This window comes from Varanus komodoensis, unplaced genomic scaffold (genome assembly GCF_004798865.1).
Source record: "Varanus komodoensis strain SLA01 unplaced genomic scaffold, ASM479886v1 scaffold24, whole genome shotgun sequence".
NCBI lineage: Eukaryota > Metazoa > Chordata > Lepidosauria > Squamata > Varanidae > Varanus > Varanus komodoensis.
Window position 1 is genome coordinate 4,303,663 of NW_025335641.1, and position 286,433 is coordinate 4,590,095.

Consider the following 286,433-nt stretch of genomic DNA (forward strand, 5'->3'; position numbering starts at 1 on the left):
GACGGTGGGACTGGCCGGTGGCAGGTCGTGCATGGCGTGAATCAGCAGGTAATAGGCCTCCTGCAGCTGACTGCGCAGTCTGCCAGTACTCTCCCGTGCCCTGGCCCGGCTGCTGCCCCCGACGACGGCGCCGCTGCCCTCCCTGGCGCCCCGCGCCTCGTCCAGCGCTCCGGCCGTTCCGTGGCAGCCCCAGCCTGGCAGGCTCTGGTTATCGTAGTAATCGTCTTCCTCGCTCCCGTCGCCCTGCTCCCGGGCCGATTCGGAGTCTGCGCTTCGCGGGAAAACGGAGGACGACAAGGGGAGCTCTGACGGCGGAGGTGCACGGAACCCAGGAGGGCTAGGCGGCGGCAACCGAGTCCCTTCCACGCGGTTCCTCTGGGGGCAAGGGCAAGCTATGGAAGCTCCCGGCAACCGTTCCCCAGGAATCGCCGCCTTCCCCTGCCTGCACCAGTCAGTTGAATCTCGCAGCTCTGATTCTTCCAGTGGGGACACGAGGTCCTCACAGCCGCCCGCTGGACTGCCTAAGGGCGCGCACAACGCTGCCGTCCTGTTTCCTTGGGGCTGCAAATTCCGCTGGGCTTTACTTCGAAGAACGCCGCCTCCGTTGGGGTGCCCGACGGCTTCCCCGGGGCTTGCTACCCCTCGCTGCGATCTTCTGTTCCGCAGCTTGGAAAGAGTTCGGCGCAGAGGGTCAGCCATGCCCGGTTATCTCCTCGCCTCTTTCAGTTAGTCTCCGTTGCTGCTACTGCCGCCGTCGAGCACGAGGCTGCGGCTGCGGCTGAGTGGCCCCCTGAAGGCGGCGGCAGCGACAAGCGCAGCAGCGCGCAGCCCGGTTGGCAGGAGCGCCCCATGGTCGAGTTGGTCCGTGCGCGCGTCTCGGTCTCCCCTTTTGCTGCTGCTGTTGCTGCTCACATACTTGGCATAGCTGAGCGGGGTGAGAGGGCGCCCTGCAATGCGCATGTCTTGCTGCCAGCAGCTGGGCTGAGCGCTCCTACAGGAGCACACACGGCCTTGCCTCCTCCTCGTTCCAGCCCTGAGGCTGCACAGGCTGGGATAGGACGTCGGAGAACAACGGGAGAGGCGAGGTTTTCACCCACCCCCCCACCCACCCCCAACACGCGCAGGGGCGGGACGAGGAGAGCGGTGGTGCAGCCGTTCGCGCTATCCCTCCCTCTCCTGAAAATTAACCCTTTAGCTGGCCTCTCATAAATCCTCTTGAGACGCGCTTCCGTGGGCTACCTTGGGTGTGAATGTGAACGTGGCTCCAGAGGCGGCATGTTTCCTTTTTCTGGGGAGGCTTCTCTTTAAGAACTAGCTACCTGGGAGGGGTAGAACATCCCACGTGTCAAAGGAAAGCAAAAGGAGAGCTGGCTGAGTATCTGCTTGTCTGTTAGGAAGAAACAGCAGTCCTGTCCAGTTCTGCTGTTATGGCTTGCTTGCTATGGCAAGGGCCATTCAGTGCCCCGGATCTGCATACGTACAATGGGAATAACGTGATCTGCTGGCAGGATTATTCCAAGAAGAAACTCAATAAAGAGTAGCAAGCATTTTGCAACTGCACACACAGTACAGGAGACGACAGTTTAAAGGTAGATAAAACATGGTAACTTCTTGTTCTGATGGGTAGTATCAGCCATGACCTCACCCCATTCCTGTCAAAGGAATTTGAACAATATATGACTAAGCTCTGAAGAAACTTAACACATCTGCACATCTGTGCACTTTGAAAGAGGCTGTTGACTTTATTTTGAACCCACCTTATTACTGCATGTAACATTTGCTTGTAGTGAAACAAGAAAGGGCCCGTGCATCTTCAACTGCACAGCCTTGTGTATGAGAGACAATAACACAATCACTAGATTTCCCCAATCACAGCTGCACAAGTGCTCTTGCCCGTTGGAAAATTAAAGCCCTGCTCTGATTTATCAGCCTCCCCCATTGTCTCTAAAAACTTGGCAATTTATCTCAGGCAGGGGTGAGGGAGAGCCTTCCTGGCCCACTGTTTGGAATGATCCATTGCAAGTGGCAGCATCCTTTTTTCCGGATGAGCACTGAGCAAAGGCCCTCAGCTGCTGCAGTACATCAACTAGGGCACAACAGTTGCCTGCCTGCCTGCTTGCCTGCCTGCCTTTCTTTCTTTTAAGGGCAGGTTGCTCTTGACTTTCAAACAAGGAAAGGTGGCAGGGATGGTGGCAGCTGGTCAAAAGAGGGACTGTTTGCTGGTGGCAGCTGCCTTGGCCACTGCTGCAAGTTGCTTTTGGCATTGGTGCACCAGCTGGCAGGCAGGAGGAGCTTCTGGAGCCAGCTGCTGTCTCCTGGCCAGGACAAGGTTAAGTGAGGACGCGTCACTGTTTTACAGTGTCCCAAAGGACTGGAATTCTCTCGTCAAAGGGAAATGTAAGGATACAGTTAGATGCTGTTCCGAAACTTGACCATGACATGGATAAGTAGATGATTTGGCTCAGAAATTGTGCAACCAACTCCTGGAATGAAGCGGGTGTTCTGATCATCATTTGAGTTTCTCCTCATTTGGAAATTCTTATTTGTGAATAAACAGCAGCACTGATATTGTTCAGAGTGACAAACTTCTGAGCCTCATTTCCAAGAAGGAACAGACATTATTGATTGGAATCTATCAATATATGTTGTTAGTATAGCTTAAAACAATATACAGTAAGAATACTATTATGTAAAGCATGAAAATTAATGTCTGTGTTTTTTTAAAAAAAACAAACCCAAAACACTTTCTTCACCTTCTGTTGCATACATTCCTTTAATTACTATATTATGAAAAATATCAGCAAATGCTGCTAAACATAGGATATAAAGCTTAAAATTAGTGCAAATGCTTAGATGTGATGATTGCTTTTGTAACACATTACGTAGCAATTGTTTCTTTCTCCAGTACTTATTTCTCAACTGATATTTCAGAAGCAACTATAAGAGAAAGCATCAGGGATGATGGAGTTGCAAAGATTTTTTTGTCCGCTTGCTTGCTTTGGATTAGTTTGGTTTGGTCTGCTTTGGGAATACCATGGAGGAGACAAACAAGTATAGCACTGGCCTTGTATAACAGCAAATGTGCCATGCAATTGGTCACAAAGTGGTTTGTGAGGAATGGCATTTTAACCAAGCCTCATGAGCCGGCATTTATCATTCTCTTCCACTAAAATGTCATCTTGAGAGCTTATTTGACTGAAGATGACTTTGAACATCAGGAGGCCAGAGGTCCCTTCTTTAAAATGAGTAGTTTTTATGCGAGTCTTTTAGCATGGAGCCAGGTCTCATCTCATCTCTCTTGAAGAAGCTGGTGGAATCATAGAATAGTAGGGTTGGAAGGGGCCATGAAGATCATTGGGTCTAATCCCCTTCAGTTGCAGGACATCAGTTTACATCATCCCACTCAGATGGCTGTCCAGTTTCTTTCTCTAGTGTAGGAGAGTCCATGACCTCTCTAGGCAACTGGTTCCACTGCTGTAATGCTCTGACAGTGAGGAAACTTTTTGCGATACCTAGCTTGAAACTGGGTTGTCACCATTTGAATTGATTATTCTGTGTCCTACACTCTGACATCAGCAAGAAGAGATCTTGATCTTTCTCTTTGTGATAACTTTTGAGGTACTTATAAAGGGACATCATGTCCCCCCTCAGCCTTCTTTTCTCAAGACTGAACATGCCCAGTTCTCTCAGTCTCTCCTTATAGGGCAGGATTTCCAAACCCTGGATCATGTTTGTTGTTGAAAACTATTTAATGTCACCCATGATGTCAGCTGCATGGCAAATGGTGCCAAAATGGGCAAATTGGGTTGCCCCAATGCAGTCATTTACTCAAAGCTCACTTTCCGGTGGACATCAGGGTTATTCTTCAATATTCATCTGGCAAGCACAGACTGAATGACCCTGTGAATTGGTCCCCATTGATAAACTGCAAAGTTTAAAGAGTTTGACTTTTGGTTTCGTTTGCATTTTCCCAGGATGAGAACATTTGCTATGAGAGAAAAGACAAATTCATAGGCCCACAGTATTTATTTCACAAATATGGCTTTTTGAAAAGGCCTAGGGATGGTAGATGGAAGCAGTTCTAGGTGGCCTCCAGGATGCCCTCAGAATCTGCTCTAGAAGGAGAGGAAACACCCTGGGCCTATTTTAGGGCAGTGGGGAGGGATACAATGTGGAAGGAGAGAGAAAATCACCTTGTATTAACTGATGCTTTGGAACAGTGGTGGCGAACTATGGCATGCGTGCCACAGCGGGCACGCAGAGCCCTGTCTGTTGGCACACAAGCCAGGCCGCCCCAGCATCGACCCAGCAGCCGACCATCGCATAGCAGTGCCCACAGGGATCGTGCACATGCTCAGAAAGGAGTAGCACCGCCAAGCAATGACGTCACGAGCAATGACCCATTGGCCGCAACTCGTCCGAACTTTTGCATGGCCAGTTAGTGCGCTGCCAAGGATATATATATATTTGCTTGGACGGGCTGTGAGTTGTTTTTTTCTAAATTAAAACCTCAGTTTTCAGGTTGTATGTAGTGTTGGCACTCTGAGATACATAAGTGGGTTTTGGGTTGCAGTTTGGGCAGTTGGTCTCTAAAAGGTTCACCATCACTGGCTTAGGCTTAGAAAAAAGAGGTGTCCTGGGATGATTCTGATGCTTGGAATGTGTTCAGAATGGACAAAATTATGAGCAGTGGAAGCTACTCAAGGAAGGCTTTTTCAAAATCGCCCTCTATCAGGGTTAGGGGAGTGCACCAAGTTAGGGTTAGGGTTACAAAAACGAGATGTCCTGGTATGATACTGGTGCTTGAAATGTGTTCAGAATGGGCAGAAATCTTGAGCAGTACAGAAAAAGCTACTCAAGGAAGGCCTTTTCAAAATCGCCCTCTTTTTGATGGAACTTTACCCCTATAGTAGGGTTAGGGGAGTGCACCAGGTTATGGTTAGGGTTACAAAAACGAGGTGTCCTGGGATGCTTCTGATGCTTGGAATGCATTTAGAATAGGCATAAATGACGAGCAGTGCTGAAAAAGCTACTCAATGAAGGCCTTTTCAGAATCCCTCTCTTTTCCATAGCTCTATAGTCCCATAGTAGGATTAGGGTAGTGCACCAGGTTAAGGTTAGGGTTGCAAAAACAAGGTGTCTTGGCATGATTCTGATGGTTGGAATGTGTTTAGAATGGGCAGAAATAATGAGCAGTGCAGAAAAAGCTGCTCAAGGAAGGCCTTCTCAAAATCGCCCTCATTTCCATGGAACTTTACCCCTATAGTAGGGTTAGGGGAGTGCACCAGGTTAGGGTTGGGGTTGGAAAAATGAGGTGTCCTGGCATGATTCTGATGGTTGGATTGCATTTAGAATGGGCAGAAATGTTGAGTAGTGCCTACAAAGCAACTCAAGGAAGGCCTTTGCGAAATTGCCCTCTTCTCCATGGAATGTTACGTCTCTATTTGGATTAGATGTATGCACCATGGTAGGGTTAGGGTTAGAAAAATGTGGTGTCCTGGGATGATTCTGATGGATGAAATGTATTCAGAATGGGCAGAAATGATGAGCAGTGCAGAAAAAGTTACTCAAGAAAGGCCTTTTCAAAATCGCCCTCATTTCCATGGAACTTAACCCCTATAGTCAGGTTAGGGGAGTGCACCAGGTTAGGGTTGGGGTTGGAAAAATGAGGTGTCCTGGGATGATTCTGATGCTTGGAATGTGTTCAGAATGGGCAGAAATGTTGAATTCAGCACAGAAAGCTACTCAAGGAAGGCTTTTTCAAAATCTCTCTCTTTTCCATGGATGTTTACCTGTATATTAAGTTTGGTGGTGCGCACCATGGTAGGTTTAGGCCAAAGGTGGTGAATCCATGGTACCTGGGCCACAGCGGGCAATCTGAGTCCTCTCTGTTGGCATGTGAGCCAAGCTGCCCCAGCATCGCCCCTGCAGCCGAGGATCGGGTCACAGCCTGCACAGAGACCATGTGCATGGTCGCAAAAAGCAGTGCGCCATTTAAAACCTTTCTTTTTAAAAATTGGAAGCTATATTTCAGAGCCCCCCAAACCTGTTGATCTTTTGCTGAGACTTCAGTGCTACAGGACCTTGCTTTCTTTCACAACATGGAAAGCCGCACAGTGCATGTGTGGGGGTGGTCATTAGTTAAACTTCTGTTTACCTAAGTGTGCCTTTGAAACTGGACTCAGGAGCAAAATGTAAAGTGGTGATGTGTTAATGGATCTATTATCACCCACTAACAAGGGACTATTAAAACATCTTGCTTTTGTATTATTGGTTTACACAAGAATTCCCACATACAGAAGTCCAAACCCTTCCTGTGCAAATAGGTTATTACTTGCCATTGGGATGAAACAGATGTTCCTATAGCTATTCTGACACGACACTTGTCAAAGGTGGGTAGTTTTTTGTTTTGTTTTGCGCAATTCTGAGTTACATAAAGCAAGAGTGTGCATGACTCTTTCCAAAGCAGCATAGTCACACACAAGCCCATGTGTGTGTATGTGTGTGTGTGCACCCCCCCCCCATCTATCGCTATATCTTTGCATCATTATATTTACCCATCCAGAAGAAACTTACTGTCTAAGTTCTCCTTGGGAGTGGAATACAGAAACAAAAGAAGGGAGAGAAAGAAACAAAAAAGAGGGGGGCTCAGTGTAACAAAATATACTTACTGGGACTTTAAAAAAAACTTTTGGACATAGGTCATATATCCAAACATGCATTTATTTTTGCTTGTTATCTTGTAGCGCTAGAGGTGGTTAGTTTCTTCTTGCTCTTCCATTGCATCATCCTTGCAACCCTGGAAGGGGAATCGGAGAGATAGAGTGACTGGTGAGAAGTGAGTGGGGATTTGAATAGGAGTTCTCCAGTCCTTCTCCAGCTCCCTATCCTACACTGCACTGACTCTCCAGTGTAGATGATAATCATTTTGACAAGAAATCAAAATTAACTAGATGTATTAGTGAAAGCAGCATTCAGCATTCAATCTTCGAAGATACACATTTTGGAAATAATGTTAGAGTGTACTCAGATATTTTGTTGAGGATTTGGCAGCTGCCACCTACGAAACGTGAGGTCCTTCATGGAGACGCTTCTTTGGTTTGTTGTTAGGGTGCCCCCTATTAATATAGCCTAAGTTTATCCACATACTAAAAGCTTAATAATACTGTTATTTATGTTGTAAATAAGTAGTGCAGCTCAAGCTTAGATGTAACCTGCTTTCTTTCCCAGGGCTAGAAACACTAACAACAGAAAAAAAAAACTTTTGAACACATGCAGAATACTTCTCTTTCACATCTAAAAAGCTAAAATCAGCCACAATACCATGTGATTCTTTTTTTTTTTAATCTGAGGAGAAAAACTGTATCTTGAAAGAAAAAACAAGTTGCAGACAACTCGTGTTTTGAAATACAGTTTTATGCAGCACACGTAAGACGAATGTGAAAGGAAACATTTCCAACTGCAGCACCTCCAAGAGGAGCTACGCTGGAACACATGGAACTGCCCCAAGAAGATGCCAGCTAGCGTGCGGTGGCTTCCTGGCATGGTCGGGGGGTGTGGGGAGGGGAGAAGATTATTTGGTGCTGCAGCTCTAATGTCATGTGATCTTGGAACTGTCACTCAGAAGGCTGAGCCACCCCCTGCTCCTGAAAGAATCATGCCAGCCCTGAGGCCATAACTGGTCCTCAGTAGGACAAAAAGGATCACAGCCCTTTCCTTGAACCTCAGCAGGTTCTGGGTGTTGCCAATGAGCTGATGACAGCCAGATCTATTTCTCCTTACTAGCATCTGCTGCCTCTTCCAGAGACAGGGCTCACCGAGTGATTTCCTGAAGCTGGTAGTGGCTAGATGAGGAAAAACAAATTTAAGTTGAATCCAGATAAAACGGAGGTGCTTGCTGTTAAGTGTTCGAATCCAGGTTTAGATGTATGCCACCCAGTTCTGGATGCAGTCATACACTCACTCTGAAAGACCATGTTTGCAATTTGGGGGTGATTCTTGACCCAGCCTTTCAGAGGGCAACACAGATAGACGCTGTGGTCAAGGGTGTCTGTTATCAGCTTCAGCTGATTCACCAACTGTGTCCCTTCCTGGAGGAGAATGACCTAAAAACAGTCATGCATGCACTGGGAACGATTTCTGGTAACTAAGTCCAATTTCTGCAATGCATTCTGTGTAGGGCTACCCCTGTGCCTACCCTGGAAACTACAACTAGTGCAAAATATGGCAGCCAGGCCTGTCTCTGGGGTATCATAGAGGTTTCTGGGTGCAGTACAAGGTGTTGGTATTTACCTTTAAAGACCTTCATGTCTTGGGTCCATAATGCCTACAGAAGCACCTTTGCCCATATATTCTGCCTTGCCTGCTATGGTCCTCTGGGGATAATCTTCTGAAGTTTGCTTCTGCAAGATTAATATCAGCTACCCAGAAGACATTCTCAGTGGTTATCCTTAAAGTGGTCTGCTAGGAGAGATGCATCAGATAAGATTGTTACTTTCAAGAGGGAGTTAAAGTCCTTCTGACAGGCCTTCCCAGATTAGTTTAATTTTATGTGCTGCTCTTAATATAGATTTGAATTGTTCTTGTTTTAAATTGTTATCAACCACTCAGAGCCTATGGGAATGGGACAGTCTATCAAATCAGTAATAATACTACTACTAAGAAATATTTTGAAAATGAATATAACATTGAGAACCTATCTTGAACTAGACTTGAGCGAGGCACTAGAGCCTTTACCATAATGGCATAATCCTATACATTTTTACAGTCAGTACTACTGAGGTCAATGCAGCTTTCTCTCCAGCATTTGGGGTTTATAAGCCCATAGGCAGGTGTCATAAGATGCAGTGAACCCCACCCTCCAAGACTAGACACAAAGCCATGGATACAGTGGATCAGCAATCCACCGTACCAGACCCTTGGTGGTGCATCTCTCTCTAGAAGTGAAAAATCTGAACTTGATCACTGGGAGAGAGCCACTGAATCCAGTAATCTCTCAGCCTCTCTCTGCATCCTTGGGAAATCACATCTATACATTTTCCTTCCATTGCCAGCAAAGAAAGGTGGTCTTTGTTCTTCTAAAAAGGGAAAATCTAAGAGCTGCCTTCCCACAGCTGTGGTTGAGGATGGAGCAGGGCCTCCAATATGGTTAGAGAACTTAAACTCTCTCAGTTCTGTAAAATTGGTACCAAACATCCCTTCCCCCATAGCTAGTACTACTCTGTGAAAGACTGTATGCCTGAATTCTGAAACTCCACTTGGGAATTTATGTCTTGATTCATTCATACATTAAAATAGCAATGCTAAATGCCTGAATATATATTCCATCACGTATTTCTCCAATCAGAATCAGATGGAGCTTTGGCATTTTCAGATGTCCTTATTCAGTCTGCTTGCATTGTTTGGTGCCTCAGTTATCAGATATGGCACCAATGCAGTGAGAATGCTAATGACTGCTATAGGCATGAAATTTAAGCCACGAATATTCTTTAATAAAGCAAAACTCAGTGGCACAGAAATCCAAAGAAAGTGCACAAGTAAGCTGTTTTTTTCTGTCATTCTCAGCCTATTGACTTGGAGGAGTTCCATCTGTGGATTACTCTGAAGGAAATGGTTTTAAGGCTTACAACCAATATGTGAGAGACAAGAAACCTTGTTAGTTGAAGGATTTCTGTTACCATAAGGCAGAATTTGTGACAAAGAAAAACTAAACTCAAGGACTCTTGCATCAGCTGCAATTCAACTCAGGTATGAAAAAGTTCCAGCCACTCATTGAAAGAGACTAACAAACAACTCTGGGGCGACCCTGCTTCTGCTCTCCGGGTCAATTCTGCTTCATGCAAACAGTCTTTCGGAGTTCTTTACCTTGATGCAACATTTCAGTAACACCATGTGTTTGTTTAAATCAATCTTGTTCTCAGAATTACTGTTGCTGCTTTATTGAACTATGTGCAGCGATCAAACATACAAACGAGCAAAATAGATTCTGCATACTGTAAAACATCGCTCTGTATTTGTTGACAAGATTATAGTCAATATTAAATGGCATTGAAACAATAAAACAGTCAAGGTTTATTCTTATATTGACTTATCCATGTATGTATGATTGGCTGGCTGATCATTCTCAGCTGTGGTTTGCATTTTATGGGTTTACCCTGTCTTGTTAATCTATTGCAAGTCCTCCAGCCATACAGCAGGAGGTCTTGATCTGCTTTCTGATGCCTTTGTTCTACACCAGCACTGTACAACCTACACCAAGCACCAGTGATTCATATCAAAGTAATTGGGGCATACATGTGGCCTTCAACCCCCAAGCCAGCATCCTATGAAGTCTCTGGGGCCAATAATGGTGACGGTGATGATGCAGCCTTGAGATATTTATTTATTTTTATTTATTAAAACATTTTTATGCTGCCCCATTCGCCGAAACATTAACTCCCATTCATTTCAAAGGGCCTGCTCTAAGTAGGATTTATATTGATCTGCACAATCTACTAGCAGCAGTTTCACCCAGGAATCTTTCCAGCTCTTCCTGGAGAAGCCAGGGACAGAAATGGAGAACTTTTTCTTGCAAAGGGGAATTATAAGACTTTTTTCTCTGCCTAAGCATGCATAGAATTCTAACCAAAGCACATATTTATTTATATCCTCTGAGAAACTGTAATTAAAGTGGGCTCATTTGCTCTCTTGGATCTTGAGTTATTATGATTAAGTTGTTACTTTAGAGCCCTCTCGCTGTGTTAATAGTCGCTCAGGACTTGAGTTTATTTGGACGCAAAGCCTCACAGCCGCTCTCCAGTGCTCGGCTGGCTGCTACTTCCCCCTGCCGCCCTGCCCTTCAGCTGTCAGGGCCTCTAATCCTGTGCATGAACTGGAATTGCAACCCACTGAACCCAGTAGTGGGACTGACTTCTAGAGAGACAGACAGACATACTGTAGGATCACAGTGAATGACGCCTTCGGAGTCCTCATGCTGGCTGCTGAAGTTTCTCCCCACTCCTGGGAAGGCCTGTACTGCGATCCAAGCGGCAGGGGAAACGGGCCACTTCTGTTGGAGAATGTCCCTCTCCATCTCCGAGCCTGGAAAAAGGCTTCGACAACCTCTGGGCAACCTCTGGGGGCTTTTGTATTTCCTGCAAGAATGGAGCCTGTAATGCCCCCTCTCCTGACAACTGAGAATGAAAAAAACATTGTGTATCAAACAGCCCTTGGGATTTTTAGACTCTTGCTTCTTATGCTAACCTAATTAGCACCTAAGGGTGGTGTATGGATATCTTATGGAACATCAGAATCATATATGCCTCTGATTTTAATGCACTGGAATAAATTCTGTACTGGAGGAAAAAAACTGGAACACCAAAGATAATCTAATTCAAATTCTGGAGTAGGATGAAAGACTATTGTTGCTCTGATTTCAACAGGACTAAAAGACATGGAATTGACCACAACCACAGGTGCCATTTTTCAACACATACACACACGTACTGCAGACCTAAATTATGTTGGATTAGGTGCCAGGCAGAAACCAAATGGAACAGATGAATCCTAAAAGTTCATATTGAAGACAGCGATGCAGGACCAATGGAAAACATTAACTAATTAGAAGGGAAAGTTAATAGTTACACAGGATTTGACTGTATTTATACACATACTAGTTGAACATAAATGGAAGCACAAAATTCTCCAGCAAAACAAGTCCTCTGTCCCGCATGAGTTCTCCAGAGAAAGTTACTCTCATATTCACTAAGTTTACCAAAGCTTAAGGTTCTCTTATATGGTCTCTGGCCTGGTTCACATATAACACTAACTGGGAGTTAACATTATGCAGATAAGCCCCTGAAAGCGCAAACAAAGTCTGGGGCTCACAGTCTCCTCTCTCTCCTTCTCCCACATGACTGGGAGAAAAGTTCCTATGATTCCTGGTCTGTTACTAAATACAAATGAGGAATTGTGCTTTAAAATGCATTCTGGGCATTGGTTAAACAAGACAGCTACAACCCCTGGACTGTTTCCTGGCTTGTCTAACCAGAGTTTATGTTGTGACCTAGTATATAGACAGAATCTGATCAGAAGTGGTCCCAAAAGGTTTTTCAGCTTGTCAGACATCAGAATATGTGTGAGCTTATTCCAATCAATTTGTTTTAAACCACTGCTGCTGGTTTTTATACAACAGCATACCACAAATCATAGAAGGTGGAACCTGATTAAGTCCTCCTTCTGTCTGGGAGGGAGACAGGTAAGGAGGGTTCATATGAACCTAACACTTTGCCAGACTTGTAAAGGCTTATCCACAGAGTGCTAAATCCTGGCTTAGTGTTCCATATGGACACACCCTTTGTCTCAAAACTGCAGCTTCTTTTGTTTTGCTCATCTAGAGAGACCTTGCTTCCACGATCTTTACACTGGCAGGGGTGGGAGAGAGAAATTCCAAATTGGATTTCACTTTCCAATGAAAGTGAAGGAAGGAAAGGACAGTTAAGGAATTCATGAGTTATCTGTCTCTGCTCCCATACATTGCAAAGTTTTCTTGTCCAAACCCAAAACTCTGATTCAGCATTCATAACACCATGATCATCATGAATGCACTTTGCTGCTTACTGAACAGAAGAAGAAAGTCTTGCTGGGTGGGATTTATTCCAGTGTAAATGTGCCAAGGAATACAGCCTTAACTGTGTACTTAGAGGCTTACCTGTCCTCTTAAAACTGTCATAAATAGATACAGCTTGGACCTGCAACAGACTGTTGCAGTTCAAACATAATGAAAAACTACTATTAATGAATTTCCCTGCAAGTTTTCTTGTTCTGATGGCAGCGGGAACATACCATCATTTGTTGTTACATGCAAAGTCAGCAAGAGTGACTTACAGTGGTGGCTAACATGCTATTGGCAACCCTAAAACAGCTTGTGGGTTCTGGGTGGCTTGTCAAGCACATCCAAAATTCACTGTCTCTGGGCTCACATTTGACAACAAGCTGTGGCACTGGAATGCTCCACTTTAGTGTGCAACCTGGCCATACTGCTTCTAGCAGTCTCCATCCCATGCCCTCCCACAATTTCCTACTTCCATAAGGCATTCAGTGTTCTGTGACCACTGAACATGATCCGTCCTGTTTGGGCTGTGCTTGAAGTTATACACTGGGACATGGGTTCATACTTCTGCAGTCTGTGGGGTCCCCTGATACCTACTGATAGCTCCTTCTTGTGTATGTGGTGCCATTTTTGCTACCCAAGTGTGGTCCACTTGATGTGCGGCTCTCAGTTGCTTAATACTGGGCCAGGTTTTACACTCCCACTTAAACTCACAGAAGACAACATGAGCTTTGAAATAGTTTTATAATTAGTATATTAGATGCACAGAGTTAAAATTTTTGTAGATGAAAAACAAATACAAACTGATACATACAAATTTAATGTAGGATGGCATTCAAAGTATAAAAACAGTCAAGACAAGGGACAATGAAGAGGTTTCTATGAGGTACCTCTGGATGAACAACAAATCACAAATAGATTCACCAGCCCCCTCCACTCCTCTGAGTTCCAGTCGTCTCACTTTTCCCCACCGTTTCAGTCTGTTTCTACAACAGGCAGTTCCACTTCCCTCTCCATGATTCTGTGCTGACTTTTTTCCCACTAGTCATACTAAACATCACAAAAAAATATCCAGTAAGACTATGAGAAAACCTCTTTGCTGCAGTTGTGAAATAGCAAGACGCCTTGCTCACTTGGATATGGAATGGTCCGACAGTGTCTTCCTTTTGGGTTGAAGTCACTTTGGAGATAAATGTCATTATGTACCTCATTCTTCCTTTTCCTGTTTGTACATTACTCTTTGGTCCAACTGCAGTCACCTGGGACTGACAAGATGCCCATGTAAATTGTGAGATGCGCTTGCTCAAAGCTGCCCACATGATGTTTTTGAATGTCATTATTTCACTAGGAGCACATACACATGCAATTTTAGCAATGCACACATAAGGACTGTAAACAAGAGGGAGGGGGAGGGAGGGCGTGTAAAAAGCTAGACAGCAAAGTCCAAAGCTGAAACTCAGACTGCCTGGAGGCATGTGGAATTCTACATCTGTTTACTCTGCCATGCAATTAAACAAATGAAATATTTCACATGTGAGTCACAGCTATGGCAGACATATACATCGTTCTCTAAAAAAAGAAGACGAGTTATTTCTTCACCGAAACCAAGGGGGTGGAAGGGAGGGGATGGCCATCCTTTTTGCACAGATGCTTACAGGTTCATTTCTTGAATTTGGGTACTATTGCAGACCTGCAAAAACATTCGGGGCATTGCCATGCAAATGACTGTATAAAATGTCTTTTGTGCATTGAACAGTGTAACTTTCAGCTACAACTAGGATTTGGGTAAACAATAAGAATGCTTGGCATTAATATGAGACCACAATATACTTAAATACAGAACTTCTTACAACAGCCCTGTAAGTACGTCACTGTTAACACCTCTGTGTTACAGTTGTGAGACTAAGGCTGAGAACCCTTTCCTCAGAGCGAGGTCAGATGTGGACTTGGGATTTCCAAACGTAAAGTTGTCAAAGTAGGGTTAAAAGAGAACAGAGTGATCTTTAACTAGATTAGCATCTATAGCCTGTATGGCTTGTTTGCTGTTTTTATGTTACTCACCACTGTTGCACTGATAGCCGCATGAAGGGAAAAATGGGCAAAGCTTCTCCCATCGTAGTGCTACAACACCCTGGAAAGCAGGACTTGTCAAACTTCCTCCTTCTATATCACTACTAAAAACATACCAGCTTCTATTCCTTTAGCTGAATCTCGGATAGGCAGGTCTGGCCACAGTGATCTGTGCCCCAGTTCCCTCCTATTTAGATGATAGCAATGCACAACCCTTGAAAGCTGTTCAGAAATGGGGGACAAGTGGTTTATAAATATTTAAATAGATAAGCAATGAAAATTAGTTAACTAATTAAAAAGTGAATGCGTAAGAGACAGTTAAATCAGTGCAATAAGAGATAGTCACAACAGAATCAGTTAAACACAAACACAAATGATCATTATCTAAGATATGCCAGATAGAATAAAGGCAAAGGAGAAGTCCATTATGTTTTGGTTTTCAGGAAGCTTGCCAAAGAGATTCTTATAGATATGGCAGGCCTCTGGCTGATGACTGTTCCGAAGGAAGGTCTTTTAGTTTTGACCACCTGTCTTCTGAAAGTGAGGGCGTCCAAAGAATAGCCTTCTCAAAAGATCATGGGGGTCCAAATGCCAACTGGCGTCACTTTGCACCTGTACTGGAGCAGTAAATTGTGTCCCTTCCCATGAGACTTTCACCTCTGGGGGCAGAACCATAGACATACAATTGTGAGCAATCAAGCACAATCCACTGGAAATTTCTCTTGCACAAACTCAGAAGATGATGGGAGTTGTAGTCCACCACACCTGGTGACATGAAGAAGGCTCTTCTGTTGAAATGGACATTAGCCACCCACAGGCATTCCTTGCTTTGCTTGATTCTTGTACATTTCAATGAGGATCCATGAAAATTAACATGGGATGCAGGGAAGAGGAAAGAAGGACAATCAAACCAGACCTGGCAATTTTGCTAATTGCAAGAACCAAATTTTAAATTGCTCTGCACTCAGAGACTTCACTCAGTTGGAGGATTTATTGGGATGAAAAGATCCAGTTTGCCCTACCAATGGATGAGATCTCATAGTTAAATATGTCAGCACCCTGATACCATTTTTCTGGAGAAATGTCACCAAAATTCTGTTCTGTACTTTATTATTAAGGGATCTCTTCATAACCAATGAATGAATACCAAATTCTTCTTTATTTATTGACACTCATACTTTTCTCATTATGTATCACCTGTAGGAAGAACTTCATAACACGGGACTGTTCTTTCCCACCGGGTTCTGCACACTGAGACTGTTCTTCAGATGAGGATTGCTTTGAGACGTCTTAAGGGTCAAAGATATTCAAAATATTTGCATTCCTCCTGTGGATAAAAGCACAAGTTCACTTTAATCTCCTTTCCAATAGTTTGATTTCCCAGCCATTCCTCAGCATAATCTTTCCTATTCATTCCTGAAGAAGCCAACAATTCACTATGGTGTTTTAGAGGGGGAAAATACTACGTAACTGGAGATATGCAGTAATCGCTGTTTATAAATGAATGTGCCATTTTGAGGATTATGGCTGCAGTCCAGAAACCACGAACTCGCAAATAGTCCTGCTGGCTTCACCAGTGAATAGCTTATTTCAGACTTGCAAAAGATAAAATATTTTTAAACCTGTTAGTAATTCAAATAATTAAAATTTATTTCATAAGTGAAAAAAGACAAAGATGCACATGGAGAGGAGCACTGTCAGATTTTAAATGATTTGTAATCTACTACCCATAACATGCATATGATTGCTGATACTGTTTTTACCTTTCAGTAGATATGGCTCTGGCCATAAATTGTTCCATTATATTGATGGTTTGTGCTGGAGAGAAGATTTCTTTGTTTGAAAAATAAAGAAAAATAAACGGTAGAAGTAACATCTAAGAATGAAGAACGGAGGGTATCGAACTGAATTCTGGGGCAGCAGAAGACAGGGAAGGTCACTTTGGCCTCTACTATAAGCAGAGGAACAGGGGTGATTAGAAGGCTTCCTCTGTCTCTCTCCCAGGATGGCCATCATGGCAAAGGAGACTGGAAGCCTTGTCTCCTCCGCTGAGTCAGCATGAAAGGGTGCCCACGCTCAGCCACCTGCCAAAGGACCACCTTGTGGCAAGGGCACCCTGACAAGAACCACTTGGACTTGCTCCTCCTCTTCACAATGGCAACCTGCTTGCTCATCTGCCCTTGCTCTGACCCAGCCGATGGTGGCACAGGAACAGAGAAGCCATGGATGCTGCCTTCTCCTTGCTCTCTGGCAAGCGAGCCAGCAGGTGGTAGAAAGAAGCTGATGAGCAGCGGCCACTGGTGAAGATGGTGCTAAGAAGGTAGGCTCCCTGAGGGAGGGGTCCCACTGAAGGCATCATGCCTATGGGGCTCCTCAGAAACTGGGGTTGGTATGGGGTTGGCCAGAGAAAGAGCAGCTTGCTTTTTGCCTTGCTGCCAGAAAGAGCAATGTGCTAGTGACTTGTCCCTTGTCCTGGGACTTTAGATCTGAAGGAAATCACACTCCAGCCTCTGTAGTCAAGGGGGGGGGGGGGGGGGAGGACCCTTCATAATCGTTGTTGTGTTCTGTTCTTTGTATTGTTCTAATGTATTGTTCGTTGACTTGGAGACCAACTGATCAAAGGCTGGAATGAGATACAGAAAAGAAAATAGAAAGCAAAGGGTACATGGGGCTTTTATACCACAATTTCATTGTGACAAATGTGGAATCTTACAAGGACTTTTGATGCTGTCTTTCCCTCAACAATTTTTTTTTCTTGGTAAGGTTAAAAAAAGACAGAAGAAGCGGGCCAAGAAAAAAAAAATTGTTGAGGGAAAGACAGAATAGGTACGCACTGCCTTATGACTGCTGAGAAAACATAGAACTGATTTTTGGAAGAAAGGAAGGAAGGAAATCTGATGGCAAAATTTCATGCATTTTTTTCAAATGCTGCCCACTGTAAAGCATATTATAGATAATGAGCAATAATGTCCAGAGCAAAAATGCCCACTGCCTGGGCATTTCCATCTGCACATACTATTTCCTGTATGAAGATGCTTTTTATGAAGGTAATGAGCAACATGTGGCATGACACAAATATGCAGGAACAATTTAAATGTTATTTTAATATTTTTAGCACAAGAAAATACCACTTACTATTTCAAAAGCATGATTTCAGCAATTATTGTGCACTTAACATTGCATGAATGGAGAGACTTCCCCCTGTATATTCAATCTCATTATCATGCTTCTTTCTGTTCAAATGATCATCTTTCATTCCAATCCTTTTTAAAGTAAAACAAATTCTCCAATGGTTTGGTGGCTTGCCTATAATATAAGATTGCTTCTGCTTTTGCTGCAACTTGGACTTAGGGCAAAAGAGATGTCCCTCTCCCAAAATGGATTTCTGAACCTGCTGCCTGCATCTGCGGGTGGGCCACAAAAATCAAAAAGCTAGACTCAGTAATGTGGGCAGGAATGCAATGGAAGGTGATCCCAAATGGATACACCTGCAGGGAGTGGGGCTGTGACTGTTTTCTTTGGCATGAAGACACAACAGGGAAGGGAAGGAAAGTCCCATCACAAGATGCTACGGCACAACAGCTCATCTATACAAAGTGTTGTGCCATGTGCCTGATTCTTTAAGGGGAGTTCAGTAAACTTCAGGGACTGGGGTGGGAACAGGCCCGATACTGTACACAACGCCAACTGCCCAGTTACCCAAGAACAAGCGATTTTCCTTACAGGAATCTCAGCACACTGCATGTGTTCTTGTCTAGGAAACTCTGGGCACATACATTTTCCATATTCCAAACATGGGGTAACTTTAGCTCATTGTTTATATGCATGTATGCCCACAACCAACTTTCATATGGACTGGAGCAGATGCATGTGAATGGGCTGGCCTTTTTCTGGGACTGCCATGTACTCAGTCCCTCCCTGGAGCTCTTAAAGGAGAGGCTAGTGGAGTGCCACCCTTTGTGGGGTGTTCCTCTAGTTCTGCACTTCCTGAAATTAGCAGGCAGCAGAACGACACTCCACCCCTATGGCTCTAAAATGGTTATAAAATTGGTGCTAAGTGCTGCTGTCAGTAACAACAGAGCAGAGAGGAAAGAACTTGATTGTATCCCAAATCTGTGAGCAGTGTTTATCTTCAGATCAAGGTTGTAAAATGCCCCCTCTAGTTATGGCAGAACTAAAGAGGATTCCAGACACCTGTACAGGTAAGTACTTGGTATAAGGAAGTCGAGAATTCCTGCCATCCAAAATTCAATGAGAAGAATAGAGAATGTAATATTTCACACTGGTCAGATTCCATTACACTTCTAAACACGCTGTTGGAATAACATTCAAATTACAGGCGGAAGTATGTGATAAGCAGCAATTGCTGCAGTGGAGTCTTTCTTACTTGATAATGCTGCATACCTGTGTGACAGATGACTCCCTGTTTGGGCACCTATTAGCAGGTCAAAGCCTGCAGGCTTGAAAGGAAGAATCTTGGAGACAGATGTGTACACACACACATACACACACAGTGTCTTAGGCAGCTGTAACCTGCTCGACCTGTTTCATAGCTTGCCTCCTGCTAGTGGTTAGAGCAGGCAGGTAAGACATGAGGGCCTTATCACTCTGTCAATAAAAAACTGAAGTCGCAAGTGTGGCTTCTGAAAACATTTGAACAACTGGCTTTTTTATGATAAATCTCTAACATAGTTCAAGAGCACTGAAATATATTTTTCAAAGAAGTGGCTATTTTGAAAACTCTTACATACATGACATTTTCCAGAAACAGGCTTGGTCCTCAGAATGATGTGTATATAAAATATTATATTATATGAATGTTTCCCCTAATAAATCCTCCTTGCTGGAGTCGTGGCCTGAGATTTGCTGTGAATGAGGTGGTAAAAATAAACTCGCTGCCCGTAAGAATATCCATACATGACACTTCCAAGATGCAGGCATTTCAGGGGCATCCAGGTGTAGCCCCTTACTTGCAAAGTACAACATGTGAACTTGTGAAAAGAAGGATCCAGCCTGCAGTAACCCATTCTCACATTGTACAATGAACCATGTTGCAGACACAGATTTGTGTTTGAGCATTAAAACCATCAGACTGCACGATGCCAGAAAGCAGATGTTTAACATATGCCTCATGCCGAAGAAATACTTTTGTGATTCAATGAACAGTCCAGACAAATGATTCAGATGGCCTCATCCCATACATGATGGTAGTAGACAAAACATCTGGAGGTCTACCATGCAAACAAACCTGCAGAAATTCCTTTATAACAGACACAGGGATGACTGAAATAGGAAACAAACTATTTCAACTCCCAGAGAATCTCCGAGGGGGCAAACGTTCTCCAGGATACCCACAAATGTGTGGCCTGAGGAACACTTGGAGTCCCACTCAACTCAGGGACATCTGTTTGGGGAAGGCTGCTCTATGCCGTCCAGATCCCATCTCCAGCTGTGTTCCTCTCTGATGCTCCAGAGGTGAGAGAGAAATCAACCCCCTTCCAGATACAGGAGGGATAGGCTATATATCTTTTCCATCCCAAAAGGCTGAAATTCCTGTGCTAAGGTTTAGTTACTGGTAGCAGGGGCTTTAAACTAAAATATGCTGGTATTTCTGGTATTCGGGGGGTCGGCCTCACACCTCTTGCCTTTGTCCCTCCCAGCAGTGGAATGTAGCTCTCAAAAGCTTCTTGGAAACTGATGTTGGCCTGTGGGATGAGAGAGGGTCAGCACCCCATCATAGGCAATGCTTAGAATACATACGCACAGTAAGGAAAGTGAGAGACCCTAAAGGGGGAGTGCCATTATAGCGACTGCCCATGACGGAGCCCGCCTGACACAGAGGCTATTCTGATTCTTTCTGCTTCCGTGACTTGAGTCGCACTTCTACAGTCTGGCCTTGGCACGTTGGCCAAGGGAAAGGTGCAGGAGGCATCCCCTCCCATCATGTTCCAGTTCCTTCATTTTTTGGTACTTCTCCCAAATTCCTTTCCCTCAGACCTCCCACCAGAGAAGATGGTTGAACTGCTTTCTGCGAAGTTTATCTGGTTCCAAGACTGATCAAGTAGCCAAAAACAGTGAGTTCTTTGCAAGGGCTGTGGAGCAACATGCAAAGGAAAAATAAACAAAAGAATAAAATGAGAGGCAGCTGTTTGTTCACAAGTTCACAGAAGAGGCTCAAAGCAATCATCACTTAACAGCAATAACAATGAAGTCCCTATAGGCTGGCCTGTTGAGTAGTATGTAAATAATCCTGCGATCTATCAGCACACTCTGGTGCTCGCTCTAAAAACCCAGCTGGGTGTTTTGCCGCCGCAGTGACATTTTGATTTTAGCACCAGGTTTTCTCTCTTGTACTGTATGTTTTAATTTGCTTTTTAATTAACATTATTTTAAATATTTCAATTCATTGTTCAATTTTATGTCTATTTTTATAATTGATTTCATGTCTATGGTTGGTTTTTATATTATGGACTGTTTTAAATGTATTATGAATTGTATCGTTTTAATAGTTGTATGACATGTTGTTAGCTGCCCAGAGAGCTTTATGACAGAGAGCTTTGTTTTACTGTACTTATTGATTGTAAGCCTTCCCGAGACGTTCTGTAAGAGATGGGATAGAAAAGCTTTTAATTAATAAATAATAAATAATTGTACAGCTTTCAAGTAGAATGAATAAATAGATTAATAGCCCAGGGGGTCCTTCCAGGCGACTTCTGCTGGAGTGTGGCCCTTTGGCAGGTGCCTGCCCATTCCTGCCTTTGATACCAGCCCTGCCTCTGGAAACAGGGCGCCATATTCAGGGAAGTGGCAGTGGCAGCATCTTCTATTGGAGATCATAGCCTGAATCACAAACTGGTGGGAAGGCACTGGCTGCATCATCGCCGTGGAGCAGAAGACATCTCTTGCGTTTTCACGAGAGCCCCGTGCCTGTGACTGTCCCATCTCCTTTTTCTAAGATAAAGGGGGGAAGAAGTTGCTGAATATCTTTGGGACGTATAAGCAGAGCTGACAGACGGAGACTGTTCAAGGGGTTGGGGTGGGGTGCCTGTCCCACTTCCACTTATACTGATCGGAGCAATTTGGACTTCCATGTAAACTCCTCCTGCTTCAAATTCTTGCCCTTAGTCCTTTTGTAGCTAATCATAAGCAGATGCTACCTTCTCCCACTGGTCACCCTAATATTTATATCACATTGCAGTTGTGGCAGTGGAGACTTTGATGCCAATTGGCTTAGCTAGTGCAATATTCAAGAACTTTTCACATGCTCAAGTACTAAAGTTCTCAAAATATGCACAGCAAAACTTTGTGAGGGAAGGGAATGAGATCAATTTGGATAGAAATTTACATGGGAGAGCTTTGTAGTATAAACAAGGCAAGAAAAGTTTGAATGGCAAAGGGAAGCTAGTGGGCAAAAAGTCAAGAGCCAAGATAGTTGAGAGAGAATGTTAAATAAGCAGTGAACCCAGGAACTGGAAGAGGAGCAGAGGGAGGAAGACTCTCATGGCAAACAAAATGAATTATGCTATAGTGAGAGAGGTGCATGTTCTGCAGGGGAAGTCAATGAAAATGGAAAAAATAGGTGGCTGGCTGAAAGGACTGGCCTTGTGGAAAGATTAGGGGATAGAGACATGAAGTGAAGAAAAGCAGAGGCAAAGAGAAAGCAAAATTGAGGAAAAAGCCCTGCATTGGCTCTAGCAGCAGGGTCAGTGCTGAGTTGCTTTGCAGGGACAAAGGGGACCAGCCCTGGACTGGGGGCCAAGGAACACAGGGGCCGCATCATCCCAAAGGCAATCTTTCCCAGCCTGGTGCTGCACAGTATTCAAGGTGCACAACATAAAGATGGTAAGATATCTGCAGCACGCCTTACAAAGCTGCCTTCAGCCTCAGAACAGCAGCAGTCCCGTCTTGAGAATGTTTTTATTGCCTGGAGGGAACAGGGTCCCTGAGAAGGAGCAGCAAGCTTCACCAAACTGTTAAATCCTTCACACTTCAGAACAAATGGGTGGAAAGAATGTTGTTGGTGAAGGACAGAGATGGGGGGAGACTGCCACTTCAAGCACAGCATATTGGCAAGTTTCCAGGAATGGCAGGATCAGTTTGTTTACATAAAATAAAGTCACTTTCCAACGTCCATCTCTTCAACATGCAGGTGCAGCTGCAGCCTGCTTCGGCAACCGAAGCCAGCGTTCCCTAGCCAGGCGCCTTCCAGACATTTTTGGACTACGTCTCCTATCACCCCCAGCCAGCACCTGGACCTGGGGCTGTGCACTTTCCTTGCATCAGCACATGCAAACGGATAGCCAGAGGGCATTTCCAAGGCATTTATACCACCCCGCCATTGGTCAGATGCACTGCCGCGGTGTGCCTGGTGCTCCGGATCTGGATTTGGCCGCTTCGTATCTGAAGCACTGCATGGCCATGAAGTTCACTCTGAAGCCTGGGGCAAATCCTCAAGCAGGTTCACTTGACACAAGAAGCCACAGTGAAATCTTCCAGCTGTGGGTCTCTTGAGTCCTCTGAACCCAGTTCCTGCATGATAGGATTAGTTTTCTGAAATCACAGAGAGAGTCAATGGTCTGTTTTAAGGTTTCCGCAGTTCAGCACACCTTCTCCATTCAGCTGGATTGGGACCAGCAGTGCCCATCCCCCTGTTTAGTTCTGGAAACAGGGAGACAGCATGACGATTCATGGGAGAAGGGAGGAATCACAGTGATCTGTTTATTCTTATTTAATAAAAATCTCTGTGAGGCAGGAATGGCTGGGTACCCCACAGATGTGCAGATGGTAGTACATCCATTGGACAGACATTTATTATTCTCAAGACTTATTGTGGATCTAGGGCCTGAAATAATTGATGACAGCAGAAAAGGGGATAAATTGCTTTAAAAAAACATTGGAAGCCAGTACATGGCTTAGTGCAAACCCACACTCTCCAAATGTTTATTAACTGAGCTGAGGTTAGGAATACTTTGCCTCATCTCTGCTACTTTATTGTCAGCAATGATACGGACATTCTTAATGTTCCATTTTTATGGCTTTAATGGTTTTAATTGTATTTATTAGCACCCTTAATAGAGAGTCAAGGTAAATTAAAATGTTAACAAAACAAGTTCATTTTGTTCTGACCTGCGTTAGCACTGCCAAAGTTTTATGGCTTTCAAGGCACTGGGTTGGTTTAAAACTGCATCTAGTTCATGGCTCAGGCCGAAAGAGTTTGATTCAACATTCCATAGTTACTTTTTGGGACATCTGGTAAGGCATTTGCATTTCCCCTGAGGGGGTGTGTGTTTGCTGCTTTCCTTAACCTTTGGCTTTTAAGTCCCACCAGCAGGCAGTTTTTCTGACTTATATTTCATCATACTGAGGACAGGCTTCCCCAAATGAGAGAACCAGAGGACTGCACCAAGTGAAACCATAGCTGGGAAACCAAAACCTAAGAAATCCCCAGCGAACAAAACTGGGATTAAATATTTGAAATAGGGAAGCAAATGGAATGCAAAGCTATTTACAAATTTGGTGGATGATAGATTGCATGTTTTCTGCAAAACAGTTCAAACTTTGGATGGATGGTTACAGCAATAAATTGGGGAAAAAACGTGCAGAATTGCTTGTCAACAGTGGCTCTTGGTGAGTATTTCCCCCCTTCACTTATATTGGTTTCATCAGTATCTGGTGATCAGGGCTGGCCAACATGATATTTTGCTGCCTTGGGCAAGGAACAAGTTGTTTTCTCCTCCATTCCATGTTCAGAGGCCAACTGGAAGCTCACTTTAGCACTGGTGAAGGAATAGGGACAACTTGCGTTGAAACTAAGGGCAGCAGGCTAGCTCTGTAATGCACACAGCCCTGTTCTCACCTCTCCAACGTCTTCTGCCAAGCCATGGGATTGCCTCCAACATTCCAAGTGGCTTGGTTATCTGAAGGACTGGCTAAACCTACTCAGACTCTGAGAATGGCCACACGCGCTCCATTCAAGAGCATTATAGTCCATCAAGAGAAAAGGGCCTTTCCTGCCAATGGCACCATCCATTGAATGTTCTTCCACAAGAAGTATAACTGGCCTCCCTCTCTGAACATTTTAAGATGAGCTTTAATGATATAGACTGTTTGGCTTTTACCTAAACTAAAAACTACTTTTCATACACTGCAGTTTTAACTGTTGCCAATTGTTTAAAACCAAAGTCAGGTTTGTCATGCTTTAATTAATTGTATTTTATTTTCATTGTTTTATATTTTGTGGGCTGTATTGAGAAGGCTTTGCCTTCAAAGATAGTATTAAAATATTTTAAATAAAGAAACAAGTACAACAGGACCCCCAGATCCACTGTTTCAGTTACTGCATTTTCACTTTAACCATGGTTGACCTCGATCCAAAAGAGAAGTCGTAACGTGCTTCCTTTCAATGAAAATTTTCACTTTAATAAGAAAAAGAAAAAAGGATGCTGAGGTTGTATAATAAGAACAAATCTTCTGTCCTTGCAATTGTGAAAAAATAAATATATATGAAAAATATGTAGTACATATAGTATTAGCAATTATCTGTTGTTTCAGACATCTGCTGTGGGGGGGGGGGGTGTGCTGGAACCTATTCCATGGATATGGGGTCCTGTTGTTTCAATATGTTTCAATAGTATGTCAGTCTTAGGTGGAGTCATTTGGGAAGGTCAGAGGACAATTTCTGTTATCCAGGCTGTTTTCAGTGCCAGGGATAAACATATTTCTTGAGCAAAGAAATACCAGCACAGCTATCTGAGGCACTCAGGATGGAACTAAGTAAGCCATTTAAGCAGAAACCAAAGCTATGGGTCAGACTATGTATTTCAGATAGCAGGTAGCTAAGCACCACCCCTTACTCAAGCAAAACCAATACCCGCCCTATTGGAACTTCAGCTTCAGTTGAAAAATGTGAGTGCAGCACCCCCTAGTGTTATTTCTGAGCAATAGGTACTCATAGCAGGGAGTTACGTGCACACCTTTATGAAATATTCTTTCCACCTAATGAATGGACAAATGGTTTCATTCTCAGCGTATGCTTTGCTCGTTAATGTATCATATTAATGGCGTGATTTCAGCTGAAGTATACATTGCCATAATATGAAGTGGCTGCCATGTCAGCACATGTGCAGGTTGTGCTTCTGTCGGGAGACAATAGGAGCATAAGTATTATACCAATAATTGTTGTTTGCTGTTGTTGTTAGTCACGAAGTCATGTCCAACCCATCACAACCCCATGGACAACTTTTTTTATATTGTTAATTTATATTATTTTAATTGATTAATGTTGTGAGCCGCCCCGAGGTTTCGGCGAATGGGGCAGCATAGAAATTTATTTATTTATTTATTTATTAAAACATTTCTATGCCGCCCCTTGCCAAGGCCTCGGGGCAGCTTACAACATCAAATACAAAATACATTAAAACAATAACAATTAAAATATATACAGTAAAATAAAATAAGCCGCCCTGGCCGAATAAAATTCAATAATATTAACATGCTGCTTAGATAAAAAGGCAGACCTCTCTGGGGAGCGCATTCCATAACTTAAATAAATAAATAAATAAATAAAATGTTCCTCCAGGCCTTCCTGTCCTCCACCATCCCCTGGAGTCCACTCAAGCTCACACCAACTGCCTCAGTGACTCCATCTAGCCACCTCATCCTCTGCCGTCCCCTTCTTCTTTTGCCATCTATTGTTCCCAGCATTAGGCTCTTCTCCAGGGAGTCCTTCCTTCTCATTAGGTGGCCAAAGTATTTGAGTTTCATCTTCAGTATCTGGCCTTCTAAAGAGCAGTCAGGGTTGATCTCCTCTAGGACTGAGTGGTTTGATCGCCTTGCGGTCCAAAGGACTCACAGGAGTCTCCTCCAGACCACAATTCAAAGGCCTCAATCCTTTGGTGCTCAGCCTTCCTTATGCTCCAGCTTTCACAGCCATACATTGCAACTGGGAAATCCATAGCCTTGACTATATGCACTTCTGATGGCAGGGTGATGTCTCTGCTTTTTAGTATGCTGCCTAGATTTGCCATAGCTTTCCTCCCCAGGAGCAAGCGTCTTTTAATTTCTTGGCTGCAGTCCCTGTCTGTGGTGATCTTGGAGCCCAGGAAGATAAAATCTGTCACTACCTCCATTTCTTCCCCATCTATTTTCGAGGAAGTGAGAGGTCCGGATGCCATGATCTTAGTTTTCTTAATGTTGAGTTTCAAGCCAACTTTTGTGCTCTCCTCCTTCACCCGCATCAAGAGGCTCTTTAGTTCCTCTTCATTTTCTGCCATCAGAGTGGTATCATCTGCATATCTGAGGCTGTTATTTCTCCCAGCAATCTTAATTCCAACTGGTGATTCATCTAGTCCCACCTTTCTCATGATGTGCTCTGCATATAAGTTAAATGGGCAGGGCGACAATATACAGCCTTGCCGAACTCCTTTCTCCATTTTGAACCAATCAGTGGTTCCGGGTCCAGTTCTCACTGTTGCTTCTTGATCTGCATATAGGTTTCTCAAGAGACAAATAAGATAGTCTGGTACTCCCATCCCTTTAAAAACTTGCACAATTTGTTGTGATCCACACAATCAAAGGCTTTAGCATAATCAATGGAGCAGAAGTAGATGTTTTTCTGGAACTCCCTAGCTTTCTCCATGACTCAGTGTATGTTGGCAATTTGATCTCTAGTTCCCCTCCCTCTACGAAATCCGGCCTGTACTTCTGGTAGTTCTTGGTCCGCATACTGCTGGAGCCTAGCTTGTAGGATTTTGAGCATAACTTTACTAGCATGTGAAATGAGTGCAATGGTGCGGTAGTTTGAACATTCTTTGGCATTGCCCTTCTTTGGGATTGGAATGTAAACTGACCTTTTCCAATCCTGTGGACACTGTTGAGTTTTCCAAATTTGCTGTCATATTGAGTGTAGCACTTTTACTGCATCGTCTTTTAGGATTTTGAATAGCTCAACTGGAATACTGTCACTTCCACTAGCTTTGTTGTTGCTCAGACTTCCTAAGGCCCATTTGACTTCACATTCCAGGATGTCTGGCTCGAGGTCAGTGACCACCCCATCGTGGTTATCAGGGACGTTAAGCTCTTTCTTGTATAGTTCTTCTGTGTATTTATTATTTATTTTATTTAGGGGAACTTCTATGCCGCCCAATTCACTGCAGCCTTGGGGTGGCTCACAACCATAAATAAATGGAATCCTATAAAACAATATAAACTAAGTCGCTCTGGCCAAAGAGTAAAATAAATAAATAAATATTAACAATTAAAATAATGTTTGAATAAACAATTAAAATAATGTTTGAATGTGTAATCTTGCCATGTCTTCTTAATCTCTTCTGCTTCTTTTAGGTCCCTGCCATTTTGGTCCTTTATCATGCCCATCTTTGCCTGAAATTTTCCCTTCATATCTCCAATTTACTTGGAGAGATCTCTGGTCCTCCCTATTCTATTGTTTTCTTCTATTTCCTTGCACTGGTCATTTAAGAAGGCTTTCTTATCTCTTCTAGCTATTCTCTGGAATTCTACATTCAGTTGGGTGTATCTTTCTCTTTTTCTTTGGGATGGCTTTAGTTGCTACCTCTTGTACAATGTTGCAAACCTCCGTCCATAGTTCTTCAGGCACTCTGTCGATCAGATCTAGTTCCTTAAATCTATTTGTCACCTCTACTGTATATTCATCAGGGATACGATTTAGGTCATACCTGAGTGGCCTAGTGCTTTTCCCTACTTTCTTCAATTTAAGCCTAAATTTTGCAAGAAGAAGCTCATGATCTGAGCCACAGTCAGCTCCTGGTCTAGTTTTTACTGACTGTATAGAGCTTCTCCGTCTTTGGCTGCAGAGCATAGTTAATCTGATTTCTGTGTTGACCATCTGGTGATGTCCATGTGTAGAGTCGTCTCTTGGGTTGTTGGAAAAGAGTGTTTGCTATGACCATCGTATTCTCTTGACAAAATTCTACCAGCCTGTGCCCTGCTTCATTTTGTACTTCAAGGCCAATCTTGCCTGTTAATCCAGTTATCTTTTGGCTTCCTACTTTAGCATTCCAATCCCCTATGATAATAAGGACATCATTTTTTGGAGTTAATTCTAGAAGGTGTCGTAGGCCTTCATAGAACTGGTCAACTTCAGCCTCTTCAGCACCAGTGGTTGGGGCATAGACTTGGACTATTGTGATGTTGAATGGTTTTCCTTGGATTTGAACTGAGATCATTCTGTCATTTTGGAGATTGTATCGCAGTACTGCTTTTCCTACTCTTTTATTGACTATGAAGGCTACTCCATTTCTTCTGAGCGATTCTTGCCCGCAGTAGTATACCTGATGGTCATCTGAATTAAATTCACCCATTCCTGTCCATTTTAGTTCACTGATTCCTGAGATGTCGATGTTCAGTCTTGTCATCACTTGTTTGACCACATCCAGCTTGCCTTGATTCATGGATCTTATATTCCAGGTTCCTATGGATCTTTGCAGCATCGGACTTTCCTTTCACCACCAGATACAGCTGCAACTGAGTGTCCTTTCGGCTTTGACCCAGTCGCTTCCTTCTTTCTGGTGCTACCAGTACTAGCCCTCCGCTCTTCCCCAGTAGCATATTGGACACCTTCCGACCTGAGGGGTTCATCTTCCGGCGTCATATCTTTTTGCCTTTTGGTACTGTCCATGGGGTTTTCATGGCAAAGATACTGGAGCGGGTTGCCATTTCCTTCTCCAGTGGCTCACATTTTGTCAGAGCTCTCTGCTATGATCTGTCCGTCTTGGGTGGACCTGCATGGCTTAGCTCATAGTTTCATTGAGCTACGCAAGGCCCTTCGCCATGACAATGCAGTGATCCATGAAGGAGATTCCAATAATACCTTCTGCTAATTCAGACTGTCAGTTGATTTAGTTCACTATTCCCTACACTCATCTGCCCTAACCTGGCGCCCTGGTCTTCCACTACAGCTCTCATAATTCCTGGTCAAGATTGCCATGCTGGCTAAGAATAATGAGGATTTTAGATCAACACATTTCAAAGGCATCAGGTTTGGAAACACAGGCCTACATGGGCTGGAAGTGGGATTCCAGGGTTTCAGATGATTATCTATTGAGCCCCATATATGTGCCTGGAACTTTACAGAGAATGAATATTTCAGATCCCCAGTTGGTTTGCATTCTAAATAGTCCAAGGGAAACAACAGAGGAAGGTAGAAAATGAGAAATGGGAAGAATATATGATTACTTCAGTTCCATGCATCAAGTGATAGTGTTCCAAGGGCTTCCTGGAAAGATGGACTTAAATAAAAGAGGGACTTAAATAAGGGAGGTGGCTATAAAGCTGAACAGCAGAACAGAAGTCTCTCTCTGCCCTACCTGGAAATGCCAAGGTTTGAATCTGAGTCCTTTTGTGCGCAAAGAATGCGCTGCATCCTTGAGCAGCTCTTAGCTGAACAATACCATCTGCTGCTTAAAAAAAGCGGGGGGGGGGGGAATGCTGGGGAAAGAAGTCAATTTTCCAGGCTGATTGTGGATTCTTATTGAAGCCTGAAAGAACACAAGGATCTGGGTTATTTACTACACATATTGTTCTCTGAGAACACAGACTGCTCCAGGAGAACATCTGCCACTGACAAATACACCGAGTACAAGCAGTTGGTGTTTCTGCGTAAGGCAAGGCTCCCACGTCAGATCACTTTTATCTATCCTCCTTTTAGCAAAGACTTCATGAATGGGCACTTCTTTTACAGACACCAAATTAACATTTCTACAGACTCCTGTTTATCAGTCCCAGATGGAGGCAGGAGTGTATATTCACTCTACCACAAATGTTTGCTAGAACAGATGGAGAATTGCTACTCAAGTGCAGAATATTTTACAGCAAAAATATCATTACTACCCAATTTGTGCGCCATTAGAATATTACCAGTTTCCCCCTAGAGGTTGCAATTAACATCTTCTAAAAGGAAAACCGATAGTACAATTTACTCTAACATTTGATTCAAAACCGTGTCAGAAGTGTGTAATACAGGCAGTATTTGCTTTCAATTTAAGGCTCTTTTCCCCTCAAAAAATAATTGTATAGCTATGATATAACCTGGCTGATTACCCGATTTGCTTAATTATGTCTTCAAAGCATTTTTGCTATAAAACCTGAATGAACCAAAGATAGCAATAGCTAAACACAACATCATTGTTCACGTCAAAATAACTAAAAGTAACTATTCTTTCAGTCAACATATTAAGTACTTTACCATCTTTGCTCTCAGAAAATAAGCAGGCAGCAGCTAGAAACCTGGCTGTTTTATTCATTTTTGCTGTGAACAAGAACCTATGGATTTCAAAATCCTTCAATATAAATTTAGATGATGAAACGCAAAACTTTTTTTTAGTAAGGTAGGACTAGCCTTACTATTAGGAAGAGTAATGTGGGAAATCTGTACAGGACAAGCAATTATCAATCTTAGACACAACTGAATATTTTTACCAACATGCAGGTGCCATTTGAATTATACCAAAAGTGTATTTGATTTTTTTTCTGATGTAAGAAGAAAGCAGCAAAATCTGTGACAAATATTGTGTGCATCTCCTTGCTGTAGGAGCAGTGGGAAGGCAGTGCTGAAAGACAATTGTACTTTTTTTTTTTTTACTAATAAACGAATGTTTAAGAACATACACAAATATGTTCATTTACATTAGGAGAGGGCAACTAGTGGCCCTCCAGATGTTGGATTACTTTAACGGGCTCTACGTGGGGCTGCCCTTGAAAACAGTCTGGATACTGCAACTGGTACAGAATACTACTGCCAGGCTGCTGACAGGGACCGGCTGTTATTCTTATACAATGCCAGTTTTCTACCAGCTCCACTGGCTTCCAGTTGAAGTCCAGGCCCAATTCAAGGTGCTGGTTTTGACCTATAAAGCCCTGAACGGCTTGGAACCAGGATACCTGAAAGAACATTTCCTTCTTTATATGCCCTCATGCCCCATAAGATCTGTGGGAGAGGCCCTGCTCTAGGAACCCTCCTTGAAGGAGGTAGAAAGGGCATCTACTTGGAGTAGGGCCTTCTCTGCAGTGGCACCCAGACTGTGGCATGCACCCCCCCAGAGAGGTTCACCTGGCACCGAGAGGTTTGCTTGGCGCCTTTTCGGCACCAGGTTAAAACCTTTTCATTTAAACACCATTTTAAGAATTAATGTTTTTAGATTTTTAAACTTAATAGTCGTATTTTATTTTATTTACGTCATTATTTTATCCATTGTTTTTCCCATGATTGTGATTTATTCTCCTTTATTATTGGTTTAATGTTCTGTTGTAATGATTTTATTTATTGCTATTTATTATATTATGGATTGTATTTTTATTGTTTTGATTTTATACTCCGTAAGCCATCTTGAGACGTTTGTGAAAAGACAGGATGAAAATGTTTTATTAAAATTAAATTAAATTGTTTTAGACTACAATTCCTACAATCCTTTACCTTGTGGTAATGTTGGTCAAGGCTGCCCAAAGTCAGAAGCCAGAACATATGGAGGGAAACAAGTTGCCCACCTCTCAATTACTTGACAAACTTCTAATTATATTGGACTAAATAAAAACATTTGAAGATTCAGGCTAAGGAAGGAGATAAGTGACTATGAGTACATTATTCACCTAAGGCTGTCCTTCAAGTGCTTGCTCAAGGAAGGCTCAGAAAGGCAGTAACAAGGGAGAGGACCTTCTTGGCCCTGGTCCCCCAATTATGAAGTGATCTCCCTAACGAGGCCCACTTGGAACAAGCATGGTTATCTTTTTGGTATCGGATTAAGATCTTGTTTTCCCCTCAGACATTTGGCAACAACTACACTTCATCCATCTCTTTTCGACCAACACTGTTAGCAGCTCTGCTCAGGTGCTCCATTTCTGGTTTTCTCAACACATAAGGAGAAGCACCCTCACCCCACTCACGCATTGACCTCACCGTCAGCTCGTGGAGGATGTCTGAAGAGGAAAAGTCTCCTGAATTCCAGGGGGCTTCCCACATTAGCCACAGCCCTGGAAAAACAACAGTTTGGCTCAAGAAAATTAGCCTTCTGGCTCATGTGGAAAGCCTCCGGAGATACAAGGGGCTCTCGCCTTCAGACAGTTGCTGCCCGAGAGTGGAGGGTGACAAATGCAATAAAGCATAGGGGTGAGACTGGAGTGCTTCTGCGCATAACAAGAAACAGAATGCATGAATATGGCTACTGGCCTGACTCATGGGAAGACATGTCTGAGCCCAGAACTTCTTTCGGTACTTGCTTCACTTACCCTTAATATAGTAAGGTTACAAAATACCCTTTCAAACATATAGTTTATTTCAGCAACCTATTTACATACTTACATACATTTCAAAATAGTATCACCATCACAATACATTGTTTAAAACTCCTATAAAAATGTAATTTCTTGATTTAATTTTAAAAATCTTCTATCACAATGGCAGCTTTGTAAACAATTCTCTTATATATCAGTTTCATGGAAGAACAGAATACTTTGAAACTTCATAGTCTGCAGGAACACAAATATATACCACAATATTCTAAGAAGTTTTTAATTAAAAGGTTTCTAATTGAAACATTTCCAGTAAATAGGTATAACATCTACAACAATATGAACAATTCCATAATTTCCAGTACAATAAAGATATCACTGAAGTTACAGAATCCTTAAGTGTGCTGTATTGTTGGCAATGCTATTTTTTGTTTGGCTCCAATAGTGAAGTCAACATCCAACAGCTGTCCAACATATCTAATAACAAAGTTTTAGCAGTCAGACTTTCTCCAATTCATCGCTGCTTTTTTTTCTTTGTTACTTCCTCAGGGTCTAGCTTGCGTTTCTTAAATGAAGCTGGTTCATCCTTTTCATCATCTTCAAATAAAAGACAAAATTTGTTTAAATATGAATGCGTGTAAAAATTCCCAAATCCACACATGCGAAAAATAATAGCATTGTCTGTTCAGAAAGACTAATTTAATGCAGTACAAATGAAGCAGTATATGTAAAAAGGATATGGGAATTGTGGTTGATCACAAGCTGAATGTGAATCAGCTGCTGATGTGGCTGCCAATTTTTTTTAAAGGCTACATTAACACAGTTCATTCTGCACTGCATCTGGATTACTTTCTTCAGTTCTGGGCACTGAACTTTAAGGATATAGATAAACTGAAATAAGCTCAGAGGAGAGCACCGAAGATGGCCAGAGGTAAAGAAAACAACTGCTATGAGAACTGCGTATATTTAGCTTGGAGGAAAGAAGAGAGTGGCAGCATGATGATACTCTTCAAATACCTGAAGGCCTGTCACACTGAAGAGGGTAAAGAGTTTTACTCTGCTGTGTCAGAGAACAGGACTAATAGGTTTCAGATACAGAAGGATAAAGTAGTCTGAAAATGGAACCAATTATGTAGGTCAGTGGTGGACTCCCCCTTGCTATAGGTCTCTAAGAAGTGGCTGGACAGCCATCTGTTGGGAATACTCCGGGAACTTGAACTAGGTAACCTACAGAGCCCCTTCAACACTATGATTCTATAGGTTGCTGGGCCTTTGGTCAAGGGAAAAAACACAAATGATTAAATCTATTTCAAGCCTTTGGAATAATACTTTTACGCAGAACTCAGAAACTTCACAATATATACACTGCAACCAAGGTCCAAAACTCTTAGCACATTTATATAAAAAAGCCAATTCATCCTAAGGTGTAAATCACAAACACAGTATCAATATCAGAATGTTTCAAGATGATCCTGAAGAATTATTTTAAAGATTTTTTAAAAACTCATTCAAGATAGTACACAGATTCCCTATAAAAGCAGAAAGCCCAGAGCTTTCTGTGCTACTAAAGCCACTAGCCCATAGTAGCTTTAAAAGTTACTATTTATGTTGGGAGTGAGAACTGAATGCTCAGGTACTTTTTACTTCTTCCCTGTAGACTGAACAAATTACCTTCCACTGTAGGAGGGCAAGACATTGTAGGAGGACAAGAGGTGAAAGATTTTTTAAGGAAACATAGGGGAATAGCGAGAAAGCATCTTGCACCTTCTATTACACTACATCCCATGACAAGTAAATGCTGCACTTGAATGTAAGACTACAGTAGGTGAAATATGCTACTGCTGAAAATATGTGTTTCATGTAAGGAGTTGTATACTGCTGGATAATATTATAAGTGGATTTGAAACAGTATTGCACAAATTCAGATCAATGGAAGACAGGAATATCAAATCTTCAAAGGGAACAATAATTCACATTATAGTACTCAAATACAAAGAAACCCAAAAGTTATTTCTTTCCCTATATACAAAGTTAAATGGTATATTACCTGATTCTATATGATCTTGCTCTTCTTCTTCTGGTAAAAAGTTAATCTTGTTTGCATGCTTTGGAGCATCATCACCATTGTCTTCATACATATTAGACCATTTGATTGCCATGTCAAGTTCAGGTCGGGGTGGAAGCTTTGTTTCTTTGACAGTGTAAGTCTCAGGGGGTGGCACAGCATTTGTAGTCCATGCCTTGAATTCCTTAGGAGGCTGTTGAAGAAAAGACATAATATTAAAACACCGCACAGCCAGAAAACCACCAGGTTTGCAATACATCTTGTGCTGTATGTTAAAGCCATGGATACAACAATGGACCTGAGTTGTTCCCATATCTAAAAATATATATCAAACTCTTACCAAATGCCCATGGCACCAAAGGATAAATAAGATATCAATGCCACATCCATTTAAAAGTTTAAACAAATAAGCCAATGAAAAATGGAGCAAAAACAATCATAAGCAACACTGACTAATGAAAACAATTCCATTCCAAGGCAGAAGAGTAATCCCTGGAACAGGGATAGGAAGAAAATAAATCAGGTACGGGTCCTGGGTGATTTGCAGTATATCCTAAATGTATGTCTTCTATTTGCATGACTGTAACAGCCAAAAACAACAACAACCCCAAATGCTTCTGTTCCCTCCCACTTCTAAATTAGACTCTTCTAATTAAGCCATAGATCAACTCCATAAAGGAAGTCACAGCCTCAAATTCAGAACAGCTAAGCAGGAATGTCATGGATAGGACATTCTGAAGGGCTTTCATTCATGGGGTCACTTTAAGTCCAAGGTGACTTGACAGCATATAAAAACAACAATGAAGAATACTTAGAAGAAAATCAGAGGTGGATATTTGTGCAAAGGAGTGAATGTTCCAGTCCTAGATAACATAAATCCTTAGTTCAGAGGCATCCTGTTCCTCCATTGATAGCCACTAGGGATCTACTAGAAAAAGAATGAAATCCCAGGAACCCCAAATCTGCTCTGCTCTGCCCTACCCTACCCTAGAGAAACCAAGGGACCAAAAGTCCACATCAGATAACACATCAGGATTATCAGTAAGAATCCCAAATATTTAACAGTAAAAGAAATGGTCCCTACAACACTTTGTTTCTTTACATCTAGCTCTTTTATTGTAGGCTGGGTCTTCAAAGACAGCCTTCTACTAAATACAGGTATTTAATCTTCTAAGCAGTAACGTTTTGAAGAGAAAGATAATATCCCTTATACTCTGTATAGCTACTGCTGAAGATCTCGAAAGCTTGCTCATGTGTGTGACCACTTTTTGGCTCAGTAGAAGTATTACACAAATACAAAATCCGATTTTTTAAAAAGGCTTTCAGTATAACCTGACTGAGAAGCCTCGACAGAGGCTCCGACTCCTCGCAGGCCTTTTAGCTACGTAAGACAAGCAAAAAGTAAAGCCAAAGACACAGACACCCCCCTGAAACCAAATGCCTACAGCCATACACAACGCGGGCAACACTCCCAGCGACGTATTCGCACACCCCTCGTTTCGGGCGCGGCTGATCGGTCCCTTCCTCGGCCCTCTCCCTTCCAACCTCCCCTCGGACCTCTGACCTCCTCGGGCGCCCGCAGCACCCGGCTCTCCCAGTCAATCTCCTTGTGTAGTGGGTTATAGAGGAAAGCAGGCCGGTTAACGCTGCGGAAAAGCTCGTCGGGCCCGGGCAAGCGTGGCTTCCCTTCGGAGACCCCGCTCTGCGGCGGCGGCTTCGACGAATGGCCCTCCCGGTCCGGCCCGCAGCTTTCCTCGCCCTCGGAATCCGAGCCGGCACTCGAGCTGCTGTCGCTCCCGTAGGCGGCGAAAAATCCCAGCGGGTCCTTCCCCTCCGCCGCTGCCATGGCGGGGGGCTGGTGCAACCGACACAGCCGGCCGCGGAAACCGAGCTTCACGGAGAGGAAGGTTCCGGGTCTGTGGCATATGCGGGAAGGCCTCCCTGCCCCGGCTCTGGAAGAAGTAGCGGGGACCACTAGTCCTGGCTAGCCACCCATCAGACCACCGCCCCCCTTTCGGCAATCCCCCTCTTCTTAGTAGCGCGCTGAGCACGGGCCTGCAGAGGTGAACTGCGGAGGCTGCCTTCAGCTCCTTGCGGAAGGCGGGATGATGTTGATGAATAATAATCATGGAGTAGTATAGCTTGTAGCTATTACTCAAAGATCCACGACTGCTGGGCTGTCTTTGTAATTCAGGACCAGTTCAAAAACGGTTAGTAGCATCTCACTAGTTTGGGAAATGGAGGGTGTGGAATTGCTCCAGATTTTGTGATGGGGGGGGGGGCGTTGTACTGATCACTGGAATTTTGGGGACCCAATTCGGACACAACAGGTGTTTCTGCTTTCCCTTTTCCATGGAAGGAACATGTGGAGAAAGTTCATGAAGGAGCTAATGAATTGAGAAGCACTCACCCCATGATTGTTCTAGTGACTAAAATCTAAATAAATAATCTCCTTAGCAGCTGCTGGTAGGTGTTTTCCATTGAGAGGGAAACTAACCCCAGGCCAAGCTACTTTCAAATATCAAGTCCGATTCAGAGCTGCCACTAAAGGAATGCTAAGCAATCCCCTTATGTCAGTGGCCAAGCTGCTAGCAGACAGTAAGTGAGCTAAGATGGGTAGGTAAAGGAGTGAGGAATCCTTTATAGTGGTAAACTACTAGCACATGAAATTTCTGTAAAGTATGTCTGTGTATTTACCTGTTAAAATACGAACTTATTACAGGCAGTTGCTGAGCAGGTTCCAGAAAATGAAGCTAATTCCTTTCTCATCAGTTTGAGTCCAGTCATATACATACCAACATTAGGCACTTTATAATGTTGTATAACTGGGTAATTTAGAACATGAAATTAATGTTAGGTTGGAAGAGCAATCCAACTTCAAATCCACACAGCTATGTGTTGGTGGGGGATCCTGGGCTTAGAATAGTTACTGTCGCTCAGCTTAACTACAGAGAAAGCTATGTTAATAGAACGATTGTATTACTGCAGTTGCAAATGGTCACTGCTTCTTTTTCATATATTTACACTTCAATTGAAATGGCACAGAGTATAGTTTTCCATTTCATTACCATTTAAAACTTTCCTTCCTTCTACAGCAAGAATGGACAATTTATGGCTTTCCAGATATTTTAGCCTAATTTTGGATATTTCAGCTGCATTGAATAGGGCTGATGGGAGTTGTAGGCCAAACTTGTGGAGCGTAAGATTTCATGCATGTAATAATCACTCTAGTCCATGAATAATATAACATAATAAATTTGTTAGGATCTTATCAAATATTACATTAATAGATTGATTGGTGGTGTTTCTCTAGTGTTAGCAACACCACTAGCAGAGCAGCAAGTGCAACCAACTCTTAAGCCTAATGAGGTTATGAGTTGTGTAACACTTTGTGCAAAAGGAATCAAAATAATAATAGATTTTATATAAAATAATAGATGTTAAATACGCAAGGATAGAAACAGGGTTTCTATGAGTGATAGAAGTTTTGCACTTAAAGAATGATACCATTGTATATACCGTATTTTTCGCTCTATAAGATGCACTTTTTTTGCCTCAAAAGTAAGGGGAAATGTCTGTGCGTCTTATAGAGCGAATGTGTGTGTGCCCGACGCCCGGGACGCTGCTGGCCCGCCTGCACCACGTGGCACCACCTGGCCGGCACCCGCTCGGCGTGTGCTGCTCCACCCCCCCCGGCGCAGGTGAGAGCTCTGCCGCTCAGGGGGAGCGGTGCGGAGCAGCAGCAGCCGTGGGCTTTAACCTGCTGGCCACACAGAGAGACGGACTGCTCACCCCCACCGCCCAGGAAGACCTGCCGCCACCTCCACCGCGCTGCCCGGAAGACCACCGCCGGCACACTGCCGGCCCGGCTGCACCACACCTGGCCGGCATGCACTCGGTGCGCCCTGCTCCGCCCCCCTCTTCTGGAGCAGGTGCGAGCTGTTAATCACAGGTCGGTGTGTGTTTTCAAATGGCAACCCGTCTTTTAATGAAGCCCATGGGGAAGTGATGGGGAATGTGCCTGTGATTTCAGGAAGCTTTCCATGGATCCATCCTCTAAAAACTAGGTGCGTCTTATGGTCAGGTGCATCTTATAGAGCGAAAAATACGGTAGTCTTTTCTTTTTAAAGAAACTTGATGAATTTCTGTTGGCTTTGCTTAGCAGATTAGTGTGGCTACGCCATGTGTCAGAACTGTTCTGAGGATAAAATGAGAAGGGGTGAGAACCAAGTATGCACTACCCAGAGCTCCTTCCATGGAAAGTGCGATAAATAATACCCTACTTTCTCTCCAAAAGTGTAATAAAGAAATGATAGCATCCTATCCCAAATTGTCATTTTTAAAAAGACAAAAATTGCCTCACCATGAAATAGTTGTCAATCATACTGATATGTCTTCTTACAATACGATTCTGGACATTTTGTAACACTCCTAAGCAACTCCACCCATGGCACTTCCTCTCTTAAATTTTGTAATTTGCACAGACAGGGTTTTGCAGAAGTATTCCCACACCCACATACACACATCCCTCTTTTCCACATTTTGTTACATTAAAATCTGAAATGAAGATGGATTTAATTATCATTACCACTTGATGTACATAAGTTTCTTAGCACTGTGAAGCTACCAAGTATTTTTATTGTGGCACAGGAGTTAACAAATACAACCTGACATTTGTTAGTTACTTCCACCCCCTTGAGTCTGTATCGGGTCTATGATGAGTCTTTGGCTACAATTACAGCAGTGATTCCTCTTGGACAGGTCTCTCTCAGCTTTGAGCTTCTGGGTGCTGCAGTGCTTGCCCATTCAGGTTGGCTGAGGATGGTTGTAGAACTGCAACTTTCAAGTCTTGCCACACATTCTCAGATTGAGCTCTGTATTCTGACTGTCCCATTTTAAGACATTCAGGTTTTTAAACTATTCCAGTCTGGTAGTATGTTTAAGGTCATTGTCCTGCCGGAAGGTGAACCCCAGTTCCAGGTCCCTTGCAGACTGAATCAGGTTTTCCTCTACAATTACCCTGTCTTTGGCACCATTTGGATTGTTCTCAGTCCTTACTCGTTTTCCAGTTCCTGCTGAGGAAAAGCATCCCAACCTTGGGGCTGCCACTGTTTCACACAGGGATGTTGTTCTTAGGACAATGGGCACTATTGGCTTTGCACCACATGGAATGTTTTGCACCAAGGCCAAAAAATTCCATTTTGGTCACACTAAACCCAAATAACTTTTTCTTAATGTGTCTCCAAATGGCTTTTTGCAAACTCCAAAAGATCTCTTGATGAGTTTGTTTCAGCAATGGCTTTCTTGTCACACTTCCACAAAAAATGCAGCTCTGTGGAGCATCAAGGTGGTAGTTGTTCCATGAACTATTCCTCCCCCCGCCCCATTTCAGCTATGAATCACTCTAGCTCCTTTAGTTATCACTGGTCTCTTGGTTGCATCTGATTCTCCTTACCCAGTCACTGAGTTGAGCCATATTATTTCTGTTTAATGGATTTAACAGCACTCCAGGGGATGTTTACAGTTTGGGATATTCTTTTACAATCCAACCAATTGGTGTTTCTGCACTTTATCCCAGAGTTGTTTGGATACACTAGCTCTTTGGTGTTCATAATGCTATTTAGATACTATTTTAAATTAATTTTAACTCTCTTAACATTGTTGTTTTTTGCATTGTATTTTATTGTTTTGCTTTATACCTTGTTGCAAACCACACAAAGAGCCTTGAGTATAGGGCAGTATAGAAATGAAATAAATAATACTGTATATTCTCCAACAAACTCTGGGGCCTTCCAGAAATAGGCATTTTTAATCTAAGATCATGTAGCACTAGAACTGCAAACAAGTGGATGTCATTCAACTATTTACAGTATGTGTTTTCTGGAGGCAGTAACTTGTACCAGTGCTTATTTAGACAAGTCACAGTAATTGGGGTGAATACTTACATAGTGGCCAGTTTGTTTTTGTTTACTTAACGTCTCTGCCACAATAAAAGTACTTGAGTAAGTCAAGCAACAGCAGTGTCAAGTAAATACATTTCAGTTCCAGATTGTAACACAACAAAATACAGAAAAGTGAAAGGGGTAGATAGATACTTCTGCAAGGCACTGTACCAGCCGAAGTTGTCTCAGGTTTCTCATTTTGTACAGAGCCCTATTTAACATCAAGTAGTCCCTCTTTCTAGTCACCTCCCCAGATTTAGCAGTATCGGAAAAGGGCATACATCTGTGTACCCAAATTAATCTCATGGAAAGCTGCAGAGCAAGAGTTGCAGTTATTATAAGAGATTTACGATTCAAGAATGGCCCAAAGTTATCCCTTATCCCAGCCCTTACCAACCCAGAGACTTCCAGATGAGTACTAACCTTGCTAGCTGAGGTGTATGGGAGTTTCAATCCAAAACATATGGAAGGAACAGGCTGGGGATTTGGTTTCATACACTGAAACCAAATACTGACTTGCTCTTGTGACCCTACAACAGAACCAAGCTTTGATTGTCATCTCAAAGCTATACATTCAAGCATTGACATCAGAGGCAGGTATCTCCCATCTCAACATTTCTGATCATAAACCAGCAGACAATGTTTCATAGTAAACTTCTAAATCCAAAGTGATATAGAAGTTTCATAAATAGGTATTTGTATACTTTATAGCCAGGAATTGTCTGGGCTGCGGATCAGAGAATTTAGGGCGTGAGTAATGAAACACTTGTTATTATAGGAAAGAAACTAAATGGTTTGTTGCCATTAGAAACAATAAAGGATAAAATACTGAAATAATTTTTGGGGCCATACTGTATTATGACTGGCAAATGGCTATAAACACTCTATTGACTAGAAGATTTGAGAAACTGGAGTGGGTGGGATTTTGAATAAGGCAGCTGCCCAGTCGAGTAATAACAGGTACTATTAAATGTAATTAAATCAGTTTATTATTTTATTATTTTAAAATTTTTGATCTCAGGCATCAAAACAAAAGTATATTCACATTCAGCATCCAACAGTACCTAGCCAGAATCTTCCAGGAGACCCATAAGATGGGAAAGAAGCAAGCTTTTTTTGCTCCATCTTCCAGCATCTAATACATGGAGCAGAATACATAATGGAATTTCATACAGAAGTGTCTTGGGCTGCAGCTTGTCCTGTTTAAACCTAGAAGGTGGCTTCTGAAGCATCATACACCTAGGTATATTTCCTTGCCAGATAAATCACATGTCTACAAACCCAGTAAGAACACAATTGCTATTCAGCCATCACCTAGTCAATATCATGAGCAGCACACATGGAGTATAATGAAACAACTATTTTCTTTCAAAAAATAAAAAACACTGGATGCCAGTCAGATGACCTATTTTTTAACCTAACTCTAAAATACAAATGAACATTTGAAATGAGTTAAGCTGTTAGCACAAAGTGCCCAAGGAAAATTTCAGTTCAACATCATTTGCTATAAAAACCGTAACCTTGTTTTTTTAAAAAAGTATAAATGGAAAATCATTTAAATATATAATAATTCCCAAAGAGTTCCATCCAAAATAGCAATAGTTGCAATTATTCTGGAACACTGGTCTACAAGGAAAAGCCTCGGAAATGAAAGTAGCTAAATTTTACCAGAATTGGGTCACTAATAAAGGGAAATTAAGTCCTGAGTATTAATTGGCTCCGGTTTCCAAGATACAATTTCAGGTCGAAATTGCATGAAAATAATTCAAATTACGAGATGTTCAATTATGCTCCATAACTTTTCTGCAAAATGTGATATAGCAATGAGAATGGTGCCACACCAATCATTATATATTTATCTTTTTACTAATAACATAACTTTCCATTCATTTATTGGTTTTTCATGTAACATTTTCATGCTTTTTGCATGAAAAACTGGATCAGCTGCATCCTGCTCATTGTCTTTATCATCATCTGAGTCTAGAGATTAGAATTCTGGTGGATCTGGAACTGGCAAGTCCTCACCATGGGGTACAGGACGTAGTATGGATGGAATGTTTGGATATTCTACAGTCCACTTCTTTCTTGAGATCCCTTTTGTAATTGGGGGAACCATGCAAAAATAGCAGTCGATATGATTGGTGGGTTCCTTCCACATCATTGGGACTGCGAAAGGCATGGACTTTTTCTTCTTTTAGCCAATGACGCAGGGAAGTTGCCCATGTAATGCAACAATAACGAGGGGCCCAACTCTTGTCCTGATCCCCTATTTTGCATCCAAAATATAGGTGATATGCCTTTTTTTTTTTTACCACTGCCATCATATTGCACTTGTGAGGTGCAAATGTAACCTCACCACAAAAGAAGCAGAAGTTATCTGCATTATTTACACAGTTTCGAGGCATCTTAGCTTCTGAGGGAAAATATCACGCAACTGTTCCTTGGAAATGTTAGGCAATGACAATTTCACAAGCCCCCAGATGTAACTGTATGATGCATAGATCTGACCAAGACAAATGTACCTTGCAATAAAATAATAAATTACAGTTAGGTAATAATCTTTAGTCTCAAAGTGAAGATAAATTTATTCACTTCCATGTGCTACAATTTTCATTGTTCTACTGTACTTTGTTCAGAAGTTATGAGACATCATGATCATCGGACACCTTCCTTGTAGGCAAATACATTAGCCTGTGTATAAATCTTTATTGTGAAATATCTTGAAAACTTTAGCCAACCAGCACCTTTATCACCTGTTTTCTAATTCATCTAATCAAAATATGTAAGAATTAGCACATTTTATCTCGGAGGAGGTTAATTTCCCAAAAATTGTAGACCAGTGTAATTTATATTATATTCAGAAAAGGTATAAGCAGCTATATTCCAGCCACATCTGTAATCTCAAAAGATGTGTGCTGCACTGTCCTCTAGATCAGCCTTCCCCAACCTGGTGGCCTTCAGAGGCATTTAGACTATAATTCCCAGAATTCCCATTCATCTGGGCCATTGACTGGGAATTCTGGGTGCTGCAGTCCAAACATGTCTGGAAAACAGAATGAGCATTTGTTCAGAATCCCCTCTCCCTCAGCTGTCTATCATTTTTCCAGAGGCATCCAGGTTATTAGACTTCAGGGTGAAGAGCTGAAGTGCAGGATAAAGTAATATCTCTTGTGTAAGTGCAATACCTGGAAAGTCATACAGCTTTCAGAGGCGAAGCATCACACAATAATGGGGACCATTAGATGATGGTTAACTAAACATAGGATTTGCTAGTAATTTAACAATGTCTAGAACAGGCAATCATATTAAGAATGTTTTCGTAAATCACGACCATGGAAGTTTCAGATGAGGTAAGCTATGAGTCTGGTACACTGCAGGAGAACATAATAGCTCCCTGACAGTGATCAATGTATTATGTAAAATTGTCTCTTCACTTATTTTCTTAACATATTGGGCTGTAATCCTGTGCACACTTAGCTGGAAGTACACTCTGCTGAATTCTCTGAGACATATATGAGCAAAATATGTAAAGGATAAGGCAGTAGTGTAATTACACTTGGCTAGTTATTGCACCTTTTATCCAATGACTTCTAAGATAAAAATGCAAATATATATTTATAATCTGTTGGTATTGCAGAGGCCCAATAAAAGATCACTTTCCTTTTGGTTGGATCTAATATTACTTTTAAACTAAAAAGGCACTGCTTTGACTGATGTCCACAAAGCCTCTATATAGCTTTGACAGAAGATCTGAAAATAAATATCAAAGCTACCCAATTTGAGTGCTACACAGATAATGCCCAGATAATGTACAGAATAAATGTTGAAGGGACACGTTTTTAAGTCAGGTGTTTTCACATAGGTTGAGTAGCATACATTCTCAATAAAAGCAAGCATCAATAATATTAAAATAGAAAAAGAAATTAAGAAAAAGATGAAGCATGGTAAATCCTGCAAGTCTATTCATAGATGTATTTTGTAAGAAAGCAGGGCCCTTCTTCAGTGCCTTCTGCCTCCTTTGCAATCTAGCCATGAGGAACCCCTTGACTGGCCTGAGGGCAATTTATGCTTCCAATACCTACATGGTAAAAATTATGTCTGCAACACACCATTGCTTCACCTTGCCTTTTTCTTTTAGAACTATATCCAGCATGGTGAATGAGTCCAAAATCCAATCCTGTATGTGTCTACTCAGATGTAAAGCCCAATAAATTCAATGAGATCTAGCAATGTTGAGTGTGCTTATTAACATAATTATATTACACGTGTTAGGTTGCTATTAGTAAGGAAGTGTGACAGTTAAGGGTTTATAATGTTCATTACTTAAGTCAAACATTATCTTGTCAAGCATACCCTTAATTTCTTTTGAAAGTTAATTAAAACAAAGGGTACTCAGAAGGTGTATCATTCAAATGACAACTGAATGCAACAAGAAAAATAATTTGCTCAGTCAGATAACACACAAACTGGACAAATGACACTACACAGTAAGTTACTATGCAACATGTATGCACAGGGATGCAAGCCACACAATATACTTCTCTCTTTGTTGATGATTTTTGTTTCTGCCGGTAGTGATCATGCAGAGATCAATTATTTATGGTCTTGCAACAAAGATTGCAGCAAAATATTTTCCGGGTGACATTTACTTTTGGATACTACATGCTGCAAGAGAAAGCTTATTTCTAATGTACTGCCACCAACAGTGAGAAGTAAGAACCCCAAACATCACTTCTCTTATATTGTATCTCAATAACATTATATTTCACCCTTTGTATTGAACCTCATTATGACATTTCAGAAGCATCCTAAGTTCTATAACTAAAGAAACTTCAACAAGAAGTCCCCTCTGAAAAACAAGTATGTCCCAGCAGGTTCCAATAATTACAAGATGGAACAACTGCCATGGTGAAGATCAAGTTATGTTTTCTCAATATGAACTTTATAAAAATGTGATTTTAGGAACACATCTCCCAAATTTATTTTAGGTATGTCTAGCATCATTTTTCTGTTATTGTTTTTGAATGGAGCAAGAACCCCTTTAAATGTTTTTCAAGGTTGAAGCCTATATACCTTAAAATAAGTCTCATTCAATAGGGCTTACTTCTGATTAGACACTTACAGGGTTGCAGTAATCACTAAAAGCAGAATAACAAATCATCCTCATAACGAAATTATGACAAATACATTGGTTAGCTAAAAACCTAAAATACTTAAAGCAGATTATTTGGCACTTTCTTGATCTGTTCTGACTTTACAGTCTACAAACATTTATTGCAAAACTATATAAGGCACCCAACCTAGTATTGAACTTTAAGGTTACTCAAGGGAAATGTCACTGTGGCAGAAGTGAGCGAGATCTTAAAGGAAGGAAGGGATCATCACTTGAGGTGGTATGTGTTTCCTCTTGCTCATTCTGCAATTGTGGTGGAAGAGGTGGTGCCCCAGAATCTCCAGGTCCGGGAAGGGTAGCCAAGAAAACGGAATTCTCCATATTTCCAACCTCCGTAACAGGTAAATTCATCGAACAAAGAGAAGTAGCAGATACAAAGGCAGTTGTACTATATTCTTCTGGATGAAGGCAGGTGGTTTCTCTGTCTTTTTGTTTTTCAAACAAATTAGATTCATTTGACTGTGACCTAGAAAGATTGTTTGTTTGCCCACATACTGAAGCCATACAGTTGCTACAACTCAGCCCTGTAAAAGAATAAATTAGATTTGTATGAAGTTTACTAAAGTTTGACAAGAGAATGTTGACATAAAATGGACCATTGTGAAAGCCTCTTTATTATTTATTTGCTTTTTAAAACACTAACATCAACAATGCCTGTAGAGTGACCATCACGGTCTAACCCCGCAGAACCTACATATGCCGGCAGTGCTTTTTAAAGGACAATTAAAGGTGGTGTTATATATCTATTCTCAGTTACTATGTTCAGATATCACAACCATCAGGGTTTATTTTTTAATATAGGTGGTTGTAAACAAAGTGGGAGGGAGCAAGTGAGCTGGCTGGCTAATCCCCCCCCCCCCCCCCCCCCCCGCCGGCAATCCCAAGGAGTTTGTTTCTGACTGTTTTGTGCAATGTCTGAACTGAGTAATCTCTCCCATAACAACCCAGTTAGAATTTATGTTGCAGGACAGAAGGGGAGTTAGTATTTTAAATAAATAATAAATTATTTAAATTATAGTCAGATTTTGTTTGTGAAATCATCGTTTCCCAAATGTTTATGCACACATTTAGATCAGTCTCCAAGGGGCTTCTGGGTGCAGACATTCTCCAGGGCACACAAATATTTAGTTTTCCAGCTATATCTTCTCATACTACACTGAAGACGGTTCCTGAAGTTCAGAAATGCCTTGTCAAGTGAACAAAGGTTATGTTTCAGGATCCCCCAGAAATCTTAACATGAGGCTCGGGCTCCCCATGCCCCACTTTGAATCACAGGATCACTCTAAGTTGCAGCTTTCAAATCTGAATAAAGGAACTTATTCCTAGATTTCAATAAAGGAGGTTTCTGAAGAATACCAAAATGGTACAGTTTCTGAAAGTAATGAAAGGTAGAAGTAATGAAATGCTGCCACTCATTGAAACTTTAACAGGTTCATCCCTGCAGAAATCTGGCATCCTCTATTATTTACTTCTTATTGCAAAAAGGAGTGCCATGGTGATTTTGACTTGAATAGTGAACTACCTGCTAGCTTTGGCAAGAGACTCTAAATTAAGCTATAAATAAATCTTTGCAGCCCCAACAATAAGCCAAACGTTTTCCTGTTATCCATGCTGGCTGTACATGCAATGCTCCTTTTCTCCCAATGTGGGCCAATCACTACCTCTTTAGTCAATAGAAGCAGTGGAGGATACTGGTTCACATATACAGCTGCTCCTGCAGTACGGTAAAGGGAATGCACATTAGGCCAAATTATCAGTTTCTTTCTTTTCATATGACAATTCTGACTCCTATTTGCAGGTTTTAAGGGAAGGCAAGCTGGCAAGAAGGAGACCCCTGCAGCAGCCTCTCTGTAAACACTAGTACATATTGGAATATTTCTTGCCACTGCTTAAGCTACAAGCAGAAGAGAGACAGAGAAAGCTAGCAGAGCAATGATGCATGAAACTTTTTCTTAACCATTTTTACTAAAATAATCTAACTCGACTACTAAGGCCACAGCAGGTATATTAATACTTTTGCCTGAGTGTCAAGCTGAAGTAGCTATTTAAATGGTACTATATGGAAATGACATTTGTTGCAAAAGGATGAAGTGAAAAATTCCAGGATTTTCTTAACTAGAAACAATATCATTCTAATTGCAGAAGTGTGGCACACTGAAAATTGGCAGATAGCTCAGGTTAATAGATAAAGAGGAATACAGTCTGGGAAATGTGAAATTTGGAGAAGTAAAATATTTTTTCTATATTTAAAAGAGTTGATTATAAGGCTAAGACAAAAGCAACCTTACAAAATACAATTTGGTAACATTCTATTTGGGAAAACAGGAAATTTCAAATGTGAAGTTCTTACTGGTTAGGGAAAAGCACAACTTTGGGCTTAGTGGTGGTCCTGTTTTTCCTGTTCGTTTCATACAAGGAAGGGCAACTTGTAATGAAAAAATACAAGGTGCCATAGCCTCCATCAGTTCTAGCCAGCACACCTAAGGGTGAAAGATAATAGGAGCTGTACAGCAAAAAATCTGAATCCTACAAAATTACCCCAAATTTTGTAGGATCAAAGTCTGATTGGAAAATCAAGTTATTTGGCTGGTGAGGTACTAACTGGAGTGGGGAAATTAAGAATTAATTAAGGAGTGGGGAAATTAAGAATTAAGGAGATAGCCAGGGAAGACTAAGGAATGAAGCTACCTAGAAGACATATGTGCAGATGAGATTAAGGGGAGAAAAACAGAGAGGAGCAAAAACACTTTAACAGATTAAAACAATGGGAGTAGCTCCAACAGATGAAAGAATGTTTGGGCTGCATTTCTATACACAGTTAACATGGAGTATGTCCAGCTGAATTCAGTGGAATATACCTATGAGTAAACATATCTAGGATCAAATTGCATGGCTACAAATTTTTGCAAACCATTTAAATACACAGAGAAAGCAATCCTGTGCAACCAGAAGAGCATCCCAGGGACCACAAGATACTGCAAAATCCCACAGAAGGCCATAGACACTGGTATGAACTTGGTAAGGGGAACTCTAGTATCTGATCTCTCCCATTCCTTTGTAGCCACTGTGGAAAGACCCATGCTGGCTGTTTCTCAAGAACACAAAAGCGGCCTTGGAGAAGTCAGAAAAAGGCCATTCTGGTGGATGAGGAGGGGAATCCTGTGGCCTAATTAGCTCTAACCCTGCCTTCACCAGCGTACCATCTCTAGACTGGCTCAGAGAACCAACTAGAGGAAAAAAGCAACATGGAAGCATGGAGAAGCAAAATACCTCTGCTGTCCCCCCACCCCCTGCCAGCAGTAGCTTGAAGCCTCTGAGTTCACAGTCTTCTGTCTCAGAAGGACACAACCCATAGGAATGGACTATAATACACATATTGGTGTGCATCAGTTACGAAACATTACCTTTAAGGCTTTCCAGTTTTTCATTTTTTGCTTTCAAGATGGCATCAGTTATCTTTTCTAACAGGAAGTTCTGTGTTCTTTCACATCTGATTGATTCTATCAAAGCATCTAGTCCTTTTGGATGTTCTGCTAAGTAATCCAGCAGCTTCCCAGCCTTTTTCCTACTTGAGGTTCGACAAGAGATTTCTTCAGTGTCCTCTCTACTGAGTATTTTCTTTGAGCGTAGATAGTCAAAGTGTCTTTCTGCAATTATTTTGTCACATAGATAGCGACGCAACCGCTCTAAAACCTAGCAAAAAAATAAAACTTTGTTAGTAACATTTTATCATCTTGTACATCAGATTATGTACTACTATAAATGCAATGCTCAGGAGCAATAAACTATAATAGGCACAGAATCATTCTTACTCTGAAGGCTGAATTTCATTTTGCAGAACCTCTCAGGGGTTATATTCCAGGGATGGGTTGGATTAAAGGTAAGGTAAAGGAGCACGCCAACCCCCCTCCTCCCAAAAAATATTAGCACATTTTGACTTAAAGCTTTTACTGCCCGTGACTAAGCCTACGGAGAGGTATTTCAACCTTTTCGAATGGGATAAAAAACAGGAAATCACCTGGGATACTGGGAAATATCCTAGGAAACAGGGAATCACTTGGAATAAAAAACAGGGAATCACCCACCCCATTTCTACAAGTAAAAAAGAAGTGATTGTAGAAATGGGGTGGGGACAGAACAGAGGAGCACAGCCTTTTGAGAAACTTCAGAGCAGCCTTTCTCAACCAGTGATACCTGCAGCCCCAAGGTTTCACAAAAGTTCACTGGCGGTTCCGAGAGAGGCTGTGGGAGGAAACACATACACACATGCTGTGTTTTCACAGCATGTGTGTGCATGTTTATAATGTAAACACACGCACAAGTTATTGCTTGAGGAGTCCATCTGTTCATCCCTGTTGTCCAGGAGATGGGAGGGGGCCAAGGGCGAGTCCTCACCCATGGGGGAGGGGACTGAGGTGGGAAGCACATCTGCCTTAGGCTCATGCAGAGCATGTGCTTGGCATGAGACAATGAGTAAAGGTCCTTTCTTAGTCTGCTATTGTAGCAGGAGTGAGTTTTACACAGAAGCTAACAGGAGTATATCTTCAGTTATTCATTCTTCATTCTCATCTACAAAGCACTTACTTCTTTACACCCTTGTGCCACCCGCAATATAATAACCAAGAACACATTCAGCAATCCACTATTTGGAAATCAGTATTCAAATATACGGGACTGCAGGTGGCATAATGGTTTAAACTGCTGTGCTGCTGGGCCGGTTGATCGAAAGGTCGCCAGTTCGAATCTGCACAACGGAGTGAGTTCCTGTTGCTCTGTCCCAGCTCCTGCCAACCTTGCAGTTCGAAAGCATACAAATGCAAGTACCACTTTGGTGGGCAGGTAACAGCGTTCTGTGCACTTCGGTGTTTAGTCATGCCGGCCACATGACCACGGAGACTGTCTGCGGACAAACGCTGGCTCCCTCGGCTAGGAAACGGAGATGAGCACCGCCCCCTAGAATCAGGCATGACTGGACTTAATGTCAAGGGAAAACCTTTACCTTTATTCAAATATACATGTTGATTTAAAATAAAAACATAGCAACAATATGTACTATGCAACTGTTAGGAGAAAACTGATTTGGAAATGTGTCTTGTCACTATGACTGCAGTAATCTAATGATCCAGGCAACACACCCTTGGATTCCTGACAGTCTGCATGCTTGTTATTCTGGTGTGTGATGAAGGCACTGCGATCCTGGATGACAGTCTACTAGATGAAATTCTCGAAAATCACTTAACATTGTTAGGGCAGGAACTCCTTCACACACTGCCTATGGGGAAATGCTGACACTCACAAAATCAGCACAGGCTTGTTGGTTCATCGAGCAACTTGACTAAAACAGCTAGTAAGTATGAATTGTTAAGCTATAGCTAGTTTCCTATGATGGCATTCCCAGAACAGACAGAAGCCTAGCTGGAAAGAACACTAGAAGGAGTTTGTGAACATGGTCATGTTATTCCTGATAATCTTTGACCAAATCACTTTGCCCTGTTTTGCAGCTGACAATGCAACCACTTTATAAGAAACATTCCACACAAAGATTCAAGATGGTCCACCAAAAGCATTTCCTTCCACAACTTCAACTTAACCACCAAGAAAAAATGCTTCTTTTAAGAATGTGCCAGGAGATTCCAACAAGATCATTGCATCAAAAATTATCCACACCCAGGAATTCAATGTTCCACAGAAATCCACTGACCAGATTTCTCTTGGAGTATCTAAAGCGGTTTCTTCTGCTCTCTGTAATCTTGTATGGCTGACAGCTAGGTCATGTTCAAAAATAGTAAGGGAAAGATCATTCTATTTTGACTGCATTCAACCAGTGTCTGGCAGAAGATAGCAAACCTAAATCAACTACTACAGCATACCACAATTGTCGCTTTTCAAATTGCCATTGTAAAAGTGAAGATGACCACTTTCAAAGATTTGAGTTAAAGGCTATCAGAAACATGACAAAACAGACAAAGCAGCTTTGGGCAGGTGGATTGACATGAAATCCTTAAACATGAGCTGCTGAGCACACCACCTTCAGTTGCAAGTTTCCTAATCCAGCAGAAAAAGCTCATTTTTCTCACATTCAAATAGGGGTGGTTTTGTGGCTACTTTCCCTTTGAGTACTGGAGGATCTGTTCTAATAGGATAGTTGATGGCATGGTTGTTGTAGAGATAGGAAATCCTATAAATGCCAAATCATTTAGCAATTTAGCAGATTGCTTTGTACCCTATATATTAACCAATTCTGTGACACACAGACTATTATATTTGACTGATATACAACCACAACTTCAATTAAAGATGGGATTTGGCAATGCCCATCTATTCATGGGCAGCCCCTATTAAAAGGGGCATAGGTTCCCATTCAAGCTACTCTGCTTTGCCTTGCTTAAATCCCCATTAAAAAAAGAAAATTGAAAAAAACCTTACTTCTGCTCTCTTTCAAAGGTTAGTGAAAAGCAAGTGAAGTACACATTTCAACTATCTTTGCAAGCATCTATTCTCAGGGGAATTGGTAGAAAATTTGTGAGCACTGTAAATGTGCAGAACTCAATAAGTTCAAAATAAAATTTTCTTCCATTTGTTTTCTTTTGACCGATGTCAAAGGAAACCAAAGATGCTAGAGAACTTTCTTTGGGAAAATGAGGTGGTAATACTTAAAGTGCCTTTGAGCAAAGATTTTTTTTTCATTTTTCTTGCATTGCAATATCCTAATAGTGAACTCACTTTTCCAGTTCCAGAAAATCCAGGTGCTTGGGAATATGGAAAAGTGCAAGCTACCCTCTTTTAAAAGAACTGAAATTTTGACAACTAGCTGTCAAACACCAGCTCGTTTTAATGGGGATTTTGGGGCATGTCTCACTGTGGTTTCTTGACATAAGGGTGAATAAAAAACAATTTTTTAAAAGATAAAAAATAGAATTTTTAATTTAAATTGGGTTTTTTTTACTTACATTGATTTTTTAAAATTTATTTTTAATAAAATTGAAGAAAATCTATCTAAAGCTAGTTTTCTATTTAAGATACTTTATGGTCCAAAGATCCATTCATTATGAAATAAGGATTAGTTTTTAATTATGTAGCATGATATATTCATGTATATTCATGCAATGTTTAAATTTTTTGACAAATGAATTCCATCCATTAATTTACAATTTTATGCATTTCCAGAAGTTTCTATAGGATTATTGGGTAATTTTTCTATTCAGAAGATATTATCACAGATGCCTGGATTTACAGCTTCCAAAATTGTAAATTTGTGTCTGCAGAGATCAAGGTCTGCTTCTTCACAGCAAAAAATGTTATAAAATAAACATACAGGGTTGAGAAAAAGACCTTAAAACCATTGTTCCTTTGCAAATCTATGTACAAGGAATCAACACCCTTACTTCTTAAGTGCTAAGTTTCAAAAACTTCAATGAATAGAATTTTGTTGTTGGGAGTGGAATAGATCTGCACAAGAAGCTAAGTGTGTGGAGGGACGGGCAACTAATAATATGAAAGTGAAACCTTTTCAGCAGAATACTCCACAAGTCTTTGGCTCTTTTTGTGTATAGTCTTAGGTTTATCACATAATTCTTTCCTGGAGGGGAAAACCTATAATGGCAGCAGGCTGTAAGAGAGACCCAGTTTGAGAATATTTTAGTGAAGTTCCTCAACTTACAGGTAAGGCAGGCATACGTGCAAAACCATGATTAAAACCTAGTGACTAATGATTTAAATCAGTTTGATTAAATGTACTCTACTTGACATAGACACATGACATATGCTTTTAAAAGGAGGTGTCAAAACTAGCAGTTCCTTTTAAAAGGAGGTGGCTTGCATTTTCCATGTTTTGCACAAGGGAGGTATGCATCTCAACACACTTTTGCAAGTGATGATCACCCATTGGTTTCTCTTGATGGCTCATCTTTTGATGGCTGTCAAGAGAAGCCAAAGAAAAAGCTTGTTTAGAGCCTCTGTGAGTCAATGTGTAAGATTGATATCAGGTAGTGCCAGGACACTGACCCAACCAAGGCTTCCTTCCACTGTACTTCTAGAACTAAAGGAATTGCATCTTCTTTTTTAAGTAGCAAAAGACATTGCACACTTTTGGGGATATGGAGAGAGAGAGACTAATTTATCATTTTTAGCAAACACTGTGTATTCCATGTGGACTTCTCAGCCGAATAAAACAGCACGGAAGTTTATTGCACCAAGTTGACTCATCCGCATGTCAAACTCATCCACTAAAGAGGGGAATTCCTTCAAACTCCCCAGGAAAAACTCCTACATAGAAACTTGTGAACTAGGGCAGAAGACATGCCATTTGGTTGCCTGACATTCCTCTTCTAAATCACCAACAAGCCCCACCCCAAGACCATGATTCTAAATGAAGGACAAGCAGATTTACCATCCTTGCCTGCTCCTAGAAAAAGATGCCGAACTTGCTCAACGTGTGAGAACACGCCAAAACTGGGAAGTGATGTCCACTGCCTTTACAACTCTCCCAATCCTATTCACTTCCAACACAGTCCCTCTGTCAGTCCCCATTCAGAAGCTGAGGAGGGGCAGGGGGCTGAGTGAGCAAGGCGGCTGAAAAACTAGGCGACACTGTGCATCTAGACTAACATCATCAGCTCTGACTGGCAGCAGCTCCCCAGGCAGATATTTCCCCGCAGCTGCTCTTTGCTAGAGATAACAGAACTTGAGCTTGGGACAAAGCATAAGCACTGCCTCGAGGTCTGGGCTTTGAGACGGAAGTCCTCATTATCGAAATACTCAAAATACCACTCATCTACTGCGGCAGAGAAGAAGAAAGCTCGCCCCCTCCCTAACAACCTCGAGCCCTTCCTGTTTGGCGAAACAAACGTACGTTATGCGAGCCCCACAAAAAGGAGCTTTCAGCAGCTGCCGCTTCTCCGCACCCCGACAGGAAAAGCCTCATCTGTTCAAAGCTCGCCGAACGCGGAACGGTACAAAGCCAACGAGCCATGGAAATTTTGGTACAACAGACAGTCTGCCCCTTTGCTTTCTCCCCATCATTATTATGTTGTTTATTAAAATATGAGGATGTACCTGGAAACTCTGTTTGTATCCCCCCACATCCAACACACACACTTTCAGGCAACCGCCGCCAACCTTCTTGCCTCCAACCCCCGTCGGCTTGCCCAGCGCCGCTTCCGCGCTCACACACGCCGCCCTCCCCGCCGAGCTCGCCGCGGTCCTTCGCGGAGAAAGCGCCTCGCGATCTTACTTCCTTTTTCACCTCCGCCATTTCGTCGTCGGTGAGCGACCGCGCGGGGACCGACAGTCCCGAGTCCGCCATGGCGCGAACGCCGCAGTATGTCCAGCTCCGAAGGGTCAAGGAGTGGGAAGCCGGGGGAACCCGCAACGGGCAGTCGCACACGCCGGACCAAGGCCGGACTCCGGGGCGCGCAACCCGCGTTTCCGGCGCCGCCGTGCGCGAGGCCCCGCCCACTCTCTGGCGAGGTCTGTTCGGGGAGAGGCAGGCCGGCTCGCTCATGCGGGCCATGCGCATGCGGACTGGCGCCTTTGTTCCTCGAAGGATAGCTCTGCGGCGCTTTTCACTTGCTTATTAGTTCATGTGGGATTAATATTATCTTAATGTGTGATTGTTTTGGCTCACTTTATGGTTTATTTATACGTGTTTTGCTCATGTTATTTTCAGTGTCATACGTTAGTGATGAATAGGTGTGTTACGGAATAATCTGTAGGATTTGCTTCAATTGCATCGGGGAGGCTGAGTGTGTAGACCAGGGGTCTCAAACTCACCTGGGGGCCGCTGGAAGTAGAGCCTGGGTGCGGCTGGGCCGCATCAAGTATTCCACCACCGCGGTGGGGGTGGGCCGCTCATCCCGCGTGGCTCCCGGAGGCGCTTTGAAGGCCGCAGGGCCCCTCCCCCGTGCCCCGCCCATCCCGGCAATTGGCCCGCGGGCCGCGAGTTTGAGAGCCCTGGTGTAGAAGATTATTAGTCTCAAGAATCTTAACTGAAGTGCTTATGGACGATCGATTTATATTAACTGTTGGGAGGAGGCACGACTAAATCTATTTTTTTCATGATAGGTATGTTACCTGAAACTTAGGGGTGTACTCACTTTTGTTGCCAGCTGGTTAGACATTAATGGCTGTGTGTTGAGTTATTTTGAGGAGACAGCAAATTTACACTGTTACACAAGCTGTATCCTCACTACTTTACATTGTAGCAAAGTGTCATTTCTTCAGGGTTGTCACATGAAAAGATATAATAAAGTATTTACAAAATGTGAGGGGTGTACTCACTTCTGTGATATACTGTAGTTTTAGTGGTCTAACTCTTCCCTTTCCTATCAAATTCATCCCACTCTGGCTGCTGTTAGCTGGAGATTTTCATTTTGAAAAATGACAAAAATGGCAAAGAAGAGACCCCTGTCTCTCCAGTTCTCAGGAATATTGGGCCATATGAACAGGCTAGAAAGAATGTTTTAAAAATGGATTATGAATCTGACATATGAGATGACAGAGTTGCAATCCTAAGTACATTGAATACTATGGGGTTTATTTCTTAATAAACACAGTGCCTTGAGGTTTAAATCTACACATGCTAATACTTTAAAAATTGAGGGCCCTCCAAAAAAGGGCAGGTAGAGAGAAAAGAGCGAATGAAAGGGCAGCCTCCCACCTGGAGCAGAGGATATGCTGTTAGGTTGGCTTCAAATTATGTGCAGGGTGCATGTGCACATCACTGCCTGCCACCCAAGCCTTAACCATGAGAAGCAAAATGGCAGCTGGGGGAAGATGTGGGAACCCATAGGCTTCCCTGCTAAGAGAGTCCTCCTTCCCTCTCGACCCAGGGGGCCACCCACTGGCTCCTCCAGTCACAGATGCATGAGAAGACTCCTAGCTGGAGCGGGTGGCAGAGGAGAGGCAAAAGCAAGCAAGGCAAAAAGTCAGAGCAACCAGCTCTTGTTGAGAAGGAAGAATGCTTTTGCCTGAAGCAGCCACCTCACCACTTGGAAGCCGCTTGGAGGATCCTTGATGGGTGCCGCTTCTAGAAATATTCAGTATGTAAAACACTTGGTATCCTTTTTGCAAAAATATCAGGCCTTTAACTCTCCTTTTCCCACCTGTTTTGCAAAAGCAGGCCACACATCTCCTGCGCCCATCCCCACAGCTGCTTTATCTTCTGTGCACACTGATATAGCCTTCAACATGGTAATGCATGGAGAGGGGGAGTGAAAAGGTGGAGTGGAACCGGTACCTGAGCTCTGCTAGCTAGCAAAGCACCCAGAATGGCCAAAATGATGGCATGGAGGATAAGACCAAGAGGGGGCTCACAGAAGGAACCACGGGGACCAGAGGAAACAGTGCTGCTATTGTGTTTTGTGGAAAAAAGGGACAAGTAAAACGGGAGTTGATGGTGCTGCTTGGGGCAGAAGGAACAGTGTGTGTCTGAGGGAAATGCCTGGAGAGTGATAACAGTAAGCAAGTTGCTGGGCCCCACAGAAAGAGCATGGGGGCTCCATGTGGCCTGTGGGCTATAGGTTGGGGAGCCCTAGTTTATAGGATAGCTGTGTTATTAAGGTATCACACAATTGTGTGTGAGAGAGAGGGGGAGGGTTCAATCTAAAATGTTCATTGAATATAGTGAACTTGAATCAGTGCTGAAGACTGGATTAAAAAAATCATTTTGAATTATTGGTAGTTACACTTAAGGAGATGGATTAGTGACAGGTCTAAATTTTGGAGCAAATTTGAACCATTGCAACTAAATGAGTGCCCACTAGAGGTCTCTGTTGTACTTGAGGGTTTTCTTTGTGCATTTTTTCCCTTGTAATTTTCAGTGTTATTAATTGTAAGAGCAGTGTCCTTACTATATTTGCAGAACCACTCCCCACATATTCTAATGATTTAAAAATAACTGCCTTAGAAAGTTATTTACAATGAATGAAGTTTTACATAGTGCAAAGGGAAGCTGGAAAGAAGTTATAAGAAAGCATGACACAAACCACAGGATTGCACCCTTAGGCCGTTTTGTTTAACTTAAAAAGAAAGTAATTAACTGAAATGATAAATTGGACAATAAAATGATAGAATCACAGGCAAGGGATACACAGGTGCTTTATTTTTGACAAAAATATTTGGAGATTGTAGAACAATGGAGTGTATGTGAACTTCTATTATTTTTACTGTTTGGCACTATATACCATATATATATGGTATATATATAAATAAATGGCAAATAAGTATATTTGCCAGTATGTTCATAAACACCAGGCATTGTAATTTCTCATCTTGGATTGTATGTTCCAGTTCTAATGTAACCATCCCCACTCTCTTTTTTTCTCTCAGATTCTAATGTTGTGTATATTTAAACACAAATTAGAACATCTTTATAGATTAGGAATGCAGAGAGGATAGACCCATGGGCAGGTCTTTGGGTGACTGGCAAGGGTCTCCATCTCCCAGTTGTTTAACACAGCAGCAGTAATCCCCCCCCCCAAATTTTTTTTTTGGGGGGGGAATAAGGAAAGCTTGGAATAAGAGTGGAGTTTTGTGTAAACAGGCTGTGAGCTTAGTTCATTTCCAATATGGGCAACAACTCCCTACTCTCCTAATGTGCCCTGTTCTTTAGTTTCAAGTACACTACTTTGCTCTGAATAATAGATCCTGGGCTTCTGGCAAAAGAAGTAGTAGTAAACCCAGGCATCAACCTTCATGTCTTGTGCTTGAACCCCTGTCCAAGAGGATATAAAGACAGATTTCTTCACTGAGTTTTTAACCTTATATGGTAGTAGGAGCACATTTTGAAAGGTTCAGATGCTGACATAGCTTAGCAACATTAGCCTGTGAGAAGATGCTACTGTGAACATTTAAGCACAGAGATTATACCTCTTTGCTAGTAACACCGAACCATCTCTTTACTGTCATGATGAAACGTACTGTATTGTTCTCTGAATAATCACTGCATTAATGTTTTTTAGATAGCATGCTAATACCTTTTTAGTTCAGAGGGCATGTGAAATGACAGCTAATTAGTACTCAGATGCTTTATTTACTGTAGCTGTGCCTCCTCACTGCTGGTCTGACAGTTCAATGTTCCTCTTTGTTTTATTGTTTTTATTCCTGCCTTATACTTAATGGTGTTCAGTCTGTTCTAGCTGGAGTCATGCGCCCCATAAATCAGCCTTCTCCAACCTGGTGTCCTCAGATGTCTCAGATTCAACTTCCATTGGTCATACTCTCTTGGAATGATGGGAGTGCGAGTCTAAGTTGGGAAAGCCTGGCCTTAAGCAGATGAGGACAACCTTGTGGGCCCTCCGATGTCTTGGACCAAAACTCCCACATTCTAGCCAATGCAGGCAATGGTGAGGGATGGGAGTGTAAGCTGAAGCATCCGGAGGGCCAGAAGTTGCTCATCTCAGATCAGAGTCACAGTGTCTAGAGCTGATGCAGCATCTCTTGTGGAAGTGCTCCAGTCCTTTGATCAGTTTGGCTGCCCTTTCCTGCACCTTTCCTTCTACCAGCTCCTTTTCTTGAACTGGCTTTGATGAGAAAAGGTTTGAAGCGAGATTGTTCAGAATGACAGCTGTGCATATATGTTTCCGTATGATAGTCATCCTCATCACATTCACGGCTCTTTTCTGTAACTTTCTTCCCAGAAATCTTCTCACTCTATTATCACTGTAGGTACTTGGTTTGTTGTTGCTCTACCACTTTTACCCATGGTGAGGCTATAGCATGTCGGGTGTGTGTGGCTGCCATGTTGTATGTGCATCGTCTGTTCTAAGGTTGTGAAGATTGTTTAACCCATCCAGAACCATGCTTACATGACATGACAACCCCCAATCAGGGCCTAGATATTCAACTTGGTATCTATTGCACCCATCACAAGTCCCAACTAGTTAGAACTTGATGGCTCCTGGAACTTCTATGGCTTCACAATAATCAAAAGTAACTTTTAAGTAGATGCTAAACTTTTAAAGAAAGCCATATCATGCACATAAATACCTTTCTATATGTATATAACAGTCATAATCCTTGCAAATTTCTTTTGCAAATGACATTTTCTTGGAATTGGGCCTACAGTGTTCATCCCTGTGTCTGCTTAATGTCTGCTTTCTTGCACATTAAACTTGTCTCTGCATCATTAACTGTTGTTGTTATTGTCGTGGTTGTTATTTGCTCTCATTTCTATACAGTGGGATTGTATAGAATGGGATTGTGGAAAATTCTTTTCTCTCACCTTACAGGGTGCCATAGTAACTCTTTCATGAGTTTTTAATTTAAAATGTTATTGAGTATCCAGTAGAAGTCTTCTGGAAGCGGTAATACAAGCATAAAACTCAGCCTGCGTGTATCGCATAAGAGTGGCCTACAGGGCACTAAGTTTAGCATGCAGAATGGATGGACGACAGTAGAAGAAGATCAAGGGAGCATATGGTATAGTATCTTTCTCATTATTTGAAATTAAGACTGTTAATTACCTAATTAGTTTAAAAACTCCCAAACACAAAGTGGTTAAAATAGTAATACCTAGTATGCAACAATGGTAAATAAGTGTAACAATATAAAAATAAAAACCAAGTAAGCTCTTAATACGTTTGATAGGAAGGGAAAACTGTTTGCATAACTGTCTGGAAAGCAGTTGTGTGAAAGCAGCGTCCATAACTGTGGGTCCACAGCTGAATGCTTTGTAGGTCCACAAGCAAAAGTTCATGTGGCCATAAAGAGGGCCTTCCTTGCAAGTCAAGCTGATTTCAGCAAGTATTCCCTAACACACATGGAGTTAAGGGCTATAAGCTAATATAGGCATCTAACATAACCTCAGACGTATACTGGGAGCCAGTGCAACTGGGACAGGCTATGGCCCTTTGTCTGTACCAGTTCAAAAGGAAGCCACACTATGGACCTGCTAAAGTGTTTAAAGGCAACCCCCTCAAGGATACTGCTACAGAAGACAACCCATGGGATGTTGCCCTCTTTTCAGCACCAGGTTGAGACTGTCCCCTACTCCCAGGTACTTAAGGGTGTGCGATAGGCCATATTAGCTGTTTCAAAAGCCCTGGTTTTATTGAAGCTGCTTTATACCAGACTTCTATGAGGTATTTTATTCTATTTGTCATAAGCTAGTCTCTCCCTTCCAACCTTTCTTTTCACAGCAGATCAACTGCAGTCTTTTAGTGTGTTAAAACTGATCCTCCAGAACTGGCTTTGTGATACAAAGAGAGTAAGGCAAAATTCTTTAGAAAGGAACTTCCATCAAGTTAATGAGGCTGCTAATTGTGAATTAAGTTCTGTCCTTACTAGAAATGGATTCCAAACTAAATCTCCTCCTTTCTTCCCTAACAGATGGAATTTGGTCCACCGTCAGGGAGGATTGCATTGCTTGTGGGTTGAATGGTAGAAATGCCAGACATTACTTGATTGGTTTTCACCTAGCAATGGACAACTGGACTGATCAAGTTGCTCCTGTCCTCCTCTGACCATTCCTGTTCTACAATGTCTCACCACAAACCCAAGGTGGGCCAGGTCTTATCAGCACGTAGCTCATGAAGCTCACTTACTTGGCATTTCAGGAAGCATTTTGAGCTCCCCTCTTCTTCCAGTTCAGATTCAGAGTCTGAGCTACCCACCTTGAAATGCTGTATTTTGGGAAAAGTGGGAACAATCCTGACAATACTGATGTTATATGATTACCTATTCTTTATTGTTAATGTGTTATGAATTACTGAATCACCCAGAGAACTTGAGCTCTTTGACCATATAGAAATTAATTTCATCTGCATATTGCATAGGACTGAGTCGGAACAGAAACATGGCGTGTGTAGAGGTGCAGACATATGAGTTGAATCTTCCTCTTCCCAATTATTATTTCCATTTAAATCACCATTGCAAGAGTCCTATTAGCTGTGGGGGGCAGGTGTCCAGGGTTTGCATTTTTTTTTTTTTACTGTGGGAGATTCTGATCATGGGCCTTGTGTGTCACGTATACTGACAGCAAATTATTCTTAGAACTATCTCAAATCAGTTAAAATCAAACTTGGAACCAATATTTGGTTCCCTGTATCCTTCCCCTTCCATTTGATAACTGAGAAAGGCTACACCAAAGGCGAAGCGGGCTTACAATCTTTGATGGTACATATTATATTCACAGGAGCCATGAGCTATCACTAGATGGCACTACACAGCTGTGAGAAAGTATTTCACCCTCTATGGAAGTCTTGCCTTCCCTTTATCATTGTTTATAGCTACAATCCTCTTACCTGAGAGTAACTGCCATTGAACTTCATGGGATTTATCTCCAAGTAAGCATTGTGCTGCAGGGTGGCAATAGTTTGCATCCAGGCCTACTCTTCAAAAACAACCACAGGAAGTTGCAAATGCGACTTCATATATGTTCATGATCTGATATGTCTTACTATAAAATGTTGGGTATTTGATTAATTTTGAAATGTTTTATGAAACTGATGGTAAGCCACATTGTGAAAACATGTTTTGAAAGATGGAATGAAATAATTTTAAAAGAAAATATAGTGACTACAAGGCAAACTTCCCCAACTTGGTGCCATCCAGATGGGTTGGACTACAACTCCCTCCATTTCTTATCCTTGGCTATGTTTACAGGCCACTGGGAGTTACAGCTGAAAACATCTGGAAGGTGCCAGTTCAACTAAGGGCATCTGCCTTCCGCATTCCTAAGAAGCAATTTATACCATCTCAACAACCTACCTCCTAAGGACTTCATTTGTGTTTGAAGATGATGCCTGTATGATTTCTGATGAATAAATTTCCTTGGAAACAGAAAAGATATGTGTGTGTGTGTGTGTGTGTGTGTGTAGCAGGGCACTAATCATAATTGTAGTTCCTCCTCAGTCAAGCATACTAGAGAAAAATCATGGACTTTTTCTATTTTCTCTAGCATGGAATGAAAAGATAATCTGGAAGTTACATGTCCTTCATAAAAAATGCATGTAGCTTAATTAGATACTTATATAAGTAGTTTGAAGAGCTTTGCCTCAGGCTGTAATCCTAAACAGATTTAGCTGGTAAAATGTCCTGCTGAAAAAAGTGGAACTTCCTTCTCAGTAAAAATCTGTTGGACTGAGATTCACATGACATATCATACTAGTGGCCCATATTACATAGTGGCCCAGAGCCTGTGGTGCAGGCAGAAAATTCCCATTCCACATGTGTTGCTCTGGTGCCAGTCCTGATTGTTACACCTGCTTGGACCTGCTATTTCAAAAAACAAGGCAGACATATTAAAAGCATTCATTGCTCCTCTTCTTTGAAACCCACCTCTACTATTAATTCAAGGGATGGTCCCAGTAAGTGTGTTTATCTACAGCACCCTCTGTCTACAATAGTGGCCTACCTTTCAGGGTGGTTGCAGGAATTATGAGATAGTATGTATAAAGTGAGACTGAGAGAAAGGGACATGTTCAGCCTTGAGAAGAGAAGACAGGGGGGCTGGGGGGTCTCCAGCCTATTGCAGCACTTCCAAAGTGCAAAGGAGAAAATCCATTTTTTCCTGGCCTTACCACCACCGAGCAAGCATGCTGTTCCCTGTTCTCCAAGAGGATCATTCCAGGCCTTTTCTTCTCAGTTCCAGCCATACGTATAGGAAAAAGAGCCCTGCTGGAGCCACTCATCCAGCATCCTGCGTTTCACTTGGGTTGACCAGAAACCTCTGGAGCGTCTGCAAGCAGCACAAGAATGCTCAGGCATCTGTCTGCTTTCATTTTCCTGCAACAGGAACGGAGAAGAGTGTTGCTTGGGAGCCTGGAGGTGGTTGATATGGGAGAGCAACACTGGGATGCCTGGCTGTTTCCATCATGCTTGGCCGCATGTGTGGGCCACCTCAGACAGCCTCCCACGAGCTCATGCTGCTGGGAGGGATGGAACTGTGAGATCTGCGTGGGCCGGCAAGCGGAGAAGACTGCATTGTCCCTTCACTTGGGGTGGCGGTGCTACGTAAACAGAAGAAAGAGGCCAGGACACAGTTGTTCAGCGCCGTCCCCGGCGTCCTTCCCTCCCCATCTCAATGGGGCCTCTATGGAGTGCAGAGGCAGGGAGGCAAAATCCCTGGAAAGTTGGAGAACTCCAAAATGGGGGACTTGGCAACAAAACGTAGGCTCCAGCATACTGGTGCGTCTTAAAGCATTAGTGCTTGATGGGCAGCTGCAGGCTGCTTCCTTTAAAACTGCTGCATACGCTGCTTCCCCTTGCACTGCATCTCCTTATCTGACATACGAATAGCTTCAGTTAAAGGCCTTTCTAAACCGTGCACAGAAATTCCCTGCCTGGAATGCCTCTGGAAAAGCCCTGCTTCTGGTAGGTGCCAAAAGCGAAGAATGGTTGGTGCCAGAAGAACTTGCAGTGGGAGGCAGTTCCAGAGCCCTGCAGGCCCTGTTTAACTTAATTTAATTAAAACATTTCTATGCCATCCTTTGCAACAAGCCTCAGGACGGCTTACAAAAGATAAAAATAGCAATATAAAATACAATTAAACATTTAATAATAATACAGCATAAACAACAATTGATAACTAAAGAAAAAAGAAAAAGAAAAAGAAAATGCGACTGTGTAAAATTATCATTATTAAAATTATTGATATTTATTATTAAAATAGTGGTTAAATAAAAAGGTCTTTACCTGGTGCTGGAAAGAGTAGAGACTCAGCGCCAGGCGGGCCTCTCTGGGGATCATATTCCATAAGTCTGGGCACCACTGCAGAGAAGCCCCTCCTCTGGGTAGAAACCCTTCAAAGAGGGTTCCTGAAGCAAGGCCTCCCCTGCCAACCTTAATGGGTGTGGGGGCCTATAGGGGAGGAGCCATTCCCTCAGATATCCTGGGCCCAAGCTGTTTTGGGCTTTATAGGTTAGTACCAGAGCCTTTAATTGGGCCTGGACTTCAATTGGGAGCCAGTGAAACTAGTAGAGGACCTGCGTTATATGAGAATTATGTTGCCATAATGAGCCAACTGTGCCAACTCAGGGGCATCCCAAGGAGGGTGTCTCCTGATGAGAGCAGCATCCAAGGAAATTTGGGGCAGTCCAGTGGACCCTAAAGTATCCGGGTCCCCCATTCTCCAAAAAGTCCTTTCATGCAGCTGGATGATGGCACAAAGAAGCCATCTGATTGCACTAGGAGCCCTCCATCTGGACGGAGCACTGATTTTGCCTGGGGGACAGTCTGGAAAAGAGCAACTCTAGTCCAGTGCAGCCTGCGAACCCCCCTCCAGGCGCTGAGTGTGCCAGCACCACAAGTCTCACCGTCCCTCAAGGAGGCGCCAGAGAAAGCATCTCAGAAAGTTCACGGCCCTCCCTGTCCCCAAGCAGAGTGAAGGTTCTCTGAGCAGGGCTGGACTGTGAGTGATGGACTCCGGACAGCAGCCCAGCTCAGATCTGGTGCTGATGGTCCACACACGCCCGAGAGCCTCTGGGAAGGGAGAGGAGGTCACCGTGAGTGGCGGGGGCCGGACTGTGACTGCCTTGCTCAGGCACGCAGCCCACGCCCCCGACGGAGCGCATCCCTCGGCAAGCCTGCCTTCCCTGGGCACTGCTCGTTCTGTACCACAAAACGGGTGGCAAAGAGTCTCCAGCAGTGGAGACTGGCAAACGCTGTGTCTCTGCCTGAGACTGACACACAGCACACCGAAACAAGTGCAAGCTGGCTGCACAACTGGGAGAAAAAGTGCGAGGGCTTGCGTGGTGCGTGTCCACCTTCAGTGGACAGGAGAAGGTGAAGAGACCCTGGGCAGAATGGCAGAACTGCAGGAACAGTGGGAAGCACCAGAGAAGCAAGGTGAGCACATGAAGCAGCTGTGGAGGAGGCGGAGTTGCGGAAAGCCAATGAAGAGGGGAAGGGTATCAGTTTGGAGCTGAAGGATCAGAGGACGCCCTGCATGAGTGGAGCCACCAGAGCTAAGCAAATGCCTTCTGCCCCTGGACAGTGAGGCTGGAGGACAGCCTGCCAAGCAGGAAGTACAAGGGAAGCAGGATGACGGGGAGCCAGACACAGGAGGCCAGTCGACTCAGAAGAAAAGGAGCGTGGGCATTGTGGGGGACCCCGTGCTGCAAGGGATGGAAGCACGAGTGTGTTGCCCTAGAGCTCAGATAAGAGGTACGACCGAAGGATTGCCAAAGGCCGTAGCTCTTTCTCCTATTCCAGAGAGGCACACAAGAATGCAAAGGCAGTAGTAGATGATGGCTTCTGCACCGTAATTCCACTAGGACCCCAAAAGTGTCAGGCCATAAAGCATACAGTCTTCGGCATCTATACACTGATGGCCAGAATGGGGGAAACTAACAGAGTGAACTTGAGCTGTTTGCCCATGAAGGAAAATGCAACCTGATAGGGATTGGTGAAACACGGTTGGGGTCAACCGTCCAGGATTAAACCACAGACTTCTTCGAAAAGAGCAGACCAGAAAGGGTGTGGAGTTGCATTCTGTGTTCAAAGCCCTCATCCCTGCACTGAAATGCAGGAAGATGAGCCTGGCAGCCGCAAGGAGAGCATATGGGGCAAATGAAAGGTGCCAAGGACCAAAGGAACATGATAATCAGAGGATTGGGTCTGCTTGACGCAATCCTGAGTCATGGGGATGCCTTAGTGGATAGCGTGGATGTCACGGGAAGTTACAGGAGCTCTAGGTGATCATGACAAGGTGAATGCCTGATTTTCAAGGAAGCAACTCCTGAGTGGGATCATGCACATTATTCTCCAGCTCTTGGGAAAGCGGATTTCAGTAAATTCAGGACAATCATAATAAGGTCCTGTGGCAAGTGCAGGCTGAGTTGCATGGGGTTGGTCCTAAAAACCTAAATTTAAAAACACAAAGAAACAATTGTAACAGAAAAAGTAAAACAGTAGGCAACAGGAGAAACAAATGCGGTTCCACAAAAAGTTTTGAGTGTCCAAAAGCCAGACAGGAAGTGGAAGGAAGGTCAGACTACTGAAGGAAAATACAGGCAGGTAGCAGACAAATGCAAGAATGACATCAGGAAGGATAAATAAAGCTGAGAATGAGCTGAGGCTAGCAAGCGATGCTAACAAAGAACCCCAAAAGCTTTTTCAGGTATGTGGCAAAGTAAAAACCAAGAAAGAAAATTCTGGCTCAGTGAACTGATAACAGAGGACAAAGGAAAGGCTGAAGTGCTCAGTTGCTTCTTCTGCTTCTTCTCCTTCCAAACGCAGGGCTATGACGCCCACACCCCATACCCCAAAATGGAGTCCAAACTGAGGAGACAGATTGAAACCTGAGATTCATGAAGACACGGTCAAGTAACACCTCATTCCTTTGAACAGATTCGATGATGAACTCCATCCTAGCGTAATGCAGGAACTGGCAGAAATACACCCAGAAGTGCTGTCTATTGTCTTGAGGAAATTATGGGGATGGGCCAAGTGCCAGATGATGCCAGGAGGACTCCTCTTGCCCCCTCCTTCAGAAGGAGCAAGGAGAATCCTGGGAGCCTCAGACCTGTCAGCCTGACAGCAATCCTGGGAAAATCCTGGAAGAGATGAGGAGTAGTTGCCCTGTAAGCACCTGGAAGACGGTGCAGCAATTAGGCATTGCCAGCATGGAGTTCTCGAGAACAAATGTAATCTGATCCCAATTTTTAAATAACCTCCCTTATGGACTGTGGGGATGCTGTGGACGTCACAGTGCGTGCCTTCAGTCTGGCTCTTCACAGAGTGCAACATCACATTCTGACCAGCAGACTAGCAAAAATTGGGCATGAGAGGCAGCTCTTGGGCGGATCCACAGCTGGCTGCAGAGTGGAACACACAGAGCGCTCCTCAAGGGGAGCCTCTCAAGCCAGGGAGGGACAGTGAGTGGGTGCCGCAGGGCTCTGTCCCGGACCCAGTGCTCTTCCACTTTTGCCAACGAATTGAAGAGTGGTGCAGGGCATGCTAGTGAGAGTTGCAATGACACCAAACTGGGTGGAAAGGCCAATCATCCTCACCTCCTGGAAAGCCACCGTCACTGGGGCTCTGTAGGCTTCACCAATCTACTGCTGCCCAAAAACACTGCACATCACTCAAGAGCTAACTGTTTTTGTCATTTATAATGTTAATTAGATGTCTTGGTACAGAATAGGCAGCTAAATTGCTTTTCAGATCCAGTGGATTGGATCCAGATAGGCAGTACAATACAGTTAGAATTGGGAAGTGCCCCTCTGCTGGCAGAAGAGTTCTGCTAGTGTAGTAGCACAGGGGCCCAGAGACACCCAGGATATCTGCAGAAAGCTCTGTGGGAGTAAAAGCTCCAGTGATGTTTCCATCAGCAGTAGGCCCTGAAGCAGTAAAGGTGACCTTGGATGAGGCCTCAGAATACAACCTGTTAATTACACAAACCTGGAGCCAGTATAGTTAATTTTCCTCCTATTGAAAATGTGTGTGTTTAAAAAACTAATTGCTGGAAGAAACAACATAGAAAAAAGCCCCTTTTCCTAACTCCATATTGGTCACAGTGAACCAGTGGGGCTTTGGAAGTAGTAGCTCATCAGCCACTTTGCTTTTCCAACCCAATCCCACCCCTTAGGATTGTTCTGTGGGTGAATTACTCCCAGTTGCTACTGCAACCAATGAGAGTTACTTCATGAGTAACTTTTCATATCAATTACAGCTTGCCTAGACTAAGTCCAACAATCTGTTAAATGCAATGTTGGTATTAAAACCCCGTTCTTTAAATATGATATATGATTAGAAAAATAACATTTACCAAAAATGCAGACTTCTGCAAACACCCAAAGGGAAAAAATTCAAGCCATCTGCCAGAATGAAAACACGCACAGTTCAGGTACAACTGACACTTTATTCCATAGTGATTGGGGTACATACAGTACTGAAACTGTGAAAGACAAAACAAAATGAAAGACCAGAGCAATTTTTTCCAGTGTTAACTGACTATGGAATGCATTAATGTTTTGGCACAAAAAAGTGGGCAACAATACACTCTATTATAATAAAGTTCTGTCAAAGACAAGATTCTAGTACTGAGGTGATTTAGTAGTCATATCTGTGTTCTGCAGAGCAACACAATATACATGATTCACATGCTACTTCATACAAGTTACATCATCAGGCGTCCACTAGCAGGCTTTCTGGGAGTTCAAGTGAGGTCCCTGATATTTTGTTCACAGCTACTACTACATGAAATATACTCTTGAAAAAAACAGCCTCTCTCCTGTATGGATATGTACCAGCTCCTGAGAATTCTGCCCGGCTTATGTTTAAGTGTCTAGATTGCACCAGAATTTGAGTCAATAGAGGAGGAGAGGGGGGCAATTTTGTTAGTTCTCTACTAACTTGAACATGGTGTTCCACATAAGCTATGGTCCCATCTCATGGGGACTCTTGTGTTCTGCATGTCCTTAAAAATCCACATTTGATTTTTAAATCATGGCATCTGTGCAATGTTTAACTAAGTGTATACTCTGTGGTGTGGGTGGGTGTGGAAAAACCTCAATTGTAGCAACATAAGGTACAGCATGTATACAAGTTTCTCACTGGCACAAGAAATGGAACCTTAGCTGACACTGATCACATTTTGTCCAGCAAGGAAACCCATGGATTGCATCACTTTCTTCATCCTCCAAAAGAAGCAAAACAACCCAAGAAGCTAGGGCTGCAATAGGATGACTTACCTAGGGCTTCCAACTTTGTAATTACCAAAGTTCAGGACAAAGAGTGTCCTGCTCTGAACATGAACAATAAGAAGGGTAACGTGAACTAGGTTCACTTGTGGAGGACTCCGGTGCTAAGTGTGGCTCTTCATTCAGGCAGTTCAGAACTGGGTAGTGCTAGAGAATCCAGTTTAGATGCCAGTAGATTCAAGGCCAATTTATGCTACCAGTGCAATCCAGCAGCAAACCTTTTCAGGGAATTTGGAGAAAAGGGGGCTGCATTTTTAAATCCTCCACACATAAAACCACTCTGCATAAGCACTTTTACTCCATGTCAAGAAAGAAGGCTATGGCAAATCCCTCTTGATGATGTGCTAATTTTTTTATTTTTAAATGAAGGGTTATTGTATATAATGGATTATTCAAACGTCCAGCTTGAGAAAGGCTTTACTGTATCAGTGCGTAACTGGTCTTTGGTGTCAGTGCCAAGCACTTTGTGGTTTAGGTAGCAGTTCCATACCTAGAGGCCAAGATTTGATAAATTTGGGGCAGCTGCTTGTCTTGGTCTTCTCTGGCCAGGTAATATCTCAGGATAATCACTGTGATGATGTTATACCACAAATCTTTAACTATTACAGAGTAGGACTGCTGATTTAGGCAGAAACTTTGAAGCAGTCCTAGTATCCAGCTCCCTGTAGAGTCTAGTTCCAACTTCAGATAAAACTTTGCTATGCTACAAACATGAACTATAAACTGATTCTGCCCCATGATTAGGCCCATGTTGTAAGGACAGAAAGGTTTAATAAACTCAAGCCAATAGTAGGGAAGTACAAGTGTGCTAAGTATATTAAGTGTGCATATATCAAGACTTCAAGGAGTATTTTCTTCTGTATACACTCACTATTCAAATTCAGAAAAAGCCCTGCTATAAAGGAAGTGGTTCTTGATTCATGATAGTGATTTCCAGAACCATCATGGGGAAAAAATCAGGAATGCTAACAACCCTAGAAACTACCCTGGAAACTGATTTTGAAGAGTGGTATGGAATTTCATTAATAAAATAAGTTACTGAGCAAGGCTGCCATTCTACTGGAAGCAAGACCCACTGAATTCAATGGGACTCAGTAAGTAGGACTGCACTGTAAAAAGCCTCTAATCAGAGATCCAAAGTTTGTACCACCAACTTATCATGAATATTTCTGCTTTGGTACAACAAGCCATATGCAGGTACCATAAAAACAATGTAGCAGCTGATGACAGACACAATTTACAAGGTTTTAGTCAGAAAGCCTTTATATCATTGGAAGTATATAGGTAGTATACTGATAATAGAGCTTTATATAGTTAGGCAGCAGAGACACCAGGAAGTATCAAACAGAGAAACCCTTTTGCAGGAATGTTTAGACTTCAGTGCAGCAACAAGGAGTCAATTGAAGCAGACTTAGCATGCCTCCTTATGGCAAGGATTAAAGAAGCAACAACAGAGCTGCCTTTCTGTCCTTTAGGCTATGGGGTTTGTGTTTTAGCTGGAGAGTTGAAGGGTTAGTTTACATAGCCATTATTATTTATTATTTTGCAGGCAAATATTGCCACCAAATCACTGTTATGCTTCCCCTGTTATTTGCTCCTATAAATTTACTTCCACAGGGTGAAACCAAGCCTTCACTTCCATATTAAATCCAAACTACATCAACACTTTCCCCCTTCAAGTTAATTTCTATGAATGCTTCTTTATTTCAGCATGTCAGTATCATGCAAATTAAATCTTCTGACTTAGTGGAACAGTATAGGCACCTGTCAGGAAAACAGATTGTCTTTCACCCTGGGGGAATAACTTCTAATTGAAGGACAGAAATGATAGGAGCATCATTATTCAGAGAGCTTTTAAGTACAATTAATCCTGGTAAAGGGCAACAGAATAGTACAAATTATATTTCCCACTTACATTTATTGAATTTCCTATATCAGGATAGGCAATTATGCCCTTCAGATATTGGACTACAATTCCCATGAGCCAAAGTCAGCATGACCATGACCAATATTATGGGTGATGTAATCCAAAACACTGGGAAGGCACTGTGCTGCCTCTATATTCCATGAAATAGTTCGGCTGTATTTTCCTTTCCTACTTACGTGGCTAGTTGGGCTTCTTGATAATGCACCTCAATCACTAGTTAGAAGCACCAGGCAACGGTGGTCTTAACCAGGAAGATGATAAGATACTTAGATGGTATGTCAGCCCTTGAAGAGTTCCTAACACTAATTAGATAAGTTCTCCATTGTTTGCAATGGTGTAACAGGTTTCATGAGAATACCAATGGTCTATTCTTTTTGCACATGTGGTGGAAAACATATGACTAAGGCCTTACGTGTGTTGCAGAATTTGTCAGAACAAATATTCTTTCAAATAAATGCTACAGTAAACATCAACACAATTGAAATTTTCTTTTAAAAAATCATTCAAGATAGCTATAATTTTAGGCATAAAAACCTAAATGGCAGACTGCTGAAAGTCAACCCTCTCCCTTATTCAGCAGAATACACCACAGGAAAAACAAAATAACTAGATCTCACACTATCTCTTCTTCACTATCAACCTTTTCCAGGGAGTTCAGCATTGGCTTTAGAGAAAAAAGAGTGCTGCAGATAAAACAAGAATAAAAAACAGCCAAAAATTAAACCCATTAAGATTAATGTCAGCGAAATAATGACGAGATACATAAGACCAGCTATACAGGTATCAGTTCATCAACTCTGAGATTTACATAATCATGTGGATTTTTCTCAGACGATTAATGTAATATACCTTGTTTATGAACTATCTGAATTTTTACTGGATAAAAATGGCAAACAGACCAGCATCCAGAAAAGACTTATAGCAGGGTGAAAACCCTTGCTTTCATTCAAGGCTGCCAGAATAAAATTCTCCTCTACAGCATCACACTTTACCCCATGTGTGTCACTGGCTGCTTGTAATCAATTCTGTTCACTACAGTTCTCTTCAAATGCACCTTCCAAGGCACAAGCAGCAATCTGGTACTGTGGGATAATGAATGCAATGCATTTTGCATGGCAGGTGGAACTGTAAGTATGGTTATGTAAAATCCCAGATTCTGAATTTCTGTTTTGGTTACCTATTAACTTGGACCTCTGGAGGAGAGAAAGAGAAGAGTGGAATGCAAAGCAGGAAGTAGAGGAGGAAAAAGAAATGTGTAACCAAAATAAAGCATGTTTTAGTACAAAAAAGAAAACGGACAGAGATGCTTAAAACTGGGACTGGTCATTCTCATGCAGAAAAACAGATTTTAGGGCCAATGTTGGTTATTCAAATTCATTTTGTTACATTTTCATATGTGAAGCTTTTGACTTTGAGTCTTTCTGCTGCTATTTACATGAATGTCCACTTGTTCTTAAAGTAGAAGAACAGGTAGAATAGAAGCAATTTGATCAATGCAGTTATAAACTCATTGAAGAAAAGCAATATAAGCTTCATGTATGAAGACTCCCTAAGTAAATTTTATCAGCAAATGCATTAAAAAGTACAAAAACAACCAACCTAATCCAACTCTGTTACAGTGACCAATCCCCAAAGAAGAAGAGAAAGAACCAGAGGTCACCTGAATATAACAGCCCAGTACAAAGACATGAAATCAATTTTACCACAGTATTGTCTCCTGCTGAAGGCATGGGCATTACCTGAGCCCTTTTCTTCCAGCTTTGGCCAGGTCTGAAAGCTAACCAGAAGTTTTCATGCAGGTACATGTGGTTTCCTATCCCAACCCCACCACCACTTTTAGTAAATGAGAAACAACTGTAGACAATATCGAATAGGAATGGAAGAATGAGTAGCAGGGGAGGAGTTGCTTATTCTAGTTTTCTTCTAGAATAACTTTCCACTTAACTCCTCCCTAAGCTTCATTTTTACCAGCAAAAGTCACAATACTATCAGGTAAAGATGTAGCTTAGTGAGGTATTTTGAGCAGGGAAAGTGTTACAGGAAAAGAGGCATTTTCATTTTCCATTCCTGTTCTCCAATATGAAGCCTCCCTTGGTTGTTTGACTTTGCTTTGTTTTTTTAAAAAAATAAAAATAATTGATTGACTGCTTTGGTCATAAATACTGGGGTGGAAAGAAGACAGAGCAACGTGAAAGAAGGGGCGCAGTAGGAAGTTCCTATGAAGTAGCTACCGGTAGTATCAGCAACAACAAGCGTTGCACCATTGTATCCTAGCACCTGTGTTATACTGTGCAGGAGGATGTGGATCATTGCCATTTCACCGGACACCAACACCTTCACAGGGTTTGTGCAGGAGGCTTAATAAAAGTCACAACTTCTCTGGCAATGACCTTATGCCCTTAAGGAAACCTGCTTGCCTCATATTTGGGAACTCTGGGCTAAGGCTTGTCCTGGGAATGAAACATGAACAAAATGAATGTGCTTTTAATCAGTGTCAAGAGATAAGTAGACATTGGTCTTAAGATTTGTGGCAATCAAAAGTAATCTTAGAAGTGGTCCCTACTTCTGGCTCCTAGACCAATTTCACACCAACCACTAATCAGCTTGATGATCCTCTGTAAGCCCAGACAAACTTGCTGAAAGTTCTTTTACATCAGAAAAAAGCATATATGTGCACCTGAATCACCATCTGAAGGGGCACCATTGTAAACAAAGGTTAGTAGCACAGTGGTACAGTAGATTGTCAAGAAAACCAATAAAAGTGGATACAGATTCATCTACCTTGCATGTACGTTATTGCCAGTTACAAGGGAGGGAGTCTGTAAACTCATAAGTGTGACATTTTATTAATAAGGACAGAACAACAAGTGAGTGCCCCATCTACTTTTTCTAGCTCTGTGTTAGCTATAGGGATCAACATGTGGTCCTTCAGTTTTTCAAAGACCTATTTAGGAAGAAAAGAAAAGAAAACAGTGTGTTATATTTATGAATCTTTTTACTTCCCCAGCACTGGTTTCTAAAACATTTCAGTAAGAGGTTGCAAATAGTAGTGGAACAGCTAAGCCTAAAATTGAACACTTTGGGTTGAAAGCACAAACCTTGGCACATTTATCCACTGACCCATTTTAAATATTTTTTGATATAGATCCCAGGAAGCAATACTCTGGGGGTGGGGGGGGGGGAGAAGATTGACAAATGTGTTATTATTCTGTCTTTGCGGCCATGAGCCAAGACAAAAATACTTACCATATGTGATGAATAATACTGAATGTGATTTTTAGCAGACACTGTATCCAAAGAGATGGAAAATGGGTATAGACATCAGCAATCGCAAGACTTTTTATGTACTCGCCACCTATATAAAAGATATGCAGGGCTGGCTTTGCCATGCACTAAGGGGAAGAGACCTACTTAAGGCAGCACTGTGGGGTGGGTGGAATGGTATTCAAGACCCAGAGTGTTTTGTGTGGTAACTCACACATGGAGGTCTATGTCCTCTATGAATTATCAGTGCATAGTTTCTGGCCCAATACTTTTAGCAGCAGTCATTATTAACAGCACTGCTAACAAGCCAATTATAGCCAGACTATGTAAATAAAAAAAGTCATTCACCCCAAACTAAGCCAGACTATGTATATAAAAAAGTCACTCACCGCAAAGCATATATTCAAATATGAGGGAGAATGCTCTCTGTGAGACTCACACCCAGCACAAAGTTTTGTAGGGACACAAGACACAATCAGGAATGGGACTGCCTAGCCAATAATCCTCATTATACTAAAAACTGGATAAAGAACTTGGAGACACATCCCCAAACTAAGCTTTGGGACATCCCAAAGAATATGCCCCAAAATCAACTTTTGTGAGTTGCCATAACATCACATCCACACTGCAAGGCACTTTCGAGCATGACTTCCTCATGTGAATAATATCCACTGTAAGCAGAATACAAAAGTGTGTGTGTGTGTGTGTGTGTGTGTCCCACAGTAAGCTTTGAGAGATGTCCAACTATACACCCAAACCTTCATGACTATGCCCTCTAGTATATCATGGTGCCAGGCCTTACTCTTATTTTAGCTACAGGCCACTGTTAAGTGCATTGGCCCATGTCTCCTGGATGAAATATGACCTTGCTCTTTGTTGAACTGTCAGAAAGTGAACTTGGGACACACGGAATCTGTTTCCAACTGCATTTTTGACCCTGGCAGGAGCTCCAATGCATATCAGTGACAAGACTATTAGGAGGTTTACATTACTTCTATATAACAGAGCTGCTGGACTGTGCTACCTCAAAGGCAACTTTGATGCCTGTAACCTAAAGTGCATGATCTGGTGAAAAAAATGCTGCTTATTCATTCTGCCGTAGTAAAACAAATTGGCATAGTCTCAGATTTACCTATCCCCTGCCACTTCTACGACTTGGAAATCCCTCTCCCTCTTGATGTCTGAGGAAGGACTAACACAAATCAGGTGATAACAAACACTGTTATGTATCAGCATCAGTCTTCCAAGTAATTTAATGGACCAATAATATGATTAATAGTAGCAAATGTCTCGGCCTGTGCTGTAAATCCCTTACCTCAGGTAAAGGGCAGGGGCTTATGAAAGCTTTAAGGAGCTATAAGAAACTACTAAGGAGCAAGAAATTGTATTCTGGCCTTCTGCGACTATGCACATGATATAAGCAGGAATAAATTTTGTTCACATTCATGGAAATGGCAGCTTTAGTGCCTTTACTCAGACCAGCGGAGTACTCAAGACACTAGATCTTAAAGTCTACCAAACAAACATTCTTACCAACCCCATGTACACAATCCCACTGTTATGCTACATGCCTCACACATTTTTTCTCCTTCATGCATAGAAACAATCTTTGAAAACCAACGAACAAACCCTTGAATCATATTTGGAGATTGGATTAAAATACGTTCTTCTCCTTGCACTGCACAATTAATAGTACCTTACAGGGACTTTAGCTTTTACCTTTGCACTTTCTGGATATTCTTCGGGGGCCCGGTGCAACAAAATATGGCCCTTGCCAGGAATGTTTAAGTATAAACAGTTTGCTGCAGCATCATCAGGAACTGTGAGCTTGTCATAGCGATGGTCGCTCATTTGCTGCATGGTCTGTTATGAAAAGTCAAGTCAGAATTGTTTAGTGCAAAGCTCCAGGACCTTTAAAAATGAGACTTTAGTTGCTGTTTTATCAATAGATAGATAAATATTATATATACACACAAAGTACCATTTTACTATAAAGGTTTCTAATTCCAACCATGATGCTGCTTTTCTTGCAGTCAGCATTTTAAATACAGGCACAGGATTCATTTATTCAACTGAACTGTATCTCTATACTACCTGCCATGCATATTATATCTCATAATTAGAAAACTGCAAAACATATATAAATATAACTAAAACAACAAACTATACAACAAAAGCAGTGGGGATAAATAAGGGCATTTGTCATTTCTACCCAACAAAGAAATCCCTTCATGTTACACAGGATCACACATTTGTAAGATAGTAAAAGGGAAAATAATATTCTATATAACAGACTTTCTTAAAGCATGTCCCAAGAAGTTTAATTGTTCAGAAAGTCAATCATGTTATTGTCTAAAAATGTTAAATTTGGATTTTTAAAAGCTATGACAGACTGCTTTGAATCTGTGTACTTTTTGAGGTAAATATCTGTAAAATTAAAGTACATTAGAATTAGATTGGGGTGGTCAACATGCAGCCCATAAGACAACCTTCCACCAGGATACCCATTTTTAAAAAAATTAACAAAGTGGCATGCAATAGCAAACTGGATTGTTCTTTTTGCAAGCTTATTTTGTCTATTTTCGTGCTCCTGAGCAACTACAGAGCATGTAAAGGGTTGAATTTAACCTTTTTAGTACTACTGAACACTATGAAGTAGTTTTCTGTTGAATTCTAGAGCCTAAAATAGCAACCAGCCCTTCTGCAGTTGCATACCCCGATTTTAATCATGGTGTGCTAGCAAGTTGCAATAATTCACAACATGCTGTTAAGAAGGATAATATTTAACCAGCTCTGAATAACCACCATCACTCTTACAATCCATCTCCACCAGTGCCACAAACAATTGGCCTAACTGACCTTGTTTCCCAGGGATACTCTTACCTTCCATACCTGACCTACATTATTCTCCCTGGTTTGTCCCTATTTTCCTCTTTGGGGAGATCTTTGAGATGTCTTTAAATTTTTTTAAGGTGTACCGGATTGCCCATGATTGAGGTTTCAGCCCTGAGAGCTTTAGCTGTGGGGAGGTATAGAAATGTGATGATGATGAATAAATTTATTAGATTTATATCCCTCCTTTTTTTAAAGAACGCAAGGTGATTTATATCATTCTGCTCTCAATCTTATTTCCACAACAACAACCCTGTGAGGTAGGTTCGGCTGAGTATCTGTGACCAGCCATGTTGGCTCCATGGCTAAGTGGGGACCAGAATGCAGATTGCCTGAGTCCCAGTCCTGTATTCTTATAACCACACTGGCTCTCCTTATAACAATACCCTTCATCTCTTTTATTTCATCTTCATTTCTGAGGGTTAAAATGGACATAAAATTTAGAGGGCTGTTCTGAAAAGGTTCTTTGCATCACAAATGAATTGGCCAAAGAGCCAACCAAAGAAACTAACTCTAGTTCAAACTGTCAGTCTTAGTTGTCTTTGTTCCTCTCACCTTTCCGGGCCACTGGGCTGGTAGCATAAGCCAAACCAGTCCAGTATTGAAATGTGCTGGATGACTGCAATATATTGACTGTCTCAGCCTGTGTATATGTCCACAGCTCAGAAGAAACCAGAGAGACAGAAGGAAGGCTTGCAGGACCATGGACAGATCATTAGGTGCCAGGAACTTGCTCCAACTAACAACAGGCCAAAGATGCCCTCCCATTTCCTAGGCCCACTTGTGAACTACAAAAGAAGAAAAAATGACATCTTCAGAAGGACAGAGAACTGATCAGAAGAACAGTACCAGCCACTGAGGCTTCCCTGGTCATCCCCCACCCCTTTTGCCACAGTGGTAGTACTTCTTCAAACAGTTTGGGGTGAAGACTGCTGGGAGGGTCATTTCACCCTTTCCTCTCCCACTACATATATTTAACGGCTGCCCCTGGCAGAGGGCCATGTTTTTGGTGCAAGACAAAGTTACCTGAAGAACTGTCTCCTTTCATATATAAATGCTTGGACCCTAGGATCATCTTCAGTGGTCCTTCCTAGGAGCCCTCATCAAAGGAAGGTCGGTAAGTGGCAATTAGATGAGGGCCTTTTCCATGGCTCCCTGGCTGTGGAATGAGCTTCACAGAAAAGTTTGCCTGGCATTTACACTATACTCTTTCCAGCTCCAGTATAAGACCATAACTTCCCAAGCATTTTAGTCTGCTTTTTTCTCCCTAAACCTGTCACAGTATTTTAAATCTTTGCACTACTGCTAGCTTTTGCTTTGCTTTTTACCTCTATTTTATACTCTTGTCTTAAAATTTATACAGCAACCTGTTGTGTGTTATGGACTCAATTGCTGTGAATCACCTGAACAGCCTCAGCTACCGGACAGCAGAGAAATGTAGTAAAGGAATAAATAACCCAGTAGTCATGTCTTCTCCACAGTGGTCCCCCGGATAGTGCCATGGCATGATGTGGTGTCATTTCTAACAGAGTTGCAGGATGGAAAAAGTTGGTGGTTTTTTACTAGTACGAAACAGCATCAGGACTTCCCTATGGCTTACCTTCTTGGTTGTGTTCTTCATCTTATTGTTCATATAAGGGTTAGGAGTAACTTAACTCTTCCACTTATATAGGAAACCTGTGTTGATGTGGAGAAAGAAGTGCTAATAATACTATAGTCTCTTCTGGAACATAGCCTATCCCTGCTAGATAGCAAAGTGAAGCCTGTACTGCTTGTAAGCTAGCAGGACTGTTCTACTGACACACCAGAGAAAACTTGCTACTGTATTAGAAGTTTCCATATGAACACCTTTGCAACACACTGCAGATGTGTGGTGAATGACAGGAGCCAAGGGTGTGTTTAGAGGATGAAGGAACAGTTAGAATTCTCCTAATTTGCAACAGATGAAGCAACAGGGAAGGGATAGGGCAGCTGGAATGACTAGGGGAGTGGGCAGAGAGTTGATAAATGTTGGCTTATGGAAGATGTAGAACTGCAGACCTTTTCATCTTTGACTAAGTAACAGCCAATAGGAGCAGCTGATTAATCCTTTCATGAGTGGGAGTTGGGGAGGAAAAAGTCTAGTTAGCCCACTCTTGTGAGGAGGGGGTTGGATCACTAGAGGTCACTTGTAAAGGAAACTCAGAATTCTGTACCACTGTCCATTTTGTTTTTAGATACCTCAGCTGATATTTTCTGCTGTTTTGTTTTTGACAAAACACTTTTGTTCTGAGTTATTTTTTGTAAAACAAAAACAAACAAAAAACAAACGAACACTGATCACCCAGATACCTTTCTGGGGTGAATGGCAGTATACAAATTTAGTGTAATACTACTATTATTATTCTCCTTCATGGATCGCTGCCTTGTCGTGGCAAAGGGGCTTGTGTAGCTCAATGAAGCTATGAGCTATGCTGTGCAGGGCCACCCAAGACGGACAGGTCATAGCAGAGAGCTCTGACAAAACGTGATCCACTGGAGAAGGAAATGCCAATCCACTCCAGTATCTTTGCCATGAAAACCCCATGGACAGTACCAAAAGGCAAAAAGATATGACGCTGGAAGATGAGCCCCTCAGGTCGGAAGGTGTCTAATATGCTACTGGGGAAGAGCAGAGGGCTAGTACTAGTAGCGCCAGAAAGAATGAAGCGACCGGATCAAAGCCGAAAGGACACTCAGTTGCTGATGTATCTGGTGGTGAAAGGAAAGTCCGATGCTGCAAAGATCTATACTCCGTAGGAACCTGGAATGTAAGATCCATGAATCAAGGCAAGCCGGATGTGGTCAAACAAGAGATGACATCTTAGGAATCAGTGAACTAAAATGGACAGGAATGGGTGAATTTAATTCAGATGACCATCAGGTATACTACTGCGGGCAAGAATCCCTCAGAAGAAGTGGAGTAGCCTTCATAGTCAATAAAAGAGTAGGAAAAACAGTACTGCGATACAATCTCCAAAATGACAGAATGATCTCAGTTCGAATCCAAGGCAAACCATTCAACATCACAATAGTCCAAGTCTATGCCCCAACCACTGGTGCTGAAGAGGCTGAAGTTGACCAGTTCTATGAAGGCCTACAACACCTTCTAGAATTAACTCCAAAAAATGATGTCCTTATTATCATAGGGGATTGGAATGCTAAAGTAGGAAGCCAAAAGATAACTGGAATAACAGGCAAGTTTGGCCTTGGAGTACAAAATGAAGCAGGGCACAGGCTGGTAGAATTTTGTCAAGAGAATACGATGGTCATAGCAAACACTCTTTTCCAACAACCCAAGAGATGACTCTACACATGGACATCACCAGACGGTCAACAAAGAAATCAGATTGACTGTGTACTCTGCAGCCAAAGAGGAAGAAGCTCTATACAGTCAGTAAAACTAAACCAGGAGCTGACTGTGGCTCAGATCATGAGCTTCTGGCTGCTAAATTTAGGCTTAAGTTGAAGAAAGTAGGGAAAAGCACTAGGCCACTCAGGTATGACCTAAATCATATCCCTGATGAATATACAGTAGAGGTGACAAATAGATTTAAGGGATTAGATCTGATAGACAGAGTGCCTGAAAAACTATGGATAGAGGTTCACAACATTGTACAAGAGGCAGCAACTAAAACAATCCCAAAGAAAAAGAAATGCAAGAAAGTAAAATGGCTGTCTGAGGAAGCTTTACAAATAGCTGAGGAAAGAAGGGAAGTGAAAGGCAAGGGAGAAAGAGAAATATACAAACAATTGAATGCAGAATTCCAGAGAATAGCAAGAAGAGATAAGAATGCCTTCTTAAATGAACAGTGCAAAGAAACAGAAGAAAACAATAGAATAGGGAGGACCAGAGATCTCCTCAAGAAAATTAGCGATTTGAAGGGAACATTTCAGGCAAAGATGGGCATGATAAAGGACCAAAATGTCAGGGACCTAACAGAGGCAGAAGAGATTAAGAAGAGGTGGCAAGATTACACAGAAGAACTATACAAGAAAGAGCTTAATGTCCCTGATAACCAAGATAGGGTGGTCACTGACCTCGAGCCAGACATCCTGGAATGTGAAGTCAAATGGGCCTTAGGAAGTCTGAGCAACAACAAAGCTAGTGGAGGCGACAGTATTCCAGTTGAGCTATTCAAAATCCTAAAAGACAATGCAGTAAAAGTGCTACACTCAATATGCCAGCAAATTTGGAAAACTCAACAGTGGCCACAGGATTGGAAAACGTCAGTTTACATTCCGATCCCAAAGAAGGGCAATGCCAAATAATGTTCAAACTACCGCACCATTGCACTCATTTCACATGCTAGTAAAGTTATGCTCAAAATCCTACAAGCTAGGCTCCAGCAGTATGCGGACCGAGAACTACCAGAAGTACAGGCCGGATTTCGAAGAGGGAAAGGAACTAGAGATCAAATTGCCAACATACGCTGGATCATGGAGAAAGCTAGGGAGTTCCAGAAAAACAACTACTTCTGCTTCATTGACTATGCTAAAGCCTTTGACTGTGTGGATCACAACAAATTGTGGCAAGTTCTTAAAGAGATGGGAGTACCAGACCATCTTATTTGTCTCTTGAGAAACCTATATGCGGGTCAAGAAGCAACAGTGAAAACTGGACACGGAACCAATGATTGGTTCAAAATGGAGAAAGGAGTTCGGCAAGGCTGTATATTGTCGCCCTGCCCATTTAACTTATATGCAGAGCACATCATGAGAAAGGCGGGGCTAGATGAATCCCCAGTTGGAATTAAGATTGCTGGGAGAAATATCAACAACCTCAGATATGCAGATGATACCACTCTCATGGCAGAAAGTGAAGAGGAACTAAAGAGTCTCTTGATGCAGGTGAAGGAGGAGAGCGCAAAAGTTGGCTTGAAACTCAACATTAAGAAAACTAAGATCATGACATCCGGGCCTCTCACTTCCAGGCAAATAGATGGGGAAGAAATGGAGGTAGTGATAGATTTTATTTTCCTGGACTCCAAGATCACCGCAGACGGGGACTGCAGCCAAGAAATTAAAAGACACTTCCTCCTGGGGAGGAAAGCTATGGCAAATCTAGACAGCATACTAAAAAGCAGAGATATCACCCTGCCAACAAAAGTGCGTATAGTCAAGGCTATGGTTTTCCCAGTTGCAATGCATGGCTGTGAAAGCTGGGCCATAATGTTGTCCATGGGGTCGCGATGGGTCGGACACGACTTTGCGACTAACAACACACTATTACTTTTACTAATAGTAATGATTATGTGCCATTAAAAATTGAATAGTTTTCTGATAAATTCTGTATGAGCATAGTATGTTTAATCGATTATAAGCAAACCAATCTACCACAAAGTAGCACATGTTTCTGCAGATCATTCATGTGTTTCCATACAAGAGCCCCTTAGCAGCTTGATTCCTGAATATCCTGTGGAGAATATGAAAGCGAAGTAAAGAATATTTTTCCATGCCAGAGGAAATATCATCTTTGTACTCTGAACTTTGTGTTTCTCTACCAGTTAAGTAGTTTATGTGAATTTCCACATTCACATCTCTTTTCATTATACAATGATCAGGTATTAAATACAATGCTATCTTGTACCCAAATGCTTAGCAAGAGAATTAATATAAACACAACAAAGGTTACATACCTAAATTGTGGCAAAATATTCTCTCTCTCTCTCTCTCACACACACACGCTACTAGGTTTTGTGACTTCCAAAAAAGGCAAGTATAGCAGCCTTATCTCTTTCATGACTCCATGGAATATCAGGTAGAAGGTTTTAGAAGTTAATCTGCACAATAATGTACATGTTTCTGTATTGTATAGCAGATCTGTATAGCAGCTCCAAATCTTTTTTTATGCACCTCAATAATCCTAATGCCTCATGTTATTTCTGATTATCAGAATCTGAGAACAAAAAGGGAACAGAGGCTGACCAACTATAAGACACAGAATGGTGAGTTATATGTCCTTGTATCTGAACCATGAATTTATATATATTTAATATCAATAAAACAGATCAATCTAAGAATGAAACATGTCACAGGTAGATATATTCTGTAAATTTTGCAAATATATGCAACTGTCTTTTGTTTGCATAATCTAGTATGTCAGATTTCTTGGCATGAAATTTGGATTGCCTAAAGAATAAATGCTAAAATAACTCTGTTCATAGTTATCAAAATTACATTTAAGGTGTACTGTTTATTGATGTGGCATCATACTACTAGTATCAGCACAGAAAGAACCTGAATTGGACTGGACCTGACCCAGTGGGGTGTCTCAATACGAAAGGAAAAAAAATAAATAAAAGTCTGCTATTGTAATTCTTATGGAAGCAGTTGCTCAACTCTTAGGAATGTATTTTGATTCAGTTGTAAATGATCATTTAAACAGAAGGCACAGAAACTAAACACCTTTTGCTTTTGTTTACAAAATGCAGTGCTTCCTTCTAAAATGTAACCTTATGTTTGGCAACACTTTCTGTATGATCCAAGGCCTCATGTGCAACCAAGCCCAAATTGTGGAATTACAAAAGGCATTTAGAAAGTACATGAGAGATTAAAATGCAGCTATATGACAGTTCTCTTAATTCATACACAGAGTTAGCAATAGCAAAGTTAATCTCCTGTTGATACATGTAACTCAGTGGCAGGTATTTAGAACCCTGCCCATAATTTCTGTCTTTGGAAGAATGTTCAACCAACAAGTTTAAACCCCTTTGAAAGACTCTAGTGGCCTCAAAAAACCATTTTTAGAATGCCAGGCAAGAGAGTATTAGGATGAGCCCAAAGCAGGTCTTAAATGAGTGAGAGCGCAAGTACTTAGGGTCTGCCTTGCAAGAAGTCAAATTATTCATCCATTTAGCCCAGTGGTGCATATGACTGGAAGATGCTCTGCAGAGTCACAGGCAAAAGTCCTTCCTTTCACATGCTATCTGATCATTTCACAATGAGAGATAAAAAGGATTTGAATTTGAGATGCGAAAAGCATGTGCTCTTACATTTTTGGGTAGAAGTTTAACCTGTGCAGCATTGCTCAGCTCTGGTTTGAAAAAACTGCTGAAAGCCCCTTGCTCTGATAGGCCAGAGAATCAGGTGCTAATCCCTGTAAGAACTTTCAGGTTAGATCTTGAATCTAAATACTGCATGGATTGGCTCATACGACACACTCCCTCTTTTCCATGCCTTTGTATGTGCAGGAACCACCCATGACAACAAGATACACAGCACAATTATCCATGCATTGGGTCACTTCACACGTTATGTTGTTGGGGTGGTGGTGAAAACAAACAAATATTCATACTTCTTCACAATAGAGGTACCAATTTAGGAATGGGTATAAATTGAGCTTAAGTATGCAGAAAATGCTAATCAGCAGAATTTACCTAAAATAAAATGCTCTGAATTTTCTTGAAAAATATCTGGGCATTACAAGTTTAAAAAAATTATATTCCCAGGTCAATTTTCTTTGAACTTTAGTAGCACTGGTACTGGAAATACCATATGTAGATTTATATCTCTGTCTTCTAAGATATATGCATTAGTCATAGCAGCTTATAATGGTTAAAATATCAAAGTTATTATCACTAAAACACAAGACTGATACTCAACCTTTCTTCAACATGTTTAATTTAACAGCATTGATTTAAAAAGAAATCAGAGGTAGAGGTATGACTCAAGTCGGCAGAAATTTGTGCCCCCTCCCAGAGCTGTGACAGGCAAAAGCAAAGGCGGGGAGGGTGGGTCTAACTCTGCACTGCACTGCACTCCCCCCCCCCCCGCCCCATTCAGGCACACCCTGAGGGAATATCCCATCTTCATCCAAGGGTGGTTTGGTCTTCCAGTAGTTGCAGAGCTGGAACAGAGGAGTTCAATATCATTCTTCCTTTTCTTCCCCCTAGATTAGTCCCACCCACTTATGCTTGTCATCTGATTAAAATTTGTTCACCAGCTTCTAACTTTGCCCTGCAGACAGTATGTCAGATACTGTGGGTGTAAAATAAACAAATGAATATTCTTCACATCAAAGCACAGTTCAATTCTTTCCTACTTATAGTTTACGTATGGCAATAGGACTGACTTCCACAGATGCTTACGGGATTATAATTAATTTACCCACTAGTTGCTTGCCTGAAACCACCCTGCTATTGTGCAGCCATCCTTGGATCCTAGTTCTAGAATGAGTCACGCTACACAAGGATGAAGGACAGATGTTAATAACTATATGGAGACCATATTTATGCATACAACTTTGGGGAAAATCTGGGGAAAATGCAGGTAGTCATACACATATGACTGCAAACAAACAGGATTTCATTTGGGGTTGGAATGCAGAGAAACCTCTCTATTTCCTGCAGCAGAGGCAGCTCATTGTTCCATAGTATACCCCAGGAAGGTTCCCAACACAAAATGTATGTCCACAAATTTCTCTTTCAGCTAGCAGCTAAATGATGGCAGTGATAGATCTGAATCTTCCTGCTTGCTGTTGAAGGCCCTCTGGACAGAAGATGGTGATCACAGGAGTACTTAATTAAGTACAAATGTCTACAGAATAGAAACAATGCACATTCATTTTGCCAGACTGTGCAGTGTTCAAGATGTACTACTGGGAAAACCTCCTTGTTTACAAAGATTAGAAATTCAGTTTGTGTGAGTCTGGTTTCCTGCCCAGAAACCTTTGTATGACCAGTTATACTAGCAGCCTGGCATTTCCTGCATGTCTAGTTTTCTGGGAATTCTGTCCCTCCTGTACAGGGTAATTTTTGCTCCACATTCTCTAAAGCCTGAGTCATGCTTTCCTGATGTCAAACAATGTAACTTCCAAAGCCCCCAATCTTGCTTTTTCCTATTGTGTTTTACAGAAGTCAACAGAGTAAAAAGGAATGCATTAAAGTGGCTAGCAAAGACATTAAACCAACAGAATATTTTTTTCTCATGCTGTCATCATAGCTCTTATTGTTCTGTTATGCCTTGACGTCCATACCAGGCAGATCCTTGTTGAACTTTTAGTTGAGACCCTTGGTACCAATGTAAAAGGCCTTACTTTTCAATGATACCTTAAAGGAAAGGGTGAATTCAGATAGCCAACTTACCATGTAAATCTGGGGAAGTTCTATTTATGCATTTGTTACATTTCTATTCTGCCTTTATTCCAATGAGCACAAGGCAGCATACTCAAACCCCCTCCTCTCCATTTTATCCTCACAAGAACCCTAAGATTGAGGCTGAAAGTCAGTAATTGGCCCACAGTCACCCAGCCAGCTTCATGGCAGGTTGGGGAGCAGAACTGGGGTCTCCTTAGTCTTAGTCTGAGAACAAAGTATATCTTGTGTGGTTTGGACTTCAACTCCCAGCATTTCTGACCATTGGCCATGTTGACAGGGGCTTCTGGAAGTTTAACTCTGCATCTATTTGGAGATCTACCTTCTGCCTTCCCCTGCACTACACATAATGGCTTTCACTTAACAAGCATGATAGTGCCTCAAGTTTCACCACATATTACAATGTGTGTTGGGTTGTGAGAGAAGCAAAAACATGACAGCAAAACTTAGTATGTTGGCTATACTGGGCCACAGGGAGAATAGCTACAGGTCAGTAAAAGGGCAATCTTATGCATGTTAGGAAAGTCCTACAGCTTTCTTCTGTCTAAAAGTGTATGGGCTGCACACAAAATGGAAAATTGGACTTATAAAATACCATTCTGGGCTGCAGGCAGGAAAGTGCTATCCTGTCCCCTTTTTTCCAAGAGGGTCTGACCAAGGGCTCAGCTCTCAATACTCTTAAATCACTACCGCTGATAACATTTGGATGGGTGAGTTAAACCATTCTCGTCCCATCACCTCCCCATCATATCAAACATTTTTATTACCCAGATGGGAACTTTCCTTAGTCCTCAAAGCACTCATAAGTCTTACTTTTTGAAATTCTAAGAACCATCCCTCCTTGAGGGTCTACCTAGAAAAATGTGTTCTTGATCATTCTTATTTCTTAAGGTGGGTGATATAGAGACCTGACTGATTAGAAAAGAGCTGTATTTCATTTCAAGATATCATAAGAAAATGCATTTCTTTTCAAGATGGCAGGATGCATACTATTAGTGTCCCATTTTAATCCACTCGTCATAGTCAATATTAAGTTGGCTTCCTGTAGGAATTAGAAGATTGCCCTGCCAAACTTTGCTGCATCAAGTTCAACCTGAAGAGAAACTTTGGTACAATCTGGACTTCAGCTTCTTAGTATTTTCATTTATAGATATTCCGATAGGGTGTCTGTATCCTCAAGTGGTATTTCAATGCACCCACTGTCACTGTGTCTACTATTAGCAGATGGGTCTTCAAATGTCATCCTACCCTCTCCAGCATGACTGCCAACTCATACCAGGCAGTTATCATTTCCTTATCTTTAGGGCAACCACTGGTGCACTTCTACTTTGGTGAGGTGCTATGGCACAAGCCTTGGTACACACCTCCTTAACTAGGAGGATTATTCAGCAGGTCATTTACACATGTAGTTCTCTTCCACTCCCCCAACCCAGGATGTGGATGCTGCTTTTGAACATCCCTTCCCTGCTTGCTTTCTTGCCCTGAAAGTTGGGCTTACTATGAAGTTATATTTTGATATGCCATCAGAATATCAGGCAGATGGAAAGCAGGTTAGATGCAAAAAGTGACATCACATTTCACATGTCCTCCCCTTTCTTTGTTACAGTCAAAATGAACACTCCTTAGGAATGTCTCTCTCTCTACATTTTCTCTTTTCTGTTTGTTCATAAGAGCTCTACAGGAAAAGATTTAACTGTTGCATGCTATATTTAAAGCTTGTGTGGCTGTTATTTAATGGGTCTTCTATTTATTATTTATATGCTGCCCCATTAGCCATAGGCTCTCTAGGTGGCTTACATCATATTAAAAATCCATAAAAACAATACAATATACAACATGACAATGGACAACTATAAAAGACCAATAAAAAATAAGCTATCAAAATTGAATAAAACCAAAATAAACAAAATAGAAATAATAAAATATTAAATAGAATATTTATTATTCCAAACTCCAAAACTTAAAAAAAAAAAAAAACTGCTGAGCCACTTTCTCAGAAGAGACATTAAGCTTGCTGGAAGATGGGCTAACACTCTCTCCTGCTCTGGGAACAAGAATTGGTGTTTCCCACATGAAGGATTTTCCATAGCAAATGCGTTTTGCTGTTTTGGCCAGAGTCATTTCTCTCTCTTTTTTTTTTCCTTATCTTTTCAGCCAGGATTGCCACAAGGCAAAAAAACAAAGGAAAGAAACTTGCATATATACTCCCACTGGCCTAATTGTTTCTCATGTGCCTTTCAAAAGTAGTTAGGAATGTAACTAGTAAGACAGCCTGCACATATGCACTACTTTTAACATATGTACAAGGTACTCTTCTGAATCAGTCTTCTGGCAAAGTCTCAGAGGTGGCTTAGCACCAGCCCTTCCATAGGAATTCCAGTAGAAAACAAAAGTATGTGCAGGAAAATGCTCAAGGAAATGGCTCAAACTATTACACTGAAGAAATTTTGGAGAATGAACATCCTGTCTTTTAGAACATAACATGGGGAAAAAGGAAGCTGGTCCTCAGGAAAGCAAACAAGAACAAGAAGGGAAGCAAAGTTCCTATTTATGCAAGTCAAACTTACAGTTTCATCAGAGACAAGGGCACTCGTGCAGGCAGACAAGTTCTTTATTGCATAATAAAGGTGCAAAGTTATTAGAGTTCTCAAATGGTGAACAGAAAATAATCACTTAATTGTTAACTTTTCTTTGCAATGTTAATTGCCATAACTTGAGTCTTCCTGTGTGGAACTATTCCGTGTCCTAACTACAGAATCTCCCAGTTTAAAATAAAGCAGAGCAAATAAAAGAGATTCTATTTACTTAAAAGTATAAATAGAAAAAGATAAGACAGAACTTGAGGTTTTGATATTTCTAATGGCCTGAACTTATTGCTAATGGCCAAGTACCTACTGCACGTACAAATGGCTGCTTATAGTGGAACTTCCCAACTCCTGGGTCAACCTGTTACAAAATATAATGCAAGATGAGATCACAGGCAGATATGCTAGGACAAATGACATCTGTTGTAAATTTTCTTAAGTGGGGTGACAGTGGAACTATTTCTGTGGGAAAACCGTCATTGGAGCCATTAGAGCTGAATAATGACAAGCCAGTAGCCAATATCCCCTTCTTGGGAAAGATACTTGAGAATGTGGTGACTGATCAGGTACTTCAATGAAATCGATTCTTCAATCCAATTCAATGGATTTCCCAATCCATTTGGGAAATGGATGGGGATTTAGGCCAAGTTTGGCCACAGAACTGTCTTGGTTACCCTATGAAGAGATGGGGAGTGTGACTTTGATTCTCATAGACAGGGAAGAAAAAAAAGCCTCCCAGTGGCTTTTCATGCCCTCAGGCATGGAATTCTTCCTGAGTGTTGCCTTGACTTGAGTCACAATACAGCAATTTTGTGGTGGTTCTGCACATACTTTGACATCTGTTCCCATAAGATTATTCTGGATGAACTTTGCCTTAGGGTCCTCTAGTCTGCTTAACATTTCCATGAAACAACTGAGTGAGCACATTCGGAGATTGCGAATGCAGTGCCATTTGTATTCTGATGACATACAGCCCTATCCCATTTTTCATTGGATGCAGGTGAAGCAGTAGAACTGCTTCATCGGTGCCTGGCCATAGTAATGAACTGGATGAATGCTAGTAACTGAAGCTCCATCCAAACAAGACTGAGGTACCAGTAAATCCTGGCAAATCAAAAGCCCTGTGGGCAAATGGTTCTCGACTCCAGGAAATAGGCTTGCTCTGGATGGGCTTGCATTCCCTTTCAAAGTTCAGGTTCATAATGCGGGTAACTAGGGATGAAACCCTAGTTCCATCATTAGTGCTGGAGTCCCAGGTGACTGCAGCAACTGTGGTTGGCGCCTTTTACCAGCTTTGACTGGTTTTCCAGCTATAGCCACAGGTCACCATAACCACAAGACCGGATTACTCAGTGCTTTATATGCAGGGCTGTCCTAAAGGATGGTCCAGAAGCTGCAGCTACTGCAGCAGCAGCTCGGCTGATATTAAGAACTGCCCCCCTTTTCTGCGTGCAGCTCCTTCATTGAGAGAACTGCACTGCTATACACTACTGAGCCAGGTTTAAGATATGGTACTAGTGTATAAAGGCCCTAAACAACCTGGGACCAGGGAACCTGAGAGAATCCTATCTCCCTTACCCACCTGCCTGATCATTGAGGTCACTGTATGGCATGTCCTTGGTGGGTCCATGTGGACCTATGGCTCAGTTTGGCTCTACCAAGAGAAAGGCCTTCAATATGGCAGCTCCATTTCTCCGAAACTCCCTTCCTCTGGAAGTTAGGCAGGCACCAACACTGCATTGTTTTCCGTACCTCCGAAAACACATTTATTTCAGGAAACCTTTCTGCGGGAAACAGTTCAACCCCTGGGAAGCAGATTCCTGTCCCGCTTACTCCTTGGGCTAGATGGCTCTGGGGGTGGGCCCTTTCTCCTGAACTTCTGTTCTTTTCCCCTGAAGTCTGACTTCATGGAGAAGAGGATATCCTTGATGAAAAGAAAGAGCAGCGCAATCTCTACTGTTCTGCTGTACACGGGGATGTTCTCTATTCAGTGACAGGCAGGAGTGACTGCTATGTTCCTTCTGTACAGAGGCAGCAGCACAACTGCTCTTCTCTGCAGGTTTGGCCCTCCCTCACATTTCTTGCATGGCAACAAAGGGCAGGAGTGAAGCTGAGATGACTCAGACCCCTTTCTTTCTTCATTGCTTTCTTGCAGAGAAGTGTAGGCAACCAAGCTATGGGCTGGCCAAGTGAGCCAAATTAGCTCATGGGCTAGAGGTTCCTGTGCCTGTTCTAAAGTTTCAGGTTCACAGTTTACCAGTGATTAACCTTTGTTGCTAGCAGCACAACTGTCTTTTGTGGCCCAAAGTGCTTTTTATCAGCTTAGCCTACTATGCCAGCTATGACTTTATCTCACCATACTGGCTTCAGTGACTCATGTTCTCGTAAGCTCTCAATGACACATACATTGTTTGTGGGGCTACTCTTTAAAATGGTCTGAACATTTCAGTTAGTACAGAATATGGTGACCGGGGGACTGAATGCAACTAGGTATTAAGACCACATTATTTCAGCATTGTATCACTCTTGACCAATTTCCAGTTTGTTTCTGGGTCCAATAGGAATTCTTGGCATTAACCTACAGACTTGCATCTACAGAATGTTTTTAGTTGCTTTGAAATTTATCTTCAGCTTTTAACATTAATATTATTGCTATTGCTTTTATATTCATTTTCCTTTAAGTGATGCAATTGGTGTTATCATTCTGTTACTAATCATGTATTAAAAATAAACCTCAATAAACAAACATACATTATTATGTATGTCACTCTGATATTGTTCCAGCTAGACTGACAGAGGCAACTTTTCACCAGTGGGCTTGAATTAATAATCATAGTAACTCCTTCTGTACCACCCAACTGCTGAAGCATTCTGCTTTATTAACTTTAATAACTTTAATGTACATGCATCATTTATGGACTGTAACATAGTGTATAAATGCCAGTACATGTGCAATCATCAAAGTTAGAGCGTTCACCTCAGATTTCAGTTCAGGCTCAATACTTTTCAATGAAGGCAGTTTAGACTTGAGGCTGAGCCAATTTTTCTCTGAAAGTCAAAATGTTGTTTTGAAAGAAAATCACAATATGAGACTCTGAGAGCACAATTCCATGTCAAACACCACAATCTACCTCAGACAGGTAGCTTTACACATATCTACAGACATATCGACATAATTCAAAACTTAACATTTGTGAAACATGCATTTCATCTAGATACCTAAGTGCTTTTAAAGTTAAGATTGGGTCCAGAGTAAAGACGATGGCCTGAAACAAAGGATAATTAACATGTTAGCTAAAGTGGTTGAGGGGAGAAATAGCTATTTTCTGGAAAGAACCCATTAAACAGCAATCTGTAACTTGACTTCTTTCATTTTTCATAGACAGACATAAACAGAAATTAGTGATTTTCTGCCTCCGCTGCTTTCTCTCCACCTGAAGTGATCCTCTTTCTAAATTGTCAATATTCATTATCTTTGCCACAGCAACTCATATGAAATGGTAGACTGAATGTTGTGACTTCAGACAGGGAGCCAACTGAAACACCAATATGGTATTTAGGAGTATGAATTTCTATCACCAGTCAGACAAGTGACTATTATTGACGGTTGAGGGAGGGGGAAGAGAGGCACTATTAGAAATACATATATGAACAAAAATGTCTTGGGTGACCCAAGAGCCAAAATACAATTTGTCTTTTGTTCAGCTATCCAGCAATTTCATGCTTTGTATGACTGGGTCATCTATCTGGGACATTATGGACACCCCATCCCCGCAGTGGATACCAACTGTTGAAAGGGGGCACATTGAGGACACTCCTAATGGTAGCAGGTGCACAGTTTGTGCGCATGGATCCTTGAATAGTTAAATGCATAAACTTTGCTATCATGGAGGTATCATGTGACCAGGCTAGCACTGCAGAAATGCACTTTGAAGAACCAGCACACCATAGACTGCAAGCCCAAATCTGCTGACTTTGAACCACCTGTCTGAATTAGTAACTTTATCCTGCAATATAACAGGCACAACTTTTTTTCAGCTCTTATTTGATTTTCTTTTACATCTGTGGTAAAATTCTATACTTGAAACTAATTAGCATCTTTGGAATTACTAGTACAACCATCAGTAAGAGTCTCACTAAGGTAGTAATGGGTCAGTTACCACTCTCCATTAAAAGTTATCAATATCCACCATATTTAAGAAGTATAAAATATTAATACTTCCAAAACTCTCAGAAAAATATGCTGGGAAAATATTCAACCCTTTCCTATTCTGAAAATTATTCACATCACAAACCTTTTAGATTCTTACGAAAAGCATTCCCAAACCCTCTTCACCATGCCCTTGTTTAACAGAATCACTCTGGAAAAGTCAACCCTGAATCTACCCAGATATTCCCAAGTTCCTGAAATTCATCTTACTTATTCCTAATATTATCTAATAAGTTTCTGATGCTAGAGGAAGTTTCAACGAATTACACCAACCTTGTTGCTATCTGCGCTTGTTACAAATCTCTCAGTTTAACTCCATCTCACCTACTCAGCACCTTGAGTTTAGCCCAATGTACTACTTCTTCAGCAAAACCCAATCCACTGCATGGAATCAACACCAGCTTAATGTGCAAAGCATATTACCTCTTCATTCTCTATCAAGACAGCAGCTAGAAAATATCTAGTAGAAAATAGTCTTGCGAATAGGCCTAAAGAATTTTCTAATTGTATTTGCTGGCACATATGCAATAGTACTTAAGCCTGAATTGGAATGCAGATTGTCATATACAAAAGCCTTTTGGAACCAAAGGAAAGTTCCAAAGGGTCTGAAAATGACAGATGGCTTGAGATACAAGAGATGCTTCTTTACCTAGTGGACTCAGTATTGAATCAGCCAGAGACTCTCCCTACACATAAGAAGCTACACAGAAATATGTTGCCCGGTAAAATGGATATAAGCTCTAGAGGATTATACAGAGCTTAGTAGCTGGACATTTATGTTTGCCCAGCCAGCTAAGTAAGCAAGCAGAATCTTCGGATTTATATGTGAAGGAAAGGATGAGAAGGAACACATAATAGGAATAAAGTGAGTTTTTGTTCTCCCAGTAATTCCTGGTGGTGATTTTGTCTAGCCTCCGTCCCCAGGGCTAATGAAACTTTAACTGAATTACATCAGAATTAGGCATCATTTCAACTATTGCCTCAGCAGGACTCTGAGGGCTGCTAAAAGTCCAGAAACAAAACACAGCATAGGGAGGCCATTTTAAAGCATAAAACTGAGATTCATATCTGTTGGCTAATCTGAGCATGATTCAAATTTCAGGGAACTCAAGTTCCTGATGGGATGCAGCCTTAGTGGCCTTCTGCACAGATGGGCAACCTGCAGGCAGTCTTTGAAGGGGCGCCATGGGTCACCAAACTTTTAACTTTCCCCACTCCTGCAAGCCCACTTCTTAGCTATTCAGCAGACTGTAGTGACCAGGACTGAGATGAGGAAGAGATATATGAGATCAACCCCACCTACTCTCCTCTTTAGACAAGCTGTGCACTTACCAGCCCTTTGGTGGGCTAAGAAACCATGATTTAAATGGGAAGAAGGACAGGCATGCTGTATTATTCCCTCACATCATCCTCCCCTCCTCACTTTTCTTACCATCAACCAGCAGTGAAAAGAGATGCATGATGGTCACAGTACATGGAGACATAAGGTTTAAATCTCTCCAACCCTCCTTGCTAAGATGGGTGTGGAGTGTGTACATATATTTGTTTGAGAGTTGGAGAGCTTTGTTGCACAGGATTACTGGCCTAGTGGAATATGTCTTTGGAGGAGATACTTCATATTTTCAGGTTGCATTATCAGTGAAAAGCAAGCTCCATTAGCCATTACAATTGCCTTGCAATGAAAGACCTTACAAATCTTAGTAAAGGCTTTTGAACAGAAACAGGCAACTTAGGGCTTTCCAGAAATGTTGGCCTGCAACTCCCATCAACCTTTACCAGTGTAATCAATGGTCAGAGTCAATGAGACTGTAGTCCAAAACGTCTGGAGAGACATGTTTCCCACCACTATTTTATGAATCCTGCATGTTTGTTTCTTCTTTCTCTCAATTGCATCTTTCTTTCACAGAAAAAAAAGTAATACATCTCAGTTTTGGTTCGTTGGCCCATTACTGAATAGGCATGCTTGCCACTAACTTTACTGGCATTTACTGACTGCAGGCTAAGATCATCTGTTTCCTTGGACATCTGTCAATGGCTGCCTCTACTGTTTATTTGTTTCTCTCTGCTGGTTGCCAGTAGTTTCATTATTTGTTTTGCATTTTATTATTTTAATGAAGTTACCTGCCATGGTTTTTTCTTTTTTTAATGATTGCCAAAATATAAGACAAACCAATACTCTGCCAACAACCAGTATTATAGATGCTCAGTGATAAACTGAGGCCAAAAATCTTGAACATTAGTCTACATTGTACTCCATGGAGTTCATTACACAATATGAGGTAGTAAAGGGCTATTCTATGTACGATCTCATCCTGCAGCTACAGGTCATCTTTCCACACACTCAATAGTTTCTTCCTGCAATAAACTGAAGCAAAATTCTCACCTATCCTTAGTGACGAGAAACAAGAGAAAGGAATAAGGGAATGGGGAAAGGCTCTACTGCCCCCTTCTAACTCAAGTGTTGGTCTGCTGGTACCTATAATAGGATGCTCTGTCCCCATCCAAAGGGGAAAGCAATTCCTCACCATAAAACTTACTGATGGAACCACGGTGCTGACACACAAATATATCTCTTCCCAAGCTCTCTTCTGCCTGGCTTTAGATCTGCCTTCCCATCATGGTCTGGGATCCCTAGTACATCAAGCAGTAAACACAAACAATCTGAGCTACACAAAAACACAGTAATTATACACAGAAGACAGAACTTTTTGTTAAGCTATGAATAAGTTTCTCAAGATTCACAATAGTCTTATTCAGTCCTATGCCACTAGGACCATCTGCTCATCAAAATACACAGCGTTTTTTTTTCCTGTTTTCAAAAACAGCAAGAGAAGAAAAAGGAGATCCTCTGGATGCTATTGCTGGAAAGTCACTAGGTGGAGCTCTAAGCAATATCACTGCATTCAGTAAAGACTAATCAGGCATCCTTATGAATAAATTTTGTTTTATTGAAAAGAGTCTTAATTCACAGCCTTTTATGCCATACATTAAAACCACCAAAGGAAACAGAATCCATCATCTATCAGGTAATGGCCAAAGAAAGTTAGTCGAGTGTGCATTCGCTTCTGATGAAAATTCTCCACTTTGAATAGAAGGGAATGGGTCTTCTAGAAAGCTGTCTGAAAGCAAATTCCCTGAGTTTGGATACGTTTCAGAAAGATACAGCCATAGACAAGCAGTTTAAAATGGATTCATTACTCCAGCCCCAGTTCCTTGCCACAAAAGGAAAACACAAGGCAGGGAGAAGGAGAAGAGGAAGACAACTTCCTTTTAACTAGGGAATGATTTTCTTAGAAATTTACCAGTCACAGGGAGTGACACTGAAGTCCTGTATCTGAACTATGCCATTGACTCCCATTGCCAAGATCCAGGATGAAATGGGCATTACCTGAAGCAGTACAGGGCAATGTCTACTTCACCCTGTTCACTGTCCCAGGAACAGGAAACATAGGTGGGGTGTTGGTGGTTCATGTTCATCGCATGTGATCAAAACGTTTTCTTATTCCAGTCTAGACATCTTCCAAAATCTTTCCACTTTCAAATTTCAGTAATCTGCTTCACCAAGAGCGAAGAAGGAACATGGAAAGGCTTGTTCTTCCCCACAAAAGGTTTCTGGAAGCAAAGTAGAAGAGGCAAGGACAATTCTCCCAGCCTCAAAATCTATCTATCTATTTGGAATGCTTGTATGCCGCCCTATTCGCATAAGCCTCGGGGCGGCTTCCAATCAAATAAATGACAATATACAAAAATATACAGAATTGGAAACATCCCGCAGTTAGATAAAAGCAATAAATAATTTAACAATCAATTAAAATAACATTTAAATAAAAAGGTCTTGGCCTGGTGCCGAAAAGCAAATAATGACAGCGCCAGGCGGACCTGTCTGGGGAGCGCATTCCACAGGTGGGGCGCCACGCAGAGAAGGCCCTCCTCCGGGTACTCACCCACCTAATTTACTTCATGGAGGGTTCCCGGAGGAGGGCCTCTGCCACCGATCTTAGAGGGTAGGAGGGCAAGTATGGACAGAGGCGCTCCTTCAGGTACCCAGGTCCCAAGCCGTTTAGGGCTTTATAGGTAAGCAGCAGCACCTTGAATTGGGCCCGGACTTCAATGGGGAGCCAGTGAAGCTGACAAAGGACTGGGGTTATATGAGAACAACGCCCAGTCCCCATCAGCAACCTGGCAGCTCTATTTTGCACCAACTGAAGTATCCAGACCGTCTTCAGGGACAGCCCCACGTAGAGCGCATTGCAGAAGTCTAATCGGGAAGTGACCAATGCATGCATCACTGTCACTAGGCAATCGTCCTCCAGGTAGGGACACAGCTGATGGATCAGCTGAAGCTGATGGAAAGCGCTCCTTGCCACGGCCGACACTTGAGCTTCCAAGGTCAGCTTTGGGTTGAGGAGCACTCCCAAGCTGCAGACCCTGTCCTTCAGAGGGAGTGCTACCCCATTCAGGACAAGGTCCAGGTCCCCCACCCCAGAGTCCGAACCACTCACCAACAGGACCTCTGTCTTGTCTGGATTGAGCTTCAGTTTGTTGGCCCTCATCCAGCCCATTACCTGGGCCAGGCGCCGGTTCAGTACAGCTACTGCCTCACCTGGATTAGTTGAGAAAGAGAGGTAGAGCTGGGTATCACCAGCGTACTGATGGTTCCACAGCCCACACCTCCTAATGACCTCTCCCAGCGGTTTCATGTAGATGTTAAATAGCAAGGGGGACAAAATAGAGCCCTGCGGAACTCCATGGCATAGCTGCCATGGCGCAGAGCCACAGTCCCCCAGCACCACCTTCTGGAATTGGCCATTGAAATAGGAGTGGAACCACTGCAAAGCAGTGCCCCCAACCCCCAATCCTGCTAGACTATCCAGAAGGATACCATGGTCGATGGTATTGAAAGCCACTGAGAGGTCCAGGAGAACCAACAGGGACACACTCCCCATCTCTCTCCCTGCACAGGTCATCATACAGGGCGACCAAGACAGATTCAGTACCATAACTGGGTCTGAAGTCGGACTGAAATGGGTCCAGATAATCAGTTTCATCCAAGAGTGCTTGGAGTTGTCCCACCACCACGCGCTCTAACACCTTGCCCAAGAACGGGATGTTGGCCACCCATCTATAACTGGTGGCCATCTCTGGATCCAGGGATGCCTTCTTCAGGACTGGCCAGACTACTGCCTCCTTTAAAGGGGCAGGTACCCAGCCCTCTCTTAGAGAGGCATTGACAACCTCCAGGATCCAGGTCCCTATCCTGTGCTTGGCTTTGTTAAGTAACCAAGATGGGCAAGGGTCCAATAAGCAGGTGGTGGGACGTACTTGTCCAAACATCTTGTCCACATCATCAGGCCGCAATAACTGAAACCCATCCAACAATTTAGGACCAGACAGCAACACTGATTCCTCCCCTGAAGGCTCTGAGTTACTAGTGGAGTCCAGCTCATGACGAATCTGAGCGATTTTCTCCTTAAAATGCTTGGCAAAGTCATCACAGCGGGCCATCGAGGGTGGTACAGGATCTTTTTTAGGGCCCGGATGAACCAGCCCATGTACCACCCGAAAAAACTCCACTGGAAGGCATTGTGAGGAGGCAATGGAAGCGGAGAAGAATTTCTTTTTCGCCGCCCTCACCGCCATAGCACAGGCCCAATAATGGGCTCTCAAGTGTGTTCGGTCAGATTCATCCCGTGATTTCCTCCACCTACGCTCTAGACATCTCTCAACCCACTTCATCGCCCGTAATTCAGGTGTATACCAAGGGGATGAATGGACTCTGCCCGGTGGGAGAGGACGCTTGGGAGCAATCGTGTCAATAGCCCTGGTCATTTCCCCATTCCACAGTTCAACCAGAGCCTCGACAGGAGCACCAGCCTTATCGACCGGAAATTCCTCCAGAGCCTTCAGGAATCCATCCAGATCCATCCGGCTCCGAGGGCTGACCAACACAATAGGGTCCACACCCTTGCAGAGGGAGAGGCTGCTCTCGAGCTCAAACCTCACAAGGAAGTGATCTGACCATGACAGGGGAGTCAGACGTATATTCCTCACCTGCAGATCCCCCTCTTCCTGCCCTGTCGAGAAAACCAGGTCCAGAGTGTGTCCACGTTCATGGGTCAGGCCTGTGACATGTTGAAACAGCCCCATGGCTCTCATGGAGGCCATGAAGTCCTGAGCCGCCCCGGTCAGAACAGTCTCGGCATGGAGATTGAAGTCCCCCAGGACCAACATCCAGGGGGTCTTCAACACCAGGTCCGAGACGATCTCCATCAGCTCAGGCAGGGAGTCTGTTGGGCAGAAGGGTGCATAGTACACCAACAGAATCCCTGATCTGTCTCGGTAAATTTAAGGAAGCCTAGCTGTCCTGCCCCATCTATCTATATTTTGCCAAGATTCTTCCACTCAGAAGGGGCTGCTATGCTTACTAATACTGTCAAAAATGTAACAAGTTACAAATGTCCCCTTAAAAATTATAGCAGAAGTCCACACCCTGCACCTGCATATCTGGTATTTGGCAGGCCTCATTTCCCAAGAAAGGGCTCCTATGTCTATAAATATATTCCATTTTTGAGAAAATATAAAAGGGAACAATTTCTTTGTTTCCTATAGCCAGTGAGAAGATAGCTGAAACTTTGAGGTTTTTTGCAAATTCATGATGAAGTAGACATTGCCTACAGCAGTATAAGGCAATTCAGCCCCCTACCTAAAGCACCAAAATGTGATTTTAAGTCATCAATAAATAATGCTGTGAGTGCTGCAAGAATCTAGCATCGGACTACTGTTACATCCTGGCTGTAATATGTGCTTGACTGCAAAACTTAGAGGAACCTACACAACTGATTTTGCCCATAAAACTTTGTGTCACAACAAATCTATTAGCTATTCAAGTATCAGAGGTCTCTGCTGTTTCACCTGCAATCGGCAGGCATGGTCATACCAGTATAGAAAACTATGATCTTATCTTTCTCCCTAATTATGGGATAATCTTATTATGTCAATCCAGCATGCCAGGAATTAGGTAGTTAAACTATATTTTCTGCCTTTCCTCACTTCTTTCTGTAATAGGTTCTTTAGCTCAGAGTTCATCAGACTGCAGGAGCATCTAATTAAGTTTCATCTTGCTTGATATGGCAGTGGTTACTGTTCATTAGGAAAACAGCATCCTGAAATTTGCTTATGCCTAGACAATACTATGCAGGTACCAGAGAAGAACGGGTTCTGATTTCCAAGCCATTGGTTTGTATTAGTCTTCTTGTTCACAGCTCACAGCGCCCAGCTGCAGGAAAAGAAATGCTCACTAGTGCTAGAATGTTGTTATAAGGCTGCACAAAAGTGACAGAAAAATCTCAGAAAAAGTACTGTGAGTAATAAAGGTCACGAACGGTTGTCACTAATCAGACCTCATCTAGAATATTGTGTCCAATTCTGGGCCCCTAGATTTAAGAAAGATACAGAAAAATTAGAAAGTGTCCAGAGGAAGGCAACAAAAGTGATCCAGGGATTGGAAACACTGCCCTATGAAGAGAGACTAAGAGAACTGGGCATGTTCAGTCTTGAGAGGAGAAGACTGAGCAGGGACATGATATTCCTCTATAAGTACCTCAAAGGCTGTCACAAAGGGGAAGGTCAAGATCCCTTCTCACTGACACCAGAGTGTAGGACACCGAATAATCAAGTTGTGACAACCCAGATTCAGGCTAGATATCAGGAAAAGTTTCTTCACTGTCAGAACAATATGATGGCAGAAGCTGTTTCCTAGAGAGGTCCTGGGCTTTCCCACATTAGATACATTCAAGGCGAAAGTGGACAGTCATCTGAGTGGGATGGTGTAACTGGTGTTCAGAACAGCAAGGGATTAGACCCGATGGCCTTCTTGGCCCCTTCCAGCCCTACTATTTACGATTCTATTGCAGCAAGTCTTACACAGAGATCAATATGCACAACCAAAATAGAGGTATTGGAAACTGAAGATCTAAATGGGGTTAAAGTCTTATATACCGTCTAGATAAAACCCTTGCAAGTTCAAGCTGGCTTTGCAGTGAGGTGGTCTAAGAAGTAAAGACCTACTGCTCACTGCAATAAACAGCAGTACTTCTTTCTCCCCACTTGTTTCTGAACATTTGGAGAAAAATAAAAGCGATTACTCGCAACACTGAGAGTATAGCATTTATTTCTCATTGTTGGACTTCTTGTCTAGATGAGAAGCTTAAAATACTGAAGTTAAATCTAAATCAGGATTTGAGATTTTCACCAGAGAGATTTATAAACATGCAGAACAGAATTCAAACATAATCTTGTGGATAATTGTTCATACTGCTTGTTTTCCACAACTGATCTCTCCAAAGCAAAATGCTCTCATAAGGTAAGTGGCTATTCTCCCTAAAATCTTTTGGCTGGTTCTGTGCTTGAGAGTGTCTCAGCTAGGCGGGTCCCCTTGGTGTCCATTTTAAATGTGTCACAACACCTCTGAGTGATGCTACATGTGTCAGATACCCAGGAACATTGTGGAAAAGGTGGCTGCTCACAGAGCACTGGCCTGCCATGGAAGCCTATGGCTGATGTCAGCCATTGGCCATTTTGGAGCATTTGCATCCAGCCGGTACCTAAGGATGCTGGGTGTCCAAGTTAGCTGAGTTGATGCTACCTTCAGTTTGGTAGGCTACCTGTGTTTAAACTAATTTGTATAGATCATTCTTGTTAGATTTCAGTGGAGTTAATCATTAACACATATGGGATATTAACAGCACTATTTGAAATGTGTGCCAAGTAAATATGCATAGAATTGTTGCTTAAGGCAGCTTGAACATCCCCCCTTTAAAAATGGGTGGATGAAAAAGAATTTGCTTTAATTCTTATGAAAAAGAATTTGCTTTAATATGCATGAGCAATTTTCTTTGTGCTTACTTGCTTTTTCTGATTTTATTAGAAACCACTGCTAACAGCCATCCTAGCTAATTTGCTCAGACAGCAATTTAATCCCCATATCTGCTTGATGGATGGGGTTAAGAGGGGGACAAAGTTGCCTCTCTACTAGCACGAGAGAGTCCTGCCAGCAGAGGGAGGTGACATCCTCCTTGGGCTCCCAGTTATGTTCACAGAGCTCTGAGGGCACAAATCTGTCACTGATGCTGTTTCTGCATCCAGCTGCTTCTTTGCTTCTTTTCTCCCGGTGTTCTTAATCTGAAGTGTGTGTACATGCCTGGGTTTCTATGTGGGAAAGAAGGGCTTTGGATACAGCAGATCTCAGAACTCTCTTACTTGGTACTGGCTTGGTCCTTTTGCAAAAGTGAACACGTGCTTTTTGTTATGTGAATAAACAGCAGCCAAAGGAAAGGCCAAGCAACTTCAGGTCAACAGGGGCAGGCAACTTGCTGGATATTCAAATGCTGTTTTGCTGCACCTCCTCTCTCATCATTGGCTATACTGGCTAAGGCCCTTAAGAGTTGCAGTCAGACCACATATGAAGGAACAGTTGTTCACCCTTGCTATAGTAGAAGGTGGGGAGCAGGAATTTAACTCTGTCTCTCCTTGATTTGGTCTTGATAAAAATCAGCTCTCTGAAGCTGCTGATTGCATTTCAAAGGAAGCATCCTCTGGTGCCAATGAGAGTATGCCCTTGGAATGAAGACAGCAATTTTTGCTGGGACAAGTGCAGGGAGAGAAAAGCGTTAAAACATCCTCCCTTCCCTTCAAGGTTTTGGGGCTATTCATATTTCCCTGCAATTATCTTATACAAAACAAGATGCAAATATTTTGCATTCATGTAACTAACATCTCATCTCCTTTGTCCTTGAACTGCAAGCTATCTGAGAAAAGGAGGGCAACTTTCAAATTTATTAAATAATAAAATTTCACTTATTAAAAATTTTAATTATTAATTTATTAATAAATTTTACAAGTTTTACTTTCTACCCATGATTTTAAACTCAGACATTAAAACATTGTGATTCATGAAGGCATGCTAGTTTTCCAAACAAATTTATAAGATATCAAGAAATATGTTCAGAACAGAACCTGCTAGTCTTTGCTGCTCCTAGACCAACCTGTCCCTTTTGAAGCCTCTGAAGAGAATTGCAACACAAGACTAGTATCAAGCCAGACTGGCTGATAGAGGTGCTGATCCAAATCTCAGAAAGCGAGCTGTTGAATGTTACATAGTTTGCACATTTAAAAATAGCTAAATGGCTTTTTTTTCATAGGAGTAGGCCAAATTTCTCTCCCAAAATACATAAAATCCAAGGTAGGTCAAAGACGTAAGTGATGAGAAAAATCAAAACAGTTGCCAATCTGCTCTAGACTTTTTCCCCTTTACTGTTCTAGGTTCACTGGACGAGGCTGCACAAAGTTTGGAATGAAGTGCTACTGGTATTCTTGTGACGGAAAGAAACAAAAGCTACATTCCAGGAACTCCCCAGACATACTCAATAATACAGAACCCTTTAAGGAGTGACAGTCAGTGCTGCTCGAATTACTACAATGCTCTATGACCTGATGTCAGTCCATGGAATGTAACGAGGGAAAGAAGAGGCAATTTATTCACTTGAAAAATAGCAAGGATCCAACGTTTCCTAATAAGGAGGCTAACAACCCTTTCTTTTGAATCTCAGAATGATAATAATCCCTATCCCATGGGTAATTTTAGTTTGTGTCCATACGAGATTTGGGTCTCTGCAACCCAAGCAGCTTCTGAAGCCATCAGTGTTAAGTCCTGTGTCAGACTAGGAAAATGGGGGCAAGGGGAGATCAGCAAGAGAGATTCAGATGAACAGGGGAATGATTACAATGCACTGATATTCCATTTGCTCTTTCAAATACTGCTTCCTACCCTTCTAGGTTCAGCTACAGCACTACCCAAACTGGGACCTCCAGCATGGTGTTGCTCTGCGGAGTGCTCCTCTTCCATGAGGCTGCCAGCCAGTCAGCCCTTTTTCAGAATGCATTCTGCTTAATGCAGAAAGAGAGGAAAGGTTTAAATTCCCCCTCCATATCCCTCAACTTATGCTATTAATTTTTTAAAACACCAACAAAGATGCATTTAAAATCATTTGGTTGCAAAAAAAAAAAAATGGGACAGATTATTTATATTTTCAGTTTGTGGAGACACGATTCAGAGCAATGCAAAGTTTTCCCCTTGCATGGAATCTGTAAGGCAATACTTCAGCTAAAAGCAACATTTCTCTGAACAGACTATTTTCAGCATTTTACCTTGAGGGCTTTCTGTGCAGCTTCACTTGAACCAATAGCAATGAGGTTTGGCCCAGCCATGCTGCAAAAGCTCTTCAGATGCAAGGAGTCAGAAACAGGGACTGTGGAAACAGCATAATCCTGTACAGAAATTAGGCATTTACAAAGGAAATACATTAGAACTGTAATTTCACAAAGGAACCCAAGTTTGAATGTGTAATTGTTCAGTGCATTAAGGATAAAAGTAGGGTCAAATCTGGGGCAACAAAATATTTCTATGCAGAATTTTGGTTTGTCCAAAATCAAGTTGGACAACTTGATCATGCATCAAGTTATGCATCAAGTTAATATAAGACACCCCATGTTAGCATTTCAAAAGAACAACTAAATAAAACAATGTTTAATTAACAAGCAAAATCTCTCTCAAGATAATTGGCAATTTGACATTAGGCACCTCTAAGAAAAGAAACATGGATTGCTTAAGAGCATGAAATATTATAAAACTGTTCCCTAGTAAGAGAACTGTTCCCATCCATTCTAAAAATGATCAATAGAAGTAAAATATGCTATAATCAATGGGACTTACATCCCTATAACGTATCTAGGATGAGAATATGTTAAAGAATCTTTTGGTAATCGTTTCACACATTATGTGTGTACCTTAGTCTTTCTGCAAACAGCTTACAGTGCCTCACAGATCCCAGGTAGCGTCGTATCTATGCATGCAGTTCTATACATGTTTATGTGGAGGTTAACTCCACTCTTGTCCTCAGGTAAATGCGCATAGACTTTTTGATTTTTTTACTATTATTATTATATAGTCATCCCACTCAGGGTACCATATATAGCCCTCCTCACCACTGTCATGCAGATTGGGCTATGAGCTAGTGACAGACCAACCAAATTAATGATTGAGTTCAGCTCTGAACTTGGCTGCCATCAATTTGAGTCAAACACTTTGTTTTCTATACCACGTTGACATTTTTTGGCTCACCTGGATTTTAATTTACTGTGTATTAATATAGACATGAATAGCAGATCAACCATCTGTTTCACACTCCACCCTCCTTTAACATACTGTATAAGAGTCAAGTAAGATCCAGGTACTTCAAGGCAATGATGGCTTAATGAATGCTAAAAAATTAGTATATTACAAAAAGGTTACATGGTCATCTTTTCCATTAGTTTCAGTTCCTTTCACTCCATTGCTGCCTACAAAACATGCTTCAGTGTATGCTTATCTCCAGGCTATTTCCTTTTATCCACTGCAAAACCTACCCACTTTTTGGTTAGCTCAAGTGTGAGCAGAAATAGATTTGAATCTACTGATACATCTCCAGATGATTTTCAGTAGAATGGATTGAATTTCTAACTCTCAGTTTTTTAAAAATAGCAACAATGAAATGACACCTTGCCTATATTAGGCTGATGAAATAAAGAAAACTTGGAGTGCTTTTATATGGAACAACTGAGAGCACAATTCAGTTTTAAGATTCAAAACAAATTCTTGTGCCTAGTCTTAATTCTAAGAGCATGCCTTTCGCACCAGGATCTAGTTGGTGGATTGCTTGTAAAATCAAAGTTGATTTCACAAGACTGTAGTCTGCTGATCCCTGAACATAATCACTATCAGGAGGTCAATCTGCTGGTCTGCTAACCTTAAAGGTGTCTGCCAAAATTTCTGCACCACGACGGTTGGTTCGTTTTGAAAGACCCACAAAGAATTCTCTGCCTGGGAAAAGAGAACAGTAGTAGGTATGGTCAAGTTCCTATGGAATTATCTATAGAATTTCCTTGTAACTTAAAGATAAAATCTGAATAATTAAACATAGATTTAAAAAAAAAAAAAAACCTCTCACGCATCATTTTTCAATATCAAATTAATTATAGCTTTACATTTTGCAAACATTTATTACAGATTAAACACTAGCTATTACCTTTTAAAATTTGATAGAACTCATAGTTTAATTACTTAATAGCTGGCTTTCTGCTAGTACATGCAAAATGCCATTTGATCTGAAATAATTTTATGCCACCTATCTTGTAAAACATATCCTGGTACTACAGAATGTAAAACTATAAGAATATACATGAATATTCAATATAACTAAAAGATAGTAATACAGAACCAAAGTCCATTAAAACTGAGGCAGTGGAGAACATGACAGGTTTCAAAAAACATCAACACCAAAGGTGATTTTAAAAACCCTCTTAAACAGGATCTTGCTAACGTACTTTATCCCCCCCCCCCCCCAAGAGAGTATTTCAGAGAAAGGGCAGCACTGCAGAAAAAGTCCTCTTTTCTGTTGATGACTTGAAAATATCAAAGCAAATGAGCTTTGGTATTTGTGCATTTCAGACTAGAAATGTATGACAGAGCTAAACATATATCAGGGAAAAGAAAATGAAAAACAGTTCTGAAAAGCCAGCAGGTGTGTAAATCTTCAAAGCACACACTACTCCATTAAAAAGCATTACTATTCCTGCTCTTATTCTTACTCTCTGGAATCAACACAGTAATCAGTGTTTGCTCTATGTTTTGGAGGGACATTGGGCTCTGCACTCTCAGTGAGCTTGCCACTCGAATGGATTCACATGTGTCACTGTTGCAAGTTCCATGACTCCTCTCTCTCTGGGTGCAGCACCACTTCTCAGGGCGGGGTGGGGAAAGAGAGGGATAGAACACAAGACATACAGAAGTAGTTGATTTTTCTTGCTCCCCTCAAAGACAGGTGAGCAACCAGTAACAGTAAGAACAAGGACAGCCTGGAAACTCCTAACCCTGGGCCATTAAGTGGTAAAACTAATCCCATATGTATATGTATGGATTGGCCCCATTCTTCCTACAGAACAGCCTTCAAGACATGTGGAAACAGGTAGTCAGAAGAGGAGGGGTTAGAATTTGCAGCAGAAGTGCCAAGCTCAGTGGACCCAGTGATAAGCCCGATGATCATTGAGAAACAAACAGCCTAGTAAGCATGCTAATGAGGAAGGTCAGCTGAACATCATTAAAACCAGGGCAGGCATCAGGTAAAGAGAGGAGACCAATTGAGAACTATCAGATGATCCAAGTGATGAGGCCTTAAGTAGCAGGATCCACCTTCAAGGTATGGTTTGATCATTTCAGTTATGAAGGGAGTAGAGGTATTCAGCTTGAAATCAACTTATTATCAAGCCACTTTTCTCTAATGACTAGTATTCTAACCACTTGTTTCTTTTGCTATTGACTTATGCAACCCACTTCATTTATGTTTTGAAGCCAGCCTGGCTAGTTTACATTAACACAATAAGTTATTTTAGTTAGAAAGCTATTCTGCTTGGAAGGAGGAAGAGACGAACAACCTTGACATATATATATTAAATCAGGCAGATTGTTCTCCTCACAAATTACATACTCATATTGGCACATGTCATAGGCACAACTGTCTCCAGATTGTGTATGATACTAATACTATTGGAGAATTAGCAATACGTTCTGGGTAGCCCATGTGATCAGTACATTTATAAAATAATGGTGCACTGTGGATCCTGATCATTCATAATATGCAAAGGGCCACTGAATGACAGTTCTTTAGGGGTCGTATTTCATTATCAGCTTGATGCTTGGGCTAGGAGTCCTTTATATATTATCTGGAATGGCAAGGTTTCTGCATCTGTTGTGATTGCTCCCATCCTACTTACTGTGTCTACATCTTCCCATATGTTTAGGGTGGACCATGTACCAAACTTAAGTCCTGAAGTTTTATCAATGCAAATATAACAATTTGTAACTAAAAATATGGTACAATTATAGTAGGGATATAGCCTACTGATGGAATATTTTTCCCTAACTACCACATTATACTTTACATCTTTTCTATGTCAAGTGATTAAGATTTAAGCTAATACTTCTGCTAGATATTATTTCCACTTTGTTCCCTTCTCCTGATGCTATTCTAACATCAGGAAATTTCTGACCCAATGTCAAATGTCACTGCTGGATAAACAAACTAATAAAAAGTTACATTAGGATAAATTGCAGATAGATGTAGTTGTAATCTGTGCAGTGAAAACAAAGTGATAAAGTTGTTTTCTTATTACTGTACCTGTAAATAAAACATCTCCACCATCTAATGTTGCATGGTCATCGGTCATCTCTACAATATTCAGGTTAAGGCTTTCAAGGGCTCTCTTCATTGCTTCAACCTGTTAAAAGAGGATATGCTTTAGAATTCCATTTAAGGTTATAATTCACATATTTTTAAAAATGCTCACTGATGGGATTCAGGTTTGCTCAGCTGAGACATCTATGAATCAAACAGAAAGAATGCTTGGAAAAATAAAAAGTTAAACAAAGTTTAGAGAACTATTTTTCCATTGGGCATGCTGAAAAAATATCATTGGTACTGGTATTAACAGGAAGGTCTACTCTCAAGGCTTATTCTAGTGAAAGATAACTGAAATGAAAGTTAAATCCAAAACATTTTGCTTTAAAAATTCATAATAATGTAAAGAAACAATTTCCACATTTAATGTTAACCTTCAACTTATGCTAACCTGCTGTCTTGAGGAGTCTCCAAGATGTATTTCAAAGGCAAAATTTTCACTGTGTATCAGTCATGCCTACCTTACAAAATTTGAAATTAACTTTCAGGAAACCTACCAGAGGTTGGTCTCTGCACAGTTTTCTGGATACCCATATAAAAGTACGTCAAGCCTATGGAGCATTTCAACTGATACCAAGCTCGAACGCTTCTGTGCTCAAACACCTTTGATCTTTCTGTAGAAAGATGTCAATTCTGCTAATACATGTGGTGATCAGGTGAGGCAGACCAGTATTTTCAATGAAGATTTCAACATTTCAAAGTTGCCTACTTCTTGATAAAACAGAACAACTCTGCTATGATTTCTGTATTGTCTCTAAGCACCAATTTGTTGATACAAGTAAATATTTAATTTGGTCAGTTAGGCATTTGCTTTGGTCAAGTTGTCCAAAGCAATAAAATAAACCATGTTTGTTTATCAAGTATTGAAGTGCTTTTAGATTCTATGTTCCAAATAATTCAGTGACCCTTTGGTATCATGGATGCTGCTGCAGCTGCAACATGTAAATTTCTGATTCACTACATACATAAGTCAACAAGGGACAAATATAGCATTGGAGCCAGCCTATGTACTTAGTTACATCTAGTGCATAGAACTCACTGCCATAGGAAGTGGTCAGAGCAGTAAGAAAACCAGGGTGAAAAGAAAACAAGAGGCAAGTTCTTGGAATATCAAGAGTCATGCTGGCACAAATTGCTTCTATGTCTATGAAACAGTGATGCCTAGTGAAGTGGGTATGATTGAGAACAGGCTAATTTGTCTTTCTGGAATAGATGGGAGGAGGTAGGTAGGTAATTAAATGAATAATAAAACACTGAAGGCTTCACTAGACTGGATGATCTTAGTTTGATAACTAGCAGTAATATAAATAGCTTGAAGCATGTTTCAAGCTTCCAAGTTTCTCGTCTCTCTCTGGACCATAGGAGTTTGGTGTTCACATGTAACAATCCGTTTGCCAAGGCTTAATAGCAGCTGTAGGGGAGCTGTATAAAAAAATACCCTTTCTCTGGTAAAAGTCATAATCATAATGTACATGTCTCTCCCTCCCCATGGGTTATTAGTAGCTCCAGAGGAAGGAAGTTTTAATCAGGTGTAAAAATCTCAACTTCGAGTAGCTATGCAGGTTAGCACAGTGCCTGAAGGACTAGTAGCACAGACTAGTGAGATGCTGAGCCTGGTTCCCTACACTTGAACCTAACCCTAATAATTAGGTCCACCTGAGATCCCTGAGAACTGAACTCTGAAGTGCAGTATTTTGAACCGCCTGTATCTCCAACTTCAGGACCTTGGGCTCTACTGAACCCACTCGTGAACACAAGCAACAAACTGTGACAAATCATAGAGAGGGGGAGTTATGCTAGGATCCATGCCAGAGATTTGCCCCTTTAAACCTCCTCACTCCTCCACAAAGGGGTAGCCCTTGAGATGAACAGTATGCAAGTTTAGAAGAGCTCTATTGAGGCTACACTGTGGTCCAGAAAGTTGTCTGCTCCCTGGCCTCTGTCCGGGGTCCTGAATCCACCCCCCCCCCTTGGAGTTCTGAGTTGTGATTGAATCCTGCCCCTCTTCTCTGCTGGTCTAGACTACTTGCAGGGACTGCATCTATATGATCCTCCAACATGGTCTATTTCATCAGGACGGGGTAGGAATATGGCATGAGGGGAAATGGTTAATCTTCCAATGCTATGTCCTGAATCCAGTCCAACCCCAATTTCCACTCCTACTCCATGCCAGTGCTTAGTGATCTCTCTTCTCAGAAGTTCTTGCTCAAAAATATGTATCAGAGAATGTTTCTAAGACATGACTATTATGTTGTACACTGCCTATAATATTTCTCACAGAAATAACTGCAAATGAAAGAAAGTTAATGATAAGATTAAGGGATTTCATGTGAAGGGCATTCTTATTTGCCACTACATTCAAGTCTCCTGAAAGATGTTTTTCATATGAAGGGTGCTAATATTCTGCAATATATGATAGAAAAAGTGCTCAAAATTCTTGATCCAATCTTATCCAGAATATTTTACATGTCAAGAAATGACTCAAGTTAAGGGAACAGATTCCTTTTTAGTTTTGGCTGTCAAAGGCTTTTTCATCTTCAAGGTAACAAAAAGAAATTTCAGTAGGAAATATGGAATCTTTGTGGATTCACTACTTGCTTCTATCTAATGAAGTTTACATTCACTGTAAGTACCCAAGGGGGGAAATATCTTCTCTTCCTTTCATCCCACCTCCTGTCAGCAAGCATTCTCGAGTTAAAATAGCATCCAGCATAGGATAATTCTATCTGCATCTGAGCAAATACCATAATGCATTAGGTCCCGACGCAGTCATACTTGGAGGAGACACACTGGAAGCAATGAGGCTTCAGTAAGGTTAACATCTTCCATTGATTTTAATAGATCTACTCCAAGTGACTTAATCTGGATGAATTTCTAAAAGTTGTAACCTCTAACCAGTAAATGATTTCCAATGGTGGATCTTCCCCACAGAAACATCACCATGTTGAAAATGCACAGCTGCATTTCTCTCCTAGAGCTACATGTATATACACCTTTTGTCTTTCTTAAGAACTGTAGAGTCAACTTTGAGAATATATGATGCAAGACTTTTATAATAACTGTTACCCATTAATATATCAAGTGGCTGAATGCTTAAACCTTTATTGCTTTGTACAGTGATTTTCCCCCCTAATAAGCACATTCCTGTTGTGAGATGGAATGTATCTAATCCATAATAAATCTGGTTGAGAGACTCTGGTTTTAAGCCAGCTGAGCTCTGTTTGAAGGAAAGGGATATTAAATGTGTTTGATGGCATTTATAAGAATCCAGTTTCCTCAGTCCTTGCTGTTTAAAAAAGGAACTCATTAGTCTCTGTATAAATGTGGTCCATCAGATATTTCAGTTACTATATGTAAAATACCCTTCCTTTCTATAACTGCAATAATTTGCCTAAAATGAAAGACATTTCTTAGAAGTTATTTATTGGCAGTCAGTTATCTCAAGTCTGGCAACTAAACAAATGCTTTCAAAATGAGAGCAGAAATGACAGATTGATGAGCAGAATGCGGGAGAGAAAAGAAATAGAAAAATGGCTTCTTTGTTTTCTTAGCTGTCCAGTCCAAACAGCATACAACTTTTTACAAAATTGACTTGCAGCTAAACACATAGAATAAATGCCTTTGTGGAAATCTGGATCCGTATCGAAATTCTATAGTTCTACGACTTTGCGTTCATTCCTTGGAATGGTTAAAATAACAGCTATATGTAACTAAACCTACACAGAAGCTGAAATGCCATTCAGTGGGGACTGAATTTCTTCCTTCATGAATGCTTTGTTCAGAACTTACTGATAAATAATGGGCTTGGGGAGAGTATGTAAAGTCTGTTTCTGCCTCCAAGTCCTGTTTTGTGAAAATATGTAAGAATACAAGCAAACCTAACAGCACCATCTTTAAACAAGCACCTGAAATAACTACAGAAGCAAACAAATAAGCAAACACTACTATTTTAGGTTCTTTTCAATGTTGCGTTCTAAGGACTCTTCACCACCTTTCACAAGTATGCCAGTTTTTGTGCTTCAGGTTAAATGGATGTTAGAGCAGGTCTAAGAGTTATGTTTTTGGGTTCAATGTACAGGCTTGCATCTCCTTTACATTTGCAGTTGAAAACTTATTTTTCCATGTGCATATACAAATGTTGGATGCGTTCATGTGCAAAGGTAGGTCTGCGTTTCTGTGGACACACAGTACCTAGATATGTGGTTTAATTTTAATCATCACTTACCCCTACAACCAGGCCCCAGGGATGAAGTCAAAGACCTGCACATTCATAACTATTAAGCATTTTTTCTAACTAATTTTACTTTCAAGTGTTTTCCTTACCTCTTCTTAAATGGCTTTTGAATCTCTCTGATAACTGAAAAGCTCTTGGTGCAAAAGCTGGGAATCTGGTTTTTAAAAACAACACTTAGTATTACAGACTTATAAAACCATTTTCTGTTTAGAAACACAGACGCTTTCTAACAAAATTGAAGTTTAACAACAGAGATGGATAAGAAGGTCAAAAAGTACTCTTGCCAGAAGTACTATGAAAATATATGAAGGTAAATTGTAAAACTATTGACAATATTGACTGAAAATTAGTTTGCTTTCTGCAAAACACCAGTAAATATTTGACTGGATAGATATGACAGAAAATTTGCATCTTATCCAAATATGCTGAGAAAGCAACTTAAATACTTCTCTGTTCGCAATTACAGAGTAGCTAATTGTTGGCTGCTGGGTTGAGAAAGGCAAGTCTATTCTGCCTGGACATGCACGGTAGGCCAAGAATGCACCTGCATAAGCCAAGCATTCAATATCTTTGAGACACCTAATATCACATAATACCCAGAGCGACTGCTAGTTCTAAGTCCACCATTGACCACATGCCTTGTGCCCCACTTTGGGTTTTTTTCTGCAATGAAAAGTATTTAAAATTCATGAAGCTTGCTGAAAGCTCAGCTGTCGCATTCTACTCATTCCAAAGTGCATGGGAAAAAGAGCATAATGGACATTTCAGCTGGAGCTATTATTTCCCATGAATAACGAATATTCCATTAAATTGCTAATAAACCCACTTGAAAATGTTGATAACAATCAAGCCATACAGGAGCATTCCATTTTCCTAACCTCGAGATGTCAGATTTCACTTTGTACAGTCTTGCTGTTTCCGTGCTATTTGTTCAGAGCTTGACACAAGGTATTCAGAACACTCACTCCATTTCAGAGACCAGTAGCTGCTCTCTTTTGAAGGGGCCCAAATAGCCCCTTTGAGTCCACCATTTTAATTATTACCAGTATTGTATATTAAAGAACACAATATGAACTAGAAACTGTACAACCATAATTAAGTCCCTGCCTGAAGCCTTATAATCAATTAAATATACAATAAAGGAAGTAGGGAAAAGGGATAGGGGAAAAGGAAGAGAAGAAAAACTAATCAAATAATAAAATACTAGAGTCATGAGAATGATTTTACTTGCTTAACATGCATTTCTAAATGCATTATGAAAAGTTACCGAACTAACAAGAACATGTGTTTAATAATGGAAGTGGGGAAACAAGTTGGAGAGTGAATGTTTTAAATGTTATATTGTCCTGTTTCGACAGCTTCAAATTTGAATCTGTAGTCCCGTTACTTGAAATATTTTTATTGTAAATATGTTTAAATATTTCTAGCATTTTTCCTTCTAAAAACAATCACTTCATAGGCTTCATTTAGACTGTAATCCTATACATTCTTACTGGGCAGTAATGCCCATTGAAATGAATGAGATTTGCATCTGACTAAATATGTGGAGCACTGCACTTTAACAGAGGAGTCTCCCTCCCTCTGCCTTGCTGAAGTCCTATTCAGTTCAATATGCTTTATTCTGACATAAAGGCTGCTGAAGGTACATATAGGCTGCTGAAGTCCACAGTAAAACCTTTGGGTGCAAAAAGCATTAGAATTCTGGATAAGGGTGAGAAAAAGAGTTATTTGTCAATTTACAGTTTTTCTTCTTGCAGAGCTCCAGGAATGAAGAATCTTTGGTTTGAAGAAAAGACCCACAGAAGCTGTGCCCATCTGAAATGCCAGGGGGCTGGAACTAATCTAGATTAGGAAGGATACCCCAGTGATGGCTTTGCTAAAAAATATGGGAATTACAGCTGTGTATTAGGTTTGAGGTAAAACTTCAAGTTAGCATTAGGGCTAGGAAAACCTGGGTCTATGTAAATGACTGAGGGCCTTAAATTAAACCAGAGTGGGGCTACAATCAAGAAGTTAACAGGAGCTGCCTCGGTGATGCTTTTGGCGAGCTGTTAGCATAAATGGAGGTGGTGTTTATGTATTAGGAATTGGATTGCACTCCAGGTTGGCGTTTGGAAAAAAAGCTTCATGTCTATGTCCAAGGAACTTAATACAAACACAAATGGGCACAAAAAGTGAGCAGGCAACAAGAACATGGTCAGTGATTCCTTTAACGTGCTGGTTGAATGTATGGCAATTATACCCACATGTCATGGTTATAGATAAACGTGGGGTTAAGGTTTGGGTTAGGAAAACCTAGGTCTATGCACCTGCCCAAGGACCTTGAGCTAACCATGACTGGTCAGAAAAGTCAACAGGAACAATCAGATTTGTTCCTTTGGGCATATTGTCCTCATGCTCTGTGGGGATTACAGCTGTGTGTTACAGTTAGATAAAGATTCGGGATCTTAATGGTAAGGATCAGGAAAACCAGAGTCTGTGTGCATCTCCAGTGGACTGGAACTAGCCTAGATGGGGTACACAAAGTGAGTGGTCAACAGGAACACCTTCAGTGTTTCCTTTGTGTATATTGTCTGAATGTATAAAGACAATTTCTTGGATGTATAAACCTTTCTTGGAAGTTTGAGGTAGAACTCTGCGTTAGGGTTAAGAAAACTGGGGTCTGTATGCAATTCCAGACCTTTGACTAAGACTGGGCAGACAAAAGGAGGAGCCGAGCCCAAGGAATTGGGTGGATTCCTCACACATCCATAACTCTTGGAGGTGGAGAAGCATTGCTGTGGTGTGTGAATAATTCTAGATTCATCTCAGACTCGCTTATGTGAAACAAACAAAATAATCCCACTCATTATGGAAACAGACCAAAAATTAGGAATGTGCAAGGAATGCAGAAGAGGGTTTAAAATGTGGCTGCTCCCCCCTCACCCCCAATTAAGTGGCACCGTCGTTATTTGTTTTTAGGCACCAGGCCAATACCTTTTTATTCAAACAGTATTTTAATAATGTTTAATATCTATAGATTTTAGTTGTGCAGCCAGTGTGTTTCCAGGTTTTAATTGTAATTGTTATTATGTTGTATGTATTTATTTCTGTGAGCCATCCCGAGGCTATGTAGCAAGGGGACGGCATATAAAAACTTTAAATAAAATAAAATAAATAAAAATGAGAAGGCAAGAACAGTCTTGCGTGTGCATGCCCAGGGGTCTGTTGGGCAGACAAAAAGGAGCTCCAGCCACCCTCAATGGTTACTTTGGGCATACTAATGTATGAGAGTCTCAGGAGCTACTCAGGTCCGTGAGCACCAAAGCTCACAGATAGTAATGCATGTAGAATTAGCACAAATGGTAATGCATGTAGAATGCTGTTTTATATGAATGGCCTCCATCTTATTCAGCAAAAGAAGTCACAGATTCAGAAAGGCGGGCAAAGGAATATGAAGTTGAAAAAAGAATAGCTTATATGTCCTATGAGAAAGTCAAGTAAAATCCTTTTAAGTTGAAGGTTCTCTCCAGATCTATACAGCACATTCAAGTTACAATGCCTACAAATAACATTGGATGTTTAACCATTTTAAAATGGAGATCTACAGTTAAGTGAGTTAACATATGTAGATTCAACAACAATTTAACTTCCTCCATTGAGTAACTGTATGAGATCATGGAAGTAATGAGTAATGATGACTGACCAAGTGGCACCTGATGATAGTAGTTAATTATATCACATTCTAGTTATCAAGCATCAAACAGAAACAGTGCATAACGTTAAAACTATTTTAATGGCAACTGAACAGCAGTTACTTTTGGTACTAAGGGCTAAGGCAGCCATAGATATTTAAACATATGCCTAAAGTCAAAACTGGAAGATATAGTGAGTGTGATGTTGCTGCTAAAAAAACCCCTCCTGTACATTTAATTACCTTTTCTCCCTGGAAACCAAGACAACATGCTCATGTCCTGTTAGCACAAGGCAACACTATGTATTTCTGCATCACTTTGTTGCACTTTGTGGGCTCTCAGTGGGCTGGAGGAAGGAGGGATGTGTTGACAAGGAAACGTGTAACATCAGAACAGGGACATGTTGCATGGGCACTTGAACACGAGCTTGCCATTTTCAGCCACAGTCATGTATTTACAGTATCATCTGGTTTTCCCAAAGGTAAGACTTGTTACACTGGTTGGAATTGCATATAACCTCCCAAGTGTTTTGCTGCTTTGCACAACACTTCTGTATGTCCTGTGATACTGAACCGATGGAAGAGCACTTGTCTCTGATCCCATTCAATTTTTGTCTTGAATTCCAACAATTCAATTTGACTTTTTTGGGGGGTGGGCAGGGGAGGAAATTAATTTGCATCTTGAGGGCTTGAATGGAAATGTTCTTGAAACTGATATATGAAGTAAAATAAGAGATTATACTGTTTTTGAACCATGCAGGTTCTGTTAATTTAATCCAATGGACTTCTGTTCTTAAATGTACCACCTTTTCCTAAATGCAAATTCCAACATTTCAAAAGATAGCTGGTAGCTGTTCTTTGTCAGCTTAGATTTTGGAATATGTCAATGTATGTATGCTATCTGACTGTCATTCAAATAAATCTGCTGGGCCAAATAAATTTAAGGATCACACAGATTTCACACAGATTTTAACATAAGCTTTCAATTAATCATGAAGATTTTGTTCATGTTTAGTGGGGTACAAGTTTGATCTTGTTTTCAGGTTTGAATCTTTTCTCCAGGTGTAGCAAAGAAATCTGATCTGACCCTTCTTGTTCCACACTGCATATAATAAAAAGAAGTATTACTTGTAACAAAGAAAACAAAATAAGTACAATTTCAAATTCAAATCAGAACAGAGGACATATCCACTTAAATATAATCCAAAAAGCAAGTATATGGCAGAGTCAACTATTACTTTTTAGGTGACCAACGAATATATTGTCATTTCTCAGTTCTTTACTATGTATATTCATTATTGTACCATGAAGTTGAATGGGAAAGTTACAACATCATGGAAAATTAGTAAATGGATCAATTTTCAGTGTGTACATGGGAAGCAGCCATGATGCTCCCAGCACGGCAGCTATTGACTCAAGATGCTGCAAACACAGCCTGCGTAGTCTGGGCAGACTATGACCTGTGATCATTGTTTGCTACCTGCATTTATTTTATTTCTTACATTTCTACACCACCCCACTAGCTGAAGCTCCCAGGCAGTTCATGACAATATCTATGAATGGAATAGCAGTCTGTGTAGGAGATAACCATTGCGGACAGACAGAAATGCAAAGGCAGGGTCAAGACACAGTGGGGAGGGGGTTGGTTAATTTATAATGGGTTGCATCTAAAGGACTACTGACTGAATACCTGCTTGCACTGAATGAAGGGGTAGGGAAATGGTCCTCATGTCTCCCTTTCCCCAGCAACCCCTTGGGCTTTCTGAAAAGATGCTCTGCTCTGGGGGACCCTCCAGAAAACACAAGAGGCAATGCGTGGGGTTGCAGGTGTAGAGGAAACCAGCACAAACGGCTCTCTTACCTACTTTCTCTAGCAGGAAGCCTTCGGGTCTAGAGGGGATCTATGGAAAGGCCCATTTGGACCAAGATGAAAGTGCCTAAAATGATTAGGTATTGCTTAAATAAATAAATAAACAGGCTCATAATCAAAAACACATTAAGGAAGGAAGGTAGTAAAGGGATAGAGATTCATTCAGACAGTATCCTGCAGAGATGATTCCCTCTTTACAAAATAGCGTTTTTCCCCTCAGGCAAAGAGACTAGTTAGAAGTCCAGGCAATAGAAACCACAGAACAGAAACAGGAAAACTTCATAATACTGGAAGCTCTGCACTGTCTGGCCTGGTCCATTTCTGCTACAGTGAACACCACAGCAATGGTAGTGTCAGGGAAGCACATCATAGATATCAGTTCATATACATTGATAGTGTGTCAGTATTCTACATTTAAGCCCTACCCTAGTTAATGCTGCTCAAAGAACATGACAAGCCAGACACATGAAAGGTAACTCTTTGAGATCATGCATAAGAATGAAAAATATTCTGAAATGCACTTAGAATGCTGAATGTACAACATCCTTAATACTGCAAGGATAAAGTTCAATGTTAAAATCAGAATATTATACACATATTTCCCATCTATTTATCGCAGCTGTTTACTTAGGAACAACACTGCCACCAACAAATAGCTGGAGTATATAATAGGTCAATATGTATCTGTGTATCTCTATGAGACAGCACCTCTTCATACCTTATGTAATTATCTCATAATAAGCTCAATAGGCCTTTCACCGAGCTTCCAGTGAACCTTTTGGTTTTAATCAGTGGGAGTCAAGATTAGATTCAAGTAGCTTATTGCTAGTTTAAACGCACAAGTGGAGAAAGGCTGCCAAAGAAATGACACGAAGGAAGGAAGGAAGGGAGGGAGGGAGGGAGGGAGGAAGAGAAGAGAAGAGAAGAGAAGAGAAGAGAAGAGAAGAGAAGAGAAGAGAAGAGAAGAGAAGAGAAGAGAGGAATAATAGAAAGGAGCCTACATATTAATGGCCCCAAACATGTTTTTTTTTTAAAAAAAACTTTATTAAAGAAAATTGAGCATATAATAAAAAGTAAAGATAGATCTCTTAATAGAAAAAATAGGTTTATTACAGCATTTTGTAAACAGCTAGAATTCTAACAGAGCAATCCTAGATGGACATATTATTCAGATGTAAACCTTGTTATGTTCACTGAAGCTCACTTCCTAGTAAGTTTGTGTGTAGAACTGTAGCCTATGGTGCAACTGCACCTGTTGCTACAATGGAGCTTCTTGGTTACTGATAAATTCTTACATTCTATTATAAAAAAAGATGGCAGTGCAGTTGAATCAGATCAGAGAAAAGGTTCACCATGGTATACAATATAAATTTATGCAACAGGTGTCCCCTGTAGTTCACAACTCATGATAAATGGAGGGAAATAGAACCGGTCACACACAACCAGGAAACGGGTCAGCATTTTCTAAGATCAAAACCAGACAAACAAAAAAGATGCAGGGAGTAAAAAGCTAATGATTTTATTCTGCTGAGGAGAGCTTAATTATTTCAGTACATTTTAGGAATGTAGAATTAAAAACTAGAATTTTAAGAGGAAAAGGGCTATTCTAATTAAGGGAGAATATCATCAGAACACAAATTGCCATAAAATCAAGATTTACATGACAGTTGTAATTCCAGGCACCAACTGAGCTTTTGGAATGTGGGCAGCTTAGGTTTTCACTGTGATATAATAGTTTAAAAGAGACAAGAGTATATTTTACCATCGTGTCTAGCAATGTGAGTTTATTCAGACCATTTGGCAGACAATTCTGCACACTCTAGCTAAAACTGTGAATCATTCATTGTTGGCTGATTCCACTCTAGTATCTAGTTGCTAAGAGATTTATCAAATATTCACAGAGGCTTAATTCTTCTTTTACTCCAAGAAGGGATAAATGTATTAATCTGAAAGATGTCACCTTTTCACAGCTTTTTGTGAGTTGAATTGTTGGAGAAAGAGAAGTAGCTATTACAGGAATATTGTGGTGATTTCTCTAATACGATAGTGAAATGAAAAATCCACAGAATATGTTTTACCTGTTTGTAAGCAGCCTGAAATTATCCATGACCATGCACATATGGAAAAATACTGTGAATCAGGTTCCCCCAGAGAGACCACCTTTAAATCTAGTTGCCCAGAGACACAATATGGGAAGTATGTTGTCCAGTGGAACTATTATTCCTGTTGTTAAAGCACTTTCCTTCCTTTTTAAAAGTTACTTAAGTAATTATAGTTGTTTCCATGTACTGTCTGGCTCACCTGGACTTTCCCTATAAGACTATGACTTCAGGTTCCTCTTCTGTAGGGAAAGCATTGCTATGTGAATTAGAGAATTGTTTATATTCCTTTTCACAGCTCCTATCATAGAAAGGAATGAATTGTTTTGAAGTAACAATGAAATAACAGCTCAGTGTTCACTGATGGTGAAAAAGGAAAATTCAGAACTAGTAGTATTATAAAATGTACTAAAACGACCCTATTGTAATGTCTATATAAAATGATGGTGCATGGGTGTATTTTGAATTCTTAGTATATTTTTGGTGACACCATTTCAAAATAAGTATTATAAAGCTGGAAAAGGTACAATGAAAGGTAATCAGAATGATAAAGGGATTGTAGCATCATGCCTTCAAAGCAAAACTGAACTATTTAGATTTTTTTTACACAAAATGTAAAAGTAGATGTGTTGGCATGTAAGAAAAAAATCCTAAATATGAAATAGGGTAATTAATAGGAACCAAAATGTCACAAATAGCTAACTTGCTATTTTGTGACATGTTGTTTAATCCTATAAAGGCATTTCCTCCCACTGGTTTTTTGGAATAAAAAGTTTTAGTTTCAAAAATCAACAAAACTGGGGAAATATGATATACATTTATAAGATTTTGAATGGTATGGAAAAAACAAGTAATGTCTATCCCTTTCTTGAGCCAATGATTTTCTTTCTTTATTTAATTTACTAAATTTGTTGGTAACTTTTTAAATTCTCATTCTTGGAAGTGCTGTAAAAATAAAAACAAATTCAAGCTCAAACAAACAAACAAAGAACAACCCATAATATCCAAATCCATCATAAAAGGATGTTAAAAATACCATTACCAGTAAAAGCCAGTGAATCATGTAAAACAGCCAAGCATAAAAGCTCTCATCAATGAAATGATAATAAAATCATGTTAACATGATGTTCTAAAAGCCTGGAAGAATAAAAATGTCTTGGGCTAGCACTGACAGGTAAATAGATTACGACCAAGCAAAAGAGCTACTTGAATCTATTTCTTTATACGAAGCAAAAACTAACGTATGGAATTTGCTGCTACAACGTGTGGTAATGAATACTGACTTAGATGGCTTTAAAAGGGGATTAGATCAATCAGAGAGGAATGATCTATCAACAGTTCCTCATCATGACAGCTAAATCAAACTCCCGTATTCTGAGCTAATGTACCTCTGAATATCACTTACAGGAGACAGGAAGCCCAAGCAGAGTGCTTCCTTCTGGCCTTGTCTGAGAGTTATTTAGGAGCAGCTGGCTGCCACAGCTGGAAACAGGTTGCTAGACTAGGTGGACCCTTGACTTGGTTTGATCTATAAAAATGTTAAGTTTTGCGTTTTTATCAAATTGACTAGTCAAAACAACATGAACTTTTCATATGCTACTGGGACCTCCTTGTTACTTATTACATTACATTATTGTTTGTAGAACAGTGACATATGGATTTGTCAGGTTTCCCAATACAAATTCGATTTTCCTATTTTGCATTAGTTTAGAAAGATCCAAGCAGACCTTTCCACTGGGCTAAAATGCTCAGGTATACTTGCACTTGTACCCCGTGTTTCTCTGTTTTCTTGTAGATACATAGCAAAGAAGTGATTTCAGTGTGATCCTACTAAAGGAAACAAGCTACCAAAACAGAGGGAATATAAGGACAGAGATTTGCATGAAACGCACAGGTGCTAATGCATAGTTGCAACCTTAGAAATCATTATTTTTGTTTAGTCGCAAAGTCATGTTTGACCATCACGACCTCATGGGCAGCATTCCTCCAGGCTCTCCTGTCCTCTGCCATCCCTCGGAAATCCCTAGAAATCATTACTATAGTTGAAACAGAGTAATACATCATGTGCCCAACTAGTGTGTGTGTCTTGTTCAGCCTGTTGACTATCTGGTTGCATGTCTGAATGTAGCAGGACTGAAAAGGCCACTGGAAGCCTTTTGAGGAAACACCCGGTATTCATCCATCACTTCTTAAGGCTTTTAGTGGTTTGCAACCCTTGACCCTTTCTTTAAAAATGGTGCTTGCTTCTTGGCTTGATATCCTGATCAATCAACATTATGGCAGAATTCTCCATTTCAGCTGGAGAATATTACTTGAATCTCTAATTAAAAAACAAAACAAAACAAGCCAGGATCTCTCCGTCACAGCTGATGTTTGACGGAAGGAGGGCAGGGCAGGGCAGTACATAGGTCTAGTTCTTGTTCCTGGTTTCATAACTCCGGTTGTTAAGAAGCAATGCTCTGGCCAAACAAGATCACTGTCCTCAGGCAAAATTCAGTATTTTAATTGATCAATTACAATTCGAATAAGACATACGTATAACCATAACCTCATATGATCCTTGAACTTACATTCAATGGCAGTTTGGATGGTTAATTTCAGTTCCTTTCTAAGCCATTCAGATTTTTTCCTACTGAATACTACACAATTAATGAAGTTTAATGCATATTGCCAAAATGGCTGACATGTTGATTAAATACCAGGAGTGAAGTATGCTATCTATTCACTTTTTAAAAACCTTTTAAGGGCATTAGAGGATAGTTCTGTGAACCTGTCACTTCACACATATTTTTTGCAGCTGCTGAGATGACTTCACCACCAAACTCTGAGTTTGGATTCTTACATGTTGTGATAATCAACTAGGGTTTGGAAAATCCTTAAAAAAATCAAAATAGTTTGGCATCTTAACAAGGCTTCTGAAAAAACATCAGTTTAACATCTGGAACTAACATACTTCATGCAAGTTGAAACTTAGAAAGCACAGAACATTTTCTCCTATAGTAACTTTTAGTCTAATAAACCTAATTAAAGTATAAAACCAGGAATGTTTGTATACAGATGTTGAAATGCTTCAATTAAAGTATAATATGCAACATGGGAGTTCACAAGCTGTTTGATAATCTGGATGGGCAAGAACACTGAAGGAAAACTTACCTTCTACATGCTTAGTTCAACCACATGAATTTCTTCAGTCAGTCTTTAACACTAGAGGCCTGCAGCCAAATAATTGCCTAGCTAATTCAAACCAATATGTAAAATTTAGCTGCATCTCTCACCCTTATTACCTCAGCTCACCTCCTTGAGTCCCTTTCTCCTTTACCTAACCCCTTCTCAATCTGTTGCTTACTCTGATCCCTTAGCTTCCTCATTTTCCTGGGCATTCTGCCTCTTAGCTTCCCTACTTTCAGGATCTTTCTGAAATCCCTAGTCTGCCCAACAAAACTACTGATTTGTTCCCAAGGCCTTTGTGAGGTTTTCATACCAACTAAACTGACAACTTTCTCTCTCTTCATGAATACATGATGGAAGAGAAATTTATCTTTGTTCTCTACATGAATATTAAGTAACACCACACCAGCTTAGATAGTTGGTGTTAAAAGCTTTATGACTCGATGGAGGATGCTCAGCTTGTTCTGCACGGGGTTGCACTCTCCCTGAAGAAGCAGGTGCTTAGCTTGGTGGCTCTCCTTGATCCCTCTTTGTCACTTGAGGTTTAGGTGGCCTCAGTGGCTTGCAGTGCCTTCTACCAGCTTTGGCTGGTTGCCCAGCCACACCCCTATCTGTACAAGGAGAGCCTGATTCAGTAATCTATGTTCTGGTAATCCCTGAACTAGATTACTGCAATGTACTCTACATGGGGCTACCCTTGAAGATAGTTCAGAATCTACAGTTTGAGCAGAATGCTGCAGCCCGATTAATAACTGGGACCTGTAAGTCCAAACATATTAGAGTGGTTCTGGCCAGATTGCTTTGGCTGTGTGCTTCTGGGCTATAAAGCCTTACATGGCTGGGGATCACAATACCTATTAGAGTGCCTCACTCAACTGCCATCTACTCAGGCACTACACTCTGCCTCTGTGACCTTCCTCCGAGTGCCAACTCCAAGGGAGGCTTGGAGAGTGATACTGTTGCCTCATCTATGGAACAGCTTCCCCACTGTGGCCAAACTTGGTGCCAGGTTTAAATATGGCCCTTTATGCCTAGACTTGTAAGCTATTTTTGCTATTATGTGCCATTAAGTCATCTTGGACTTATGGCATACTCAACTTTGGTAAATTCAAGGGTGTGGCTTCCTTTATGGAGTCAACCCACCTCATATTTGGCTTTCCTTTTTCTCTTCTGCCTTCAACTTTCTCTAGCAGGATGGTCTTCTCTAGGGAGTTTTCCCTTCTCATGATGTGCCCAAAGTATGACAGCTTCAGTTTTGTCATTGTGAACCTGGGACTTCTGTATGCAAATCAGGTGCTCTACTGCTGAGCCACAGCCCCTCCCCACTGCATTAATGGGTTGACTATAAGCAATTAAAATGGACTATAAGCAATTTATGAGAGGTCAGCAAGAAGCTTCCATGACTGCCTCCCTCTGTCAGAAGACAGGCAGCCAGTGTGGTATAGGCTTTAAAGTGTTGGAGTAGGACTAGTGACATTTTACAATGTCTATAAATCACTAGCCTACATGTACTTTAGGATATGTATGCATCCAATTCTTTTATTTTTGAATAAAGAATACTTATTCAAAGGTGTGCTGTGCATTGCAGCTTATTGGGCTGTGTAACAGCATCCAAGATCTTGAGAGTTAGGATAGCTCCTCCTTTGTTGTCCTGTTGGCTTGCAAGTATTTTTTTTAAATCCAGGGAGGCATTAACATTTAGGCTGGTTTGCTAGTGAAGGACTTTATTGGGCACTGTTTATTCTTTCTATAGTTGTGCTTTTATTTGTCTGTATGGTAGCCTTTAGTTAAAAGGTTGTTTTTTGTCAGTATTTTATTATTGTTAGCTGCATGGAGTCATTTTTGTGGAAAGCTGGGATAATGTAATAAATATATAAAGATGCACCATGCACCTCTCATAAACTATTACAGAGACTATTTCAGAGTCTTAGTTTTTGACATATAACCCCAACTGTAAAGTGCGATGAGTTATTACTTTTTGGTGCTAAAGTAATTGGAGGACGCAATCCTATTACCCCTATGGCAGATGCTCATACACCTCTGAACTCAGAGGCTTAGGAGAATACAGTGCAAAGTGCAAGGCACAGCAGCAGTAATCTCTGCTGTGGCTGAATCTCATGCCATGCATTTTATCTAGATGGTCTTTTGCCCTACTAAAGCTTCAATCCTGTTTTCAGCAAAACCCAGACTGTGCTTTAGAAGTAACGTGCAGAAGGATCACACAGGGGCACACCACATTATTGGTCATGCAAAATCCTAATTGAATGATCATGTTGTAGGCAAATGTGTTTAAAACCTGTAACCTAGCTATGTTCCCTTAAGGAGACAACAAGACTGCAAAGAAGATCGACACAAGAGACGTCAGTGGGATCCTCGACCAGTGATTCCCAAGGACTAACAGTTCTTGGAGACTGAAGAGACTGGGTTTATTCTACTCATGGTGGCGGCTGGTACCAATTTTGGCACAGCTGCTCTGGTCCAGTGCCTGTGCCTATGGCTAGAATGCTCACATATGCTTGTCCAGCGCCCATCTCCCAAAGGGTAAATTCCAGTAAGTCTCTAGGCCTAGTGACTGCTGTGAAAGTGCTCATAAAGCTGCTCTCTATATCTATAATACATACAAGCACACATAACAGTGTCACTGTTTCATACTTCTGGTACACATTTAAAATTGTTCCATTAATCTAATTTTTCTCAAAGCAAAAATAGGCTTTCAACCCCCACTATTGTCCAAAAGTGTTTATTGAACATTGCATCCAGATTAGAGCAGCTACCAAAAGAAGTGAGCAGAGAAGATCAAGGCACCCTGGGGCTGAAATGCCCACAGGACAAGCAGCAGCAAGCTTAATAAACAAAGCCAGATGGCTCAGCACAGGCAAGCTGTGAGACACGCTACAGGGAAAAGCAAAAATCTAAGGACTATTTCCTTAAAAATAGAAAAAAGATAATCTACTTCTCTTTACATTTCAGAGATGCTGCATTCGGCTACATTCCTCACTCTAATAACGAGCAACAGACAAGCCTCAGAGCTGGCTGACAATCTCAGGAGACAGGATCTCACAAGTATTTCCTGCTTCTGGTTGGGCCAGACAACAGCAGACACTTTTGTGGTATTTTGGCAATTTCATTCTGCTCCTTATTTGTTCAGGCCAAAACTCAGTTTCAGTGGAAAATTAAATAACTTAATTTTAGGATATTAGAATTTGTTTTCTTCTGTTCTCTGTCTCTTATTGGTTTACAAAGTTATTAAGGGCTACTGTGTTATTAAATTTATGGATTCTGTTTATTATTAAAGACCAAGGGGTGTGTCACCCAGAGTGCAATGCAATAATCAGTTTAAATGTTACATAACTGTTATCCAGAATGAAACCACACCAATACCATAAACTCCCAAACCAAGATTTCTTAGAATTCAACTAAAGTGTGTTGTGGCTTTATCCCACAGAAACAAGTTAGTCATGAATAATTTAAGTCCCACTGCCCTCAACAGAACTTGACTTTAGCTGAATATTTCTATCATACATTAGGAACAAAATAAATACAGGAAGCATTTTACAAGCAATTGCAATGCATTCTTAAAGCAGCAAGAAAGGAGGCTACCAAAACATTATGTATAACATGGTTTCTAGCCTGTTTGTTTACAATGCTGACAATTCTCAGGCCAAGGTCTGCCCACATTTCAGCACTCTGTAACATTGGGTATGTAAAGGAAACACAAATAACTTATCTCCTATCTTCTGCTTTGGATATGTGGTATATATATACAGTATATTCCAAAGCTTTTTAGTTCATTCTAGCATGTTATTTTTGGTGGGCAGATGGGAACTAGTTTATGCTGCTTGGTGGGTTATCTGGTAGGCTGGCAGGAACCCAAGTCTGCTAAAAAAATGGTGTGTGGGGATGGCTGTTTTTATGGCAGGTAGAGGCAGAGGATGCTTTGAACTTCATTTCTAAGAAACCCGTTAGCATGGCCAATAGTCAAGGGTCTTTATGCAAATGGAGGAATGTGAAATGGTGTTTTCTATGTATTAATTTCTTTAGTATATAGTGCTCAGAGTCCACTCCATTGTCCATTGCCATGGACTTGACCAGTGTCTGTGGCTAAAATGGCTTATTTTCCTGAGCAAATTGCATGCATTTCGAGGACTGAGCCATGAATTTGCTGCGCATCCTTTGGGAGTAGTTTTCACTCTGGAGCTCTCAAATCCTAATCAAGAGTAGGCCTTGGTAACATGTTTGAGTGTTGCTGCTTAATGAAAGAGGCCTAATAAGAATATACAATAATTTTACACAACTTATAGATGGCCCAGTTTTTGTACTGAGGCGTTTACACGCTAGACATTGATACAGTAGAGCAAGGGGATTGTACAGGATCTGCTATACCAGAAGAATGGTGAGTAGGTTATTAAGCTTCAGCAGGTAATGAAATGAACTTTCACAGTGTCTGGAAGCCAGAAGTTTCTTGGGACCATTCCAGGGCCTTATGTATGGCCTCAGCTTGTATCGAGCAGGCAGTGCACCTGAGAGAATTGCCTTGAAGTAGACTTACCCAGTTATATTGCTTAGCTTGCTGTGTGCAATGTAACTGCTTGCTTTATGAAAGCAGCTTCTCCTGCTACTTGTCTCCTAGGAAGTGGAGTCAGCTTGTGGATGACTGGGAACTTCAGAAACAGGGGGAGAGAAGAATTGTATAAAATCTGTATCTTGTTAGCATGTGGTTTGGCTTTTGGCTTGGGCTGAGGAACGCATAGGTGTCCAAGCTCCAGGGCATTGTCTGTCTTACATTGAGGCCAGTGACTGGAAGGACATGTATAAACTTATCATTGCCTGTTTACTGATAATCTGCATCCATATTCTCATTTTGTATTCAATAAATTATGCATCATTTTCACATAGTGGTTCTGGCTCTTCCTGATTTTCTTCAGCTCTAATTTCAAGTAGCTTTAAAATGCTTAAACTCTTGCCTTCTAGGAGACACTGTACTGAAGGCCTCGTGATGCTTTCAGTATTTGAACAGGTGGAACATAGATGCTGGTGTTCGGTCTGCTTTCGCTGAAGCCCATACCTAAGTACTTCAAAGCTCTGTGCAATTAAATTGCATGTATACAGTTTAAATAGGAAAATAAATAAATGATATTTGGGATGCCCATGGACTCCACACTGGGGACCCCTTTGTGGAAGCCATTGTTGGTATACCTGGGCACTGTATTCTGCTACTTAAATGTGCCCCATCTTACACTTGCCCTTTTTAGGGCTGGTCCAAGGCATTTTGCTGCCTGAAACAGAGCAGCAAATGGTTCTCTCCTCTACCCTTGCAAAATTAAGCTAGATAGTATCCCACACAAGATTAGTTATTTTGACACCTGAGGCACAAAATCCACACAAACACTTCTCCCACTCCCTGGATATAAAAATGCAATAGTAACAAAGAAATAACCATTTGCTGTCCTTTGTGGCATGCAAAATAAGCTGTCTGAAGCAGCTGTCTCTCTTCCTCAAAGGCAGAGCCAGTCTGGGTCCATTCGCTGCTGGGGTCCAGCAGATGCTTCCCCTTCCCAGATAGGGCAAGACTGTTCTGACGGGTCTTTTCCTTTCAAGTAGGGCAGATTGTAACCATTGCATATTATTCAGGAGAAAACTCAGAGGAAAAGGTGCACAGAAGGAAGTCTAGGAAAGCAATAACACAAGCTCAGACTCAGCCACATTTGCAGTTGATAGAACATAAGAAAGCCAGGCCCTTTGAAGAAGGACAACCATTTCCAGAGGCATTGCTTTCAGACATCAAAGTAGTCATCAAATCATCACCACTGAGTAAACTTCAACTGGCCATGATCATCAAGATAATTTACTGTCACTTTGTATTTGTTTAGTTTAAATTCTGCCATATAGGTGAAAATGTTTCTCCAGAAATCTCACGCATGCTTACTCAGAATAAGTTCTACTGTGTTCAGTAGGGTTACTTCTACATCAGTGTGCACCAAAGTGCAGCCTAGCAGGTCATGCATGTTATTTCTATTTGATAAAGGAGATACTAGGAGTGCAGGCAGCTAAGGATTTGCCAATGCTGCTGTAATTTTATTCAGTGGTAACTACTCTACTCCTACTACATTTGTAAGACCATTCTCCCATGAAAGCCTGACCTGATGTTAAGAGCTTGATGGAAGGCCCCTCTTTCGCTGCAGACCTGAGAGGGTCCTCATGGTGCTACTCCCAAGGTCTGGAATTCTCTGCTTGCAAAGGCTCGGTTGGATCCCTTTCTGTTGTTCTTATGATGGCAAATATATTTTTATTTAGAAAGGCTGTTGGCATATGGTCTACTCTGTTGCTGGGGGGCAGGGTAATTAATGTTGTTTTTTGTTGTCCTTTTAATTTTGTTTTAATTGCATGTTGCAATTCAGGTTTTGTTTTTAATCTGGATTTTATTATTGACTACCTTTTGGCAGAAAGTCAGGACATAAAAACAAATGAAAACAACTTTTGGCAGAGCTGAATTCTTAAGGCCAGTGCCACTGAACACCTAGGAAGCATTGGGATTCAAGTCCCAATGAATCCATGTGTCCAAGCTGCCTGGATTCCTTGATGGAAGCGCTGGGCAACAGTGGCTGTGTTTACGTGGCATTCATGGATCATTCTACAGGCCCAGGAACTGCAAAGCACCAGGCACAATAATCTTCTCCCCTGTCTTTCTGTGCAGATGTTAGTACAGAGGGCCACTACTGCACCCTCTAACCCCATGGAGTGCAGGAAGAAGATGTACAGGCTGAAGAAAAAGTTTAAGGAAATCACAAGTGGTCAAGCCCTGCATCTTGCCGCTCTGCTACTATTCTGCCGAGTCTGAGGGATATGATGCCTGGTTCTTCCGCTTCAAGAAGAATTCCCCTGAATGCCAGGTGGCTAATCAGGCACTGGCCCATAATGAACTGCCAAGTCTCCAACCTGTGACTTGTTCTTTCAGACTACAGGCAGGTAAAGACAGCCTGATCCCTCTACTACACATAAAATCATCACCAGCATGCCCAGCCCCTGCAGGGTCCTATATGCAAGTTCTTCCAGAGCTTCAGATCCTTGGAAACTTCCAAAATTATTCCACTGTCATCACATCCAGGTAGTTCTTCCCTGCTTCTGCAGCAAAGAGTCAATCCTCCTTCAAGAATACACTTGCCTACAATGTATTCTTCCAGTACAAGCTTCTCAATCTATTTTCCTTCTGCAGCAAGAAAAGAAAACAGGCTGGTAAATGCATGATATGAATGCAGAGATGCTCTGCAGAAAAGTGTTTGAATACAGCCATACAGGAGGTGGTCTGGGGTCCTTTCTCAAGGAAAATGCAATCAGAGCTCAACAACAAAATGAAAGGTGTAGAGATCTGCGCTTCAAACATCAAAGCTCTCCAACCTGCAATACTCCAGGCATTTATCTTCAAAGAAAAGGCAGCAGCAACTGCAACACAGTACTACAGTACTAGCGGACTAGAAATGCCTGTGATGCAGTCATTTATCAGTATCAGAGAGCCACTAGAAGATCTGGAAGTGAACTTGAGAAGACACTTCTCAAACTGTTTCAGGTGGAGGCAGGAGCACACTCACAGCTCCCAGCCCTCAGTTTCGTATGGCTCTTCACAGAGCCAATGAACGTTCCTTTCCTGACTTTCCCAAAGAGGAAGCTGGGGTTGGAGACACGGCTATGGCTGAGTAAGTGCAGCATGACAAGCAGCAGAAGAACCCAGAGAACAAGCAGAGGAGAAGCTGTTATTAATCAGTATGTATAACAAGTGTAAAACTGACCCGAAGCAATTTGGAAGGCTTGATGAGTACCATTGAAATGGCAGAAGTGTTCATCCATTGCCTCTTCAAGGGAATTAAATAGAAGAATGGCACTGAGCCTCAAATCACTAACTGGTCGAACTGAACAGCAGTGCAAATGTCGCTTTACAAGGTAGGCTTGGACAAGGTCTCCAAAGCAAAGTGCCACCACAGCAAACAGCAGCAGCCTTGCAAATAGCAGTGCAAGGCCAACAAGGTCAAACTCTGTAACGGCCATATACTTACATGCCACAACAGTATTTACGTCCCCTGAAACTCTCCTGGTTTCCCTCCTCCATGTTTCTTGGAAGAATTTCTGGCATGACACTCAATAGCATATTCTTAGCATTCATAGGAAGATTTTTTTTGTATTTTCACTGTATTTAATTTTAAAAAACCCTTTTTATATGCCCACCACAAATGGTAAAAAGTTCCATTCACTTCCTTGAATTTTCAACAGTTTCCTTTAGAATTCTCCTCCATTTTCTCAATATGGAGTAAGATACATTGAAAGAACATCTTATACCAACTTTCTCTTAATGCTTAACCCATAAAGTTTCCTATTGATGGAAGGATAGATTTATTTATTTATTTTTATTTTTCAATTTATATCCTGCCTTTTTCCTACAAAGGGCTCAAGGCAGCTTACGTCTCCTCCTCCATCTTATCCCCACAACAACAACCCTGTGAGGTTGGCTGGGCTGAGAGTCTGTGACTGGCCCAAAGTCACCCAGTTGGCTCCATGGCTGAGCGGGGACTCGAACCCAGATCGTCTGAGTCCCAGTCCCATGCTCTTAACCACTACACCACACTGGCTCATTAAATTTCTGCATCCATACATGTTTTAGCTTATTCAGTTTCTGCACCATATTACAATAATTGCTTGTCAATTCATCCTAATAAGTGATCTTTCTGCTGTAAAGTCAACTTTTCAAATTCTGTCAGATCTCTTTTGATGCATCTGCCTATTTGAATTCCCTCTGGTAGTCTTAAAACGAACTGAATGTAAACATGACCCCTGCTCACCTGCTTTCCAATGGCCCCTACAGTGGAGCCACTGGCTGTCCAGCACCACAGAGCAACTACCTGTGGCACTGGCAGAGGTGGAGGAGGGGGGCTCAGTACCTCAGCAATATGTGCAGAGCAGCTGTTGCCAACCATGTTCTTCAGTGCAGGCTTGGAGAAGAGAGGATGAGTGTAAAAGCTGCTGGCATACAATAATTCCTTTATTCCTGCTACACTGCCCCACACAGTCTTCATTACCCCAGTATGTAAAGCTGCATTTCTTCCCTTCCAGTTTGCTTCCTAATAAAAATTAACACAGAGCTCCTTTGCCAGGTATATTTTCAAGGAAAATTGAAACAGCAAAATATTACTGTGCTCTTAAGCATTCCATTGAGGTGGAGCTTGAACTGTGATGATTTTATTTATTTTATTTTATTTAACAAGTTTGATATATCAGTCACAGCTTATGACCTTTCTGAAAGGTTTACAACATAAAAACACAGTCAAAATACAGTACAATTTAAAACCTCAACATAGGAACCAGAATCCATACACAGGGGCCCTGGCCACACTTGTTCCTGTTTTTCCATTTCTCGGCCCCATTTGTTCAGTGGCCTCCCCCACCCATGCTAGGTAATCGCATTCTTAGCACAACAGTAGCTCAACTTTTTGAGACAAAGTACCTACTTCTCCACAGTTACCTGCAGCAGAACACCATGGCTGGTCTATGAACAAAGACCTGCTTGCTGCAGACCGTAGGCCTGAGAAACGGAAGAATGTGGTTTTCAGGCTGCAGTAACTTGCAATACTAATGGGATCAAGCTTTCCTGCCCTCCACTCCCATAAAGGACCAAAATAACTAATATAAAGCCAAACAGCTGATTTCCCATACTCTGCCCCTCCTTTTGCTAGCTCATTCTTGCTCAGCAGATGAATCAGCAGGAGTCATGGCTGTTTCCGCCACTATTTTGTTCTTTGAAGGGAATTATGGCCAGACAAGCTCTTATTATTGCTGCAGTTGACCTGCACTAAATGTCCTTACTGACTGGTGTGATAATCAGCAGAAGATCCTCATGTGCCAGTGCATAATACCTGCACGGGCTCTGTTGATTTGTAAGTACTGTTCCAGGTGCAGGCAAGGAACCAAGCAGGGATTCAAGTGGCACCTTTTCAAGCTGGGTGAGAAGGTGCAGCAGGTTGCGTGAGATGTCATCCCTGAAAGGAAACTGTGACACTAGAGGCACTGCCCCTGCAATGGTGCTGACCACAGACCAGTGTGCCATCCATCAGTGTCCCCTTGCATGGACTGGACATAAATGAGACCTGATTTCGTGGCACTTTCCACACGGCCTGGTCCACTTTTGAATCATAGCATTACAAAATGCCTATAATACATTGTTCAGACATGGTATTGTGAAAATCTACATCAGGTTTTTTTTTAAAGCCGAAGTTGGCCTTGAACAAACTTGCTTTCAACATTGGGCACCTCCTCTTCAGTACTGCCTTCAGAGTAGAAAAATTTATTGCATGCACCATCTTCAGAGAGACAGTGGGTGTTTTGAACAAGCTGTACTTTCTGACCTTACAGAGGTCGAGAACAAAAGAAAGAACATGGAAGGTTTCCATGAAGGAGCTTCAGCAGGACTCCTGGGTTCCTCAGACATGGACAATTCAACTTCTCTAGGATTGAGTGATGAATTCAACAACCATAAATGCTTTTACGAAATGGTCCTTCAACATGGTCCATGTGAACTCTGGCAGAAGATTTATGGGTGTTTGTGCAGAGCTTCAAGAAGAAGCCATGGCAGAGCTATCTTCAGGAACATGAACTGAAAAGCTGCCCAGACAGATTCCTCACCAGTCCTCTCACTTAGCTCCCATGAACAGCCTCTGCACGTGCCCACTCATTCTTGGAGACCAGCCAACCGTGGCTCATCACAGCACTGTACTGAGCTTTGAGGATGGCCAAACAGAAATACTTTAACTACCACCATACATACTTGTTGCCACTTAAAGGTATGTTTTTCATGCACACACTTCTGCATGTGAAGGAAGACCTTGAATCGAGTCTGATTGTCACCTCCTGTATCCTGCACAACATCCATGAGTTAAGAAGGGATGTGCTCCTTCAGAACAACCCTGAGCTACCAGGGTCAGGGGCTGAAAATGACACCTTTATCACTGATGGGCAGCTGAACAAGCCCCACAAACTTCCCTTGGATGCAGCATCTGCATCAGTGACTTGGGAGGAACCTCGATATATCCATTCAGCTGTACTTATATCTTTACCTATGTGTGTGCCAAACACAATTTTAAGAACTCAAAATTGCAGAAATGCCTTTTCATCAGCCTGTTATTTTGCTAAGATAATGCAGCCTTCCTCTGACCTTATAAGCATCCCTTCCCTATAAAAGAAGACCCCTTAATAATCTCTCAGAACCTTCATTTATATTTGCTCTCCTGCCCCACAAAACAGTAACCTAGTTCCTCACATTTCCCATTTAGAAAAGGCAACCCACTCCATTAGTGCCCCTCACACAAGCAATGCTTAATAGTGTCTTCCAGAGGAAGACACTAGGTTTTTGGCTGTTCATATTATTAAAAATACAAGCATACAGGTTTTATTAGAAATATAAGCAGGAGCCAGCAGACATGAGTTGATATTGGGGTGCAGGGAGTGGGGTCAGAAAACTTTCCAATGGAAGCCTCAAAGGCAAAACACATCTGATAGTAAAAAGGTTGCTGATTTAGCAAGGGAATGTAAGATGCAGATTCCACCACAAATGGACCCAAGATACATGCCAGAATCAGCTGGAGCATTGTGAGGAGGAAAAGGGAGAATGAATCACAGTGATCCTGAGCATCGGTCATCATCTACTGACAGTATGTCAGAAGAGGAGGGAAGGAGAGATCTTAGGGTAGCTCATAGCCCGGTCTTTTCAGCCTTCCTTCCTTCCTACCTTTCAAATTGCCTTCTTTTCCCCTTCTCAGAGCTTTTCTGATTGAGAAGGACTGCTGGAATAGTTCTTTCTATAATGTCTATGAAGGGGAGGGGCTCAGGTGTCCAGCTTCTCCTTCTGATGTCAAAGCACTGTCTCCAACCTTGGTGGGGGGAATCTCAAGAAGATGTGCAGGGGCCACAGGACTGCTCCTTAAATTATGTTGTTTGTTTCAGAATTTTTTATATGAGAATTTCTATAATTTTTAACATCCGGATGTATTTATTTATTCAGATTATTAATTTATTTAATGAAGATATTAATTTTAAATTGCTAGAAGCTTCTGAACATAAAGACAAGAGTTCTTACTCAATGTGTGTTTCAGATGCTAACAATCCATGAACACTATAATATGAACAGATGTTTGGCAACAGAATTATATAAGTTTGTGTTCCTTTTAAGGAACTGACTGATGCTGCATTCATTTTGTTGAAGCTCCACCTGGAAACATGGCAGCCCCATTTCGTAAGGAAGGCCAGCTGTGACCCTGAGTGAAGTTTGCAGAATGGAAAATGTTGCAGCAGAAGTCTGGTATGAGGAGAAGGATGCTTACCCTTTCAAGAAAAGAAGACTACATCCCACAATATATGTAGTTTGACTATCTTATTTATCTGAAATAAAGTGTTTTAAAGCATTCAACTTTTGGGGGTTCTTTATTTCCTGAAAATCCCAAAATAGTCTTGTTATATCATCTTAAGGGGCTAGTTAATGAAATGAATTTGGAACTGGCTATGAACCTTACTGTAGCAAATTACATATAGCAGATACTTAGGGAAAAAGTACAGGGTAGCTAGATATGATACATAGCTATGTAAAATATACAGTAAAATACATTTGCTATGATAAAAGCAGGTAACTATTTAACACTTTGCACTGTTGATTGCTCCTGAACAGATTACTACTTCTGTTCACTTGAGTTTAATGGGGTTATCTAATTCTACCAACTATACTGCATCTTCTACCTAACTCGGTTTTCTTTGAATTCATTCTCCTTTTCTCTGGCTAAATATAACTCTAATCCTAATTACGACTGAGCTCGGCATGGTATTTTGGAATTAAAAGGCAACTAAAACTTCATTCGATGTACTGACACTAACATCACAGACGCTTAGTCAGCATGGCACCTGAATGTGAGGCTATCCGCGTTATGTGGTACCCCAGCTCAAGCAGTTGACTGTGCAGTGGGGCTTCTTTGGGGAAAAATGCACTCCACAGGCAACATTGTAGATGGGGCTGATACGCTGCCTGACCCCTCCTTCAACCATTTTTTGGGATTAATTAGTGAATACTTTTTGCAGTGCTTATGAATCACTGTACAGATGTTCTGCACAGACGTTCAGAATGGCTGCAGTCTGCTGAATATGAAAGATACAACAGGGAGAATGGGATGTCTGAACCACAGAAGCTTTACAGTGCAGGCATAGTGTGAAGGTTGTATGACTGTGTCTCTCTATTGACGGGCAACAAAAACAGTGCCTAATGAGTCTTGGCTGAGCTGAGCTTCAGGAGGGGCCCTTTACAAAGATATTTTCAAATGGACACTTTACAAAAGTAAAGCTGCAGTGGATGGAGACCCCCAATGACATGGGGCAGCAATCTCCCTGGCCCTGCTGAGCTAAGCTAAGGGTCTGCCTAGTCTAAGATTCTGTTCACAGAGTGGCTAATCAGCTACTCTTGGGTAACACAGAAGCAAGAGTACCCTCCCACTTCTGATCCCTAGCAACTGGTGTACATTGACATACTGCCTCTGATACTGGAGGCAGCATGTTGCTATCAGGACTAGTAGCCACGGATATCTCCACAAATTTGTCCAATCCCTTTTTAAAGCCATCTAAATTGATGGCCATCACCACACTTTTGTGTGATTTCTTGATTTGGGAATCAAGAAATTCACATGCACAGTATCTCACGCTAGACCTAGTTTATGAAGAAGTCCCATTGTAGCAGCAGAAAAAAGCAGCAGATAGTCATGGCGGAACTATCCATATTTGCAATTTTAAGCTTGAAAGCTTGTTTTCCTATATCCAGGAAAAATTCTGCACTGAAAAGCAGAAAGCTGGCCCTGCAAATGTCACAGCCGGCCTGTTTGCAATGGTCTCTGGCAGCTGTGTTGCTGAGTTGATTTTAGTTGCTCAAGACCAGCTTTGAGACTGTTTGGAATGAATCTGAAACTATATGCATGAAAGAGAAACAGTGTATCTAATCTCCTAGATAATAGTTACAGAAACAATCTCAAAAGTTGATCATTAGAGAGCTATTCCTATATTATTTAGTCCATGTATAGTTTAATTCAATATACGTAGGTTCTACCATGTTTGCAATATTAATTTGGTCGACATGGATGGTTTTCTTGGCAGGCTGCCCATTCAGAGTACAGTTCAAGAAGAAAATAATTGAGGGCCTAGAAGAAAAAGTAATTATTTTGTTTTAAATGCATCCGCTAAGGCTAAATTGGAGCATTCAGATCCCTGCTTTATGGAAGACTAACAGCTTCTTCCCATTTTACGTTTATTAATTAGGAAATGTATAGCCACTTTTCCATACAGAGTACTAGGTGAAACTAAGCTACATTTTGAAACTCCAATAAAACCATCCGAAAATGACAATTAGCACAAAACAAAATAAATATAGCAGCCTATAAAACCAAAATACATCTATCAATAATATGAAGGTTGTCTAAACAAATGGGTCTAAAAAGCTTCCTTGAAAAGATCAAAGTCTTGAACCTGGCAGGTCTCAAAAGGCAACTGGTTCCATAATGTTCTCATGGAACATTACATGGTGGTATACAGACTGGGAAAATGAAATGCATGTAAAAAGTTAACAACTTGTAACTTATAACTGTCTTGGTTTTTATTAGCCACAGAAGATTCAACAACATGCTACATGAAAATATATGCAAGAAAAGCAGAACAAGTTGATTTCCTTACTATAAAATGGTTTTAATAGTTGGTCTCTCAAGTGGAAAAGTAGTGCGGGAGGAGATCCCAAACCACATTATTTACTTCATTATAGCTCTGGTTTGAAAAATGATGCAAGAGGTCTTTCCATGTACCCCCACCCTCCTCAGTGATCATCTTTAAACACCTTCTCCATCCCACTTGTCTTGCTTGCTTCTTTAATGGAACTGGTGGTCACTCTCTCTCTGTTCTCTGATGCCTTGCATGCTTGTACATGAAAAACATCTGGGAAATATACTGTGTGTAAGTAGACTGGATTGAAGGATCCTCAATATGAAGAGGCTGGGGTAAGGATAAGGTCCTGTTGTACTCCTATCAATATTATCCATGATGCAACAGAGACCAAAAGGTACCTGGAATAAACTGTTTTGTACATACGCAACCTAGTTGAGATAGGGAAATAACAGTTTGTATTGGTACACAAACAAGCTCCAAGAAATTAAGTTGCTGTGCATGCGGGAATATAGTACTATGAACCAGTACTGTATAAATGCTAAAAATGATGATCAAAGATTTCAGACTTGCTTTGCATCTCTTTTTTCTCCACTAGCAAATGCAAATTCTCAATGGAAATGTACATGGATCACAGCCAACTGTGCAGTCTATTTTAAATGATCTGCCAGTGACTGGAGATACTGCTAGTACTAATGTAATTTAAAGAAGTTAATTATCCTAATTAATGATAGAGAAGTAGCATATGGCCAACACTTTCATTAGTTTTTCTTATTAACAACCATATTGTTAATTATCTCTTGGCACAGAGTTTTCAATACATATGACAAACTTTAACTTCTTTTAACTTCCCAGTACCCTTTCCTTAATGTTCTTGGGCAAGGTTGCTTTCTGCTCCTACAGCATCTAAGAAAAGGCAGATGAACCTGGATATGGAATTCCTGCAGAGTAGGGGGCATTAGTACCACCTCTTCTTCCCCATCCTAGTTGATCTCTCAGCAGCCTCCTTGTAATAAAACAAACAAATAAGATGCAGAAAACTCAGATTTCTACAGAAAGGAAACATAAGGTTGCAATTTAGGGTTGCCACTCACCCTACAACTCCATCCTAACATGTCTTCACAGATGAGGTAAAATCTGGAACCACAGATTTAGTCTGAGCCTCCAGGATGTTTATACAACTTCCAGGTATACTTGCAATCCTAATAAGAGGTGAGATGTAGTAGCACATCTCTTACTGAATCACACAATTATTTGTACAAGCTCATAGCTCAACTTATATCCAGGGTGAAGAACAAATACTTTCTTTAGAAACACAGAATAAAACAAATTAGTTTAAACATCAGCTTAATGCCAACCACTCAACTTTATCCCCATTGTTTTCATTTTGCATTCCACAAAAATGTTCATATCGGGGAACAAGAGTAGTCATCCTGTATATTCTGCTGTTAATATGAATTAAACTTGAATGATACAGTCAGAAGTCAGTTTCTATTCATCTCAGAGAATATGTCATTGTGGATAGTAATACGAGGGGCATTCAATGTATTCTCGGTATCAGGTTGATTTGCTATTGATGTGGGTAATTTAATTAATTCATTAGCTAATGACACTATCTGAGGGTATACATGCAAAATTTCAAATAGGTGTGATCATTAGTTCCCTAGTAATCCTCAGTGAAAGACGACCATGATGACTGACACGACAATGTTGAAGAAAATCGAGCACTGCGCTGTGATTAAGTTCCTTACAAAACAAGGAAAAAGTTAAAAAATCATTCACAGAGATGGTGGCCGTTTACCAGGACTCTGCACCTTCATTATCTACTGTTCAAAAGTGGTCAAGTGAATTTAAAAGGGGCAGAGAAAGCAATGAAGATGACCCTCGCTCGGGCGGGCCAGTTACTGCCACTACAAAAGAAAATGTGAAAAAATTCAGAAACTTGTATTGGAAGATGCCCAAATAAAAATCAAAATGTTGGCAGAGATGACAAACCTATCCGTTGGTACCATATTTACTATTTTTCATGACCATCTTAACCTTTCAAAGGTCTGTGCAAGATGGGTGCCATGAATGCTCATGGCGCCTCAGAAACAAGTGTGAGTCGAGTGCTGTAGGGAGTTTTTAGAACTCTGTGGTGAAGATCCATCGAGTATTTTTGACCGGATTGTTTCTGGAGATGAAACCTGGGTTCATCACTATGACCCTGAAAGTAAGCAGGAGTCCATGAAGTGGCATAAAAACAGTGCTGACCCTCCGAAGAAATTCAAAGTCACTCCATCAGCCGAAAAAATCATGGCCACAGTGTTTTGGGACTCAAAGAGAATTTTATTGATCGAGTACACGAAAAAAGGTGAAACCATAAACGCAGCACCTTACGCAACCATTCTGCATAATTTAAGAGAAGCAATTAAAGAAAAAAGGCGGGGAAAACTGACGGTAGCTTCTTCACGACAATGTGCCCGTTCACACGGCGCGTGTTTCGAAGGTTGCTGTGAGAGACTGGTTTTGAAGAACTTAACCACCCACCCTGTAGCCCGGACCTGGCCCCCAGTGACTACTACCTATTCCCGAATTTAAAAAAAGATCTTCGTGGAAAGCGATTCTCTGACAATGAAGAGCTCAAGGCGGCAATTAATGCACATTTTTTAGACAAGGAGGAAGGGTATTTTTTACAGGGAATGGAAACGTTAATTTCTAGATGTAATAAGTGTATTGAAGTTATGGGGGATTACATTGAAAAATAAAAATTATTTCCATTTATTATTCCTTTTTCTTCATGCTGATACCGAGAATACATTGAATGCCCTTCGTAATAATACATCTGTAACATGTTACAGGACACAGATGTCTGCAATAAAATGTAGCATTCCTGTGGCATTCATTCCAACCGTCCTCCCACTATAAAGCCTAGGATTACTTACCCTGTCTTGGGACATGTTGTGCCCATCAATATGAAAAGAGGAAGGGAAACATATCATGATCACATAACAGGTTAAGCAATTGACATATTATATGGGAACAGGAAGAACACAATGCAGCAATGTTGTTTGCACTGACTGCTGCATCACTGGCTACGTACAGCTAATATATGTATGTAATAAGATTGTCTATCAACTCAAGCCTCTCTCACAAGCTTAATGTGGTGGTGGCAGAGGACCTGCAAACCAAAGTCTGTGGGGGGTCACAATGCCTGTCAACCCAAGCCATTGACGATGCTGACTAGAGTTTATGGGAACTGTAGGCCAAACCAGCTGGAGGACCACGAGTTGCCCACCCCTAGCTTAACAGGTCATTGGATAAAGCACACTCACTTATGAATAAGCCCCATTGCAGTCAATTGACTTTATTTCAAAGTGAACCCATATAGCAGGGATGAGAAATGCCAGATCAGGGGCCAAATGCAGCCCATCAGGTCATGCCACCTGTTTCACAAGCCCTCAGATGCGGCCCCTCTCCATGCCCAAATCATCCAAGAATGGAAAGGGTATGTTCTAGCCTCAGAGCATTCCTCAAGACTGTGGCTCAGTCCATGTCACTCCTTGCTTTCCTTTTCCAATTACAGAACACAAAGGAGAAGCGCAGCTAGCTTTCTACTCAGAAGGCATCTTGAGAAGCCACCAAAATTCCATCCTCTTCACTGATGGAAAGAGTGGGATGAACCTGGCTTGGGGCTCACCTAGTTTCTTGAGGTCCCTGCATAGTCCACTTTGCCCCTTTCTTATTTTGCCCTTTTTAGCATATACAAGCTGCCCACGAGTTACAAATCTCCGAGTTACAAAGAACACATGAATGAACTGCCATAAAGCCTTTTAATTTAAAAATCTGAGTTAAAGGCCAACTGCAGGAAACAGTTATTACCATACAGAGAGAGGTAGCAAAGAAAGAGAGAAGGAAAGCCTCCAAAGCATCACCATAGAGAGGAAGTGGAAGGGTATGACTATGTGATGTGATTTACACACATAACTCATTCATAATTCATAGACTGTATAGCATTGAGTTGTATATTATGGAGTTTTAGGTCAATATATCATATTAAACAGATTAACCACTTTTTAAAAGAAATATCCATTTTTCGATCAACAGGGCCTGATCAAAACTATGACTCATCAGGGTTCAACTCTACTGCTCTCTCAAGCAAAATCGTTCATGATTTATCTTACATATTTATAGCCTGAATAATTTTGAAATAGCTTGCAAAATGGTGGGAAGATGGTAGATGTTTTGAACCTTCACTCCCAGCGTTCCTGAGTATTAGCCACACTAACAGAGGCTTATGGGAATTGAAGTTCAAAACCACTGGTGATATACCTTCAACTGCCACCCCTTTCTTGGCTCATCATCCAATATAAACTATTAGTCTATGGTTAGCTTTTCCTTTTTGGTGCAGAAGCCACAGTGCCTTTCCTTCTTTTCCGCAGCTTTGTTACCATGTTCAAGTTTTGAGTGCATTCGTTCTGAATGTGCAATACTAATTACGTTACATAAACAGCATGCCTCCTTAGTTAATGGGAACTAATCAAGCAGTATTTTAAGCTGACATATAAATCTCACTTTTTGCATTTACATCTCACTATTAGCAGATTAATTTTATTTTTAAATTCAACACATTGCTTCCACGTGCCATAGTTTTATCATATGCCACTTATTTATACCCATAAATGGTTTGTGTTGCTTCCCAACCTTTTCCCCAAATGTTCACAAAGGTAGATAATATATGTATAGTTGGATGCTCTAACATCGTTATCAAGTAGACTGTTGCTATTATGCCAATGCAAGGTAGAATTACATAGCTGGATTGTTACAGGCTGCTGAGACAACTATTTCCCTGACAATCAAATGCATGTTTATTTAGACAAGTGTCAGACATAGGGCATGTGCAATTAGGAATCTGGTCTAACAGTGTGGTCCTATACATGTCTACTCAGAAGTAAGCCCCACTGAACTCAAAGGGGTTACTTTCAGGTGAGTCGGCAGAGGATTGCTACTTTAGTTTGTGAATGTCTTACTCTTTCATCCTCACTTTTCATTTGAAGACATCTAGACTGCTTGGCTAGGTCTTGATCTAAATGGTTCAGTGTTTTTATAAGCCCAGAACAAGAAGAAAGGCATAGTGCAGTTTGAGGTGGGCTATTGAATTTTCCCTCACCAGGCTGTCCAAGTCCACCATTTTGACCAATATACAAGTTTTATTTGAGTGATATATTATACAGACATTTGCAGAAAAACACCTTCAATAACTATGTTTATTTCACTCTGAAGGTAATGCCTAACACAATGTGCTTCTTATTGTGTTTCTTGTTAATTCCTTACCATCCCCTTCCTCCATTTCACTTCTGACTCACAGAACTGAAGTTGGAAAATTTTTTTTGGTTAGGTGACTTATGAAACATCAGATAACATCCGCTGCCAAGCAGGTTTGGTGAACCCTCTAGCATGATTTCAAGTTACCTTATAGATCAGCAATTTCTTCACATAAGGGTCCCGCAGTAATTAAATTGGTCAGTTGCATCTGTTTATTAAGTACCAGCATGCATTCCTTAAGCACACAATGAACTCTCATAAACATTGTGCAAGAAGTTGGGATGTATTAGAAATTCTAGCCACTTAAATTTGTTTTATTGCTAGAACGTATTTGCTTTGATCTGTGCATCTGAGTTATTTTGATTGAATATTATGCTAATTATTTACTGATCTGCACTAGTAACAAATAATTCATCCACTTCCACTGAGTCATACATTGGCACGTACAATAGAAACACTCAGTGGTGCAGCTAAGGGTGGGCTTTGGGGCCAGAGCACCACACCTAACGGGGATGCTAATGGGGATCCACAAAGATGGATGTACCAGGTAATGACAGGAGCAGGGTAGCAGAAGCAAATGGCATTGAATTCTTGTAATCTCAATCGTGCTATGATTTAAATGAGTTTAACAGGCACATGGGGAAACTAGTATTAATGTTAATCAGAGTTAGCAAAGAGTTTTGCTGCTGTTGGTCTATCAGCAGAAATGTAGATGCAATTTAAAAGCCTGGATGTTGGTTGGGAGGACACACGTATTGGTTGTGTGCTTCACAGAGTAAGCACACGTGGTCAACTGAAGCAGCATTCCACAAGTCCAGGATCCAAAATCACCTCTCCACACCACTTAAAGCATTATCCAACCCTCAACTTAATTCCCCTTTTCCCCCATGTCATCCCAAGATTGCATTTTTCCTTACATATTTCTGATTATAGGAAGGTGACTTATATCTTCCACACTGGTCATTTACAACTGGTAAAATGCAACTGTTCAGTTACCAAACAAACAAACAAACTGCATTGAAACCTTTTCGCATTTGAAGAAAAAGGTTTGATTTAAAATTAAAGAACTAACAAGAGTTATTTAGGGTATAGTACTGTGCATGTTTTGGAGAGAAAAAAGTTGTACAACTCCCAGGATACTCCAGCCAGCTTTACAAGCTTAAGGATACTGGAAATTATGGATCTTTTTCTCTATTTAAACATGTATGGGATTGTGCCCTTATTGTCCACTGGTTATTGATAATTAACTAAAAAATAAGCTAATCTCTTACTACCATATAAACATTACATGTTCTGCAATCTTACACAGACACTAGATTAATATATCACTAATGCAATGAAAGGCAAATTCCTTTTTGCCCTCTCTACCCATCACTGCTCCTTCCTCTTCTTCATTCCCACCTCTTTCCTCTTTTTCATGTCTGCCCTTCCCTCACCTCATTCTCCTCTTCTTTATGGCAATATCAGGGGAGGAGAGAGACCCACAAATATGTGAACTCATTGCCTAGCAATGGCCACATATGCATTTTTACTCCTTCCAGGTAACTTACTTTTCCTTCCCTGAGCACACTGTTCCCCATTCATTCCCCAGTGTTGCCCAAACTGTTTTCTGGTCACCAGAGGAAAAGGAGGAAAGGCAACAGCCCATGCGGGCAACCCTTTAAAGAATGAATTGGTCACGGAACCAAAAGAGAACTTCTCTTAATCTAGGGTTTCTAGATTCTTAATTCAGTGTTTCTCAAAAGCTCTGATAGCTGAGGCACAGTTTGCAACAATTTCAAATTAGATGTAAACTCTTCACTAATGCCACTGAAAAGGTTTACATTTAGTGTGCAACTGAGTAAACATTTCTCATTCTGACTATGGGTTAGCATAAATTACTATTTCAGGTGTGCCTACTGACCAGAAGAAAGACATCCCAGATCAGTAGGAAAATTTCAGTCATGCAGAGATGCAACTGGCAGCCTCTTATGACTATGGGCACTCTGCCAGGTCTCTGAATACAGAGGAAATGCATGATCTGATTACAAGCTATGCTATGATATGGGAAAACTGTCCACTGTCCATGTCTAGTGGACCACGGTTAGAAGATGCAAAGCAAGAGACTGATGCAGCAATGCAATTATCAGGCATGCGCATGCATGTATTTGTGAGTGTCTGTACTTTTAATGCACACAAGTCTAAGTCATATATTTCACATAGCACACTAGTAAATTGCTAGTGGGAAACTGCCATGCTCCAACATAGAACTGGGAATCAATAAAAATAGCCACATTTTATTGGAGTCACAGACTTTTCTCAGTACGACAGGCTCAGTTACTGCATTTACAGTTAACCACGGTTGACCTTGGCCAAAAGAGAAGACATATACTGCCGAAAAGTGCCAAAGAAAAGTCGTAAAGCGCTTTTGGTAAGTGAAAATTCTTGTTTTAATAGGGGAAAAAAGAATTGTATGCTGAGATAAGAATGAATGAAATTGTGAGAAAAGAAATGTAAATAGTATATATAATGTAGTGTTCACTATTATCTGCAGTTTCAGGTATCCGCAGGGGGGCTTGGAACCAATCTGCACAGATATGGGGTCCTGCTGTATTTGAAATGCTGCAGATGCCAATGGAACTTAAGTGCACTTGACTTTCTCTAAACATATGTAATACCCTTCCTCTCTCTCCTTATCCTTTTTGCCCTGGCATCTACCAACTGTATTTATTATATTTGCCCTTATATGATTAAACAGCACAGTTTTTCTTAGCTCCTAATTGTTTCAGCCATTTCCCAACTGAACTTTGCTGACTGCTTTTATTTTGTTTATGGTTCGCTGGTCTTATCCCCTCCTGTCTGAACGGATTGCAGAGGTGGCTCCTGATATGATCATCTGCTGGCCCAGAAACCTCTTACAGTTCACAGGATTCATCAGCAAACAGAAATGGGCAGAGCAAAAAGTACTCGGGCATAAGTGAATGGGGGTAGCAATAAAATGTTATTACAAGGAAATAATAATCAAAATAATAAAACGGTACTACAAGCACACTAGGACATGTATTCCCATTCAATGAAAACTTTACTGCTCTAGCTCCTCCAAAACAATCTACCTCAATGGTTCTCAAACTGTGACCTACAAGTCATCCAAGATCTCCACAAAATCACCTGTGGGGTTGAGAAGGTTTCTCACAATGTGTTTTCATACCTACCAAAGATATCAGTAGAAGTCTGTTTATGATTGAACATATTAACTTTTCTTTCTTAAATCACTATTTCAGTGATTTAAGCATCCTTCTCTCATGATTTGTGTACAGCACACAAATAAAAGGACCTTATACACAGCAGTGTATATACTCAGTTAAGACTGCAATGATTCAAATTCAAAAGAACTATTAATTTTTACATCTGCAGTTCTTCACTTTGTTTATGATGGTAAATTTCACTTCTCTCCTGAGCTTCTTAAATAGAACACAGTTTGACACATTAGAGTTGCACACTTACCTGGGAGTAAAGCCCACTTAACAGAATGCAGCTTACTTCTGCATAATTATGCATCCGTTTGTACTTTAATATGTTTTGTTAATTACCAGTAGAATATGAGCTGTTGAAGAACCAAACAAGCTACAGACTGTTAAAAATAAACACGAAACAAGGACTCTATACTGGTGCAGTACTCTAAGCACCTTTAAAGCTTTTGTAGTTTTGTGCAATACGATATCAGGTATAAAGCTGTTCATTCAATAAAGTGAATGTGAATACTTTTTGGAAAGGCAAATAGTTATGGAGGACTAGTTAGTTCAATGTAAAAAGTGCCTTGTATTGTCATTCAAAGGAACATGATCTTTCAAAGGATCGCACCCCTGTGGTTTGAAGAACCTTCTCTGATATGAGTTCATGAGTTCAATGTCTACGTCCACTTCTCGTGTGTGTGTGTGTGTGTGTGTGAGGGTTTTGTTTTTGCCCTTGTACAGATTCCCAGGGTGTGTAATTATTTCTGACAAATATGATGTGCATGATCCTTGATCTGGCTTGATCAAAAAGAAACCTGCAGAGATTAGATCCAAAACAACTGTGAGCTATTATTACTTCCTAAAAGCATTTTTAAAGATCTTGCCAAAAAAATTTAAAAACTAAATCCCATCCTACCTGCAATAAAGGGAAGAAAGAAGACACAAAGAAAGGAAATAGATTGTCCTTTCATGCATTCAAATTGTTACCATTTATAAAGCAAATAGTTGCAATACATCTGGATTCAGTATTCTTCCTCCTTCAACACTTGAAAACTGATTCATGCCTGGAAGATTCATTCAGCTGCACTTTTCCTTCTTACACCAATCTACTGATACTGTGCTGGCTGGTGAAAAGATGCGTGCTGGGAAAGCTAGGCTTGTGCTCAAGAAGAACAAGTGAGCGACCAAAAGAGGAAGGGAGACTGCATTTGCACCGAGCATCTTCTTCTGCCATCATCTTTTCCGCCTGCTTGCTCCCCCCCCCCCCCCCCCCCAAGCCTGCCACGCCTTAAGTACCGCTCCCAGAGAAGTCCGCCTTCGGCAAGAAGCAGCAGCCGCTCCGCGCTCCTTGGACTCGCCGGGCAGGGCGCGCTGCAAACCAGAGCCGCGCAACCTATCGGTGTCCCTCTGCAGCAGGAGCAAAGCGCCGCCACAGCGCGTCCCCCGCCCGAGCCGCCCCCGGCCCTTCCCCCGCTCCGAGCCATACTCTGCTGCTGCTGCTGCTGCTGCGGGGGGGGGGGGGCAGTTGCGGCGACCCCCAAGCAGCGCGCGTGGAGGGGCCGGAGCGCCCCACCCCTTCCCTTCCCTTCCCTTCCGCGCGACCGACCCCCGCGCCTGCCCGCCAGGGTACCTCCTTCCGCCGGCTGGGCGCCCCCGGGCGCGTGAGGAGAGCCGTCTCCTCGCACACGACGGCCACGTCCTCCACGAAGACGCAGTCGGGCTGGCCCTCGTCGGCGGGCAGCTCGAGCACCTGCAGCCCCAACTTGTTCTTCAGCACCGCGACGTAGAGCTGGTGCTCCCGCTCGGCGCGCGCGAAGTCCACCTCCTCGCCCTTCTCGCGCCTCAGCGCCTGCTGGCACAGCGACTCCGGCAGCGCCCGCACCACGGCGTGGGTGCACCGGCCGAAGCTGGAGGGGCCACTGCCCAGCCCTGCCATGCTGCCGGAAGGGTGGCGAGGAAGAGGAGGAGGAGGAGGGCCACCGCGCACAGACGCGAGGCACCGCAGCCCCTTGTCGTCTGGCTCGCGCGGCGCGCTGCACTTGGAGCTCCGGCTGCCGCTGCCAATCTTCCCCGCACCCCGCGCACCTCCTCCTCCTCCTCTCTGCCCCCACCCCGGCACCAGCTGAAGCGCCCTCCTCCCGTCGGAATAAGGAGGACAAGGGCGCGCGCTCGACGCCGAAGCCGCATTGGATTGGACGCGCACCACCAATGATTCCACATAATAATATCCTTTATTCTAAGGGAGCGCCCATTGGCTAGCTGTTTTGGTTAGGCCATCTGATTGGCTCAAGCCTGCAAAAAATTACCTGTGCACTGATTTACAACCTTGGGGAACCTTGGAGAGACCTGCCAGCTGTAACTGGACAATGGATCGATTTTACGATCCCGCGATCAATGGCTGATGTAGCCTGAATCTCAGGGCACAGAACGAAGAGAATAGTGTATTTGCCCTTTTTTTATTTCTTTTTAGTTTCCAAGCTCAAGGGTTATCAGAATATCATCTTAGGCTGGAAACATTTCCGAGTTGAAAAATATTGCCTGTTTCCCAGGCAGAACTATTCATTTAACTAGAGAATACTGTATTTTGAACTTTTTTACAGTGAGTCGCGTGGCTTTTTGGACCTACCATAATATTATTTATTTATTTAGAAAATTTCTAGGCCACCCCATTCGCCGAAGCCTCAGGGCGGCTTACAAATAAATAGATTAAAATACATAAGTAACAATATAAAATACACATAACTGTATAAAATAAGTCGCCCTGGCCAAAAAACTTTAAAATAAAAATAGCATTAACAATTAAAATGACGCTTGAATAAAAAGGTCTTCGCCTGGCGCTGAAAAACAAAAAACGACGGTGCCAGGCAGACCTCTCTGGGGAGCGCATGCCATAGATTGGGCACCACCGCAGAGAAAGCCCTCCTCCGAGTACCTATCCTCCTAATTTCCTTCACGGAGGGTTCCCGGAGAAGGGCCTCTCCCGCTGATCTCAGGGGGCAGGCGGGCATATATGGACGTAAGCACTCCTTCAGGTAGCCAGGACCCAAGCCGTTTAGGGCTTTATAAGTGATCACCAACACCTTGAATTGGCCCCGGACTTCAATGGGAAGCCAGTGAAGCTGACAGAGGACTGGAGTCATGTGAACATAACGCCCAGTCCCCGTCAACAGCCTGGCAGCTCTATTCTGAACCAATTGAAGTATCCGGACCGTCTTCAAGGGTAGCCCCACGTAGAGCGCATTGCAGAAGTCGGGAAGTCACCAACGTGTGTGTCACTGTCGCCAGGCAGTCGTACTCCAGGTAGGGGCGCAGCTGATGGATCAGCCGAAGCTGAAAGAAAGCGCTCCTCGCCACCGCTGTCACCTGAGCTTCCAGTGAAAGCTCTGGGTCGAGGAGCACTCCCAGGCTGCGGACCTTGTCCCTAAGAGGGAGTGCAACCCCATTCAGGACTAGGTTCAATTCACCCTCAATGAAGCTCGATCTGCCGACCAACAGGACCTCCGTCTTGTCTGGATTGAGCTTCAGTTTATTGGCCCTCATCCAGCCCATTACCTCAGCCAGGCACCGGTTCAGCACAGCCACTGCCTCACCTGGATTGGTGGAAAATGAGAGGTAGAGCTAGGTATCATCAGCGTACTGATGATTCCGCAGCCCACACCTCCTGATGACCTCTCCCAGAGGTTTCATGTAGATGTTAAACAGCAAAGGGGACAAAATGGACCCCTGCGGTACTCCATGGCATAGCTGCCATGGTGCAGCGCCATAGTCCCCCAGCACCATCTTCTGGAAACGGTCATTGAGATAAGAGCAGAACCACTGCAGAGCAGTGCCTCCGACCCCCACTCCCGCTAGCCTATCCTGAAGGATACCATGGTCGATGGTATCGAAAGCCGCTGAGAGGTCCAGAAGAACCAACAGGGATGCACTCCCCCTGTCCTTCTCCCTGCACAGGTCATCATACAGGGCGACCAAGGCAGATTCAGTACCGTACCCAAGTCTGAAGCCGGACCGAAATGGGTCCAGATAATCAGTTTCATCCAAGAGTGCTTGGAGTTGTCCCACCACCACCCGCTCCAACACCTTGCCCAAAAACGCGATGTTGGCCACTGGTCTATAATTAGTGGCCATCTCTGGATCCAGTGATGCCTTCTTTACGACTGGTCAGACTACCACCTCCTTTAAAGAGGTAGGTACCCGACCCTCCCTCAGAGAAGCGTTAACCACTTCCAAGATCCAGATCCCAATCCCGTGCTTGGCGTTATTTATTAACCAAGACGGGCAAGGGTCCAATAGGCAAGTGGTGGGACATACTTGTCCAAGCACCTTGTCCACATCATCAGGCCGCAATAACTGAAATTCATCCATTAATTTTGGACCAGACAGCGGCATTGGTGTCTCCCCAGAAACCTCTGAGTCACTAGTAGAGTCTAGCTCGTGACGAATCAGAGCGATTTGCTCCCTGAAATGCTTGGCAAAGTCATCACAGCGGGCCTTCGAGGGTGAAACTAGATATTTCTTGGGGCCAGGATAAACCAGGCCATGCACCACTCGAAAAAGCTCCGCCAGATGGCATTTTGAGGAGGCAATGGAGATGGAGAAGAATTTCTTTTTCACCGCCCTCACCGCCACAGCATAGGCCCGATAATGGGCTCTTAAGTATGTTCGGTCAGATTCATCCCGTGATTTCCTCCACCTACGCTCTAGCTGTCTCCCAGCCTGCTTCATCGCCCGCAATTCAGGTGTATACCAAGGGGAAGAGTGGGCTCTGCCCGGCAGGAGAGGACGCTTAGGAGCGATCGTGTCAATAGCCCTGGTCATCTCCCCGTTCCACAGTTCGACCAGGGCCTCGGCAGGAGCACCAGTCTTGTCAGCCAGAAACTCCCCCAGGGCCTTCAGGAATCCATCCGGATCCATCCGGCTCCAAGGGCGGACCCACACAATCGGGTCCGCACCCTTACCCTTACCCTTACCCTGACCCAGACAGAGGGAGAGGCCGCTCTCGAGCTCAAACCTCACCAGGAAGTGATCTGACCATGACAGGGGAGTCAGGCATAAATTCTTCACCCTCAGACCACCCTCTTCCTGCCCCGTCGAGAAAACCAGGTCCAGGGTGTGTCCACATTCATGGGTCGGGCCGGAGACATGTTGAGACAGCCCCATATTCCTCTGGTACTCAATGAAAAATGTGGGCAATATTTTTTGCTGGCATCCTATACTTGTCCAGTATTCACCATTGGATAATGGCTTCACTATGATGTAATGTGTGACTGTTGGGTCATTTTCTCTCATGCAGGTGCTTATAGCTATGAAATAGTTCCCAATACTCAGGACAGTTAAGCTAGGGTGCAATCCATTAAAAAGCCCTACAGGTCTCACTATTGCTCTGCCAGCCATGCATGTTGGAGAACGTTGAGAGATGGAATTTTCTCTGTCCAAACATGCATATGATTGCACTTCTAGTGATTTGACCAGATGCTCACATTTTTGCAAAAGTTTACACCTTAAGGGTTGTTCCTAAAAATGCCATCACACTTTATTCATTTGCTTGCTGGAATGTTGAATGCATTTGTTTAATTCATGTTTGCTCCTCTTTTCATTCCCAAGGTAGCTCACAAATTAAACTTACTTCGGAAGCAATGAGATAAGTAAGCAATGAAATCTCTTTACTTGCTGCCATAGCTCTGTTACAGAACACTCATATCAATGTAAATTCAGAAGTAAGGGCCTAGAAGAAAATAAGTTCAATGGGCTTTCTCTTGTAAAATTGCAGGTTCCACCTGGGTTTGGAAGTTTTGGACATATTTGAAGGTCGAATTTTCTAAGACAGATACTATGAAATTATACCTAGTTGTTCACCACCACTGGGCGGTATAGAAAATAAATACATTGATATTGTTGCAGAAACTATACAAATGCTGAAAAACATTTTAAACAATGAATATATAACTTTATGTTTACAAAATTCTATCATGCTGGATGCCAACTGGTAGATACACGAGAATGTATTTGTTCAAACCAATCTCTCCACTCCACCAACAGAAGTGTTTTTTCTTATATACAACACAAAACAAAGTACATTTATTTCAGCTGACCAACACTGAATAGTGTTTCCCAATGTAGGGATATTAGAAATAATGTATGGGCAATAAACCTAATTTATAGGGGACAGTGAGAGGTATCAAAATGATCTGGAACTCAGGCCTGCATATGCTAATTCACAGATGTTCCAAAGTATCTGCTTGTATGCCTTAAAAGACCCAATGGAACCTGCTCCTGCCCCTTGCAAAAAGGGGTGCATTGAAAGGAGAGAGGAGGCTTTTGATTAAAAACAAACAAATCCAGCAGATTACAAGGGGCAACAGGAAGTGATGCATATAAGGGCAAAAAGCCAGCAAACCAGAGAGATCAGATACAACAGAGATTATCAGGGCCTTTATAACTTTTTCCCCCTCTGGTGCTCTTGGACAGTAGGGTGGTGGGTCACAGGACCTCCCAGAGACCTAGGGCTCCAAATAAAAGACTCGGGGCTCCAGTCCTAGTTGGCCACCTTTTAACACCATCTCTGTGAGAGAAGCAGACCTCCTGCTACCCTGACCCAGGCTCCTACTTCCTGTCTATATTTAGCTCCACAGAGATGTATTTTTTCTGAAGCTGAGAGGGACTTGGTCATTTTACTTTTAACACAGTTATGGAGTTTTATGCAATATTTTAAAAATTATTGACAACAAGCAAGTGTATTTAAGAGAATGATAGAAAGGCATTGATGTTTTGATATTTGTTGACAAGTGATACAATAGAAAAAGGAAACAAAACACAGTGCATGCATAAGCAATCCGGGGCGGCGGGGGGGGGCAACTCCCCTTTTCCTTTGCTTTTACAATTTTAGACTTGAACACATGTGATGCGATTGGCTACCACACCTCCAGCTCTACTTCCATCTGTTCATAATTATTCATATTTGCATGACTATTTTTACATGTATCTTGTTTTCTGTGGTTTTGATGTGTCAAAACCTTGGCATGAACCTTATTCATAATGTTCTTCTTTCCCCAGGTCAAGCTTCATGCCAGTAATAGGTCAAAAGCAAACTCTGGCGCAGACAGCCGTTTTTAGCTATGGCTTTTGATGTGCATGTCATGACCATTGCCTTAAAACTGCCTACACTGCAACATGGTCAGTTATGAGCGATTTTGCAACTGGTACAGTTGTAGAAAAGTCATTTAGCAAATAAGGTTATTTCAATACATCATAAGGGAAGGATGTTACAGTGGTAAAGCTGAGTGAGCAAAATGGTGTGCTTCAATAAGAGTGTTTAAGTATTATACAATCATTTTCCTTTTGTACTGAACTGCAATAGGTTTAAGTTGTGTAATCTGACTTTGCTCTAACCTTCTTGCTTCACATGTGCAGTGTGTACTGGATAAAGTGTTAGATTAGGACCAGGGAAACCTGGATTCACCTTTTAACCAGAACTATGCACTCTGGCCTCAGAGAGTGACTTTGAGGAAGTGTGATCAAGCCTCACTTCTCCATATTAACAATCTGATACATTTATTTATTTTGATACTACCTACATTAACTAGACAACAAGAGACTGAAACCACTTCACCACAAACAAATTAATTTTGAGTATCATTTGCTGTTCAAAGGTAAAATTAATTAAAATAGTGGTATTTCCTTTCTTATAATACAATCCATCCTTCTTCCTCTTCAAGGAACCTAAGACAGTTTAACTGATCCTTCTCTTCATTTTATCTTCACAACAACGCTATGAGGTAGGTTAGGCTGAGAGTCAGTATGCTCAGGCAACACAATAAGCCATTTCAAGGGTAGACTGTAGATTAAGTGTGTATTGTTGTTGAACTGTAGGTTGTTGTTGAAATGTGTCAGGACCCAATGCCTTAATAAGTCTTGGCTTGTTAGCCAAAAAGAGACAGAGAGAGAGAGAGAAAAGAGAACTCATGGTTTGTTGTTAGGTTGTGAACTGTGGGGTTGTTATCTCAGCTGGGTTCAGACAACTTGATAACCCACATTTCAACAACAGCCCATGGTTCAGGGATAATGGTGTTTCCTGAACAGTGAGTAATTGGCCCAAAATCACCCAGTGAACTCATGGCCAAGTGGGGACTGAAACCTGGATGTCTCAGGTTTCCCCATTACAATACTCTAACCCTTATATTACACTGGCATTCAAAATTTAAAATGTGGATACTGGTGTTCATAAATCTGTCAAGGAAGGTTCATATATAACAAAAGGTGCTTGCGTGCAAGGTGTTGGTATACAAAGCTTAGAGATTCTTGCCCACCCTGCTGAGTGGAAAGCTAGCAGGGCCAGCTCTGTCTTAAGGCACAGTGAAGCAGGTAGCTCAGGTGAGGAATGCTGGTAAGGGTTGCTTCCTAACTTAGCCTGCAGGTCTCAGGTACAGTGGAGGATGCTTTACTGCGGCCAGTGTTGAGCAACAGCCAGTATGGTCAGGGCCTGCACATAGAATGGAAACACAATTTTTCTTCCGGCAGTAAAAACTCTTGTGCCAGCTCTGAAAGCTAGGAATGGAATCTTAAAGGTATCTATTTCTGTAAGAATAAACTCTGGAGAGCTATGGGGGTATCTGACTTAAAAAGAAAAACAAGTGGTGGGGGTGACAACAGATGAAATGTTAGCTAGCGCCCCTCGATTTAAGGGCACGTCTACACAGAGTGTTCCTAGCACTGCTAGTCAAAAGACATTATGCAGCCATTCAGGTTTTCCATCTTTAACCATTTTTTGTGGAAGGAATAAATGTGGAAATACTGGGAAACACAGGTGTGTCGCAAGCAATCTTATCTGCACTCCTTGAAAAAACCTTGTCTAGAAGTTCCCCGAATGCTCCTTTATCATTATTGATTATGATAAACTTGAGAGCCAAATTAGACATTATATTGCATCTCTTCCCAACCCAGAGCCCTCCAAATGTGCTAGACTACAACTCCTATCATCCTGACGGGTGGGTGAGAAGGTATGATCTTCTGCAAATGACCAGTCTTGTGTGATTGTTCTGATCTTGTTTCCAGACACTGGCAGTGAGCCTAAGTGGGAGTGGAGGAATGTCCTTGCGGGGTCATTTATACAGAACTGGCAGATGCAGAGGAATTAAGTTTCCCCATTCTCCCATTGACCTTCCCATTTTAAGTGACTAATGAGATACCATCTTTCCTTCCTTACACATACCTCCCTTTAGACTGTACCTAAAAGCTACAAAGGCAGCCTCTCATTACTTAGAACTTCAATGAAGGTTTAAGGCTGTGTGCTGTGTGAAGCCCATGATTAAGATACCAGGAGAAGAGAAGCTGGAGAGGGCTGAAGAGCAAAGACTTGGGGTGTTTCCAGATGATGGTATCCTATTGTCAGAAGCAACCCATCCATTTGGGTTCTGAAGTACAACAGTGTAGACAGTAGTAACACTGAAATTTACTGACTGCAGTTATCAGTAGCTGCTACATTTTGGGTGGCTTCAGAAGCAGGATTTGAGAATATTTTTTTCTGTGGCACTCCTCAGAATGCAAATGTAAGGACACACAAAAGAGTATACCATATCTTTTTAAGGCAGCATATGAGTATGTCTAGGGCTAGTGAAAAGCACTCATCTATGCATTCTAGTTTTTAACATAGCAACAAAAAAGTGTACACAGAACATACCATAAAGAAGTAGAATCATCATAAGGAGTAAAAATGGGTGGAAGATGCACCAATAATTTCAGACATGCAGAAAATACACTAATACTGGGGGGAATCAACAATAAATTGAAATTATTATGATGAAAATGAAAGAAAATACAAATGCAGAACTGAAGCTGAAGATTAAGAAAACAATAATTATGACTACAGAAGAATTACATAACTTTAATGTCAATTATGAAGAAACTGACATTGTGAAAGATTTTGCATACTTTGACTCAATCATCAATTCAAATGATACTGCAGCCAAGAAATTAGAAGACAGGGATTTGGAAGGCAGCAATGAACTAGAAAAGATCATCAAGTATAAGGTTGACTCACTGGAGACTAAGGCCAAGATCATCCACATTCTTATATTCCTAATCACTATGTATAGGTGTGAAAGCTGGACAGTGCAGAAAGCTGGCAGGAAGAAAACTGATGTGTTCACTGAAGAAGAGCTTTGCAAATATCTTGGACCAACAGAAAAACAAACAAGTGGGTCCTAGGTCAAATCAAGCCAGAACCTAGGACAAGTTGAAGGCAGAAGAAGAGAAAGACTGAACATGATAGACTGGTTCCATAAATGCAGCCATAGAAGAGCTAAGCAGGGCCGTAAGGACAGGACTTTTAAGAGGGCATTGATTCATAGGTAAACTTGATGGCACAAAACGACATAGTCTATTCTCAGAAAAACCCTGAATTAGGAGGTTTGCAGTGTAAACTCAGAGGGATGACAATAAATAATGACTTTCTCTCCCAGGTGTGCCTACTACCATTTAACCCCAAAGGGGCGGCATAGAAATGTTCTAATAACAACAACAACAACAACAACAACAACAACAACAACAACAACTTGGGCAAGAAGAAGGGCTAGAACATGCAGCAATCCTGAATATAAGATTCAGGATAAGATGAAGAAGGAGAATGATGTAAGCTGCCTTGAGCCCTTTGTAGGAAAAGGCAGGATATAAATAGAAATATAAAAATATAAAATAAAAAATATCCACTGATATAAGCTTATGAGGGAAAACTGATTGTGTGAACTAGGTAATCCTGGACCAGCCATCCCAGATTCAACCATTCCTACCCCCTCAAAAATGGGGTCACATTCATGGGTTTGAACATATAAGTCATCCAATTTCAGTTGCCCACATGAATGCATACAGAGTTGATTCTTGTCCTTTGGGCAGCCATTTGATCGTGTAAACCAGTCCATATATGTTATAAATTGTGAGCCACCCCAAGGCTTCGGCAAATGGGGCGGCATAGAAGCTTGCTTGCTTGCTTAATTAATTAATTAATTAAACATATTCATCTGGATGGTCCTTCAGGAAGCATAATTTTAAAAGTTTCCTTCAAAGTAAATCAGTCACTGAGCAGCAGTATTAATATAAACTACGTATATTCTGTGCATGACCATTTTTAGGGTTAGAGCTCTGTAAAGAGCTCCACATTTGTGTTGCCTTCAAATCAGATGGAATGTGGGGTTAGCTTTTCTAACTTCTTTGCTCATCTAATCAAGTCATGGAATGTGGGGTTCTTGATTTACATTTCAACCATTTCCTGTTCTAACGACTAGAATAGGTACTTATAGTGTGATAGCATGTCACCTCTCAGCTTTCTCTTCTTGAGGCTCAACATACCCAATTCTCTCCATCTCTTCTCACAGTGCAGTGTTTCCAAACCCTGGATCATTTTTGTTGCCCTCCTCTGGACCCTTTCTAATTTTTCTGCATCTTTTTTTTAAATCCAGAACTGGACACTGACTAGTGAAGTGTATAGGGAATCTAGTACTTCTTGTGATTTGGAAGTAATATTTGTATTAATGCATCCCAAAATAGCATTTGCCCTTTTGGCAGCTGCATCCCATTGTTGGCTCATATTTAGCCTGTTGTCCACAACAATTCCAAAGTCTTTTTCTTTTTCAGTTTTCTTAAGCCATGTATTCACCAACCAATGTATTTGGTTTCTTTCTCCTGTGTGGAGGACTTGGCACTTGTTCCTACTGAATCTCATTCTGTTGCTTTCCCTCAAAGTTTATCAAGATCACCCTGGATCTTCATTCTGACATCTAGGGTGTTTGCTATTCCACCCAGTTTTGTATCATCTGCAAATGTGATTATCTTTCCTTGTACTTCCTCAGCTAAATCATTAATAAAGATGTTGAAGAACACTGATCTAGGACTAAAACCTGTGACACCCCACTATTTACCTTTCTCCAGTTTGGGAAGGTGCCACTGATGGATTTTGGATCCACCTAATAGCTTTTCTATCTAGTCCACTTTTTGCTAATTTGCTTATCAGAATGTTGTGGGGCACTATGTCAAAAACTTTGATAAAGTCAAGGTAGAAGTAGGGGGTTCAGATGACATGCTAAGACAAATGAGGCTCTATTTTGGTTTGCGGGGCTTGTTCAAACAATCATTTATCCAGATGTAATGACAAAGTATGATTTGATTAAAGCGGGAAGTAATTTAGTAATTCAGACAATGTCTTTACAACACAGGAAAACCTGTGGGACAGGGAAGCATTCAGCTCTAAATTATATATCTGGTGACCTTCAACTAGAAGGAAGTGGGACTGTATAGCGATAAGAATAGGAATCAATATCAAAACAGGAATCTATATCAGATATGACAAACTAAACGTAGCTTCAAAAAGAATTTAGATTCAGAATTTGGATTTAGCATCTTTAGAATCTTTGAGTAGAAAATGCATGTGCTGCGTGGCATATCTGAACTCTGTATAACTGCTTGGTCCTTTGAGATATGCATAAGCAGAAATCTGAAAGGAATGGGCATGCTTGAGCATTTGTAAAGTGACATTCATGTATACTTCAAAAACAGTGTGTGAGCTTTGAACACTAGGACATGGGGATTATACCAAAGTGCAAAATTCTTATTTGAAGCAGTACAGATTGCAATCTAGGGTTAAGATGCAAATAAGGTTTCTGCTAGCAGTGTAAACTCTTAAGGTGTGAGCTATTAGATATGAGATGCTGAGATATGAGCAACTACATATTAAATTATAGTGAAGTAGCAGCTGGCATTACTGGATTTAGCAAGGCAACCAGTTTGGGTGGCCTACTTTGTAGTGGAGAGATCTCTGCTTGAGATGCTGTCTAGTTCAAGTCCAGATTAAAATTCAAGGACCACAAGGAGGGAGAGGAGGCGCCTTGAACTTGCGCATCACCTGTTAGCATCAAGGCAGCAGACAAGACGCACATGCCACCTGATCACAGTCTTCTTCACTGTGGGGAGGTTTCTACTTAAATAATAACAATAACAATGTGAAAATGTGCATTGGGGTGCCTGTGTGTACAAACTCATATGTAAAATATCACTTCAATCTGTGATCTCATTTGTCTTCTTCTTTAGTAATGCATTTCCTCCTGTCTGATAACAAATAGTGTTAGCTTCCCCCGCCCCCCATGAGCCCTTGGGCAAGAGACCATGAATGGGTCTTTTCCCTCTTGGTGTCTATCTTCTCACAGCTATTAATAGCAGTTGCCATTGCTTCTCATCTACTTTCTCATTATGGTGTTCACTTGCTTGATAGCCAGAGAGCCAGTGAACAGGGCAAAGGCATGGGCATCCACTCTGACTCCTCACCACTACCTGTTGTTTGGGCCAGGATGAGAGGCAGATAAGCAACCAAGTCGCAGCAATGCAGAGGAGGAACAAGTCCCAGGGTTTCTTCTCAGTGGACTCCTGCAGGACCCTTGGCTGTACAGGCCTGTCCTTAATGCTGGTCCTGGCTGGAAAGATGCTGTCAGCTGGGTTTTCCTAACGGTTCTCTCTAATCACATGATAACAGTTGGCTATTTTCAATCCCTTTCCCAAATATTCTCTCAACTGAGAATTGAAGAATTGAACATTCTTCAGCCATGTTCAATCAGCAGTTAACTATATGACTCTGTCAAAACACTTTCTACTATTACACTCTTTTAAAAGAGACTTCAGCTAACACATGAGGAAAAAGTAATATTTACTTCTTTGAACAGTCCAGCTTGGAAAATGTTGATTTATTTCCTGAAAAATTCTAATGACTAATCCCAGCAAAATATCCTACACAGTAAATTCAACCTCTTCTGCAGGCAAATTAGTTAGGAAAATGCTCATTGACAGCCAACTTTGAAACACTGCCTTGTTTGTGTTTGCTTGCCATGACAAATATGAATTTCTAATGGTCAGTATGAGTTGGTTTGGGTCACTTGGTAAGGCATGGAATTAGAACCAAGTTAGTATTTTTTGACTTAGAGTATGTATATTTGACAGTATGAGGTGGCTTACAACCATAGTTAAAATCATAGCAACCACTATTAATATAAACAAAATTGCAAACAAGTAAAAAAGAAGAAAAACTAAACACCTGACCTCAGTTCTCAAACACTTTTCTGATGACCATTACAACACTTTCCCCAGGAAACTATTCCACTGCCTTACAGCACCAGAAAACTCTTGCATTTTGCCAAGGTCAACTTGATCTTATACAATGAAGTGAAAAAATGCACATTCGTTTATCTTTCTGTCTCCAGGGACTTCAGGCTCGTGTAGATCAGGTTATCTTACTTTATTGTCAGGGCTTCAAGCTATATTAGGCTGAGATGGGTTGCATGGCTATGCCAGACTTTCAAGGTTTTTGTGAGACCCAAATACGCACAGCCTTTTCCCAGGCGTGTACCCTTGGTGCTCCGGATACCCTTTCCTCTCTCAGACAGCTAAGAAGGGATATTTCAGAGCTTTAAAAAAGTCAGCTTCAGAAAGTACAGTTTGATGGTCATTTATTGGTCAGTCCTAGAGGAGATCAACCCTGACTGCTCTTCAGAAGGCCAGATGCTGAAGATGAAACTCAAATACTTAGGCCACCTAATGAGAAGGAAGGACTCCCTGGAGAAGAGCCTGATGCTGGGAACGATAGATGGCAAAAGAAGAAGGGGACGGCAGAGAATGAGGTGGCTAGGTGGAGTCACTGAAGCAGTTGGTGTGAGCCTAAGTGGACTCCAGGGGATGGTGGAGGACAGGAGGGCCTGGAGGAATGTTTTCCATGGGGTCGTGATGGGTCGGACACGACCTCGTAACTAACAACAACAAACATTAAGCAGGGCTTGTTGGCTTTGGATGAGATGACAAACGAGCACTGTGTGTGAAAGATTCCAAGCTCCTCTTCCAGCCATGCAAGACGGCCAGGGGACTGCTCAAGCCGAGAAGACTTGTGAAACCATAGTTTTTGTGTATGAATGTAGACAGAGTGACAGTCCCGAAACTAGTAAGCTCCATGGCTTAGCAGGAATCTGAATCCAGATCTAAGTATTGGACCACACTGGCTCTTGCTGATAAGCCAGAGGTGTTCCTCTGTAACAGGCAGTGGTCCACATTTTGACAACAACCCACATTTCAACAACAATACACACTTCATGTACAGACTACCCTTGAATATGGCTTAACTAGTGTGAACAGCATGGCTCTTATTTTCCCAAACATTTGGTATTTTTCAGCTGTGCAATGAAACATATGACATATTGTGATGCTCAAATTACTGCTAGGTGACTGAAATGACTAAGATTCACAATGTTTTCCAAGGGCTAATTATATATCCCAAAACTTGAGCAAAGAGTACTATCTGAAGAACATAGGAAACATGTTTCAGAAGTCCAATTATTTAATTAAGTAAACCAGAATTAAGTTTTGGTTGTTACTTGAGCTGATTCTTGTTAAACGGCGTTAAACTGTTAAACCCTACTTCAAAGAGAGCAATAGGATCTGTAGTAGTAGTAGTAGTTTTTCATGTGGTTTGCTTGCTTTTGAAGTTCAGTGAGAATCAGTTCTAGCCTATCTACCCAACAGTATAGTCAGATCACTCCAGGATAGCATTACTCTGCTGGGCTTCTGCTATAAGGTTGGACAAGTTGAGAAGAGAAGTTTTGTTTCTCTTCCTTTGTTTTTATTGTCTTTGAACAATTTTGAAAAATCATTTAGGCCAGCTCTGGGGCTTTGGATCCAAACTTCACTTGCTCCTCCCAATCCACACTCCCTTGATCCTCCTTTTCTTCTTCTCCACCATCAGGCATGGACCATTCTGCAGCAGCAGACAGATTATTTTATACAAGACAAATATATTTGATGCCAAAGTTCTACTGAAGAGTTTTTTATATTCTTTTGTTATACATGGTAACCCACCCCAAATAAAAAGTTCAGATAATTTTATATAGGTTATGTTTGCACAAATTAGTCTGGTTATAATTGCTGAATTTGTGCAGCTCAGAATTCTTTTAGAAGATGAGAAGATGCAGGAAGTAAGGCAGGAAAGATTTTCACATCAGGGAACTGCAGGATTCTGTGCAATGCATGAAATGCAATGCATGAAACTCCCTCTAGTTTCTGTTTTACCTGGTAGTTCCTATACATCCCCATAATTGTCTCTGCAATGGAATGCATAAAGCATATAGTTGTTTGATATTTTCTATTACCTAGAAAACATTTAAAGTTGACTGGAAATCTGTTCTAGCTCTTATCTCATCATATGAGTCCCTCTCTGCATCTATAGAGGAGACTTTCCTATTGGAGCTATTGCAGTAGGAAACATCTTCTTATGACTCATGCAACACCCACCACAAGGATGACATTTCATACCTGTCTACACATCCAGCAGAATAAGGTGCTTGATTCCTGAGGGGGTAGGGGCCAGACTGTGGTGTGACAGTAGCAAATTATGTGTTTAATCTTCCACCATGGAAAAACTCTCTGCAACCCCACATGGCCTGCTCTCTGTTGGGTTAGTTTCCTTTTAGCAGGGAATGTTTTTACCTATAAGAATTTTTAAAAGGTAGCATTCACCCAATTTGTGGTGTGTAATGTACAGCCCATTCAACAACTCAGGATTCAGCCACTAGATTACCATACAGATGCTTACAACAGTATTGTGTGCAAGCCCTTACAATGCTGAGCTGTCGTCATGGGCAACTCTTCACTCCTTGATTGCCCTCTGAAAGCCTTTAGAGAACTCCTGTACAAGGGCTTTTCCAGTGCTCTGCAGAACCTGCCATGGCTGATATATCATAGTGGAAGTTGGGGGACTTAGGAAGAGACTGAGATTTTCCCCTTGTGCCAGAGCTGGAAGCAATGCAGCAAAGCAAAACCCCAACCAGCCAACCAGCAACAAAACACAACTAAGTCAATAAACAGAAGGCTCATCTGGCCTTGCTTACTGTTGACAGACAGGCCAATTCAATCCTTGTTTTACTGAATGTGGTTTTAGTTTTGTACAAAGTACAGATTTAAGTAGAAGGTACACTAGGATGACACTGGCTTACAAGACTTTACTCCCATCTGTTTAATTAGACTGGAGTAAGGATCAAGAGGATAGGTTGCTTTACCCATTTGTTTGAATCTAATCCAAATGATGTTGTTTTTAATATTTTGCAGCATTCTGGATATGCTGACTGCTATAGAAATAATAGTAGCAGCCTAAATATTTCTATATCGCGCAAAAGGAAGTTCTGCTGAAATCTCTGAGGCTTACCTTTGCACATCAGACTTCTCGGGAGTCACAGGGGTGGTACCAATTAGTGCTAGTATGCTACCAATTGATTTTCTCCTCTGTAAGTCTTGCTAGGAAACATTTGGCACAAATATCATATGAAGAGGGCAGAATGTCTCACAAATTCTTTTTCATGGAAGCTAGCCAAAGAAAAGCTTCACATTTTGGGATAAGCTGTTCTCTGTGTATGAGATGACCAGATCCATTTTCTTATGTCAAAAGAATGTCTAATGAATCTTCAAAATAAAAGATCGATCTCTCATTGGTGGAAAATTTCCAGTGCACAGTTATGTAAGCCTAAGAACTTATTAGAATACCAAAGATTCCTGTTTCTTTTAAATTACAGATTTCCAGACAAAGTAAGTTGCTGAGAAAGTTGTCTGGAAATGTGAAGCCAATGTGCACCAAAATATTAGAAACAAGCAGGAAAGAGTTCCAGTGAATAAACTGTATTTTTATAAAATCTTATAAAGGGTAGGTGAATATTTGGAGTTACAAATTCCAACATAAAATATTCCGAGAATGTGTGCATGTGATTTTTGCATAGTGTTATGAATGAGACAGATATCACCTTTCTAAAACTATACAAATGATGAAATAATTTCATCAAGAATTAACAAATTAAGTAATCAGCCCACCCATGTCCCCAGCTCACAATGCAGGTATATTGTCTTGTAAGCTGTCCAGAGACCCGCAAGGTATTGGACAGGATAAAAATACCCAAATAAATAAATAAATAAATAAATAAATAAATGTGTACTTAAGTGAAAGATTTCTCCCTTACCTTTCAGCAAAAGCTAGCAAAACAGGTAAACAATAGATATGTAACATTTGGTCACTGACATTGATTCTGACCTTACATTTAAGTACTAGGCTGGTAAGCAAAAGTGACAAGGGATGCATGCAGGTGAGTTCATGAAGACAAATGAGAATGCTCTGACCTTCCTCCAGACCAAGTATGGAAATGCAGCTCTCCAACTCTGCCACCCCTCAGCAGACTGGTAAATTTCAGGCTAGTAAATTTCAGAAATTTATTTAAAGCTGATTGATTTTTTTAAAAAATACATTGCTTTAATGTAGGTTTTATTCCTGAATTGTCTCACCAGGGGGCAAACTACGCTAGGTAATTTTACTGGCATTGTAAGGACTGACTTACTGTCAAGTCACATGACAGTCAAACTTGCAAACTCTACCATTATATTCTGGATTTCTTTAGACCATGCATTTGAAAAAGGGCTGTTTCCCACCACCTTTCCAACTCTTCCTAATCCTTTCACAATTGCATTTGTGTGTGCCACAAGATCATGTTTTCAACACAGTGGAAACCCTACTGTATTCATTAGCGTGTGAGCCAACAATGGTAAACACATTTTTCATAAATACTGCAACTATGTTCCCTGATAAACAGAAGGGGCTCTAATGTAGATTCTCCCTGACTTGGAGATACAATTTGTAATGCTTTGCAATCCTGGCACCTCCATTTCCTGTCTGCCCCTCCATGTCCCACCTGATCATACACTTTCTTTGCATAGCAACCCCTGTGAAACCTCCAATAAATGTTATTAAGATAATAAGAAAGAAAAACTACTTACGTTTTCATAATATGGTGTTTAAATGAGCTTTTCAGGAAGAGAGATTCTGGTATACTTACAAAATACTACTAATTGCAACAAAAGCAACAAAGGAGAACAAAATACACGGACTTATGCAAATGAAACATGTGCAAATCCATAATGGTGACATCTGTTTTTTATATCATCATCTTTTAACTGTTCTCTCTTAATGACACCTCTCAAAATAAAGAGTGGAAGATTACTTTTCACAGTGTGCATAATGTCTTCATCTTAGTTTGTAAAGTACTGCAGAATTCACTGTATGAGACTCTATAAATGTTTTGCAATCACTTTAGAATATAAAAAGTTAACTATTCAATTTGCAAACAAACAGAAGCTCTGGGAAAGGGTGAACTGCAAATCCTAATTCCTTCCCCTTAGCAAAAATTTGCAAGAAAAGACATCAGGAGGTGGGGCCAATTGTTCAGAGATTGCTAACAGAGTGATGAAATGGTTCATACCCATTTGTGCTGCTGGGACAGAGTGCAGGGAAGCTGATGGTAGGAAATCCAGGGATTCACAGCAGCCAGAGCCAGCTAGAGTATGAGTTCAAAGCAGAGAGTTGTGAGTATTTCTGACCCATACAACGAAACAAGAGCACTCCGACCCACATGGGCCTGCTTTACATCTAAAAGCTATTACACTGAAAAGGCAAAGTGAAGCATGGACATTAACTTAAAAACCAAGAGCTCCAAGCATAGGTTGGGTTGTGGATTTCTGACTCAAAAAAGGGTGCAGAACCGTAATCAGGCAGGTGTCTGAATTGTCCCTACTATACCCTTCATGTGCCAGATGCTGTAGGGTCTCCCACCTCCCACATCTCTGCTGTTATTTTGAACTTGGACAGAAGATAACAGCAGGATTCCTCAAGGAAGAAGGTAAGTAGGCTCAGCAGATGAATGTAGAAACTCTGAGGCTGGGGCCTTGGTTTTGGAGAGATGGACCACATGAGGCCCCACTGCCTATTGTGGTTGAAACCAATGCATCTCCCTGCAAAGCCAACTGCTGCTTTCATCAATTTGGATAAGTCTAGAGCTAACAAAAGTTAACATACAAACGTATCAAAGACAACGTTATGCTTGTGTTAGTTCACATGTTCATCAGGGAACAAAGGACACAGTGGCTTCTTTCCCTAAGCCCTGAACATGCCACTCATACGACCTGCCTAATTAACCTTGTTGTTGGGTTCTGGGGTGATTTGGAAGCAAAGGACAGTAGGACAGTCTACACAGAAGAATAAATGGACACAAATCAGACATCAAGCATAGCAATGTTCAGAAACCAGTGAAAGAACATTCCACCTCCCAGAATTTTCTGACCTTGTTTACCCATAACTATGAATTAATTAACGTTGGTTTTTGCGTGTGGCTTGGGCTTGCTTGCTACTTTTACTTTCCGTCCAGCTTAGAAAACCACCCAGAACATCATGCCAGTGTGTATGGTGGTTAGAGTGCTGGACTGGGAACCTGGGAGATCTGGGTTCTAGTCCTCTCAAGCCATGAAGCTCACTGGGTGACTTTGGGAGAGTTGGGCTCTAAACCCAACCTACCTCACAGGGTTGTTGTTGTGAGGATAAGATTGAGAGGAGGAGGAGAATTATGTAACCCATCTAGGGTTCCCTGGAAGGATAAAAGGAAAGCTGTAAATATAATAAATAGTTACTATGCCAAACAACCCAGGAATGGGTTATGCAAAACCAGAAGCAAAGCAAAAGCGGCAGGCAGGATGGAGGCAGTGCAGTTTCTCTCCTGTAGGGCCCCAAATCTGCATAGGTTGTTTTTATGTATGAGCCAGATCTCCACCATTGACCTTAAAGGGGACATTCTTGAATAAATAAATTTCAAAGTGAGATATTAATGTGAAATCACTACAGTATGATTTTCCAAAGAGATTCAACTCCATTTCTGGCAGTCTATATGAAAGAAAAGGGATTTTTAAAATCACATCACATGTGTTAATTGGTTCATCATTACAATGATGAGCGTGTTATCATCCAGCAATGTCTGGTGAGATATAATCATCGCTCTTTCTGCTGCTGAGCATTTCAGTTTGCTCTGACAACACTGTTTGTTTCCCACCACCACCAGCATGTGCATAGAGACCTGCCATTTTGAGGTTAGCATTTTATGCATCTGACAAAGTGTATGGTGTCTATGAAACTTATGGCAGAATAAATTATTTCATGTTCAAGGTGCCACAAGATTCTGTTGTTCTTGCTGCAACAACAAACAAAGCTGCCCCTCTAGAAACTGTTAACACTGGAACAGCAAGTCACTTAATAACCCCCAGCTACAGGGCACTTTTATGGCTGTGTTTCCATATGCCTTCTCACTATTTGGTGGGCATCTTGCTAGTAATAATAAGTTGCTCAAATAAGTTGCTGGGCTGTTCTTAGCACAAAGCATTCCATGAATTGCTATGCATGCCCAGGCTCCCCCTAGGAATCTTTTCAAAATCTGAAATGCTCCATTTGAGTTCACATATTAATCACACACTACTAAATAGGAATGCTAACAGGAGAAAACTATATCCTGCTCTGTTCCCTTTGTATCTTTCCTCCGAGCAAATTTATTTTGGTGACACGACTAAAGACAATTGTATATAACAGCATAAAACAGATAAAACCTCTGTATCTTATTTAAGGGACTGTTATTTTGTCAACTTATCTACTTTTCTCCAATTCAACAAAGCTGCATAAATTCCTTCAAGGATTTCTTTACATGTAGCTTGGAGTATAAAAACACTTCTAACAACGGAACCAAACACGCTTGCTCTAGCTGCAACACATAAAGAAATTGTTCTGGAACAGCATCATTAAAGCAATTTTGTCTGATCCAAAGTTATTGGCTTGTGATTTTGTTGCAGCACTTTTAACCTGTACACTGATTGGGCAGGTTCACATGTCAAACTAAGCCATTCTGAAAATAACCCACTGTGGGTGGGTGGGTTGGTTGGTTGGTTGCTGAACAACCCACAATGCACTGGACATACAGCAGATCATTCTCTGTCTTCTTCCCCACCGTCCTTCAACTCTTTCTGGCATGTATCCAGTTCCCTTCAAGGAGAACATATCTTGTTTTACCTTGCCTGCTCTGATTGCAATCCTTTTTCATTCATCACCATTTGTTTTCAGAGCCTCAAAACATTAGACTTGAGATTATTTTCTTTCTTCAGTGTCTGAAAATTGCACTTCGTTTTTGGTCAGTTCTTTGCTAGTAATAACCTTAGGACTATCGGATATGTGCAGATAACCCTCTTGATTCTAAGTGTTGAACTGATGGTTCTTGGTGCCGCCCCCGCCCCACCCACACCTGCACCTTTTCAACACTTCCCCAAGTCTCCTGCTATTCCAGGAAGGTGAGATTCTCCTTCCCGTTTACCAGCTCCTTTTTAGAGTGTGTAATGCTTGCATTACTGTGGTTCCCTGGCAGTCCTAAACAAAGCAGAGAAATATACATAAATTTAATGGCTGTGAAGTAAATGAAGGGGAAATCTGTGCCAATTTAAGGGCTAGGAAGGAAATGGAGGGGAAATTCACACACCTTTGGCACTGCTCTGAAAAGTGAGGGTAGTTAATATCTTGCTTTTCTGGACTAGCTGCAGACTTCGGGAAGCATTGGAAAGATGGAGCGCATTGAGAACTATCAGTTCAACACTTAGAACTGAGAAAATTACATTGCCACAGTGGTTCTAATGCCCCTCCCCTTGGTGTATCTTCTTTCTCTTCTTTTCCACATTTCCTGTTGCTTTGCAATTAACAAGTAAGGAAATGCCAGCTGGCAACTTTCTGCAAATTCACCTATAAGAAGTCTTGCCATGTCCTCTGCTGTACAGCTGAAGCAGACAAGGGAATCGACCAAGCAAGATATATGTATCAGCCAAGAATTTGCACATGCACACCTACAAAGGACCAACCAATTAAAACACACACATACACACACACACTTTTCAGGATCTGAATTGTGATGCTGAACTGCCTTTTCTGAAGTTCCATTTTAAAAAAAGCATGGCAATTCTTCCAAGGTTCTGTTTTTGCACTGGTAGATGGGGGCCACTGATCAGATTGCAAAAGTGAATGGCAGCGGATTGTCATTCTTACCAAAAGACTCTGCAGCCATTCCTGACAAGCCACAATAAAATCATCCTCCTAGGCTGGGATGACACATCACCCCATCACGAGCAACCTCAAGCCATGGGTGGTTCTGCAGAAACTGCACTGTGTTTGGATAACATAAAAACCTATCATGGCTGATTACGCATGGTGGAATGTTGTGCCGTGTGAAGCAGCTCGTTGTATTTATGCCATTCTCAGCCCAGGGTAAACTGGGTAATCAATACCTGTCCCTGGCTACATTATAGTCTGTGGTTACCCCTGGCAGTTGCCACTCTCCCTTTCCTTGGGTCAATCACCGCCAAATAAATGTTTACAGGGTCGTACCGTTTGGTAGGACGTTCAGGAGAAAATGCATAGTGACTGTGATCCAGAACTGTGCACGTGAGCAGCATTCATGATGATTGTGCAATGTGGGAGAACAAAAGAATCACACGGTCATATGTACAAACACAGCCAAACAATGTTTGTGGTACAGCCATTTAGGATAACTTGTGTGTGAAACAAGCCCAAGGTGATGAGAGAGAGAGAGAGAGAGAGAGACTGGGATTGCAACTTAAAGTGTCTTGCAAGGTCATTTAGCAAATAGACTGATACTGCGGAAAATGAGAAAAGCTGAGGGAAATTTCTGAAACAGAAGCTCAGGAAGGAAGAGAAGGGATTATCCCTACCACAGGCTAATTGGAGAGAATTGGTTGATGGATGAGATGCTGGCATTAAAAGGACAAGAGCCAACTGTATGCACATCTAAATGAAAAGACAAAGTTGTTTCCAGGCTGAGAGGCAAAAACAAAGCCTTCAATATAGAAACCTATATACACAGCCTATATAAACAAAGTTTACAGAGATGGGGATCATCTCAGCCTTTCCATACCAATAAGGTACTTGTATCCATCATAATAAGAAACTGTTTTGTTTTTTACTGGTTCAGGGTACAAGCTGTGCAATAAAGGTACCTTTATAACTAAGGACAGATAGAATTAGTTAAATTTGTTCTGTTTTGTGAATTGTCAAGCATCTATTTTCCATCATCTACTCATTGATGGAATCATTTATTTTTTTTAAATAGAGAGATGCAAGAATTTTGTTCCTGCTTGCAATGGTGCACTTGCATGGATTGCCCACAAAAGAAAAAGTCCGTAAGTCTATGTAGTTTGGAAAAAGCCATTCTGTGGCAGAAAGGCCAGACTCATAGAAATCCAAATTCATTGTAGGTACCTCTGACATACTGATTTATAACAAATTGCCTGTAACCACTTCTTCAATTATGTACACAGCCTCTCGATAAAGCAGCGTAAACTTAGAACTGACCATGTGTATGACAAGATTCACATTTCTCATGAAAAACATTTACAGAGACAATGGACCAACTTAGATCTTTATGAAAAAATACAAATAGTTGGGGGAAAATCCTGCATTTTGATTGTTTCAAAACTGTGGCAAACAGTGCTATGCACACACAAATTATGAATACTTTTACTTATCAATTTGTTTTACTAACAGAGTAGTGAAACGCTTACCATACTTTTACACAGGCATTAAGTTGGGATGGCAGAAGCAGATCTTTGTGTACAGTAGATCAGTATGGATTTCTGACTTCCAATTAATTTAACAATAAGAGCAATGAAATTATTGCACTTCTACCCCTACATTATACTGTTGAAATGAAAGAAGCCCCGATAACCAGGAATGGGCCCCTTGTGTGACAAAGGATGGGGAGCTCTATTCTGAGGCTCAGCATGAAATCCTACTCTTGGAACTCTTTAAATCCAAGGGTACATCTTGGAATCTATTAAAAACAGATCAAGACAAAACAAAAGGGGGTCCTGCACGCCTGACGTCCACCAATCCCGGTCTTAGGTAGCCCTCTCCAAGGACTAACTAAAGTGAAAAATAGCCTCCAAACACCTTACGTTTCTACCCTAGTGATGCAATTTCCCAAAAGGAAGCAGCACAGTGCCAGCTGTGATGGTGATTTGTGCTCCTTGGCCATCTTCCACCCAGGCCATCAGAATAAAAAAGCAGGAATGAATCTAAAGTAATTTATTCTAAGCTAGACTGGTCCAAGCTGCCAACAGATGGGAAGAAAGAAGCTTTGGTCTCTGAATCTTTTACAGGCAGTGCCAACTGCCATGCCCATATAATGGTCATGATCCTGCCCTCCCGAGCAGAGGACAGGAAGCTCAAGTTGACTGTTAAGTATGGCTCAGTGTCAGTCAGGACCACTGCTGGGAGCACTGCCAGGCCTGTGTTGCTGGAAAGCTGCCCAGTGGGGAGCCTGGGAGGCTGGAATGAGTAGGTGGCTTGTGTATTCATTGGAAACTGCAGGATGATGGAGTGGGAGAAGGAAGACTGGCCTGCCGATGGCCCAACGCTAAGACTGCACTGAGAACATAAGAGCCCTGCTGGCTCAGACTGAAGGTCTGTCTGGTCCAGCATTCGTCTCCTGCTGTGGCCAGCTAGATGCTTCTGGGAAGCCTACAAGCAAGGCACAAGCACAACAGCTCCTTCCCACCTGTGTCCCCTACCATCTGTTAACCAGAGGAGTCTAGAAATACGTAAATAAAGCCCAACCATTGAGGAAGAAGTCAACAAATAGTGGATCTATATATGCGAACTGAGCCCTTATTGGCTAGCAGCCTTTGATGGACTTCAGCCTGAAGCTACTGAGGTTTTGCATACCTACCCCATTCTTTCCTGTATGTCCTCCACTGGGTTATTAAACTATAGAATTAAGGAACATCACAACTGATGGAAGTATTTAGGATTGCAGTGCTAGCAGAAGGGTACAGGCAAGTATGAATTTCTGTAAGATGCAAAATTTTGCTACTTTTCTGATTTAACAACCACAATGGCTTTTGCCACTATTCCAAAGTTCCAGAGTCTGCTTATCTTCAGGAAAATATTTCCTTCACCTTTCTAAAATCCACCTTTCAGCATATTTCACAGGGCATGAGGTATGGGGAGCAACACACTGTTAGATTTTAAAATTATGATGCTTAGCCCTTTGTTACTCATGATGTAGAAAAAGAACCATTTTAAAAATGAATGTGTTTACAAATGTAGATGAGAAATTATTATAATTTTCTTAGTCATTAATGCTTGCATGCAGTTTGCTGTTAGGCACACATTCATTAATATGCAATTTCAGAATGATGACTCATTGCCTCACTCCCAAAGCCCCATCAAGTACAAGAGAAGTGCACTCTAGGTGAACAGTTGTCATAATTGTGAGGTTGCAAATAAAACCAAGGGCAATGCATCCCTTAGATTTACATTACTTGCCTTTCTGCATTACGGTGCCAATTGGGAGAAGACACAGAACTAATTTAATCATTCTGTTTTCTGCCCATGAGAAGAGGCACCACTGTGACATTTTAGACCTGGTTATAATGTACTCTCATAACCTCTACTGCCTCTATGAGTGAAAGATATATTCCGTTTGTGTTTCAAGTCATTTTGGGAAAACTAGATCCAGATTCTCTCCCTTTCAGACAAGAATGCCTAAGTTTACAGCTGACATTTTCCTAAACTTCCCACTATAGTTTAATGAGGTAAGTCCTTATTTTAACCTGTGTGAGATTTATGTCTGAAAGTTGATGCAATATGTGGTATTTTACATACAGCTTTTCCATCCTTTATGAGAAAACAGAGTCAATGTAGATTCTTGTTCCTGAATCTGAACAACAATAAAACGTTTGGCACTGGGACAGAGTCAGGATTCAGCAGGCCTCTGAGCAAGAGATGATCTGAGAGCCTCCTTCAGCAGGGAGGGGCAAAGGGGACGCAGCAAGCCAAGAAAGCCTTTTCAGAATCCTCTTCCCATTAAGCCGTGCCACATGGAGTAAATCAAGGACACCTTCACCATTCTGTATAGAAATGCAGCCCAGGAACAATACTGCCCATTCCCCCATCCCATTTCTTGGATTACCAGCAAAAGAACACAACTTCATTGTTCTACAGTGTTGGCTCTGTCTGTCTGGTTTCAACTAGAACAGGGATAGGCAAAAGGAAGCTCTCACAATGTCTGGGGCTACTGCTCCCAGAAGCCCCTTCACCATGGCCAAAGGACTGGACTGCTGGGAGTTATATCTGCAACTTCTGGAGATCTGCTTTCTTCTTACCAGTGCACCAGAACACTGAAGAGGACATATTTTGCCTTCCATTTCAGCTCCCCTTCATTGGACTATGGAGGGAAGAAGGCCGGGACACATGGACAGAGACCTTGCTTGACTTGTACATCTCCAATGAAAAATAACTTAACTGTGGGACGCGTGGGTAAAGCACAGGAATGTCATGCTAGTTAGTACAGAGATGTTCCTGACTGCTGCTGCAGTATCTAAATGCATCAAGCCTTGAATACATGGTTAGGACTGAGTGTAATCTTGAGAGAGGGAAGCCTTGCAATCCTCAGGAATAGCTCCAATCAGCCATAACTGCACAGAAGGCCTTTACGCAAGTGCTCATAACACAACTTTAGGAATAATATCAGCAGCAACCATGCAGGTAACACAGCACCTGTGCTCACACATAACACTAAACCATGCTGTGGGTCCTGGGTTCAGACAGGCATGTGTTTTCCATGCATGAGTGTTTTGTACCCTCCTCCATCTTTGCACCTACTACTCTTCTCAAGGGTGAGTGGTGGGTGGAAAGAAGTCTTGTCTTGGAAGACCAAAGGGCTAGCTGCCAGTGATAGGGAGTGAGTTGAGGAGAACTGACTGCCTTCTGCGTAATTCATGCAGGCTCTTTGTATAGCTGGGCACTTATGCTTCAAATGCTCTTTCTATCCCTAGCTGAATTACCAAAGGGAAGACTACCAAAATACTGAAGATTTTCCTGTAATGTAGCAATTGTAAGATCACTTCTTCCTGTGATCCACAGCCTTTAGAAAAGTAGTATCCATATCTGTAACAGACAAGAGGATGAAAAATTTGCCTCCAAACCAGCTCCCTTGTATAACCTCACAGTTCATTAACAAGCAGGTAGTCAAAGGTCAAAATGACTTTTTTTTTTAACCAGAGTAGAAACTCCACGAGTCGGACATAAATAATTGAAAGTTGCTGAAACAAGAGACTTACAGTTAATCCTGAAGATGGATGTACATCTTCCTGGAAAAGCTACTGTATTTGGTATTCTGTGCTGTGGTGAACCAAAATATTGAAGGGTCATTACTGATTACCATAACATCCCACCACTTACTGTGTCATACAAACAGCATATTCAACAAAAGCCACACAAGGCAGAATGTTTATTTTTAAACAGTTTGAAATGTATTTTCCAACCATCAGTTCATCACAAGTTGTTTTTCCACTTCCTTCCAGCCCAACACCTCAAAATATACTTTGCCTTAAAGAATTATAGGTGGATAGGATGAGATCTGTGTTTAACTTCTGTTAAATACATTTTTAAAATGAGGCATTTCCTTCAGTTTGCTACTTCCCAATCCAAGGACATACCCATCTATTCTAGTTTCCACAACATTTACTTTCTTTGGTTATGTAAAACCCTCTTGGGACTGCTGGAGATGGTATACTAGAAACATTGGATGCTTCCAGATGGCTCACTTTCTGCACTACCACTCAAGTCTTTGGGCAGCTATTCCATTTTCTCTTCCTTATTAATTGTGACAAGAAAGACTGAAGGAACAGTGGGAAAACATGGGAGGGCTACCAAGTAAGAAGGCTTTCTTTGCTTTTCCCCATAAAATTCTGTGGAAGAATCAGTGCCGCTCTACAATCAAAGCCTTATCTAGAAGCACCCACTGCTAACCACTGTTTCACGCACTCACCTGTTAGAACCAAGATTCCAGCAGCGGCACTTGCCAACTAGGCTCACAAACTGTTCCGGCATCTCTCTCTCCATCTGAGTACAGGCCCACCAGTTGCCTGCTTGGAAACCCGTGCAGTGATACATCAGGGCTCCATATTGCTCCTGCACATACAAGGAGATACATGGCAAGTGTACATACATATATCTGTATGTTACTTTGCTGAATCCTTGTACTACTGCTACCTCCTTAAAGAGGCGGGACAAGCACAGGAATCAATATACATGTGTAAGTATATGTAAATCTGTACATGTGATGGGAATAGGTATGTGTTTCAATGAATGTACAAAATTCCCAGATAGGTATGTGTGAACCATCTGAAAGAGGACTTGCTGTATAGCTCCTTACTTTAGATCTCTGGATCTAGGCCAGTTTGCAGCCCTCCAATGATTTTGGCCAGAACCCCCATAAGCCATTGCCAGTGCTTACAATAGTGAAAGGTTCTGTGAGCTGAGGCCTTCCGAGCATTTCGGCCTACAAGTGCTCAACTCTGATCTTTGGTAGCATTTCCAGATGCCAAAGGAAAGCAAATGCAAGTTAAAAATATAAACCATTTGAAAACCAGTCAATTGAAAAAGCCTGCTGCAGGCCAGCATTTTGCTTCACTGTGCTGAAGTTATTAGAGCTCCATGCAGAGATGCACAACCCAGAAACTTTGATTATGAATGTGGCAGACCACAGGAATGTTTGGCCTCGCACACCGTCCTCTACAGCACTGTGGTGCACACATACGCAATGAACTCATGAAGCTGAGTCATACCCTCAGCCCATCCAGTGCTGTGTACTGGGCAACAGTTCTCTTCCAGCCTAAGGGCCATTTGGGGCTGACAACAGAGGCAGCCGGGGGCAAAAATGCCAATGTATTAAAGCTTAAAGTTCTTGCTGCCAGTAACTAAGCCTGAGAGGAAACATTTCAACCTTGTAGATTGGGAGTGGGAGAGGAATCTCTCAAAAGCTGGGAAACCACCACATTATTGGCAGTCGGGAGACCCAGGACATGGCCATCAAGGGAACACTGGGGGGCAGACGGAGACCTCGGGTGGGCTGGATTTGGCCGCCGGTGCTGAGATTCGTCACCACTGGGCTGCGGGCAATACAGGCACTGAAGCACAGAGCGACAAGAGGTGATGTCTGAGTCATGACATTTCATCGAACAGGTGGAGTCTGAATCAAGCAAAGAATTCCTCTAGCGTTTCATCTCAGCAGAACTTTGACAACCACAAACCTTAGATGGCAAATGTAACAGAATATCTGTTTAGGTTCATTCCTCTCAAAGTGACTTTGTCAGTGCTACTAATATCAGAGGCGGCAGCAAATGCCTGTGAAAACATGGCATCGGCTACTGTGTCTCCAAGAGTTATTTTTAAACAATTGTGCATAAATATAAACCTATCTATCAAACAGCAAGGGCTCGCTCCAGGTTTTAGGAGGCCTCTGGTCAAGATGCTTCCAGTGGGCCCTCTTCCTGAGCCTAGGCACCCACCTCTTCACCGTTGCCGCTACAGCCCTTTCGCTCGCCTCTGTGCCTGCACTCAGTGTGTACCACCTGAGGGGGAAAGGACGGGTTACCACTCCTTCTGAGGGTCACCATTACTTTTGCTCCTGCCACTTTTCTCTTGCTCAGAGAGGGCAGATGAAATGAACAGACTGAGCAGCAAAGAGGAACAGCACAAGGACCAGGAGTCTCCAAGAACTGGGGTGGTCCACTTTGGGACACAGGGCATGGGAGCACCAACCCTGGAACCGTGCGTCCTGTCCTAGCTTTCTTTCCTTAATCCTGAGAATGCAAATCAGACACAGCCTTGATCTCTGTGCAGATGTTTGATCTGTGTAGACCATGTGTGGCGATTCTCTGGCTCACAGATTTTTTTTTGGGGGGGGTGGATCATGGCCTTCCCTCTGGTGCACTCTCCACCCCTATGCAACAACTTTGTGTGTCACTTTGCCACTGAAGCAACACTTGGGCCAAAAAGGGTTCTTCAGCCCTCCTTTAGATATATGCGCAGGGAAGTGCCATTGTAGTTCCCCTCAACTGGCTGTGCCTTCTCATAGGCAGCCACCTTGCAGTTGAAGTCCCTTTTCTACAGTCTATGCTAGTCTTTGTAGGATCTGTTCAACAGAATTGCTTCATTGCTGGATGCAGAAACCCTGCTTTCAGCCTTGCATAATGATCTGATTTTTCTTCCACATATCTTGTGGGAATCATTCTATAACCTATTCCACGAGTAATTGCTTTAGCTGTTTCACAAGCTACATCTTGTACATGGTCCGACAGTATAACAATGGATGCAACTGATATTTATTTATAACTTTTGTATACAATCCACTGCCAAATAGTCTCGGGACAGCCTTACAATTAAACAAAGTAAGGATACACAATTTGTAATTTGCACTTTTAAGATAACAATTCATTTATTTATAGTAAATATTTTGTGATGTAATACAATTTGTTTATTTATCATTTGCACTGCATTTATATCCTAGATTTTTGCCTCTTGTGAGGAACTCATGGCAGTTTACATAGTGTTGCTCTCGACTGTAACCTCACAACAGGTATAGTCAGGTTAAGCTAGGAGAGAGTGACTGGCTCGAAGTTGCCCATTGAGGTTCACAGCTGAGGGAGGACTAAAACCTGGATCCGCTACATCTTCAGTTCAACACTTTAAATAACATTGCAAACTGGAATATTAAAGTGATCTCGTACCTTTTCACATCAAATGGCATGCAAAGTGATCAGCAACACTAAAATATATAATACAAAATTATAATAAAAAGAAAAAAGCAATTTTGTTAAAAGCACACCAAGAATTAATAGTGCCTGCTCCTCAAACATACTTCAGCAAAGAGAAGGATTATGTAAGTTGCCTTGCCAGAGCAGAAATGTGGGGAACAAGCATCACAATATAGAAATTATAAATTAAAGTCATATTTGAACATAACCATAGTAAGGCAGTGGAGTCCAAAGCATGATCCTGACTGTTGCAAGCTGCATACAGGTCTCTATAGTATAAATGTCTGTGCAGGCATTTATATTCCAAATAAAATAGGAAGTTGAGCCTGCATTGTTCTGGAGCTCAGTAACTGAAGATAACAGTTAATGGTGGCAAATAAATGGAAAATAAAAACTGATAAAATATTTTTCCCTTCCAAGAGACACCTGTCATATTTAGCGACAGAATTATTTTGGAGGCAAAATTGCTTTACCATATGTTGATAAATATCTCTGCTTTGAAATGGTTTGTTGTAGGCAAGCACAAAAGTCACAAAATAGCTTGCACAAAAACATACATGGACTTTGGAAAAGAACACACCATCTCAAAAAAGAAATGACAAATTAATATCTGCAGAATAGCTGCTGGAAGTAAATGGGTTCCAGCCTTGTAACATCAAGAAACTCTTAGCATATCAAACAAACAAGTTACCACTGAATTCTGAAATACAGAAAAATATTTATAGGTTGAAAGCCCATTTTTACCCTGCATTTACTGCAAAAGTATTTCTTCCAACACATAAATAATCCCAATACATGAGTCCCTTTGTATGAAAGACCCATACAAAACCTCTGCCTTCCAGTAAAATGATTTACATTTTTCTTGTTTTCCAAACTTGGGAACATGGCCTTATTTTTCGCCTTCTAATTATTAGATTTTGTATGGTTGTTTATCTTTATTGCTGTGATCTGATCGAGCTCTAAAATCAACACTTTAGAATTCAGTAAAACCAAGAGAGGGTATTGCTTGGGTAAAAGGAAGCCAACACAAGCAGTCGCAAGGTGTCGAACAGATTATTGGAGAGTGCCTTCTCATTCTTTCTACTTGGATACACAATACACATTCCACCTGAGCTGTCAAGGCCACTGCCTATTCTTTCTTTAAAAATATCTGGGGAAGTATGTAGTGCGGTCACAGTCCTACAGCAAATGATGCTGCACTAGGTGAAGGGAGGAAAGGCAGTCTGCCACCAAATTTCAGTGGTGTGGTTCGCCATGAAACTGTGGGGGCAAATGACTGCTGTTTCCCTTTGCCTAGCAAGAGCTAATGCCGTTACAGTCACATGGGTTTACAGAAACACGGCGACAGCGCTGTCCTACCAACAGAAGGTATTCCCTACTTTATGATTCTGGCACATTTGTACTTTGATTGTGCAGGCCTACGAATGCCTAACTTTATGTATGGATGACACTGCCTGGGAGGAGCAGCCTTATAAGCATGTACAATAACTGTATATCCGAGATGTCACTCTCTCATTGCTCAGGACATATGTCACCTATCCTTAAATAGTCCAAATTTGATTTGTAAACCACCCCGAGGCTTTTTGCGACTGGGGCAGCATAGAAATGTTTTAAATAAATAAATAGAGTGAGCATGCCTTCCATTGACGGCTTGTCATTGCCTTTAAAGCTCCCCATAGCTTTGCCTCCAACTATTTTCTGACACTGGTTTTCTGTTGCACCCCTACCTATAATATCTGTTGAACCAGGACTACCCTCAGTTGCTTCACATTTTCTTCCTTCTTCTAGTTCTCAGCCCATTATGCCTAGAACTACCTTCTAGCACACCTACAGAGTTCTTCTATCTTTCTTTTAAGCCCCATTAAGGATACTGTTTTCTAGAGAGAAACATATTGGAGAGATCTGAAAAATTGAGATATTTTATTTTACAGTTACCTGCTTCATGAAGGGTTCAGCTTAACTTGTAGTCCTTCCAAATATACATAACTGCATTAAAATGAACATATTCACTTGCTTTTCTCTCCCTTCTTTATTTGATTTGAACCCCGCTTTTCTACCAAAAAGTGATACCCAAGATGGTTTACAGGCACAATTAAAATCAAATATAACAATACATTAAAATACAGTACAAATATAAGAATTATAGAGAAAAAAATAAGAACAGCACCTAATCCAACAGTCTCACTTACAATGTCTTTTTTGAGTAAAGCAATTTTTGCCTTTTAAGAGGACAGCAGAAAAGAACAAACCTATCCTCCCTTGGAAGGATGCTCCTCACCTCAGAAGCCACCACTAAAAAAAGGCCTTCTCCCAGGTTGCCACCAAATGTACCTCTAAAAACAATAGTCTCAAAAGAAGGGCCTCTCCAGAAGATCTTAAGAACTAGGCAGATCTGTAGGAGCGAAGGCACTCTCTGCAGAAGGAACCAGAACCTTGGTCTCAAGCCATATAGGGTTTTTTAAAGTCATAAACAGTACTTTGAATTCTGTCTGGAAACAGACTGGTAGTCAATGAATCCGTTGTAACAAGGAAGTCATGTGTTTCATATAACCAGCCTGGGCAACAGTTTGCTCATATCATTCTGGTTCAGCTGAAGGTTCTGACAGTTTTCAAAGGCAGCCCCACAGATGTCACATTGCAAGTCCAAAGGGGATGTAACCAAGGCATGTGTGACTTTAACCAAATCAGGTGTCTCTCGGAATGCATGGAGTGGGCACACTAGCCTCAGCTGAGCAAACACACTCCTGGCCACCACTGAGATCTAGCCATCCAGGCTTAGTGCTGAGCCCAGGTGAAAACCTAAACTGTGAGCCTGAGTCATCAAAGAGAATTCCACACAAGTCGAACCTGCCTTTCAACTGACCCCATGAAACTCTGTCTTTTCTGGATTAAGTTTCCATTTGTTTTCCCTCAACCAGTCCATCACTGACATAAGCACCAATGTAGAATCAGAGCAGCTTTCTTGAATTTAGATACAAAGGAGAGAAAGAGTTAGGTGTCATCAGCATATCTGTGGGACCAAACTTCAAGACCGTCACAATGTCTTCCAGTGTATGATACATAGCATGAAAAGATGAAACCTCGAGGGATTCCTCAAGGCAAAGGCCAGAGCACTCAGCAGGAATCTCCCAGCACTACTTCTGGGACTCCCTTTCCAAGGAGGACCAGAGCCACTATAGAACAGTGCCTTCCAGTCACATTTCAAATAGCCACCTCACTAGAATACCACAGTCAACACTATCAAAAGCTACTGAACGCAAAACTAACAGGGACGCACATACCTTGTCCACAGAAAAGTCACCCAGGTGACCAAAGCAAGCTGCTTCATAACCAGGCTAGAAGCCAGATTGAAATGGACCTACACTGTCTTTTCCAGAAATCCTTGGAGCTGAGAAGCCACCATATGTTGCACCTTCTTGTGCATTAAAGGAATATTGGGGGACTCAGTGCGAATTATCCAACACAGTGATATTCAAGGAGGCTTTTTAAAACAAAGGTCTTAGCTCAATCTCCATTAGGCAAGTCAGAATCACACCTTGCCATGAAGAAGCTTTATCGCCACTCTTATCCACTCAGCCAGTCCCCTCCAGCTGTTTTTATATGCCAGATGGAACAAGGGTCCAGCACTCAAGGGTAGCATCTTGTTCACATCCTTTCACTCTACAATGTGAAAAGTATCCATTTTAAGGGGAAAAGCAGAAGTCAAGGTTACATCTATCCTGTATATGTCAACTAGGGCAACCAAATCTGAATGAATATGATTGATTTTATTTGTAAAACATCTGTCAAAGTGGTCCTAGAAGGTTATTGTGTGAGCCACCTCTTTTTCAGGTAAGCCATTGCTCTGTAGGCCTCAGATCAAACAGAAAAGCTCTGTGGGATGACTCTGAGCAGATGCAACGAAGTAAAAGTTCTGTGTGACCCCCACTGCCACACAGTCGGCTTTCAAATGAGCTCTAGCCTGTGTTTGATTGGACCCATTCAGCAGTTTTCACAAATGTTTCTCTTAACGAAGTCTTACTTGTATCACTGCCCTGTTGCAACACCCTGCAACAGAAGGACAGTCGTTTGGCTGAAATCCCTGGGAGAGGATACTCAGGAGCATCAAGCCATTTCTCCATTCCAGATATCAATGAGTGTGTTGACAGAATCATCTGTCAAGGCAACAGGAAAACCCTCAAGGGCTGTCAGAAAAGAGTTCTCATCTCTTCCTTTAGCTTTCTTCCCCAACCTCAAAGTTCCATGTAAACTAATGATGAAATACACAACAACAACAACAACAAGAGACTAAACACCCAAAGTAAATGGATTCAGAATGATTCTGTAAACAGAATATTTAAACCTGTTTTTCTCCCTGGCTTAGATTACAAATGGTCTTTTCATTTTAATAAGGTAATGACACAATGTTAATGGCTGTTGCTTGGCATATTGTTAGGGCAACCCCAGCCACTTTTGTGGTCCATACATTCCACAGGCCTTTCTAAAATTTAAATGCATGAGCCAGAAAATGGCCTAAAGCTCACGTACTTCCAGAAATCAACCCTGCTACAATCATATCTATTTTTGGAAATTTTAATGCACAGCACTTTCCCTTGGTGAGATGATTGCTATTTTAAGAACAGAAGTAGCTGCCCAGGATGAGCTAGAGCAATTAGATAAAAACATGGTATTGTGCATATCCCCATCCTGAATTAGTGGCTGGTAATGCCGTCAAGCTGGCATTAGTCATCTGTCGTATCTTTACAAGCATGATCAGCTCCTGGCCAGCTGCACTTTTAAATACCATGAGGAGCAAACCAAACCTGAGAAACGTATTTGTTGGCTTGGGAGACCACACATTCTGCAGTTAGCTAGGAGGATGGACTTTTCCTTATATGTTAAGATTTGCTTACTGCAGTTTGGTATTTATTCTAGCAGTTTCTACCACATCACTCATTTTACTTTCTTATACATCACTATAAATCTTATTAGTTATTTAGAAAAGGTTTTTTTGAATTTGTTTTGACAATTCTCTTTGAAAATTGTCTTTGAATTAGAAGAAAGATTCTAATTCAAACCAATGTAATCTGATTTATTGCTTTGCATAAAATGAATACAGAGACCAATACAATAAGAAAATTAGTTCAGTGTAAGAAGGATAAAGTAACGCACACTGGGGCAGAAAATCCCTGCTTCCAGTGTAGGCTAATGGTATCTGAGCTGGCAGTGACAGAGCAAAAAAGAGATCGTGAGATCCCTTGGTGGGCAGGGCCGATGAGTATGGCAGTCCAGTGCACAGCTGCTGTGACATGGGCAAAGTCTATGCTAGGCAGAATTAGGAATGCAATAGAAAGCAGAACTGCCAAAATCTTGCTCCCATTATACAAATCTTTGATATGGCTACACTTATGACTACAATCCTAGTTTATCTCACCTAAAAAGGGGGTATTATTGAGCTGGAAAAAGCACAGAGAAGAGCAACAAAATGATCAAGGGGTTGGAGCAGCTCCCCTGTGAGAAGCAGCTACAACTGGGACTGTTTAGCTTAAAAAAAGACAAGTAAGAGGAGACATGATAGGGGTGCTTAAAATCATGCATGGTGTGAAGAAAGTACAGATGGAGACATTTTTCTCCATTTCCCAGAGGCTCAAACTCAGGGTCATCCCCTTAAGTTGTTTGATGGGACATTTAGGACAGATAAAAAGAATAAATTCTTCATACAAATTATTGTTAAACTGTGGAATTCACTGCCATGGGCCACAAATTTGGATGTCTTTAAAAAGCAATCAGGCAGATTCATGGAGGAGGCTACCAGTGGTTACTAGCTTTGCTGGCCGAGTCCTACGTCCACTACTAGAGGTGGCATGCCTGCATATGCCAGTTACTGAGGAACTTGGGCAGAAGGAGGTCTTGCAGCCATCCTGCTTGAGGAATCTTGTGGGCAGTTGGTTTGCCACCATGTGCATGGAGCCCTGGACTAGATGGACCTTCAGTCTGATCCAGTATGGCTTATGTTCTCAAGCCATTTTTTAAAAAGTGTTTATCATCTACAACTTAGCAATTTATTCCAAGCACTAAGGTTCAAACAAAATGCTTGACCAAGGTCATATCTGAGAACTCTTCTCTGATCCCCAAAATAACTGTTTTGAAGGTCCCAAAAATTCCACTGCCTGTTCATCTTAGCATAATATTTATACAATATTAGCGAGACTAGTTTAACCAGTTCCTTCTGCTAAGCATGTTTCAAGTGTTTCTTTTATCTTCCTGAGTCAGGAATGCAACAGGTGAACAAAGTTCTAATGATGTTCACAAACACTGGGCATTGTTAGCAAAGGCTGAGTTAAGAGGAAAAAAGCTAGCTAGAGAGAACAGGGTGAAATGGCAGAGAAGAAAAGTCAGTTGAATTGATTCAAGCTTAACATGAGAGTGAATGTAACTCATTTTTCATTCTTTATCCTGATATTTTATAAGATCCTGAACAAAAATTTTCCCTGTCCACACAATGACCATTAGGCAAGCTGTTTAGACAGCAAGTATTTTACAAAATACATTTCAAACTAAGTGAAATGATGCATTATGCCAGAGTTGAGAAGTATTCTAAGATTACTATCTATTTTTCTCTAACATCTATGACATTTCTACAAGGGGCTTTATGCTACCTGAAATCACTAGGGCTGATGCTACACTTGCTGAGCCCATTGAGGCCTGAATGTACGCAGTCTGTGGTATGTTACTAGCCCGTCCCAGACGCAGACCATGATGTGTCTGGCTCGAGACCCTAACAACACAGTTGAATTTGAACACAACATTGTCAGAGAGTTCCACATACACAGCAGAACCCCGTACAAGAACATCGCTGTTGCATCGGGATTTGTTAAGTTATGTTTGTTAAGTTATGTTCCAGTCAATTTACTTGCATGAAAACCAACCAAGAAAGCCACACATCATCCTTTCAGTATTTTTAGCCCATTCCGAAATTTATGATGACAACAGCCACAGGTCAGGGTAACCGTACTTAACCAGGCTTTATTATTACAGCTTGCAGTACTTGACCCCAAGGCCTAGCCAAGAGGTACACCCGATCTAGTGAGAATTCCATTCAAGACCTTGAGTCGAGTTCTCATGTTACCTGAGAAGATGCTGTTCTTGGCTGCATTTCATGGGATGGGAGGTGAAGGTGTAAATGGGAAAGATTCCAGACATGTTAACATCCTTGTTGTTGACTGCTCCTGCTCTTGCCATGAAAAGCTCAGAATGTGAAAGGTTTCAGCTGTCCATGAAAGAGATTTTATTTCCTCTTCCACAGGAAGAGAATGGTGTGATTTATGTGCCAGAACTTATGTGCTTTTTCTTTCTTTCTTTTAAGTCACTGTGTGCTCCACAGCCTATTAAAATGTACTGGAAATAAGTACATTTTCTTCTCTGTGCAACATGATCTTCCCTGCTTTCTTGCAGGTCTTCATTGCATAAATAAAGGAAGTGAAGCCCAGCTTTCTTTTCGCTCTAAGATGATACTCTTTGTGTTGTAGAGCTGATGGTAGTTGCTGACAAACAAATAGGGTTACTACTGAGAATAAGTAATTTTAGGGAAATGGGAGTGGGTTGGACACATTCTTTGGTGTTATTTCTCTGTATTTAAAAATAAATGGATTTAAATAAATGCAAACATGATGCTCATATAGCACTTTTCCTAAGACCCCATAAAACAGCTAGACTAGCTAGAAAAATAGCTTTCCAGGGGCAGAAGAAGAAACTTCTATTTTAACAGCTTTTTAATATCTTGTAACCATGTGAATAATCACATATGGTCCAGGGTTGATCCAATACATTTTGTTGCTGGAGGCGAAAGACAAGATCATCCCTGCCCCATGCTGCCTACTGAAACTGACCAGACTGGCAGATGAATCCCATTTCAACACTTGTGATGGGACAGCATCATGGAATATGGAACAATCAAAGGGATGCTGCCACTTTTCCAAACCACCATCATCTACTACCTTAGCTAAGCTTCCCATTCTGCCTAATGGCAGAGCCATCCCTACAAGTGGCCTGGAGAGAGGCATCCACCCCATTTGCCTCAAATATTGCTCCTGATACTGAGATACAGCCTGGCAAAAGTTTTCTCATTGTTTAGATAACTTTCTAAGCAGCCAAGTCTATAGCTCAGGGCCAAGGTGAGGGAATATTTGGCTGAAATATGCAGCCAAACCCAAGCTCAATCAGGTATATCACATACTACACCTCCAGTCAGGGAGAAAGCAACCCCATCGTGGCCTCTAGACAGCAACTGAGGGTTCATAAGGTATTTTAGATTTTCTACCTCAATTCTGAAGCTAAGAAATGGCGCTCCTTTCCCCATCCCCGTTCCCTGGTCTCTCAGAGCAAGCATGGAAAAGCACTATCTTGGCTGCCTCTCTGAGATAAGAAACACAGCCTTACAAGGGGATAAAAAGAGATGTTTCATGAAGCAGGATGCGGAAGAGACTGAAGATGCCAGGACAGGATTTCTCCTGAGGTTTCTCCAGCCTTCTTCCCTCCTTCTCTGAAACACTTTCACTAGATGGCCAAAATATTGGTGGAATGGGGCAGGGACAAACTTTCTTCAGACAGCAAAGCATATTGACACAGTCCTGGTCATATGTGACTTTTTTCACCAGAAGAGCCAATCCAGCAAAACACAGGACAGGGAGATGGGGAGATGAAGATTGTTTCAAGTGCTTCTCTCGCTCTGCATAGGATGAACACAAATCTCCATGTCTGGGGACTTATGAACATCAAAGGCATAACCCATAGGATTGTACCCTTACATCAGAACTTTTGCCAACAAAAATCAGACCATGTTAAAAATGGTTCTTGTGTGTTAACCTCCTGCCCTCAAAACTCTTAATTAACTTCTGAAAGTGGCTCAGTCTTGACTCTGGAATTTCACCAGCAGATAGATGTCCATAGCAATTGCTATCTGAGCCTTTATGAGATATGATCATTTGGAATATCTAGCATTCCCCACCCCACCCCTATGTCAAAGACATGGGAACTATTTGCCTTCAGGAACAAAAGCATCTCTCCATTACAGCTTTCTTTCTCAGATATCCGTGTTTGACCCAAAGTGTTCTAGAAAGCTCAGATCTGTTCACAGTTTTGTCTTGACAGGCATTCTTGAGAAGCTTGCAGAATCAGCATCACAAGCTATTTGATCTGCTCTTGGGCAACCTCCAGCAGCTACTTTGGATTTCATCACTATTTTCTTGTAGTTCTCATCCTCTCAAAATTACCATTCCACATATTTTTCTCTTTTTCTTTTTATACCATTGAAGAATTAATCCAAACACTGTAGCTCTGTGGGTGTTCAGCAATATTGCATGCAAATTCACATATTAGAAAGTAGAGGCCTTCCCTGGGCCTCCTTCCTTCAGAGAGGCTACCTTCGCACCACCATGGTCACCAGCCAGTCTTGCTTCCATCCTCTTTCTCACTGTTGCTATCATTGCTTTGCTTGACAAGCAGAGAAGAAGAAGGCAGTAGCATCTACTGCTCCTCCTCCTCACTCCTCCATTGCCTGGACTAGACTGAGAAGCAGGTGAAACAGCAGATTATAATGGTGAAGAGAAGTGACAATTCCAAAGAAGGAATATGTGGGCCCCTAGTGAGTGTGAGCACATCATGGGAAAGGCAGGGCTAGATGAATCACAAGCTGGAATTAAGATTGCTGGGAGAAATATCAGCAATCTCAGATAAGCAGATGAAAACTAAGATCATGGCATCCGGTCCTATCACTTCCTGGCAAATAGATGGGGAAGAAATGGAAGTAGTGACAGATTTTATTTTCTTGGGCTCCAAGATCACCGCAGATGGGGACTGCAGCCAAGAAATTAAAAGACGCCTGCTCCTGGGGAGAAAAGCTATGGCAAATCTAGATAGCATACTAAAAAGCAGAGACATCACCCTGCCAACAAAAGTCTGTATAGTCAAGGCTATGGTTTTCCCAGTTGCAATGTATGGCTGTGAAAGCTGGAGCATAAGGAAGGCTGAGCGCCAAAGGATTGAGGCCTTTGAATTGTGGTGCTAGAGGAGACTCTGTTAAATTCTCTGTTAAAAAAAACCAGAGAAAAAGTAAGCCTGGTGCCAAAATACTAACAGCAGGGAGCCTATTGCAGAGGTGGGGTGCAACTACCAAGAAGGCCCTTCTTCTAGCCAGCATCCCCCTCACTTCCCTATGGGATGGCTCCCTTAGAAGGACCTCTTGGCTCAGTCTTAATAGACAGATAGGGACATATGGGAGCAGACAATCCTTTAGGTACCTGGGACCCAAGCCATTTATGGCTTTACTCATATATGTAAGTACAAGGACTTTAAATTGGGCCTGGACTCCCACTGATAATCAGTGAAGTTGGTATAGAACTTGTTTGATATGGGCTCATGGACTATTCTTGTCAACAATTGTGCAGACCTAGTTTGAACCAGTTGGAGTTTCCGGACCATCTTCAAAGGCAGCCCCATGTAGAGCACATTACCATAATCCAATCAGGATATTACCAGGACATGCATAACTCTGGCTAGGCTTTGTCTGTCAAGATATGGCCATAACTGGTAAATTAGACACCACTGGAGGAAGGTGCTTCTGGCCACCGAATCCACCTGAGACTGAACTGAGAGTTTTAGATCCAAGAACACCCCCAAACTGTGGACCTTGTCCTTTATGGGGAGCACCACTGAACTTGGTGAAAGGGTAAGGGGTCTTAGGTGTGATCATGTCAACTGCCTGGGCTGTCTCCCTATTCCATAATGCAACTTGGGCACCAACAGATGTGCCAACCATATCAGCCAGGTGGACTACTAGATACTCTGTTTACATCTATTATAACGTTCAGTTGACCCTTGAGAAATATTAAAGAACTCCTAACACAGGGATCCCCAACATTTTGGATTGCTGATTACATTTGGAATTTTGATAGGGGCTCATGGGCACTCTCACAAAATATGCCACAAAATATGTGGGGTGGGGTGGGGGGTGTAATTCATTGTATTCATAAAATGGCTACCAAAGTGGGCATGAGAATATTCATTTCCCAGGAAGCAAACAAATGAGACTAAAAGAAAAGTAGTGTGTCCAAGTACTTAAGCAAAAAAACAGAAGGGTAGTTTGAGCTCCAGAATATAAAGCCTCCCTTTTGAAACCAGGTAAGATAGTGTCTCAGGGCAAAACCTCATTTTGCAGCCACCGAATTATCTTTCTAGCACTGCATGAGATGAACCGCATACGTCTCTCCTGCCATATCGCCTCTTCGCAAAGCTCTACTTGTTACCACCCAGCCACACTTGAAGAACATTCAGGAATTTGCTAGCTTTCAGCTATACTTAAGATTATTCAGGAATTTGCCAGTTCTCACATATTTCTAAAATGAGGGCAGCTGAATGGCAGACTCTTACATATAGAACTGCACTCTGTCCAATTAAATTGGCAGTGGGTGGTTATAGCATGGAACATGGTTATTATGGAGAAGATTATGCAGCATCACAAGATGGCCTAAGGGAGAACAAAGTCATAAGGTTTCCTTAGTGTTTGGAATTTTTCTTAATGTTTGGATTGCACAGATGCAGAGGAAAGTATCACCAGCAAGCCTCTGAAATAACAGGCAATACAGACACAGCATGGTTAATGTGAATTCAGTAGACAATGTGTTTAAGCTCCACACAGCGCACACTCTCATGAAGAATGTGCCCAGCCTGGCAACACAGCCAGGCAACACACAAAGTCTTCAGGTAGATGTCAGATTACAAGTGAGTAACAGCACGTTCAAGTAAATAATATCAATAGGTAGCATGTACTGGTCAGAGTACATCTTCACTTGGAGATTATGCATATTGGCTAGGCAATATAGAAAATATACATGGTGGCTATGTGTATTCTTTAGGCAATGGACAAAATGTTGGATCTGTTCACACATTGTCTGCCATCCCCTGGCAATTACTCATATTCAATGGGCAGTGCTACACTCCTATATTTTATTGCTCAGAATAATATTTATATACCACTTGGTAGCCCTCAAAATGGTTCATGAGACTAAAAAAATACACATTTCAATGCAATTAAACGGTGGGCAATAAAAACCTTAAAAACAATCAGGCCAACTGCATTAGAAGATCACCTACTAAGAGTGCAGCACAATAAATACGGCTTCCTAAAAAGGGAGCGAGACAGCCAGAATGAGTGCTGCCATACCTAAAGGGCAGTCTCTTGTCACTGCCAAGCACGCCTCCCGTGGTGCTCCTGACTACCATCGCAACAGATGGGCAGGTTCACGGGAGAGCAGATCGCCCATGAGCTACCCAGCTACCGTTCATTTGCACCTTCATTTACCGCCGTTTCTACGCATTCATCAGTACCCCTATCTTGAAAGACCTATGGAAAAGACAGGCTGCTTACCTGGCAGCTTTCACTCTTCATATCTGCTCAGCACCTGCAGTCTAATAATGTCTGCTTTTTCCCCTTGCATTTTCTCTTTCTTTCTTTTTCCCTTTTCTTTGTGCATTTCTATGTCCTTCCAGCATATATATTGTTGTATGACATTAATATATCTGGAAAATGCATTGTTTTCTTTGAAAATATGAACCCTATTTCATTATAGCAGACTATCAAGACACCACATGTAATTGCAAGAAGAAAACACAAGTTCTAAAATGGATTGCTTGTGAAGGAGTCCATTAACTAAATATGCTTTAGCATGATCAGGCCTGATGAAAAACATTTTAAATGACTTATTTAAAATAAAAACAAACCCTCTACAATGGATTTATCGTTCAAATAAACACCACCTTGTGTTGGGGCCAGGATTTGTTTCCTTTGAGAAGCAGGTCTTCACTTGCAGAAAGTTCCTTGGGAATCCCCGTCTCCTCAACACAACAGAGCTCGTGCCATTTATTGGTGTCTCCTGGCTTTTGATGTAACATTTCTGGGGGATGAAGGGGCTGCTGTGGGATTAGGAGACAGAGAAATCTACTTAGGTCAGTGTAGTAGGCCCAGCATGAATCTGGATCCAACCCATAAGACTCAAACAACCTTTTCCCCCACAACAGATGTATAGCTTTTACAGTTAGCAAGTGGTGGAGATAAAGTAGAACAAGGTTGTCTGACAGCATTAGAAAAGTGATTCGTTCCACAGCTACTCTGTCACTATAGGGGGTTCTTAAGCTCCCCCTGGTGACTGCTGTAGTGACCAACACAGATGAGGTCTGGCTAGGGGGAATTGTGCAATTACACTGTTGTAGAAAACTGTATAAGGTGGTCCATGCTCTGCACATTTCACAATTACAGTACACACAAGTGCAGAAAAAATAGTATTTGATACTGTGCATAAAGAAGTCAACATTCTAGATCTTTTTCAGGTTTGCTTTTTAAAAAGCAAGTTTCTAGCCCCTGAGACCACACAGAATGGCTTGAAAATATGTGGGCAATACCTAGTAAAATATCTCAAGATAAAAGTGCCTTGTGCATACTGTGCTGTCCTTCAACTTGCCTAGAAGGATGGTAACACAGAATAAACAAATGTACGCAAAGCTAGTAAAAGTGCATTGTGTGTACTGGTAGGAAAATTTTACTTTTCTTGGCCCAGATTTTGGGCAATTTTGGTGCGGAATGGCTCAGCACATACAGCTGGGATGCAGCTGTGATCTTAGAATCATAGAATCATGGACCACTAGAGTTGGAAGGGGCCTACAAGGCCTGCTCAGTTCAGGGCTGCATGTTAAAGCACCCGACAACTTCCCTGGGTAATTGGTTCCATTGCTGTACCGCTGTAACAGTCAGGAAAAATTTCCTGATATCCAGCCAGAATCTGGCTTCTTGTGAACTTAGGCCCATTATTCCATGTTCTGTGCTCTGGGATGACTGCGATGAAATCCTGGCCCTCCTCTTTATGACCACCATTCAAGTGTTTGAAAAGTGCTATCGTATCTTCCCTCAATCTTCTTCTCAAGGGTAAACATACGCAGCTCAGGGTCAACAGGCACCCTAGAGCTGTAAAACCAAAAATCAAAATGGTTTTGATATCTGCTTGCCATAGCATCACGAACTTAAGAACTAAGGCTGCTACAGCTGTTTTAGCACTGTTTTAGTCACCTTCAGTGACATGTTTTTTGACTGGTAATGACGGGTGAGAACAATTAAGTCCTTGAGCCCTGTATCAGCTCCCAAGGATATAGAATGTTAGTTGTCTTGGTCTCATGGCTGCATTGGCATATGAGATATAGGTTGCCAGCAAGTTGAAACTCTGGTTAGTAGAGAAGGAAGCCTTGCCAGGGACTTGCAGAGTCCCTAAAAGTCTGCTTTCCCCAATTTGGTGTTCTCCAGATGTGTTCTAGCCAATATGGCCAACTGTTGGCTAGGCATGATGGGAGTTCCAGTCAAACACATCTGGAGGCCAGCAGGTTGGGGAAGGATGCGTAAAGTCATATTTGCATTATGCAAGCTGCTTGGCTCATTATTTTAAAGCTTCACTTGCATTTAGAACAAGTTGTTATTCCTCATCCCCAAAACTCTTAAAACATAATTAAAATTGGATTCCTGGTTAAAATAAAACAGAATGAGGTCAAAGTAACATTCATCATTATCAAAATATTACAATGGATTTTATTTTGCATATTGTTTTCATAAGCTTAAAAAAATCTCTTCTTCAACACCAATATCCATACTGGATCATGTGAGTCATCCATTTGCGCACACACCCGCCAGCAGCAGCCCAGATTTTTCTTTGTGCAGAAAAAAAGGCAAATATCATTACAAGAATCATGAAAATCAGCAGGAGATTTAAGAACACCTGAAGGCATTTTATTGTGTTTGCAGACAGGTATTCAAGTTGAGCCAAGCTTTTAGTTCTGGTGCGACGGGGACTGGGAAGGATACATCAGTGGATAAAGGATTGGAACATGCAATCCCTCTTCTCCTTTCTAAAAGCATTCTGTAGCTTTGAGGGGAGACCCTTGGAGCACAAAACCTCACTGTCCCACCTGGGCACTTCCTGATAGCACTGAAGAAACATGTCTGCCTGCAACCCTGGAGAGTTGCTGCCACTTGCCACAGACACTGCTAAGCTATGGACTGATGACCTTGCAGTTTCCTATGTTCTTATTTGGCTGACAAGTGTGGGAAGCAAGATGCTGAACCCAGTGGATTCATAGTGTGATCCAACAAGGCTCTCCTTAGAGTGTGATGCAGCAGGACAGAAGCTGGCTATACAGAGCTGTTAGGGCTAGACAGGGCAGGGGCATTTTTGCCTCCCGTTCCTCCTTTGTAGTATTCTGCCCTAGTTGGGCCTCTAATCCTAGCCCTCCTAAGCACTCATGTTCTAAGTATAAATCTCCTTCTGCATTAAAACATTGCTTTCTATGAACAAGGTAGTAGATTCCACTATCTGCGGGATTCTAGAATTTTAAAGTATCAAAAGCTCTAGCACATATGTTACATGCAGGGAATGTTATCTCACTACCAAAACCTAGTTCTCCAAGACATGTCCTGCATGCACACATACATGCTTCTAAAATAGTGCCTAGCTCTTCCCCTGCTGAAGGACCGGGTGGTTATATGACCCAAATGGACCCCGCCTATGCTGTCATTGAGCCAGACAGTCGACAAAGCCTATTCTTGGGCCAAGGACTGCCCGCTCTGCCTCACAGTTGCTAGCAGTCAACACAGGACAGCCCCATCCTCATGGCAACAAGGATATTTTTTGAACACCTGTGAAACAAGGCAGGCTTGCAAGGTGCAAACAGGTAGGAGGCTTGTATTTCCTAGAGAATGCCTGCAATTGCTGGAAAGTTGCTTAACAGTGGTATTTCCAGAGCTCCCACAGTTTATGCATGGAGATCAGAGACGAAGAGAAGGCATCTGGTGAACAGAGCACTTATTTTGCCCCAGCTAAGGTCAGAGGAAAAACTGCAGCAAGAGCTGGGAAGGGTGGAGGCAGCTTTCTACCCAGACAAGGGCTTAAAGGCGCTTGACTGTGGCTGGATTGTGCCATTTGTTTCTCATTCCAGTTGCTCTGTTCCAGGATTACATGAGTCTACAAGAGCACAATTTTTGAAAAGATTTTTTTAAAGGTCAACCTGGGAGGATAACAGACAAACAAGGGACAGCCAAGTATAACTCCATGCGTGTTGGCAAAGGGAAAAAATAATTTGTACATCAGCTATAGAAGCATGGTAATGAGCAGGGTGATGCAAGGCGAATGCATTGCAAGCAACGTGAACAGAAACCACACAAAATTATTTTGAGTCAAATATTTTGCACGGCAGTCTAGCCTCATATGGTCTGGCCAAGGTCAAAGCCAATCAGCTGGTGATACTTCTTGAAAAGTACCACAATATTTTTATTCTTAAAAGCTTTGTGAATTTGTGATATCCTTGAAATGGATTTAGGTGTAGCAGGGAAGACTTCACAAAAAAGTACTCTGTCTTTCTGTGTGTGTGTGTGTGTGTACACTATACACACACACACACACACACACACTTTTAGGTTTTCATGTTTCAAAATCTGCAGGCACTGGAGAGTCAGAAGCCACCTTGGCATATGAAATGAAGATTCTTACTAGACAACGTGAATTCCTGATCTATATATCAATTTTTACCATAACAGAAACCAAGCAGCTGTTCTAACCCATCAATAATTTCTTTCTCTGGATGAAGCAATGCCTTGCATTGTGATCACCTTTTGAAGAACCCAACTCAGGTGTGAGTAATGCTCCTGCAAGGCTTCTTTAGTGTGGCACGGCACCCTGAGTAGCTGTGCTCCTTACAATTCCATCTCACTGGGACCAGACTAAGCATTGCACCAACACCCTCATTTTAGACATAAACCAACCTTTGCAGATTGTAGATTTTGGGAAGAAGCAGAAAGTGTGCTGTGCTTGGGACCAAATATTTTGAATGTGTATCTGCTGAGGACTTTCATTATTCATTAAAGATCCTGACCCAGCTATATTTTAGTTGAGATGACCTTGTCCCACTGGTTTCCATAGGAGTTATACAGTAACATTATCCCTGAACCATGCCGACTGGGCAGGGACAAGACCACCACCATTCCTATAGAACAAAATAATACACCAGGACACTGGATTTACACTGACATTGTACTACCATTGGGCCAGTGGTGCACTGCAACTTCAAGGGGGAAACTGCGCAGAGTTGAGATTGTGTGTGTGTCCGTCCATGTGCAGCAGGGCACAGGGGAGAACTTAGTTGAAATCCTGTATTTGCTTAGTCATGTGTTCCCCACACCGGTAGTCCAACAAAATATTGTAAGTGGTACCAAGACACAAGGCATGAGGATATATCATCCTGCATCCACACATGTTGGTGAAATAAGCCCTTTACACATAAGTTATCCACTATGCAGATACTTAAGATGTGTCTGCAGGAGTCCAGATACAGTATTTTGCTGAAGGATTCCAGATATAATCCCTAGAGCAACCTCGACTGTCCTCATACAACTTGAAATGCAAAGACAAAATGATACACAGATGAGTAAAACAGAGTTGCTCACTAGTAAGCAAGAGCCTTTTGACTCCAGGTATGACTTATAAGCATCCTCCAGCTTCCCCAACATAAATTTAAGCCTAAGGTATGTAGCGTCCCCATGGCCACAGGGTACGCTCTACCCTCCAATCAGAGGTATGTGCAGGACTCAACAGCATTCTATTATTCAACAGGTTGCAGCAGCAGCTCCCGGAAAGGCTATAGAGAATATGTGTGCACTGCACAGAAAGGGTCAGAACAGAAGCCCACAGATGTTCTGCTGATGGCATCAGGGAGTGCAAACACCCTTGCTGGTGAGCACCAAGCATTCGCCTGACTTATTTTTCATGCAGCAAAAGAACTAGGTACATGGAGAAGGGCAAACAGGAACTGCAGAAAAGGCTCTTATGCAACTCCCTGGATGGGTGAGCAGTCTTAATATGATCGATCCTCCCAAGGGTGAGTCTCCAGATGTAGACATTGGAGGAAGTTAGGGAGCAAGGCTGAGGCATACAGAATGAAGGAAAGGATTTGTTTTCCCACAGGCAGTCATTCAATACCTGCAAAGAAAAGAGCTTTTTCTGTTTGCAGTGCTCTTCAGAGTGCAAGAGAGGCTTTTAGCAGCTGCTCTGTTAAGCTTGTGCTATTTTATTGAGCTACACCTTCACATAAGAGCCTTCTCTATCAGATTATGCAGCTGGAATCATCCTAAACTTAAAGGAGTTGGGAAGAAAAGGGTATTTGTAGTCCCTGGAACCTTCCTCTGGTGGCGTGTGACTAAGGTGTGACCATCCTTTTACAATGGGGGCAAATACAGACAAATCAACTTTGTAAAGTCAGTAGACAAGCAAAAATTCACATGCACAGTATTACCAATCTAGAATGCAGGGTATTCCAACAAAAGGGTCATATCCAAAGTCAGACACATGAAAGCACAGTGCAAGGGAAAACAAGATTTCAAGGTATGAGGAACTGAATTAAGATGTATCTCAACTGGGAGCCTATAAACAGATGCTTTTAAAGCATCACCTGTGACTCAGGTGCCAAGACATAGAAGCATTTTGTCAGAAGACTATTTGTGAGGGGCGTTTTGCTCACAAAGGGGCCTTTACTTCTGAGGAAATATCTTCTGCAAATGGGCACTTCTTCACCTGGCCAGCACCCTAAACCAAATCTTTAGGAATGAACAGTTTCTTAAAAACTAGGTGGTGGCCCAGCATCCGCCTCTGCCTCATGGCTAACTGGAGACTAGAACTCAGAGTTAGCCCAACACTCTACAGTAGCTGTCACTGACACCAACCAAGCCCCCTCACCAAAAGTTTGAGCTGTCGGAAACTGAGTATCTGTTCCTAGGGTTGGTGTCACTATCACGCTTCTTATTTCTATTACAGTACCTCCTCTCACTAAACTTCCATGTAGCAGAGCTGCCTCCTGTGAACTTGCTGGTGTGATATGTAGTCTTCCTTGTTGATGTGGCTCTCTTCCTGTTCTTCTTGAGAGAATGACCTCACACAGACATAAATACAGACTTTTTGCAGTATCTGTGTGAAATATCTAGTTTCATAGCAGAACCTATGCTTTATCATTCGTGGTCTCTTAGTGTAGGAGTCCTCCTAGTCACTAGCCTGCAGATTAATGGAGTTTTGCCATTGGAATGGTGGTCATATATTCCCTGGGTGGTCCCACAAAAAGTATTGATCTGCTGCTGTGTTTAGGCTGCCAGCAAATTCAATTCACTTCATAAAGAGAATCCCAGTCCGGACCTGATGCTTGCAAGCACTGCAGGATGATTTTGTTTTTTAGGTAGGAGGGTGTAGTGAAAAGGTCATATGTGGTATCACTGTGGCTTTTCTGCCATTGCTACCAGCTGAATGTTGCCTTCCATATAGGTATTGTGAGGCTGTTATCACACATTATAGAATCTATGGAAATAGCTGTTGTTCTTACATTTTGCTTTAATTCTACTGCTATTATTGTGCTTTCAAAGATATTTCTGGAAAATTATAGGCTCCCTATTACAATAGCAATGACAGGGGGATCACACAGAAAAAGGTATAAGCTAAGGGTTAACAGTGAAAGCAGTGACACTCAAAGTACAGGACTAACAGCTCTGGATCCAATAGAGATTCTTTAATGGCAACAGGAGTCATAAGCAGGGACAGATTTACCAAGCAGCCAGGTACAGCCAAAACACTTTCCTTTTTAGCTTGGCTTCCTTGTATTTAAAATGATTAACATGCTCAATATGTCTTTCAGTAGTGGTGGTCTCATTCTGTAAGAATTCTAGCTTGATTTTCTCTGCTTAATAAATATTATATGCCAGTCTTAACCAGGACAATATCTGCTTATGACTCAATAGAGTTCACCAAGTCCTTCACACTCCCTGAATTAAGTCTACTTCTGCTAGCAATCCTCAGTAGTTATCCTGATATAAGCTTCAGCATAGCTCTGAAGTATATAGAGAAAGTATAGGGAGTATAGGACTGCCCTGTTGGTTTATCCAGAGGGGACCAATAAACTGTATAAGTGATACAGTAACATACGAGATTGTTTTATTGTATGGAGCCACAAGCAATATATCCATGTTGATGTTGGCTATTGACATTTTGATTATTTTGTCCCTTTTTGATGCAACACAATCCTATGTTAATTCAGCACGTTAATTGGAACCTATTAAATTTATTGTGGTGTTCCCACCACCACTACCACCCCTACTGATATACCAGCTGTTTTGTCCCCAATTTCATAGGTCTCCTCTGATAGCAGGACATAAGCCAGTTTGGAGAAGTGACTGCAGTGACCTTGGGGCTTTCCAAGCCGCAAGAACAGCACAACTTTTTTAAAAACACCCTGAAGTAAATATCCAGTCTGCCATTAATTTCAGTAGTTCAGAGTTGGATGCTTCTTGTACAAGTAGACAAATTAAGGGTAGGGTTCTGGATGTCCTTTTGCCTTTGTTTACCCTTGTCAATCTGTCCTGACATGCAGCCTTCTCCACTCACGGCATTTTTCAGTCTGTGTACCGTTTGAAGGTGTATATTTATCTCAATTATTTAACAATGTGTAAAATTACAAACATGTTCAATGGCAATATGTTCCTCTTGCGTAAACTTCTCCGCTTGGCCACAGGCATAATGAAAACCCTGTTGAGTCCATAATAAAATCCAGAAATCTTTCAAGTCTCAGAACTGAATGTTCAAATGTTGTTGCTCGCTTCCTTTTCTAACCAGACAGCAGGAGCTGCCAAGAGACTTTCTGGGCGCACAGCCCCTTTCCATATTAATATAGGCGTGTATATATTTATAGCACTTTACCAGAGTGGCTGAGGATTAGATCAGATGCTGATTGTTTTCAACCTCATTAGGTATATATGTAATTTTCCTTTTAAATATATATGTCCTCTGTTTATGATGAAGATTAAAGCATCTGCCTTAAACAGAGGAAGGAGAAATTCAAAACACACATACAACCCCCCCCCCCCCGCAAACAAAGCAGAACTCAGTCCGTCAATAAACAGTGTATTCAGATTTCACTCTAATAAAAACTTATGGGGACCATCTTGGGAAAACACTGCTTTGATTCACATGTATATATGCGGATTCCTAGATGGGCTACATAACAGCTGTACTGTTAACAGGGCACACAGCTTATAAATGAGCAAGCTGCATAGTATTCCTCACGGTTTGCTGAACTCAGTACTCTGCAAGGATGCTGTCCACAACACTGGCACATGTTCTTAGTGCTTAGCTGCAAATGTATGAAAAGTGCTTATGATTTTTGCATAAATGGTTCATGTCAGTACTGATGGCATTTCAGTGGTGTCTTTGTTTTACTCTACTGCCGCTCCAGTGCCATAGACAAGTGTGCAAAAGTGTGTGCGCATATGTGTGGCAGTAGAGGGAATCATTGCAAATTGCTTGAACCTTAAAAGAAAAGGAACAAAGTAGCAATGAAGCAATTCTGAAGTAATCACAGCCAATCAATAGATTGCACTGCATGCTAACACCTGCTATTTTTAAAAGGGCAAATTAAAAATTAATTAACCATTTAAAATTATGGGGGCCAGAGTGAGCATGTTAAGTATGGTTATATGAGCCCTGTCAGTGTGCATGAGAGAAACAAAAACAAGTTTATATGTGTTGCCATCTCTCAAGCTTTGATTGATGTCCCTTATCTCTAAAATGTGTAAATCTTTCCTAGAAAAGTTTCTATGTATTTAATCCCTCGATTACATAATTAATATATGAGGTTTGCTTCACCTTTTTTAAAGCATCTCTTCTCTGTGGAGATTAATACCTGTTTACCAGCAGCGGTGCAGTTGCAGTTTGATATAGTAAACTGTCCCAAGACCTCTGTGAAGGGACAGTATAGAAAAGTTTTAAATAAATAAATACATACATACTGTACATACATACACTGGTACCGCATTTTTCTGTGTGTAAGATGATACTTTTTCTTAAAAATATTTACCTAAAAATGGAGGGGTGTCTTATACACAGGGGGCTGAGAGGAGAACCGCGGGTGAGCTCAGGGCGGGGGAGAGAACTGGCCCGATCGCGGTCACTCGGGGGGCAGACTGGCGTGATCGCGGGCAGGTGTGTGCACGGGGGGCAGCGAGGCGGTGGGTGTGTGGCCGTAGCAGCAGCTTTCTTGCTCGGAGACCAGTAAGAAAAGTGGGGGGGATCCTATAAATTGGGGCGTCTTATAGACGGAAAAATACAGTACGTCATAGCCTGATTGCTGTGTGGCTGATTGAGTTCGGTGGCACAGGAATTGCACGCAGATGCAAGAGCTTCCCATTTAAGACCAGGGGTGCCGAGCCCCTTTTCCCCCAGGCCGAATTCCATTCTGGGGATACTCTCATTGACTGCTTTCCTAGGTGGGGCTGAAAGCAAAAAAGGGCTAGACCAATGGCAAAAGGCGCAGGACCCAAACACTTGCCTGGTTTTGTTAGAAGAGGCATTTCCACGTGTTCGAATGCAGGGGAACGGCAGAAAAGCCGAGGGAAGGGGCTTGGTCGTCTGAGGAATCCCAGCTGGAGAGCCAAAGCGGTGGGACTGGGGTCAGGTTCTGCGCCCCCGCCCCTTTCTGTGGGCGCTGCCTCATGCCCTGACTTGCCAGGTTCTGCCTCTTGACTGTAATAAAAATGTACGGGGACCCTAAGTTGGGTCTGCCTCTAGTGGCAGACTTGGCAGGGTTGGGGGAGCTCAAGCACCAGGACTGGTAGGGAGGGCGATTGTCCAAATACCTATAGGCACCAAGGAGTACTAGGGGACTTTGACCCACGTGCTTCAAGCAAATGCCCCAGGTTTGGCCATTGCACTAGTTCTACATGATGAGGCCCATGATTAAGAAGAATTACACTAGGATACATGCAGTGGTGCTTCACGCTTTGCTTCAAAAATAAAAAATGGTAATATATGACTGGCCTATATTAATAACATTACTACAGTTGTTACTAAATATAAAAGACTGACTGTAGAAAAAGCAGGATACACTGCTTTTAATTTTATGATTTAGTCTAAACTATACCCTTGATTGGAATTTTAGACACTGTTGAGAATTTTGCTGAAATTGTAAATGCAATTGCCTAGAAAAGAGTACAGTCCTTGTACCAATTTTATCCTTGCAGTTATGCATGCAGTCATTCAAGGAGTCAACTCAGTCTACAATATCATCTGGCTTGGAACCACAGTGTGTTGCCGATCACATTGCACAAGCACAAAAGTGGATAACCATTCACCCTGGAAAGAAAACACAGCCTTGCAAACACAGTCTAATTTATTAAAATCAAAGGAACTTATTCATGCTCAAGTGTTTAGAACTAAGGCCATAATCTCTGCAGCTCTTTTTGGGGGGCTAAAACGAATAAATTGAGCAGCTGGACTCCTATTGTTCTTTGTTCTGTCTGCTTTTTTCACTTATGCTAAAAGAAATGTATTGTTTTTACATGGATTAAATAGAGTTGACAGATGCTAGAGCAAAAGATACTGCACAAGAGCAAGCAAAGTCCAAATAAAGGGAAGGACAAATATTCCAGGGTTCGAAATGGCATGGAAGACAAAAAGCTAAGTTCAGTTTGGAGGATTTTTCCCACACTTTAGCTCAGCGCATCACCAAGAAGTCTCAATGAAACTCCATCTATCTGGTCATATGCCAGAGGGAGTGTAAATGACATGCCTAGTTGGTTCCCTAATGCATTTCTTTTAAAACACTGATTTGTATCAAGACTCAGAAAGCCATTCAGCATCATTTGCCTCTAAGCCCCAACAAGTAGTAAAATGACATTCTTCCCAAGGAACCAAAATAATAGGATGTAATACTAAATGAAGAGTCGCAACATTTTTCAAAGGCATATGTTTGTCTAGTGAAGGGAATCTTTTCCAAACTCATAGGGTGGGCCAAGTATCATCGCTTACAGAGAACTGCAGGGCAGAACTAGTATTAGTTTTGCAAAGATCCAGGGCTCAGAGCCACAGAGAAAAGCACCATCAATTTGCATATTCTAATACACATATCATTTAAAGTCTGTCTCTGTGTGCATGTATTTAAAACACTGTCTCCTAAGGACACTCCGTATTTGTAAAAAGGGATGTTTGGTAAGGGAGAGGAGGGTATTTGAGTCAGGAAAATCTTCAGGCGGAAAAAATCAAGAGCAGAAAGAGGTGAAGAACATGGGGACAAAAAGCCAGGTAATTCAGCGGGATCTGACCCAACAGAGATCATCGGGGCTGCTTTATTTCAGCAGGTGTCTGTAGGAAGCAACTTGATGGGGCTGAGATTCAGGCATCCTGATCTAGAAAACCTTTTCCTAACACAGCCTCTGTTTGAAGGCATCCTCTGTTTGTCTGTCCAATTCCAGTTTAAAGAGAAAGAACCCTAAGAACTGTTGTCTATCACCCACTAGCACCTAGACAGCCTTCGGAACAGGCAATCGTGTAGCTCATCTGCCCATTTCCCAGGTCCCTAGATTTATTCTCTGATTTCATATTCTCAACTCCATTTCTTAGAAGGGTGGACCTTGGTGGTAACCAGACATGCTGCTAGACCCGGGCCTGTGGGACCCTGGGGTCCAATCTGCTTCCCAGCTCCCTGGATCTGTTCTCCAGAACACTCGCTGTCCATTGGTACCAATGGATTCCACTCCGCCCCCAGTTTAATTGCCATGCAAGTAGCAATTTTCCAAAGGAAACTGCAGACTGAAGTAATAAGAGTTAACTCTCCCTTCCCCATGCACGGCACACATCCAAATCTTCCCCAGTGTGGCAATTTAGCACTGGTTTTTAAAAACTTTTTCCACTGGTTGGAGATGATCTGGGTCAAGGTGCAAATTACCTGAAGACTATATTTTGAATGACTTATCATGAGAAATTAATTGGGTGGCTTTGCCTCCTGTGTCATTTAAATATATTCTAGTATTAACTTCCAAATTTGCATATGCAGATATAAATTAATATGTGCAGATTTTATGCAGGTTGTGTATTACAAGTCTGGCCCTCAATCCCTTAAGTGCCTGCAGCTGCCCCCCACCCCACCCCGTAAGTATTTGTTAAGCTGAAAATATTCAGTGCTCAGCTCTTTATTCACACCTCTGCAGGGCTGGCCTCTGACATGGAAAGCATTTCTGGGACTGAGCCTTGAATAAATCTTGTAAAGATAAATCCCAGAGAGGTTGCAAGGTCGTCTTGCTCCACCACCTTGTTTTCCATGTCCCTACCACACTTCTGCCATTTGAGAGGAGTTATGATGAGAAAGGTTTGCAAGGAGTTAAGATGGCTGCCATGGCTGCTCCCCTTTTGCAGAACCCAGATTGGACAAGGGGTTTTGCACAACCGAAGCTCCCAGACTGACTGAGTGTTGTGCAGCCAGCAGCAGGAGCAGTCTTTCTGAGTACCACACACTTGGAATTTGAACAGAAATATCTTTAAAAGTACAAATTATCACTGATGCTTGCAGAATTTACCAATTATTATTGCAATACTTATTGCAATGATCTTATGCATGTCTAACCTATCCTGTGTTTCTCAATAAGTTCCCCATTAAGGATTAGATGGGATAGACCCTAACCAGAATCCTGATTGTAATCCTGCTGACATAGGTAAACTGTTTTAGATTTTCACTGTTTTCACTGCAAGAGAGTCAAGAGTCACAGGAAAGTTTTAAGGTAAAAAAATTGCATTCCCCCATGTAATTCAGGAGTATTTCCTGCATTTTCTTTTACTATTCTCATAACAATTTATTGCAATGTGCTTAATGCAGTTTTATACAGTCATTCAGAAAGCAGGCATAAATGATGAAAGCATTCCTGGCCACTGTTGCCATATATATTAGACACCAAAAGCAGCTCCAGGTTACAAATCTACCTCTTGGATTCTGTATTCCCTTTATAAAATGGAAGCTCTGCCTGGCTATGACGTATGTTGCAGTGGGGACCCATCTTCCTGGCAAAGGTCAGAGACCATGGCCCTCTTTGGCAGTGAGTGTGCCTTAACAAGATGTGTTGTTTCAGATGATAGGGATGAAGGTGATGTAGGGAACGATGTGGGGCAAGAAGATATATTTCCATGCTGGAAAATCAGAATTCCAGTGCCTTCTAAGAACAAGGCATATAATTACTTTAGTATGCCTACTATTACAGTATTATCAAAAAGGGTCACGGAGTCACCTTTATACGTATGATCTTGGCATGCAGATCTACTTCATGGCTGAATTGCTTAGTACGCATACAGTAAGTTGTTTGGTGTATAGAACCGATGTTTTATAGTACAGATGCTCCTAAGAAATAAACAGATGTGATCTTAAAAGCACACTGGGAAACAGGCAACTGTACCTCTTGACCTTCTTAAAGTATTGCATTGGCTGGATAGAAGAGGGTAACTCCCCCTCATGTTTGCTTCTGTGATGATATAAGAAGCACCTTAGATGTCCTCCTTCTATCCCACAGTGGAAAATCACGGTTGCATATCCCTACCTTATTAATATCCTGGAAAATAACCACCCAGAGCAAAATGTGTGTGTGTGTGTGTAGATGTAAGTGAAATAAAGCAGAAAAATGAATGGACAGCAAGGAAGAGAATTACGGGGACAAAGCATAGGAATTTTTAGGAGGAGGCAGACCGTTAGGAACTGGGAAATCTTGCAGCCGGCGCCTGAAGGGTACAAAACACTAAGAGGCCAAGAAACTTCTTCTATGCTTCTTTTATACAGAAACTGCTGGAAGCTGGTATTTTAAATTGGGCCTTTGCCACCCTGGGCTCTGGTATTTGTGAATTACTGGATTCTGAGGGGAATTGTGGGAACACATTAATGGATTCCATGGAAGGGGATGGTAAGAAGTAGAAGAATGATAGGAATGAACAGGAATAGTAGGGAATAGTCAGAAATACAAAATGAAAATAAAAACAGTTTGGAGGAGAAATGTCCAGCTTTATGGTTCTACATTTAACAGGCTGTTCAACAAAACACATAGCATGATTCAGAATAAAATCAAAATGACAGGTAAGGAAAGAGTTGAGCATTAGCTGAGATGGCCAGCAGCACATCTGTTCAGATGGAATCAACAGGGTAGGAGGAGAGAACAAGTTCTGCAGCAAAACTATGTCTCAATAAATTAATAAGAAGCATGGTTAACGTTTAACAACTTCTCAGGAAAACAACATGCTGTGCTCATGCATTCAGTACGGGGAAGGATTACTAATATGTGGCAATATAGGAAGAAGGAAATTCAAAATTGCAAACAGCATCACTGTGCAAGTTTAAAAGTAAAAGGCGTGGGGTGGGTAGAGAAAACTCTCAAAACTCTCCATAAAAAGAAGGCAGGGAACTGACTCCAGTTGGCAAATTCTTTGCCATCCCCTCTTCCGAGTCCTAGAAATACAGTTGACCTTGGCTAATAAATTTCCCTAAAGCCTAGACATACTCTTGGCCTTAATCCCAAATTCACATAAGAAACCATTTCATAGACCATGGTTTTGTTTATACTTACTTGACTCGTGTAATATTTTATCTAAGGTGGCACTTCTAGCAACCCCCCCTCTCCAAATGAGCTGCCCCATTGCTTTAAAGGTTGTTAGCTAATCTAGTAAAATCCCATAAATATCAGGAGGCTTTATTTCCCTACATTTAGATGGGAAAAATACTGTGGAGAAACCACATTAGCATTAAAATGATGGTAACATCCAGACGGAGACTGACAAAGCATTCATTTTTTACATCTCCTGTCATCATGCCAGCTGTCCCTGACTCTACCAAAATGCAGAGCTGTCAAAAATAACAAATATCTATAGAGAAGAAAATTGCTAGTATTAAAGATTCCAGGGAGTAATAGCAACAATTTTTAACTTAGATCTTTTCTCTACCCTCACTGTGCTCCTGCCTATACCAGTGCAGTGCCTACTTTGCCACTATTACATTTCTTTTCCATCCTATTTCATGGAAAATGGATCTGCAGTTCATTCTAGCCCTCGCCACAAACCAGTACGGAAACTACATTATCTTAAGGAAGAAGTAACATGGCCAAGGCCACTCCCGAGTTACTTAACAGCTGGCAAGGGATTAAAATCATCCCATCATCCAAAGCCAGCCCACGAGCAACTGTGGTGCTCTTGAATGGGGGCTCATACCACATGACACGGCCTGAGGCAGCCGCTTGTATAGAATATTATGTCATTGCTACAACAGTAGACACAACCAAATTACACTTTTCAAAGTTCTGTGGTAGAATTGCATATACAGAGGAATAGCATGAAGTAAACGAAGGATGAAGGACCCACTGTTATGTGTAGGCAAAGAAGAGGGAAGTCTTAGAATGGGGTGGGGAATCTGAGGCCCTCCAGATGTTGTTGAACTTCAACTTCCGCAGCCTCAGGTAGCATGGACAAATGTCAGAATAGTTGTGAGCTGGAGCCAAGCAGCGTCTGGTGTCCTACATATTTCCCCATCCCTGGTCTTGGAGTTCAGTGTTCAAAAGGCTGTGTACAAGGCATGACTTTGTAAACAACAGCACCACACAGGAATCTAAGAGTTACGCATCACTGAAAGGTGAAGTTATGGACTTCCACAAGAGACAACTAGCTGATGAAGCTGGCAAGAAAGAGAACAAAACCAGCAGTGTCCAGCAAGAGACCATCTGTGAGACCTGCAGGACCTGGTCCTTACTCTGTGTCTGGACAGGCCCAGGTGGACTCCGGCTGCCAAGTCAGCAACTTATGGTTTTCAGAGGCCATCAGGTGTGCTAGAAGTGGGTCTTGCTTGGGGTGGTTGCTGTGGACAACAGGCAGCTCTGGGTAAGATGTATTTTTCTGTTATTTTGGGTTATGGTTCTGCATTTCTGTTGCTATACGTATTCATATATGTTTTGTTTAGCCCACTTATATTTGCATGACTATTACAGGAGGAAAAGAGAGCAATACCGAGTTCTTCCATAATTTGGAACAGTGATCATGGTAATATGAAGGTATGAGATAAAAACTAAAAAGACTTGATACCATTCTACTAAGTGGGGAGCCTTTAGGGACTGGGGGCTACATTGCTTCCCTGGAGCCCCTAGGGACTCATCTGCTTTTCCGCTGAAATCACTGCTAAAATTAGAGGTGGTTAAAGAAAAAAAAAAAAACCTGGAGATTTTGTAAGGAAAAAAGGTTCATGAGCTTGTTGTATGCAAGGAAAATCATGTTCTCCAGAGGCTTCTGAGAGTACAATTCTGCCTCCAAACAAGGCATGTGCTCCCATGGGTTTTTCCAGAATTTCTCCCTTTATGCTACATCGACAAATGAAACTGCAGTGATAGGGCCTGTACGTGGCCTGCATGTTGCCCAGCTCCCATATAAATAGCTTTCTGAAGTGGTGCTCTGTGTGAACTGACAACCCACAAGTATCTTCACAGACACCTACATTTTAAGATGGAGCCAAAATGGACAGCTGTGTCCCAAAGTGCTATCTCTATGGATGATGCTATAGGAACTGGCAGTTCTGCTTTGCACTAGCAGAAGTCAGCAAATGGGATTTTTCAATTACCACTTTTTGTTTGTTTCTATTTTTTTCTGTTCTCCTTGTGGTTCAGCATATGCAGGGAAGCTATCTGAATGTAAGCTCTGTGCTTGCTTAGTTTTAAGGGTTACTATTCTGACAGCCTCCCACACAAGACATATAAGGGAATGCAGACCCGTTGCTTCCTCTGACTGCATCCTCAGTCTCCTCCCGGTGAAGGTGATGGCACCAAATCCAGCAACATTCTAGTCCTTTCTCTTGTGTCAACAACCCAGGCCTCAAATATAGGACTGAGTCGTTGTTTTTCTTAAAAGGAAGCTTTTCCACCAGCTAATATTAACAAGCAACATTTTCCTGATTTAAAGAAGAAGAAAAAGTCAATGGAGCCATTTTATATTTTTAAAACATTCCCCTCTGAGCTCACCAGTCAGACAGTGCAGCATTGTGCTGGCACATGGAACTGACTATAAACAGTTGAGCAGCCTGCCTTCCCTGTTCAACTGAGAAAAGTCAGCAAAGAGGTGGACAAGTAAATCTGTGCATTACACATTCAGGGGTTTCAAAGTGTGGGTTGAAGAAGTGTTACCAGCAGAGCAAGCAGACGACATTTTTAAATTTGGGATTGTTCCTTTGCCAAATCAGAACTGAGAATTCTATATGAGACATTCTGAATATGCAAACACATCCATATTTAAGCTGTCAGTCATTATCAAATACAGGCCATATTTTGTTACCTCCACATCACTTGGCCTGGAATGGCAATATCACTTCTTTTATTCCTTGAGCCAATATTAAGTTCTCCATACATTAGGATGGCCATGTATCCTACCTTAAAGGGCAGCCTTCTGTCTGAAGGGCTGTTTCTCTGTTTGAAAGCGCCCTCTGTTTGAAGGGGTGACCAGACCAATTATAAAGAACCTCAAGAAGGCAGAGCAGAAACTTTGAAGTTTATCCATCAAGTTTACCCTGCTGTACCTTGACAGCAGACTGAGCAGGTACGTAGGTCATGCAGTCACAGTCTCCCCACTATGGTGAAATGGACTGTATCATAGCCAGAAGTGTGGCTGCTAGATCAAGAGAGGTATTACTACCACTCTGTATGATTCTGGTGTGCCTGCAACTGGAGTATTGTGCTCAGCTTTGGGCCCCTCATTACAGAAAGGATATAGTCAGGTTAGAGTCAGTGCAGCTTAGGGCCACAAGGTTGGTGGCCGGTTTGCAGGGGATGCCGTATGAGGCGAGACTGAGGGAACTGGGTCTCTTCAGCCTGGAGAAGAGGAGACTCAGAGGGGATATGTTGGCGACATACAGGTATGTGAGGGGATGTCACATGGAGATGGGTACAGACCTGTTCTCCCCTGCAGAGGAAGGCAGAACGCGCTCCAACGGAGCAAAGCTCAGGGAGCCAAGGTTCCATTTGGATGCCAGGAAGCACTTCCTGACAGTCAGGACCCCGAGGGTGTGGAATGGGCTTCCACGAGAGGTCGCTGAGGCCCCATCGGTGAGGGTGTTCAAAGATAGGCTGGACATGCACATGGTGGGCATGTCGTGAGTGGAGCCAGCTGGAGCCGGGGGTCAGACTAGATGGCCCAGGAGGCCTCTTCTGACTTGCTCTGTTTCTATGTTTCTATGTATTTCTATTTAAAATATAGTCATCCTTTCTAAATTTGCATATATGCCTATACATTAAAGTAAAGGTAAAGGTTTCTCCCTTGACATTAAGTCCAGCCATGCCTGATTCTAGGGGGCAGTGCTCATCTCTGTTTCCTAGCCGAGGGAGCCAGCGTTTGTCCGCAGACGGTCTCCGTGGTCATGTGGCCGGCATGACTAGACACCGAAGTGCACGGAACGCTGTTACCTGCCCACCGAAGGGGTACCTTTTTATCTACTTGCATTTGCATGCTTTCGAACTGCAAAGTTAGCAGGAGCTGGGACAGAGCAACGGGAACTCACCCCATTGCGCACATTCGAACCGGTGACCTTTCAATCAACCAGCCCAACAGCACAGCGGTTTAAACCACTGCGCCACCTGCAGTCACTATGCGTATACATTAGAACCTGCCTATTGTAGGCAAGTCTGCATGATGCATTTCCCTCTTTTTGGTGATACATTAGTGGACGCCCTATCATGCGTGCAGAGTTATTCCAAAGTGTGTACCTCAATGGAGACTGCTCCTGGATCAGGAACAAAATAGTTTCCTAACTAAAAGCAAACCAAGAACTAAATAGAAGGGTCATTGTGCAGGTTAAGTAGCAAAGCAGAAAGAAAGGTGTAATGACATGTAAATGTTAACTGTTCTACAATCAAATAAGTCTGAGAAAATTCGTAATTTTATTTCATACCTGAGAGACGAAGGAGCTGGATTTTTAGTGTTTGTTAGAGGAAATACTTGTTGGAATCCTGAATAATTAAATACTCTGGCATAACATGAACACTTCACACTACGACACTAAGCTCCGTTAACTATGTTAAATAACTATCTTAATACTTCCAGACACAGCATTTATGTTATGCTGCCTATAATATACATAAGAAAAAATGGCATCTCTAATGGAGTAACACGATGCAGTGTGCACCACAATTCAGAAAATATTCATGGAGCCTGCCCATGTTTTCTTTCCATTATCAGCAGTGATGGCCAATGTGCCTACAAACATTTCTACCACAATCTAACTATATTTCCTGCTTCTGGCTCTCTGTGCAATTATAAATGTGTCTAGACATGTCCAAATATGTACCATTTTGTCTCTTTACTGAAGTTCTAAGGCACTGCCTTTATGGCAGAATCAAGGAACCCATATTTAGCCAGAACATCCTCACAGGAGAAACAACTGTGATATTGCAATGATCAAATAAAGAGGGACTTTAAGCTCTAACCATTAGGATTTTTAAACATTTTAATATTTTATGGGTTTTGTGTATTTTAAATGTTTTATAACTTGATTTGAGTGCCATTTTTGGTAGAAAGGTGAGATACAAATTAAATAAATAGGCTGCAAATGCATAATTGTTTACCTATGTATGTCTACTCAGAAGAAAACCCCAGTAAGACCACATATATAGGAGAGTAGCTTCAAAAACTACAAAGAATAAATGGATTATGCATCACTTGACTAGAACTCTGTGTGTGTGTGTGTGTGAGAGAGAGAGAGAGAGAGAGAGTGTGAGAGAGAGAGAGAGAGCGAGCGAGCGAGCGAGCGCGAGCGAGCTATTCCAAACCTTGTCAACCTCATTCTTAAGGCCTGTTTTAGTTTCACTGGGAACTATGAGAATTACAGCTCCTCCCCAATGCTGATCCCATCATTCCACCCCATTGAGCTGAGCCAGAAGTCTCAGAGGTCTTGGAAGCAAGCCAAGCTCAGAAGCTCGCTTAACATGTTGCCTTCCCGAGTTTCCTTGCATGCAATACTGGGATGGGCATTTGCATGTGCTTGCCTGAATAGAGAGCTCTTGAAGCACTGACATGATTTCTTGGCTGCCAGCAGGCCTTCCCTATCTATAGGAAGGGGTGACATCGTGTCTACTTACCACTCTCCTCTTGGGCTGATGAGATCCTTCCCAAGAACACAGATCTGCCTAGCTGCGGAAGCCCCATGACACTGCCAATACCCTCTCTTCCACAGGAAGGCCTTATCTCCAAGAGCAATGCCATGTGTGGTTAGGATAGAATTCCTCATATCAAATTCCAGAGGGGTGGCTGCTTTAGTCTGCTGCAGCAAAAAACAAAACACCAGTCTTGTGGCACCAGACTGCAGATATATTAGGATCGACAGAGGCTGCCGGTCTGCCACTGAGCTAAGCTGGAGCTGCTGGCATTACTGTATAAACCCCTACCTAACTCAGGACCAGGTCATCTTAAGGAATGTTCACACACACACACACACACACACACACACACACACCGACCTCCCATTCCCTACGATTTGCAGGGGCAGCCCTGCTGTCTCCACCACAATTGCATATTCCATTTAGTGATGATGGGCCTTCTCTGTAGGAAAGACCGGACAGTCTGTGGCATTACCTGCCATCTGTGGTAGGTCAGGTTTCAACACTGGCAGCTTTTAGAGTTTCACTGAAACTATTTGTTTGCATTGGCTTTTCCCCACTTAGACACTCTCTTTGTACCAAGTTCATGATACCATTGTGTATGCATGTATCTGTGTGTGTCTTCTTCGTTGGGTTATGCTTTTATGTTTGTTTAGGCTTATGTTTTTATTCCTTTGTAAACTGCCCTGGATTGTTTCAAATGAGAAGCGTTATCTAAATACTGATACCGGTGGTGATAAGAATGCCATAAGCCAGCCTGCCCTGACCTGGTATCCTCCAGATGGACCACCACTGCCACTGTATTCCATCCAGCATGGCCGTTGCTGCCCTAGGAGGTGGCAATGGCCACTCACATGTACAGCTTTAAAAGGAATTAGACAAAGCAACTCGGGGAGTACAGGCTGTGAGTGCCTGTTAGCCATAACTGGTACGGAGCCTTCGTATGTGGCGGTGGCCTACCTCCGGGGACCAGCTGCTGTGGGAAACAGCAGGGAGGGATAGCTTTGTCTTCACTCTCTAACGGCGGGCCTTCCATAGGCATCCAGCTGGCCCTCTGCAGGAGGTTGTTAAATTAGATGAAGAACTGGGAAGTGTGGCGCCCTGCAACTCCCACCATACTTCCGTGAGCCAGGGCTAATGGTAGAGTCCAACAACATCTGGACTAGATGGACCTTTGGTCTGAACTAGCAGGGCTCTTATTTTCTTAGTGATGTTCAGGGTTGCAGTTTTCCCCTCGTTGCTTCAGTCTATCATGGAAGAAGCTGCACCTCAAGACCTTTTGGGCACTGTAAAGGCAGCATCCCTTGCTTTTGAAAAATGGTCACTCACACATCCTTTACTGGCCTTGAAAAACACAATCTGAAACAGTAAATCCAGTCCAGATATACATCACTGTGTGCAATTGTCCTCCCTATATTCTACAGACGTTCATGCTGAACCTGATGGCAACACTCCAGAGAACACGAACTGAGCATTACACCACACCTGGTAGGTATTAAATTCAGATGTACTTAGGGAAAATGTCTAATATCCAGCGATATGTGCCAGCAGTATTATATATTGCTTACAGGTATTTGCAAGGGAGTAGATGAACTGAATCTAAAACACAGGTTCATGCCTGCCCTTGGATATAAAGCAATTATTTGGAACAACATAGAACTGATACTGCAGAATAGTGAATGCAAACGTTTCGGCAAATAAATGGATCTGTGTTCTGGGAAGGGATGAACAGTAAGTGATTAACAGCAAAATCTTTGGCATACTTACTTCAGAAAAAGTACCACTATCCTCAGAAGCAGGTAAACATGTATAGGGTTAAACTATCTGTCTCAAAAAGACTCTCTGGTTATGTAAGATGGATAAGAACAGAGATCTATCTTCCTTATGCATTCACAATTACCATTCAGGATTGTACAAGATCACAATTCAGGATAAAACAAATCTAAAATGATGAACCATAACTTAGACATTCTGTTTAAGACAGCATTTTTAAAAGACACCAAAAACAATGAAGAACAAAAATTTCAAGTATTTAAAGATAATTGTTAGCCCATTGCCAAGTTTGTATTGCTAGTTCATTTGCTTGGGGGTCTTTCTTCTTTCCTTGCCAGCACTTCCTCTAAGAATAAATTCAGGGGGTGAGGTGTCAACCACAGTGGAAGAAAAAATAGCGGTACATGGGCAAACAGGAAGAAGGTATCAGAATGATTAGGGGACCCTGAGCCTAATAGAAGTACAATGAACCCTTTGTTTTTGTTTACTAAGGAGGGGGACAAAGAACTGTCTAATAAGGACTGAACATGCTTAGGAGTCAGGGAACAGTCAGGGTCTGTCTGAAAACAGAAAAGAGAAAAAGGACATGGAGTGGAATGTCCTGCTTGAACACCTTTCAGAGCAGTTGTCACTGCTTGATGAGGCTGAAGGCAAACACAGTGGAGTCAAAATACTAGGCCCTATTAGCTTAAAGCTCTTACTGACAGTTACTAAGTCTTAGGAGAGGCATTTTACCCTTTTGGGGTGGGGGGAACCTGCCCAAAAGCCAGGGACACCAGCAAGATATTAGTTACTGAGGGGAAGGAAATGAGCCAGGACTGCATTTATTCCCCAGGGCCAGACGACAGACATGGCTCTCAGGTCTGAGGTTCTGCACTTCTGGATTGTGCCCTATAATATCCCAAAGAACAGTATATGTGGCTGCCTAGAATCCCGTTAATGATGAAGACGCACTGCTACATTTTGTTTGCCACTTGTACCTTATTTATTACTATGCTAGGAATCTCAGCTGTGCATCAAGTGGCAGCACCAGTGCAGCATAAGGAAGGCTATAAATTGAGTTTTTATATGGGTGATACTTCTACTGAAATGAAATTGGAAGGCACAATTAAACTGCTGGTGATATTGGTTTTTAACAGAATCACTTCATCCGGAAGTAATAGAACCATGTCTTCGTGAAACCCTTCCATGTATATAATGTTGACATCATATTTGTTCACTTGTCTCCTGTTGACAAATTAGTCAAACCCTCAAGGCAGGAGCTTTTTCTGAATTGGAACAGAAGACTCAACCAGTCACTGCTGGAAAGATCAAGTTCTATTTATAGTTACAGGAATGGCTATGAGATTGAAAGCTGTGCTGGTTTAGGTGACATCTCTGTCCATGGAATTTTTTCTTTCCCAGCTGGAATTCATACGGCCTGATCAGAAGCTAAGTCATAGGATATGAGCTCATTACAATCAAGTGGAATCTTCTCCAAAGATATCTGAGCCCTCCTGGTCAGAAGCAGAGGCACTATGCCTCTGAATACCAACTGATGGAGAGCAATTGCCTTCATATTCTATTTATTCTCTTCCCAGAGACCTTGAGTTCATGATGGTGGGAAAGCAGGTGGGAAGCTAAATGAACTGTTGTGCTTCTTTTTGGTAAGCACAAGTGTTATAGAATTGCCACAGGTCATTCACTCTCATTTACTCAAACATCAGGTGCTTCCAGATGATGTTTTGATGGCACCACTGACCTTCCCCATTCACAGAATTCTACTAGTAAAAGCAATCTCTTTTACTAGTAATTCTCCACTATTTTCCCACTGTGGCTTCCATTTCATTGCTCATCACAGATAACCCATAAGAAATAAAAGATACAATGGCTGCACAAATTGTTTTCACTGACTGTCATCCATTTGTAATCCTTCCATATTTTCCTAATACTGCTTCTTTTTGCTTACTGCCAGCAGTTTGACATTCTTAAGAAATATGGACAAGTAATACAACATCTATAAGTGCAGAGGCTCTTAGGACTCACTACACTTATGTCTTTATAAAGAGGCATGGCTTTGACATGGGCAGTGATCAAGTAGACAGGTGAACTATCATCGCTGTATCACAGGTTCATAGAAAAGGGCCAGAAAGGGCATCAAGTCCAAACCCCAGCTGGTGCAGGATGCCAGTTACACCATCTCAATCAGTTAACTGTCTAGCTTCTTCCTGACTGTCTCTAGCGTGGGAGAGCACACAACCTCTCTGGGCAACTGATTCCATTGTCAGATTGCTCTGACAGTTCAGAAATTCTTCCTTGTGTCTAGTCTGCACCTGGTGTACTGTAGTATATGTTCGTTGTTCCATGTCCTACAATCTGGGGTGAATGAGGATAGGTCTTTTTGTTCTTGTGTATGACAGCCTTTGAGGTACCTGCAGAGTGCCACCGTGGTCTTTGTACAGTAGTCTTCTTTTTTTACAGCTCAACAGACACAGCTCTTTCAGACTCTCATCATAAGACTTATTTTCCAGGCCCTGTATCATCTTTGTTGCCCTCCTCTGAACTCTATGAATCCTTCTGGGCATCCTTTTAAAACCTGAGTGCCCAAAACTGAATGCTGTATTCCAGGTAAAGACTGAATAAGCACCTTTCCAATGCTCTCTCTTTTTCTGCACGCGCACACACACAAACACACTTTTTTTTCTAAAAATTTATAACTCTGTACCCATATAGTAAGCGGTACATGTGCATTTTCCATTCACCACCACCACTTCTCTTCTGCCACCCATTCAAACGTTTTCCATTTACAACCATTTTAGCAAGGATTATTCATATTACATTTTGCATGGTATTATTATTATTACTACTACTATCACTATCACTACTACTACTATTACTATTTTCATTTCTATAGCACCCAATAACCAAAGCTATCTGGGTGATTTGGGATTTCACACTGTTTTAAGGATGAGGCTTGCAGCTTGAGGGTACTTTGCTTAGGCGGGTGCAAGTGGTATCCATAACATGAAGCATCATCCACCAGCCTTGCCTGGTATGCCACGAATACTGCTTCATGCAAAGAGGTCTGGCACCCAGAACATCCCACCTTAATTACTGCCATGCACTCAATGTGCTGCTTTCCTTGAAAAATGTCTAGAAACAACAGCTGGTTTGAAATAGGTGTTGACTGGAACCCAGAGGCATATTTCTCTAACTTTAATAGTTTCATTAGCTCCCACTTTGTTTTAAACACAATTCAAGGTACTAGCGCTTACTTTTAATGCCCTAAGTGGTGTGAGAGCAGGGTGCTTGAAACAATTACTATTTTTTCCCATATAAACTTGCCCAGCAATTAAGATTGGCAGCTGAGGTTCCTCCAAAACAGAAGTTTAGGTAGGTGATTACTAGAGAGGGGACCTTCTATGCTGCGACCCCTTGATTTTGAAATACCCTGCCTAGGTATGTTCTCCTGATATCTCCATATCTCCACCAAGCAAAAACCCTATTTTCCTTAATTTAAGATTGCAGTTATATCATTTCCCTGTCTAACCTGGCTGCCTCTTTTTTGCCACTGCTGCAATGTTGTGGCAATGGTTGCTGCAGCAGGATTGTTGCGTGGGAACAGGGGCCAGCGATTATTTTCTAGACCACTCAAATTCCGCAGCTGCTTTAGCCTCTACTTATTGACGATAATGTTTATCCAAAATGCTACTTAGCAGATGTTTATGTAACTATCACTTTGTGTTCTGTAAATGGGAAGGAAGGATGGGTGGAGGTGGGGCTGAGGTCTCTAAATAACTAATAAATATTGACATCACTTACGGTTTTACCAGGGAAGAATTATTCTCTGGCCTTTGGTTTTGATCAACACATGAGTTGTTCAATTTGCAGTATTAAATCTAGAATCCGTATAGCTCTCCTGCAGCACAAAGGATGTCCGTAAGTCTTTTCTCTGACTATACCTCTTTTATTCTTTTTGGTAAGCAGGCGGTCACCTAAGTTACATGGTGATATTTTGCTCTTTGAATGGATGACTGAAGCTTACCTAGCGTGCTGGACCTTTTGTCCTTTTTCATCCCATCTCTCCTATTGTTAGTCATGGCCTTGTTGTTCTGTCATGTGTAAAATTAGATTCTAAGCTCCTTGGAGAAAGGACAGCACCTTTTCCCCTTTGTTCGCTAAATGCCTAACACAATTTTCAGCCATGTAAAAAAAATTATTAATGTAAGAGTTATATAAACTGCAGGAGATGAAGAAAAGATATTTAAATAAAGCACATTGCAAGAACCTTTGAGAAAAAAAAATCAAAGGAGAATTGAAGCTGATAAAACAAATGTTCACCAGCAAAGAATAAAAAAGACTGCAAGTATTGTGTATAACAGGGTTAGGGCAGACAAGCACAACATGTCTAGAAGGAACTGGATTTCCCTTTTAACTTTCTAGGCACCCAACAGTGCATGTCTGCATTTCAAGATTTCTCATAGTGCACTGCTTCCTCTCTTAGTAGTTTGCTGCCGTCTAGGAACAAGATACTGTCACACGTGTATTTTGATTCACAGTGGCATTACATCGAATGATTAGGTAGTGTTCAAGCTCAAAAATGGTAATTTGCATATACACTTATTATCTTCAACTTCATATGCATCTTGAGGTTAGTGTTAAGTCTGTACAAAAACTGGCTTGGATCCAAAGGATGGATATCTACATGAAAATCCAGATCATAAGTGTTGGAAAACGCTCTGCGATGGATTGGGAAACCCCATGGTATATTATGCGGTACATGATGCTACAGTGGGAACAGGCAGTCAGTGGAAATTGGGAGACTGCTTGGTGTGATCAGACGTTCCTTTGGCTTGGGGAGGAGCAGGCTTGGATCCAAGCCACAGAGCCATCTTCAAGCTTGCATACTTGGCTTTGCACAAAAGAGGATAGAGGGATTGAGTGAGATTATAGGAGATGGTTTGGTGCACATCACAAGAATGCAATTGTCATGAAAATGGCTGTTGCTCATAGATATAACAATAACATAAAAGGTGCAGCAAGGTCAACACGAGGCTGCGGCAGACTTACTGCAAAGCATACTGCGGTGACTAATAGGACGCAAAGAAGGGAGAGCAGTGTGCTTCATATCCTGTGCTGTCAACCAAGAGCCACATATTCTATGCGCTGCTCCTTTCCACAGAATGGTAGCAGTAAACAGTGATGTGATTCAATTATGAAATAAATGCCATATGTGGACTGAACCTCCCCAGACTAACTCCACCACACACACACGTTGCAAGCCGTTATTTGTACCTACAGCAGGCCTGCAGGATACACGTAACCTCGGAGTGATGAAAATATGAACCATGCTGTTGCTTGTCATACTCTTGACGCAATTAAATACAGTACAGGGAGAACTTGCCTTTCTTTCTTGTGGAGAGATGCCTGATTCTTGTGCTCCAGATGCAGAAACGAATCCGACATCTTATTGTAAGGGAGGGATGCATGGCTTTCCCTTTTATCCATTACTCTGGGGTGCCAAAAGAGCTAGTGCAAGCAATTTCTGTTTCCTCACAGCCCTCTCATAGTATGCTGTGCCATCCCTTGTTCCAACATGTTACTTCTGCATTGGAACTAAATTGTAGTTAAACGACAGAGGTAGAAATTTGTAAGTATTATGAAATTCATTTTGTGTTTGGCATGCATTTCTCTACACTTTGATCTCATCTTAAACAGTTCTGATGACTGAGTCAGATGCTTATGTTTAGACCTCCCTGACAGACTGAGTGACTGACATATCAACAATATTAGTTCCCGGTGAACCAGAACTCTGCAATTTGGAACACGTGTAATCCAAATTTACTCACAAAAAAAATATGAAAATAGGGTATTTTTACATCTTGCTCACAAAACAGGGAATAGCTACAATTCTTCCAGGCACAATCAAGAAATCCATTTGGAACTCATGTAACTAAAAACAGATTACTAGCGAAGCCTGAAAAACAGATATTTCAAGGAAGAATCTCTCTAGAAATGAATAATGGCAATGCTATATTAGCAACTGCTTACATTCTAGCTAACAAGAAAACTGGAATTTGATACACACAAAGTCTAAATCACAGTGATAGAAAAGTTTGAAAAAAGGATATTTTTTGGAACTGAGGGTGCTTCCAGATGAGGCTTTTATTGTACTATCACACTGACGGAGGGAGGATTTCTAGCAGAAGCTGGGAACAGAACACTCGCTTCATTTACTAGCATATTCCTATAGAGCGGATTAGGTATTTTGATTAAGATGGTCAAGCTATGCAGCCAAGTGTAGTGCCTATACCAAATGTAATTGCTGCGTGATCTTATCGTCATAGTATGGTCTGGTGGTGTTCCCTTTGATAGCTGTTTCTAGGAGAGTTAGAGAAGACTGACCTTTCTTGCATTTAAAAGAGAACAAACTTCTCAACAAGCACATAGTTCTCCTTAACATTTAATACTGCATCATTTCTGCACTGTCTCTCACAGTCGTGTTATGAATTACTGGAAGTTCACAGTTTATTAGTATTATTGTTACATTGCATTTGTATTACTATATATTACCACATATTATGATAATAGCCTTATTACTTACAGTGCACTTTTTTTCTCTTGGAAGAAACTGATGGTGGCTTACAAGGTTCTGCCCTACTCCATTTTATCTCCATAACAACTATCCTGGGAGGTGGGTTAGGCTGAGAGTGAGTGACTGGCCCAAAGTCACTCACTGAGCTTCATGGCTGAGTGGGGACTAGAACCTGGATCTCCCAGGTCCCCAGTTCAGAACTCAAATCACAGTATATCATGAAGACATTATGCATGTATTCCCCACCACCTAGGAATAACTCGATGGGAGTTACTATCAGGAAGTTGTTCTGTGTGCACCTGCCATCTGGCTGGACCAAGAGTATTGCCAAGCATGTGCCAATGGCTTCTTCTCACCTCTAAGTGACTTGAAACAAATTAGGTGGTAGAGTTTCTTCTACATGAGCAGTATAAGTTTAAGTCATGTCTAATTTCATTTTTGAAATTAAACATTGTAAATATCTATTTTTAGGCCATTCTACCCTTCCAAAGAGCAATAGCCAAACTAGATTTTCTTCCTCTCTTTATTTCCCTATGGAAATACAAAGTTATAGGGAAGAAGTTTCCAGAAGGCCTCAAGATCTGCAAAGAGTGGTATAGAGCAGAACATATATGGCATCCTTCTGAAGGACCTGAAGAGGACTGAGAAGCAGTTTTTAAAGTTATTCCACCAAGAATGCAGATGTGCCTATTTGTTCCTGAGGAATAGTACATTAACTCTGCATAAACCAAAGAAGTGAAAACCTTGAGACCACTAAAACATTAAACACTGAGGTCATACTTCAGTTCCACTGCCTCTCCTATGCATTTCCATGTTTAACTGTATCCCCTTCTCTAGCTTTTCACCTCCCCAATGAGTCACCAGAACCAAGACATTTACTACTGAAGGGATGATTTAGGGCTGCAGGAACCAGTGGTCTGGCAGAGGCAGCAGAAGAGGCCCATTCTGAGGCAAGCACAAACTTTCCAGACAGAAAAGTACTAGAGAGAAGAAGAAAGTGAAACGGGAAAAGGAGAGATTTGGGGAAATAATTTTAGAAGAAGGAGAAGCTAGAATATGGGGATGTTAAGAACACAAATGACTTTTCTTTCACATACTACCTTCCCTCATGAATGTTGGTGGGGTTTGAGATGCCTCATAGCCCTCTTCATTCTAGATAGATTTTCAGTGTTTTCATGTAGAATAAAATCTAGAACCCCATTTTGAGTTACTGACATTATTTTTTAAGAGATTTGGGAGTCTTAATGGGGCATAAAGCCAAGCACAACTGGATCCTGGCATCACCTCTGTAGGGAGCCATGCAGCAATTCCATCCCTGCCAAGGAAGTAGAAGGGGAGACCTGGATCTGTGAGGTTCAGATGCTATCATGCAGACCTGTGCAGGGGCCGGTGACAGTTTCTGCTGCCAAGAGCTGATGAGCCAGCGCAATACTGGAGAAGTTGCAGCGCAGTACTGGAGACGCTGCATCACAGCGCATTGCACCACAAGTTCCGATTAACCAAGGAGAGTAGCTGGAATTCTAGCTAGTCTCTGCCTCTAGACAAAGCAGCACAAATCTGGCATGCAACTGGTCCTACCAAGCCAATCCTGCTGTGCTGAGAAATGTGAATGTCAATTGTGGATTAAGAAGCAAAGCCACAATCTTTGACACTGCTCTGCTGGCATATAAGCCAAAAGGCTAAGTGTGAGCAATGCACAGGACATGTGTTGTTCGAATACTTCAAGGGAGGTATGGAGCTTCCCTGGATGATTTCCAGGTTCCCTCAGATTAACTTTACTATACAGTGCCACATTCTGCTCACAGTAGAAGGATGACTTCTGGAATTCCTTTAAAGTTTGTTATCAAGGAATGTGGGTGCATCCATCCATTGAGGCAGGAGGTCTTTTATTTATCTTGGCAGGATCTTCCTCATGACATTACCACCTTTGATCTCTTTTTAAAACTCCTATTCCCTTATGTGTCAGTTTTGAGGTTGTATAACTCTGGATCAAGGAGCCATCTAAAATCCAAAGGAAAATTTGCCATTGGGATGTCAGCATGCCAATTATAAGTACAACTGGCAGTACGTGCATGTGCTCAGAGCATCGTAAACAATTGAAGAACTAGGGTAAACAAATAGAGGCTTGGCCCAGACTTCTATAAAATATTGGGAACCACTGATCTGTAGTGGGTTAACTGGACAGATCAAGATACTGTACTGCCCAAATGCTTGTATCACATGAGCCAAGAAAAGTGCGCCAAATAAATTTTTGCAACATCACTGAGAATTCTGGGGCCGACTCTTGGATTGTATACAATATATGAATCAAGAATTCTCATGTATCTCCAAGTGTTAGGTGCACTTCTTTAACTGCACACCACATGAGCCTCCAAATAGCAATGCCCTCATGCTGCTCCTCCAGTTACTTGGGCAACCCTGGTCAGTCAACTTTACAATTGAATTATTCATTTCCTTTATGTATGGAGCACTTCCAGACAAGTCTCATATACAAACATGGAATCTCCCATTGGTAGCGCTTTCAAGTGTCTGAACCAGCTTTTCCAGCTTTTCTCCTACTGCAGACAATTTACTCAGAAAGAAACAACAGAGTAGGTGCACAATTTATTTTATTCCCACAGTTATTTTGCAAGAAACCCAGGCAAATTACATAGCCTTCTTCCTCTTCTCCATTTTATCCTCCCAAGAACACTGGGAGGTATCATGGACTGAAAGTTCAGGACAGCCCCAAAGTCACCCAGTGAGGGGGTGGGGGTGACCCAAATCTGAGTCTCCTGAGCAGCAGTCCAACATTATTTAGCAGTCCGAATAGTGATCACAAATAAAAACTTCATCCTCCAAATTACCCGCCTCTCTACTGTATTAGCCCAGAAATCCAGCTGAGGTACTTCATGCAATCTTATCTTTCTGCTCAACACGCAGGAAGGCCTCTGCAGTCCCAAGCATTTCCCACTCCACTCCCTAACTCAGCTGGAATGACAAACGCTTGAGGCCATCTAAGTGCAATTGCTTAGGATACTCCAGCTGGAGATTAGCTGACTCGAAAGGAGATCTTCCTTCCACGGCAGAGAAAGGGAAGTAATCACTCCTCCTCCACCACCACCACCCCCGCAGCACTCCAGGAAAAGTTTAGAAAACGTGCCCGGAGATTCCCAAGTGACCTGGATCTCTGGTATGCAGTTCAAGGACCCCACGATGAGCTCTTCGTACTAAACAGAGCTCGATCCGGCTACGCCTGTCCTGCAGCAGCAGCATCGTCATCCCAAGGAGGGGGGCTGAAGGATGACGAGGTCCTCAAGACTTTCACCAAATATGGACCGGGCTTGGAAGCCTCTGGGGTTTGTTTAGCCGAAGCCGGAAATCACTTTGGCAACAGCAGCTCCCCGCGCAGTCTCCCCCAGTCTCTGGGAGCAAGGCCAGGCGAGGAGAGCGCGGGAGGCGCGGGGGAGAGATAGCACTACCCCGCCTGCAAAGGACCGCAGGGCAAGCGCAAAGCAACGACGAGGCCGTTCTGGGGAGGGGGGAGCAGCCTCGGCACTTTCTGCCCCCAGGTACAAACGTTAGGATCGCTAACCAAAGAGCAGCACAACACTCCTGCTTCCACACAGCCTCTGCGCCCCAGCGACTGGTGTGCAGCTTGTGGGAGAGAGCGCTCGAAGCCTGCGTGCAGAAACATTTGCTCCTTTTGGGTGAACATGCAAGTTGGAGAGGCGTGGGGTGAGGGGTTGTAGGAATGCAATTATTGTACATTGGGCTCAGCTCCTTTTGGCCACATCGCGGGATGACAGATGGTTTCTCCGTGTGGCCTCATGGTGGCAGCGGCGGGGTGCGCGCTGGAAGAGGGGAAGAGCAGATGAAGAAAGAATCCACAAAAGGCTGACTTTTATCCATCAGCCCCATGTCTGTTCCTGGTGGAGAGAAAGTGTGGGGAGTGGGAGGGGGTGGGTGTCTGGAGCCAGCTACAGAATATAGCCATGTTTGAAAAGTTAGACAAAACCTGTATGTTTGTGGAAACTCCACTGTACACGCTTCAAACCTCCCTCAGTGGAAGACACTGGCCCTATTATATTGGTCTTACCTCCCTGGCTGTAAAGACACCCAACCACTTTTCTCTAAAAGGAAAAAAATATTCCTGTCATTTCTGTAACTCCTGTAGGATTTAACAAAGGTGCACATTATGCTTACAAAGAAAATAAGAAAGAAAGAAAGATTGCCACAATGTCTAGTAGACTTGCACTCACATCTCTGCTCACCCACCCCCACCCCCAATTAGAACCCAAGAGCAACACTTACCCTGAAACACGTTCACAGACCCTATGAAATGTCTCCCTCTGTGTGTTTACCCCTTTCAGCAGTGGGAAAGAGCAGGCGACGAACCGTCTGGGTTTTTTCCTCCTCCAAAGCAGCAGTAGGGCTGGCGAGGGGTTAGCTCCCCTCCCCTAAATGGCCACCCTCTGTGAGTGTAGTGCATGTAAGACACAAACCGTATGGCAATGGTAGGCAGCCAGGTCGATCACATTGCTTTCCCCTGCACATGTCCTCATTCCTCCTCTCTCTCCCCGCACCCTCCATTAATCTGCGATCGGTTTTTAGCAAATGTTCTCTACTTCTGAGCTGCTCTTCTGCCTTTCACTTGTTGAAAGGCAGCAGCAAATAAAGTATTCATAACTTATTCAAATAAATGCAACCACCTAGAATGAACCTTGTCTGGTAGCTAAAGTATTTTTCTTAAGTAGGGAGTATGTTATTATTGTTCACTAACAGATCAGCAAGCCACAATTGTTTCCTCCAGTGCTATTTCTCCTAAACCATAATAGGCAGATTGTGTGAAGAACGGGGAAAAATACACCCCACCAGGAATTCCAAAGAATTTCCTGCCCTGTGAACAAAAGTGAGGTCTATATTTAACAACATCTGAAGCTGTCAAGAATGCTTTGTGGTTGGATAACAGAGTAGAAAAATGTCGAAAATGCAGGCTACTGCTCTACCAAATATGGAAATATTATTACGTCTGGTGTCTGAATCACCATCTGGAAATACTTACAGCCATGAAGTCAAATCATAAGAGGCCACAACAGAAGCTAAGAACCCCCCTCCCAAAAAAGAGAGAAACCCTCAAAAGAGTGAAAATATTAAATAAACTTAATTGTAGAGGTAAAAACTAAATCTCCTAATAAACAGCAGAACTGCAGAGGAGGGAGCTTTCTGAAAAGATACTGTTGTTTTTGCTTACTTGTGGGCCCAAAGAAATTCTCACCTTCATCAAGCTATTTGAATTCTCTGAAATTATAACACCAGTAAGGATTTTTGTACATCTTAACCATAATGCAAATATAAGCATATTTAAAAACAAACAGATGTATAAGATGCAAACTAGCTATTATATATTTATACATGGATAGAAAGGGAATTTAAGAATATGTAATAGTAACTTTGACTACAACTGCCTAAGTTGGAAATGCAGTTTAGGCATTCTTTATTTTAATTGCTTATCATTAATTGCAGAAGGTCAATGAAAGTTCACTGTTCCATAGGAATAACTTCCAGTTTTGCATTCATTTTAGCAGATTCTCCAAACGACCCTAATCACCACCCTTCTTCAAAGCAGATCAAGCGGCAGGAATAAAAGAAAAGTTGCTTCTTTGAAATAGTTTCTTTTCCACTGTCTCTACAAGCTTGCAATACCTTGAGAATGTAAAGATTCAAATCGATATAAGTACAATCCTATGCACGTTGAGCAAGCTTTTAAAAGCCTACAACTCCCAGTGTGCCCCAGTCAGGGGAATGCTGGGATTTGTAGGCCTTCCGTCCAAACATAGGACGCAAAGGATTGCACTCTTAAAAAGTGGAGAGGTCAGAGAAGCAGATCCCTCGCTTAGGACACTATTTGAGAGGAAAACATCTTCCCGTGTTTTGGGAGGCAGGGATGCAAAGATATCTATTTTCAATGGACGATAGGAATGCTTATACGGTAGTCAGAGGATCTGTTTTTCTGAGCCACCAAAATGTGAAGCGGACTGGGCTTGAAGGGGAACTTGGGCAAATGAATTGTAGGTGCAGGAAGGTGGTTGGTGGTCTTGTTTACCTGCTGGTTATGATATCGAGTAGTGGGAACTGCAGTTCCACGAGCAAGGTAACCATATGACCTAAGGTAACACTTTTCCATAACCCAAAAACTTAAGTGGGCAAGAGGAGTTCTTCCATTCCTCCTCCGCTCTCGCCTGGAACTCCTCCAGCCAACAGGGAGTAGTTCCTTTTGCATATGCCCCATTCATAAAAAAGTTTAAACTACGCCATCTGGGTATTATTTTGGGAGACACCCTTTCATTCCAGCGCGGGAACAGATCCGAATGTCTTACAGATTGGGATAGCTGTTCCCCTCCTCCCCGTTTCTTTTCCCTTCGCTCAGCTTGCGATCCTTCTAATCTTTCCAATAGCATATAAGCTATTCAGCAAACATACCGGAACAATCCGCCTAACGCACTTGTTTCCCAGGGTGTAAGTGGAGAAAGTTTCTTATGAAGGGGGAAAGGAGGGCGGCGTGGCGCGAAGGAAGATCAATAACATTCTGAATCTTTTTTTTTTTTTTTTTTTTTTTGGCAAGGAGCGTGTGTGCCAAGTATTATAGATGTATCTGTGATTATTTAAAATGTTGGGAAGGAGAGTCTGTTTTCTTGCTGGGAGACAAAAAAAAAAGTGCAGCTTAGACAGGGAGGAGCTTGGATGCAAACCGCGCCAAGGAAGCATTCCTGAGATGCTTTAGAATTCCTGATGCTTTAGAATTCTGGAACGCTCAACGTCAGTGCAGCTGCAGCACGCGGCGGCGGCGCGGCGGCGGCGCGCTATATAAGGCAGCTCGCTCGCGGTGCGTTCTCAGACGGCAAAGAGAACCCCGAGAAACGCAGCCCGAGCAGCGCAAGGCAGCCGGTGTCTCCTCCGTCCCTTCCTCCGAAAAGAAACAAGACGAGCCACGAGGCTTTATCACTCCTCCAGGACTCGTCTCTCTCTGGGGGAAGCAGCAGCCACGTTGGGGAACCCGAGTCTTGCAGTTTCGAAGCGGGGGAGTTGGTAGGCGCCCTCTTGTCCCGCTCCAGCTCGGTTCGCGTTGTTGGAAAAGGTCCTTCTCAGAACAAAACAAAGATGAACCCTCAGACAACCAGCTGTTTCGTCTTGGCTCTTGCCTTCCTCCAGCTAGTGAACAGGGTAGGTGCTCGCTTTTGTAAACTTGCTGAGACTTCTTCCCCTCTTCTTTCTTGCGCTTGGAGAGGATTTCGAGCCCTCTCTTCTTCATCAAGGTTTATATTGTGGCTCGGGAGAACTCGACAGACTCTTGGGGGGGGGGGGGAGTTGCATGTGTGTCGACAGAGGTATAAGGAGCTGGCAGTGGAACTGTATATGTAGCTACTCGAAATAAGCTCCACTGTGTTTACGGGGACTTTCTCCAACTGAAATATGTATGTGATTGCAGCCTTAAGCTCTAAACGGGCAATGATCAAAGGTGAGATGCCTGCAGGTTTGGGTCCCATGTCACCTAGCATCTCAACATTTTCTTTTGTTTCTTTTTTCCAGGTACTTTCTTCTTGCCCGGCTGCATGCCAATGCCCTCTGGAGGTCCCCAGATGTGCCCCAGGAGTTGGTCTGGTTCTGGACGGTTGTGGATGCTGTAAAGTCTGTGCTAAACAGCTCAATGAGGACTGCAGCAAGACACAGCCTTGTGATCACACCAAGGGGCTGGAATGCAATTTCGGTGCCAGTTCCACAGCTCTAAAGGGGATCTGCAGAGGTAAGAAGCGTGTGGCTTGGCTCCTTTAAAGCATTTATATATAGAGAGAGAAATACCAACCAGTCCTTGCAGTGGCGAAGTTTAGTAATTTTCAGCCCATGTATGGTTATGCTTTGTTGTTGGTAGATTGGCAGAAGGGCATATGACTTCAGCAGTCTGGAATGCAATTCACTATGTCTGGGCTGCACTAACAGCACATAAGGAAAAGTGATTCCTGACTAACTTATTGTTCTAGCCTAGAGCTCTAGGGGATTGTAGGGAACTTTTACCATAAATTGAATGGGGGGGGGGAGCCACCCTGCTTTAGCAGATTGAGCCCAATTTATAACTCTGTGTCTTTTCTAACCTTTGCAGCACATTCAGAAGGAAGACCCTGTGAATACAACTCCAAAATTTACCAGAATGGAGAGAGTTTTCAGCCCAACTGCAAGCACCAGTGCACATGCATCGATGGAGCTGTTGGTTGTATTCCTCTCTGCCCACAAGAACTCTCCCTTCCTAACCTGGGCTGCCCCAACCCAAGGCTGGTGAAAGTGCCTGGCCAGTGCTGTGAGGAATGGGTTTGCGATGACTCCAAAGATGCCCTGGAGGAACTGGAAGGCTTCTTTGGCAAAGAGCTTGGCATGGATACTTCCGAAGGGGAATTAACCAGAAACAACGAGCTGATAGCCATCGTGAAAGGAGGGCTGAAAATGTTACCTGGTGAGTTAAGAACATCAGGGTTATGCTATCCTGTGCCAAAGAGGGGAGGCAGGTTACTGCTGCAACTTCTATAGTGTGGGGATTATCTGTTGGTGTCTATAGAGTTTTGCTAGGCATACTAATGAGAAGAGAAACAAAGACCCGTTAAATGTGAAAAATTTACACTGTTTCCCCCTTTCTCCTTTATAGTTTTTGAACCTGAGCCTCGCAGCCACTCATTTGAGAATTCAAAATGCATCGTGCAAACAACCTCGTGGTCCCAGTGTTCAAAGACCTGTGGCACTGGTGTTTCCACCAGAGTCACCAACGACAATCCCGACTGCAGACTAGTCAAGGAGTCTAGAATATGTGAAGTGAGGCCATGTGGACAGCCCAGTTATGACTCCTTAAAGGTAAATACGATGCCTTGCAGCCACACTATGATTCGCTGGTCATTCTGGGTAGAGGGTTCCTTAGCCAGAGTTCTGTCTAACCATGCGGTTAATCTCTTTCTTCCAGAAGGGGAAGAAATGCACCAAGACCAAGAAATCCCAAGCTCCAGTCAAGTTCACTTATGCAGGATGTTCCAGTGTGAAGAAGTACCGGCCCAAGTATTGTGGCTCGTGTGTTGACAGCCGATGCTGCACTCCTCAGCAGACCAGGACTGTCAAGATCCGGTTTCGCTGTGATGACGGAGAAACCTTCACGAAGAATGTCATGATGATCCAGTCTTGCAGATGCAACTATAATTGCCCCCATGCAAACGAGGCCTACCCTAACTACCGGCTGTTCAATGACATCCACAAATTTAAGGACTAAGTTATGTTCAGGCTTGAGCAGGAGGTTTTTTTTTTTTTTTTTTTTGGAGGTAACAGTGGAGAAATGAACTCTTGAGGAAGTGGTGCCTTTGCCCATTGGAGGGCAACACTGAGACACAAGAATGCACTGTGCAACTGGATACTAATGCAACAGTTTGGGCATACTTAAAGCTTCATAGTATTGGAGCAATCTTATTGCTTCGTTTTGGAGCACTTTCATGATTACTGATTTCTGTTTGTAACTGATCTGTTTATATGTTTGTCCATCTATTCTGGCTATGAAAACCTTCTATTCCCTACTGATCCACAGAACACCATACATTTGTTGTTCCAAACTCATGTTGGAGGTTACATTCCTTCCTAAGGTGGGCACTTTTGGAGTTCTCATCTATGGCAGCTATAGGTACCAGCTACATAATATAATCCACAAACAGAAATTGGTTGTTTTTTAAAGCTGAATATTTTATTTATCAAAATGTAGCTTTTTTTGTTCAGAGGAAAAAACCCTAATACTGGAATAAGTTGTAAATGATTTAATTTTATATTCAATGAATTAAGAGAATTTATTTATGGAATTAATCATTTAATAAAGAAATATTTACCTAATATTTAATATGTTTCAGCTTGATTTGGGATAATGAGAATATACAGAATTTCAGACAACCATGCAAAGCAATTTCTCAACCTTGTTACATTTACCATAGAACAATACTACTAAACTTATTAGCACTGAGAAAGCTTGCCTCCAGATAAACATGATCAGGACTGCAGGTTCAAGATGCAATCCTATACTTAGGAATATGCCCATGGAATGCAATGTTTACTCCTGAGTAGACAAGCATTGTTAGGTTTGTATCCCACAATTTTCCTCTTTTAAAGAACTCAAAGCTACTTACATTCTCTTCCTCCCATTCTCAGTCTTATCCCTATAACAACAACCCTGTGAGGTAGGAGGGGCTGAGACTGGCTGCTGCAGAGCCATCCACGTGGCTCCGTGGCTGAGTAGGGACTTGAGCCCGAATCACTTGAGTACCAGACCTGTGCTCTTAACCACTGTACCAAGCTGGTACATTTTTATCCATGTGCTTGGGCTGATGATGCCTTAATTAATGAAATCCTGAGAAGAAGAGTTAATGACTCTCACTACATAATTCATAAAACAAACCATTGTGTGCCAGGTCAATTTTTGATCAATCTCAATCAAATCAGATACCAGACAAATTAGTATTTGTAGAAACTATGGTTTCCTCACTACTCAACTCGGGAAGAGGTAGTGGGAAAGCTACTTAATGCTTCTAATGATTTCAACTTTTGTTTCTTGCAAATGAATACATTTCTTTTCTGTGGAGGGAGGAGGAGAGTTTCCTGCAATCTGCAGGAGGTAATTTGCTTTCATTAAACTCAAACTTAAATGAGCTTGAAGCAATTACTTGTGTTAATCCTAAATAATACCCTGATTAAAAGTAAACATGTTAAAGAAAAGAATGCTAGGAATTCACAGTATTTTTCCAACAGGCCAATAGCTAGCTCTCATTTTGCTTTCACTGTTCCTCTTATAGAAAAACCTGTAGGACTTGAAATTTTGATAATTTAAAAGAGTACAGAGTATAAGAATGGAAAAAGCTAGTAGTCTTCATTTCTGTCCAACTCTAAGCATTCAAAGTGCTTCACAGCCCTTATCGCATTAACTGTCACAACAATCTAGCAACAAAACTGATTACTTATTCCCCTGTTACAGTTAGGGAGCCTGTGGGTGGTGGATTGGGACTTGTCCAAGGCCATCTAATAGGCTTTAAATGGCTGAGCAGAGAACTCAGGACAAATTCTACTCTCAGTCTTAGCTGGAATAAATTGGATCCAGTTGTATTGCTCCTTCTAATTCTAATGTTTGGGTCTTAGTGCCAGTGCTTATGTAGCCAAAATGGAAACATCCATATATACGAGAGATGCTTGTGGGAACCCTGCAGCTTACAAAGGTGCAAAGTTCTCTAGCAGGAACATACCTCCACTTCTCCAATAAGGACTGAACACACGGAGTGTCCATGGAATGCTGAGCAGTGGGACAGGGAAAAGGGAAACTGGAGGGGAGGGCAATGGGGCATTTCGATGGACGAGAGCATTGCTTTCAACATTTTGTTGCAGGCCCCGCTAATGCCTATTGGCTAATGCTTTTTACTTTAGCTGTATCATGGACTGTGGGGGGGGGGAGCACTAAAAATCGATTTGTATGACATGACCCAAGCATTTGAAGACTTTCTCCATAGGGAATCATTCAAGCCTAATTGATTGCCATATGGAACCTTGACAGATTCACTGCAAATTGTTCATTTTGCAGGTTCGTGATGATGTAAGGCTTTGCAGTCTTGACTGGGGAGCTTTGATGCTCATTTGAAAGGATTAGACAAATTCATGGAGGCCACATTGCTCAATGATCATCAGCCATGAAAGGTAAATGAAATTTCTCTGTCTTGAGGTAGTCCATTGAAAGACCCTTTAGATCTCTCTCAATACCAGCTGCTTTGGAATAATAACAAGGAACTATGCATGGCTTCCTGATAAGCTCCTAGTGGCTTACTGTTGGTCGAAACAGGAGCATGTGCAGAAGTATAGAGCTGACAGGTACTACGGATGTCATCTGTTCCCGTCCCATACTCAGTACAGAACACAGCTGTAGTAGTACGAAATGGTCTCATCCACCAGGACAATTCGTATGCTCTGAGGAGCCTCTATACCCCCCCCCCTTTTAACACGCAACAGATTCTTTTGGTGGAGCAGTTGGCACATACAAGCGGGTATCGGGGCATTTGCTCACTGCCAGGCTCTGCAACCTCCTCCTCCTCCCTGTTGCTGCCTGCTCTGCCTGAGTGAGTGATCAGAAAGAGGAATGAGAGGAAGGGGCAACCATCTTTATACACCTTGTTCGCTCCCTCTTCTCTGTGAAGTGGTGTTGATTAGCACAGAGGGAAAAGGCAGGCAATGGGGGGAAATGGGTGCATTCAGGGAAGAAAGAGTACTAACGGCACTGGGCCGAGATTTCCTCCCAGAACCTGGAACCACCGGGGCATTTTAGGTGAAACCATTCACCTTCAGGAGGACTGCCTGATGTAGGTGATCAAGCCGGTACAACCCACTCCAGTCTAACTGCATGCAACAGTGTATTCCTAGTAGCCCTTGGCTAATGTGCAATTCAAAACCAAATCACAACCTGGTGAGGAAGCTTGGGCTGGGAGCGATAGCGGCATGCCTACACTCCCCTTTCCCGACAGGCTGGATGGCTCAGTTGGCATTTAGCCCAGTCTGGTCCAACCTTCTGCACAGGACCACAATGGTCATCGCTGGCATGCTGGGTTGCTACACTTTCAGAACCGCCCTATAGAGAAAAAAGCAGGATGGATGGATGGATGGATTAATAAGGACCCCTATAGAGAACAATCAATCCAGCAACAAAGGGTCTCCAAATGCTCCACTGGCATCTCACTGCAAAAATGGGCAGCTCTTTATCTGCTCAGTCATGTTCCTCTCCCCACAAGGCATTCAAATTGTGCACTGTTTTGGAATTTAAATTCCACCTGGCCACCCGTCTTAGCTACATCTGAACTTGTCTGTACAATATTTTGTTGACAAGAGAAGTGTAAAATGCACTGAAGCATGTTTGGCTGGTCTTCCATTTAATCCTGGAAATGAGAAGAATACCAGGCAAGACAACTATATCTACAGCATGTCTTTCTGGGGGTGACCGGCAGCAAGTTGTGTTTCAACACACCTATGGAAGATTTCCTGTGACAGTGTGGATGCATCTCTTCACTCACACAAGTGGGAAGTTTGAAATTAGCTAATAGTTCAGAATTCGTATGAGTTCACTGTGTATTAAACCTGAATCATGCATCACATTAAACCAAATATCTCCCAGTTCATTGCATTTGGCAATGGTACCCCTTCTTCTCTTTTCTTTATTTGGATTGTTACTAGAAGTGTGATTGTATCTTAACCAACACTCAGTGTGAGACTAACTTTAGGGGGCTCAGAGCTGAGGTTTTTTTTTTACACATTTTGAGGATCATAGTATGCTGCCATAGTCTCTGAAAGGAAAGAGGGGTTTGTTGAAATGTGTGGACAATCCTATGAGCTGAAACTAGCAGAAGACTGCCTCCTGGTTCACAAATGACATTGTCTTATATCCAGCTAGCCAGTACTGACCCAGTGCTGTCTGTTGACCCAGTCCTGACCCAGTCCTGTCTACACAGATTGCAAATAGCTCTCCAAGGTTTTCAATGGTGGCATTTCTCTGGCTTGCTGCCTGAAATCTTCTTAAACTAAAGATTGAACTTGGAATGTTCTCTGTCCAAAACAAGTGATCTGCCATCCACTTAACTAGGGGGTCCTCCCTTTCTTACACACTTGTTGAAAAAGCACGTGGATGACTCACTGCTAAATGCCTCTGTCCATGGAGCTTGTTCCAAAAACATTATAGGCAGTGTTTACAGATAACTCCAAGACCTTCAGTACAGAAACACACTGGGTAGGATCTTGGTTGCTCAGCTTCTTTGGCATTTTGTCACCACTCTTAGAAAATTACTATCCCCAACCCTGAAGTCCTTTCAGATTCTGACAATTCCTAGTGGCTTCAGATGGGGCATCATAGCTCAGTCCATACTTTAAAATCCTTATCCTGTCAAACCTCCACATGCATGGCAATCCCAGAAAAAAGCAGACCATAAGAACTGAAATCAACAAGATCCACCAGGTGGAAAAACTTATTAAGCTTCCACCTAGCAGATGAAAACTGCAGCATCACCCCTTTCATATAAAACTGTCAACAAAGCAAAAAAGCCAAATCTACTCTGAGCCAGTTTTAGGCTGTAACTAACAATTTATACCACAGCCTTAACTTACATTGTACTTCACAATATTCATTTTGTCCAGTGAGGTAAGATACGTATTGGTATACCAAATTGTGGCAGGCGAAACACACAAGATCCGTTTCCATTCATCCAATGTAATGCTGTGATACAGTGGAACATTTGGACCAGGCTTTTTCATGGCATTAAGAATGCATTAGTCTAACCCACCTCACAGAGGGGCTATGAGGTTAAAAAGCCACACAGACAAAACTTAAACTACAGACAGAATGCAAATAAAATACTAAAGTAAACTTACCCATTTCCTGAGAAGAGTTCAGATAATAATAGACAGGGTTGCTTGCGTTTTGAAGCATGGGGCTACAACATTTTCAGCCCCGAGGGTCCCACTGGGTGTCCGCCAGGATGCCAGTTGCTGCAGGTCTGTGCACGCGCACCTACAGACACTTCTCCTCCTGCAGACAGGTGTGTCTTTCCCTTTCCCATTCTTTTTCCCTTTCTCTTGTTTTCCCAGAAGACTCTGGAAGTAAGTGAAGGACTTCCCTTGCAGGCAGTAGTAGAGCCAGAAAGGGAAGTCCCAGGCGTTGCCTATTAAGCACTAATACTAACAAGGGAAATGCTGGACAGAGTTCCCACAGCAGCGCAGGCCACGGGTTCTGCACCTGTTTCAAAGCTTAAAAGGACATTTTGGGCCAGCTCTAGTTCTGGCTATTTATTTTGCAATCCTGCCCATCTTGTACTGCATGTACATTCTCTGCCCAGTTGCAGCCCCTTTCCTCCACTTTCTGAGTGAACAGAGGAGGGTATTGCTGCTGAAATTAGGAAAATCATGGGGTGGGAATAGAATACCCCTGTCCCAATCCAGATATGGCACGATTCACTAGGGCAGGGGTCCTCAAACTTTTTGAATAGGGAGCCAGCTGAAAGGTGTCAGGGATGGGCACAGGCCGCCAAGGCAGTGCAGGCAGGGGGTGTGGGTCAGGCGGGAGGGGGCACACGAATGCATGCATGCGTGCAGAAAGACAGGGGCATGTGTGTGCAGAGATCCTTTTCTCCGAGCAAGTGCAAAATGACCTCCTTGTGAGCAAGCCGGCACCTTGGTGGGCCGGAACCAGTCCACGGGCCATAGTTTGAGGACCCATGCACTAGGGCATGGAAAAACCCTGGGGGCTTTTCTGGGTAGACTTGCCCCTCTTTAACTCTGGTGCCCAGACAGCACTGGTTTGGGCCACCTTGGTTAAGAGCCATTTGTTTATATCAGCCTGTTATTTTTAGGTGGGGAAGAGTCAAAATGCAGGTTTTTATTTAGCTATCTATTTTTTATTAAAATTATATCCCATTTTCCCCCTATGAACTCAAGGTGGCTTTCATCATTCTCCTCCTCCTGCTCTCAGTCTCATCTCCATAATAACGACCCTGTGAGGCAGGTTGGGCTGAGAGTCTGTGACTGGCCCAAAGTCACCAGCTGGCTCCATGGCTGAGCGGGGACTCGAACCCAGATCCCCTGGGTCCCAATCATGTGCTCTTAACCACTGCACCACACACTGCTCTCACTTAATCCCCTACATCTAGAACTGCTCTTTCCCTCTGGAGAGCAGGAGCAGATACACAGAAAATACATTCTAAACATCACAGAGTTCCAGAGAAACATTTCATCTATATTTGTCGATGAGATTAAAATACCAGCCAAGATCTAGGGACTTTCCAGCAAAATAAGCAGTCCCCTTCCGTCACTCCTTTCCCACCCTTCCTCCCTGTAAACATGTCTCCCTTCATCATTCTCAGCTCGGGCCACCATGCTCGCACCCTCCTTCGAAGCCTCTCCCACCCAGCCTATGACCCTGGGTGCACCATAAATGGCAAGAGACAGGACAACACTCTGCAAGCTGCATCCTCCAGAGTCATCGAGTAATAGCTCTGAGCTGATTTAAGAGGCATAGCATCGTCCCAGAAGATCTTGGAAACTGCAGTCCTGTGACAGCTGGAGCTGAGGACATCTAAGAAATCATTAGCAGCATTCTCACCAAACTGCAGTTCCCAGAATTCTTTGAGGGAAGCCATACTATTAAAGTGACAAAAAGCTGATCTGAGTTGACAGCACAAGTAGGATCCTGTGATAGAAGGAATATATAAAATATACTCACAGCCTGTATTTCTAGCACAGATGATCATTAGATGGTTCATCCTGTGAACTCTTACTCACTTTACTGAATTGGCAGGAAGCCACAAGGGGCCACCCTTGTGCTATAGCAAGGCAAACCAGTACAAAAACATTTGTAAGGAAATGTGATAGATTATGTCAACTCCAGAGGCTCAGTGATTTATTACTGGGCGTTAATGTAGTTATCAATAAGTAAATAGCAGGAACTTCTCCTCACCCTCATTCTCTCCTTCTGAGATTACACGTTACATGAAGAATTTTATGTGGTCATATCAGAGGGTAAACAGGAAAAAGTACGTAAGACAAGAATACCGGAGCTTTCATCCACCCCAGTTTCAACAGTGAAATGCATGAATTATATTTAGGCATATCTCTTGCACTGTCTCCAAGATTTTTAATCAAAACATTACAAATGTCTGTGTATGCATATTAATATTAAACTGTAGCCATTCGGCAATGCTTGTACTATTTCTCACTTTGACATATTTTCTAGAAAATAGCTACACAGTGTGTGGGCTGAATTATTTAACTCAGTCTTTCTTAACCCAGTGCCCTCCAGATATTCGTCTTGCTACGTCAAGGGCTGATATTACACCTCCCATTACACCTAGAGATAGTGGGAGTCCATCACATTTTGTGGGCACCAGATTGGAAGTCCGATCTAATGTCATCTTCTGGTTAGACTCCACTACACACAGAAGCACACTTCAAGTTTACTTGGCACTGCATTTGAGGGGAGGAGATGAGCAAGCAGAGTTTTCAAATGGAGTTAGAAGTTCAGTGCCCCCTTCCCTCAAAGGCTGGGCCATGTGTGATGTGGGAGATGCATGCAGATGAAGAGTCACTGCAAAACAGCCGTAACACAAATTCAGGTAGGCCTAAAAGGGCTCTTGAAGTGGATTCCATCCCTAATAACTGCATAACATTTTGCTGCATGGTATTTAAAAGTAAAGGTCTTAATATAACTGACTCTTGACTGAGGATGAAGGCAGAACATGTGAGATCAGCAACAAAATGTTTCAAAGTGTTCCCACTCTTCTGAGAGTGTGTGGAAGGGTGGTAGAGGCAGCTTAGAAGCAAGAAAAAAAGAAAGTGCTAGAGAGCACCAGGAAGCAATCAGACCCATTTTTTGGCACTTTATAGCTATTTAGAGAGATATGTGGCTTTGGGGATAAGAAAGGCTTTAACTTATCCCTGCTCTCCAGAATACATACAATAAGCTGCCCAGGACTTGACTAGGTTAATGCCTTCTCTTCCTCTGCCCAACTTCCCCCTCTATTTCAGTTGGCGCGCGCACGGTTCATGCCTGAACTGCTGTCAAGCACCCGCTCGATGTATGGGAGCCCCACCCAGCGGTCAGGTGTGCAATTCACGATCATGTCAGGCGGGGCTGCTCCTGGCGCCACATGCCTGCTGCAGCCCTCAGCACGTACTTTGGGGACAGTGACTGACGAGAGCAGCCCTGATTTGACCCCTCCCCCTCAACCGAACAGGAGCCTGTGCAGCAATCCCTGCGCAGAGGTGACCGCCCACAGCATCATGCAGCCAAGGGCTGAGAATCTGTTCTGCTTGATTCTAAATCACGTGCCTGAAGGGATGTTGTCACACAGTCTGCTTGATTCTTGCTGGCTTCAGCACATGTGAGAGGAACCTCCAGTCACAGAAGGTCCCTGTGAAGCCTGTGGAACCTCCTGGCATTTCTTCAGAGGCTGGGGCTTTGCCTTCAGAAGTCCAAAACATCAGATGATGGCAAGCTGGGCAAGACTGCTTTAGACCTCTTCTCCCTCCTCTCCAGTGAAGGCTCAACCATCATCAGTGCTGAGTTTCATCTTCAGGATCTGTCCTTCTAAAGAGCAGTCAGGGTTGATCTCCTCTAGGACTGAGTGGTTTGATCGCCTTGCGGTCCAAAGGACTCACAGGAGTCTCCTCCAGCACCACAATTCAAAGGCCTCAATCCTTTGGTGCTCAGCCTTCCTTATGCTCCAGCTTTCACAGCCATACATTGCAACTGGGAAAACCATAGCCTTGACTACACGCACTTTTGTTGGCAGGGTGATGTCTCTGCTTTTTAGTATGCTATCTAGATTTGCCATAGCTTTCCTCCCCAGGAGCAGGCGTCTTTTAATTTCTTGGCTGCAGTTCTCATCTGCGGTGATCTTGGAGCCCAGGAAATTAAAATCTGTCACTAACTCCATTTCTTCCCCATCCATCTGCCAGGAAGTGAGAGGACTGGATGCCATGATCTTAGTTTTCTTAATGTTGAGTTTCAAGCCAACTTTTGCTCTCTCCTCCTTCACCCGCATCAAGAGACTCTTTAGTTCCTCTTAACTTTCTGCCATTCGAGTGGTATCATCTGCATATCTGAGGTTGTTATTTCTCCCAGCAATCTTAATTCCAACTGGGGATTCATTTAGCCCCACCTTTCTCATGATGTGCTCTGCATATAAGTTAAATAGGCAGGGCGACAGTATACAGCCTTGCTGAACTCCTTTCTCAATTTTGAACCAATTAGTGGTTCCGTGTCCAGTTCTCACTGTTGCTTCTTGATCTGCATATAGGTTTCTCAAGAGACAAATAACATGGTCTGGTACTCCTATCTCTTTAAGAACTTGCCACAATTTGTTGTGATCCACACAATCAAAGGCTTTAGCAGTCAATGAAGCAGAAGTAGATGTTTTTCTGGAACTCCCTAGCTTTCTCCATGATCTAGCGTATGTTGGCAATTTGATCTCTAGTTCCTCTTCTTCTTCGAAATCCTGTCTGTACTTCTGGTAGTTCTCGGTCCACATACTGCTGGAGCCTAGCTTGTAGAATTTTGAGCATAACTTTGCTAGCATGTGAAATGAATGCAGTGGTGTGGTAGTTTGAACATTCTTTGGCATTGTCCTTCTTTGGGATTGGAATGTAAACTAACCTTTTCCAATCCTGTGGCCACTGTTGAGTTTTTCAAATTTGCTGGCATATTGAGTGTAGCATTTTACTGCATCGTCTTTTAGGATTTTGAATAGCTCAACTGGAATATTGTCGCCTCCACTAGCTTTGTTGTTGCTCAGACTTCCTAAGGCCCATTTGACTTCACATTCCAGGATGTCTGGCTCGAGGTCAGTGACCACCCCTTCGTGGTTATCAGGGACGTTAAGCTCTTTCTTGTATAGTTCTTCTGTGTAATCTTGCCACCTCTTCTTAATCTCTTCTGCCTCTGTTAGGTCCCTGCCATTTTGGTCCTTTATCATGCCCATCTTTGCATGAAATGTTCCCTTCATATCTCCAATTTTCTTGAAGAGATCTCTGGTCCTCCCTATTCTATTGTTTTCTTCTATTTCTTTGCAGTGTTCATTTAAGAAGGCATTCTTAACTCTTCTAGCTGTTCTCTGGAATTCTGCATTCAATTGTTTGTAACTTTCTCTTTCTCCCTTGCCTTTCGCTTCCCTTCTTTCCTCAGCTATTTGTAAAGCTTCCTCAGACAGCCATTTTGCTTTCTTGCATTTTTTTTTCTTTGGGATGGTTTTAGTTGCTGCCTCTTGTACAATGTTGCGAACCTCCATCCATAGTTCTTCAGGCACTCTGTTTATCAGATCTAATTCCTTAAATCTATTTGTCACCTCCACTGTATATTCATCAGGGATATGATTTAGGTCATACCTGAGTGGCCTAGTGCTTTTCCCTACTTTCTTCAACTTAAGCCTAAATTTTGCAACCCGAAGCTCATGATCTGAGCCACAGTCAGCTCCTGGTCTAGTTTTACTGACTGTATAGAGCTTCTCCATCTTTGGCTGCAGAGCACATAGTCAATCTGATTTCTTTGTTGACCATCTGGTGATGTCCATATGTAGAGTCGTCTCTTGGGTTGTTGGAAAAGAGTGTTTGCTATGACCATCGTATTCTCTTGACAAAATTCTACCAGCCTGTGCCCTGCTTCATTTTGTACTCCAAGGCCAAACTTGCCTGTTATTCCAGTTATCTTTTGCCTTCCTACATTAGCATTCCAATCCCCCATGATGATATCATTTTTTAGAGTTAATTCTAGAAGGTGTTGTAGGCCTTCATAGAACTGGTCAACTTCAGCCTCTTCAGCACCAGTGGTTGGGGCATAGATTTGGACTATTGTGATGCTGAATGGTTTGTCTTGGAGATTGTATCCCAGTACTGCTTTTCCTACTCTTTTATTGACTATGAAGGCTACTCCATTTCTTCTGAAGGATTCTTGCCCACAGTAGTATACCTGATGGTCATCTGAATTAAATTCATCCATTCCTGTCCATTTTAGTTCACTGATTCCTAAGATGTCGATGTTCAGTCTTGTCATCTCTTGTTTGACCACATCCAGCTTGCCTTGATTCATGGATCTTACATTCCAGGTTCCTACAGAGTATAGATCTTTGCAGCATTGGACTCTCCTTTCACCACCAGATACAGCTGCAACCGAGTGTCCTTTCGGCTTTGACCCAGTCGCTTCATTCTTTCTGGCGCTACTAGTACTAGCCCTCCGCTCTTCCCCCAGTAGCCTATTGGACACCTTCCGACCTGAGGGGCTCACCTTCCAGTGTCATATCTTTTTGCCTTTTGGTACTGTCCATGGGGTTTTCATGGCAAAGATACTGGAGTGGTTTGCCATTTCCTTCTCCAGTGGATCACGTTTTGTCAGAGCTCTCTGCTAGGACCTGTCCGTCTTGGGTGACCCTGCATGGCATAGCTCATAGCTTCATTGAGCTATGCAAGCCCCTTCACCACGACAAGGCAGTGATCCATGAAGGAATGCATATTGTGGTGGGTGTTTTTAAACCATGAATTCAAATATCACCATTTGCTTGTAATCTGCTGATTAGATTTAAGAGTTTGAATAGATTTAAATTGTGTTAGAGTATTTCAACATGTATTTTACAACTCCCAAGCACTTGAGAGTGATGGCTTGAGACACATTTTAATTCCCAATTTGAACCTGGCCCAATTTGGTGATGCAATGCACCTGGATTTTCACAGGTGAAGTCACCAAGAAAAATCTAGAAATGGTATTTCCTTGGGGAAACTATTATTGCAACAGTTAAGACTTTCAAAGTGCAAGCGTCAAAAGAGAAATGCATTATGTCGAACTGACCCCTATAAACTACAGGCAAAAAACTGTAAGACAAATGAATCAAAGGAACAGTTTGGTATTGCAACAACTGCTGAATAAACTCAAAGAGCCTATTTCAGCCAGTTACAAGCATCGCTGTTGCTCAGTGGGAGACTCTGGCTGGTTGTTGGGCCCAGCATTCATCTGGGTCCTGGGACAACTTCAAGCAGCCCACCCCCCTGATCTGTACAGTCATGCACCCCCACCCACAATGCAGCCAGTACTCTTGGAAACTAACCACATAGAGTAATAGTTCTTCAGGTAGTACTTAAAGCCAGAGAGCAGCCCCTGCTGAGTGGCTGGCAATAGGTTTTGCATTAACCCTGGCCGTAAATGGACTGCAGAGCTTGGCAGTCCATCAAGAAGCAAATGCAACAGGTTCGGCAGCAGAGCCTGAGGTGGCACTCTGGGGGAGCTAGAGGCATGACCAGGGCTCACCAGCACAGCCCAGGCCAAAGACAGGGGATCCAGCTCTCTATCCTAGCAGCAGTTTCAAGCCAGCCAAAGCTGAACTAGTTCTGCAAGTGGCATATATATTCTAGATGTCGCTCCTTGGAAAATATTGGTCTTCATTTAAAAGGACAGCACACTGCTTCTCAGCAAGGCAGGTTTGTTTTCTGTTTCTTCTGAACTGGTGTGCTGGTGAAAGCAGCTTGTTTGGAACTGAAGGGGTTATATGGAGAAGTAAGCCATCTGTACTATTCTGTGTCACAGTGAGAGCAGCAGCGATGTTCAGCAGCTGGCATCATGTTCAGCTTCTGGCAGAGAAGCTTGGGGGTTATCCTGATGCCTTTCTTTCCTGTGTCCTGAGATCTATGTTAAGCAAATATTAAAATTCATATTCCACTGGCAGTGAGCAATGCCACAAGCACTCACACCAATACAAATCGTGGGTGAGAAGACACGTGGGTCAGCAAACTCTCATTGAATTGGCAAAATTGTGAGACATATGGTGGTGAAGCAGTTCCAGAAATGAATGAAAAGATGGTGAAATTTATTCCTGGCTTATTGGAAGTGACCAAGCAGTAGAATTAAAGTTGGAAGTATTCCACAAGAACACTGTCAGAGATTGCGGGAATATGGATTGACTTCAACTGCAATACAGATGTAGAAACAGGACTGGAGTGAGTTGAAATGATTACTTTCTGCGATCATAATTTGACACGTATACAATTGTTTCCTCACTAGGATACGTCCATGCTAAAGCAGACTTCAAAAAGTATTTGTACTCCCAGAATCTGCTGTCAGTGATCTTACTGACTCCATCAGAAACTTGCAAATCAATCACTGCAAATCCAAATGGAGTTTAGAATGGATCATCCAACTAGGTACTAACGAAGGGTGGCAGTTCTGGCTCTTCCAGCTCTTCTAACTTGAATAAAGATGCTGGGGCTTCCTGATACCTAAAGTGAAGCCAGATGGTGCCCCTCTGTGTGGAGAAATAATACCAAATATTTGCAAAAGGAACCACTCTCAGACATTTGCCTTTAACAAGTTCAGCCTGGTGATCCTCATCTGCTGATTACAGACAAACTGTATGACAAAAGATCTTTCATGCCACTACTGGATCCTGCTCAAATGATGTGATAGTCACTAGTGAAAGTGCACTACAGCTCCTGAAATAAGGCATTCCACTGGGAAACACCATGTGAAAAGCCCTTAAAATAAAACATAGCAGTCACTGGTGTGGAGTCACTCCTGCACCTTCTCAAAATGGTCTGATTCCCAGCTGGTCCCGATTCTCCTGGGAAACGCAGGAGTCTGCTTTTTGCTCAAGTGCCTGGCTTTCTACCCAGTGGTGGGTTTTTTTTTTTTTTTTTTTTTGAGTGGCCTCATGGCTCACATAAGCATTGTCAGACAAGTGTGCGTGCCGCCGTGCCCACCCAATAGCATCAGACTGCCAACCGATGGAGTTTATGCCTCTGGATAAGCATCCTTCCTGAAAGCAGAGCCTCCACTGTTGACTTCTTAAGTTTTCCTTAAGAATGACATGAAAACCTGAAATGCAACACAAACTGATGGAACCTCCCATTATGTGGTGCTTTATAACCCGTCCCTTATCAAACCTGTTCCTCCAACTCTCTTAAAGCAGCGTGTCCTCACTAAATAAATAAATAAATAAATAAATAAATAAATAAATATCAGATCAAATTCTGCAACAGGGGAATATTTTCCCCTCTCCAAAATTGACAAGGTCTGCTTTATCACCTCCCTATAATTCCAGTAGGTACTCTGAAATTATGCATGCAGAGGAGATCTGAAGAGTAGAAGCAGCTATGGGACAGCAAAATTATGAACCAATAAGCAGTGCCATCTCATATGCACACCCAGAAGAAAGGTAAGGCAGTATGTACGAGTAAGCATTATAAATCTGACTTACTTAAAACCCAGAATTGCCAAGAACTCCAGCAGTGGCAGCTTCGTTTTATCCCTTCCTCTTATCACAACACCATCGAGACACGGTCCAAAAGGTCATGCATTTTAAGAGGGATACACATACGCAGATTACACTGAATGGTTCAAGATAAATGGAAGCAGTGCACTAAATGGATTTCAAGAAAGAAATCCAGTGATGCTTAAAAAAAGGAAGGAAGGAAGGAAATATTGAGATCAGAATAAATATCAGTCAGAGCCTGGCTGTTAATATGCTTTGTGTCAAGGCCTCAAAAAGCCGTCTGTCTGCTCTCCTTCCAAGCAGAGAGCACACAAGGTTATAGGTGGTTGGGCCAGGGGAACTCCACATTCCTGCATGCCATTGAGCATTGTATTGTGGAATTTGCACAGCGGGGCGATGGAGATTTGGAGACTAGCCAATATGCGAGAACTACACAAATCCATGAGACATGGCATTGCGCCTCCCTGCATTTCTGAAGAAGTGGGGAGCTCCCATACAGCATGTTTGCATGGCAAATGGCTGTACTGCTGCCCAAGGAAAGCCGTAAATATTGCAGCACAGGGAAAAGGGTGTGCGTCACAAGAGTATGACCCAGATAATTATCATGGCATTATTGTACATACATCTGTAAAAAATTCAGCGCTCATTACTCAGATTCTCAGAAGGCAGCTGGCTTAGTGCTAAGACATGTGCAGCGCCATTATTTCCTGATGTTACATTACCTGCAAATGTGGTATCTTTGCCTCGGCTTCAGATCAGGATTTTGAATCAGCCAGTTTTTGTTTTTCCTTTTAAGACAGTTTAATATCTTCCTGTTCTCAGTCCCCCACACAGCCACTGACACACCCAACCCCTCTCCTTGCCTGTCCCCAAACACCAGGCTGTGCTTGAACTCATATCCTTGACCAGGTAAGGTTCACAACTCTAGCACTGGGGCCCCCGCTGCAAACACAGAAGTGCTCAAGTTCTCCCTTGAGCTAGGAGAAATCAGAGTTCACTAACACCTCAGGCATGAAGACTCCAGGACATTCCTGCACTCCCGCCTCCCGGGAGAAAGACAGTTCCTTCTTCTCAGACTTAACAAGCACGGAGACAAGCAGAGATGACCTGGAAAGCATTGCCTCACTGCTCCCTTTCGTGGCCATGTGTTCACACAGAGCTCATGCAAAGGGCTGGGAGAGGCTGGAGGGCTGGGCCAGTAGCTGTCCTGCTTAGTACACAAAGCAATAACAATAGTGAGATCACTCTTCTTTCCACCAGCTATGTTCTTTCAGTCTGCTCAAATGGTGTTGTGCGCGTGTGCGTGTCCCGACCGTCCCGTACAGGTGCTACAGCCCCCTCCAAGAAGAAGAGCAAAAGGAAATTTATCATTCTACCTTTACTCTCTGACTCTATTTCTATACATGATATTAGAGCAAATGACCCCAGCTGATGCATTTTTAAGAGCACTGATCACATGTGAAATGAGTGTGCTGTATATTTCCCTCAATCACATGGGAAAATACAGCAGACTATCACAAAGTTAACTGTGCACATTCACATGAATGACTACACATGGACAGCATAAAAAGGGATCTTAGACATTTCATGGGCTATTCACGTATTCTCCAAGTAATGTAGGGAATTATACTCAGACTGGCAGTGTAAACAGAGCATTTTGTATATTGCTGGGCCCTTCAAATGTATAAGATGCACTTGAAGACAATGGATATTGACCTGACCATGTATACAAACCTTGTTTTCCAGCATCACTTAAGAGATTATGCCTATTAATAAGCAGTGTATTGCATTCCCTTCTTATGAAGGGATAAGGCATGAGAAGAAATCACTCTCCCAGTAATTCACAGAGATATGTATAATGGCTATAAACTTTGAATCTGATATTTAAAATAATCTGAAACAGCAAAAACATGCACAAATTACAGCATGATGCTAGGCATGTCTACTCAGAAGCAGATCCTGTTCCGTTCAGTGATGCCCACTTCAATGTAAAGATGCAGCTTAGACCTGGTTCACATGATCCAACAGCCAACCAAGGGCTGTGATGCATGCTGGCCACTATATGAATATGCAGCTTCTAACTAGGAGTTGTCATGCTATTCGCACCCAACTGGTGGCGACTGAGGATTAAGCAATGCTGGCATAACCTACCGGCTGATAACCCCTTTGCCCTTTCCCCCCAGCATCCCTTCCTGTGGCCTGCCCCAAGTGCCTCATCTGTTACACAGAGGTGGCAGGTGAGACTTAGGGAGGTATGCCTGCCAGCCACCAGCTCGCCGCACTAAGGACAGGGACTGCAGGCCAGGATGTGCAGGGCGGCCGGACTCCCTTCCAGGGGGCGCCACCAAATACGTCCCACACCCCTTGTCTGTTGCTTAGCTACTGTGCACTGCAGGGGAGTCATGTTCTGCAAACTGATTGATTCTGTCTTTCATTTTATTCAGAGTGCGTGCTTGTCTCAATATGGCATGGAGTAAGGCTGAATTTGTGGGATGCAAAATTTTAAAGTTTAAATAGTTCTGTAATGAACTATGTCTGGCAGAACTATGCTATCTGTCTTATTAAAAAAAATCTCCAGTGAAACATAGCCCAAACATCTTATGTTAAACTGAAAGCCTCCATGACCCTGATGAGCTACAGAGCTGTTCCAGACTTGCAACTTTATGGTACATGTTTGCCTAATAAAGGCAATTGGAATGAAAACTTTCAATGCAATATTGGATATCAATAAATAATGTACTGGGACTGGCATCCCTTCCAACTTTAAATCAAAAAGGAGGGCATTTGGGGAGTAATTTCGGGAGCAAATCCTCTAAAGCATTTCTAGATGTCAGGCACTAAGAAAGAAAAAAATTCTAATGCCATGATAGGGTCCACATTAGAATTTCTAGTGTCAGCATAAAATAGTAAGGTTGAATGGCAGAGTAAGGAGAAAAGCAGTGATCCAAAAGAGCAAAGGTTTTTTATAATGCATGCAGTTAGTATGGGAAATGAGCCTTAAAAACCAAAAACATCAGAAAAAGCCAATGGATCTGCTCCTAGGAACACAACATAGGAGTGTAGCCACGCTATCAAACTCTATCTAATGTATATAATTTCCTGCAGCTAACTGGCCATCCTGTGCATTTATGTAATGTGATTTTGCTGCATTTTCTTGTTTGTCTTGCATACATCTGAATTTCTTCCATTCCATTGCAAATGTCCATGAAATAAAAGCATATGTTCTGTCATAGCAACATTCTAATACAAACACAGAGTAATCTTTGTTCACTGGAGTACACAGTTCAGTTTTGTCTTATTAACACAATCTGCATCTACATACAGTTCAATTACATTCCATAGCAACCGCACAAATACAAATTAATGTTTTTTTGGTAGGGGGCGGTGGTTTAAAAAATATTTTCTGGGAAATAGCTTGGAACCTAAAAGGGCAGAATGCACTGTCGTAAGCAAATACAGCTCAGATTGGGTGGCATTATGACTATAAATGGATTCTTTGCATAGGTCTTCTTGCAAAGAATAGAACTAATTTCTATATAATAAAGATTTGCTTAATAAAGATTATTCTTAGCCTCAAAAGCAAGTCTGTGTTTTTTTAGAATTGTTTCAAAATAATGATCTGCAAATAGCATTGCTAAGACAATTGCTACACATTTAGGCCAAAGAGGAACACTACATATTTGGAGCTGTAGTTGTGAAACCACCTGGAAATTCTACTGCAGCTAGTAAAATATATTGCTTGTTTGTGGCTGAAAAATGAAACTGAATCTTTGGATGTTCAGTTTCTCTTGCTTTTACTCTTAGATGCAACTAAGAGGAATGCAAAAACAATATTGTAGACCCACTGCTTGAGTTATAAGAAAACACCTGATACATTTCTAAAATGTGGAGCATTAAAAGGTCTCAGGAATCTATGGCTGTCTGAACACTCTTTCCATACCTCTGTATTCATATTCCTGACCTTTTTAAATTTTACCTTTCAGTGGCTGTTCTTGCAAAATATCTAAGACAAGAGTGATGTGCGGCGGCAGTTCAGACTTTTTTTGTATTATCTTGTACCATGCAGTGGTACTATCAAGGATGTTCAGGGCCAGAAGGGGTTGAAACCTCTACTCAACCGCGCTGTGGTTCTGGGACTATTGGTGGTCTCCATAGGAACTGAGGCAAGGGGGGGGAGCCCCTCCTTGTATTTCCTGGACACAAGAAGGGGAGGGGCTTCCACCTAAAGTGAACTCTAAGCTTCAAAGGTTTTTCTAGATCCAGGCTTTCTGTGCACGCGCAAAAGCCCGTATGTGTGATGCACAGACTAGAGAGGAATTGAGAGTTCATTGCAGGACAGGCTTCTGGGGTGGTCCATCAGTTGGCACCTCTATTATCTTTTGACTTTTGCAGCATACAGGTAGATCTAAGGCAGAACTGCTTTCAAACAGCCCTTATGCACATTCAAGAAGGAGATCAGCAAGCAGCTGGTAGAGTGCTGAGGAACCATTTGGACTGCAAAGGTTACTGAACCATATTCATGTAAATGAGCCAACTGGCAGGAATGGCAGCTCTTTAAATTTTTTTCATGGACAGGTAATGTGGCAATTTGGTTCAATGAATTCACCCAACACGATCAAATTCTGCTTATCCCAGTGCTATCCCAACTTTCATATATACAGGATTAAATCTACATTCCTCTCAATGTCAATCCATATTGATCTGTGGGACACACTTTAATCCTAAATATAGAACTTGCAATAAGATACAGAAGTTACATAAGGAGAAACTCAGATTTCATTTGCTTATATAAATCTGTGATTATAATTCTTTCCTTTCTCTTGCCTCCAAAAAAACCCATTTTTTTTTCTTTAGTGTGTAAGTCAGGGTCATCTCAGGCAGTAAGGAAGTAATTCAGCATGGTGAGCAAGATCCACCAAAAGATTAATCTCCTCCCCCTCCCTTAAACCGTAGGGAATCACCCATGGTCAGTGCAGCTAGTACTTCGCTAGACATGCACTGTTCTCACTCCTAAATTACCCTATTCCTTTAGGACCTTCATATAGACTGCTAATTTAGTAAACAGATCACATTATTTTGCTGTTGCTTTGGTATTCTACCAAGTGTCCTGGAACAATCATGGGACTTGCTACACAACTGCACCTCCCCCGTTCTGTAAAATAAAAACAATAAAACAATCATAATATGTAATAACTCACCCTTTTATGTGAGCACAATGAGCTAATGTTTATTTAGTACTTTGAAGCTGCAAATGTACCAACACAAGAGCTGAAGTTGCTATTACCACAGCACTTTTTCCAGTGCTTTGTCCAATCTAGCTTTAAATGACTCAGTTAATGAGATACTCACCATTCCCCCAGGGAAACCATTGCGCAGTGCAGTTGAACAAATTGTTAAGATTTTTAGGGTATTCATCCAAAAACTGTCAACTGCTTAATTTTGGTCTGTATGTGTAAATCGAAGTTTATCCAGAACCATCCAGCCCATTTGGCATATGTGATTACACTGCACTAGCATCTACAGCTTCTAACATAGAAGAATGCAATGTGGACAGCCAGTGGATCAGGTAGCAGGAAGCATTTGACACTGCAAATAATTATCCATGAAAAGACATGCCTGTGTGATGCTGAACTGTTTTTGGTTCTCTAGAGAAACAGCAGGGCGGTGGGGGGGGGGGAAGGAGGGTAGAATGCTAATATGAACTGATACAAGTCCTTGCCCTCATCCTCCTCTCCTTGCTACTGGTAGAATGCCCCTCCTTCCAAGGATGGGGGGAGCAGCAGGAATGGTGCTTTTCACACTGGCTGTGGAAAGTGGGGTGAGATCTTCAGAGTATGAGATTGCAGGATCTTGGAGATGAGACTCTGAATGGCCACCCAGATGATGTGAAGAGGCCACAGGATTGTGCCCATAGCAGATCAGTTTAAGGTTAGATTTGGAAGGGATATGATAAATCCCTTTGCAAGTAATGACTGAGATGAAGACTTTTCAAGTGGAATTATTTAAATACCCTTCTTTAAGCTTTCCCAGCCTTGGCACTAACCCCTAGTAATTTTGTATTTTTGGAGGGCAGCCTTTAAATAGTGTAGCATTGGGAACCACACTCCATACAGTACGAACAACCAGCAGGAGAAAAAGTTACTGTTATCTGTTCCTTTTCAGTCTATAGCCTTACAATCCAATTTAAATGAATGAATGCTTAAATGATTGTCATCTGTCTCGGGCACTGGAAAAGTGTGATTATCCATAGCAGTACTAGCTTCAGTGTATCCACAGGGAGAATTAGGCACTGCCCTAGAGACTCCAAAGGGCCTAAGCTACAAAGCAAGGAGCAGTACAGACCATGAACAAACTATCAGTTTAGACCTATTCATAGAAAAATGATGAAGCACCTTCCCACTCAGCACATTATGCTACAAAAAATCATTTAAGAGTTTTGCTTCTTTTCTGGATAAATTAACAATAATACAGTATCACATTTAGAATAGGAAGTTTAAACATTACCTTTTCTTTATGCAATATCAATTTGGTTCAACTCCTGGATGAAGTAAAACAAAAAAAAAGCAAACAAACACCACCACAGCAGTCTTATTGGGCCACTAAAACAGGAATATCTGGACAAGAGGAAGAATGATGCTCAAGATAATTGAGCTAGTAATTGTCATTGTCAAGCTTCTTAGAAGTGATCTTTTGGGGATGGCTATTGATTCTGTGGATGCATGATAAAGGCAGGGAGTCAGAGCTTTTAAACACAAGGCTGTTATATCCACTGTATCTACTCTCAGTTTCATTGCAGAATTCAGATCTGAGCGCTAAACAAAGAGCTTTTTCTCTCCTGCTTTTCCACTATATAACTTCTAACTGGTACTGTGCTATATCAGAATATAGAAACTATATGAATAGGACAAAAAGCTTTCTTTCACAAATAACGCTCCATTTTTCCTCTTCAAAAATAGAAAGTGTGCTGAAAAGAAGTCATAATGTCATATAAAGAAATGATAAACAACCATGAATAAGAAATGCTAAATACAAAATGAATGCCTCAGGTAGAAAAGCTAAAATAAGATTATGGTTCACCAAAGCATATAAAGAACTCAAGCAACCAATCGCTACACAAAGAAAAAAAGGCGCTGAAGTGGGCGCTGCATCCAAGTCCCCTGAATCCAAGTCATACTGGGATGGAGGACTGGAAGAGGAGTCGGTTGGCGAGGAAGGGCGCCTGGGTTGAACAGCCACTGACATTGAGGAAGCCTCTCTCAGTATCGGAGACGAGGTGGAACGGTGCTGACACACAGATGGGTAATATCTGTAGGGTGGGAAATCATCCTAAGGCTCCCGATGGGAGACTCCATAGGGCATCTGCACCCAGTCTCCAGAAGGCTGACCAGAGGCACACTGCTGCTGGCACACCTGCTAAGGAGGGGCCCTCGAGGAAACCTCAGGCGAAGGCTGAGGAGTCAGCAAGCGTGCCGTTGGAAAGGCCATCTGAGGAGTCCCGGATTTCTCCATCAGAAATGAATCCCAGTAAGGCTGCTTCCTGGCAGTCCAGTGAAGACAGGGCCGAGGTAGCGATCCGCTGAGGGGACCCTGGTGGGTAACCTGCATGGCCAGCAAGGCTAGGGTCAGTTGGTGTTGGCATCGATGACACGGTTGGGACTGATGGAGCAGACGACTCCGAGTCTTGACGATGCGGCTGGTCAGCCTTCTTCACTTTACAAGCCGACTTGTCCACTCTGTCTTTCTTGGCCTTCTTATGGACCGAGGACTTCTCTGAGCCACTATGCTTCTTCTTCTCCTTTTGTTTGTGAGGAGGGAGAGAGAGTTGGGCCTCCAGCAAAGACGCTCCTTTGGCCAATGTGCGAGAGGAAGGTGCAGTTGAGGAAGAGGGCTGAGAAGTGGGCTGGGCCGCGAGTTGGTCGGAGGCAGCCAGAGCCTGGTCCCAGAGTAACTTACACAGGTGGTTTTCGCGGTTTTTGCACGCCTGTTTAGTGAAGGCCTGACAATGGCCGCACTTATCAATTCTGTGGCCTTCTCCCAGACAGAGAAGGTACAGATCATGTGGTCAGAGGGGACATCTTGGCCCCGCACTGGGAACACTTGCGGAAAGCCACATGCTGAGCCATCAAGGGAAAATAGATAGCAAAGTACAGCAAAAAAAGAGTAACGATAGGAGGACACACACACACACACACACACTTTTGGGGGAAAGGGGAAAAGGGGATTTAGAAGAACTTCTAAATGGGGCAGGGAGATAATGTAACTTGGAAGGGAGATCTTAACAAGGGATCTAACAAGAGAAAGGAACAATAGAACAGCTTAGAACAACAACAAGTATATCTAAGCCAAGAGACAAATGGCTCAAGGCACAGCAAACCGCGGTTGCAAGAAGACTGGGGAAATGGCAGGCACTACACCTTCTTGTACTGTGGGGGGGGGGGGGAGCATGGCATTCCTGCCAAAACGGTTAAGCTTTTGAATCTTCCCATCTACATCTTCCATGTGTGTGATGCACAGAGGCCACAACGAAGAAAAATCCTATTTTTGTCAGTAACTTTCACAAAGAAAACTGATGTTAGGATGCTTAATCTTTATTAGGTATGTGTACATAAACAATTCTTACGCCTTTCAACAATTATAGATTTGGGATATTATAAATAGTGGATGTTCAAGCTAATATCTCTATTGAATATGTCTTCAAAGGTCAGGTGTAAAATATGCTGCTCCATCCTCACATCTGATTTGGCTTCTTCATGTACTATCATGGATTTCACCTTCTTCCTCAGATGAAGCTCCTTTAATCAAGTCATCACTCGATTTATTGGCATCTAAAGTGAAGGGAAGAATTACAGTAATTACACAGCTGATGCTGAGCCAAGTGAGTCCTCCTTAAATGGATCCTACATAAATGTAACTGTCCTTGCAAAATAATAATCAGTTTAAAGTACAGACTTGGACTTCCTGTGAGGATTTTCATTTGCTTGTGCGTTTTTGTATTCTTGATGGTAGCTAGAAGGGAAAAGCACCCTAACCACAGGGCTGGCAAGGTATCCAAACCTTAAATCCAGTAGTGGATTCTCATGTAGCATGCAATAAAAGAGGACTACCATATATGCCAACCATGAAGCCAAGTACTTGATTCTGCATCCTCTTACACTTGGTATGAGGAAGGAGCCCAGCAAGAATTTGGCGAACGAGGAGAACACCAGTTAGAGAATAATGTCAAATCAGTGAGACTCTTACAGTAGCAAATCCCATGGTTAAAGCTTAATGGTTACAATCAGAAATGAAGGCGTGAGTGATGACCAGCTATAGGTGGCGTAAGTAATTACACAAAAATCCATAGCTAGCAACTATAAATATGTCAGAGATCCAGACAACTCAGTTTCCCTGTTGTAATCTCTGTAGCTCAAGATATTGAGCAAGGGCTTGAAGGATGTTTTGGGTAAACCTTCCAAGGCATTAAAAGACAAGTGTTTTAGAAAAAGATCTCAACAAATTCACACGTGCAAAGGTTTAGTCCAGGGGTGTCCAACCTTTTGGCTTTCCTGGGTCTTTCCATGCAAGACAACTCCTTTCTGCCCTTCAGGAAAGACATATGAACCTGTGTGACACCTCCAAAATCCACCCCTCTTTTGTTAAAGTTCTCACAAAGAGCCTGCCAGCTTCCTTCTCTGCCAAGTCAAAGCTAGCAGCTAGCTGGGAGTAACTAAACTCATGCTTGCTTCCAAAACACTGACAGAAATACCATCTTCAGTATGAGAATTCTCAATGATGTTGAAGATTCCAGTCATTCAAAGGGAGGGCACTGGAACCAACAGAACTTTCAGATGAGAACCAGATGTTGGGTTCAGGTGGGAGGCCACACTTAAAAAACTGCATATGTGTGGATGATTACTTGAGAGGTGGGGCTTTGACTCATTTCAAATACTGCTGTAGACTGAATCTGTCTACTCAAAGCACGTTTCAGACTGCTAGGCAAATTATCTTAAAGATACTTAATGACCACCATAGGACGTGCAATACAAATTTTTGTTGTTGCTTTAACACCAATGGATTAACACCTTTCATTTAACACTGTATTGGGCGAACAATGTCTGGAAGGCAAGAGCATGTCTATGACCATCTCAGGAAATTTTCATGATCGATGACACCATTCTCAGTGTCCAGGCAGTTAGCTTCAAAAGCCTAGAAATAACAAAGAGACTTGATGCAGAAAGATGTAATAAGCATTGCTACCACAGCACAGAATAGTTTCAGTCCTTAGTTCACAGGTCTGATGATCCTTCCAATGGGAGAATTTGCAATGCTGATTCCCCATCACAAAAGCAGGACAGGAGTCCAGGATAGTCTATCTGTTTCTCTAGGGAAAATATTCCACTTTTTTGATCCAGAACAGGGACCAACGAAGGAGCTAAAGAACCACTGTTCAGTTCCATTGTTGTTCAGAAGTTGTGCTAGATATAAAAAGTATCTCTTGGTCACAATATCTAGAACATACTTATTTTTAATATTCCTCTATATGAGAATTCCAAATAGGGACAGTCAGGCCAAGTTGGACTTCCTGTCTAAGCACTGTGTTGACCGACTGGATCTTTTGGCACTATTGCCATGTAGGTTTGAACTCTCTGAAGCCATGTTTGGAAGAACAGAAAAGCTTGGAGGGGTGAAAGAATTGAGATTAGCTGGCTTCTTGTCCTTCTTAGATGATTGGGCAGAGCCTTTTTCTTGTCACTGGCTTCTACCAGTGTGGCTTCTACCAGGGGGTGTTTCCAAAAACTGTCCTTCCAGAAAAATAAGCCCAAAGTATAAGCCTCATCTGGGACTTACCCATCACCTTAGAGTGCAACAGAGTTTCATTTTGACTATGTTGGAGAACGAACATGAAATATTGGCCAGAAAGGCTGTCAAAAGAGCACTTTGCTGGCTATGTCTTCTTTTCTGCTTGCTCTAAATAATACTTTGTAGGAAATCAGGTGGAAGCAGCTCTAATTAAGGGATTCCCTTCCTCTCCATCCCTCCTACTGTTCTGTGTCATTTTCAGGGTCAAGTTCAGCATTATTCTGCCAGCCTTCCAGGAAGTCATCCAGTGATTGAGAAAAGTGGCCCCTTCCTGACCAGGTGAGTGGGAGTCTCCCACTGCAGTTGCCCTTCTCCGTCCAGGGGAGAAGGACTGTGTTTACTTTTACCATAAAGTAAATGACTCCACTTGACTTCTGTATTAAAAGGGGACACAGCTGGAATGTGCAAAAATATTGTCCTGTAAATTTCTCCCTAAGAAATCACTGAATGTATAGTGGGAGAGTTTCACTGCAGAAGTGGACACCTTTTGCCCCACTAGGGAAGGGTTATAGAAGAAAAACAAAGGATTTCTGTGTTCTTTCCTCACAGATCCAACAAGAATACTCTTACATGCAAACTTCATACAGAAAATGAGAAGCACAGTGCATTAGAAGTCCACAAAGGTTAAAAAACAGCACTGACCTGTGTTTGCATGTATATCCATATTTGCACGCACGCACGCACGCACACAAAGTGCAAACTTGTGAAGGGCCACTGAGGCTGGCCGCCACTTACCAGGCACCCAACATTTTGTACGTAGTCAGGCCCCTAGGCCAGCACAATTGGCAAGCTCAGAGAAACTTGGGGCAGAGATGTTTCAAGTCACTGACCTCATCAGCCTTCACTCTCTCGCAGTGTGCTCCCTCAGCCTAAGTGAGCAGCACCATAAGGCAGTGATGAAAGGGGGGCAAGGGAGAAGGGGTTGTATAAAAGGAAGACAGGAGAGGGGGCAGGATGTTCAGAAGGAATAAAGACAATGGTGGAGGGAAACCAAGTTGAATGGAAGGGCGGACAAGTAAGGAGGCAGAGGTGGATAGGACTTGGAAGAAACCAGGACCCAGGTATATGTACTGTTGAGGCCAAAGTAACCCTTGGATGGGGCAAGGAGTCAGGTTACAGACTGTTCAAGAGCCCACGGTACTCAGCCTCCACCATGTGGGACAGGAAGCCTTCCCTGCTCCTTTACCAACACTAACTGGGTTAGACTGATTGAGCAACTTATTAGTTCATTTCTTGGGAGCCAGAAAAACTGGAAGCTTGAATGGAAATGTATGCAGCAAGAGGGACTGTGGGGAAAGTAATCAGCCGCCCCAGGCTTACTGCAGGATGCTCACTCAGAACTGCTTGGGGACAAAGATTGTTTCCTGGGGAGAAGATTCATTCCATGACATACAGTTAATCATATTATTATTTATGGGGCATTGACTCTGGCATAGTTGATAGACACAATGGCGGGGGGGTTGGTGTTCTACTTCCTCCAGATAGGCTAACAAAATAGTATGCTTTTTGATCAGAAACAGTTTACTGTTAATGGGGTGGGATGGGAGAAAAATCTATGGTCCACCATGCTGCAGTTACATAAATAGATACATAAATTTCACAGATATTTTGTAATGTGTGCTTCCAAGATGGCTGGGAATGATGGGAATTCTAGCACAAGCCTGTTTTAGCGCCTTCCTATTTTTCTTTTTTTAACTGCATATATGAATGGGGGGAAAAGAGGCAGAGGATCAATAATATGACACTTCAGTATCAATATGACACTTTAGTTATACCTATCTGAGCCATATAATGAGCATTTTTCCTATACTGACTCTTAGCATCCATTAAGAATGTATGTCAGGCAGTACTGTGTTTGATTTTTATTTACACAGAAGACAACTGCTGATAATTTTTTCATGTTGGAATCCTTTCAACAAAATTAAGACATGATGCATGCATGTTGCCATTTTGTGTATTTCAACATCTCAGCATAGCTTGCATGTCTGAGCCAAAGATGTTATGGATTCAAGCTGTCCAGAGTTCTAAGACTGACTGATGCTTGGTTAGTCATCATGTCATCATATGGAGCTCTTGTTTCCTGATGTGCGCTCTTTTTTCCACCATCTGGCTCACTGCAATTTTCTTGCTACACCCCAACAATGCCTCTTTAGATGAGGAAATACACACAATGCTTTTTGTGGGTATTTTCACCAAAGGCTTAACACAATTGACCTGTTTTGTGTGCGTGATGCCAAGAATTCCTTGTTAGAGGATTATCAGAAGTGAATATGAAATCATTAATAAGCTATACAGAAATGTTGTACAGGCAGGGAGGATAGTTGTTTTAAATCTTTGTATGTTTTGACTCTTGCTGTAAGATGCCTTAGGTCTTTGTCCTTTTCAGAGAAAGGCATCTCACTCTAACAAATGAAATTAATCTGGTCAGGGAAATAAGAGCAATTTACCTGGAAACATCCACTGCTGCATTTCGTCTATATTAAAATATAGTGTATGATCAATTCGCATCTATATGCTATGCATGGACTGAATACTGAAATAGAAAGTTTTGTATAAACATCTATAATCCTTTAGTAACTCTAGCACAGATGGTGCTGCAGACAGAAAGACAGAAATGTACCTGTATTTTCTTTACATGAACTGGACTTCATAATTCCACAATTATGGAATAATTCCATGAAGCAGAGCAAACAATCTACTTAAAATTATATTTAATGGATTTTCAAATTACTTTTTATTATTTATCTGTTAAAACTTACAGAACACAGGCCACTATTTACAGTTAATTACAAAAGTAACTAATGCATTATTAGATATCCTTAAACAAGAATATCAATCCAGAATTCCAGTCATCTCATTGCAATGACTCTGTAAAGGTCTTTTAAAAGTGGCCACAACAGAAGGAATGTGTAGTTTCAAGTAGTTCATGAATCTTTTAAGTTTCCATGTCTCACAATAAATATTTCAATTGGTTTTTGAAGAAGTGTTTAGTTAAAGCCTGCATTCTTATCCATGACATCACTGCATTTTTTCTACAGAAGAGTGATGTTCTATAATACGGAGAGCAACCAAACAATGCTGATTATTTATTCAGAGCTTGCTTGAACTGGTTGATTAGGCTCATTTGACAACCACTTCTTAACATCAGAGTTTTAATATTTTACCTTATTAGCAAGTGTTCACAGGGTTATCAGCTGGGAAGAGGTGCACAATATTATGATATTAGCAGCTAGATTTAAATAAGTTCTTTCTATGTCCAAGCTTCTGAACAACCTTGTAGAAAAAAGTGTTCTTGAAAAGTTATTGAACAGATCTGACCAGGACATTCTGTGGCTCAAGTGTGGGTCATGTAACTTATGGAGAGCTGCAGCATTTGTGGATGCCAAATCAAATATATGACCTTGGATGGGGAAGGAAGGGGTTGTGTTATATAACCTATGTTTGCTTGGTTTGCACAATAATCCAACAATCTTTTCATGATTGTCTGACTCTTGTATAACCTACACTCATTGGTTCACATAACAGCCCTCTAGCAGCCCTCTAATGTGGCAGAATGTATTTTTTTAGTATGTTTTTATTTAAATAAAAAATTTCAACCTAAAAAAAAAGAAAAAAATTCAACCTAATGTGGCAGAAACAACAGAGGCAAGTAGGAACCCAGAAACCATTTTTTAACATCCATGCAATATAATTCGTTATCAGGCTGAAAAGTATGCCATTCCCCTTGAATGTAATGCAATAAACACTTTTTTTGAGATGGCAAGTCATGGAAAATGCCAGCTGCTCCCTCTTCTATAAAAGCAATAACCAAACAGCTGATCAGGCTTCATGGGACCTGGCCCAAACTTTCAGCAGAAGACAGTAATCCCAAATCCCTTCTATGTATACAACTATGGTGCCTGCTAAAAGTTGTGGGGGCAACATAAATCAAAATACTTTGATTTGCATGAATGCAACCTCTGAAACATAGCCTGAAGTGTTGCATCTAGCATTCCCAGTCAGAAATAAGAACCCCATTCCCTTAGAGATCTCTCGCTACATTCAATATACCTTTTATAGGCAGCTGCAAGAATGCTGCCAAGTGTTCTGGAGTGAGAAACATTCTGTAAATTACTTCTAGAAAGCCTATTCCTTTCATTTCTAAGTTCTCCCTCTCATTTCCAGGCCAACAAGATTTTCTTAGCAAAAAACTCATCATTTACAATAAAATGATGCAATAAAGCTACACAATTTAAAAAGCTTCAATTATACGACAAGGCATTCAACTAAAGCACAAAGTAGAGGAGGAAAATAGTATCTCAGTTGAATTCAAAATTCTTCCACCAAGTAAATGTCACCTTCTGTAAAAGCACCAAAAGCCTTCTAAGGCAGGAAGGTCATTCTCACTCTCCTAAATAGGAAGGGGGAGCTTAACAGTTAACATGTGACATTGCCTTTCCAATATGTGGGAACTAGGTAAAGCCTAAAGCATGAAAATATTCTATGAATCACATTGGAAATTTTCTTGGAGGAATGTAAAAGATTCAGTGACAACAACACAATGTTTTATGACATTTTGGATGGACTAATAAAAGTATTGTGGTAATACAGACTTTGGAATTTATTCATTGAGAATGGCAGCTCTTGAAATGTCAACCCTAGTTATTTTCAGTAATTCCTTTTAGACTAAAAACAGTTTTTCTGTGCCAATTAGATAAGCCTGGCTGCAAAAAGACTGTTCATTAAATTTTCAAATTGGACCTTTCAACTGACTGATATTTGGGTTGTTCAATCAAGGCTGAGTCATTCATTCTTGTTCTGACTAGCTCATGTTCATCTGCTTTCTCACCTACTCTACTCAGACGTACCTGCTGAAGCACAGGGGCTCCAAAACAGGAGAATACCTCAACAGTACAATTCCTTCATCAGTACCTACTGTCCAATCCCATATAAAGGGACTTGTTTGAGGGCAAAAAGGAACACATGAGAGCAGTACATTATGCCAACTTCTGTGCTATAGCTAAATCTACTACTTCTGCTACAGCCAGAGCCAAACCATGACCTTTTCAAACATCAGCAAATATTCAAGAACAATTAACAAAGGAAGTTAGCATTTCAATTACTTATTTCAAAATACAGAATCCAAAGATGGGGAATTTGATCAGAAACACTGTTTTGAAAATTTAAATAGTGTAGGGGAGGGTTAGGGTTGGACAGATAATGTTCCATTCAGGGTTTTTCTGCGTAGTTTGTATAACATCTATGAATGGGTAGGCACAAAGTTAACAAGAGAAAGGTGGGAAATGGTTAGGAATAAGAGGGAAACCTAAATGCTGGCATTCCTGCTGATGTCCTTTCCTCTATCTATATGACCTACACCATACTTTTAATTGGTTAATTTTAAGTTCATTTCACTTTTCTGGATTTCTCTCTGCTTAGTCCTAAATACATACTTTCAATTGGAAACCAGATTGAGTTCTTTTCCACAACCTGGATTGACCTTGCTCAACCTAGACCATTTGGTGCCATCTACCATGGTTTCAAGGTGATTGTGTAATCTTATGCATATTTAGACAAAAAAAGAAAAAAGAAGATACAATATTACAACAGAGTAGTACAAAATGGGAGGGTGAGGAATAATGGGAGTTGTGGGACTGTCTTTCTGCTTAACATGTCCTAGACTCATGGGCTATCCATTTCCATGGGTACAAGCAAGAAGCTTGGATTCCCTTTATGTCTGGGCCAAAACTTGTAAGTAAATCAGATGGGTGGCAATGCAGCCTCTGAACTGAAAGTGTGCCTTGTAGCTTGGCATACCTTGCAAAGCTGGCATTCCAAATTCCCATTTGTCACACCTATATAGTCTAACATTCTGTTCCCCACAATTCCTAACCAGATACCTATCCACACCCCATGGCTTTATCCCAGGAAAAGGAATTCAGAAGCATGATGTCTCTGTTCCTGGAGGTAGCATGTAAACATGCCTTTAACATAAAAAGAAAAATGTGGAAGAACTTTAAAAATATGTTACTATTTGTGCCTAGTATATTAACACTGGAATATATAAGATTAGCAAAAAAATGAACTGGAAGCATTATTTTCCAAGATATTTTAAAGGTTTCACAGTAAATGAAACAAAATTTCCTCAGTTATATAGCCAACCATAATTTGAAAAAGATACTCCAGCATTGTATTTGCTTTCGAAATAATATAAACTTCCAATTACCAAACAGACATTTGATCTGGTAAAGCAAATGAACTGCAGATGTTCACAAATACTAGAATGCAAAATAACTCAGAAGGGTATTTGTATGACAGGTGTGTGTCCATCTACTCGTCAGATTTGATGGCTAAGAAACAAGGGACTAGCTGTTTTGCTATATTTTACACATCATAAACTGGTAAGTGGAAAAATGCTAATGATGCTATAGCAACAGTTAACTTATATAAACTTTTACTAGCAAAAATAAACAAAGATGCCAACCTGCTACTACAGAGCACATAACTGCAGCACAGCAAAAATGCTTTATATTTACAGGCTAACATCAAAGTGGATACTCATTCCTGGCATTAAAGGGAGAATAAATGCCTGAATTCTTTCTTGTTCAAAACACTTTTATGAAGAAAAAAAAGAGGCAAATAACTCTGTCTTACCATGGCCAAGAATCACCATGTCTGTCTTGACGTTTTGCAAAACCACATGCAAAGTTGGGTATTCAATGATAACCTTCCCTTTCAAATTTTCTAGAAGGCCTTTGTTGGCATCTAGTTCTTCATACCTTTGAAAAGTAATTGTAAGAGTTAATCATCCTGCAAATATTAGGGAATATTCCTAGCTGTTACTAGAATTTTCCTTTTTCCAAATCCAAGCATGTGAGTAAACAATGGAACTTCTGCAACCCAAAGTGTAAGCTACCTATTCTGGGTTGGAAAACAGGCTTCTCTTATAAGACAAACTTCACATCTCATTGTTTTATCACTCAGATACAAAACTGTCTCATTTCATACTGGATCAGTGTGTCTGGGGCAAATGAGCACTACATGTCTGCCACTTTATAGTACTAAAGTATTGTGACCATTTGTTGTGCATAATGGCCTACAATTTCAAGGGACACATTATGCAAATATACCCCTTCAGTCCTCCCCTTTAAATTATTTTATTTTATTTATTTATTTATTTATTTAAACATTTTTATGCCGCCCCATTCGCCGAAGCCTCGGGGCGGCTTACAAATTATCAGGATTCATGAGGCTAAATGTGAACTAAATTTTACCACTTTGGATTATGTGCGAATAATTCAAATGTTTGGTACCCTAGGTGAGTTGGTTAACCCAAACCACACACATGCACGTAATTCCGCTTGCATGCTGCAAGCACAGAAAGACATTCCAGGCTGCCAGTGGAAACCCCCAGCTCAGTAATAGAATTCCCTCTAGTTAATATTCTTCCCCAATGTGCCTTCTTGTACTAGTTGGTTGGCCTCTGACATGAGACAGGTTCAAAACTGGACAATTTTCAGGCTCTTAGAGTACTTTGGAGATTTTTGGAGTATAGGCATACAAAATATTGCACTTCTGGATGATGTGGAAGTACCTTAACTATGTGAAATACAATCCTTTCCAACCATTTTAAAGGCAGGGATGTACAACTGCTCAATTTTCACATTTCTCATTTTGAATACACATACACCAGATTTTTGCTTTCCAGATTGTGATGACTTAAATAACATTTTAATAATCTGACAGAGCTGTAGCTCCCAAACTCATTCCCCTTTAGATTTTTATTAGAAATCAGGGTACCTTTCATCTCATTATAGTATTACCACTGTACACATTAGCTGTTCTGAGCACCCTACCAGGATGGAATAACAAATAAAAGTATATAAAAGCCCTGATGTAAGTGTGGCATATTTCACTATGTGCATATTTAGTAAGTGTTGTGGGATACTATAACTATCTTGTGGTATCTTCTTATGAGGCAAATACATGATTGTCCAATTTTGAGGTTGTTCAGTGTATTTGGTCTTGGACTTCATACTGAAAAGCTGGAAACAACAATGTGCTCAAACTGAGTATATAAATTAAAAGCCCTAATGTAAGCATGGCATGAATTCTCAGCATATGGAGCTAATGTGTATCTTACAAATACATTTTGAACTTGAAGCTTCACCTGTTTTACTTAATGGTACAACTGCACTCTGAAGAGGTGCTCTTCTATGCATTTGCCCATTGACCCAAAATGTCTTCCATGAAGGAGGGCACCCAAATCCAGCATCAGTCCTGACACCCTTATGCCAGCTCTGCCTAATCAACTTAATTGTATTTCAATGCAAAATTGTGTTAGTGCCTTAGCATTGAGTTGCTTGGTCATTGTCTTCCTGAAAGTAGAGGGAAAGGCACATCTGAAGCACCTCCACTCTTGGATCCTGCTGGTTCCCTACAGGGAAGGGTGGGGCTACAAGTTATATGCAACCCCAGTGAACCACAAATATTCAGCAAGGGATCCCTCCATATGGTTCAAATTTGGACATTTCCCTTTATAAAATTTACAGAACAGTACTACTGTGTGTTGCAATATTACCAGAAATTTAATGGTTTGGTAGAATTAATAATATTTGTTTGTGGAAACAGAATTTTAAATGCTATAACTTTGTAGTTTAATTCAGAACCATTCACATTAACAGCTGCAAACTGTACTCCCAGAAGAAAACCTCATTTATTTGTGTTCTCTGGCTTATCCATGTGATTTGGATCAACCAGCCAATTCCATATAAGGGAGACTTTCTCCTTCTTTGGATGATGTATTCAAAGCCAGGAGTTTTTCTAAATAACTGCAGTAATCTCATCCAAGTCTATTCCTTATAATTATGACATAAGAATGCTACAGTCCTTTCAAATTCTAAACATTTCAGAAGCAAAATTTTCAAACCCTAAACCCTGAAACAATCAACATCATCTCAGCAATTACTGCAAAAAAGCAAAAGGAGCTGTAATTATGGAATGACTACTGATGTCTTCTGAAGGTCCATTAAATCCACTGAATCTAGAGATTAAATGTAAAGTACATTTAGGACATAGTTTCCCACTCTCTTTACTAATCTTGATTAGTACAGAATATATATACTGTAGAAGACTTTACCAATACCCACAATGCATATATAGATTAATATTGCTGGTAACTGTTATATAACACTGTACCAAAAATTATTTTTAAAATTCAGCAAGTTAAATATGCAACTTAATTTTGCTCTAGTTTTGGAAGAAACAATTTTAAGTAATGGCCACTTCCCTCAAATCCAACTTCAATCATCATGAAAATATTTGGTTTCATGTTTCTTTCAACCCACAGTAATTATGACCAGTTCTTACTGGAACCTTTTAAAAAAGGATAACAGTATATTGCATTTCTAATTCAAAGAGAACATTCATTATCCATGGATTAACATATGAACAGAAACATATTTACTGATTTATTTACAGTACTTTAATGCAACGTATGGCAATACCTTTCTACTGGCAAGAGTCTCAACACATTCTTTTCTGGTTATGCAAACATTTACCACCAAAAGGCTAAAGTCATTCACATGCCACAATATACTTTCCATTATCTCATGTTTTAGACAAAAACATCTTTAGCATCCAGCTTGGCATAACATTAAACATTTGTACTTTAAACTATTTTATGATAGTAAATTATTCAAGTGTTAGATCACAAAGGCATAGCTTTAAGTAAACTTTATTGGTTGACAGACAGTGACAGCTTTTGGCAAATACTCAAGACTTTGGTGCAATGTGAACAGCAAAAGAATTATAAGGGAAAAACAGTTTTCTATAGTAGTCTAACCAAATATCTGGAATTTACTACTCTGCTTTTAACTCCTTGTTTATGCCTTTCCCCATAAAAATGGTGGACTCTCCTCTGCTTTTTCAAGTGCAGCTTTATTTAGCATTTTTATAAAATATCATCTATGTATTATATCTATCCATTCCTTTTTCTGCACTTTGAATACACACGCTTAAAAAGTGTTATCTGTGTTAAATATGAAATCAATGGGACTTAACTTCTAAGTAAAAGAATCTAGCATTGCACTGAGAGTTGGTCATTTTCACATAAACAACAACGGATCTAAAGATGAACACAATAATCTATAGATAATAAAAATCCACAGCAGAAAGAAATCTTTGTTATAATGAAAAATGTCTTTTTATTGGAAAAGAAGGGATAGAAGGAAAGTGTTGATAAAATTATGTTTCAAATCCAATCATTCTGGTTAGTAACAATGTGGGATACAAGTACTTTTAAAATATATATTAAAATTAATCTTAACCCTATTATTGAATGTAGCAGGTAGCTCCACAAGTACCTGTATTTACTGCAATGAAAGCATTTTATACTCCTACCTTTGTTGCCAGCTATCTGTTTCTCTTATTCTTTCCTTCAGTCTCTCCCCCACCCTTTGCACCCTTTGCCTTTTCAACATTCATAGATTTCACAAATTATTTCCAAAGCTATAACATTTCTGGCCTTTTCTGCCTTGAGTTTTATAAGCATTTTGGATTTAACTCTGCTCTTCTACCTTTGGGAATGGGTGAAAGATGAGAAAATATTTGCTTCATGACATCTTGTCATATAATATTCTTTGCAGCAGGCGTTGTTAGTTGAGTCTACCTTTACTATTCTGTTGCAAGTGTCTCAATAGTTTTTACAACTTCCTGTCTTAGGAAACTACTGATAAGTATTATTTTTATTCTAGCAAGGGTATGAAGATGCCTTTCAATATGAATACAAATAGTATTTTAGTGATAAGATTACAGATTAGTAGTAAGGTGTCATGTGATAAAGGGCAATATCCAATGAGATGCTTCTTCCTCCAGCTAATCCACTTCCATTCCACTGATTCCCTTCAGCAAACAGTGAGTTCTTTTGTACAAGTGTGTACTCTGTTCACACAACAGAGATTCAGTGCTTCCTAGAAGCTGCTGCAAAATAAGCAGAAACACTAAATTCTGGAAATTGACAGGTCAGTGAAGCTCCCTTATTTGAGTTCTGCTGACCAGCCTCATTTCAGAAACACATGTTTCTGGTCATCTTGGGGTGCTTTTCCCTCAAAGTGTTACATTGCTGTTGGCCAAATAGTGGGGACAAGACTGTAACTGAACTGCTAGAGCAAAAGCACCCCATTGGATAGTGCCCATGTAGCACACACTTATTTTATTTGCCAATAACTGGTCTGCGTTCACATCCTTGCCACTGACTTATTCTGCCTGTCTGAGGGAGAAAATCTGACTTGCTAGGCAAGACAGCTGTAACCCTTTAGTATAATTTTCTTAAACTCTAAGGCAAACAGTCTGGAAAAGTCTTACCCTCAAGCCCCTCTATTATGCAATAATGCCAATACTACATACACTTGAACTAAAAATAAAGGACTCCAACTTCTGGAACTGCCACGATAATACCACCATATTAAACAGATGTTGAAGAAACTACTAAGCAATAACACTGTTGAAATTGAACTGATAGGATCTAGTACTGTGTGCACAGGGAAAAATATATTGTCTAAGAATGGCCTTATTGGCTAGAGCTGTGTGTTTACATTTTAATACTTTAATAATTTCCATTATTACTAACTAGAAGTCACATAAGCTCCAAAGTCATGCAAGTTCCTGTTGGCTTCCAAGGAGACTGAAAAGTCAGCCTACTAATTCTTCTGCAGGCGGTTGCATTACACAGATCTGCTATCACAAATGTATACCTCTTCAATGGAACCTCTAGCTATTATCTCAGTAGTGAACTCTGTCACCCCTCCTACTTCAGACAGCAGGAAATTCCCAGCTAAGATCAGTCTTTCCTGCATGTCATTGGAGGACGCTTAGCTTTAATGATGGATTTTTTGGTAGTCTGTTATTAAAGATAAAAATGAAAATCTCATATGACTGCTCTCCTAGGATAAAGTGACACCATTTCATTAAAAAGCCATGCAGATGGACAGTGCACTTTGAAAATAATTCCTTTATCACTTTCAAAAAGCATATAATAAGAAATGGCTGCAGAAGTAACTATGACCACCATTGCAATTTACTGGGGCACTTTTAATTTTAAAACAATCAGAATAGAAAATAAAATAAAGGAGCACATCCATTTTCAGACTGAACAGTATTTCAGAGTTACAGAATTTAATGAAATATTTCCGACTACTTATAGTGGTGAATATTTAACCCTGTTTGGGAGGGGGGTGTTAGGGAGCGAGCAAAACACAGAAAAGATGTACATAACACTTAAGATTTCTTTCAAGTTCTAGTTTTGAGGGGCTGCAGCTCAGCAGAGATAATAACTAACAGATGGACATTCATTCCTAAGTGGTGAATAACCCTTCCTTGTGGTTATGATTTGTGAACAGGAAAAATAATGAGATATGCTACTCAGTCATACTGCTAGTGAAAAATACATTTTCGATTATAAATTTAGTTTTGCCTAAAACTACAACATATCTTAAAACTTTGACCTTACTGTTTGTCTAATTACTAATCTGATCGTTCCGATTTGGGAAGAATTAAGGGAGTTAATCTTTTTCAAAAGGATTTATAAAGAACATTGGAACTTGAACTACAGTTTGGTTTAAATCCCCATAAAAAGGATTACAACACTACAATAAAATGCAATTTCCTGAAAATGGATATGCTTTGTCCACTGGAGTTATCAACTGTTCCACCTCAGTTAACCAAAAGTGTCTGTGCATTTCAGAAACTTGCATATTTACCAGCTGTCGATCTAGACAACTAAAGACTCTGCCTAGTATACATTTTTAGAAAGAGTAACAGATGGACAAATATTTTCACCTCTACTTAGTTGCAATTAAGACATTTCAGACCAGCTAACTAAAAATAAATTGTTACAAATGCACACACTTCCTTTAAGCGCTCTTCACCACGACATGGAAAGTACTATCACACTTATGGGCTGCTTGTGGGTTTCTCCTAGGCATTTGGTTAGCCACTGTGGGAACAGAATGCTGAGCCAGAGAAGTCTCTGGTCTGATCCAACACAGCATTTCTTATGGTAGATCCCTTCAATGTACTATTCCTTCATAAAGGCTTATGATTATAGTCTTTTGAACCATAAACTGGTATTTTATTCCTTGCCTATGCAAACCAAAAAAGGATCTCTAACAAGTTTACAGAGAAGAGAGATATCTACATTCTGTCTAACATATGAAGAACATGTATGTCCTTATCACAAGTTAAATGTGAAATAAATTTGCGAAAGTTGTCAGCCCCTAAGCTTGGAGGCTGATGGTTCTCAAATGTAGAACAGAAGCAAAAGTGGAGGTGAACTTCACCACCTCACTCCTCCTCCTCTGTAGTTTTGTTAGATGATCTTTTTCTGAGTCCAGTTGGAGCACTTTAGAAGGGGCCATTGAATACATCACGTCCTGGTCTCTGCAGTCTCCCCTCCTTCTGCCCACTGGAATGCCCCTCCTTGATAATGCCTAGGGGGCACAGGGTTGCGCCCTAAAAATCACAAATGTCCTTAAAACTTTATATACAAGCTGTGATCTGCAGGAAAGGCATGATTACTTGGTTTGCATATTAAGAAACCACAGGTTCTAGACATGCAGAAGTGAGTGTGCATACTTGTTCCCACACATTTGCATCTGCTGTTCAGGGTTGGCTCATCCTTGGGCTGTTTATGTGAAACTGGAACTCTGGGTTGTTGGGGATAAACAAGGTAGAATTGCTGGAAACATGCAATCTAGTTCAGAGACTCAACTTTTGCTGCCATATGAGAACATTAGACTGTACAAACTTCAGCACAAATGCTAATCTATGCATAATCAAAATATGCCAAGAGACCATAAAATAAAACATCTGAAAAAAAGAACAAATAAATTCTATTTACAATGCAGTCTTCTTTGGAGAGGAACATATTTTGATTGCATTACTGTAAAGCACAATGCCTACTGATAGTGTCATATGAGTAAAAATTAACAAGACCTTACAAACATCCAGATGTTCTACATCCAGTGAATGGAAAATGCCAAACCCAAAGCTAGCAAGTTCTTCAAAACGATCAAAAAGTGTCTCCAAGGTTCTCAAGAGCAAGTACATGAGAACAGACCTCCCACAGGAAGGTGTTATATTGATGCCCATATTAAGAAGGCTCTGTCTTGAGCCACTATCTACCATACCTCAGATGGCAAAGAACCTATAGAAAGAACTCATGTGAAGAGCTAAAGGTATAGGTATATCTATATGGGAGAAAGCAGCCCCAGCTGTTTAAAGAAAATAGCGTGGTAAGGTCAAAATCACCACTTTAAAAATGAATATGGTACTTAAAATAAGCCAAAATTAGCTTGGGATAGTCCCTGTGAAGAGCTTGGTCAATTGTATGGCAGATGTACTCTGAACCAGCTACAACTTTCTAAAGACAGCCCCATGTAGAGTATTAAGGTAAGCCAATCTGGATAACAGCAAAGTAAGTATTGCAGCTGTAGTTTTACAGACAAAGGGGAGACTTGGCATACCACTGAAAGCTTTAAAAAAGCACTCTGTCCTCGTCCACCACCTGAACATCCAAGAGCATCACCGAACCCAAGAATATACTCAGTCTTTAAAAAGAGTCAAACCCATCCATCAATTCTAGGGTCAGATTCCCAACTAGCAGGACTTTCAACTTGCTGTGACTTAAATGTTCATTTGTTCACCCTCATCCACTCTACCATTGCCTTATAACATCTACTCAGAATTTCTACTGTTCTCACAAGTTCGGATAAAAATGAGCAGGGTATCATTAGCATACTGACACCACACACCAAATCCCCAGCCATACCTTCCCAGAAGTTTCATGTAGATCAGCCCTTCGCAACCTGGTGGTTTTTAGAGGCATTTGGACTGCAACTCCCATAATTCCCATCCAGTAGGGCTATTGACTGGGAATTCTGTTGGGAGTCCAAACAGGTCTAGAAGGCACAAGGCTGGGGAAGGCTGATGCAGATAGATGCTAAATAGCATGACAGACCAGATGTAACCTTGTAGAAATGAATAAGGCAAGGCACCATCCCATTAGCACCATCCACTGGGGCTGGGAGCCCAGGAAAGAATGGAAGCACCAGGCCATTACCCCTAGGTCCAACCAGGTAAGGTAACCCAGAAGGGTATCAAGGCTGATAGTATCAAAAGCCAGAGAGAATGAAGGCCCCCTTCTTACTGAGGACTGAAAAGAAATAACTGAGCCAAAGGTAATTTGCTACCTTGATATATGAACTGAATGGTTAAAGGCTCCAGCAATAATTTAGAAGCCACACTCTAGGAGGGACAGATGTGCATGGGCTACAAGCAAAAGTTCTAATTTCAACAGAAAAATTACACTCTGGATGGCATAAGGGGTAAAGTGCAGCATCCAGTACATACACCTTAGACACTACACCATCCATAAATTGTCTTTCATTTAGTGACAATCATTTCTTGCCCTGCAAGAGTAGCAGTATGGCAACCTGCATCTCTATATTCCAGTCATTAAATTCTGTGTAATCACAGGAGAGTTTATAGAAGGTAGCAGTACAATGGGAGCTGAATCTCAGGAAAGCAGATGGTAGGAAAATATGCAATAAGTAAGGCACAATAGGAGGAAATATGAGAAGTAGTTAGGGAATCCCAGAAAACAGTGTAATCAAAACAAAGCAAGCACCACCATCACCCTCTCTCTCTCTCACACACACTTTCCTTTCCAAATGTAGTTTATGTTTAGTAGAGTTTCTAAGACCGTAAGACAAGCCATGCTGGATCAGACCAAAGGCCCATTTAGTCCAGTACTCCATATACAGAGTTGCAAGCCAGCTGCCCAAAGGATCCCTCAAGCAGGATTGGGGCAAGACCTCCATCTGCCCAAGCACCTCAGCAACTGATAAAGGAGGCAGCACACAGCCAGCACACAGTCAAAAAGAATCCTGAAAGGGGAGGAAGGTAGTCATGTCAGAGCAGATGCAAATACACTTAGAAAAAGACAGAATTTATGCAGAGAAATCTAGAAAAAAGCCAGTTCATGAAACATTACAGAAACAGGGGAGAAGAGAAAAATAATAATGGTCAGTCAACAAAGAGATGAGAAGGAAGAGAAGGAGATAAGTGAATTTTGAGAAATTTTGACATTCCTTTTGAAAATCTAGTTCCAATAAACACAAAGTATGTTGGTACACTTAAGAACTGACACTTTTAATAGTATCTTATTTCCTGGGGTACTTGGAGATTAATAATAAAGTAGTTTTATTTTACACAAAGAGGTAAATACAATCCTACATTATATTGTGAATGGAATAACAGGTTGGTAATATAATATGTGTATGCTGGGTACTTTGCTGAATTTACTGAAAGCATCAAACAATATTGCATCCAAGTCAGAAGTAATTTTAAAAACTCTGATGAGAAGATACAGAAAATGGCTAGATATGTCAAGCATACATGCTGGCTAAAAATACACTGGAGTATTTAGGTAGATAAGTAATTAGGATCAATGCTCAATAATCTAGGGACAGAACAATCAGAACATTTAAGTTATTGAATGGATTTATTTAAGATTTTAACTTAAATACAAAGTAAATGCACCATTCATGAATATCTGCCATGTTTATAGGTAAGAGGTAACTTATCTATTGTAGAGATGTAAAACCAGTTCAATACATTTCTTACTGTAACTAACTGTCTTGGTATTGGCCTCATAAAATCAGCTTCAGAGGTTTAACAATGATAATGGGGTCCAAATGTTATTATGGCACAGGAAGTTGGGCAATGTAATCATAATACTGTTTTCTATTCTGAAGATAATCACGAGTAAAGATGATTGAAGTTCTCATATGATTATTCATAAAGCAATATTTTATGTAGAAGAGATAATTTACATGTAGAAAAAAATGGCACTTTGACTACAAAGTTTCAGATAACAGCTCTAAAGATCAAATGCTACTCAAAAGGAATGCTTGAGGTATGTTGATGCCACCAGTACTGCCCAGATCTGTACTTGCACAAGCTCCGTGGAAGCATATACTTATATAGGAGGTGACGGACTTGACACTCTTGCAGCTGGGTATCACCACTCATGGGAAATTACTGGGATCAACATGAAACATATGCATGTTCACCAGTTAAGAGCTTAGTTATCATTAGTCTGGCATTTTTTGGAAGAGGCTGGGCGCCTAAGTCAGAAAGTTTAAAGATTATTTTTTACACTTGGTAAAAACACAGGAAAGAAAAGTTTTGATTCAAACATTGCAGATCCAGGAGCAGCTCTTGCTTACAAGTCTTGTTAATGTTTGATAAGGAATAAACTCAGAGATCATCTCAAGCCAGGGCATACCAATCCTCACCTTGCTTTTTTGCAGATACCTTTTAAACAGAGTCTTTGGCAATTCTGGGTTCATGTTTTTAGACTGTTAGATGCCCCAGGGATATGGCATCGAAAGTACTGGGTTCAAAACTTAGTGGGAATAAAAAGCTGATGCAATTGTAATTGCATAACTGTGCCATTTATGAACAAGAGCGTTTGGAACAGAAACACAGGTTCTTTAATCCACTGTGGGGAGAATGAAACTACTAAAAGAATAGTTATGCCATGTATTCATTTTATTTGGCATACATCCCTCCACAAATAACAGAAGGTTCAGGTTATTTTCTCAATTAATATACAATGGGGTACAAAACAAAGATCTTAAACTGTATTTTACCATTCCATTACAAGTCTTCACATTCTTACAAAGGTTTTATTTCCTGTCTGCTTGCCAAAAAGCCACTAACCCTTGAAAAACAAATATGTTCCAACTTCTCTGCCAAGGAAGGAAGGTCAAACATCTCTTAACAAGGTCAGAAGAACAGTTCTAGTTCATTTCTATCAGCAAGAGATAAACAGAGGGATTCCCTTTTGGCAAGCTGAAGTGGAAATAGTTTTGGGGTTTCTTTTCAACATCAACATATAAGATTTCACCCTCAAACCCATCAAAAGAAGCAATCCAAATAATTCTATTCCCAGTTATATCTTCTCACTCTAATACACTAGCTCAAATTCCACAACATCCTTTGAAGTATTTCTTCATAGCTCCATTATGAAGTTCTAGAAAGTCTGAAATTCATAAGCACTTTAACTCTGCTGCAGAAAGCCACCAATATTTCATCAAGATGGGTACAAAACACATACTTCAATGAATGTACTACTGATAACTTCATCTGTTCACTTTTTTTTGGTTTGGAAGCATACAGCTCTTAGCTGTAATTCCAATCTTTTACTTTGTACAGTATTGTTCTACCAAGAAAGTTAAATGTTAATTAACACAGGCTTTGTACCATGTCTTCCTTATATTATCAAGTTATAGAAAAGAGCTGAATTCTATCCACCACAGAAGTGTTAAAAACAAACACAGCAATCACCATGATTCAGCTAAAGTGATTCATGTGCAGAACCTGATATCTACATACACAGTTCTTCTGTTGGATTGGGAACTCCAGATGAAAATCCATTACCAAAAGTAAACTTGTATTAGCTTGTCACAGCAATTCCACACCCCTTGCCATAAAGAATCCAGTGGCCTCTTAAAGATTAAATTTACTATGGCATAAGCTGTTGGGGACATTGGCCACTTTAGTTGCATGTAATGTTAAACTTAATTTGGCAGATTTATATACACAAGCTGGGAGGCTGGGCAGGGTAAACAGTGAAGTCAGAGGGAATGGAAATGCAAGACTAACACAGATAATTACCACAAGTGTCATTCATAAAACATTGTTGGGTAATACTGCTGACATCACCACCCCAATGAACAGAAGAACACACAGAATGTTAATCAGACACAAATCTGAGTGCAGATGCTATTGATTTGCACCATATTGCTTTTGATTGTGTACATATTCAAATACACAACCCCAACCTATGTTCTGGTTCAGTCAGTGACATGCAAATGTTTTTAAATGTGTAACTAGAACTGGAGCAGCACCAGCACTGTTATACTGGCTAACTCACTGGAGACAATCAATCGGGTTTTTGACCAAATTACACATCTGACACTAGCTAACACATATTAAATATGCATTGAAATAAGCTGGAAATGAGTTCTATTGCTGAGAAAATGAGACAGAGGTAGTTAACTTATGCAGAAAGAAAATACTGACAGGAAATTAACACCAGAAATAAGAGCAAGGGCTCTGAAGCCCATTTCCACATTTAGAAATGCAAAGCTTTGTTATACTCACAGAATAATGACAGTTTAACAAACATTCACTTTTAAACAACACTGAAGGATTAGAATTAAATTAGGATTCAGTGGTAGAAATGCCTCACATATTAGAATGGATTTTCTAATCTAAAACTATAAGGTTAAGCTTAGATAAACCAAAAAGCATTGTGGATGCTTAAAAGGAAAACTAAACCTCAAAATTTCTATTTAGGAGAGCCCACATTTGAAAACTCCTCCTGTGTATATAATCTATACAACTGCTAAAATGCAATTAAATCAAACAGGAATAACAGTTGTAAACTTTAAGCTCTGAAGCCAATAGCATTAACAGAATGGATAACATACTTTAGTCTTTACATAGTTAAAAAAATATAAATTTCATTCAGGAAAGATGTCTATGTATGCCCTCTGTCCACATATATGAAGGAATCACACAGTTGAAGTGCCACTTCTGCAGGTAAATTTCAAGACTATACTGCATATTGCCCATTAGCTAGCATCAGAAGGATTGTACTGCTTCAGCCATGGAAGAATTAAGCAGCAGAAATCAGAAGTACCCATTTGTACGCTGCCACCGATACTAGAATTAGAAACGGATGATCAAATACACTTCTGCTCCCCTATCTGCACATAGTGAGTAATGATATTGATCAAAATAAAATCACCTTGAGATACTGTGTACAATATTGTTTATAGTATGAAAGGAAAGTAAATTACCATTGCAGGTTATGTAGTGAACAAATACAGATTCCAATAATTGTCGCTTTTAGACTGGAAGGAAGGTACATTTGGCACTAAATTATCTGCCAACTATATGATCCACACAATATTTAGGTAGCAACTCAACAGCAATATTCAAGTAAAACAAACTGAAATTCTTCACAAAATAAATAATATATATTACTAAGAGCAGGTACAGATGCAATTCTAGTCACTTGTTATAAGAGTTTATGGTCCACAGGGTTTAATGTTGAACCCTGTGCTTCAACATTACATCTGCACTGATGTTCACCAATGTTAACCCTAATCTTGGTCAGTCCTACCATCTCCTTGGGAAAATGAGGTGTACTTCCTCACTCAGATTGTATAATTTGCCTGTTTTTTCTTCCCTTTTCTTATTGGAAAAAGCACTAATTCTGCTCCATGAGGTCATTTTGAAGGCAGCCCAAGTATAAAGCATTACACAAAGATATTAATTTATTTTGAGAAGGACAAACATCTACTTCCAAAACAAATGTAACTAATTGGAAAAAATTTCCAGGTTGCTTCAGAATTTTTTTTTGGAATTGTTGCTTCCCAGAACAGAAGGAAGAGGAATAACGAATCACACACTAAATTATTAGATGGCTACTTCAGTAATTTACCCAGTTTCTGATCACTGGTACTCTGGACTTATCCAGGGAGAATGTTAACATTTCATAGCGTTCAACAAATCTGCTTACATGTTCTTTAAATGCTCCAGTATTTATTAATACTTAATGGTAATTTTAGGTGACAGCCCATTCTAAAAGGTCATTACCTTCATTTGTACAATATTCTTGTTATCACTCACATTTCAGAAATATCTTTTTGGGATTTTGAATTACAGGCAGTTTGTCACAAAACTGGAATCTTTCGGTGCACTCAGAATTCCACCCTATTCAAAAGTCCTTATTCTCAGGTAAGAGTGTACAGGATTGCCACCTGACGTGTTTAAATGCCATACGCCTCTAATCCCACTAGCCCACAAATGGCAGGCATTGCTCTCTCAAATTTTCCATGAATTACAGAAAAGGGGTAGAAGGGAGTTCAAAAATTTGCAGGAGCTAGGTATGTTCTCCCCTGAGATGGCTTTGTAAAAGCCAACACAAATGAAGGCAAGATCCAGTCCCGCCTCTCCAATGGCTTTGGCATGCATAGAGGAACCAGGGAAGGGCTTGTTTCAATTTACTTTCCAGAGAAGGCAAGGACAGCGGGCATCCCACTTGTACCTCGCTCCCTCCAATGCCTATGTGGGCACTGACAAAGGGCACAGCGGCAAGAGCACTAAGGAGGGTGAAGGTGCTCACTCTCTCACAGCCTGAGATGGGGGAATATTTCCTGTTGGTCTGTTATTTATTATTAAATATTTATTTAATAACAAAGAAAGGATTTGTTTCTCCCTTTCATCCAACATGAGTTGTGATACATTCATTCTCCACCTTCTAATCTCTAAGCTGTTTCAAACTCCCACCTTCCTCTTCTTTCCATTCTTTTTCTTCTGATTTGCTTGTGACTGAATTAGATCCTTCTTCATGTTGCACCTGTTATTTGGGAAGTCAGATGACCCATATTTATGGATTCCTTTGCGTATATGTCAGCTGTATAGATGGAATTTGCTGGACAAATTTCTGCTACTTGCCACCATTTCCAGAGCAGAAAGGAAATGAGGAGGAGGAACTTGCTTGGCTCAGAAGAGAGAAAAACCACTCACTGTGCATGGTCTGGACTGAAGCGATACCAGACAGGCATGCTACTGCTGGCTTTGGCTGCAAATGAGAGCCTTTCCTATTTAGCACTACTACCCACCCAGCACTAAATGAAGAATGAGGAGAGTTGTGGTTGCTGCTGCAGTAACAGAGGAGAAACAAATCCAAGTCTTGAACAAACAGAATGTCAACATTTCTGTATTCTCCAAAATTCTGGCACTGTAAAATAATAGCCAGCTCCACCAAGGAGGGAGGGGCATGGTTAAATAATAACCAGCTCCATCAAGGAGGGATTGGTTGACTCTTATTTCATTTGGCCAGGAGAGGAAAGGGAATAACCATGACCACAAGTAATGGCCAGCTAGTAAGCCAAAGTTCTGTCGACCACTGTTCAAGGGACAGGATTTAGGAAAGACAGTGCAGTGAAACTATCCAGATCTCTACCACTGTTGTGCATTACACAGTGCCTCATGCAAAGAAGTTTTGTTGTTGTTCTCCACATCATTACTTTTGAATATTGTTGAAATAAACACCCAGTGAAACACAATGGCCCATCTTAAACATGGCAGAGCATCACACATGCCCTTTCTGGTCTCAGTTTTGGATAAGCACTATGTCAGCACCAATGTTAACTAAGGATACCATCTCTCTTTAGAGTTTTTGAATCTGATCTCTATGCAGCCATCCTGTTACCCATAATATATTTGAAAATGCAGTTTACCTTCATAAACACAATAGCCAAAGATAAACTCATTCTTACCTGATGGAACTGTTTGGCCTCTTTTCTACTTTCATTAGAATCTGTATGTCTGACTTAGGGGATATTGCATAGATTTTTAATCTAAATGAAAAGACAGAACATTTGATTAATCCTGCCAGATAACATATAGTTTGTAAAAATGTTGCAGCTGAGAGACAACTACCAAAATAATATGCTTTCTGTTTTGAATAGATTTAAACATTTTAAAATATTTTAGGCTGTTCCTTCACCACCAAAGCCAATGGCATAAGACACATTACAGACATACCAATACACCATAAAGTTTGAATTGAAATTATCTAAGAGTACATACCTTTGATAAATTACAGGATTGGATTCGTGTGCATCAATGTAGGGCTTAAGAATGTCACACAATGGTTTATCATCTGGCACCCTTTCCCAAGAAGACAAAAGTGTATCAGACAGAACGCATAACATTTGCAAGAACAGCAAATCAGCCATTGTCTAGATGACACTGAAAATTGCAGATTCATAAGCCCCAGTATTATAGTAATCAAAAAGACTATATCACAAGGTCAAATAAACATTTGAGAAGGGTGGATGTCTCTTTTTACCTTGATTCAAGAATTGCAGGGATTGTTCTAGCAGAGGCAAGAATGGAAAAGCTCATGATATCCAGCCGCTGTCTGCAGTTCATGAGAAGTTTATGCCCTCTCTAGCCTAGCCCCACTCCCTTTCTCTTCACCACTAATTTTGCAAAGTTTTCCAGCTTTTGTGCAGAATTTTTTCCATTCTCAAAGCTGAGGTGGCTCTCTTAAGCTAAGCCATTGTAAATGAAAAATTTAAGTTTTTTTTCTTTTTGTATTTTGGCCCTGCTCCTTTTCTCTTTGTCACCACTGAAAAAGAGCATCTCCAATTGAATTTAACCCTCAGACTAAAAGAGGTTCTCCATCACTCTGCTTAGGACTTTTTTCAATGAAAAGAGTGATCAAAACTCATGCTCCAAAGTGGGGGAACTCACCAACATTTTTGAACACATGTTCTAATGGAAGATTTACCTTCCCTCCATTTTAACATTTGGAGATGATGGAAGGAAAAAAACCCACAGTGAATGACAGCTTTTATGAAGCAAAATACCAAACAGACTGCAATACAACATATATTCATGCATCACAACACATACATTAAGTATTTTTAATTATCTAAGAACAACCTTCACAACTTGGTGCCCTCCAATTTAGTCCAGCACATCTGGAGAGCTCTAGATTAGGGAAGGCTGCTCTAAAATTCCATAATGGTAAAACAGAATACAGCAACAGATGTTTAAGTTTCATATTACAGAGCTCCTGCTGACAAAAATATTCATATACCTTTTTTCTGTAAATGTAGCATCACTGTGAGGAAATACAAGCTTCAAATGCCAATAGAACTTGTGTTCCCTGAAATAAAACCAATACAGACACTCAATGCTTTCTTATGTAAACTACTGATTAGAATAGCAATTGCTAGGGTTCTACTAGAGAGGGATTCCAAACAGAAAAGAGGTTGGGGAAAAAGTATTAATATTTATTTATTTATTAAAACATTTTTATGCCGCCCCATTCGCCGAAGCCTCGGGGCGGCTTACAACAATAAGTTAAAAAATAACTATAACATTAAATTAAAAAAATATAAACATTAAGTTAAAAATACAAAAATACCAACATAAAATAAGCCACCCTGGCTAGATAAAATCCGATAACATTAACAATTAAAATGCCGCTTAAATAAAAAGGTCTTCGCCTGGCGCCGAAAAACAAATAACGACGGCGCCAGGCGGACCTCTCTGGGGAGCGCATTCCATAACTTAGGCGCCACCGCAGAGAAAGCCCTCCTCCGAGTACCCACCCTCCTAATTTCTTTCACGGAGGGTTCCCGGAGAAGGGCCTCTCCCGCCGATCTCAAGGGGCGGCCGGGCATATATGGATGTAAGCGCTCCTTCAGGTAATATCATCACACAGCTTCTTCATATGATCAGATGTGCAGGTAACAAACTTTTAAATTGCTTCCATCTAACATTTATTTACACAACTATAATTTAATCAATACTGAGCAGAATTAAATGTGACAGTACACTTGCAAACACACTTCCTTTGCTTTCTGTGTGGTTTAAACTTTATAAATGCTGCTTTTCTGAGATCTGAGATGTGAAAATACTTCTTCACATACAAGCCTATATATAAGCACAAGTATCAAGTGTAAAGGACCCTACAATAGCACATGAAAACAATAGTTATGCCATAGCAATGGTACTTCGATCACTGGACAAATAAAATAATATTCAGTTGAATCTATCTGGTCACAAATGCATGCACAACAGCAAAACACTGGAGCAATCTATCACTATGTACAAAAGATATCTAAGCCAGTTGGATTGTAAAGCACAATAATGAGCACAATATTTTGCAAAATTTACATGAAGATCAAGATGTAGGTTTGCTAGAAAAGATACATTACTAGAGTGTCTGATGTAAAATAGTAGGCAATGTCATGCTCACCAAGATGCTTAAATTAATACATTTTCTTAATTGAAACTGAGAGCACTTCTAAGCAAAGTGAATACCTCCAGCTGCCGCACCCTCATTTCCCATGAATACTAAATGAGGTATTTTGTATATTGAAGCTTGGACTTCACCTCTGCCTTGTGCACAATTATTTGGGCAAGTTACTTAAGCTTTCTAACTAACACTGCTTCCTATTAAATTCATTTTATGGTGGTGCTCATGACAGTTTTCAGACTACCAAAAATACCCACATGTCCCAGAAAGATTGCTTATCTTTATTGTAAAAAAATTAACTTTTAGAAGGGAAAAAATAAAGGATCTGGTTTTTGGAAGGGGATTTTCAGCATAATGTGAAATAAGATTGCCAGCAGGGGGAGACAGAAGCAATTGTGCAGCTGGGAAGGGACTACATTAAAAATGTATGAAAAAGGAAAGATGCTGGAAAGATGGAGGGATGAAAAAAAAGAAGAGTCTGGAGTTCAGGAAAGCAAAATTATGGGCAAGGGACAAATGACATGTCAAGGACTGCTGAAAAGAAACAGATGAATATATGAAGGAGTAGTGTGGGGGCAGGGAAAATGGAGAATGAGAGCATGAGGGGAGCAAGCAGAACAAGAGAGAGAAAAGTGAGAAAAACCCATGGAAACAAGGAAATATACCAGCTAAATATACTAGTAATGGAAGTGTAACTGATCTAGTTCTAAGTGTTAATGCTGACAAGACTGGGGAGTCTCAGGGCACTCTGATCGCAGCCAAAAATTCAAAATGTGTCTCAGTGCCTTTCTTCTATACAGGGCAAGTATAATCCTTTTTATTATATTTATTACCCTGAGTATTTATACCCTGCTCTTTTCCTGCAGGGAACACAAGGCAGCATTCACAATGCTTCTCTCCATTTTATCCCTACAGCCATGTGAAGTAGGTTAGTCAGAGTCAGTGACTGGTCCAAATTCTCTTAGCTTTAGGGGTAAGTGGGGACTAGAACCTGGCTCTTCCCAGTTCTAGTCCAATATTCTGAGCAGTGAATATGTGGCCACCTCACAAAAACTGGGATTTCGCCAAATGTCCATACACGATCCCTGTTTGAAACCTCTATCCAAGAGTAAGGGTAGGCAATTTGTGGGTCTTCAACTGTTTTGGCCTATAACTTGCATCATGCTCCACCATGGGCTATACTGGCTGGGCTAATAAGAGTTCTAGGCCAAAACATCTGGAAAGGCACAGGTTGTCCCTATCATCGGCAGACTTGCTGTGGATTTTCAGGTGCAACTCATTAAGTGAGAAAGCAGCACTCTGAGTGGTAAATGCAATGCCCATGTGGTAATACACATCTCGTTTTAGGTATGTAAGAAAAGACTGCCAAGGGGTTCTCCAAATAGTGTTTCTGCACTCCTAATCCAGTATGTTCCTCCTATCATACATTCATGTGCCTGTAAGACAGATGGTGAATCTTAAGCATGCTGAGGTATCTCTAAAAACATTTGAGATCTCTTTGTGCATATAGCTCTTAGGTAATCCAGTAAAACCTTGCTGGTAGTTGTTAAAAGCTGTAAAATCGGTCATGCAGGACCAGCAAAGGAAGTACTTCCTCAAGCTGAATGAAAAGCATTGAATCACTGAGGAGAGAGGGGGCATTTTTCCAATCTGAAAAATGGAATGTGAATGTATAGCACACACAAGAGGAGTAGTTGCTTTAGAGTAATTGCTTTCCAAAGGTGATATAGGCCTCTCTAGGATTTATTTAGCCCTCATCATTTGTTTGACCAAGTATGATTCCTTTCCATTCTATGAATTAACAAACATATAAAGAATATGAATCCACCCTACTCATAGGCCTTTCTAATCCACAACACACAGAAATCTGAGTGCAGATCCCATTCAGGCTGTTTAAACAAAGCAAGACCAGACCAGACCATTCAAAATACACAAACTGCACATTAGCTTTTGTTTCACTGCAAAAGACATGAAAACTGTGCTGGGAGCAGTTCAGAGCACTTCTGAACTGACCATCCCTGCAATTAGTGAACAGTGGTACTCACCTGCTTTTGTAACTTTTTTTTTACCATTATGTTTTTATTTGTTATCTCAGTGGTAGGGTACTTGCTTTGCATTCAAAAGGTCCCAAGTTCAATTTATGGCTTCTTCAGAAAGGGCTAGAAAATAATCAATCGTTCCTGAAGTCTTGCTATATCATTGCCTGGCAGTGTCACCAGTACTGGACTAGACAGACCTATAAGCTAGTACCCTATGTTACTATCTACATAGGGGGAGAGCTAACAGTTGAATAAACTTGACATTAAATAAGCCATGGGCAACCTGGAGTCTTCCAGATGTTCTTGGGCTCCAATCCCTATCAACCCAAGTCAGTGATGGGATGGGATGACAGGAACTAAAGTGCAGTGACTTATGGAAAAGCTCTCCTATCCTTGCATTAAACCACTCATTTAATAGAATCATTGGCACATGGCATGAATTACTTGTGGCTATTTGCTTCATGCCCTGTACCCCATTCTCACCCTTTCGCTTGAAGAATCCTACCTTTGGTTGACAAAGGGGAAATTAGCAACTATTTACTTGAGTCTGGGAAATTTAACCAAGAATTCACAGGATCATCACAGAACCAGGCCTAACTATGGGGGGTTTTTTTTTAAATGAAAAAGAGTAATCAGAAGTTATGAAAAAGATGAAAATTTTGGAAACATTAACCACAAGTTATGTGTGCCAAGTGCTGCATTCACATGGGTGTTAGTAGAAAAAAGTTAAGCCGAAGTAATTATGAATGGATTTGTTCTTCTTTTAACTAGTGATTATTTATTTGTGTTCATGTAATCGTGTATCATAAGTTCACTGGACATGGGCCACTATATGCTAAGCATCTGTTATTTAGCCAGGATAATCATGAGCTCCTGAGGGGATCTATCTATGATGTTGTGAAAAATAATGCTGAGGTATGTTAAGAGCAACAGTGAAGCCACAGGAATGGCATGTTATAGCTACCACACAAACATAATTACATGCAAATATATTCCTTAATTCTGTGCTAATCTGAACCTTTATTTTAAAAAGAAGTAAGATAAAATACTTGGTAACATTTTCAAATGAGGCAACTCATATTCAGAAACCTCTAGTGCTACTTGAAATATGCAAATTCTTAAGAAATAGCCTACTTTCCTGCACAAAGCCTCCAAGTCATCTTGCTCTATACCAGTAAAATGAATGGAAGAGCTACAGAAGTAGGCAAACGGTGAAGCAGTGTTCATCCTTGAACCTGTGAACTGAATTATAGCCCTGCATAATTCATTTTTCAGTAACCTAGACCCCTGTAGAATTTTATATTTCTCCTAGGCTTCTGTAAACAACACAGATCCAGCCTAATTAAATGATTACAGTCTCCTGTGAAAACCCTCAAATCTCATTAAAGTAAATTAATGCTGAGAGTTTTATGACACACCATTCACTGAAGCGTCAATATAACAGAGTGGATGTTCTTACATCATGAGGCACTGGGGTGAGAAAGGGGGCTTTAGTAAAGCTTAGTTAGGTGACACTAACCATCCAACAGAGATTTGACAGATAAGCAAGGAAAGTCCTGTTAACTTTACTGGGAGTTCAACGAGTTCTTAATCATCATACTTTGTGAAACAAGTCAATTCACGAAGAAATGACTGAAGCACATTTTCATCTGACACATACAGGCTTCTACTAGAGACTTCAGAACAGCAGAAGAAACTAATCCATAACATTTGCTGTAATGCTCAAACACACTGCAGCAGAATTAGGAGCCGCAGGAAAAGAAACTGTGCTCCTGTGATGATTCAATTGTTTCTATTTCTCAAGATTTTTCTGGAACTATTTAGTAAACATTTACAAGAATGACTGAGATGTAACTCAGAGTATCCAGATCTAAGAATCTGTCTAAAATGTATGCTTACCATGCATCCAGATCAACATGAATACAACATGAATAGAATACATGCTGAAGGCCAGGCTTTCATACATGTTCTGAAATTGGCAATCAGTGACCACAATTGTTTTGACATCATGGCTTCTAATTCCCAAATGCATTTTTAAACTAGGCTTCCCTTGGTCAGTTCCTTATTGTGTCACACCTTTGTACATATTTTGTATGTGTTGAGTGACACTTTTGGTGGTGGGCATGTGTTTTCACTGTGAAGATAACATTTTGCCTTCATTCTGCTGACTGAAGAAACCCTAATTAGCAAAGATCATTATCATAATAGCTATCCAGGTTAAGGCAAACTAATCTATTTTTTGCAAGAGGAAGAAGGAACAACAACTGTGTATGCAAGCAGGTTTAATATGCCTGCTTGTGTAATTCTGCACAAAAGTTTTAAACTAACCTGCCATGTGTATAAGAATTACAGCTGAGAACTGATATAATCTGAGGGTTAGAAATATTTCAGGTTTTTAGCAGCCAACATTTTAGGGGGTCATCATTTGCTTTAGGTTCCAACAATGATCCTGGGGATGAGTGGGACATCTTTTTAACCAAGTATCTGGGACTTTTCCTTCCTTGGAAACCTGGATTTCCAACTGTTCATTGTAGCACAGTGTAGCAAATAATATGTCAATTAGAACTGGGGAGAACCTGCTTCAAATATTTACTAAGTCTTGAAGCTCAGTAAGTTAAATCTGTTCAACTTATTTCAGAGAATAAAAGGGGATAGCAGAGGGTTGAGGATAAGAACCATATATACTACCCTACACCATTTCTAGGAAACCAGCTTCTTTGCATCTGTGATGAATGCATGCATGTGGCTATAAACTGTGGCTATACACTGCTGCAGCTACATTCCACAACTGAAGTGTGCTCTTGCTACAGAGACCAATAGATGCAATTAATACTGGCAATATGTTTTACATCCCACAAGTTAGAGTTAAATGACATTTTTGCATGTTCTTTATATTCAAATATAGAATTCTCCCAAGCAGTTCAGAAAGTATATGTTTAACATAATACAATTAAATGGTCTTGCTTGCTAATTACTTGCAAGCACATTACTGCTGGGAAATCTGTAGCTACTATTTTGCACGAGAGACATCTACTGGTTTGTAACTGAAATGCCACCTTTAATTTTCATCACCTTCTGTAAACAAGAGAAATGACATAATCTAGAGCACCTTTCAACAGCACCCAAGAGCTTCTAATTGACTATTAATATCAATATTTTCGGATGATTATACTGATTGCAAGAGCAACCCTCCCAATTAATTTGTCATAAACCACCCATATAAATCAGCTGACTGACTGGGAATTGTAAGTAACTGAGGTCAGTAGTGAGCAGGATCCACCTGTATCAGAGAAGCAAAACAAGATGATGTCTCAAAAGACCATAAAACACAGTTTGTTTTCAAAAAGGTATTAATTTTTCAGTTCCAAGACTCCTAAATAAGGACTATTTGATTCCAAGAATAGTTTCTCTCAGCATGATTCTAGGGATTTAATACTTGCACCTGAAAACTAGTGTGCTGTCTCATTCATACACCTAGTGCAGTATCCAGTATTGCCTATATGTAAGCGCAACTCACCACAAGTGCAAGGGGAAGCTAATAAGTCTTACATTATTTGGGCCAAAAGCTAAAACGCTAGCTTTCAGAACAGGGCAGAAATGAGCTCCACTGACCTACTACTCTCTCTTGGAAATCTTGGTTCACTCTATCTTGGCTGCTTTAAGAAGTGCTCCCTTTCATACTTGTGGGTGCTGCAGGCGCAAGAGGAGGACCAAAGTCACGGCAGCAGCGGCAATATCGCTGCATGTTGCTCCTCTCTTAAGGTACAAACCTAGGGAAATTTAGACACAAAAAAGCCTACATCTCCCATCATGCTGGGTACTGTAAGCCTTCTTTCTATCTAAACTTGCACGGGATTGCACCCTTAGGGATAGTTTACTGGTTCATAAATATTGAGTTTGAGGAGGCCTACATATGCTGGGAACAGATTAAGCTGAGAATGGTCCATGAGTTGTGTTTTATGGTCTACCACACATCTGACAACCTATGTGTTCCAGCAATTCTATGCAGATAGCAAAAACAAGTGAATTGAGCATATGGTGAGTGACTATTTGGCTGGTGAGTTAGTATTAGCTCAGCAGATCACAAGCTGAGCAGAACTGGCTCAGAATGAAGAATTTTGCTGAATTATCCCCCTACTACACAGTGTCACACAGAGGTGTTAGACCGGAGCTCAGGAGATCTGTATTTTGAGTCCCCATTCGGTCATGGACAGCATAAAAATTAAATGACTTAATTAATGATGGTCACTGAGCCATTCATTGACTCTTAGCCTAAACTCTAACACAAAGAAGAAGAAATAAGAGAATTAAGCACACTACCTTGAATTCTTTGGAGAAAAAATGTGGGATATAAATATAATAAAATAAATGTAAACATTAACTTGAAACTTACTTATTGCTAAAATATGTAGAATTCTCTCGCCTCTTTGTGAAACCAATTGGTAAAGTCTGCAGGCAAATGCTATACCTTCGTGCTCTGTTTTTCAAAAAGTTGACCTGATTGGAGAAGTAAAAGTGAGAAAGGATTACTTACCGTTCCAAAACCTAAGGTGATAATTTGGATTCAATGATAAACCACAGTTTAGCATTTCAAGAACAAGATATAGTCAGCCTCAGGTT

At 41.6% G+C, this 286,433-nt stretch overlaps 5 protein-coding genes across 19 annotated transcripts in view; 1 reads left to right on the plus strand and 4 right to left on the minus strand.

Annotated features, from left to right (window-relative positions):
* Positions 1-32,943: 32,943 nt before the first annotated feature.
* On the minus strand, positions 32,944-36,868 carry CUNH1orf52 (chromosome unknown C1orf52 homolog). The gene is made up of 3 exons (XM_044432392.1): positions 36,550-36,868; positions 34,968-35,178; positions 32,944-33,517 (listed from the first exon to the last, which is right to left on the minus strand). The coding sequence occupies exons 1-3, from the start codon at positions 36,829-36,831 to the stop codon at positions 33,435-33,437; spliced, it is 576 nt and encodes a 191-aa protein (XP_044288327.1). The 5' UTR covers positions 36,832-36,868; the 3' UTR covers positions 32,944-33,434.
* Positions 36,869-43,487: 6,619 nt separating this feature from the next.
* BCL10 (BCL10 immune signaling adaptor) lies at positions 43,488-55,520 on the minus strand. 2 transcript variants are annotated; one of them, XM_044432390.1, is made up of 3 exons: positions 55,345-55,520; positions 49,505-49,793; positions 43,488-46,624 (listed from the first exon to the last, which is right to left on the minus strand). In XM_044432390.1, the coding sequence occupies exons 1-3, from the start codon at positions 55,402-55,404 to the stop codon at positions 46,263-46,265; spliced, it is 711 nt and encodes a 236-aa protein (XP_044288325.1). In that variant the 5' UTR covers positions 55,405-55,520; the 3' UTR covers positions 43,488-46,262. The 2 variants fall into 2 exon arrangements, with proteins under 2 accessions (XP_044288325.1, XP_044288324.1); XM_044432389.1 differs by having other exon boundaries at positions 55,333-55,519.
* A 13,361-nt stretch (positions 55,521-68,881) lies between these two features.
* DDAH1 (dimethylarginine dimethylaminohydrolase 1) lies at positions 68,882-225,702 on the minus strand. 10 transcript variants are annotated; one of them, XM_044432462.1, is made up of 8 exons: positions 224,521-225,701; positions 176,092-176,234; positions 175,382-175,442; positions 109,003-109,102; positions 106,576-106,649; positions 104,939-105,058; positions 76,653-76,796; positions 68,882-74,613 (listed from the first exon to the last, which is right to left on the minus strand). In XM_044432462.1, the coding sequence occupies exons 4-8, from the start codon at positions 109,091-109,093 to the stop codon at positions 74,497-74,499; spliced, it is 546 nt and encodes a 181-aa protein (XP_044288397.1). In that variant the 5' UTR covers positions 109,094-109,102; positions 175,382-175,442; positions 176,092-176,234; positions 224,521-225,701; the 3' UTR covers positions 68,882-74,496. The 10 variants fall into 10 exon arrangements, 9 of the variants coding, with proteins under 9 accessions (XP_044288397.1, XP_044288395.1, XP_044288398.1 ...); XM_044432460.1 differs by lacking the exon at positions 224,521-225,701 and adding an exon at positions 191,654-199,747; XM_044432463.1 differs by lacking the exon at positions 224,521-225,701 and adding an exon at positions 177,049-188,603.
* Positions 225,703-227,077: 1,375 nt separating this feature from the next.
* CCN1 (cellular communication network factor 1) lies at positions 227,078-230,117 on the plus strand. Its single transcript, XM_044432455.1, has 5 exons — positions 227,078-227,430; positions 227,797-228,010; positions 228,365-228,712; positions 228,902-229,104; positions 229,211-230,117. Exons 1-5 carry the CDS (start codon positions 227,368-227,370, stop codon positions 229,508-229,510), a joined length of 1,128 nt encoding a protein of 375 aa, XP_044288390.1. The 5' UTR covers positions 227,078-227,367; the 3' UTR covers positions 229,511-230,117.
* A 22,492-nt stretch (positions 230,118-252,609) lies between these two features.
* ZNHIT6 (zinc finger HIT-type containing 6) overlaps positions 252,610-286,433 on the minus strand; it is a 40,506-nt gene continuing 6,682 nt past the window's right edge. For 3 of the 5 annotated variants that reach the window (XM_044432371.1, XM_044432373.1, XM_044432374.1), the window contains exons 5-10: positions 286,207-286,310; positions 278,608-278,676; positions 277,590-277,670; positions 277,277-277,357; positions 261,510-261,634; positions 252,610-252,862 (exon numbers count right to left, since the gene is read on the minus strand). In XM_044432371.1, coding sequence (XP_044288306.1) covers positions 252,786-252,862; positions 261,510-261,634; positions 277,277-277,357; positions 277,590-277,670; positions 278,608-278,676; positions 286,207-286,310 — 537 coding nt within the window. In that variant the 3' untranslated portion in view covers positions 252,610-252,785. Of the gene's footprint in view, positions 254,223-261,509; positions 261,635-277,276; positions 277,358-277,589; positions 277,671-278,607; positions 278,677-286,206; positions 286,311-286,433 lie in introns of all 5 variants that reach the window. The other 2 variants (XR_006414942.1, XM_044432372.1) reach the window with 2 other exon arrangements.

Bases quoted from the DNA above. Each gene is read 5' to 3' on its own strand.
- CUNH1orf52 (XM_044432392.1), bottom strand. From the start codon at position 36,831: ATGGCAGCGGCGGAGGGGAAGGACCCGCTGGGATTTTTCGCCGCCTAC. The intron at 35,179-36,549 runs GTCAGAGGTCCG...TTTCTTCAACAG, and splicing joins TGCTGCGGGCGCCCGAGGAG to CCTCCTAAGGAATTCAAGGC. The intron at 33,518-34,967 runs GTAATATACCAT...TTTTATTTGAAG, and splicing joins GCAAGATCATATAGAATCAG to ATGATGAAAAGGATGAACCA.
- BCL10 (XM_044432389.1), bottom strand. From the start codon at position 55,404: ATGGCGGACTCGGGACTGTCGGTCCCCGCGCGGTCGCTCACCGACGAC. The intron at 49,794-55,332 runs GTAAGATCGCGA...TTTTTTTGCTAG, and splicing joins TGGCGGAGGTGAAAAAGGAA to GTTTTAGAGCGGTTGCGTCG. The intron at 46,625-49,504 runs GTAATGTTTCGT...ATTCTTTTACAG, and splicing joins AAAACTGGAAAGCCTTAAAG to GGCTGAGTTGTAGCAACTGT.
- DDAH1 (XM_044432456.1), bottom strand. From the start codon at position 192,193: ATGCACAGTATCAAATACTATTTTTTCTGCACTTGTGTGTACTGTAAT. The intron at 76,797-104,938 runs GTAAAATGCTGA...TTTTCATAACAG, and splicing joins CTGCACAGAAAGCCCTCAAG to ACCATGCAGCAAATGAGCGA. The intron at 74,614-76,652 runs GTAAAAGCTAAA...CTTCCTAAATAG, and splicing joins AATATCCAGAAAGTGCAAAG to GTCTTTGAAAAACTGAAGGA.
- CCN1 (XM_044432455.1), top strand. From the start codon at position 227,368: ATGAACCCTCAGACAACCAGCTGTTTCGTCTTGGCTCTTGCCTTCCTC. The intron at 228,713-228,901 runs GTGAGTTAAGAA...TCTCCTTTATAG, and splicing joins AGGGCTGAAAATGTTACCTG to TTTTTGAACCTGAGCCTCGC. The intron at 229,105-229,210 runs GTAAATACGATG...TCTTTCTTCCAG, and splicing joins CCAGTTATGACTCCTTAAAG to AAGGGGAAGAAATGCACCAA.